This window comes from Epinephelus lanceolatus, chromosome 2 (genome assembly GCF_041903045.1).
Source record: "Epinephelus lanceolatus isolate andai-2023 chromosome 2, ASM4190304v1, whole genome shotgun sequence".
Lineage (NCBI taxonomy): Eukaryota > Metazoa > Chordata > Actinopteri > Perciformes > Serranidae > Epinephelus > Epinephelus lanceolatus.
This window is the reverse complement of record NC_135735.1, coordinates 8,816,377-9,076,166: the sequence shown is the minus strand read 5'-3', so window position 1 is coordinate 9,076,166 and position 259,790 is coordinate 8,816,377. Positions and strand designations below refer to the sequence as shown.

The 259,790-nt window shown below is 40.7% G+C and overlaps 6 protein-coding genes and 1 long non-coding RNA gene across 33 annotated transcripts; 4 read left to right on the top strand and 3 right to left on the bottom strand.

Annotated features, from left to right (window-relative positions):
• Nucleotides 1-10,238: 10,238 nt before the first annotated feature.
• Nucleotides 10,239-12,974, top strand: LOC117257945 (gonadotropin subunit beta-1). Its single transcript, XM_033628368.2, has 3 exons — nucleotides 10,239-10,387; nucleotides 11,218-11,400; nucleotides 12,696-12,974. The coding sequence occupies exons 2-3, from the start codon at nucleotides 11,242-11,244 to the stop codon at nucleotides 12,897-12,899; spliced, it is 363 nt and encodes a 120-aa protein (XP_033484259.1). The 5' UTR covers nucleotides 10,239-10,387; nucleotides 11,218-11,241; the 3' UTR covers nucleotides 12,900-12,974.
• A 25,431-nt stretch (nucleotides 12,975-38,405) lies between these two features.
• On the bottom strand, nucleotides 38,406-43,804 carry arl14ep (ADP-ribosylation factor-like 14 effector protein). The gene is made up of 5 exons (XM_033618922.2): nucleotides 43,603-43,804; nucleotides 41,390-41,585; nucleotides 41,172-41,297; nucleotides 40,233-40,273; nucleotides 38,406-38,937 (listed from the first exon to the last, which is right to left on the bottom strand). The coding sequence occupies exons 1-5, from the start codon at nucleotides 43,671-43,673 to the stop codon at nucleotides 38,709-38,711; spliced, it is 663 nt and encodes a 220-aa protein (XP_033474813.1). The 5' UTR covers nucleotides 43,674-43,804; the 3' UTR covers nucleotides 38,406-38,708.
• A 2,532-nt stretch (nucleotides 43,805-46,336) lies between these two features.
• Nucleotides 46,337-71,430, top strand: nr1h3 (nuclear receptor subfamily 1, group H, member 3). 2 transcript variants are annotated; one of them, XM_033624479.2, is made up of 11 exons: nucleotides 46,337-46,492; nucleotides 51,123-51,323; nucleotides 58,580-58,662; nucleotides 60,695-60,937; nucleotides 63,848-64,114; nucleotides 64,260-64,465; nucleotides 65,164-65,343; nucleotides 66,699-66,798; nucleotides 67,117-67,230; nucleotides 67,439-67,533; nucleotides 69,658-71,430. In XM_033624479.2, exons 3-11 carry the CDS (start codon nucleotides 58,620-58,622, stop codon nucleotides 69,802-69,804), a joined length of 1,395 nt encoding a protein of 464 aa, XP_033480370.1. In that variant the 5' UTR covers nucleotides 46,337-46,492; nucleotides 51,123-51,323; nucleotides 58,580-58,619; the 3' UTR covers nucleotides 69,805-71,430. The 2 variants fall into 2 exon arrangements, with proteins under 2 accessions (XP_033480370.1, XP_078029750.1); XM_078173624.1 differs by lacking the exon at nucleotides 51,123-51,323 and having other exon boundaries at nucleotides 46,355-46,492; nucleotides 69,658-70,880.
• A 9,682-nt stretch (nucleotides 71,431-81,112) lies between these two features.
• madd (MAP-kinase activating death domain) lies at nucleotides 81,113-162,360 on the top strand. Of its 25 annotated transcripts, none has more exons than XM_078173539.1 (37): nucleotides 81,113-81,575; nucleotides 91,300-91,517; nucleotides 93,138-93,779; nucleotides 97,083-97,386; nucleotides 98,542-98,673; nucleotides 99,824-99,937; nucleotides 100,580-100,660; nucleotides 103,915-103,971; nucleotides 106,047-106,219; nucleotides 107,198-107,433; nucleotides 107,527-107,683; nucleotides 107,801-107,904; nucleotides 107,984-108,189; nucleotides 110,201-110,337; nucleotides 110,694-110,833; nucleotides 112,785-112,883; nucleotides 117,913-117,972; nucleotides 128,607-128,715; nucleotides 128,821-129,007; nucleotides 129,608-129,758; nucleotides 130,094-130,297; nucleotides 131,613-131,663; nucleotides 134,504-134,607; nucleotides 135,297-135,380; nucleotides 136,762-136,920; nucleotides 137,874-137,994; nucleotides 138,942-139,004; nucleotides 142,578-142,698; nucleotides 142,814-142,919; nucleotides 143,006-143,116; nucleotides 143,199-143,306; nucleotides 143,400-143,564; nucleotides 143,658-143,730; nucleotides 145,497-145,603; nucleotides 149,787-149,856; nucleotides 153,909-153,955; nucleotides 157,676-162,360. In XM_078173539.1, exons 2-37 carry the CDS (start codon nucleotides 91,459-91,461, stop codon nucleotides 157,787-157,789), a joined length of 4,956 nt encoding a protein of 1,651 aa, XP_078029665.1. In that variant the 5' UTR covers nucleotides 81,113-81,575; nucleotides 91,300-91,458; the 3' UTR covers nucleotides 157,790-162,360. The 25 variants fall into 25 exon arrangements, with proteins under 25 accessions (XP_078029665.1, XP_033476695.1, XP_033476797.1 ...); XM_033620804.2 differs by having other exon boundaries at nucleotides 110,201-110,454; nucleotides 135,297-135,377; XM_033620796.2 differs by having other exon boundaries at nucleotides 81,114-81,575; nucleotides 110,201-110,454.
• Nucleotides 108,733-109,463, top strand: LOC144466511 (uncharacterized). The gene is made up of 2 exons (XR_013493109.1): nucleotides 108,733-108,815; nucleotides 108,873-109,463. It is a non-coding gene; the product is annotated as an uncharacterized LOC144466511 (long non-coding RNA).
• A 52-nt stretch (nucleotides 162,361-162,412) lies between the features above and the next one.
• Nucleotides 162,413-209,706, bottom strand: bbox1 (butyrobetaine (gamma), 2-oxoglutarate dioxygenase (gamma-butyrobetaine hydroxylase) 1). 2 transcript variants are annotated; one of them, XM_033630251.2, is made up of 9 exons: nucleotides 209,603-209,706; nucleotides 206,312-206,432; nucleotides 202,652-203,111; nucleotides 199,922-200,036; nucleotides 175,799-175,997; nucleotides 174,819-174,924; nucleotides 174,446-174,642; nucleotides 172,907-173,073; nucleotides 162,413-165,879 (listed from the first exon to the last, which is right to left on the bottom strand). In XM_033630251.2, exons 3-9 carry the CDS (start codon nucleotides 203,054-203,056, stop codon nucleotides 165,719-165,721), a joined length of 1,350 nt encoding a protein of 449 aa, XP_033486142.1. In that variant the 5' UTR covers nucleotides 203,057-203,111; nucleotides 206,312-206,432; nucleotides 209,603-209,706; the 3' UTR covers nucleotides 162,413-165,718. The 2 variants fall into 2 exon arrangements, with proteins under 2 accessions (XP_033486142.1, XP_033486151.1); XM_033630260.2 differs by having other exon boundaries at nucleotides 206,312-206,376; nucleotides 209,603-209,674.
• Nucleotides 209,707-212,569: 2,863 nt separating this feature from the next.
• fibinb (fin bud initiation factor b) lies at nucleotides 212,570-218,385 on the bottom strand. The gene has a single exon (XM_033629322.2). It carries the CDS (start codon nucleotides 217,900-217,902, stop codon nucleotides 217,279-217,281), a length of 624 nt encoding a protein of 207 aa, XP_033485213.1. The 5' UTR covers nucleotides 217,903-218,385; the 3' UTR covers nucleotides 212,570-217,278.
• Nucleotides 218,386-259,790: the final 41,405 nt, after the last annotated feature.

The window sequence follows — 259,790 nt, the reverse complement described above, 5'->3', positions numbered from 1 at the left end:
AAGAGGTGATAGCGAGAGGATAGAGGGTGCCTTATTACACACAAGTTTAGATGCACTTTGAAGTGAAGCCAGAGCTGCAACACAGCTACATCTGTTGACTAAACCCCTCCTGGATCTTATTAAAACACACACAGTGAGCAAATCCAGCATGCTAAATTCATTCAGCATTTGAATTTGAAAGACGTAGTCGAGTGACATGTCATAGTAATGCTCTCCCTGCAAGCCGGAACATGCATTTATTTCTAATTCACCCTTTCGTTCATCACTGCATTGACGATTTTAACCCAGCGTGATGGCAAACTCTGTGTGTATAAATTAATCATTGATATTGTAACAGCTAGTTTCCTTTGTCTGATTTTTTTTTTTTATAAGAACCTCATTTAAAACACGCTGATGAAGTCATTAAAGTTGGAGACCTCTGACCTTTTAACCTTGACAGTGAGATGGAAAGTCATGTTTTGCTTCTGTGGACAGCAGCAAAGTTTCATTTAGTCAGCGTCATTTGTCTGTTTGACAATGAATTGCACAATAGTGCATGACAATGTGGCAAAAATCAGTATCTTTGATTTGAACACAATTCATATATTGGAGTTACCTTTCTGACTGTCACCACTCCCTCCCTGTCTTTCATTTGGCACCACAGCTGCATGAAGGGGTGGAGCCGTCCTCCCTCTCTGTCCTCCACATTCTGTGTGTGGTCCACATCCTCCTCCTCTTCATCATCATCCACCTGAATATTACTATTCTGACCTGTTGGACGTGAGCTATCTGAGTTATGAAATGCTCCTGTGAGCCCTGTTCCTCTGTCTTGTTGTGGCTGTGTCCCGTCGCCACATTTTCTTCACTGATTCTTGGTCTAACGTCTCTGAAGGCTCTCATGGATGCGAAAAACACAGAAAATCAAACCAGTTCCGAAAATTTTAAATGCCAGATGGCAAAAGTGATTGACGCAACTATTTTTTCAGCTGCCTCACACCCGTGTGTAAACTTCTGCTTGATCATTCGTTTGACCCTGAAGCGTTATACACTCCAGCCCACTTGATGGCGATAATGCTCCTTTATGTGGGTGTGGCCAACCGGCAGGAAACCATTGCAATGTAATGGGACACAGAAAAGAAGCAGAAGAAGAAGGTTGGTGTTGTGTTTAAAGACATCGTACTGCGAAGGTTGTTTATAAGCGAGTAATCCATTGTGCAGTTATTTAAACTTATTACAAAAATTTTTCATCCGTTCTCCTCCAGGAGCGTACACAGCACTGTCAAGCTGGCACTTTCACTGAGCTAAAAGACTACAGTGACTATAACCTTGTCGTAAACAACCCCCTTTCCGTTTCCGTTGGCGGATTACTACCAACGGACAATGAGGCTTCCTATAGAAAATCAATGGGGTAGACAAAATGTCAAATAAATCATCACAGAAACCACAGTTTGCTATGATTTTTATGTCAGAACATCAACGAACACCACTGACCACTCGGTGAGTTTCATGGTTTTGAAAACGAACATTTAGGGTGGATTTAGGGACAGGCTCACACATGGCCATAGGCAGCAGTGTTAGGCCAGGCAGGGGAAAGTCAAATTCTCCGAAAATGAGCGATCGTCACTATTTTGGTCTTAGCCACTCTATTTCATCATAAACAACCCAGAAATGGGGCTCAAAGTGCAAAATACCAGACTTCCCCTTTAAGTGTCAGTCCACTTGGGAGCAGCCGCTGAGTCAAGTGCGACACCTAGTGGTAAAATTCAGTATATCAATCTGGTGTTCGACTTCATATTAAACCGGTTTAAACATTTTTACACCAGCCACACCCTAGCCTCAAATGATGTCACTTGAGTTGGCGTCAGTTTGGGCTGAAGACTACAAATTTGAAAATGAAAAAAATCTGGAAGTGTGGCACTAGAAAGAAGTCTTTCCAGACCTCTGTATCCCGCTTCTCATCTCTGCAGCTCGAGGCTTCATTAGCAGCTACACTTGAATCCAGCTGCATTGTGGGTAATGTAGACTCTTGCTTTTGTCAAGAAAGTAGACTACAGTAGAATAAAAAAGACAATATCTGTGGTTCTGCTGCATCGCTAATGATCCTTTTTGCTTTTTAAACTGTCCATCATGAGTCTGACACTGTTGCAGGAGTGCAAAGCTGAATCAGTGGAGCACTTTGAAGTTTCAGTCAGTGCTGCAGTGTTTTATACATCAAACAAAATATTTCATATGTGTAAAACAGAACCTCAGAGTAACTTATTCTGAGCATATTAATACCATTTTGTAACAAGATATCACAATATGATCAAATCACCTTGATGCACAAATTAAAGGTGATAAAATACAACGCTAAATGCATTACGTGAAAAGGATTTTACATCCTATCATCACACAAATATTACACTTGTTGCAGTCTAAATATTAAAATGTGTATGTTTTTAAAGCAGAAATAATTGTGGAGCACAGAGAACAACTCTTAGACTCTAATGTAGGAAGATGTAATAGTTACATGAATAAATAAAATGTTGGCTTTGCAGATTTTTTATATGCAAAAACTTTGCCAGGATTTTTTTTAGTGACTTGTCTATAATGTCTCATGTGGGTGGGGTTGTGTTGGAGCAATCAGTGTTTTTTTAAAATCCTGGCTGCAGTCCTGAACCACCCAGTTTAACAGACCACAGCTAGTATGTTCTGAATCATGTGGTCACAAGATATTTAACAAAGGATCACAGACATGCTAATAAAAGACATAAAGCAATGAATATGGAATGAGATTAGATATAAACAGGGAGAGCAGAGAACAGAGGACTGAAGGTGGAGAATCATCAGCAGTCGATACACATAAACACACCTACCACCTACATCCACACAGAAACATCCAGCAGCACAGTCACCAAACAAAAGTCTTGTCCTTGGCAGCGCTGTGGAGGCGTTTGTTTGGACCTGATGGAAGGAGGGTGAAAACGTGAGCGTGGGGTGATGCGGTGTGTTCAGGGCCTCGCTGGTGCTTTTTTTGCATGCGACACACAATGATTTCTTTTAAAGGAGTCTGTTCCTGCCAGCGACTACAGACTGGGTACAGTAGCAGATGGAGGAGGCGAGGCTCTGCAGAAAGGGGAGCAAGGTGTGACTGAGTGGGTTTGTGGATGTTGTCAGTCCTGTTATGGTTGTGTTTACGGTGTGTTGATAAAAAACTCTGTTCCAGAGCTCAAACCAATGAACCGTGACACAAATCTGTGATGTCAGCAAGATGTACGACTCAGAGCTGTTTTATGTGTGGCTTCATATAAGGCTTGTTTGAGCTGTTACACCCAAATGAGCTTTTTTTTTATAGTAGTGCTTAGAGTTATGAACCAGAAAATCATCCTGGGCACTGAAACCTTCACCTCGTCCATCACTTCAAAATTGACTCCCAGTAGACGTTAATGTGACAATACAGGGCAGGCCTTCTCCTCTTCAGCTGCGCAAAAGAGACATTAGATGCTCACTGGGACCTCTTTAGCAAGACCATAACTATAATATATATTGGAGGGGACACATCTGCCCCAATATTCAAAAATATCCCCCTTAATATATTATTTTAAAAATGCTATGCTACAACAGGCAACCACACAATTATAATCATAAATAAACTTAACAAAGTGCCATTATTATTACTGCTGATTCTAAAGGTGTGTTGACACAGACTCTGATGAGAATTTTGGTGTTGCATTACTCGTGCATTTACAGCTGCTGGAGTGTCTTTGTAACCGTCACATATTCGCCCACGACAGCTGTGCTAACGAACCAGGAGAAGCAGCTAAAGGCTGGCTTCGTTTGCAGTAAAGTACAACCAAGAGCTGAAATAAAGTGACGTAAACAAGGTAAATACTGAGGCTCCATGCTCTGAATCAGGGTGAACCAAGACGGTAACACTCTTATTTTACATGTTGTCATGGCAGCACAACACCACTTCACTCCATTCATCATTTTCAGCTGGATCGTGGGGGCAGCAGGACAAGCAAAGTATTCCAGATGTCCCTCTCCCCAGCAACACTTTCCAGCTCCTTCTGGGGGACCCCGACGTGTTCCCAGGCCAGATGAGATATGCAATCCCTCCAGCGTGTTCTGGGTCTGCCCCGGGGCCTCCTACCAGTGGGACGTGCCTGAAACACCTCAAACAGGAGGCGCCCAGGAGGATCCTGATCAGATGCCCGAACCACCTCAACTGACCCCTTTCCGATGCGAAGGAGCAGCGGCTCTACTCCGAGCTCCCCCCAGATGTCCAAGCTCCAGCCACCCCATGGACGAAACCCGTTTTGGCCGCTTGTATCTGTGACCACATTCTTTCTGTCATTACCCAGAGCTCATGACCATAGGTGAAGGATGGTACATAGATGGACCAGTAAATTGAAAGCTTTGCCTTCCAGCTCAGCTCCCTCTTCACCACAACAGTGATCCATCCCATGCTCCATTCTACCCTCACTCGTGAACAAGACCCTGGAATACTTGAACTCCCTCACTTGGGGCAGTAACTCACTCCCAAACTTTAGGGGGCAATCCACCATTTTCCGGCAGAGAACCAGGGCCTCAGATTTGGAGGTGCTGACTCTCACCCCCAAATTCCACCAGATGCGTGTTGGTTGCGTCTGCGCTCCGGAACAGCAGCGGAGCCGCTAGGATTCAATTCTAGTCAACGTGTGCTTCCATCGGCTGCAGCTGTGCTGCGTTCCGGCTCCGTCACAGCTGCAGCGCTCTGGAGCCCTCCGCAACGGATACGCAGGACTTCTATTTTTGCTGGACGCCGGAGCACAATGCAGCAATTCAGCACAGAGCAGATCGTGTGGGGCAGGAAGCAGAAACAAAATGAAATATCCGGTTAATTTTCAAAATAAAATACACATATTTCCCTGCACTACACTTTGAAAACGTCATAATGGGCGGAGGCAGGCCTGAAGTCAAAAGGTCAGAGGTTTAAAGACGTCATTTCACCCCGTTGACACCATGGACGAGGAGATGCTAATCATGGAGGTGCACCAAGATGTCTTCCTACTACTGCTCTGGTTTTGTGGTTCTGTTTATAGAAACTACATCTTGTTATATCACGGGATTATGTGTGAATTCACGAGATTTCGTTGGTCCTTGTTGACTCCCGCTGTCCGGTGGAGCTGCACCATTCCACACAGCAAACGCAGCCGATGGGGGTTGACGGACGGCGGAGCACGCAGCGAATAACCAGCACAGCCATTCCGCAACGGACACGCATCCAGTGGAATTCCAGCGTCATTCCGACCGTTTCATGCTCAGCTGCAAACCGCCACCACATCACTCCTTCTGTAGTTAACTTTCCACAATATTTGTCCTCCATATCTGATTCTCACCAAAGTCAGGGGAATCTGACGAGATCAACTAGATCTCAATGCTGAAAGTTTTTCATGACAGAGTGTCACACACATTTCTCGCTGAAACAGAAAAATTTCAACTGCTGCAAATACATACAAATAGCAAAAAGTTTACATCTTTGTGTAGCCTCATTTACGTTGCCTGCTGCAAATTGGCATCTGTTTGTGTCTGTTTGCATCTTTGCATTGACTCTCACCATGCAAAACACTTGCATTGCATTCAGTGTAAATACACCATAGCATTATAGTGCAGTCCTGCGGTTGGTTTGTCCAAGTGGTGTTGCCGTACCCTGTACCTAGAAGCTGTTACTTGACTACTGTGAGTAGGCAGAATCCATGTCAAACACTGTGCTGTCTCTCCGGAAAGCTTTATCAATCCCCAAGGGGAAACCCATTTGTCACCAGAAGCAACTCAACTGGTACAGTACACAACAAATACAAGTGCAAAATACAACAAATGAATAATATCATAAAAAGCCATTTGAGACATACTCAGCAGCTGAGATCACATCTGAAAGTGTTCATTAAAAAATCTGACAGCTGCTGGAACAAACGACCTTCTGAGTTGTTCAGAGGAACACTGAGGCATCCTGAGTCGCTCGCTGATTGAGCCTCTGAGTCACTTAAGAAACACTGTGTAGTGGATGGCCTTCATGATACACAACTGTTTTCAGTTTGGCCCTGTATTTGATTACTATCAGATTTATTAGTAAATGAAAAACTAGAATCTAATATGAGTGTTAGGTATGCTACATCACTGTCAGCTGTGAGAGTTTTTGTTAAGTGTTATAAAAAGTCAAATGTTATGCAAGGGGGGTAGGTTTCATCTCAACACTGCAGGTCACACTTATGAAATGGGGCTATTGGAGGTCCTCCACCAGAAAATTTTGACCATCAAACACTTTTTTATGCACCAACTTTCTTTTCTGCATCAATTTATGATCTAAATCAGGGGCGGATTATCAGACAATGGGCCCGTGGGCACAGATTTGTTGCTGTGTCTCGTGTGTGACAAAGATTGGATGATGAGAGACTCACTGTTGAGGTCGAGAAATATTCTGAGCTAAACGACCCACAATCCCGTCATTAATAAAGACAATGGCCAAAAAGATGTTGCCTGGTGAGTCATAGCTCTGGAGATCAGCTCTTCAGGTGAGAAATCAAGTTTAATTAAGGGCTGTCCACACATGATTTTAGGCTAATGCAGAGGTGGAGGACGCACAGATCTTTCAGTAAAAGAAGTAATAACTTTGTGTGGTCGTCTGTTAATGAGCTGCAGTGCGATGCATACGGTGTGTGCTAGGGCCGGCACTTGACATGTGTCACATGACACACCATGTTGCCGGTGTGTTTTAAGCTTTAGGCCGCTGTGGCTGTGCTCAGTTGGCCCTGTTCAGTAGTCCTTCCATAAAGTAAATGTCTTTATTTTTGTCAAAATAAAAGTCCCCCCTTTGAATTCGACAAGTATGATTTTATGAATGGTTATCTTCTCATAATATTATGATAAATTCTGGTACAAACGTTAGCATGTATAAGCATATAATCCATGCATTACGAACCACACTAGCAAACAGTGAACATTCTGAATATATTCTATACAGTAACGTTAAAGTCAGTGCATTATTTTGCATTGGAACTGTAACGATGGGGGTGTGGGACCCCAGACTCCCTGTCAGATTTGGTCCCCCCGTGATGACTCCATGGCTACAGCCTGGATCTTTAGTATTGTTTTCTTCAAACTTGCTGAATCACAAATGAGCTATTTTTAGGACCATAATACTGACATTAACTTAAAAGTCCTACCTGCCCTTTCCATATTCCAGGTTCACTGTAAGTAAGGTGTTTATGTAATTAGCATATCAATGGTTCCAGCTCCATACTTAATAAATCACTCTTCAGTGCAGATGCACTCATTTTAAAAGAAATTACCAGCTGCTATACAGACTAGTCAGAAAATGACTAATGATGTGTTCTACTTTGAATACAAGATTAATCAACTATGACTGGTGTTCATTAAAGGACAGAATGCAAGCAAACAATGATGTATTTCAGCTAAAGGAAGCAGTGCCTTAGAGGACGAGGGTGACACTCTCTAATAGTCCTTGCAGCCTTGTGAGGCAGGTATATGGCAGTTCGGCAGGATGCTGGAGTACCAGAGTCCCTGGTGGCTGCAAGGGCAGACGGAGCAGCAGTCGGATGAACCGTGGCTGCTGCCCAAGTACTTATATTCTACTGTCACTGCAGACCATCCAGCCTGTGGTGCAGTGCTAACTTTTTAGTGAATGCAGCAGACTATAGAATTTCTCCAAAACAGACAGCAGCAGGCTCGGAGGCTGATTCAGCTGTTTGAAACAAAAAAACAAAGTACATTTACTCCAGGGCTGCACTCAACGACAATGTTGAGGTACTTGTGCTTTACTGTAGAAGTTCCATTGTATGTTACTTTGTACTTACAGCATGTTACTCTGCAGATTCAGAGCTTACACTCTCAGAAATAAGGGTTCCATAAGGGTTCCTACTGTAGGGACGACCAAGAAGAATTTTCTTCTTGTGAACCCTTTTTTGAAGAAAGGGATCTTTGTAGTTGTGAACCATGAGTGTTGTGAGTTATGCTCGATTACATCAATAGCGACCCTTTAGAAACCTCATGAAGTCCAAGGCTGCTGGATGTGGTTCCCTTAAGGTGTGGACACACCAAACTGACATCAAAGAACTAGCGGCGACGGAAGCCAACTGTTGCGTTGTCTCCTTCGCCTCAAGTCGCCCTGTGTCAGTTGCATTTGAACACACTACACGGACTACATCCAACGGCTAAGTAGCATGTGCATTCTGCGCCTGCATGAGAGAGAGCAGAGTGAGAGAGTGGTACGTCCTGTCAGCCGAGGGGTTTCCTATCTGTGCAGCCGAGCACTGCAGCACCTCCACAGACTGTTACATCCAGACGGTCCCAGTGTTTCCTCCGCAGGCTCCACTTCACTCAGCTGCCCGACAAACCTGCTGCTTCTTCCCACTTTAACCTGAATAACAAACCAGGGCTCGGTGCTCCGGTTGGATCCAAACGGAGAGCCGGGGCTAGCTCAGGGACTAGCGGAGGTTAACTATGCTTCCCTCTGGTCATGCTGCGGCTAACGCTCCGCTAGCCGCTCCCAGCTAGCTCCAGTTTGTTATTCAGGTTAAAGTGGGAAGAAGCAGCGGATCTGTCGGGCAGCTGAGTGAAGTGGAGCCTGAGGAGGAAGCACCAGTTAACCCCGGTTTCACTACGGGCAGATTCACTCGCTACAGGGGCGAGGAAATAAAACCTGAACAGCCAATCAGAGTGATCTCTCTCACCGACAAGCTCCGCCGCTGATTCAACTTGCTCAATCGGCTGAAAAGCCGCCGACAGTGCAGGACACACCGCAAAAACTAAGCTGACAGGCGCTCACCGACGGCCCGACTTTGGTCAACAGCTGACCGTCGGCTTGGTGTGGGGCCTTTAGCCCCAAGCTAACCTTTCATGCATTAATTTTCTGTAACCGCTTATCCCGTTGGGGGTTGCGGGGACATTGGAGCCTATCCCAGCTGACATTGGGCGAGAGGCGGAATACACAGGTCACCAGACTAAAACAGCTGACACATAGAGACAGACAACCATTCACGCTCATATTCACACCTACGGGCAATTTAGAGTCACCAATTAACCTGCATGTCTTTGGACTGTGAGAGGAAGCTGGAGCACCTGGAGAAAACCCACGCTGACACAGGGAGAACATGCAGACTCTGCACAGAGGGCTTCAAGTGAAGCCTTTATGGAGGGTTCTACCAAGAACCCCAAAAGCTTTCTCCTACAGGGACAAACCGAAGAACCCTATGAGTTTACAAACAAATAATTTGATCAGCTTAAAAAAAGTTTATGGAGTAAACTAACCAACAGTTTGGAAAATTAGCTGCACCTTGACCAACATTAAAAAGCATCAGTGATACAAAGATCCAGTAATATACAGTTTATACTCTGAAAGGTGGAGTACTTTTTTGTAATTGATTTAAATACTCCTTCCACCACTGAATCCAAGTGAAAACTAAAATTGCACATCATTAATAACGACAATGTTTTGGGGAAACTTTGGAGTTGTAGATTTATGATTCATGCAGACAGATTATTCATACAGATCCAGAGTGCATATGAGGTTCCCTGCAGTTGTAGACGTTGATGTATCAGTTTTTGGATCATGCACAGTAAAATACTTAAAGCTACTGTGGGATACTTTTTTGACTTTTGCCGAATGATGGAATAAATAAAACAAAACACTGACAGTGTGTCTTGATGGGCCGAAAGCAACACAGACTTTACCAATATTCACTGGGATGGTGTCTTTCATAAAAAAAAAGAATGATTTGTGGCTTTACGTGGTTAAAAAATAAAATAATTTAATTCTTTTCACCCTCAAAACTAATTCAAATGTGTCGACCAACAGTCTCACACATCATGAACTGATAGAGTTAATATCATGGATGACTTGTAGGATAACTATGACTTCTTAAAAAGGAAAACTGAGTTACATATTGTGTGTGTGTGTGTGTGTGTGTGCGCTCATCTACTCTGCAGTTAATACCCTGGAAAAATGACAGACAAAGCAGAGAAGATGGAGCGTGACCAATGAATTACTGATGCTTGTGTCAGTGTTTTCCATCTCACTGTGGGGGCAGTTTTATTTTTATGTTTCTGCGGTCCATCTAATCCTTTCACTCGTGTAATCTAAACAAGATGTCTGGAGATACCGACCTGCTCCTCCTCATGTGTTGAAGGAAAGGCCTTGAGCTGCGGGCCTTCCCCCGAACTGTTGAGGGAGAGATTTGCTCGTAAGTCCAAACAGGTGGGGGAAACCTGCACCGAGCTGAAGGTTGAATAGATTAAAAGGATTTATGAGAAGCACTATTTAAGTAACGAAGAGGACGCCTGCAGGTTGACAGCTGCTACAGATGTTCACAGAGCAATAGAAGAAACAAGACGTGTAACTGAGGGTCCAAGCAACAACGGAGCTCTACAGGTACGTTTCCTGTTCAACATTCATGTAGTTCACATGCAAACTGATGATTCTGCTGTAAAGTTTAATAATATAATTAGACGTATGCAACTGATTTGAACTTTTATCAGGCTTAGTTTTTCTGTTAAAACAATTTTTTGAGCACCACAAACAAAATTACATTCACCTCAGTTGTATTGGGGTGGAAAACTCAGCGACGGATGTGCCTGAGTTTTGACAAATAAAAGCAAATTTATCTCAGTGGTTAGAGAGATGTCATCCAGGTGAATTAACCCTTTAAGTTCTGATAGAAGTTTTACAGGTGAATAAAAATCTGAAGAACAGAATTTCTGTTGATCGAGCCACTCTGCCAATGTATGTGTAGCACTGTCATATATACATATGTAAAATGACCCAAATATGTATGTACTGTTACCTTTAGATTTATACAACAAAAATGAAAGAAATACGCAAAACCAAATATATGTACATTATTTGCCCAGAAGTCCCAAACAAAAATTCAAACACACACTATTTGTTGATCATCTTATTTTTAATTTTTTGAAATAAAATATATTTAAAGGTACTGTATAATTTATTAGTGTAGATTTAAAAAGCCTAGCTGCTCTGCTCTGTTAGACATTACCTAGACAATATTTCATTCTCTCCATGTAACTGCAGAGGTGTTAGAAGTAGATGCAACTTTAAGGAGACACAAAACCTAAATATCTCCCGTAGGTCTTTAACCACCTTTCACCTACGAGCTCCTGAATGACTGAGTCACCATTATGCCTGTAAAAGTCACAAAGCTTTAATCCATATTAACTTATTGGCTCCTCTGACGTGGTTTAAAGTATCTGACGTGAGACCTGCGGACGATGCAGCTGGTTGTCATGGCAGCAGTGCTGGCACTGGTGGGGGCGGGGCCGGGCTGCCACTCCGACTGTCATCTGACCAGCATCAGCATCCCTGTGGAGAGCTGCGGCCACACCGAGTACATCTACACCACCATATGTGAAGGACAGTGTTACCACAAGGTGATGGGTGATTCTGAACACACAAACAGCACCTGTGCATTCTCTCTGCCTGTATGCTTGTTAAACTCACCTCCGTTACAGAGTATATACCTGTCACAATATGATTGCTGTTATAGTGTTTGGAAAGGTATTGATTACTCTCTATGTTGGGACTTTTTATAAAGTCAAAACAAGTAAAAACCTTTTCAAATCTGAAATGTGCACTAATGTAAAAAGGACCTGTTGCATGTTTCCTGTAAAGCTGCTTCTTGAAACAGCTTCCAGGTTTATGAACATTACTGACATGAACTATCCTGATTTATATATGGTCAAATATTTGTTCAAGCGCAGATTATAGCAGTTTACAGTCATGTCTTCTTTTAGAGATTTTATGATCACTTTGTCTCCATTTGAACCATGCATTGTCTCTTTGTTATCATGGATGATCATCTGTAAGCACTCAAACACACACACACTGTGTGTACTACCGTACCATACTACACAAACTACCATACGATATAGTATTCCAGAAAAAGATTTAGTATGTCCCAATACATAGTATGTCAAATGCAGTATGCCAGAAATACCAGGATGTTCTACTACATGAGGTCTGATTGAGTTTTTTTACGATACACATCGACTGAGCCACCAACAGATGACAGCTGATCGACAGCTGCCAGAAGTCACAATGATGGATAACGGCGCATTCAAGTAACTGATGACCAGTCGAATAGTAATAATTGGAATACTGATTGTTTAAGTGAACAAACTAATCATAAAGATTACCAACAACAACAGGACATAACTATAAAAATAACTGACTGAGAAATGCAGATGTAATTTCACTGTGGTAAATACAATCTGTTAGAATCTACAATCAGTTATAACTTTAAAGTTAAACTACATACATTGCAAACTAACAAAGAGCAAGTGACATTTGTTTTATCTCCAAGGTAACAGATATAAATGCAAGAGGGTCAAAGTTCATGCTGTGATGTTATGAGACAGTAGTGTGTCCTGATTGTGTGCATACTGCATGCAACAGTACATACTTTTTAAGGGCAGCTGCAGCACCTACTAGAAATAAAAAGTATCCGATTTGGAACACACCCACACACAATTTCACATTCAAAGGGCCATGTTGTCACTTAATCTTTGGTTTTATATTTTCTGTACTGTTATGTGTGCAGGCAGAAGTCAGCAGAACTTCAAATGCTCTGAAGTAAAGTTCCTTTTGTTCTGATTTGTCATGTTATCACGAGTCACCTACTCATTTGTTGAATCATTCACTGTCGTCTGTTGGTGTTGGTTGAAAGGATCCGGTCTACATTGGCCCTGATGACTGGGCTGAACAGAAAGTCTGCAACGGGGACTGGACCTATGAGGTGAAACACTTCCAAGGATGTCCAGTGGGCGTCACCTACCCTGTGGCCAGAAACTGCAAGTGCACGGCGTGTAACGCAGGAAACACGTACTGCGGGCGCTTTCCTGGAGACATATCCAGCTGTCTGTCCTTTTAAAGAAACCTGTCCGTCCTACATTGACTTATCTTTGTGTCACATGACTTGATATTAAAATAAACAGGTATCACTGAAGTTTTGCCTGTTTTTTCATTATATTTTAAATTTTTCCTTTGATATCTCAGCTGTCTTTAATCAAAATCATCAGTCACACATTTCAACCTGCTCTGTTCTGTCGTCGTTAACGCCTCCGACAATTTGTCAACACTGATGAAATGTCACAAGTCAGCGCAGGAGAAATTGTCTGTAGATGTAGCAGCCAGATAGCAGAGTGACTTTAAAGTCATAAAGGCCGATGGAGAGATTAAATGTCCCACCAACAGTTTCCCTCTTTGTCCCCAACAAAGTGACTGACCCCTAAAATTCAATAATCCTGCCATCCAAGTTTTCATGCTGAGAAGGGGAGGTCATCCTATAAGGAAAAGAGCAGGCCTCACCTCTTTCCTGACAGGTGGAAATGAAAATATAGAGGTTGCAGTATATCCGAAAGCTCCAGTAAAGCACCTGCTGATCAGTGGCTCTCTTCTGTAGGCAACACTAAATTTAGAAACAGCTCAGCAGGCAAAATCTTGCGTATTTGTTTCTGCACTTGAGCCATTATTGCAATGGGTCCTAATGTACGATGATGCTGCCACTTCTTATTTTCCTCTGCACTGTTGTTAAAGGAAGAGTGCAACATTTTGGGAATGTGCTTTTCACCTTATAGCCGAATGTTAGATGAGAGGAGCTGTTCCACTGTGTGTCCACTAAAGATAAACCTAGGAGAGCGTTAGCTTAGCTTAGCATAAAGGCTGGACAAAGGGAAATAGCTGCAGTTTAGCCATTTGGGTGGATGGATGGATGGATGGATGGTAGGTAGGTAGATAGGTAGATGGACAGATAGAAAGATAGGTAGGTAAGTCGATAGATAGATAGGCAAGTAGGTAGGTCGATAGAGAGGTCGATGGATGGATGGATGGATGATAGATAGATAGATAGATAGATGGACAGATAGATAGATAGATAGATAGATGGACAGATAGAAAGACAGGTAGGTAAGTAGGTCAATAGAGAGGTCGATAGGTAGGTAGGTGGATGGATGGATGGCTAGATAGGAAGGTAGGTAGGTTGGTCAGTAGATGGATAGAAGGTAGATAGGTAGATGGACAGATAGAAAGATAGGTAAGTCGATAGATAGGTAAATAGGTAGGTAGGTAGGTCGATAGAGAGGTGGATAGATAGATAGATAGGTAGGTAGATAGATAGATAGATAGATAGACAGATAGATAGATAGGTCAATCAATAGATAGGCAGATGGACAGATAGAAAGATAGGTGGGTAGGTAAGTAGGTTGATAGAGAGGTCGATAGGTAGGTAGGTAGGTAAGTCGATAGGTAGGCAGGTAGGCAGGTAGGTAAGTAGATAGGTAAGTCGACAGACAGACAACACACCACTAAAAACGTACAATTTATCAATATATATGATGCCTTCTGGAGCTCTTTTGTTTTCTCATACAGCCCAGAATAATTTAGAATTTTTCAAATACCTTCGACTTTGTGTCATTCAGATAATAATGTATGCTGATGTTGTTTCTCCTGCTATGCTATTCCCCACAGATATCTCATTGAGTAAATGTTCCTTTGGAAGCCTAATATTCAGTTCAGAGTATTGAAGCCCATATTTACTTGGCATTGTCGGGGATCTTTGATTTGCATTTAGCGCAGTCCAGATTATTACGGGATAGATTTGAATGTAGCAGATGTGTTAAATAAACATTCATTCTGTGAGCTCTGCTCCACCATGATATAACAAAAATAAGTTTAAAGATTAGTGTTTACACCATCCGGACCCTAAAAATAGTAACATCAGACCATTTTTGCCCCTTTCTAGGTGGCAGGAGTGAAAATGAGTCATCCTCAACTCATTTGTTGTGTTATGGTTTCAGAGTCATGAGGACAGATGGAGAACAATTAGACACAGGATAGAGGCTGTTCTCAACTATCATGTTTTTTCCCAAATTATGTTAAATATTCTTAAACAGTCTTATATCTTAAATGACTTTAAAAACACTGCATATAGCTGCTGGAAATTGGGAAAACTTTTCCACAGGTGAGCATGCCCCTGGACCTCCTTATGTTTGGGCAAAGAACCAAATGTTACCAATATCTGGCGCCACCCCTGATATTAAACAAGATGTCATGTGTTAATTCATGAGCTTTAGAGGTGGATAAGAGGTGGTGATAAGTGGATTTTTTATCACCTTTGGACAGAGGCAGGATAGCTGAACCCCTTTTGCTAGTCCTTATGCAAAGACAAGCTCTCAGAACAGTAGGTCCGCAGATAACCAAATTTCTTTTAAAGGTCCAGTGGCAGAAATGGAATATAATAAGTGTGTTTTCTTTAGTGCATAATCACCCAATAAGTAATCCTGTTTTCGTTACCTTAGAATGAGCCATTTGTATCTACTAAGGAAGAGGGTCCTCGTCTACCTAGATCGCCATGCTATACCGCCATGTTGCTACACAAGTTCAGAACAGACAAACCAAACACTGGCTCTAGATAGGGCTTTTCGTATTTTCGCATCCATCTCTGTAGTTAGCAGCCCCTCTGTGATGAGAGCATCGGAAAAACCCTGACTTTTTAATTTGAAACTGCTTTATTCAGTGTTTTTACCACTTTAAATCACCGTGCTTGTTTCTTTTTGAGAGGAAGAGTCGTCTGCAGATAATCGGGCTCCGTATTGTTGCTCATTAGCTTTTTTTAATCATACTGTATGATTGGTGCAGTGATACATGTTAATGTCTAAGTTGTCTTAATCAACAGGACCTTTTGGCTTGAAGAAGACTTTATATAAAGACTCAACAAGAATATAAAATATTCTTTCACTTGGAACAAAAGTCAAACAACAGCAGTGAAATCAGTGCACGCTTTTCTTCTGCAGAACTGCATGTTTTTATCTCAAACTGAGGACATCTGCCTTAAAATTCAGAAAACCAGAATCCTGAAAGGCCGAGCTGATGAACATCTTTACAGAGAAATGAGAGGAATATTATATCAGCTCTCTGTCTGGGCGTACACTGCAGCCTGTCACTGTTTCTATGATACAGCTTGGGAAAGGCTTGTTTCTAGCCAAAAGCAGGTGCAGCTCCTGAGTCTGCAGATTGTTAGCATCTTATTAATCCAGAGACATGGAAAAACCTGAGGCCCCTGCTAATGACAGAGCGCTCGCTCATTAACATGAGAAGCTGTTAATTACAGTGTTGTAACTTGGCAACGTACCAGCTTTGTTCTAACGTGATCTACTTTAGTATTGACAGCGTCTAATTCAGGCTAAGTGTATAATGTGCTGTCAGCATTAGTGTGATGAAGGAATTTCATTGATAAAATTATGATGTTATGATTTATTGTAGTATTTTGTGTCTGCTCTGAGAGCAGTGATGACCAGTGGTCTTAGTGGGGGAGCAGGACTATTTGTTTCTATGTAAAATCTTTTTTTCTTGCTTTCTTTAAAGTATGAAAGCCAGAGTCTGGACAATGAAATATTTATTTTTATTGCTTGTAAAATGAGATATAAAAGCTAAAATATGGTGAAAAAATGAGGAGAATAATGTCACCAAACAGACAAATATGGGCTTGTTGTGACAGTTTAGTAACTTTTAAGGACTGCAAAATTGTTGTACCGCCGTGTATATTTTCCTTATTTTTAAATTTTTTTTTGTTTTCGTGCCAGTGATAGCCGTGGCTTGAGGCGTAATGCTTTCAGGTTGTCTGTATATCCTGGGTTCCTGGTTTGAAGCCTGGGGTGAGTGAACCCTTCTGTGCGGAGTTTGCATGTTTTCCTCGTGTCAGTGTAGGTTTTCTCCCGGTAATCCAGCTTCCTCACACAGTCCAAAGACATGCAGGTTAATTGGTGACTCTAAATTGTCCGTAGGTGTGAATGTGAGTGTGACTGGTTGTTTGTCTCTATGTGTCAGCCCTGTGATAGTCTGGTGACCTGTCCAGGGTGTAGAGTTCTTCTCTCCGCTTCTTCTCTCCCCTGTGATCCATAGCAGGATAAGCAGTTACGTAAAATGAATGTATCTGAATCTGTCCACCCATCTGTCCCAGTCTTGTGGATGTGATATCTTGAGAATGCTTCTTGAAAATTTCTCAAAAAATTGGCACAAACGTCCACTTGGACTCAAAGATGAACCAATTTGATTGGTCAAAGGTCAAGGTCACTGTGACTTCTCTAAACTTGTTTTGGCCATAACTCAAGAATTCATGTGCCAGTTACAACAAAATTTCACACAAATGTCTAACAGGATATAATGATGATGTGATTTTATATCCACAAGATCAACTTCACTGTGGCATCATTTTGTTTTGCAGGAACACTTTTCTGGCCATTAACTAACGAACCAACTGTGTGGAATCACAGTATGTGCAGATGAACAGTGTTTGGCTTTGCCCCCGTACCACCAGCAGTCAGACCTCTGCCAACGGACTGTTGGGGATCTCCAGGAGAAGTCAAATACTGTTCTTACACAGCTGGTTACACCGCTTCCCTTCACTGGTTCCTGTACAGCAGGGTCGGTCTTTTTTTCACTTTTCTAATCATTAAACAGCAAAAGCAGCACGTGTATACATTCAGTAGGCTGTATCTTCAGTAGCTAGCTAGCTAACCCTACACTTTTCAGGGTTTGATTTTGGTTATGGAACAGGGAAGAAACGTATATCTTTTTCCAACCTCTCCAGGTAACGAGTATCATTAATACACGACGTGCCCCAGGCACAACATTTAGCTCCAAATCCACAACACCAGCCTGAAAATGAAGGAAATCTGAAACGACTGCATTAGAGTCAATGGAGCACAGCTGTGTTGTTGTCGGACCCTGGTCTGAGCGGCTCGATGCTACGTTATAATTGGTTAGTCTTTGTCTGGGGCAGGACTTAGCGAAGGATCAGTTAGAATTTCTCATAAACTGATACTCCAGAAATGTAATATTACACTTCCATAAAGTTGGAGGGCCCACAACAGGCAGATTAAACAAAGTCAACACAGTCAAAATCCAAGCTGCAGGGAGATATTCTGACTTTTAGTCCCAAATATGGGTCAGACTCCGAAAGCAGTAGATTCTACATTTCCAATAGTGCAACTCTATATTTTTTTTCCAAACTTTAGAGATCCAAAGAGGACATTCTCCAGTGTTTTCACAGGGTGAGTAGTACTCCTAATAACGAGTAAACTGTACTTAAAATGGGTCGAGGGACCCTTCATACTGTCTCAGAAAGAGGATGTAGATAACAACAGCTGTATCAGAAATCAGTGTTTAACATTTTTGCTGTGTAGTCAAATCTAGAGTGATTTTAAATGAAACTGTAAAACACTTGTATTTAAAAAGCATCAATATTTCAGCCAGCCAGTAGAGTAAGGGTCAAAGCCAAAGTGCCCTCCTAACAAGAGAGACAGTCAATGAAATGATTAATGATAGGACCTAGTGGAACACAATGATCAATGACAGAAGAAAGAGCTTGGAGATGATATAAGATGTGGGAAAATTACAAAGTATTTTTGTACTTGTATGACAGCAGCATACTGAAGCAGCATCAGGAAGAAAATATATGAGAGGGAGCTGAATTATTTCTCAGACAGACAAGTCTACAGATTATTGTTTGGGGGTAAAGGGGTTGAGTGTAGACGCCGGAGTGACCCTGCAGCCGAAGTTGTTCTAATCTGCGTCTTGTATCGGAGTACAAGCTGCCATGTAGAGATGGACTGTGGCCTGAGGATGCTGCTTTTCTGAGCCTGTACTGTATCACTACATCAACATTTATTCCAATACAAACACCCCGAGGTTCACGGCCAGCAGAGGAGAGCAGGGAAGATGACAGAGCTCAACGTCAACTTTTTGAGGCATTTGTCCTTCAGACAAGTAAATTTATCCCTCACTTGTTACAGGCACAGACAATGATGATGATTTAGCAGTGATGTTGTCAAGACCACCTAAACTGAGACAAGTCATGACCAGGACCAGAGTGTATCAAGGCCGAGACAAGACCAAGACTTTACTCCTGAAATTGATCTGAAACATCCACATCCTCATAAAAACACCCGCAGAAAACAAGTAAATATTCCTCATTATTCACCTCTTTTATTGCCATACTGCAGGGGTGTTCAAACTTTTCTGAATGGGGGCCAGATAATGTGAAAATACCTGGGGGCCAGCTTCTTTCTCACATCTTATGGGCTCTTTAAAAGAATAACATACAAATAAAACCAAGGCAATTATTTTGTCTTTCAATGCAGAAGTATTTTACTGTCCACCGCCCCTCGTTGTTGACTCTACACCTCTCTGCTGTGACCATGTCTGTAGGAATTGTTTGTTGCTACCCAGCCATCATTTGTATATGGGGCCTAAATGGGATTTGGCGTCTATGGGTTCGATATTGGCCCCAAGCCAATTGCCTGCATGGGTGGATTTACCCAGGTGGGCTCAAGAAGAGATGTCCATTTTGGTCACATACCAAAAAATGGTGGGGCGCACCTGAGTAAATCCAGCTGTGTGAGCAATTGACCTATGGCTAAGCCACGCCCCCCTCCACTCACTCAGACAAACTATCAACATTCAGTGACTGGTGCTATGGCAGGTGTCACAGTGCACGGCATTTCACAGGAGGCAATTGATGATTTTTGGGGACATAATGATCAGATGTCATTGAGAAGTAACCAAAAGGGCCTGAACTACGCATTGGAGGGATATATTCATCATTTTATTGTTGAGAAGGTCGATGAAAAACTTAAATTACAAGCCAAAATTTACAGGTCACAGTGTAAGCGTGATAATCCGGATCTCGTTGCCGTCGCCATCAAAGACAACAAGTTAGTTTAGTTAGTTAGTTTAGTTTGGTGCTACAGTATTTGCACTGAATCATTCAGTATAACGTTTGCCAACCTTTGTTATCTCTGCGATTACAAATAAGTTAATGAAGCTAAGCTCCAGAAGTTAACGTTAGCTTAACTAGAGCCCTTTGGACAACAGCTAACAATGATGTACGATCACCAAAGTACAAAACTAGAACAAAATAGGCTAATGAACTCCCAGCAAACAAGGTGACATGATGAACAACGCAGCTAGGAGCTAATGTTAGGCTAACTTTAGCTAATGTTAGCTAGAGATGTTAAAGATAACTTTATATTTCTTTCCATTAAAGTGACAATATGTTGCCTCAAACGCAATGTTGACTTACCTTAGAACAGATGTAGACATCATTGTTAATCTTATTCACGTTGAGTTGATGTTGTGGTCTAACGTTACCACACAACTTTATCCAAAGGAGACACTTTTCTCGGTTGAGATGTGGTTTAAAGTGTAAAAAATACACCTCGTCACCCAGCCTCTCAGGATACCTTGTGTCGGAGTTGCATGTACCCCATGCACACCGTTTGACCATTTTTAAACTTCAAATCTCTGAAAAAGCTCATAAAACCAAACAAAACTGACTTTCTGTAATGCATTTCAATGGACGTCCAGGCAGAGAATGTCCGAGTGTATGGGAATGGCTATACGCACTGTGATTGGCTCATCGCGTTTGAGGGCGGGACTTAGCCATAGGTCAGTTAACATGGGACCAATATGGAACCCGTGGACATTCCCAAATAGGGCACATATTTCAGCCCATTTACTACCCACATGGGCCCCACATACAAATGTTGGCTGGGTAGGTATCCATTCGTCTGCTTGTTTACTGTTTGTGTATGAAAACACATTAGTTCCTGTGTGTCTGTAAACAGCTGTCACTGTGAGGGGGAACAGAAAAAATGCAAAGTGAACTTCCTTGATTAACCAACATTGTGTGGTAGACCGCATGTTGTATAGACAGACCACAGGCTGTTTAAAACGAGCCCAGGAGCCTTGATTGGCCCCTTTGACTGTGATATGCCTGCCATACTGTATATATGTGTGTGTTTGTATAAGTGTATCATGAGAAATGTCTGGAAACATGGATCCAAAAAGTCTGGGACCTCAATCAGATGGAACAAATTACATAGTTATTAAGACCACAAAAATGTGTGTTTGCTAAACGATGGAGTCCGATGGCTTTATGAATACTATGAGGTTTATTATCCAGTGGGACTCTGCTAAACTTGTACTTTTACATTCCCTACATGCACATATCACATACATTCACTATATGTCCAAGTCTGTAAAACAAATGTTGCACCTATAGGTTATCTGTGTGATTATAATGTGATGTAGACAATAATTATTACTATTTTTCATTATTTTTATTTCATTTTTTATTTCAAAGTTATTATTTTTATTATTACTCTAAAGGAAAAAGGATATTTATACAAAATCATCAAATTTCCATGGGTAAACAAATACAAACTCTGAAAGGGGCTGTAATCAACCTAACTGTCTTTATTCAATGCCTCTTTTTTGCACAGTGATGTCCCAGCAGTTGTGGTGCTGATGGTCATAAAATAAAATTCAGAGTCCTCTTTGTCCAAGACTGAGACAAGGCCGAGTAAAAATAGTCACGAGACAAAGACTGAGCGAGTACTACAACACTAGTTTAAAGTAAGTGATGACAAACTGTTTCCTGACAGTGAGTGTCACCATTTCTGAGCAGACATTTTATGCAAAGCCTTCCAAAAAGTTGGCAATCCAAATAGAACAAGAGAAAGCATAAAAACATTTAACGAACGTGTCACATTAAGTGCCAGACAAACCTTCTGCACAGGGTGCTTAATGAAAAATATCTGAAAACTTTGATGAAGAATGAGTTTGTTTCAACGGGGGAAGCCAAAGAGAGGCAAAAACAAACATTCAAAGCATCTAAAAAAAACGTGAACGCAACTCTTACCTTAACTGCTTTTACTGTGTAGCAGTCAGGAATCTACTGTACTTACATGGGCTTTGTTACTCAAAGTAAAGTTTGAAGATGCAGAAATGCAATGCTTTGGAGTGATATTTTAATATTAAAAACTTACAAATTTTAATTTAAGTAGTTGCCAGTACTTGTTGCAGTATTTTGTGTTAGCTCTGTTTGTTTTCTGGAATATTGGTAATTTAATCCACCCATATTGTTGGGTTGTTAAGCAGGATTTATACTTCTGCATTGAATCGACGCCATACCCACGTCGTAGGCTCTGCATCGACGTAGATCCTACATCGTAGCCTGACGTGCACCTCCCCAGAAATGTAACTGCACATCCCGGTGACGCAGACCTCCTGTCTATTTTTGTAAGCTGAAACCATTTCCGTCAGTGGAAACAAAGCTTGTATTTACTTCAATTTCACAGATAAGAAACAATAAATTGTGAAGACAATAAAGCCTCCACAAAAATAGCATTTTAAGTCTTGTGTGTGATTTATCCTGGCTTCATATGAGCAGAGGAAATCTCTGCTAGTTGCTAGGCTAATTTATACAATGTAAAATGCCATAGGCTTGTGCTAATAATGTTAGCATGTTATATTTGTTTGGAAAACATGTTTAGTATGAGACAGTTGTTTTGTCAGTGAATCTTGTGAGTCGTAATGGAGCTGAATTTTGTACCGTTACCTTTGATGAAAGTTGCCGTTGACCCTGGCTTCATATGAGTTGAGGAAATGTTTGATAGCCGTTAAGCTAATTTATACAATGTAAAATACCATAGGCTCATGCTCTATTTGGGGGGGAAATGTGTCCAGCAATAGACAAGTACTTTCTGTGAATTCTGCGAGTTATAGTGAAGCTGATTTGTACTTGTGTTTGAAACTGATGCTATTAAGCCATGTTTAATGTGTGTTTAAGGTGTGTTTTGTATCAACTAACCTTGACAGCACACACACCGCCGACTAGTGGTTTGGAGGTGTAACTGCAGAGTGACACAGACACACCACTGCACAAGTATAAACGCTCATAACGGCGTAGGCCACATGCGAAGGCTACAGCATAGGCTCTGCAGAGTTGACACATAAGTATAAATCCCACTTTACAGTGACACTTATCGTGCCTGATCACACGCTTCCCGCTCAAAGCTCCCTCTTTGAAAAAAACAAAACAGTGGCAACTGTGTCTAGTTATAGTGATTCTAGTTATATTGGAGGGCAAATCACAGCCTTATCACCTTAACTTTAAAAGTTGTGCGTTATGTGCAAAGAATCACCACCCCTCAGCCTGAGGCCGGGATACGGAGGAATGTACTCTGTGGAGCAGAGTCATTGTGTCAGAGATGCTATAAGAGAACAAAGTACTTGATTTATAATCCAGGTACACTCCGATCCTGAAGGACTGAGGCCCTGACACTGTTGAGCTTCTTTTGTGGTGTCGGAAAGAGTAACCATTTGGGGAGCAGCCTAAAATCCAAGACTTGTTATTCTGTCCTAACTCAGAGTCACATGGCGATGGTCTGCTGATGTCTTTGTATGACAACCACAGACCAAAACCAACCACTGAAACTGACCTCATCGCTCTGACAAACCCTCCCCCGCAGAATAATATCTGTCACTGCCGCCGGTATTCTTGTCAAATGGAGAAATGTGTGAAGGCTGAGTTCACGTTCAAACCGTCCGGGGTTAGAGGACAGCGATCTGATGGAAGAACAAAGCAGGGGGAAAAATCCAACCCTCTAATGTGCAGTTCATTATTAATGCACTGGTATATTGTTGAACTGCATAGAATTAATATTTAACTCACTTCCAGTATTAAAACTCCTCTCTGGTCTTTGGCACAAGTGGCAGCACAACATCTATAACAGACAATGACCACTAAACCTGAATAAAACCACTGCATATCTCTGGATTTTTATATTTCTATCAGGTCCCTGTCCCTTAGTTGAGACTTACAGTCAGTCACAGCTTTGATTTGAACATTGAGGACAAACAACAGAGCCAGATGGCTGGTCTGGACATTCACAGGAGGTGGAGAAGGAAAGTCTGGAAAGAATTCAATAAGTCAGACCAGGAAAAAAAATAAAATAAAAAGCAAAGAAATAGTTCAGAAGTTTGGAGTCGCCTGCCACAAAAGCTCAATTGAGTACAGTCAGATGTCGGAGAGGACTACTCTTATTTTAGGGCTGTACTGAAAATCATTTTTTATATTTAAAGCTTCTGCTGAGGTTTTCAAATGAACCTTCGAATGACTGTCATCATAGTTTATGACATTATCACCCTAAAAAAAATATCCTTGAACAAAATTAATTTGAATAAAGTGATTCTCTGGATTAAAAGAGTTCATTTTTACTTTATTAAATCAACTTTCTTTCATGAATAAATGTAAATTATAGTGCTGCTAGACCACACTGTTATTACATGTGAGTGCCTCTCTTTAGAAAACAAGCGGGAGAGCAAACCGTCTTTGACCGCAGTAAAAGTTTTTGAAAGGCTATATGCCAACAAATATTGATGGACTGAAATGGAATATTTTGTCAGATAAAAACATGTTGTAAATTTCGGAAATTATCTTTCTTTTTTCAATAAATTTCGACGTTAGCGCTCTGGAGTTCGTGGAAATGTTTGGATCACACCAGTTGGAAACAATCCTACGCAGCCGCCACTGGAAACTATTTCTAATAACGTTAGTGTAGCCTTATTGTCATATACAACTACTGGATGTCAAAAAAAGGAACAAGATTAGCCTCTCTCCCTCGGCTACAGGTAGCTTCTATCAGGTTTCTATCCATTCGTAAAGAAATGCACTTCCTGGAGACATCATCCGGATACTGACGGATCTACGGATACCAGTCACATATGTAAGTGGAAATGAGATGTTATGAATGAAGCTTCAGACTATTTGGTACAGCCCTACTTATTTGTTTTTTAATGGCAATTAATTAATTTCTTTTAGGTCGTAGAAAGTTGTCCTTAAAAATAGATGATGTTTGGGGCGTCGGCGGCGTAGTAGATAGAGTAGGCGCCCCATATACAAGGCTGTTGCTACAGCGGCTTGGGTTTGACTCTAGGCTGTAGCCCTTTGCTGCACGTCACTCCCTCTCTCTCTCTCTCTCTCTCTCTCTCCCCCTTTCACGCTTGACTGTCCTATCAATTAAAGGCAAAAATGCCCCAAAAACTATCTAAATAGATGATATTTTGTATGAAGGATTTATTTTGTACATTGAGAATAAAACACTATACAGGGGTAAGCCAGGTCGGGAACCTGCAGCTCCACTCCAGTGGCCCCTCTCCAATGGCTTCCAGTGGCTTTGGCCAAAAATGAGGCTACATGCTGAATGAATCATGTTTATTTTTAATGTTCTTAATTTTAATTTTCATGTGTCATTGCAGTAGGCATAAAGTTATTTATACATTATCCAGTTGTAAATATGTGTAACCTTTAGGCCTACAATAAATTTAAAAAATATATTTAAAAACATTTCGTCAACTAAAATGTGAGTCATAGAGAGAGTCATTAACATAACTAATAGGTCTAAATGAGCGTTCATTAATGTTTTACTACTCGGTGGCTACTCTGCAGAATATCTGGAACTTTAACTTTGCAGAGTTGGCAGTGAAAGCAAATGAAGCTGTCCACACACTATTAAATTTTCTCCTCTCCACCAAGACTTTTACTTTTTTGGATGTGGAATCATAGCTAGGAAGACTTAGGACCAACCACCGCTCTTGTGGTTTGACAAAAATAGAGGGAAAAGGCGCCACGTTGTCGACATTTGAAGCAGATTTTAGTTGATGAAATATTTAAACTTTATTTTTTAAATGTGGTTCACTGGTGCATATTTTGTTTAGGTCTACAACAACGATAAATGAACATGTTGAAAAAATACATGTTATTAATTTCCACGCGTTTTTTATTTTTTTTATTTTTTGTCAAAGTCACAGGGAGCCGCTGGAGAGAGGCTAAAACTAAAGCTGCATATGGGTCCAAAGAAAAAGAGCTTCCCAAAATATTTAGAGCCCAGGCACGCCACTGTGGGTCAATAATGAGCGAGGGTCACTTACACTTCCCTGGACTGGAAAACAAACTCAAAATCCAAGTTCCAGCAGTATTCTCCTCTGTCATGCATCACTGTGGGACATCCACTGATTGGAAGTTTAAATTGTGTCATTTTTCTTCTTTTGGGGCCAAAAATGTTTCAAAAGTAACTAATACATTTAGTGTTTGAATTATAGTGTTTTTATCAAAGAAGTAGAGAAAATCATCAATATAACAGTTTATTCCAAACAAGCAGTGTGTGTGTGTGTATTACTCTGGTATCACCATCAGTAGTGACACGTGTTGCAGTGTCATATTTGGCCAACAGATGTCACTTTTGAACAGTGTTTTCAGCTGCGTTTTGTCCTCAAGGAAAATTCACTGAGCTGAGTGCTTTGGCTGCACAACACTGATTATTCAGTCAGGTGGAACTGGCGTAAAAGCAGACAGAATTACTGAAAACAGAGGGATAAAATTGCTCCGCATCACACTGAAGGAAGAGGATATGTGGTCGTCTGTATAAGAAAGCTGTTTCTGTCGAGTGTGTCTCTCCACCTCAGCTAGGTGATCTCTTCCACCAGCTGCAGGCGACTCAGTCTGCTCGCGGCCTTTGATCAGCTGCTCTGCTGAAGTCAGTTTTCTCTTTATGGAGGAGATCAGCTCACCGACCTTATCAGAGCTGTCCGCTGCAGCCTGCAGGCTGGCTACACCTCTGTTCATACAAAGGAAAGCAAAGGTTTATTTAAATACAGTCTGGGAGTTTTTCCTTATCCGCTGTGAGGGTCCAAAGGACAGAGAGATGTCGTATGCTGTAAAGCCCTGTGAGGCAAATTGTGATTTGTGATATTGGGCTTTATAAATAAAATTGATTGAAGTTCAGATTTTTTTTGACACAATGTGTTTCGTATTTATGTATTTCTAGCTTTGCATTGCAGTTCATCTACTGAGAACATATTTCTCTATATGTGGACCGTCGATACTCAGTTTCTGCACCCCTATGTTCATCTTTGGGAGTACCCCACCTATAAAGGGGTGTCTCCCGCCTTACCTCAAAACTTTTGCTGTTGTACTTCATGGGAGAGGTTAGCGACATTGGTCTCATAGTAATTTCTGTGTTTTAGCGCTGTTAAGCTCTTTATAGGTTCATTCTTAAACCTAACATGTTCCTGTGTCACCTAATTTGTGCAGGGGCTCAAGTTACATGGTCGTATTTGACGGAGGATTTTGTTTTTTCCTCTTGCTGTCAGGTATGTTTTCTGTGTAACTGAATGTAACATAGTGGTCTCAGTCTGGGCCTCTTCATATCAACACAACACAGACACAAACACTAGAGTCCACCGGTTACATGGACAAACAACCCACGTTCAGTAACTACAACTTTCCCATAATCTTTGAAATTCTAATAGATGAATGTGTTAGAAGGGGGAAGAGCCTGGCTGAGGAAATCCAGCGCTCGGGCAGTGGCTTACAGCGTCAGAAACCAATGAAAAAAGGCATCCTTTAACATCGGCATGATACATGGTTGCTTGCCATTATAGTTTAATGGTGCTCAGCAGCGTCAAGGACACACACATTGGGACAAGGATGAAAGTTAAGGCAGTAAAAGTCTGATAGTGGCGGTCGGGAGGTGTGGTAGATGGGTCCAACAAACACTGACTTTCACCCGAGAGAGTGGTGTTCGCATTCTGTTTGATTCTAAAGCCAAACCCTGTTAAATAAATAAGGATGGTTATATTATTAACTGTGGTGGTCAGTAGTAGACTTTTCTGTTTTTCTTTTGCTGTGTTTTTAGAATATTGAAGAACAGGTGGCTATCTTTGGAAATCAGAAAGCCTGACCAAACTCAGTCTGATCATTGGATTTTTTTTTTAAATTATTGTAGCACAACAAAAGTGTGACAGTCTCAGGAAGCGATATTGTTCCTTTCTGGCCAAAAACAGTCATTAGAAGAGCAGAAACCTTCACCAGAGCTGAATTCTTCCCCAGAGACATCATTTCCACCACTTACAGCTTTGGTGAAATTGAATTAATCGATCCCGAACCCTTGAGCTACAGCTGGAAATCGTTGTTAGTTTCACAGTTATGGCGAAGAAGAGATTATAATGGCAGAACTCCCAAATCTAAACGATATAAACCCTCTAATTAATTGTTGTTTGCCCGAGAGCTGACCAGTAATTTTCAAGGAAAACTGACGTTATGTTTAAGAGAAAAAGCAGGTTATTACCCAGAACACATTGTCTTCTTGCCCGAGGTTTGAATTAGTTTGTGGATTTCGGCCCATTGTTAAATAGACTGAAACAGAATAATAACTGGTTTTAGGCCAGAGGAAATAATTATTTGTATTACTGATTAATGTGTCGATTTATTTGTTCATTTGACCTTTTTTTCATTTTTAATCTAAATGTCTTTTGTTTTTTTCTAGCCTAAAGTGAAGTCTTCAGATTAAGAGACAGGATTGGACCAATGTCAAAAACCCAAGATATTAAATATGCACTGATATAAAACAGAGAAAAACAATTGGAAAGGTGAAATCAGTCAAAATTAAATTAGCTCTTGGTATGGCAGCACTGATCAGCTGGTCCACCTCCTTGGTCCACACTGATGTATCTCAGCTACTATTGTATTGACTGACAAGAAACTACTACATCCACACAACCTCAGGGTTAATGGTAATGACTTCACTGAACTTTTTATGTATATGTTTATGAAACAGTGCCGGACCTAGCATATTTGGGGCCATAGGCAAGCGTTCCCTTGTTCCCAGTGGTCACTCAAGGTATTGTCTCCTGCAGTCCATAAAGCATTTTCTCCATAAACCATCATTTATAAAAGAAACGTCTGTAAAACTGTTGACAGGTCACCTTGAACTGCAGACAAAGTCAATTATGACTCTGTCTATTATGAGTTTTTCATTCATGTTGGTAAAACGTTTCTCAAGTAGAGTAGAGTAAATCGATTTAAAAATCCTCAGTGTCATCCCAATATAAGTCTGTGAGCTGAGTGGGAACTCCAAGTCAACCAGAAAGCTAGAAACTTTTTTGCATGAATATCAATGGCCCAGTGAATATGCACAGTAGTGTTTCTTCCACTGGCTCTGCCCGCGAGTTCCCACTTGGCTTGTAGACTTTACATTGGGATGACATTGAGGATTTTTAAATCTTCTTTCTGTGCTCAGGGAAGGTTTTGCAAATATAAAACCTTCTTGAGTTAAAAAATTCTGTAATCGAAGTTATTGATGTAATCGAAAAGGTAATCAACACTATAATAGAAATTATGTCATTATGTAAAATCTAATCAACACCTATGTAATGGAAACTTTTAGGCCTCTGTGCCACCAAGCAGAGAGAGTGTGAAGTGATCTTTCATTTTATGTCTTGTCAGAATGTCACAAGCTGAAGTGCTTTATATGACTTTTACTCTTTGTCAGTGTGTAACAAGCTGTGAGTACTTTAACGTGATGTCCAAGGACAAGACTCCAAGGACATGGCCCAAACTGCTTTGTCACCCCTCTGACGACGCTAGTTAAAGATCCCTGACCTCAGCAGTTGTCAGTGAGTGTGAGTATCTGACATCTCCAGTGTTCAGGGCTCACTCTTTGCACTCAGTTCATTCGTGACTGTTTGTCTTGAGTCCATCTGCAGGTACTGAATTAAACTTACAGAGAGACAAGTTTCTGACTTGATGTGATTTGTCTAATAGAAACTGCCGCCACAATTCATAATAGCAAGAGTCATAATCGACCATGTGTGCAGTTCGAGGTTTCCTGTCAACAGTTTTACAGGTCTCTTTTACAATGGCGGCCGATGGGAAAAATGCTTTATTGGCCGCAGGGTATTTCGTAAATTGCCCCATCTACTGGTTGTCCTGTTATTATGGGCTTTGCATGGGATGATGGCTAAATTAACTGTCCCATTAAGATGGTCAAATGAAGACATTAAATATGAGCTATTGTTGCTAACCTCCACGTAAAGCTGGCTGAATGTTTGGCCCCGGTAAAACAGTGGTCAGCCCCCCCCCCCTTCAGTTTGATGAATTGGGCGGCGTGCTCCTTGCCCCCTAAAATAAAAAGTAAAGTCAGAGTAACATTAAGTTTTGCCTCACACCGACAAACAAAAGCAGCTTAAGTACTGTTAGCAAAATGACCAAGTTCTGGTGGGGTCATCCCTATGTTTCCCAGGTTCTATGTTTCCTGGGTTCTATGTTCCCCGCTTACGACCCAAAAAGGTTCTATGTTCCCCGCTCAACCAAAAAGGGTTCTATGTTTCCCGCTTGGTTGAGCGGGGAACATAGAACCCGGGAAACATAGAACCTTTTTTGTGCAAGCGGGGAACATAGAACCTTTTTTGCAGGGTTAAGTGGGGAACATAGAACCCAGGAAACATAGATACGCTCCCGTTCTGGTCAGCTGTGTAATCAGTCGCAACATTTATAACAGGTACTGTCTGAGCGGGGTTAACAGCCAGGTCTGAATTTATTCACCACGGTCCATTTATGTCCGTAATATGACATATAGTTAATGTATTAAATGATTTTAAGTTTGAAAGTGAAGGCTTTACAGTGAACGGTTGTAACTCTGGTTGATTGCGGTGGCTTCAAGTAGCGAACATTTGCAAGCTAGCTAGCTAGCAATGTCAGTTAGCATCACTAACTGTTATTTGAAAGAAAAAGGGTTAGGTTAGGTTTGAAGGCCTCTTGGATTTTATAACATTTGTTTAAGTGAGTTAAACCCCAGTACCTCTGCCGCCACTGCTGCCAGTGGTGTGTCAGACGCCATGATGAGGCACGCAATGGATCTTGGGATAGGCTGGGTCACCAAGGATTCATCCATTGCATCCTCCAAATTCTGGGAAAGAAGGCTGCGTTTCTCGACTGCATTGGAAGGAGCCTTTGAAATGTAGACTCACAAGTCAGTCTTTAGACGCTTTGCTTAACTAAAGACTGATGACTTTCTCCCTGATTTTGTGTTTAGATGGGCGGATACAATTTCAGAGTTTAAAAAAACTCCCTACGTTGCAGAACCAATAGTAAATCCACAGGGCGGTCCTTTGTTGGCTCGCTGAACTCTTGTGCTCGTAAACATAGGCCGACTAGAAACATGTGTAGCGGTACAAAATGGCTCAAGTCGCTGTAAGTCCTTCATTTCCACAATCTTGTGGACTGAGCACACGTTTGATAAAACGGAGTTAAATCTCTCGGCATCCATTTTCAAGCTCTCTGTGTGTTTGTGTCCTTGCAGACGAGAAAAGGGGGAGTGCACATTTCCGGGAGGGCGTGTCCTTTTCAAAAATGCAAGAGGCATTGCTTTGTTCCCGCCGTTTTCACCAGTGTGTTAAACACACTTTAGAAAAGAGTGTCCCCAGACAGAAGCCAGAGATCTCTGATTGTCTGGTGGCGAGACTATTTGAAATGTGACAGCCCTGGTCAAGCCGAAGTAATGCAGGCGGCCTCCAAATGCAGCCTTTGAAGGCTGCAGCCCCTGAATTGAGACACAGCTAATTGTTAGCATGTTAGCATGGTAAAGTTAGCATTTAGTTCAAAGCATAGCTATGTCTAAGTAAGTAGCCTTACAGGGGCACTACAGACGTTTATAAACTCTCAGTTTTAATGTTTGACAAATTGCTGAAATTATTAATTATTAATATTAGTTTTATTAATTATTAATCGACCAGTTTTGAATTTATTAAAACAAGCTGAAAACTCATCAGATTCATGGTAGAATATATACTTAACTAGACACAAATATGAGTGAAGGATGGCCCAGCTCCATTACTTCCATCTTCTCTGTCAGCATCCAGACAGACCTTTGACTCACTCACCCTCATGTTCATAGATTTTATTTCAGCCTCTAACTCACTCAGACTCCTCTGTCACATCTCCAGTTCTGTGTGAACACTGCAGGCTGCATATCTGCTGACAGATTTCAGTCCATTCGGGTCACTGGTGTCCCTTAATAGAGGCTTGTTTTTATCCAGCAGCTCCCCGGAGGTTCGTGCTCCCTCCGCACTAATGACTGCCGCAGCCAATATTTAGATAGACATTTTATCAAGTTTATAGACGAGTCTGTCACTCTGCTGGAGGGAGGCAATGGACGCGGTCATGTAGTGGATGGCTTTGTGTCAGGATATGATGAATTCTTCCTTGAGCTGAGTTTTATGAAAACAAGGACAAAATATTTTTAGAGGGTTACTGTACAGCACGGTCCAGAGCACACTGTTATCACTATTATCTTTTATTAACGGCTGTTAAAAGCACACAGGGCTCTGAATGGGCACATAAATATGTACTTTACTGCATTTGTTTGTTTTTGCCTTTTGCCCAGTGTTTTCTGGTTTGGAAGCTAGAATTTACAGTATTAATGTCTGAGGAGCAGTGTGTGGGATTTAGTGGCATCTAGTGGTGAGAATTGCAGATTGCAACCAGCTGAAACTTCTGCCATGTCCCAAGTGAACTCCAGGGGCCGTATTCACAAACATTCTTAGAGTACTCTCAGAGAGTTCCTAACTTAGCCAAAAAACTTTTAGTAAGGAGTCCTAGCTTAGAGTGATTAAGGAAAGTTCTTAGAGCAACTCTGAGCAAGGAAGGGACAGAAACTTTTATCTTACTGAGAGGATGTAGTTGACCCTGTTGCTCGGTGTGATGCTTTCTTTTAACAGGTGTGATTGGTTGTCACAGACACGCCCTTTTATAAGCCTGCAAGGAGTGGACACCAAGTGGAAATGAAATGAACTGCATCATAATATGAGACTAATAAAATGTTTTCACTGTTAGAGTGATCACTTTGCTGATGGGGGGTTGAGGCAGACTCAAGTTATCACTGCTGCACTGCTGCATTTTCCAGTTTTCCAAATATCTCTCGTACTCGTACTCGTCGTCCTCCGTTTATCCAGGTCCGGGTCGTGGGGGCAGCAGCCTCAGCAAAGAAGCCCAGACAGTCCTCTCCCCACCGTCAGCTCTTCCGCAGGAACCCCGAGGCATTCCCAGGCCAGCTGGGTGATGTAATCCCTCCAGCGTGTCCTGGGGCGGCCCCGAGGTCTCCTCCCGGTTGGACATGCCCGAAACACCTCCCAAGGGAGGCGTCCGGAAGGCATCCTTACTAGATGCCCGAACCACCTCAACTGGCTCCTCTTGATGTGGAGGAGCAGCGGCTCTACTCCGAGTCCCTCCCGGATGTCCAAGCTGAGCCCAGCCACCCTGCGGAGGAAACTCATTTCGGCCGCTCATGATCTCGTTCTTCGGTCACTACCCAGAGCTTGTGACCATAGGTGAGGGTTGGAACGTAGATCGACCGGTAAATCGAGAGCTTCGCTTTCTGGCTCAGCTCCCTCTTCACTACAACAGACCGGTTAAGCGCCTGCATCACTGCTGACGCCGCCCCAATCTGCCTGTCAGTCTCCCGCTCCATCCTACCTTCACTTGTGAACAAGATCCCGAGATACTTAAACTCCTCCACCTGAGGAAGGACCTCCCCCCGACCTGGAGTGGGCAGTCCACCCTTTTCCGGATATCCCTTTTCCAAATATCTCTGTTGTGATTATTTTATGTCTGGCGTTATAGTGTTATTGCGTTGGGTGGGAAATGCATGTGTGTCATCCAGTGTCTGGAGAATATTTCTCATTCGTCATTGTGTTTCTGCCATTTTCCTTTCTGATTAAGAAACTCTTAAAAGTCCTCTACAGTTTTTCACCTTGTGAGCTCCTTTAAGCGTAACTTTTCCTCTTAACACTAGGAAGTTTTATGAATATGGCCCCAGATGTTCTGGAGGTTTATACTGGAAATTATCAGGGGAGATCTTTTCCTCTCCAAAACAAACAGACCCACTAAATTAAACCAGTAGAAACACTGAATAAAGCAGTTTCATGTTGGCGCTGCTAACTAGAGTTGCCGACACAAAAATGCGAATGGCCCTGTCTACAGTCAGTGTTTGGTTTGCCTGTTCTGGGCAACTGTCGAGACATGGCGGTGCAACATGATGGACTCTGTAAACAAGGACCAGCTTCCTATGTAGATATAAACAACTTATCTTAAGGTGACAAAAACAGGACGATCAGTATTTTCAGGTGATTATACACTAAAGAAAAATACTTATTATATTCCATTTCTGCCAATATACCTCCCTAAATCCTACACCTGGACATTTAAGTCAGTAAGACTACTGGGGCACACAAGACTGAAATGTTTAAGAGCCAGAGCTGCGGCCCTCGACTGAAACTACCAGTAATTTATTCATTCCCATTGCAGCTGGGCTGCTTTGTGTTAGCAAATGAAATAATGTAGGCTATTAACAGGACTAAGAATTTACAGCCACGCTAGCAGCTCTCTAAGGCTGAATGTGATTAGTCAGGTATTTATGTTACTGATACATAGTGGACAAATTAGAAGTAGGACCTGAGGATGGGAATACAGAGAGTTATGGGATTGCCAGAGTTATTACAGTTCATCCTGAGGGGACGTGACTGTAAAGGTCAACCTTCAGGTGTCACCAGAGGAAAAGTCAGGGGATCACAACAGTCATTAGGATACATCTTCTGGGAACGTTGTATATCTGTACAAATGTGTGTAGCACTTTATGTTGTAGATGTTGAAACATTTCACTTGATAAATGAAAACTTGGAACTGCTGAGCGTGTTAGATGAAGAGTCAGGGGAATGCCAAAGCCATTAGGATTCACAACAGATAACTTTTCATGGCAATCCATCCATTTTACTACAAACAAAAATCTCACCCTCATGGTGGTACTTAAAGGGTAACTTTGGTATTTTTTCAAACTGGACTCTATTCTCTCATATTTTCGTGTGACTAATTGGAACAGTTTTTGAAATCAGTCCAGTTCTGAGCCACAGCACTGCAGCCTCACATGTAACCATGTTCGTACTGTCAATTTACATCCAATAAAAGTGTTTCTGCCACTGCCAGGCTCAGATTGTTATATTAAGTGTCTGACAACATTATGGAAGGCACCTCTTCAGACATACCTTTTTGTTTAAGAGTAAAATCCTTTTTGTTTCACCAGAAACAGACCCAAAATGGCCATTGGCAATTCCACCAGTCTCCATTTAAATGAACCAGACTTTTAGTGTGTATAGAGCCAGAATATTTTCACATCTAACTGGGTGAATTAAGTGTTTATTTCAACCAAACCAGAACTGGTGGTTACTTAAACAGTGAAAAGATTAACCAAGAAAACTTTTGTGAGTTTTATTTTGTTTCTGCTCTTAATTAAGTGTGCTATACAAGGATAAAATTATTATTTATTTTAATGGAGTCTGGCCGGATTGATCATTGCGATTTCAGGGTTATGTCTGGTTAAACAAAAAGGTTCTTGCTCAATGTCAATCTCTGTAGGGATCCTTACCATTAGTTGTCAGACACCTAAAATAATAATCTGAGCCTGTCAGTGGCAAAAACAAACACTTTTAGTGGACGTATGTTGAAGGTGCATAATTGCCCCAAATAGTTATATTGCAGGCTGTTTCACCACTGTCTTCTGCAGCGGTCTGTCTCAATACTGGACCTGTTTCAAAACTTGTTGTTCCCATTAGTCACTTAGACGGAAAAACATGAGAGAACAGAGTCCAGGTTAACAAATGCCAAACTTACCCTGTAAGGAAAAGTCACAGGATTACCAAACTCAGTTGGATTCATCCATTGGACACATTCCCATCCCTTGAACCATGTTGCTACTGTGGCTAAAAACATGAAATGGAGGATTCAGTTCCAAAACATCATGTTTATTGTGGGGAACCATCCATCCTATTCATTTGCTTATCTGAAGCCAGGTCACAGGAGCAACAGGCCAAGCAAAGCACCCCACATGCCCCTCTCCCCAGCAATGCTTTCCACCTCCTCCTGGGGCACCCCAAGGCGTTCCAAGGCCAGATGACATATGTAATCCCTACAGTGTGTTCTGGGCCTGCCCCATGGCCTCCTACCAGTGGGATGTGCTTGTAACACCTCAAACAGAAGGCACCTAGTGGAAATCCTGATCAGATGCCCGAACCACCTCAACTGACCCCTTTCGACACTAAGAAGCAGAGGCTCTACTCCGAGCTCCTTACCCTATCTCTAAGGCTGATCCCAGCCACCCTTCTGAAGAAACTAATTTCAGCCGCTTGTATCTGTGATCTCATTTTTTCGGTCACTACCCAGAGCTCATGACCATAGGTGAGGGTTGGGACGTAGATGGACCAGTAAATCGAAAGGTTCGCCTTCTGGCTCAGCTCCCTCTTCACCACGAGTCACAGCGCTCGCATCACTGCAGAAACCACACCAAACCGCCAATCCATCTCACGTTCCATTCTACCCTCACTCGTGAACAAAACCCTGAGATACTTGAACTCCCTTGCTTGAGGCAGTAACTCTCTCCCAACCCAGAGGGGGCAATCCACCAGCAGAGAACCATCGTCTCAGACTTGGAGGTGCTGACTCTCATCCCGACTGCCTCACACTTGGCTGCAAACCGCCCCAGTGCATGCTGAAGCTCATGGTGTGATGAAGCCAACAGAAACATCATCTGCAAAATGCAGAAAATGCCCCCTCCAAGAAACGCCACCTTAACATAGTGAAGGGGGTTTGCATGTCCCAGTGATCCTGGTAGCTGTGTTGTCCGGGGCTAATAGCCGCTGGTAGGGTCTCCCAAGGTAAAGTGGTTCCAGGGGAGGGGCCAACCGAAGAGTGGTCCAGACCTGGGGGGGGACTTTACATTGAGCGTCTGGTGGCGTGGCCTTGCACCATGGGGCCTGGTTGGGCTCAGCCTGAATGAATAACATGGAGCTGCCTCCCTGTGGGCCCACCACCTGCAGGGACAGGTGCACTGTGTGCCGGGCGACAGGCAGGGGCGGGCACCTGGGCGTGCTGACCCCTGGTGTCGCAGACTGGCTCTGGGGATGTGGTAACTTGTCACATGAAAATCCAGTGATATTTAAAACTCAAATGACTCACACAAAAGTGGGAAATGAATTCCTTCCTGAGCAAACTGTTCTGATGTTAACTCTTAACTTCAATATCTCAGTAACTAATGTGCTTAATATTCCTCCCAGCAGTCAGTATGAGAGAGTAGGCGTCTTGTAGAGGCTGATATCTGGTTTTGGAGTGTCTCCTGTACTTGGAGCTGATGCAATGAGAATTTTTCCTCTGAGAAAATATTTGAACTTGAACTTAAATTGGAGTTTGGAACAAAACCTCAGCCGCTTTGATGAACGACTTGTTTGCATCCACTGGCTCTCTGCTCCCATCGACTAGCTTTTATAAATATTAATAAGCTTCATTTATATGTAGCCCTTAAAATTGAGCTATAAAAAGCATTATGAAGAAGAAAAAAACAACAGCACACCCACAGTTACGAAAACAACATGATGTTATATTGAGATGACTGCACACATTTCTCCCCACAGACAATGAGGACTAACATTTAATTTACATGCCCTAAGAAAACTATCCACCACTATAATTCCTCACAGTTCAGATTTGGCAAGACGATACTGGACTATACATTCAGCACTTGCTGTAAACAGGCGGATATGGAGACAAAGCAACACCGAGCTGCATGACACTTGACCTAGAGCCGAGCTCAAGGACAGCAGGATGTGTATAAATGAGACATTACTGTCTGAGCAGATTCTGCAACTCTTTCTTTAGGCAGCGTGATGAACTGCTGTGTCATACTGCTTGCCGACTGCCTTTGGTCAGTGTGTCAGGGGATGTGAAAGGAGATAGGTCCTCTCATTCTGTGATGAACAGGCAAAAAATGACCTAATGGCAATAAAAATTAATTACATTTTTAAAGGATGACTCCACAGAGACATTTATTAACGTCTTAACTTGTTAAAAGGCCTCCGTATAACGTCACAGCCATGGTGCTTTTTATAATAAACATAATGGAATGAAGGGTATGCTGTCATATAGAAAGGATTACCGTCCTCTGCACCAGTGCCTGACTGAACATTGAACAGATATAGAGGGACTGAAGGTTTAAGTCTGGTAAATGTAGTCAACTGAAGTATTAAAATACCTAGTGTGTGCTACACTCACCAGCCATTTTATTAAGTGCATCTGTTCAACTGCCAGGTAATGCAAATAGCTAATCAGCCAATCACGTGGCAGCAACTCAATGCATTTAGGCATGTAGACATGGTCAAGACGACCTGCTGAAGCTCAAACTGAGCATCAGAATGAGGAAGAAAGGTGGTTTAAGTGACTTTGAATGTGTCATGGTTGTTGGTTGATAGTATTTCAGAAACTGAGGATCTACTGGGATTTTAACGCACAGCCATCTCTAGGGTTTACAGAGGATGGTCCCAAAAAGAGAAAATATCCAGTGAGCCAAAACGCCTTGTTGATGCCAGAGGTCAGAGGAGAATGGCCAGAATGGTTCAAGGTGATAGAAAGTCAAATAACCAGTGGTTACAACCAAGGTCTGCAGAAGACCATCTCTGAAGCAACAACACCTTGTCCAACCTTGAAGCAGATGGGCTACAGCAGCAGAAGACCACACCAGGTGCCACTCCTGTCAGCTAACAACAGGAAACTGAGGCTACAATGCGGAATGCGGAATTTCGTCTGAACAGCTGGACATGAAGACATCACGTTAAGTTCTCCCAACCTGTGCAGATGTTACAGTGCAGACACTGAATATTAGCAAAATGACTTTATTAACACAAAATGGCACATGAACATTTGACCGGAGAAGACACAAATTCATTTCTAAGAGCAACAAAATGCACATCAAACATTCAGCAGAATACTTACATAGTTCTGCATAGTTTCCTACCACAGGCAGTAACTTTGCAAAACCTGATAAATATCAGTTTAACAGTTTGGAAGATTCCTTTAAAAAAAGTATCAGAGTCTTGAACAGTACATCAGCCTGATCGCAGCTGTAATCAGGGAGAGAGCAAGTTCTGATTTCCAGAGGCTCCCCTGAAGAGTCGCTGCTAATTAAATGGCAAACTTGTTCCGGATGATCTCTCCGCCCTCCACCTCCACCTGCTCGTACAGCCACTTCCTGTCACAGCGGCACTCGACTCCACACTTGCGTGAGCCACAGTCGGGGCAGGGGTAGAAGCAGCCCATACAATCCACATCCAGACAGTCGCACATGTCTTTGCTGTTGGAGAGCAGTCGGCCTTTGTTGTCGTACACTCTGCTCTTGGCTGCGACGCTCTGTCTGTAGGCACCAGATAAAACACTGACGTTACTGATGGAGTCTGCTTGATGCATTTTTCCCCTCAGTGGTTTTATTTAATTACTGTTTCAGTTTTATTTATATCTGACGGCATAAAATGATCATAGTGGAATATAAATTTACATCTTGCATGATTCGAGGCAGTCGGCACCCACTAGGCTCTGACAATGACAATTAATATTATGAAACATTCAGTGAGGGGTGAAAACCTGGGGACACGTTTGTCTTTCATGTCATTATGAAACAAGAGTCAAATCTACATTCAGATTTGATTCATCTCATTATCCAGTCCCTCCAGGATTTCACGAGCTGCTTTTGGGATTGTTGCAGCCTGAAATACCTGATGTCACTGCGATGCATGTTGCAATGTTTATAGGCTTTTTTAAACGATATTTCGGGGACAAATATAAACTGCAAAAATAGTTGTGATGCTGTCTAAGATTCGGAGCATTTAGCCCCATTTCCACCGAGCAGGACAGTGGCAACAGCTGATCACCGTCAATTACACCAACACCAAAATGGCTCTCAACTGAAACAAGGTTTTTCTTAACCTGTAGTACAAACTGTGACAATATCAGTGTGTGTGTCATAATTTACAGGGTAGAAAGAGAGAATGGAGAAGTCAAGTGAGAAATGGTCACAAAAAAAAAAAAAAAGTTTGTAGCGGTCTCATTATTGGTTGGTCCCTGCTAGGCGTGTGCCAGTATAATACCAGTATAATTTTTAATATTGTGAGACTCATGATATTTTGACATGCTGACATATTGACGTCATACTGTTACCCATGGCAACAACAAGCATGGCTGAAAGCAAAATCATTACAGACTCTGCGGTGGTTCCAAAAAAGGAGCAGCTTCAGTAGTGTGGAATAAACTGTGGCGTCCTGAATGTTTTATGAACAGCCCCGGACTTCTCAGACTCTTTTAGTGACTTACCGCTCAGAGGGAACTCATTCAGGGGCTCCTCTGGCAGCAGCACAGCGTCTCTCCCTCTCCTCTCTCACCGGTGCACGCACGGGAGTCAGTGTCATCAAGTGATTTTGTCATAAACCTACGTGACGCTCGCGGCTTGACAATAAACTACATATATGTGAATGTGTGATAGTTGTGGTATCATAACAGCCTGTCACAGGTTACAACGTGATGATTAAAGGTATTCATTTTTTACTTAGACACTTTATGATGGTTTTTCTTTTACTTTGTCGCCTGTCTATGCTTCTATTATTGAACTGAGTGGAGCTAAAGTGAGAATGAATTAACACCCACACACTGTCTCACCTGTCAGACAGTTGTTTTGCTCCACGGCCTCCTCGTCCCCCCTGTGACAAAATAAACAAGAACATTTCAAGCTTATATAAATTATCCACACAATAGTTAATTAAAAGAAGAAAACAGACATCTGACAGCTGCTCTTCAGTCGGCACAGAGACAGCTTTGTTTCAAATGATCCAATTTACCCAGTGGATGCTGGTGAATGTTTTAATGTAGCTGACTCCAGTGACGCTTCTGATAATATTAATATCAATATCTTACTATTTGACTTTTAATATATTGGGGCTCCACTGGATGCAACTTTTAGAACCTTTAATAATCAAAGCAGTCGTAGTAGTAGTGTTTTTATTCAGTCTCTGCATCCTTACGTAAACTCCCATTATATCAATAATGATATTTTACGGATACATTTAACTGACATCAGTGTCTAACAAAACAATTTTGACTGTTTCTCAGTCAAAAGGAACAAAGTAAAGACTTTGAGTAACAGCTGCTGCTGAAATAGCAATAAATTCCTCTCCTACTCATCAGGGAGGGGCCTCTAACTACGGCGGCTGACATGAAACGTGGAAAAACATGGAAATGCAAATGGCTCTATCTAGAGCCAGCGTTTAGTGTGTCTGTCGTGAGCTTTTGTAGTGACATGGCGGTACAACATGTCCAACTCTGTAGATGAGGATGTGCTCCCTATGCAGATATACATGGCTCATTCTAAGGTAACGAAAACACAATTATAAAAATATTCAGGGGATTATACACAATATAAAACACACTCTTTATATTATATTCCATTTCTGCCAATATATCATCCTAAATCCTACACACTGGACCTTTAAGGTATCCTTTAAAAAAAGAATGTAAAGCAAAAGCAACTAGTATATTACTTTAAAGGGTAAGCGTGACATTATGTACCAACCATGCAGGCAACAGTCAAAGAAAACTCACCCTTATTCCTCCTCTTTTGTCTCTGCGTAGACTGGCCTCTCTCGCTCTGTCTCTGTCTGCTTGTATTCCCATTTGATTCACAACATTTGTCTCCTTTGGTACCACTCCTCTTTTACGAAGTTCAATCTGTGGAATATGGAACACAGAACAGATGACTTGTTTAGACTGACAACAAACCGTCAGAGAAGAACAGTCCATATAGTGTCATGACCCCACACCTTTGATGTATCTTGCCCCTGGGTGAATATAGTGGGCACCGCATCCTCCCTCAGAAACTGTTTGCCGTTGTAGTCCCTGAAGCAGTCGGTCCTGAAATGCTCCGAGCAGAGGCAGGTGTTGGCGGTTGGGATGAAGTTTTTCATCCCAAGACTGTGAACCCATTTGCTGGCAAGTTGAGGTTTGCTGAGTGGAAACCTGATACACAGAAGAGGGAGATGGTTTCTAATCAGGATGCAGTCAACCATCACAGCTGTTAAGATAATGACTGACAGCCTGATGGCAAAGTGTCAGTCAAAGGAGATGATAACAAGTATAGCTTAGACACTGTGTATGTTTTTGCAATAAGACACAGTCGTGGGGAAGGAACTCATGCTTTATCAGATATATAAAGCATATTTATTAGTCGTCTGAAAGGTCCAGTGTGTAGAATTTAGGGGGATATATTGGCAGAAACTGAATCTAATATAATAAGTTTGTTTTTATTAGTGTATAATCACTTGAAAAAAATTGTTTTGTTTTCATTACCTCTGAAAGAGCTGTTTACATCTACATAGGTAGCAGATCCTTGTGTACTGAGATCGCCACGTTGCATCACCATGTTTCTACAGTAGCTCAGACTGGACAAACTAAACACTGGCTCTAGATAGGGCCATTTGCATTTTTTCTGTCAGCTATCATAGTTTGCAGCCCCTCCATAACTAGAGCACCACAAACTCTGATTTATTTGTTATTTATTTTTACCTAAAACTGCTTTATTCAGTGTGTTTACCGGTTTAAATCACCAAGTCCGTTTGTTTTGGAGAGGAAGAGACCTCTGTGAACAATTCAGCTCCTGGTAAAAACCTTCTGAACGCCTGGATCTTAAGTTATCCGAGGAAAAAAGTGAGCACACATTAACAGGTGCTGGGCTAGCAGCCCAATAGCGTCTAAGAAACACTAACTTGTAACATAAAACAGCTTTACTCAGTGTTTCTACTTGTTTAAATCACAGGGTCCTTTTGTTTTGGAAAGGAAGAGACCTCTGTGGATAATTCAGTACTGGTAAAAACCTCCTGAACATCTGGATCGATTAAAGGCGAGCACACATTAAGTTGCAGACATGCCAAACAGCATCAGAGAAGTGCTGATTTGTTACATGAAACTGCTTTATTTAATGTTTTTAACAGTTTAAATCACCTTGTCCATTTGCTTTGGGGAGGAAGCGACCTCTGCAGAACATTCAACTCCTGGTAAAAACTTCCTGAACAACGGACACTGAAGGAAATCTAAGTGGGAGAAGTTTCAGCTGGTTGCAATCTGCGAACTTTATTGCTCGATGCCACTAAATTACCCTAAATCTTACACACTGCTCCTTTAACTACTGGCCAAGATGCTTTCCACATCTGTAAATCGCATAGTCTTTTTTGTGTTGGAAAGGTGCAGGTGGACACATGCAGTTGTCTGTAGCATGCGGTCACATTTTCTCAAGCATCGTAAGTTATCAGCAACATATGTGTTACTGAGTTTTTAGCTCTGTAACACCATGTTAATAACATAACGCTGACTTAGACATTTCATGTGTACCAGCAAAACTGATACAGTTCTACTGGCTGCCTGTGGAGATAGTTTAAGACAGTTATTCGTGATGAAATACAGCAGTGACAAGAGCTGCAACAGGCAACCTTTAGTGTGTGTATTGTGCTATTTTTACACCAACTTTGTATTTCCTTCAATAAATCTAACTTGCTCATTGATGATACACCGCTATGTATTTACGTAAAAAGGCAGATCTTTGTAGTTTATTGCAAATAGCTTAGTATGCTAGCTAGCTACAGTTTCAAGCTTGGGCATGGTTCAGTAAAAACACACTATTGTTATAGCAGTGTCTGTCAAAAGTAGTGTTCCTTGTTCTAGTCTATAACCAGAAATGATGCCACAGCATGTAGGGTGATGTGATGTATGTTAATGGATGAGAATATGAGGTTATTATAGCTAAGGACTAGCATTAACTTTCTGGTGCCGCATGTTATTAAATCGACACAAATTTTGTTTTAGCGTTACCATAAATCCCACAGTTGCCTAAAGGCAATATCGTTAATTAAAGTGATTTAAAAGCAAAGTTATTCATGTCTGTTTCGATGTTGTATCTTATCAAGCCAACGTTGGAGCTAACGGGGAAAAAAGAAGTGTTACTAGAAACTTCGGCGGCTCCGCTGAACCGGTGCAAACTTACCTGTAAAATCTGATTTCCGACCCTTTGACGAACTTATTGTTGCACCCTATTGCCGCGCAGATAACTGGCATGGTGTCGTTTTTGTAGAAACTGTGTGATAATACCGAAAATGTGCTGAAAAAGTGCAGAAAAAAGGGAATAACACTGCTAATCTGTGATTGTTTTCTTTCGGCTTATTCTTGTACTTCCTGTTTAACTTCCGGTTTTGCCTTGGGAGAGCCCGCCCTCTAGCGGCGGCTCAGGTCATCATTTGGAATGTACTGCAGATATAATCTGTTCCTCACACAAAAATAGGTGCATCTTTGATCAGTTGAAAGCCTTATAGGGATAAACCAGAACTATAAAACAATAAAAAATATTCTATAGATTCCACACTGATATACTGGTTTAAATTCAGTGTTGTGGATTTTATTTGCTATGGAGTAGTTTTGGGGCTGTCTTGGCAGTACCCTCACAACCTCTGAACCCTGCTCTTCCCACCACTGTTTCTTATCCTCTGAACATCATGACTCAACTCACCTTTATTTATATAGCACCTCTCATCCAAACATTCAGCCCAACGTGCTTCACATGGCAAAATTAGAATGACACAGACACAAAACAATAAAACATTAAAAAAGTAAACCAACCAAAACAGAACAAACTAACCAAAAGATGGTTAAAACGCCATAGAATAAAAAGAGCGTAAATAAATGAATAAATAAAATAGAATAAAGATGAACAGGAGAGATGAAAGAAAGTAAAAACCAATGGTTAAAAATTAAAAATCAAGACTGTAATGTTACTTCACATTAAAAAGCTAGGTCTTTAATTTACGTTTTAAAAATACCAAGCGAGCTCGACATTCTAATATCCAGAGGTAATGAATTCCACAGTTTAGGGGTGTAAAAACAGAAAGCGTTCTCGCCTTTTATGGGACACATGAGGAACATTTAAAGGTAAAGCAGTGGAGGACCTCAGTTATCTGGCTGGAACATAAATGATAGAAAATCTCTGATGTATGGAGGGGCGGGGTCATTTAAAGATTTATAAAAAAGTAAAGAATTTTAAAATCAGTTCTAAAAGATCCAGATAGCCAGTGTAGTGACTTCAGCAGCGGGGTAATGTGATCCATTTCCCTTATTTTAGTCAACACTCTAGCTGCAGCATTCTGGACTGGCCGTAGTTTTCTTATTGATTTTTTGGGTAGTCCGGTGAAAGGGAATTGCAGTAATCTAAATGGCTGGTAATAAAAGCATGTGTGAGTGTTTCAGCATCTTTCTGGGTAAAAAAGGTCTGACCTTAGCAATGTTCCAAAGATGATAAAAGGAAGTTTTGATGACCCTGTAAGGCCACCAAACACCAAGTGCAGTTTTTCGCTTGCCGCTTGTGGTCCAATCAGAAGAATCTCCGTTTTTTCCTTCATTCAGCTTTAAAAAGTTTTTACCCCTCCATACATTAATGTTAGTGAGAAAGACAGTGAGACCATCCAGTGTATCAGGGGCATTTGGTGTGACAGAGATGTATAATTGTGTGTCATCAGCATAAGAGTTGTAATTAATGTGGTGATGGCTAATAATGTTTCCAAGTGGAAGAATATATAGTGAAAACAAAAAAAGTGGTCCAAGAATGCTTCCTCGAGGAATACCACATATAATGCTATGAGTCTCTGAGACTCTGAGCACCCAGGCTGACAAAAAACTGTCTCAGGCTTGCCTTGTACCAGCCCCTAGTTAGGCTGACATAGCCTAACTAGGGGCTGGCTCAGGCTTGCCTTGTACCAGCCCCTAGTTAGGCTGACACAGGCCTAGTCTGCCAAGGGACCTTCTATATTACACTGAGCACCTTCTCTCCTTCTCTCTCCTTAGTTTCTAAAAAGTTGGTTCTTCTTCACTTGCTAATATTCATGTCCTATTACTGCATGTCACTAACTCGGCTTCTTCTCCGGAGCCTTTTTGCTCCACTGTCTTGCAGGTTAACTCATATCGCAGCTGCGCATGGATGGTGTGTCGTGGTTGTGCTGCTGCCGTGGTCCTGCCAGATGCCTCCTAGTGCTGCTGTTATCATTAGTCATATTTCTACTGTTATTATAGACATTATATGATTATTATTGTCACATACATATATTATCATATATTAATATATACTTACAATATATTGTACCACAATTACCGTAATTATTATTATATTATTACTTAAATTAATGTTATTGTAGCTATTGTCATTTCTGTCTGCCCTGCATCTCTGTCTGTCTCTGTCTCTCTTTATGTATCATTTTGTCATACGGATTGCTGAAAATTTATTATGTTGATCTGTTCTGCACGACATCTATTGCACGTCTGTCGCCTAGAGGAGGGATCCCTCCTCAGCTGCTCTTCCTGAGGTTTCTACCATTTTTTCCCCCTGTTCAAGGTTTTTTTGGGGGGGAGTTTTTCCCAGTCCGCTTTAAGGGTCCAAGCTCTCTGAGGCAAATTGTGATTTGTGATATTGGGCTTTATAAATAAAATTGAATTGAAAATTGAATTGAATTTTTACAGTGGATGATTGTTCCACGGCTAACAAACTGCTGTTTAAAAATGGTCATGTAGGTCAAGTAGCACTGAATTGTCTGGAATTACTCACATTAAAATACAAGTACACCTGAGTGTCTTGAATACATACATTCATTCATCTGCCTGTCAGACTAAACACTGGGCTGTAAAGTCCATATGCCCCTCTGAGCCTGATGAAATCTGTTTCCTGCTGCGCCAGCCTCGCGCTACCCGGGGCCGCTGAATCACATGATATAACTACGCTGGCTAGCGAGCTAACATGCTAGCTCCGGTTGTCAAAGCCGCTGTCAGCTGCAGCCACAAACGGACGGAGTAGCATACGCCAACCGACAAGTGATCGCAAACTCGTCAAGTTCCTGGCAAGTCAACCAATTTCTCCTTTTGTCGTGTCTGTGGTAGCCGCGGTGCTAAGTTAGCTAAGCTAAGTTAGCTAAGTTAAACTTGTCAAAAGGGAGTTGCTCTCGAGTGCGAGAGTGGGTGTTAGGCTAACGTATAAGATAATGGCCTTGTTTGGATTGACTATGAAGCTAATCTCACCTAAACATCCGGTCGTACATTGTTTTATCGGCGATGTTTGAAAGCTAGCGAGTCAACCGTTGTTACATTTAAATAATGTTACCGTTAGCTAATATTTACACGCTAAACTTGTAGCTAGCTGCGTTTGTTTGTCTTCTGTTAACTGACATGAAGACTGGTTGACTAACTAACTTGGCTAGCTAATGTTAGTAGCAAGTCTGAGGTCAGACTACAAGTGAATACCAGCAGTGTCAACACGAAACTTGTTAAATGGGTTTGAAGTTGCGACATGCTCTTTCAAGTTGTTTATATACCATGATTGCGACATTAACGGTCACTAACTAACATTAGCTAACTAACTACCGAAGCTAATAGCAAATTAAGCTAATTCAGCTTGACTAAGGCTGCCAGGCTGTGCCAGTTTGATCTGGCATCGTTTTCTTTGCCAGATGTACCTGGTTGCGTCGTGCCTGTGCCTCAATAGGGTTTTAAGTGAAAGCCTCAGGTATCGCTGGTTCCACTTTCACAGATGGTTTTACTTATTGTCTCACAAGTCCTCTGTGTGTGCGTGTACACACTTGATATCCGCTGCACCTGTTGACAGTTCTGTATGACTTACATCTTTATCATTTTATAAGGTTTGGTGACCTCCCATAATTCCCAGCACAGTCCCACCCAGTTTTACCCTGAACAGAGGTCTCTATAGTCAGAAGAAGTGAAAACATCTGGGTGGGTCTGAATGTACTTCTTCTTCCAATGTTGTGCTTGTGGGAACTTGATTGATTTTGGAGCTGGTGACTCTTGAAAGCACTGACTCTTTGCTTTCACACCAAGTTGTTGCTGAGTAAGGTTGTCCAGTTTTGCTTCACCGGAGAGGTTTACATCCGTCGGTACCCTGAGACTTCAAGAAAGGGACATTTCCCACTCAACCTTGCTGACTGTTTGTACACAGATGTTTGGTTTCGTGACTGGCAGACATTTCTGAGTACAACTTTCTCACAACCCACCAACGTTGTCGCTGACGATGACAAGAACTGGGATGTTGCTGCATTTATTTATTTTTTTAGGCTTTGTGATTGTTCTCAGCACAGTGTTGCTAATAGGACTGTAGCGATTCATCGTGTAGTCTATGTCAGACAGTTGTGGAAAATGGTTAATATGATATCCAACACCTGTGTTAACATATTGAAATTGCTTATTTTCTCTAACCAGGGGTCCAAAACCCAAAAGTCCTCACTTAACAATCATAGCAGACTGAGAACATCAGCAGATATGCTCATTTGAGGATCTGGAACCAGTATTTTTTAGCATTTGTGCTTTAAAAAGGATTAAATGAGTAATTAATTATTTAAATTCTTGTAGATTAATTTGCTGTTGTTTGAACGATGGATGAATCGAGTAGCTGTTTCAGCACCAGTTGCTAAATAATCTCAAATTAGTTCACATATATTATATTCACACTAGAGCTGGGTGATATGGTCAAAAATCAAAGTATGACAGTATTTTTGGCCAAACACTTTTATCAATATTGTTGGATATTGCAAGGATATTGATGGACCATTGGTGTTTTCACAAAATACTTACACAATGAAATTTCAGCATGGGTAAACGCATATAATAGAACAGCCAGAACAGTCTGTTAAGTTAAGAAAAGTACATAGTTTTACTGTAATGCAGCCTTTAAAAAAAAACAGAAATAGACAACACTAAAGATGTTATGATATCCAAAATCTTAAGGCCCAAATACCAAGCTGACATCAAAGAATTAGTGGTGACGAAAGCTGACTGTTGCCACAAAGTTGTCCTCCAACACACTGCAAATACTATGGCAAGTGGCTATCTTGCAGGTATGTTCTGCGCCTGCGTGAGAGGAAATATATCTCCATTCTAGCCAGCAGCGGTAGTTTGTATTCGTCATTGAAAAAGTAAAACTAGAAGACCGACAGGATGGACTAAGTTGCTAGTTAGCCAGTTAGCTCATTAACAGCACATCCCTGTGTTGAAAGTAGCGATGCACCGAATATTCGGTAACCAAATATATTCGGCTGAATATTACAAAAAAACACACATTCGGTATTCGGTGGAATAAGTGAAAAGCAAGGCAGAATAATAGCGGCGTGTTTTGAAAATGCAATCAAACAGCGTGCGGTGACGGACGGATTAAAATGTCGGCAGTGTGGCGATATTTTAGTCCGTCAACGCACTCGCATTTGCGACTAAAAATAGTTTTGTGCGGGCAAAATAAATCATTTAGCACGCTGTGTGAGTACAGATTTCAACCAGCAGCAGAAACGAAACGGCGAGTCCCGCCAGTTGTGGGTTGAACGGGGGTCACAGACACGGGCAGGAATACATATTCCTGTCAAATACGGCGGCGCATTATAACGGTTTACCGGCGACGGAGAAGTCCGGCTCCAGGTGAATAACTTGTTGTCATGACTGCCCAAAAGTACCTGAACAGCTGAGCCGTGGCAGCACACAGTATGTGGCGTGTCAGAGGAGAAACGAGCCGTTCACTTGCACTTTAGGGACTGTTCTTTACTTATGAAGGGACTTGTCAGGGGAAGAGGGTGGCTGGTTGAGTCTTATTTTATTATTTTATTTTGATCCCCCCTATGTTAATCACTTATTGATGCTTTTTTTGAAGTATGAATAAGTCAATAAGTAATTTATTCCATTGAAATATCATTGATGTATTATAGAAAAGTGATTTATCTTTTTATAAATGACAAAAGGCACATCTGCCTCATTTTTGCTGTGGTATCGTGATACTACTCAGAACCGTGATACTTTAACTGGTATCATACCGTGGGTCCCAATTTTGGTACCGTGACAATACTAATCTGGAGGGGGTTCATCTGCAAAAACTAATGAAAAACTAAAAAACGGTATTCGGTACTCGGTATTCGGCCAAGCATTTAATATTATTAGGCTTCGGCCACAAATTTTCATTTTGGTGCATCCCTAGTTGAAAGAACAGATATTTACTGTTTATGAGTGAATAACACAAAGAAATATGAGCAGTTTTTCTGATAAAAAGCTCAATGGCTAACAAAAATAATGTTGCCACTGTAAAAAAAGAAAAAAAATCAATCTCACTCCTTCATGACTTGAGTCATTTGTTAGCTTTCCTCACCTCCATTTCTGTTTTTGTGCACTGAGCTGAACTGCTAATCTCATGGATGGGCTCTGCAAGCTCCATCTTCGATTCAACTTGTCAGCCAAAAAACAGCCGACAAGGGCCGACTAGTGCCAACTTGCAGGGCAGGCTGCAAAAACTAGGGTGACAGTCGTCCACTGATGGACTGACATTGACCATCAGCCGATCGTTGGCTTGGTGTGTCTGGCCCTAAGATAATATCTGGTCTTGTATCTCACTATAGCAGTATGATTGCCTAACTCTAATATACGCTGATTTTGGGTGTTAGCAAGTTTGTCTCAGCATTACAAAACTAGTTGAATTATAGCCCAGTGTATCGTGGGTCAAATTGAGATCTGACTAGTTGACATGTAAGAGAAGAATTGCCCCTGTCTTTTAATTTAGATGCTAATGTGTACTATTGACTTGTGAGTTATAATCAACTATAGTAGGTTGTTATGACCAAACTAGATCCATTACATGTGTTGTGGCTTTATTGTCACACACTCTGCAAGTAGATTATATACTGAGCAGAGCATTTCAGCGGTGACTGCTGGGATAATAACATGAGGTTAAAATAGTGTGGTAGAGAAAAAGTGTTAAATATAAAAAAAGCATTTGGTGTTATTCAGTGCTTTATTGATTTTGCTGGCACGTTGATTTCTTTTCCAGTAGTCTACGAAAACATGCTCATGGACAAAGGTGACTGGCTGATGATAAGATGCAGGGGACATTGGACTTGTGCAGAGAGATCAGCGCGGGGATGACATGAGGTTACAGGCACAGTCAAAATGCTTTACAACCAGAGAATGTGAATTCACCCAATAAAACCTGATCCCTTTGATTACGAGACCAGTTGTCTCTTAGACTTATGATCCACCATGGTGACACAACATATTGATTTTTGGTTTCTCAGTATGTGAATATGAGACCTGTTCTTAAAGTTATTCATGATGCATCCAAGCTAGATGTACAGTTGAATTGCTTTTGCCAAATTTTATGTTGTTGTTCGCTGTGTGACATTTTTGTGGGGAAGGCTTTAAGTGGTAACTGCCATTACAGAGCGGGATCTGAGGCAGTGAACCACAGTACTCTTTATATTTAGATTAAAAACTGGAGAAAAGTCAGGGTCATCCTTAGGTGTCTGTGTGTTACGAGGTTGTTTGAGGAAAACGGGCTGCTTATACTAAAAGAGGAAAAAGACTGGCGCACCACAGCCCTGTGGGGATTTTAAAGCAATGCAAATGACCAATAGTAACCTCTTGTGTTCCCTCTTTCACCCTCCCTCCCTCTCTCTCTCTGTTTTCCCCTCTGTCTCCCATTGGGCATTGTAGAAAGGGACTCTCCTTCTTTCCTACTCACTGTCTTCAAGATACCGCATCATTAAACTTCTGCCCAATAAGTCACTGGGGTTTTGGCATCCTCAAGGCTCATCAGCCAAGCCAGTCCTCCATCAGCGCAGGGATATCGACAAGACTGTGGTTGTGGACTCACATGGGCAGGATGCATAGACGATAAAGATATCAACTTCAGAGGTAAGGTCAAGTCCAACGCTGTGCCTGTCACAGAGTCACTGTTGCAAAATAATTTGAGCTAAATGAGGCTTTGTCTCAAAATGTCCTCCTCTTTGTAATTTCGGCATTAACTGACGTTACCAGGAGCAAATTGCTTTGTACTAGTCATGTTGTTTTTAGTGGAAAAATTAAGGATATCATTGAGAAATCCCAGTGGAATTTCATTCTTTATATGCAGCAAATTGGAGCCAGTGCTGCTAAATGCTGACATGGATATTTTAAAGGCAAACATAGTATTACTCATAGTCATATTGTGTTAGTTAGCCAACATTAAGAGTAATGTGCAGATTGCAGTTACGTCAGCGGGCAAGTAGGGTCATAAAAATTGACACTTGGAGTAATAGCATATAGTTTGCAGGCAGGAGTGTTGCGATGCACTGGTATAGACATTAACCATGGTATTTAAAAATGAAAAATTGATATGTTAATACACATATGATGACATCGTGTTAATAATCCAGCACCTTTTTTTTTGTTTGTTTGTTGTTGTTTTTTTTTTTAAGATTTTTTGGGGGGCTTTTTAGTCTTTTTTTTAATGTATAGGACAGACAAGCGTGAAGGGGAGAGAGAGAGACAGGGCGTGACATGCAGCAAAGGGCCACAGGCCGGAGTCGAACCCGGGCCGCTGCGGCAACAGCCTTGTACATGGGGCGCCTGCTCTACCACTAAGCCACCAGTGCCCCATAATCTAGCACCTTTTAAATAATTTCCATTCTCACTTTCTCTCTCTCCACCATCGCCATCGAGTTGCCTTTTTACTATCCATTAAGTTTACTGCTCCTCTTGTACGATTTTGTACAGTTACAGACTCTCATCATCTCTCTCTACACTTGTTTTTTGAGTGTAATGTGCCAAAAAAAGACACAAAATGTACAGTGTACAAAATTTAAAAAAAATCTGATTGATGGCATTATCGTTATTTGTTTTTGTTTGTTTTGCTTTCCAAATTTCCTATAGATATCATGATAATATCGTTTTCGCAAACTCCTTTAGCCACAATAATCGTGTTGTGAAAATCGGATATAGTGGCCGCCCTGGTTGCGAGTGGTGAAATGAAATATTACCTGTTGCAACTTTCACATAACCAAAAGAAGAACAACTTTAGCTTTACGGAAATGTTCATTTATTTAAAACCAGCTTACTTCAGAGTACTTTAATTAAGATAGATGCGGTGTGCATTTATGCGTGAGGAACATTAGCGTAGCTTCACTGATTCTATTTCAAAAGCTAAAAGTTTGGGTCTGTGTCCTCTGTCAAGTTTATAACTGCCCGTGTTGTCAAAAAAACAATTTAACAATACAGATCAATATTGAATATTATCAGTGGTTCATTTTCTGCAGTACGTGTGCACATTCTCGCTCTCTCTTATTGGTTATGTTCACTACAGTCATTCTGCAGCTCTTCTCTTCAAACCACGTTATAGCCCTGTTATATTTATCTTTTAATGAAAATTTTAACTTGTGCTAGGATTGCTAATGAATCAGATTTTCGCAGTACAATAACCGTCTCAGAAAATACTGGGTTTCATGGTATCACAGTATGACAGAATTTATATTATTATCAGTCAGAATGACCTTTAAAGGAATGAAAATGAAAGGGTTATTTTTGGTTGAACAAATATAAAAAGTCTCCCCTTAATAAATAAATAAAATAAAGGGGAGATTCTCCATCCAGTTGCATTTTTTCCCCCAATATGGTAGATAATTAAATGCACATCATATGATAACTGTCAACTTTTACATCACAGTATTCCTTGAAACTGATGTATCGCTGCAGTCCCAACTTGCACAGCCTCAATGTCACTTTTCCCCGTGGTGTCGAAAAGCGCATTGAATATTGATCATTTTCAAGGTATTGTGTCCAAGTTAGAAATTCCAGTATCGTGACAACAGTCATAACCACAGTTTAAAGTTTTGCTGTTTAAACGTCTCACGATATTTGTTGCAGTGACATTATTGAACGCATGGAAATGTTTACAGTCATTGTCAGTCATACATATATGTATATTAAAAAAAAACCAAGGCATCTTTCTGTGTGACACCTTTTATCTTCTGCTGCAACAATAACCCCTTTACTGGTTTACTATGGTATTTAGAAGCTTATCAGTGAGGCTTTGAAAGGTACCGCTGTCACAGCTTTTCAGTGTGTTCAGTTTTTACCATGGGTTTTCCCTTTTTACATTCGGGTGAACATAACTTGACTAGAGTTACACAATGAGAAATTCATTCTTAATCACAGTTCTTCTTTCATCTTCCTGATTTAGTGCTGAACTCCTTTTTGATTCTTGTTGTGACTGTCATGTTTTATCTCACTGATTACTTTTTGTTCTAATACCATTAATATATTGCAGTAAGTTTTAAAAATCAGTACCAGACTGGCACAAGTTTTATATTTTCAAAGTTGATAGAGCGGTTGACATATTTAAGTTGACCATAATTGTAATAATAATAGTTATGCTGGGTAACTATATCCCATATTTTATTGACATCAGAAACGGTTGCATAATACAGAGTTTGTTTTTGGTTCCCTCTGACTCTGTGCGTCATCACAACACACATGCACGGGTCCCATAGAATGAATGGGACGTCTAGCATGCAGCTCAGTAGGTGATATTAACAGTGACAGAATAACATTACTTTTTTAAGATTGTGCATTTGTAATGCATTTAAATCAAATCCGGCATCCCTGAACCTATTTACAGTCTGTCAGCTGTCAGATTACAACCGTTTTTGTCAGTAGATGCACAAAACAAGGTTTGTCTGGAAACAGCTCATCATTCTTGACAATGTTTTTGACAGTTTGGAAAGTTTTGGAGAAGGATTACCTTCTGTTTGTCTGTTCATATATCAAGTAATGTTTTCAAATCTTAGGAACATTAGCTGATAGTTTGTAAGCATACAGTACAAAAGGCATTGGTTGCAGGGGGCAGCAGAACCTTTGTGACACAGTTTAAACATGATTTGAACACTGTAAGCTTTACATAGGAAATAACAGTTGGTGCAGTGCTTGTGCATGTTGTTATATAGTGAAAGCTTGCATTGCTGGTGGCCTTGTCCCAATACCACAATGCTCTGAGTCACCACTGTTGCTATGTTTATAGGCAAACAGTGCTTCTAACATATTTAGTGTTCACTTAGCAGTAGAGGAAATAAAGAAAAATTATAGCTGCTGCGCAGCGATGGGTCGGGTCCGGGCATTTTTACGCAATTCTGAGCAACAAGCAGAAGAATTGGAAGACATTTAGAAATTTAGCAACAGAATCTGCCTTTTACATCAGCTGAGGCTTGAACTCACAACCTCTGAGACTAAGAATCAGTTTCTATCTCACTGAGCTAATTAGTCAGTGACAATTCATGTGTAGCTTCACAAATTGACTAAGCCAGACATACAGGTTTAGCAGCCGTCCATGCATGGAAAAGCAGATTTTAAACCACTGTAAAAAAATTCAGTTATCGAAACAAAAATCTGAAAATACACATATTGCATCTAGACAGCATGGAGATGTTGGTAATTTTAACAATGATTGATTAGCTTCATAAGTGAAAAACTGATGTTTAACTAGTTGAGCTACATGCAAAGTGAAGAAGTATTGACACTGGATCTTTGTGCAAAGTTTGGTTTATTTTCAAGCATGAGAAGGCAGATTTTCTAGCAGAAAAAAAGACTTGAAGATGTTGCACAGTGATCAGTCAATTTTAAGCAATAAGCTGGAGCACAAGAAGATGATTACATTACAATGTGGATTCTGCACCAGTTGAGGCTCGAATCCGCAACCTCTGGAACCTAAGATGGTCATCTACTGCTCTGAGCTAATTGGCAAGTAGCAACTTAACAGTGGCTTCACAAATTGACTAAGCCATTCACTGATTTGTAGTAAAGCAGCCATCCGTGCATGGAAAGGCATATTTGAAACCACTGTAAAAAAATCAGTTATTAAGACAAAAATCTGAAAATACACATATTGCATCTAGACAGCATGGAGATGTTGGTAATTTGTTTGTAACAATGATTGATTTGCTCCATAAGTGAAAAACTGATGTTTAAAAATGCCATTTTTACATTGACTCCAATTGTTCACATTAGAGCAAAATTCAAAATGCTGTCAAAAATTCAGTTTTTGAGATAAAATTCTGAAATTTGCCAGACATCATCTACCATGACTCTAGAATTTTGTCAATTTTTTTCACGAACATTGAAGATTTATTTAGCAAGAATTTGCATGTATATTTTTACAGTACTGTTTACAGTCAAACATTTTGATGCACTGTAGGCTCAATTTTTGATAAAACAAAAATCTGAGAAACGTAGTTTTTGTAGGACAGTCTGAAGATGCTCTGTAGCAAGTTTGGTGTCAATTGAGCAAAAATTGTGGGAAGAGGTAGGTTTAATAAGTTTTACAGTTTTTGAAAAAAAAAACAGAGTGAACTTCATAATTTTTAATAGGTTTAAATGTACAAAAGTTTCTTCAGTATTGGGGCTACAGTTTGAAGAAAGTTGTGAAGTTGTAGCACGTATGGTTGATTTGTTATGAATTTCCAAAGTTTTGAACTGTAGTCCCTTGCTATAGCGCCACCATCAGGATTATTGGCTTGAGTTTACAGCTGAGGATATCTGGCATGAGACTGGACCTTTGTGCAAAGTTTGGTGAGTTTTCACCCATGGGAAGTATGATTTCCTCGGAAGAAGACGAAGAAGAATACCTAGGATTACAATAGTGTCCTGGCAGCTGCCTGGACCCTAAAAAAAGTCAAACTAAAATGATCAGAGTATGAAAACCAAAATAAAGAATCTGCTTATATTAATTAGGGTTTGGCAATATAATGTTTTATATCATGAGAAAACTCTATGCTGTTTATACTGATGTGTAGTATGTGGTTGTATTAGACGTTTGTGGCTTCTCTCTCTCTCTCTCTCTCTATATATATATATATATATATATATATATATATATATATATATATATATATATATATATATACATATATACATATATATGCCCAGCAAGCATACTTCGGGCACACACGGAAATTGACATTTAAAAACTCTGACATAAGCGATATCACTTCTGACCAGAGTGTTTAAACAGCTGGACTGTCCAAGAACATGTGGAAAAAATGCCACAATTATGCCAGCGTAAAGCTTAATGTTTGTCTTCCATCTTGGATAATCTAACAAAAGTAATACATGCTGTGCACATAATCTTATATGGTATAATCCTAAATCCCACACATTTAGAAGATCTCAAAGTAGGGGTGTGCCACATCATCTCGTTCACGATAATGCCAGTATATTTTATAATATGATATGAAAAATTCATGTCGTGATACTCGCAATATTTTGATGTGTTGACTTATTGACGTCGTACTGTTACCCACGGCAACCATAACCATGGCTGAAAGCGAAATTATTACCGACTCTGCAGTGGTTCCAAAAAGAGGAGCGGCTTCAGTAGTGTGGAATAAACTGTGGCGTCCTGAATGTTTTATGAACAGCCCTGGACTTCTCAGACTCTTTTAGTGACTTACTGCTCAGAGGGAACTCATTCAGCGGCTCCTCTGGCAGCAGCACAGCATCTCTCCCTCTCCTCTCTCGCCGTTCGCACACAGGAGTCGGTGTTGTTTGTCATAAATCTTTGGTAATGTAAACCTACATGACGCTCGCAGCTCGACAAAATACTACATATATGTGAATGTGTGATAGTTCTGGTGTCTGTCAGCCTGTCACAGGTTACATTACATGATTAGAGAAGAAATGGCAGAGCATAAAAGTCCAGGTGGAAAAAAAACAACTCAGTCATTTAGTTTTACTAAAAGAAGGAAATCACCTGTTGATTTGTATATATAGATCCCAGGGGACATTTTTGTATTTGGGAGCTGTTTAAATGTGCAATTTGCAATTTAAATTTTATTTTGTTGAACTATTAATATTGTATACAGAATCTGTATCTCCCTCTGAGTTACTGTTGTTCACAAACTCAGTTTTTACTGAATATTTGAAGACAAACTGCAAATTATATCACTTATTTTTTTGCGGTTCTATTTTCTTTAATTATTGAATATATATTTTTTCTAGTTTGTCATATCGTCAAGAATTTCGCTATCGCAAAAATACTCTGAAATATCGTGATATTATTTTAGGGCCATATCGCCCACCCCTGTCTCAAAGCTGATAGAAAGATATGCATTAGGGGCAGCTATAGACATTAGGTTAAGACCACACCCTGTTGCCAGGGTTGCCTTTAGACTGTTTCATTGCTATTCTGTTACCAGGGCAACAGTTTTATGTTGTCAAGTTTGTAACAGTCTAATATAATATTTCTGCATCAGTGTGATAAAGTGCCTCTGTGTTTTACAGTAACAGACATTCTCATCTTGTTATTTTATCTACCCTGTTTATATCAACCAGGATAGATTGAATAAACACCCTGAATTTTAACATAATACAGTTCAACAGCAGCATCAACTGCAGCCTCTGAAATGACCGTGAAGTTGAATCAGCTCCGCTCTAAGACAGTTTCCACAAAAAAAAAAAAACAAAAAACAAAAAACTGAACATTTTAACCTTCATGACGGGAGGATTTATTGCAGGACTGTTGTGTTAAACTGTATTAGTTTTAGTTAGATGGACCCAAGAAGCTGGCAGCTGATATAATAGAGTCATTAATTTGTCATGACTTTGGTGTTTAATTACAGTGCTGCATTAAATTATACATAATAATCAACTTAGATGCCCTTTTTTTGAGTTTTTTTTAAATGTGTCAAAACAAATTGCGGAAAGCCTGTATTTTTAAAGTGAGGTTTCCTCCTCACAGGCTGGTTAAAAATAGATAAAATCATGCATGTGTGTCTGCTGAATCAGCTTCCTTAAATGCGCCCGTATGTGGCGCATGACAAACTTTCATTTCTGCTTTTACAGCCAGTTGGCTTTCCTGTATACACATTTTTATAGACAGGATCTTGGTTGATTCTAAGACTCGTCGTATTTTAGACCTTTCTAAGAACGGCGTTACGCTGTGTTGGATCATAATGATTTCCTTGCTATTGATGCAATTCGACCACATCCCTGTTTTGAATGTGCACACACCCTACATACGTAGAGTGTCAGCAGAATTCCTTCCCTTTTTATCTCACTCTATCACACTGCTTCCATCTAAATATTTTTTTGTGGTTATACTTGTAAAATTGCCATTATAACGGATTGTTTTCTTTATTGCACAGGTACACGTTGATTTCGTAATGACAAGCTGCTGTGCAGAAGATGTCCACGCTGTCTGTGACTGATATCCCAGATGTTGGTCATGGTAAGAGGAACCGCTTCTTCTATATTAGTCCTCTGTGTGATCAAACTGGACAGGGTTCACTTCTCTCAGCAAAGCTTGTTTTACAATACCACAAACTTTGTATAATTCTGTTGTGTGCTCTAGAAGTGGCCGTCCAGCCTGGTATTTATATTCTATCATCTATTATGTTGCCCAACTCAAAAGAACATCTTGATTTGAAATAGAATGAAGTTCATGTGTGGGAGTGTGATGAATCCTTTTTCTGAAATGCATCCACGGCACGACTGCTTTGATTTTTTACAGCCTAAGAAAAGAGCAGTTTGAGCATTCAGTGTTGTAAGTAGAGCCGGGCAGTATATCAATATTATATCTGCATCATGATTTGAGTCTAGATATCATCCTACAAAGTTCCCTCTGTCGTGGAAAACCTGGAAAAGTCATGGAATTAGTAAAATCCTCGAAAGTTTTGGACAAGTCATAGAATTTTGTTGTGTGTAATGAAGTTAATTGTCACAGTAATCTTCTGTTGATAACTTTTGATGAGTGTAACATAGTAGCGCCTTTATTTTCTGGAGCTGTTGACATAACGTAGCTTGAATATAGGTAGATGTGACGTTCTGTTTACCATCATGTAGCTTGTATTTCTTCTTTTTCTCCCGCAGTCTGTCGCTCTCTCCTTGAGCCAGCCAGCTGGAATCATGTTTGAATAGAGTTTGAAAGGACAGTGCACTGACTGTGCTTGTAGGTTAGTAGGAAGTATTGGAAGTGAATATGAACATAGCCAGCTATTAGAGGTTGGAAAAGGTTGCTGTTCAATATTCAAAAAATAATTAAACATAATAAACATTGAGATTAAAGTATACTATACACATCTGTTTGGGTTATTGACCGAATCACTGTGATGTCGCACAACACAAGCAGTCACTTCTGGGTAAACGATTGATTTGATTTCTGTTGTCATTTTCAGCTGTAACTAACATTTAAAGTTGTGTAGTCAAACACTGTGATTCGACCTATCTGATGTTTTTAATAAACCGAATCTGCAGGCACAAGAGTTAAACAATGTACTGCTGTGGACAGGGCTGCCGCAGAATGTATTTTACCCACCTCAAAAAAAAATCATTATCAGCGTAAGTGTATGATATATTGAGATATTTTCACCATCTTTCCTTACACACTAACCAGTTGACGCCACGGTCGACCAGCAACTCAGTGTTCTGCTAAGTAAGATACAGAACACTTTATTCCCTTTGATTTTTTTGTGAATTGTTTTTATTAGGTTTTGCAGCTTTTACAGAACATAATAGATCACAGTTGTCATATAATGATACAGACATGCAAGCACAAAACTAGAAAGGTGTATGCACAGACTCGAAGCTAAGCAGAAATAATTATAACGGTTTCTGTTCCTCGTCACAAAAGTCCCTCTAAAGGCAAGATAAAGCAGTGAAATGTTATAAATATAGTGTACATTTAAATTATTTATTCATGTTTTAATTTTTTGGTGGGCCTTCTTTTTAGGTGGCTAAAAACAAATCATTCGAGACAGTGTTTGCTAGGCGCTGTTTGATTTTATGTTCATGACACAAGGATTTTCTACTCCGAAGTTATTGTAATTTATTGTTGTGTATGTTCATGGGGATTTTATTATTTTGGGTCCTTGAAAAGTCATGGAAAAGCTTGAAATTTTGTAAATTAAAACGTGTCGGAGCCCTGGTCTTAAATTTTGGATTTCGTATTAACATGAGCATTGTCTTTTTCTGGTTTTAAAGGCTCCATTACAGTAAAGTGACGCAATTTTCTGACCTTAACAGACTGTTCTAGCTGTTCTGTTCTTTGCCTTTACTCACTTAGTCCTTATATCCACATTACTAATGATTATTTATGAAAAATCTCATTGTGTGAATAATTTTTGAAAGCACCAATAGCCAACCCTGCAATATCACCCAACATTTATTTTTGGACACCTGTCACAATTGAGGTAAAGACAAGCTGATAAAGCCTTGAACAGTGATATAATGTGGTTTGAATGTGTTTGTGTCTCCTCTGTCAGATGAGAGTAAGGTGTTTGACGGGGCCTCTGAGCTGCAGCTGGACTGCATGGTTGAGGAGAGCAGTGGAAGCACCACAATGAAGCACGATGGCCTGCTGTCGCTGGCTGACCTCTCCCAGCCAGATGACTTCCCCGTCCCCCCCCATAATGGCCCTTCACTAACTGACATGAGCAGCCCTCTGCCGGTAGAGCCGAGCGACATTAAGTTGGATCCATCTGCAGGTGACACATCTGCCAGCATAGGTGAGAGAAAAGTTCTCATACAACTGACATTAAATTTGAATCCTTGTGGTATTGAAGGCGTTAAATTTTTAAGAAGAAAAATTGAGGTAAATAAAGCAGGCAGTGACTTAATAGTGCACATCCCCTTTAGAGAGAGTGTCTAGTTGCGTATCTGGAAAATGGTGTGCAGTTCCTGTAAGTAGTCATTTAGGGAAAACCTGAAAATCAGTGGTGCATCACCATTCTGAAAATGAAGATGTGAGAGCAGGCATGGCTAAATTTGAGTCCCATTTTTACATAATTTCTGTCAGGATGCGGTGAAATGGGGAGCTTAACATTTTATGGTAGTATATTCTACCATGGAATATGGTACATAGAGGCGGCTGTGGCTCAGAGGTAGAGCAGGTCATCCACTAATCGCTCCCCGAGTCCACATGTCGAAGCATCCTTGGGCAAGAGACTGAACCCCAAATTGCTCCATCAGTGTGTGAGAGCGTGTGAATGGTTACTGAGCAGCAGGTGGCACCTTGTGTGGTAGCCTCGGCCACCGGTTTTGTGAATGAGTGTGTGTGAGTAGGTGAATGTGACTCTTTGAGTGATCAGAAGACAAAAAAGGCGCTATACAAGTACAGTCCATTTACCATTTACCATTCTCTAGAATCTAAAAAAGTAGGGTGTGTTTCTTCAAGTGTGTCTGTGTGCTTACCTGACTGGTGTGATGGCTTCCACAGACGAGACTAACCAGTATTTTGGTGTTGTCCATTTGTCCACCTCATTTCTTGTGAATGTGATATCTCAGGAACACGCGGAAAGGGAATCCCTTTGAATTTGCTACAACGAATGAATGAATGAATTAATCCTTTATTTACATTTTCCAGTGACATCACACTGACACAAAACAAAATAAATAACAAATATAAAGTTAACAAGTCAACACAAAACACTGGCATAACAAAATAAAGAACTAATAAAATTGGAAAATATATAAATTAAACAGTCAAGTGTTCAGAATAAAGAGTGTGGCAGGACAGACGGGAGAGAGAACAAGAGCGAGAGAAAAACACGCCGTCCACAAAACTACAAACGTGATGCAAACGTCCAGTTGGACTCAAGTGGGAATTGATTAGATGTGGGTTATCAAAGCTCACTGTAACCTCACAAAACAAGTGTATCTTCAGAACTCAAGAATTCATACACTAATTAGACAAAATTCTGCACATGAAGTGATGACATTTTATATCCAGCAGCTCAAAGGTCAACATCACTGTGACATGATAATGTAACTCAGGAACAGAAGGAGATATTGAATTGGTGACTCTAATCTTGTGCTGATTGTTCAGATCGTCTGTGCTGTCGGGGGGGAGATGTGTGTGAAGTATCCACGTTTAGAATTGATCTTCCTCGCAGCAACATCCATATTTAGAGCAAAGTTTACTGTCATGGCTACAACTTTGTGGTCTCCTCTGTTCTGTCTACCACAAGCTCACTGGTTCTGCTAATATTAAGCTTCAGGTGATTGTCGTGTCACCATGTGACGACGCTCTCTATCAGCTCTCTGTGCTCCTTGGTAAAAATAGTCTCTGAGTGAAGACAGCATGGAAGTTATTCACTGGAATCACACATTTTAACATAGCAGTAACTTCTGTTTCGCATTTGAAAAAAAAACCTGCCTAATCCTTTTTTATTAAGTTATTTCAAAATCTTCACACACATTATGAGTCTGGATGTCAATTGCAGCTTTGTCTGGTTGGTGGAGGCATGTAACTGGAAGTCAGTGATTTTAGTCATGAAAGTCATGTATATCAATACGGGGGTGAGCAAAGGGGGTTTTTTTAGAAACTGAAGTGCAGTCGTGCTTTACTAACAGCACAGTCAGTGATAGCCTGTACAGTTGAATTAACTTGAATAAATTTTCAACACAGTGAATGTATTGGGTTGAATTGGATCAGATGCACAAGACTATTTGATAAGCAGGTAACTCAGTGTTTTAATCATCTTCCAAACTTTGTCTTAGTTGCTAAAAGTTTAAAGAAATTAGAATTTAAGCCATAATTCTCCTTTTTTCCTTTAGAAATTTAGTATTTTTTTGTTAAACCAAGAACTGAACAACTAGGCATATGAAAGAGGTCAACGACATAACTATACTCAATATAATAACTAAACAAGGTGTTAACTAGGGCCCGACAGATATGGATTTTTTGGGGCCAATGCCGATTCCGATATTATGGAATAAAAGAATCCAATAACCGATATATCGGCAGATTAAATTTTTACGTTTTTCAATTTAAAAACCCCCGAAATACCTGCTTTTGATGGCTTAAATATAGTTCAAACACCCATTACAAAGATATAAATTGAAGGAAGAACATTTTACTATTTTCAAATAATTGTATTATTCAGACATTGTGTGGAAGAAGCAGCATTATGAACAATTTGAACACAAAATAAATCAAAAATATGATGTGCAAAAAGGCAGTAAACCTCTGGGAAATAAAATAATTATGCAAAGTCTATATGAATTAAGACATTCACATGTATGTTCACAGTACCAGAGTTCTTCTTATTGCCAATTTAACAGAAGTAGGTTGTAGTGCAAAAAGTAACACAAGGACATAATTTCTAAGTAAAACACCATATATATGATGAAAATATAAGTGTTAACATCGGCGTCGGCAATCGGCCAATAAAATAAAATGCACTAGCAGATATGTGTCCATTGAAGATGGACTGTATTCGGATAAAGAAGAACCTTATTTTAAGTCGTATTTTGATGTTGTGATATCAGTATTGATCAAAATAATTGTGATAATCATAATCATAATTGTGTGAGCTACTCAGTAAACAAGTTGCTACTTAGAGAATTTCCGTGCCTATAATTCTTGAAAGTGCTTAACATGGCTAATCACCTCTTTTTTCTATGTGTGTGTGTAGATGGCCAGCCAGTGAAGAGAAAGAAGGGGCCCGCGCCAAAGATGCTTGGCAATGAGGTGTGCAGCGTATGTGGTGACAAGGCCTCTGGTTTCCATTACAACGTGTTGAGCTGTGAGGGCTGCAAGGGCTTCTTTCGGCGCAGCGTCATTAAAAGTGCCCAGTACAACTGCAAAAACAACGGCCGCTGTGAAATGGACATGTACATGCGGCGCAAGTGCCAGCAGTGCCGCCTGCGCAAGTGTCGGGAGGCGGGCATGCTGGAGCAGTGTGAGTGTCTGAATGCCAGATGAATCAGATAGAGAAAATTTAGATTCTGCTTTAATTTTGGAACGTGGGTTTGCAGCCAGAGTGAAAATCATAAGAATAAAGTGGAACATCCTGTTAACTCGAGTGTATCCTCTCTGACCTGTAGGTGTGCTCTCTGAGGAGCAAATCAGACTGAAGAAGATGAAGAAGCAGCAGGAGGAGGAAACAGCCCGCACGTCCACAGTGGTCACCCCCACCCCTCCGCAGGAAACAGCCGCGCTCGATCCACAGCAGCAGGAGATGATTGAGAAGCTGGTGGCCATGCAGAAGCAATGCAACAAAAGGTCTTTCCTTGACCGACCGAAAGTGACAGTAAGTGGACGTCTCAGAGGATCAATTTTGACCAGTTAATTGTCTTTCATGCTATACTAACCATATAGAAGGCGGTGATTTTATTACACCCACTTAATGCTAAATTCAGCAGGCCCACTTCAGAATCAAAATGAGCTTTGTTGGCCAGGTATGTGTGCACATACAAGGAATTCTCTGACTCTTGTTGCTTTTAATGTAAAAACTAAAATAGGCATAAACAGGAGCAGCAGAGCTGGACAAATAAAACATAAACAAACTAGACACATGGCCAGAGAAATTAAACATAGATACTTTCATGCTGTTGTGGGGGTTGCGGTAGTAACGATTAACTTGAGACAGTAAAATTAGCTTCACTTGGAGAATAAGTAACAAGAGCTGCATTTAGGGTAGGTGTTCAGTGTGGGAGGCCAGTATTCTGCCAGGACATGGCAGCTCGAGGATTAAAATATAGCTGCTATAGAAACAAAAAGCTGTTATTGTGTGACTGCTGGTGTGTGTAGGTAGACTGAGAGTCACGGACATCTGGAGTCAATGTCTGTTAAAAGCATACTTGATGTGAGCATCTCTGCTGTCCAGGTTTAACCTCTAATACTCTGTGTCGGCTGCTTTGTGAGCATTACAGGGGAATGATAACTCCATGCTTACCAATTCATACATTTGGGTGTGTATGTTAATGTTTTTGTTTGTGCATCCAACAGCCGTGGCCACAGAGTCAGGACCTGCAGAACCGAGAAGTGCGTCAGCAGCGGTTCGCCCACTTCACTGAGCTAGCAATCATGTCAGTCCAGGAGATTGTGGATTTTGCTAAGCAGCTTCCTGGTTTCCTGGAGCTCACGAGGGAAGACCAGATCGCTCTACTGAAGACATCAACCATTGAGGTTTGTCATTATTTGTCATGAGAGATTTTTCTTGCAGGTGCAGCTTAAGGCAAGGTAAAGGTAATTTATATCTCAAAGTGTCATGCAACAGAAGGTGCACAGCCTGCAAAGGCTTTCAAGACACGACAGACATAACAAAAATGAGCAGCATCACAATGAGAGTGAAAGAACAAATGTAATACACCTGCATGCATTTCAAACAAAATTAAAGAGTGTCAAAGCAGATTTGAACACAGGCCTGCTCCTTTGACATTAAAGCTATGAAACATGAGACACAGTCTGTAGCACATCAAACATAAAGTGCCCTCCTACGCTGTTAGTAGGCGTGTAACACAAACTGAGTGAGGTGAAACACTTTGTAAACAGGTACTGAAGTCTACATTCATCAGACATAGAAAACAAATCAGGTATTCTGCAGACATTTGAGGAAAAGCCTGTTTCTAAGACTGTGATATGATGGACAGTAGAACAAAAAGTGAACACAGGTGACACAATCTGTTGTCCCTTGAATTTGAATTAAGATAGACCTCTGTTACTTTTGAAATGTTTGTTTTGCTCTGAATGCAAGCATTTTAAAATGAACATTGTAACTGTGTACTTGGGATGTGCCATATCGTCTTGTTCACGATGATACCGGTAGAATTTTTAATATCATATATATACTATATACTCACAGTATTATTTTTTCCTTGATGACATTGTTGTCATACAAAAAACTTATAGATCTCATAGATTCTTTGGGACATTTTTTGTATTTGGGAGCTGTTTGAATGTGTTATTTGTGGTAGATTGTATTTAGTTGAACTATTATATTGTAACAGAATCTGAATCTCACTCTGAGTTACTGTTGTTGTTCACAAACTAAAGAAATGAGAGATCATTTATGTTTAGTTTTTACTGAATATTTGAAGACACTGTAAAACTGTATCACTCATTTTTTGCAATTCTGTGTTCTTAAATTAATAATACAATATTTACATTTGTTTACTAATTTGCGATATTGTCAATATTGATTGATATTATTTTAGGGCCATATCGCCCACCCCTACTGTATACATCACTGAATTAAAATCAACACTTTCTTTGATATGATACGGGTAAACTAAATGCAAGGAACAGCTGACTCATTTCAAAATGTTGTTGTAAGGTCTTAAATGGTATATTTTTGTCATAGAATACAGAAAATATGTTACTAGCACTGATAGACCTTCTAGTCCTCAGCAATGCTGTTTTAAAGACTTGGTTGCTTCCTATACAATTCTGACTACTTCTTTGAATATCTCTGCAGATCAGTTTGTCTTGGTTTGGCTTTATTTTAATATTCCTCTCACAAAGATGTGTTTTGTCTTTCTCAGATTATGCTGCTTGAGACATCACGGCGGTACAACCCTGCTATCGACAGCATTACATTTCTTAAGGATTTCAGCTACAATAAGGAAGATTTTGCCAAAGCAGGTGCACTTGCTCATTTCTACCTATCAGATGTTTATGTAATATATGAATATCACATAAAATGATTACCTGTATTCCTGTTGAGTTTTTTTTTTTACTTTATACAAATTGTCTATGCTTCAACTATTGCAACAAGTAGACAGTAACCATCAGATATTAAATACAGCATATGATACTCGTAAATATGGGGTATAGTTTTGGCGATAGGGTATGTTTAATATGTTAAGTTATGTAAAAAACTTAACATGCTGCTCTTGCTTCACATTTCCTTCCTTTTGAGTGACTTTGTTTCCTTGTTTCTCTCAACTCTCACCTCCCCAGGGCTTCAGTTTGAGTTCATTAACCCCATCTTTGAGTTTTCTAAAGGAATGAACGACCTGCACCTGGATGAGGCAGAATATGCGCTGCTTATTGCCATCAACATCTTTTCTGCAGGTCAGAATGTATAAACACCACAACCTACGGTGAATCCTCAAAGTCAGAATGTATTTAGAGCTAATGTTACTCCTGTTAGTCCTTTAATAAACAAATGGGCTGGTTGCAGTTTCATTTTCCAATCATGAATCATATTTTACCGCATAGTGATAATCTGTAATGAAAGACATTAACAGGTGTCTGTTTTGTGTGGTAACCTCTGTTTCAGATCGCCCGAATGTGCAGGATCACGATCTGGTGGAGAGGCTGCAGCAGCCCTATGTGGACGCACTGCGCTCTTACATCATGATAAAGAGACCAAATGTAAGTGCTGGTGGTTTACATAACCTCTCCTCTTGTGACCGACGGTATGTCAGCATAACCTGGCTGGCGTCATCACAACAAGCACACTGGGTCAGGGCTGAGGTTACTTTTTTTGTTCAGACTGGAGGGGGGGTTAAAGAGCAGTTGTTTGCAGGATGAGAAAGGCCATTAGGAGAAACTGTTTTTACTGTAATACAGCTACTGAATGTGAGAATGTGAGTGACCTAAATCCTTTGTCACTGTTTGACATCAACTGAAAATAGAGCTACAGTTCGACATTATAAGTCAGTGATGCAGAGACATTGCAAAAGTCACTGTAGGGCACAAAGTCTCCTCTACTCTCCTTGCTGTAAGCTGAGAGTAGACACAAATTTCAACTTGGACTCAAGAATGAATTGACTAGAATTTGGTGGGCAAAGGTCAGGGTCACTGTGACCTCCTCTGTCTCATTCCTGTGAACGTGATATCTCAAGAACACCTCCAGGGATTATTTTCAAATTTGACACAAATGTTCACTCAGACTCAGTGATGAACTGATTAGGGTTTGGTGGTCAAAGGTCACTGTAACCTTGCGTCCATTTCATTCTCATGAACGAAATATCTCAAGAAGGCCTTGAGGATGTTTCCCCAAATTTGGCACAAATATCCACTAGGACTCAAGAATGAACTGAGAAGTTGGTGGTCAAAGGTCAAGGTCAGTATGACCTCCTTTGTCTCATTCTTGTGAACGTAATATCTGAAGAACACCTTGAGGGATTTTTTTTTTTTTTTTCAAATTTGGCACAAACATCCACTTGGGCTCAATGATGAACTGAATATTTTTTGGTGGTCAAACGTCAAGGTAATTGTGACCTTTCATCCATCTCATTCTCATCATTATTATTTCCCAAGAAGGTCTTGAGAGAGTTTCCTCAAATTTAGCACAAACGTCCACTTCGAAACAAGAATGAGTGGGTAGGATTTTAAAGGTTAAACGCTGAGGTTACTGTGACCTTCCGTCCGTCTCATTCTCATCATTGAGATTTTTAAAGAAGGCCTTGAGAGAGTTTCCTCAGATTTGGCACAAACGTCCACTTGGAATCAAAGATGAACTGATTAGATTTTGAAGGTCAAACGTTGAGGTCACTGTGACCTCATCTGTCTCTTTCTTGTGAAAACAATATCTCAAGAACACCTTAAGGGAATTTCTTCAAATCTGGCACAAACAGCCACTTGGGCTCAACAATGTATTGAATATATTTTGGTGGTCAGTTGTCAAGGTTATTGTGACCTTGCGTCCCTCACAAATCATTTCTGGCCATAACTGAAGAATTTGTACGCAAATTATGACAAAATTTCATGCAAATATCTAACAGGATAAAATGAGGAAGTGATGACATTTTATATCCAAAAAGTCAAAAGGTCAACGTCACTGTGACGTCATAATGTTCTGCAAAAACACTTTTCTATCCATTACTCAACGTCGTAACTCGGGAACAGAAGGGGAGATATTTGGTCAGATACTGAATTGGCTGATTGTATAGGTCTTCTGTGCTGCCAGGTTAAAGGCTCATTTATAGTTCCTTTACAAACGAAAATAGACGCGTCTGTTTCAAACGTTGTAAACACCACTGCCCTCATACTGCCATGTGTCCTTTATGTTGGCATAGATACAGCCAACAGATGGCACTAGCGGGCGGAGTCAAACATTTCACACAACAACAAACAAGGCAACAGTGGAGGGGGTCGTAATACTGTATCTTTAAATGGAGGCATCATTGTAGATGGCAGTGGTCTGTGCAGCCATATAACAATACATCCTGACACATGGACGGAGAATTTTTTTCACTACATTACCACTTTGTTCCGTTCCACCATTATTTAAATTTCTTTGTCATCTCCTGTGTCATATTTCGCTTGAATTATGCTACACTACCTTCGCGATCTCTGGTAGTACTTCTCCCTTTTGTCCATATCTGCTAGCTTTCAGGAAATGTGTACAAATATGGACAAAGTGAACGCAGAGTGCGAACAGGAGGCTCCATCTGTCTTCGTCTCCATATCTGACGTCGAGCATAAACGAGCCCTAAGATGTGTGTGAAGGCTGTAATTCTAGTTTAATTTTTGTTTTAATGGTTTCCTCAGGATCATTTGATGTTTCCCCGTATGCTGATGAAGTTGGTGAGCCTCCGCACACTAAGCAGCGTCCACTCGGAGCAGGTTTTCGCCCTTCGCCTCCAGGACAAGAAGCTGCCCCCGCTGCTCTCTGAAATTTGGGACGTGAACGAGTGACTGCAGACCCCGATGTCACACTCTTTTTGAAGCTTGAGACAGACATGGCATCCAGCAGGAACACTGACTCATTTCTGGCCATCTGGTCAGGGATTAGTGAGATTTTCGTCTCGTGTAGGAGGAGAGCATCGTCGCCCTTTGCTCTCAGACAGACTGCTAAACGGTTCTGCGTTCGAACGGAGAAACATGAACACCTAGTTGTCTTTGAGCCTTTTGTTGTTCTTAATTTTGTGTAGATGCTGACATGGTTGTGGCGATATTAAAAAACCAGCATCAGGCTCTGTAGCCAGTTTTCTTTGATTTAATATTTGTTGAAAGTTATGTCAATTTCTAGTGCAGTTCTATAGTCATCCTCTAACAATTATAATCTGAGCAGGTCTTAGCTGTGGCTGCCTCAAACGTCAGGATTACAGCTGCACATTCAGTTGAAATAGTGATTATTTTCGCAGTTGTGCAATAGGTGGAAACGGATACAGAGTTAAGCATGAGCAGATGCATATCTGCTGTTCACTTTATTGATGTTAGGGTTAAATGGTAGGCCATCTGGTTGGTATTGTGCGTTGTGATATGGCAACAAATACTTGGTGTTCCTTTTGGAGAAAATGCAGAAATCAAAAGGTCGGTGTAGTCGCTCAGGTAAAGTAATGTGAAGTAGACCTCTAGAAACTGGAGGCTTCTTTAATTTCCATTAGATTAGTTTTCTTCCAAGTGCATAAGGGACCCTTTTGGTCATTTCTAGATGCCCATTAACTTTCATGTAAAATTTTATATTTATTTTCACAAGACAAATGTATAGCGTGCACACATGAAAAGTATCCACAAGATTGTACAATCACATACTAACGCACATGAAAGTAGAACTGCAGACTGCCCTCGTTAACAGGAAATGGTGATGTGACTAAATCTTTTTTTTTTTTTTTTTTTTTTTTTTTTTTTTTTACACAGAGCACTGGTACCTTGAGATAGGTGGTACTAATGTCCACAAATTCCATGTAAAGATTAAATGTTGGTTAAAAAAGGAAGTCAAGCAACCATCTGTGTGACCCTCCTTCCAAATAAATGAAAATCCATCCTGACAGAGTCGTATTCATAAATCGTAAAATGGAAAAAAAAAAATTGCCTCTATTAACACCTTATTCATCGTTACGTGTATGTGACATGTACTTCTATTCATTTCATTACAAAGCGGTTCAGTTGTTTTCATATTCTGATTTGTTGTTTCATCACTAGCATTTAAAAGTGTGACAAATGTATAAGCAACATATAGTTTGAACAGGATATAGAGAATTTGACAGCCTTTTATTTTTGATATCGTGTGAATGACACTGAGGAAAAAATGTACAGCTGAATTTCAGATTGATCTTAACCACAGTCTGAGTATCATTCCTGTACGGGTACTCGACACCAACAGCTTTAACTGGTCAGATTTTGTAAAGAGTAGTAAGAGAAGAAAACCAAAACCTCTATTAACAGGAATCAGAGAACAACAGATAATGAGTAGAGACATTAAAGTTATAAAACCCTTTATAATGACAGAGATTCAGATGTTGATACTCATGCTGTGTTTTCTCCTGTGCAGTGTAAACTTGAAATATGTAACAGATGATAAAGAAATGTCAACGCAGATTTATAATTGTGTAGTTTATTTTCTCTTCATGTGTCGAGGGCTGAAAACTGTTTGACATAATGCCACTGCAGCCAGTGTTTGGAGTGACAGTAGCCTCCTCAGCTGTCTGTGTATCCATGTTCAGGTACCACCACTAGCTCTCATACCTTTAGATGTCCAAAGCAGATTTCTCTGTCCAAACAGTTTCAACCAGGCATTATAATGTTTTGTAATGCTTGTTTTTTTTTCAATTTCTTTTGGCTTCTAATTAATGAAAACTGCATTCAACTGCTGAGCTGTTGTAGCTGTTATGGAACATTGATTGTAATACGCAGTAACAGGCACAAGTAACGTCCTCAGTTATAGTAACAGGCAGGCTTAGTGCTAATTTTGATTTCAGGGTTAGACTTGGTTTGTTTTATTCTCTCTTTACTTCATTCACAAACATGTCTGTAATGCATTATGTTCTGTTGAAATTAGAAACCTGTCGTGGATCTCCCAGATGCTCACCAGACATTTTTGCTTGCGCGTCTTTCACACCCAGTCTTAAAGGTCCAGTGTGTAGGATTTAGTGGCATCTAGCGTTGAGCTTGCAGAACTCAAACTGCTCCGGTGTCTAACATGAAACTATGAATTCTGCTATCTTGAGCTACTGTTTGGTTTGTCTGTTCTGGGCTACTGTAGAACAACATGGCAGACTCCGTGCGAGAGAGGACCTACTCTGTATGTAGATATAGGGCCCGTACACATGCCACGTCTTAAACTGCCTGGAAAACGGGCTGTTTTTGTGCCAGCTTTTAGGAGTGCGGCAGGTTTGATCTGAGGTTGTAACAAGCACCGTATTGAAACCTATTTACCTGAAATCCTGAGTGCAGAGCTGATCTTCCAGGCGCTGTTAATAAGTGTGTGGACCTATCGTCTGTGGGACAGATGTAAAATTGTGGCAGCCCTGCACCAAAATGATCAACTTTTCCATATTTATCACAGACTGACATTTACAGGAGAAGGGAAAGATATTTGTTGGCTGTGAGTGGTTGTTCCAGAAGTTGAACAGTGTTGCTCTGTGTTTGAGCACGCCTGCCATGCGTCTACGATGAAAACAGTCAATTCAAGGGCCAGAAAAAATGGCATATGTACGTCCCCATAACCGGTTCGTTTTTTAAGTAACGAAAACACAACCATTATTAATTTCAGGTAATTTTACACTAATCAAACATAGTTATGAATATCACATTTATTTCAGCCAATATTCATTTATCCATAACCGCTTATCCTGTTAGGGGTTGTGGGACGGCTGGAGCCTATCCCAGCTGACACTGGGCAAGAGGCGGGGTATACCCTGGACAGGTCACCAGACTATCACAGGGCTGACACATAGAGACAGACAACCATTCACACTCACATTCACATTCACAACACCAATTTAGAGTCACCAATTAACCTGTATGTCTTTGGACTGTGGGAGGAAGCTGGAGTACAGGAACCCTCTTGCTGCCTATTTCAGCCAATAGATGCCTCTAAATCCTTCAAACTGGACCTTTAACACGTCAAAGGTATACTACAGTACTTGCTAATGCATCTTTACTAATGATAAAAGTATAAATTGCTGAGTTCAGTTCATGTTTGATCTATACAGTTGATTTTTTGTTTTGTTTTTTGGAGCCATAAATGACAGTTCACTGCATCTCTGGCCTCGCTGGGCGAACACTGTTCGACTGTGGTAGACAATGATCAAAACACACTGAGCTCCACCTGTTGGTTGCATGACTGAACACAAACAAGTGGATGTTTTCCCTCCACATTCTTTATCAACAGCTGTCTGTTCTTGCGCCTGCAGAATCATCACAGCAACAACAGTAAATAGTCTTTTCCTTCCTCGCCCGCGACAGTTGCTCTGAAAGAAGCCCCACAGTTCAGTAATTAATTTTCTGTTCCTGGAAGCGAGTGACAACATGAAGAGTTTCATTCCTGTTCTTAACTACATTATGTTGCATTGCTAATTTGAAAAGTTGCCTGAATTAAATGTCAAGCTTGATATCAGTAAAGTTAATTAACGCTCTAACATAAGGAAGAGTTTCCTGAGGCGCACGTTTCCATTCAGCAGCAACACACAAAGACAGAATTCAAAATGGTGTCCTGGCATTTTCTGACCACGTATTGTATCAAGCCTTTTGCCTTCCCTCTCGAAATTTGATTTACTTTGTATTGATGCTCTAAAATGTTTTTCTTAATGATTTTCTTACTTCCTTCTAACCCTTTGGAAATGTGTTTAATGGTTTTCTTTTTGACAGGTGGATCAATATTAAAAGAAGCAGATTAATGTGAGAGAGTGCAGCATTTCCAAACCAGTAATTTGTTTCTTTTGAGCCCCTTTGTATTGAAATGTGAGGTTTGCTTTTGGTTTTTGGTTTGCTGCTTGCAGGGTATCTGGAGCCAAACATTAACCATTATGTTTGAAAGTAGCCTCTGTAATATCGGGGTTAATTTACACCATGGCCTGATCGAATTCAAGCTCCGCTGACAGACGAGATTTAATGAAATTATTTTGTCATGGTGTGCTGAACAAATGGGCAAAAACCATCAGATGTTGGCACTTAAAGAGGCAGTTCACCTCAAAATGCACATATTTTCCCTCTTAGCTATATGGCTATTTATCACTCTAGATTGTTTTGGCATGAGTTGCAGTGTTGGAGATATCGGCCGTAGAGATGTCTGCCTTCTCTCCAGTGTAATGAAACTAGGTGGCACGTGGCTTGTCGTGCTTAAAGGGACAAGAAAAATACATTTGAGAAACAGCGTTGAAAGCGTGCATGTACTTAATGGCATCCTTCTTGGCTGAGCTGTGACGTTAGCTAGCAGTAGATGCACGCTTCCTTCTGTCTAGTATAGCTCAGTAGAAAGAAAATAGTTCCTGCATGGAACTGCTCACAACAAAGTCTGTTGATTATCTTGAGTAACCGGGTCATGATTTCTGGAAAGAGGCATTGCTGTCGAGTTTTTCAAATGTATTTTGTGGCACTTTGAGCACCACAAGCTGAGTGCCATCTAGTTCCATTATATTGGAGAGAAGGCAGACATCTCTACGGCTGATATCTCCGACACGCAGCAACTCACACCAAAACAATCTAGACTGATAAATAGCGCTACATGTAAGAGGAAAAATACATGTTTTTGATTTTGGGGTGGACTGCCCCTTTAAATCTTTGTTTCTTAGTGTACATGTTATGTTAATGTCGTAGGTATCGAGGTTAATTGTACTGTATATACTGTAATTGTCATCTGATCTCACTTAATTCCTGTTTTCAAAGGGTGACACTGTAAACATTGTGGATGTATAGAAATGCAAACCTATTTTAATACTTGTAACTCCTGAAGAACTTCTGTTTTGTATGTACAGTATAAATTAAAGCTATGCTGTAGTGCTGAGACGTTTGGAGTCACGGTCACTGGTTTGATGCTCAGGTTTTAGATGTGTTGTTGCTCAGGGGCTAAAATCAAACTTTATTTTTATGGCACTTTTCATACAAACAAAATGTTTGAAAGATGGGAACAGAAACTGAGGAAACGCTTTAAGTGGGGAAAGACCAGAGGCAGGATAAAAACTCAAAATAGAAAACCATTTTATATCAGTAAATTAATAAACTAAAATAAATATGTAAGAAACAAAATAGAAGAATGTGCCAGCTATAATAATAAAAATAAAAAAAGACAGACATGGACCAAGTTTATGAAATGATGCCTCACTGTGAACTTTGGTTCAGTCAAGACCTCTGTGTAGTGATGCTCAACTTGTGGCTTGTCTGCCAAATCTGACCTGCAACAGGGTGCAGGGTGGCTCGTCGACCATTTTCTAATTCTCAGTTAAATTAAAATGATTCACAGAGATTTTGTTTTGTACCTTGATTGTAAATAAGGAGCCAAAGTGTGTTAAACCCCCCAAAAATAGAGCTTGTTTATTTGAAAAAGCCCCCCTGTGTAGACCTGACCTGTTTGTGGCTGCTGCAACTGGATTTGCCTCTTTTCTCTATTTTATCTGATCATTATTGCTTTTTTAGAAAAAGAGAGACGTCTGGTTGCTCTGTATGTACGAACATAGATCAATATCTTGAGTCGGGTACTTGTGGAGAACGTGGAACAACAGGATCGACAATCTAGGCACTCTGAAAAAATAGAAAAACGAGGAAGGAAATATTAAAAAGCCTTTACTGTAGTAGCTAAATCATTAAAAGAGCCAACATGTTTCGACCACTGCAGGTTTTCGTAAGGGCTTTAGCTCTTTTAATGATTTAGGCTCTTTAATATTTCCTTCCTTGTTTTCTATATTTTTACAGAGTGCTTGAATCGCCTCGCTGTTGTTATTGTTGTTATTGTTTATTAACCGGCCCCCAGCCTCCTGTCGTTTTGCAAAAGTGGCCCCAAGGCTAAACTACTTGAGTATCCCTGCCTTAGTGATTGTCTACATATAGCTACTCAGATTTATCTGGTCTTTAAATAGGACCACATCCGGTCTTGGTTCATTTGCAGGAGAGTGAAACATTTCTATCAGTGACTCATATCAGTGACGCATGAACAAAGAGCTGAATACCTTCAGAAAGAGGGCTTGATGTCAGATCTGTGATGTGCACCGATCAGCCAAAACATTCAAACCACTGACAGGTGAAGTGAATAACTTTGATTATTTTGTTCCAATGCATTGTTCTGCTGGGAAACCTTTGGTTCTGGCATTCATGTGGATACCACCTGACATGTTCCACCCACTGAAACACCGTCGCAGACCAAGTACCTCCCCTCATGGCAACAGTACTCCCCAATGGCAGTGGCCCCCCAGCAGAAAAAAGCAGCATGCCACACTACAAAAACTGTTTAGAAATGGCCTGTGGAGCGTGATGAAAAGCTCAAGGTGTCGACCTGGCTTTCGAAATTTTCACAAGGATTCTTGTGACGTGCCGGTACCCTAGATGTACCCCTAATCCAAGGTGGGGCCTCCTTGGATCGGACGTGGCTCTGACCTGTCGAGGCATGGACACAGGATCTCTGGGAGTGTCCTGCGGTGCGTTGGTGGCAGATCCATTTAGTGCAGTGGGTTGTGAGGTGGGTTAATGGCACGTGCCACAGATGCTCATTCAGATTGGGATCTGGGGAATTTGGATGCCAGGTTGACACTTGGAGGTCTTTGTCACATTCCTTGAGCCATTCCTGAGCCATGTTTGCAGTGGCATGGTGCATTATCCTGCTGGGGGGCCACTGCCATTGGGGAGTACTGTTGCCATGAGGGGGGGTACTTGGTCTGCAACGGTGTTTGAGTGGGTGGAACATGTCAGGTGGTATCCACATGAATGCCAGAACCAAGGCTTTCCCAGCAGATAATGCATTGGAACAAAATAATCAAAGCTACTGACTTCACCTGTCAGTGGTTTGAATGTTTTGGCTGATCAGTGTAAGCTGCTTATTAAGGCTGTCAAATCTGTCAATATTGCTCAAGTGGTTTTTATACTCCATGTAACATGCATGCGATTTTAATCGCCAATGAGTTTGAGTTGTCTCTTGAAGATATCTGCAGAGTCCACAGAGGATTTCCAAAATAGCACTTGGTTCTCATTGGATTCAGTGAGTGCTGGGGGAGGGCATCAAATTTAAATGATATGCTAAAACATAGAGTTATGTGATAGGAATAGATAATATAACAAAAGAACAAGCCCTGGGCATAACTGAATGAAGTGGCTGTATGGGGCGTCTCACAGGGCCCCTGTTTTATAAGAGCTATGCTGATGATACACCGTTGAGCAATAAACTCCCTCACTGCCTGCTTGTCTGCAATAAATGTATGGATGAATAATAACTTTCTCAAACTAAATGAGGTTAAGACAGAAGTAATAAGTTGGTCCCAAATACAAAAGAAAGAAGAAATGAATAAGTTGTTAGATTGGCAATATGTCTTGTTTCTTAAGACTTCAATCATCCAATCCACCAAACAAGAGTCAACAGCCAAAAAAGCTGTTTGGCATTGGCAGAGAAGATTTGGCAAATTTTTTATGGCCACAATCCACATACTCAGCTCTGCTGCTGGGGATTGAACCGCTGATCTTTCGACTGGTGGACGACCCGCTCTACCTCTGAGCCGCAGCCACAAATGTGGCACCAATTAAAAGGGAAATAAACAGGCTTTCCAACCGTATAAGATTTATTGCCAAGAAGCATTGTTACAACAATGAAATAATCTACCAAACACAAATGTCCTTACTTTTTGTGCTTAGTTCTAATTAAATGCTTGATACACTATGAAGATGAAGATATACTTTATTAATTCCAGAGGGGAAATTCAATGTCTTTTACACTCTGTTGTCATACACACACAGGCCAGAAATACACACACATGCACAAATAGGACCTATACATGCATTAACTGGAGAGATGTCAGAGTGAGTGGGCTGCCCATGGACAGGCGTCCCGATCAGTTGGGGTCTCAGTGCCCCTTGGCAGGGCCCAAGAGGTCGAACTGGCACCTCTCTAGCTACCAACCCACATTCCATACTTGGCCCGTATGGGCACTTGAACCGGCAACCCTCCACTTCCTAAGTCAAATCCCTATAGGCAAAGGAACTGTCGCCCCCATGAACCCTCTTGTGAGTCTGAAGTTTATAATAGATTAAAAAATAGTAACATATATAGTATGAGCAGTATGAAAAGGTCTCCAGTCTTAAAACTAATACTAATAGCATTTTTATACAGAAGAATAAATTTTAAAAAACAACATCCACATGAGCTTTTAGAAAACTGCAAAATAAAAGTATTGCTTTTCCAGCAAAAAATAAATAAATAAATACATTTTTGTTGGGTCCAAAATGAATGTCCATGAATGTCAGTTCAACTTGTGCTGGTGAGCACAAGCTAACACAGCGGAAGCGGCTAACATCTGACACTGAACCACTAAATGCTCCCAACAAACTCTCACTGTATTCTGAGCATACCATAATGTTAGATTATTTTTAGTGATTCTTTAAACAACACTGCACAAAATAACCTCAATCTATAGCTAATGTATAGCTACATGTTGTAGAATTGATTCATTACTCTACCACAAACGTTTCAGCACTTGACATAATGGAGTCAGTCTTTGCCACTCAATCATGAAATATCCAGGTTGTGCAAGGAACTGGCAACCATTTGTGTTTTGAGAACTGGATACAGCATTGGAGGTGGGGCCCTGTTCATTCCTATTAAGTTGCTCAGTTGGGTATGAAACCAAAAAGCTCAGTGTCCACAGTATGAAATTACCTGGATCTCTTGCACTGTGGGGCCCATAGAGCAAGTGCAATAGAGACTTACGGTTACTAAAAACTGCCAAGTGCAGCTGAGTGGCTGACTTCTGGTTTAGTGGCTCCTCCAGACTTTTGAAATGTTATTGGACCATCCATCCATCCATTTTCATCCACTTACCCAGGACTGGGTCGTGGGGGCAGCAGGCCAAGCAAAGCACCCCAGACGTCCCTCTCCCCAGCAACACTTTCCAGCTCCTCCTGGGGGACCCCAAGGTGCTCCCAGGCCAGATGAGATATGTAATCCCTCCAGCGTGTTCTGGGTCTGCCCCTGGACCTCCTACTAGTGGGACGTGCCCAGAACACCTCTAACAGGAGGCGCCCAGGGGGATCCTGATCAGATGCCCGAACCACCTCAACTGGCCCCTTTTGAGGCGAAGGAGCAGCGGCTCTACTCCGAGCTCCCTCCGGATGTCTGAGCTCCTTAATCTATCTCTAAGGTTGAGCCCAAGTATGGGAACATGTTATTGGACCAAATAGATTAAATCCCGACAGTAAAATGAGTAATTTTGTGGTGGTTGTGATGCTCAAAATGATGATTTACAGATGTCTCTTTCCCAATATTCGGTAAAAGTTTTTTTATTATTATTTTAAAATGTAATCTTAAGATTATTTATTTAACCAGAAAAAAACCTCTTGAGAGTAAAAATCTCTTTTTCAAGAGTGTCCTGGCCAAGACAGGCAGCAACTTGGAACAAAAATACAGAATAAAAAACAGCTCTAAAACAAGCAATGAAACAGAATATAAAATTACTACAAAAAAAAAGCCAAAATGTATGTTAATTAGGGATGTCCCAATCTGATTTTTTTGCATCCGATCCCATACCGAGTCCTTTATTTTGAAACCGAGTCCGATACTGAGTCCAATCCGATACTTTGCAAAGCATTAAGAAAGAAAAAATAAAGAATGCATCCAAGTTGTCCCGTAAGATTTGTGTTTTTTATTAAAATAGTATCCAAAAAGCTTATCGGTGATTCAGCGGCACAAAATGTAAACAAAGTTAATATCTTCTTCTTGTCTTCAATAAACAAAATAGGCCTATATCTTTTTTAGCAGTTTGACACATGAAACAAATATTTTTCTTGTACTCAGTCAAACCCCACAAAGAAACCATAAAACCCATAAAACAGGTCCCTCAACACCAAAATTTAATTTTTACCTAGTTTCTGTAGAAAAGAATTATACTCAGTTTTCAAAAATACAAATACAACAGTAATCAGTTTCAAGAAAGTCTGTATTTTTTCCACCAAAGAAAAGAAATGTTCTGCTCCGTTCAGTCAGTTCAATCCAGTTCAAACAAAAAAACTCCACTCCGGGATTTCCAAATAACACACAGTTCACAGTTCACAGTTCACAGTTCAATTCCATTCAATCCACACAGTTTGCTAAACAAAAGAAAACTCCACCCCAGGTTTTCCCGCAACCAAGGAGGTAAAGAAAATCCACTGTTGGCTCTGACTCAGTTCAGTTTCAAAACAATAAATCAACGTTCCAAATAAGGAATAATGAAATGGAAAGTAACCTCCGGCTTTTGCCATCTCACGGGACCGTGTGTGAATGCCGTAATGCTCCAGCGTTGTTTCAGGCGTGGAGGCTCCGTAGGATCCCGTGATATCCATGGCGGAATCTCTGAGTTGAGGCTGGTGGCCAGATGGAAGATATTCCACGGGGAAGTGCACCTATTTCGCGGACTTTGAGCGGTGTAAAATGCCGTGGTAGGCCGAATACGCAGAGGACTTCTGGCTCATTTCTCACTCGCCGGCGACTCTCGCCATACTGCCAGGAGCGGCATAATGTAGGGGCTGGTCTACCTGGGCTCAGCTGATCGAGCCATCCCACTGGCCGATAGCACCGGTGGGTGTGTCTGGAGGTGAGCAAGCCATCAGCTGACTGTCTTATAAAAAAAATATATCTAGAAAATATACAGGATCGCCACACTTTATACATTGGAAAGCAGAGGCAACAGTGAACAACATAGATGAAAAACCTGGCCATTGTTGTTGTTTTGATTCCTCCGATCTTTTATTACCGATTCTGATTTTGTAAAAATAACGTGATCGGCGCCGATACCTTATGTTAATATATATTAGAAATGAACCATAAAGCCCAATGCTGCTCCTGGGGGCTTGGCTTCCAGCAACAGTGGTATGGTGACTTTAATGCAACGGAAGAGGGAAAGGGGGAGTGCAATATTTAATGTTATCAATAGCACCTTTAATAATAATAATAATAATAATTATAATAATAATAATAAAATATTTAATAAAAAATTTAATTGCCACTGTAGTTAATGGATGCACAGTTTGGGGGTGGTGGGGTGGCCCATCAGATCACACTCAGGGCCCCAGAAAGTCTTTGCTCGGCCCTGTCAGGCGTTAAAACACTGTAAAATACTGCAGACTGTCCACACAGATTATTGAGTGAACTACAGTTACCACAGACACACTAACGTTTCGGTCCCTGTGGAGAGCATTAAGCGGTTTTCGCCAGGCTTGTTTGTCGCTTCCGTTAGGTCTCAGTATGCGGAACTCCCTGCAGACTGATGATGATGAAGAGGATGTTGTGAAGGCAGGTTGTAACTGACTGAGCCACCCGTTCATCGAGCCGAGAGGCGGACACACACTTCGCATCATTTATTTACGCTGCGAACCAGTCACACGGAGTAGCTGCCGCCCATTTCAGCCGCTGTTTCCAGTCCTGTACCGTGAACCCAAGAAAAGAGGGCTGAATCGGGACAAACCGCGCTGCCTCTCCCCCTCTGTGACCGCGGAGGGCACCCACCACCCAGGCCGTCATCAGCAGCTGGTTTCGCAGCGAGCGTTAGCCGCTAACCGGCTAATGCCACCAGGTAAGGATGCTCTTACCCCACGTCTTTCCCCTTTAAACCCACCAACCTCACTTGTCTCTGTGTTATCTGAACTGTTTTCTGATGTCGCCACCGTTGTTTCACGTTTAAACGTTGTTTAAATCAAGAGATAAATCGGTGAAGCTACTGTTAGCGGCTAACGTCAGGTAGCTAGCCTGCTAGCTAATCCATCCATGACGTAGAAAAGCATAAAGCTAGCAGAGTTGAGGTGAGAGGATGCATCTTTAGGGGTGAACATATAGGACGAGCTGCGGCCTGACAGCTGTCACACATACACAAACAGGACAAGCTACACGGACAGCTCTCCTGGAGCTACCAGGAGGCGTTGGCATCGCCTTGTCACGTTTTTTTTACAGTGGATATAATCCTTCTCTGGTCGTGTGTCGTTACTCTAATCTCCACAGTTAGCTTGTTAGGTCAGGAAGGTAGTAAAATACATCTGATATCTAACGTCAGCACCAACTGACACCCCCTGTAATAAAGGTGTGTTATGTAAAGCCATCACGCTCACAGCATCGTTTTGCTATTGCATTAATGAGAACAAGTCTAATAATGATTGTACAGCACCTTTCATACAAGAAGTGCTTTACAATAAGGAAATTACATGCACCGACTGAGTCCTTTGCATGAAAACAGATATAAAATGAGCATAAAAACAGGGACAGCATGCAATAATTAATGTAGAATAAGACAAACCTCACCTGATAATGTTAATAATGAAATAAGGAATGCATAATATAAGATGGAAAATAAAATCCACATAATAATGATAAAATTGGATGCATAGATGCAACAAATCAAGTAAAATAAATAACAGTAACAAAAAAATAATAATTATTATTACAATAAAAGAAATGCAGCTTCCAACACAAACACCACTGATGACATAAGGCGGTTGATTTTATTGTAAATTGATTTAAGTATCATGACATTGGCGTACAGAGATAGTTATCAATATCAGCGAGGCAAACAAATAGCACGGAGTGGATAAACTGACTGAGTCCTCCATATTAAAACAGATATAAAATAACATAAGAACAGGGATTGAATGCAGTAATTAATGTAAAATAACGTAAACCCCACCTGATAATAACAATAAAAAATAAAATAGAATTCATGGAATGCATTGTATAAGATGGGGGGGAAAAAATCACCATAATAATAATAAAGATAAAATAAAAATAGAATGCATAGATGCATAAAATCAAGTGAAATGAATACTAATTATGATAATTAAAGAAGTGCATCTTGCAACACAAACACTGACTGACGAGATAAGGCGGTTGATTTTATTTTAAACTGATTTAATGACCATGACATTGGAGTACAGAGATAGTTATCAATATCAGCGAGGCAATTAAATGGCACAGAGCGGGGGCGTCAGTGGCTTAGTGGTTAAAGCAGGCGCCACATGTACAAGGCTGTTGCCCCCTCTCTCTCTTCCTCTTTCACACTTACCTGTCCTGTCCAATAAAGGCAAAAATGCCCCAAAAAATATCTTAAGAAAAAAAAAAAAATAGCACAGAGCGAATAAACAGGGCGTCTACCATTCAGCTTTACAACAGTAAGGCCTTAAAAGTCATTAAACAGTCTTAAATTTGACTTTGTGAGGTCTGAACTGCTACAATCATTTAATTTATTTTCATGGAAACGAGTGAAGCCTTTCTGTGTAAAGCTCCACATTTCTAATGTTACAGGTCTTTAAAGAGAACCCTGTAAAACTGTCATTTTACGTCATACATTTACCTGTTGGCAAAATGTAGATTGACTTCACTCACTCTAATAACCATATTCCTACATAACACTTACCTCAACATACTACTTACCTGCTTAAATAATTAACACATGATTTGTCCAAAACTCTGTCCTAAATTTGGTGAAAAGGTGTCTTGAACAGATCTTAAGAAAACATTAAATTGAACTGTCTGATAACTAATATTCTAGCACAAAATATTTTAATATATTGTATATATTTTGATTTATATATATAGTACAATGTTTTTCCTCTATTTTTTTTAATCACACCACAAAACTATGAGAAAAGTCAGTTCTGATACATGACATATGATGTATTTGTTATTTAAGACTATTAAATTATTATCAGCGTCATTGATCCTGGAGTAAAATTTTACTGGATGTCAATATCTGTAGAGACAGCCCAATAAATCAATGACAACACATCATTTGCAGCACACTGGAGTCTCCTCGCTGAGGGGCAGGATCTCCTGTGTGTCTTTCAAAATACAGATGGAGTTGTGGGATATTTTAAAACAGAGGTGTCAGTGTATTTATTCTGAAATACAAACAAGGTATGCGTGTCATCCTAGTTATGTAATGCACATTGAGTGAGCTCCCTTCCTGTTAGCTGAGAAAACGTATAAGCTTGCCACGCTCGAGCTTCGTGTGACAGCTCACATGATGACACATGACCCAACTACCACTGTGACAACACATGAAGTGAACCTATAGGATTGATTTTGTGGTTTTTGGTGCCGAAAATGGGGTTCACAATTTTTAAAAAATCAGGGTACTTTGTCAGTGTGAGCCTGGAGATGCTCAGGCTCATTTTGTGCTTAACAGCTTTATTGACGCAGTACCAAAAAGTTCTCGTAGCTGTTCAGCCGTGAAACAGTGTACAGTTTTTTCAGTAAGAAAAGATGTAATCTAGAGGTGAGAAAGTGATGATCAATACTTTTTTAATCCACACCTCATCCCTCTGAAGGAAAACTAATTCAACAGAGCCTTCTCCATCATCACCACCACTTACTGCTGTTCACTGTGACTGGCAAGAAATGCTGTCCATGTTGGAGGCCTGTGAATCATATCCATCTCCTCCAGTCTCTGTGCTTACATAAGCAGCAAGTGCCGCCCTGCAGACCACTCTGACCAGATTCATCTGTTGTGTTAACCTGCATCATCATCTCACCTTTGAAGATTACACCGTGTTGTGGTGATTCTTTTATCTCTCTTTTTTTTATTTACTGAGAGATAAAAACAAGGTTCACTACCAAGCTTGTTCATTAAACACAATCAGCAAAGTGGTGTAGTCCTTCCAACCCTCATCTAAAAATAATGCTGTGGTCCTGTATCTTTGTGCTGGATGAGTCTGCGTCCTGCTCTGCTTCCAGCTCTGCTGCTTCATAAAATAGCCATTTTGGCTTTGCACCAGGAAGCATTCATGTTGCCAGACCTGCATGTCGATTCATTGTCCTGATGGTTTTGCAAGATAAAGAGGGTTAGATCTGTATTCTGCATCAGCCTAGCCCTCACTGTTAGAATATATTATGTGGTTACAATCAATTCCTCTCTGTATTTAGCCGTTGGTGTGAGAAAGGTTCGAGCCGTTATCGTGCCGTCTTTGTAGAAACAGCTAGAAAAGCACGAAGAACTAGTTAAAAAGATGCAGTGTTTCAAGACAAGGTTCAGCACCAGTCTCTCAGAGCAGAGCAGATACACTTGCTCATGTAAAGTGACACTTTACTTTGGTCTTTGTGTTTACTGACATGCAGACGTAAGTAGCAGCGTGTCAGGCTCGCAGTGTATTTGAATAATTTCCCCAAATGTGATGAGTGCTGACATAAAGCTGACTCAACAAGGCATGTTTCAACCCATAATGCAGTGCTGTCTGAACTGAGCCTTGTTATGGCGCTGCACACATCATATTCTGCTGCACTGGAGAGTGTTAGTCAGCTTACTCATTCCCTGTGTTAACCCTGTCAAGTACGGACCAGCCTATTTTCCTCCCAAACATGATAATATATTCTGTAACTGAAGAGGCTAAATGTGTTTTAACACTAATGTGTCAGTGACATTAACATAAGGATTCTCTATTTTGGATCTATTTGATAATTAAGTCAAAGTTTGACCATTTGATGGTGTCACGCTCCGTTAAGATGAGTCCAGTTTTGTATTATGCCCCTCTGTGAATGGCTCCTCTACTTACAAGTGGGACTATTAGAGATAATTAGACCCATAATGCATCTGAAGCACTCTGTGATAAAGTCACCCTCGATGTCTGCTGGACGCAGCTGTGGCTGTGCCGTGGCTGCTGGGGTTAATGACAGCCTCTGTCAGGATGTGGGACTGTGGAGTCGCACTTATGACTTAACATGCAGTCCATTTGTCTGCCCTGTTTTCTCTGTGTGCCTGCTCTGTTTGGCTCTCATCTCTAAAGTGTGGAGTTTACTTGTGAAACGTCAATATTTACTAACAATTATGGTGAAACGACACATTGATCTGGATCGATGTGTCGATTCAGTGATCAACAATCCAGTATCATCGATGCAAAGTGAAAAACATCAGTACATATTGTCATCTTTGAGATACACGTTCATTTTGAAATTCCGAAAGACGATAGATAGACTCATATCTTGATAACGACACAATATCTTTATATTGCTCAGCCCTAGTCCAGTTGCATTTTTTAATACACGGTATTATAACCGTTAGTTGTCACATCATGGTATACCTTGAAACCGGTATACCACTGCAACGCTAATAGTGAAAGATAAGCCCCTTTTACACTGTCAGATTTTCGGCCGTTTTCCCGGCAAGCTGCGAGCGTTTAGACACAGAGCTGGATTGACGAGTTGATCTGAGGTGCCCAATTTTCCGCCTTGTAGGGTAGACATATTGGTGGAACCCTTTTAGTTTAAAAAGACAGAGGTGGCCTTCCACAACGGGAGGAGCTGTAGATGACTTGTGGGAGGACCTGTTGATGACGCTGCACGTGTGACCCACTGGTGGTGGATAAACAGGACACAGCTGATAGCAGGAATTAGCGAACAGCTAGTGGTAAGAGGGAAACACAAACCTGACACACACTGTAAAGATGAGCAACTGAGGTGACAAAGAATTACATGCCCTCCTTGCCCTCGCAAACGAAGAGGCCATTAACCGTCAGATGACGGGGACGGTGAAGGATGGGCCAACTTATGAGAGAGTCGGCGAAGGACTGACCAGCCGTGGCTTCCCTCCCACGTCACTGTTTACGTCACATGCTGAGCTACACGTTTTGTTACTTGCTCACGCCCCCCATTGCCCCGAAAAAAGGCGCATTCTGTATAAACAAAAGTAGGTAGGCAGCATTTTGCTGCACTCCCTGATTTTGTTTTTTATACTGCCAATGCTGAAAGAAGACTGATTGGGCTTTCCTGCAAATTTGCACAATTCCTATTTAAAAAGGGCTAGAGATGAAACTTAAGAGGTTGCATCAGAGGTTTCCAAGGTTTTCATGTTCGTATATCCAAACCACTTTTGCAACAATATAGAAAATGCCATCTCTTTTTAGATGCAGATACAGTTTTAAACATATATTCAACCATGTGGTTCTTAATGTTTTTCTGTTTTAAGGGGCAACTGATCTCTCATTATTTGAAGTTTACAGCTGAAGCTATTGACAGAAACTTTGGCAAGTCCATAACAAATGAAAGTTAGCAATAAAACATAAAATCTTGAGGCTTCTTTAACATACACTGTCTCTGAAATGTATCCATCAGACATTGACAGTGGTGTGGAAATGTGAGGCTGCTGCTCAACAATGACGCAACCATGTCTGACAGATTCAGCATACAGCTCCTATAACAAGCACTGAAACAGGAAACTGTGTTGTGTGCACAAGGTCGTGAAATCCAGTGTACTTGTATGTCAAGATAATTCTGAATCTTTAAATTTTTATTTTTATGGCCTTTTTTTATTGAAATCAACATACATATACGCAGGTAGAATTAAGTTTAAAGCCACTGCAGACTTATGATCATATAAAATATGGACAATCAGTATTATTTTTATCTTTTACTGGTTGTTTGCATGTGATGGGAACACTCCTTTTAAACCTGGCACGTTGTCTACTTGAAAACACGGTGGAGTCTTTTCCCCCCTAGGTTACTCTTTCAGTAGGAATGCACAAATGGCACAGTATGAACCACTGGCTAAATTATACATCCATTAGCTTATCAGTGCAGGACTAACAGCCTTTACAAGACAGTGAAATACTGCTCTGTGCATGGTGCTCTGTTTGTGTTTCAGGGTGGAGTTTCTGAACGTAGCGTTTGTTGGTGTTAGAATAAATGCTGTTTGCAGTGATATGACGCTCAGTAGAATTACTGTGAATCCTGTCACTGTAGGTTTTCCTTTTCATCAGACATGTATTTCAGTTTCTAATTTAGGCTCGTCCTGTCACATGTGTTTTAACACCTTGGGATTTCTTTTTCTGTATGTATAATGTATGAAGTAAAATAATCTAACGTGTGTGTGTTTGTTTCACAGCAGTGTAAAGCAACAGGAGTAAGGTTTTGGTGCTCGTCTGCTCCGAATGAAAGAGCAAGGACTTCTTTGTAGAGCCGCCATTTTGTAAAAACGTTTAACAATCATGCTGGGAGAAATCTGTTGTAGGAGAGACTGAGATATCAAGTTCTCCTCTGACTGTAGTCCTAATAAGCCAGATTTCACTGCAGACACAATATGTTCTTTGTGATGAAAATGCCCATTGTTATGCTCTTTGCCTGCTGTTTACATGGCTGTGCAGCAGATGTGAAACACAGAACAGGCGTAGATGTAAATGAAGCAGGATGAGTTTGATCCTGGCTTCCTGTGTGGGGGAGTGGCAGGTTCCTTATGCATATCAGTATTATATCACATTATAGCAGCAAATAGTGTGATGTGACATATATGTGGGAATGTGAAAATAAATGTTTCTGCAAGTAGGTTTAGGCAAATGTGTTAAAGAAGCTGTACACAGCATTCAGAGCATTAATATACCAGCAATGTATGTAAAGATAAAGTGGGGTAATGGTGTCCTGAGCAGAGAATGAAGGCACGCTCCCACTGTGTATGCTATAATCCGAGCTTCTCTGGCTTTTGCTTTGGTAGCCGGACAGGCCGTTCATGCATGTTTGTTCCCTTTATGTGTATCCCTCATATGGCAGTTACTGCTAACGGCGTGATAACGGCGTCCCGACTCACCGTGGCGGAACGGCATCCCTACCGTCTCCTCGTTTGTTTGTTTTTTATATGGAGTGGCTTATGCATCCTCATCACATGTGCGGTACACTCAGAGCGCTGCTCCTTTGACATGATTAAACACCAGTGTTGTTGGCGTAGCTTTGTTTGACTTGGAGCACGGACAACTTGCTCGCAATGTCCTGTCACCAAAGCAGCGGATATATTATTTTTTATGTTGTCAGGGAATAGCCGTACAGCTGTGCTTCATGTTTCCACGTAGGATATTATTTTCCATCCTGCTGTGAAGATTACAGTTTCTTGTGGCGTCCTGACTGTGAGAAGATGCTAGACTAGAGCTGGAAGTGGCTCCGTGGTGGCCGGCCATCTGTAGAGGTGCTGGTTAAGTTTGCTGCAGTTACCTGTCAGTCAGTCACAGAGCCGTGAAGGGTGCTTATTCCACCAAGCCCCCTAAACTGCTTACTATTACCAGCGAGCCTCTACGGAAAAGTCTTTATCCTCCGACAAAAACAAGCAGCTGAAATAATTGTCATGAGAAATTGACACTATAACACTTTAATAGGAATGTTCTGTGCATTTCTGAGTCCACTGTTTGGATGGATGCTTTTAATACCTTTCTATGATGTGGGGTAAAATGTAGACAACATCGTAGTACACTGGAGATGCTGATATAAGCTTGTCATGTCTGACATCTTTTGCGCTCCACCAACTTTGTCTTATTGTCAGCCTTGCACCCTGTCTGGTAGAGATGATCATTCTAAGTGCGTCAACATGACATGATTGCTTATGTCTTTGTTTTCTTGCAAACTAAAATGTAGATGTGACATTGTCAGTGACATTTCCAGCAGGCGTACAATGCTGTTTCATAGCAAGAAAACACTTTACAATATCAACTCAATCTCTGCCGTGTTTAATGGCTTTTTATCCCAGATTCAGATTTTTCACAGTTGATGATCCGTCAAACCAAAAGATAATGAGCTTCAGTTTAGTCTCTTCACTGGCAGTAGCCTCAGTCAACCAGAATGCAATGCAATTATGTTTTTCATCTTTGCTGATGCATCGTTGGCAGTTGGTGAAACAAAGCCACTTCCTTGACCGGTTATTGGTCATATGTTTGAACAACCAGAGACAGCACAACACAACGTTGTTCTCTGTCAGCTCTCATGTTTTCTCAATTGAAAAATCTCTAAAATCTGAAAGAGCTTAGTAGATTTCATGCCTCTCTAAACTTGCCTGTATGAATCACCTACTGTTATGTGGGGTTGAAAGACTTGTGTAATGATGTTAATACTAGGGCTGCTCCCTGAAAGTTGAAGATTTCATTTATCACTTAGGGACCTCGACTAATGTTGTTACAAAGTTGTATAATTGCCAAGTGTTGGTTCATGTTGTCACGGCAGCATTTTCAAGTGGACCAGATCAAATGCCTTGTATGAGAAAGCTGCTCTTGTTTGGTCAGAATTTCCATGTGGGTAAAATCCAGGAAGTGAACAAAACGTAGAAGAAGAAGAAGAGTACACTTGCAAGATAAATGTGACACTTTCTAATGTCACAATGGAGGGACAACTACGCAGGTTGATTTTAGCGCTGCTCATCATGGACTATATTGCTGTCATTGTTCATTTTAGTCAAACCATACAGTTTGAAAACGAGGCGCGGCTCCAACTAGAAAACAATGTTTTGATGCATTGGATGTGCTGAATGTGCATATTAAGGCAGTACAGGAGGAGGTGCACATTAATAATCCTCCAGGACTGTAACATGCTGATGTTTAACCCAAACAATGTGTCATGTGACTGCAGTTGGTTCAGATCCACGTCGGAACACGTTCTCACCACAAACCAACAACCGTGGACCAACAGACTGAGACCACCTCTTCAAGAAGGTCTCGGTCTGGTTGTTTTGGTGTGCATCTGACTGCAATTGCAGTGTTCACATCTGCCCAAACGAACCACACTTAGGGGGCAAACAAACTTGAGTTCGATTGAACCGAACCAAACAGGGCAGGTGTGAAAGCACCCTGAGATTCCTTTAAGTCAAGCCGAGCTACAGAGTAAGCACTCTTTGCTTTCATGCTTCTCTTCGGTATGGACAGCTGCAACCCCACACCCAGGGTGAGACTGAGTGAGATGGAGGCAGCTGCTCAGAGGAGGAGAGGCTTTGCCTGGTCAGGCTCTGAGATAACGCTGTCGTCTGCCTTCTGGCATTTGTTTTATATCTACAGTAGTGTTGGCAAAAAATGCTGCACATATCTGATCTGTCATTAGTGTAGTTAGCCTCCATTAGTTCTGAGGACTTGTGAACGTCACTGTCACCCTGATTATTTTGCCGAACCTTATCTAAACTCTCAAACTCTAGGCTATATGGGGGAAAAAAAGGACGAATAGTTGGATATGCATATTAATTCTGAGTTGGGTACAGCCCTAGTTAGCACTTACAAACAGAGATAAGACAGGTACAGGGAAATTGGAGGCTGCTTCATACGTAGAATGGTATTGCATACAAGTTATTTCTAGTTCTTGACATTTAAAAAAAGTCAGAGTATAAATCATGCTGCCATGTTTAGCCCACATTTGCAACTCTGAAAGATCATGAGGTTTGTTGTATGCAGTGGTAATGGACCAGATGTCTTCAATATTCATCCACATTGTTTCTCTCTGGTTTACACCCCAGTGTTTATTTAATTGTGGTCATAGAAACACCTAAAACAGAATTTATTTTCCCCTGTCTTTTTCTTGTGTTACAGGTTTGACTCCATCGTTTTCTGACCCGTCACAATGATAAACGAGGAGCTGTGTTTCAACTTTACACCTGAACTTTCCCAGATGTGATGGAAAGGCAGCACTGACTCAAGAGGGAACATAAATCCTGGATGCCGTGACACACAGGACGTGGTCAATCCAAGATGGAGAAAAAGAAAATGTGCCCTCGCCTTCTCGACTACTTGGTGGTGGTCGGAGCAAGGTAAGAACCTAACCTGACCTAAGAAGTAGTCTTGGTTTTGAGTAATATCTGAGCTGAGTAACGTAGCTATGGTGTTATTGCTTCTGAGCTCATGATGGCCCTGTCAGACCACCTATTGTACGATTTCAAAAATTGCACAGTTTCCTTCATTTCAGTGACACCTTGTGCTGCTGCTATAGGTGATGTTGCTGGAGAGGTTCAGCAGAAATCTGCAGGGTAGTCTTTGCAAATCAGGTCACAGTCCTACTTTACCTACAGCACAAAGCAGCGTCCTCACAAAATGACTGTAGGCGTGAGCACACAAAGCACAACCGATAGCTTGAGCCTTTGCATTGTGCTAATTAGCTGTTCACCTCACAAGTATTGATACAAAGGAGAAGTCAATTTTCCATGATTAATTTCCTTGAGTTGTTCAGATCCAGGCTCAAAGTATGTGTAAACCACTTGATGTCTTGGCATATGATAAGCAGACAAACTGGACTTCTGGTGGTTAAATCATCTTCCTCTTTTACTCTACAGACACTCATTAACACCTCGCCCTGAATGCCTCTTGCATTGTTGTGTAGCACTGTTGTTGTTGGTCTACATGCACGCTAATGCTGTGAGTGGAACATTTTAGAAAACCTCGTTCTATACATTCATTAGTTTCACTTTATTAACACTTCCAGGTCATTGCTTTGGAGTTGATGCCGCAGTTATTCCCATATGATGCAGCATGCATAATGAAGGATAGTAGCACATTGTGTCAGCACAGAGGCTGCAGGGGAAAAGGATGATTCACATGAGCACAGTGAAATCAGAGAACTGTCCAGTCGGCCACTGTTATTAAGAGTCACTCACTGAATATCTCTACTATCACTACTGGATTATGTTGGGATGTAAAGGTTCTGAGTAGCAGCAAACCACTTTTTGCTATGCAGAGATATAGTGGAGTAGTAGCATCCTGAGCAGAGAATGACTCCCTCTGTGTGTTCTGTAATCCGAGCTGCTCTGTGGTTTGTTGTGGTACCTGGTCTGGCTGCATGTGCATGTTAGTTCCTTTGACTGTATTCCACCTGCTAGCTCATTGCCGCCACTCTGCACTGCGCTCATACGGCAGTTAAGCTGATAAAGCTGTCCAGACCACGATGTCATTGTGGAAGCATTACACCCACCCTTTGATTCCCTCGCAGGTTAACATTGTTAGCGTTGTTGGAGGTGCTCATGCTGTTAGCACCATTAGCTGCTAGCCACTGGTTCAGCCACCTCCATGATGAGAACCCTGTGCAGACAATCTGAATCAGGCTCTGAATCATAGATCTGCTCTGACAGTCATATACAGCAGCTTTAAGTGTAACGCCTAAAGGAAATTCCACAGTTGTCGTAGGATGGGAGTTTTTTTGTTTACTTCCCTGACCAGATTTTTCAAACCAGTTCTTGGATTTTAAAAGCTAACTAGTCACTAATTGCCTCTGTAACCACTAGATGACATCAGGGCTTTGTTAGCCATTGTGTTGTGTTATGTAGTGATCAAATGCCTCACTTATAAAATGCTTCCCTCATCACCTAAACACACAGTTGGTAACTTGGCACTACAACAGCTTTAAAAACAACCCACATGTTTGTCCATCTCCCCTACAGGCAACCAAGTAGTGACAGTGTGGCCCAGACACCTCAGCTCCTCCGCCGCTACCCGCTGGAGGACCACCACGACTTCCCGCTCCCACCAGACGTTGTGTTCTTCTGCCAACCTGAAGGCTGCCTAAGCATACGTCAGCGTCGGGTTAGCCTTCGTGACGACTCCTCATTTGTTTTCACACTGACAGACAAGGACTCAGGAATCACCCGCTACGGAATCTGCGTCAACTTCTACCGCTCTTTTCAACGAGGGCATCACCGAAGTCGTGGGGACAAGAGCGGCCACACAGAGACAGCAACACAGGCGGCGGAGACCGCTAGTGATGGGTCTGACGGTGGTGGCGGAGGTCCTGCCTCCACGTTAGCTCCACCTAACAATGCTGAATCAGCACCGCCACCCGCCTCCGGAGAAGAGAGCGGACAACCAGGGGCCGAGCTAAATGCCAGCAAGTCCCCACAGCACAGACGGAGCGCTGCTAAGGTTGCAGCCAGGAATCGCAACAGCACGCTGACCTCGCTGTGCATACTCAGCCACTACCCCTTCTTCTCCACCTTTAGGGAATGTTTATATATTCTCAAGAGGCTGGTGGACTGCTGCAGTCAGAGGCTAACTCAGCGAGCTGGGCTCCCTCGCGCAACCCAGAGGTGAGGCTTAAGATTGCATCATCAGCTGTATGTGTAGCTCGTCTTTGTTGCTGACTTACGATGGTGGTGCTCACTAAAACATCCATGTACTATTTTAGATGCCCCGGCTCATGGCTATTTTAGTTTAAAGGTTCAAAGTTCTTTGGTCCAAAACAAACTTTGTACACTAAAAATACCACAATCTGGTTGATTGCTATGAAAATTCTGAACACATTCATGCTTGCCAAATAATCACGCTAATTGCTTTTGACACTCCATGACCTTTTTTGTTGTGCCACCCTTCAGCCAAATGTCCACTATGATCACAACTTCACATAGTTGGGCAGTTTGCCATGAGTACGTTCATATTACCAAGGGCATAAAACCTTTGAGTGTAATGAAACCATGTCATTTATTTCACACCATCAGTATTTAGTCCAGGACCTAGTCAGTACGATGTATATGTTTTGCGGATTATTACTAAGTTTATGGGCTCTAGGAGGCTGTGGTCAGTAAGTCTTGTTCAGAGTCATAAATCTATACATGAACACCTATAAATTATTTAAAAAGAATGCAACATACTGCCCATTAACACAAGAAAATTAGGTGGATACAGCTCATTCTTCATCATCTGTCAGCTGTTACATAACATCGTTGCATTCGTACTGACCTGACATTGCATGCAAACATCAAGCTCATTTTTTCGCTTCAGTTTAAAATTTTCAAGGCTTGAAAAGTTTACAAACAAATACGACAGATTTGTTGCTTTTACAGTGCTCCCGCTGATGTTTTCTGCAGTGCCCACTGCTTTCTTTCTCCCCCATCTGCTTCTCTCATCGTCCACCTGTTATGTGTATGTTTGTGTTGCAGTATTAATACAAGAGCTTTTGTCTGCGGCTCCATGCAGTTTTGCAGGCCATCTGCAGCTTGTGTCATGTTTTCACAGTGCGCTTGATGCTATCACACTCCACCTCGATGATAAATAATGGCAACCAAAATATTCACAGTGCATTTAAAAAGGTTTTCTATTACAGCAAATATTATTTGATCCTGTGCAGAAGGTTCAGCTGAGGTGCGTGGAGAGTTTTTAAGGATAATAGATGCAAAGTAGTTTCTTTTAGTTTTGTTCAGTTAGGTATCTTTTATTTTTTTTGATACTTGAGCTGCTTTTTGTCATGGACCCACTCTGTAAAAAAGATGAAGGTAAAACCCTTAACCAGAAAATAAAAACAAAAAGTGTGTAGGAAGCTGTAAGCTGCTTGGTATACCCACTGTATACATTAACGTCATGAAGAAATGGCATTAAGCACAGTATTTTAAATATAAGACTTGAAGCAAAGTGTTGATCATGTTATATGTTGTTATTTTCCGAATCAACCACCAGGTTTGATTGATTCATATTTTATTTAAAGCCAACACAGCTGCATTTGTTGTTGTTCTGTTGCCATGGGTGACACGATATATTGCAATTTTGGAGTGGCAAAGTGTTAATTAGGCTGTCACTTCACGCTGGCTGAGGCCCAGCAGGACTGTTGGTCACCCAAGGTGCATATGTTTTCCCCACAGTTATTTATTTATAGCTGTAGAATCAGTGCAGCTTTCACCCTCATCATTACAGGATGGTGTTAGAACGTCTAATACACAGTTAAATGCGTAACTTCAGGTTTTTTGGTCTCGTAAAATGCTACAGCAGATCCACAAATCATCAATATAGACCTGTGGTCCCTCTGACAGCCACGAAAAGGCCATTCAAGCCAAAGGCTGAACAGACCTGAGAATCTATTTTTCCCCGACATGGTTGGTTGAAAAGTGGCGTGGCAGTGACAGAGAAGGAGGAGAGACATTGCATAATGGCTGCGAGCGCTTTGTGCCATGGCGGCTCTGACAGATTGAGGTCTCTGGCTGCCTTTGGGTAGCAGCTGCAGTTGGTGGGAGGGCTCCAAAGGACTAATGATTTATCTCCCTCCTTGCCACACACACTGAGTATACACTCTTGAGAGGGTTTATTGACACCGTGTGTGTAGAGTGGAGGGTTTTCACATCAAAACTTCGATAATTGCTTAAGAGCCTCTCCTGTGTTTTCGATCTGTAATTTCATTGGGTGTTTACTGAGACCTTGTGGTTGCTGTTTGCCGCAATAATAAGTATAAAATTAAGTAAGCATAATAAAGCCAAATGATGTTATTCATCTTGTGTTATATGTTTAAAGCCACTTCAGCTGCTGCCAAAATGATTAGTCTTTAAAGCCTTGTTTCCACCAAGCAGTCTGGTTCAGTTCATTCAGTTAGTCACACATTATAACAGTTGTTTTTGTGTGTCTTGTGTTTTGAATGGTATCAATAGCACCGCTCGATTCTGTTCTGTTTTTCGTCACCCCTCAGTTGAGGTACCAAGCACACTGATACGATGCCTAAAAGTGGAGCTAGAAACACTGCAATCCAGTGATAGGTTGAGAGAATTGGCACTCCTGCTCGACAAGGACCCGCCTTTTTCAAGTATTTCGTTGAATATCGCAGAGACGTTGTTTTGTTCTAGAAATGTTGTTCCTCTGCGTCGTCGGAGAGGAGAAAATGCAGCAACAGCTGAAGGGAGCAGAGGCGTGGCTATTACCATCTGGTAACAACCCTGCCCACATTTAAGAGTTCTGTCCGTAGTGGAAACGCTAAACAGATCTAGGGTTTAGGTACATGTCCGTACAGCATATGTATGGGTTCTAAGGATACTATACCAAAAGTGTTTGTCGGAAAAGCACTCAAGTTTATTAAACAAAAATGCCAGATACTCCCCGATTCCAGCTTCTTATATTTGATGATCTGTTGCTTCTCTCTGTTTTATATATCTTTAATTTTGGAGCTGTGGTTGGACAGATAATACATTTGTATAGGGTGGGCAATATTGAGAAAATCAAATGTCATGATATTTTGACTCAATACCTCGATATTGATATTGCAACAATATTATAAGGCTGAATTTCACAAAATATTTACACAATGAGACTTTTGTAATGTGGATATACTGACTAAGGCCTCAATCACACAAAGCGTTTTGCAGGTTACAAAACACGAGATGTGCCGCACTGCCTTTTTTTTTTTTTTTTTTTAGAAAAATTGAATGCCACTACAAAAAAACCCCACTTGCTGCGCCTTTTTACTGTTGCCAGGCAACCACATACTCACCTCCTTATTTTAACTGTCCCGTGTAATCAATCTATCGCTTATTTATTTGCATTTTATAGATCAAGAGTTGAAAAATAATCTACAATGACACAATAGAATAATTTAAAAGAATCACTCTGAATGTACACTCTATTGTTGTCCTTCCCAGGGACACCATGTGGCGGGTGTTTACTGGGGCGCTGTCGGTAGAAGAGAAAGGCAGCCAGCTGCTGGCTGATCTGCGTGAGATTGAATCCTGGGTGTACCGGTTGCTTCGTTCACCGGTACCAGTGGCAGGTCAGAGGCGTGTGGATGTGGAAGTCCTGCCCCATGAACTCAAGCGGTCACTCACCTTTGCCCTGCCTGACAACTCCCGCTTCACCATGGTCGACTTCCCCCTGCACCTGCCCTTGGAGCTGCTGGGCGTGGACGCCTGTCTTCAGGTCCTCAGCTGTGTCCTGCTAGAGCACAAGGTAAGGACAGACGCAGCAGTGAGTTCAGGATGCAAACTGTTTGTTGTCAATCATCGCTTGGGCCTGTCTCCTTTGTATGAACTGTATGTATATATGGTATATATATATGAGACCAGGAGGAGATGTGTGTGGTCGTCTTCATCTGCAACCAAATCACCAGTGGGATTTTATTACAGAGTGGGAGAGAGGACAAGCCGAGCTATATTTAGTATGTTGTGATTGGTCAGTGGTTTCCTCTGGAGTGCAGTTGTGTGTCCTTGCCTTGATAAAAAACTTTTTTAAAGACCTCCCGAGAAATACCCCGAGTGACCTTCATCAGACATTTTCTGTTAGATGTAGGCTCACTGAAGCCATTTCACTGCAGAGTGGGCAAAGCATGATGGGTAAAAAGAATGACTGTAATAAAGGTCTCTTCATTTCTGTCTTCAGAAGCATTAGTAGGGATGTAATAGAAACCTTGTTTGGCTGGTGCTGGTGTTATGTTGCTTTCGGTTTACTGTGACACTGATACATGGGTTCATTTGTAACGATCTTCACGGCTTCAGTCCCTGCTGTGACCATGATGCTGGACAGTTCCTCTGCTTTTCAGTGTTTCTCAAATATACAGTTCATCAGGGCCACCGAGAGATGTTTCCCCACCCAAGCTCAAAACACAGATTGATCGTAAAGTCTCCCTGAATGGGGTCAACCACTGAAAATAAATCCTCTACCTGTCGGAAATACTGCTATCCTTTATATATCCATTTTGGGTTATTTGAAGATGAATTCAATACATCATTAAATTCAGTCAGGCTGAACGAAGTGCTGCCTGAAAGCTTTCTGAGTGACTTCCTCTCAAGCACTTTGTGCTGCCAAATGAATTTTTCATAAAAGCTCAGTTTTTTAATATTGCTGTTACGAATCCAAGGCAAAATTGGGGTGTTCAAAGCTTTGCATTACAGACAAATAGAGGAAATATGGATCGATGAGACAAATAAGTGCATGGCAGAGCACCAGAGGAAACCCTAAACTAGGTGACTGTGTGTCTGTCTCTTTAGATATGACAATATGAGCATAACAGGGCAATAAACACCCATCACAAGTTTGTATTGAAATCTATGGAGAAAACAAAGTTTGTAATGTTTGCACCTTTTCATGTGTCTTTTTTTCCTTTAGGTTATTCTTCAATCTAGAGATTACAATGCTTTGTCTATGAGCGTCATGGCCTTCGTGGCTATGATCTACCCTCTGGAGTACATGTTCCCTGTCATCCCCTTACTGCCAACGTGCATGGCCTCTGCTGAACAGGTAAAAACCAATCATGTGTTCAAGACATACATTCACCGGCCACTTTATTAGGTACACCTTGCTCGTACTGGGTTGGACCCCTTTTGCCTTCAGAACTGCTTAATTCTTGGTGTCATAGATCCAACAAGGTGCTGGAAACATTCCTCAGAGATTTAGGTCCATATTGACATGATGACATCACACAGTTGCTGCAGATTTGTCACCTGCACATCCATGATGAGAGTCTTCCGTTCCACCACATCCCAAATGTGCTCTATTGGATTGAGATCTGGTGACTGTGGAGGCCATTGGAGTACAGTGAACTCATTGTCATGTTCAAGAAACCAGTTTGAGATGATTTGAGCTTTGTGACATGATGCGTTATCCTGCTGGAAGTAGCCATCAGAAGATGGGTACACTGTGGTCATAAAGGGATGGACACGGTCAGCAACAATACTCAGGTAGGCTGTGGTGTTTAAACCATGCTCAGTTGGTACTAAGAAAATCTCCCCCACACCATTACACCACCACCACCAGCCTGAACCGTTGATACAAGGCAGGATGGATCCATGTTGTCATGTTGTTTACACCAAATTCTGACCCTACCATCTGAATGTGGCAGCAGAAATACAGACTCATCAGACCAGGCAACGTTTTTCCAATCTTCTATTGTCCAGTTTTGGTGAGCCTGTGTGAACTGTAGCCTCAGTTTCCTGTTGTTAGCTGACAGGAGTGGCACCTGGTGTGGTCTTCTGCTGCTGTAGCCCATCTGCTTCAAGGTTGGATGTGTTGTTGCTTCAGAGATGGTCTTCTGCAGACCTTGGTTGTAACCAGTGGTTATTTGAGTTACTGTTGCTCTGACCTCTGGCATCAACAAGGCATTTTGGCTCACTGGATATTTTCTCTTTTTGGGACCATCCTCTGTAAACCCTAGAGATGGTTGTTTGAACTTCAGCAGGTCGTCTTCACCATGCCTAAATGCACTGAATTGCTACCATGTGATTGGCTGATTAGCTACTTGCGTTAATGAGCAGTTAAACAGGTGTACCTAATAAAGTGACCAGTGACTGTAGTTCAAGTAAGTCGATGATTCCATGCCATTTTTAATTGCACATTGCTGTTGTGGTGACATTTAATCATGATTAACTGGTATGTTTTCTCCTCCCTGCAGCTCCTTCTTGCCCCCACTCCCTACATTATAGGTGTACCAGCCAGCTTCTTCCTCTACAAAGCTGATTTCAAAATGCCAGATGATGTGTGGCTTGTGGATCTTGACAGCAGCAAGGTCAGTACATCAGTGTGGTGTTCTGCTCCTCCTTCTAATTTTGTTTTTATGTCTCCACACTGGCGGCAGCTGTGGCCGGAGGCATTATATTTTGTGGTTGTCTGTCTGTCTGTCTGTCTGTTCTCGTAAACACAATATCTAAACTTTGCTTGAGGGATTTTTTTATTTTATTTTCTGCACAAATGTTCATTTGGACGGATGAAATGATCAAAGGTCAGAGATCAAGGTCGATGTGATCTCACGTCTGTCCCAAAATATTTTCTGGCCATTAATCAACACTTTAATTCTGAAATTCGGAAAAGAAGGGACGACATTTCATTAGATACTGAATTGGTGACATTAATCTTGGGTACCCACGTTGTTGATTGTATGGTATATCTTCTGTGCTGGAAAATGTGTGTGAAGCATCTGTGATATAGAATTTGTAGCTTCTTCGCTGCACCATTGATAAATTGATAAATTGATTGATAAATTAGAGCCAGGACAAACATGATGTGAACTGCTACTTGACCAGTTGGCAGGGGAATACAACTGCAAGGTGGTAATTCTAGTTTGATGATGTTTGGATGAAGCTGACAGAGATCTACTAGTTCAAACCTTTATTCTTTATCTTAATATAGATTTTGTTTTTTTTGTCTACAGGTTATAGCACCCACCCATGCAGAGATTCTACCACCTCTTCCAGAGCCTGAAGCAGGCGAGCTTAAGAAACATCTTAAACAGGTACTGCCTGTGATTTGATCGATTCGTCTTTAATTTTATCAGTGTGATGTTTTCTAGTTCTGCTGCTCTGTGGCAGCCAGAGCTCAGCCCAAAACCAGTGCGTCTACCTTTCACATACGGAGCCACGTGAATCCAGGTGCTGCTCTGGAGCTGACCTGTGATGTTGCTCCCAGGACTGTGCTCTTATTTCCATGTAAAACTTCTCTTTCAGCAGTGAGAAGAGTAGGGGCTTCCTTCTTCAACACAGTTGTATGTATTGTCGATGAGTGTGAGAGCATTTGAAATGGGTTTTGTAGTGCACTAACACAAAAAATGTTCTTTTTTTCCTGTTTTCTTTGCATGCTCTAGCTCTTGGAGGTAAAATCTGATCCTAGGACCCTGCTACCTAAGCAAAACCTTTAGTAATGCTGGTAGTAACTAACTTGCCCCTGTAACCTGATAATCTAACCTAACATCAGAACCTGGTTCTGATTCATGGGAACAGCTCACATTTTCATACCTCCACGCGTTTAGCAACACCAGTCACACAAAGGCCCTTCTTACGGATATGATCACGATGTTCGATTATTAGCAAATAAATGTTGGCCATGGCTACACTTTTATTCGTCATTGGCTGTATAATCAGGGAGATGGTAGACAGCAAACAGGATATAATTTAAGTGGATGAGAGCAGGACGGTAACATTGGGTGAAGCCAGCAGAGTTGAAATATTTTAATTTTTTGCCGTACGACAGAATTGACAACCAGATGTTAAATAGCTGCTTCACAAAAGAGGAAAACGGAGGCAATCTGTACGTTACTAGAAACATTACATTAAATAATAAACACAATCGTTTTTTATGTTTTATTTCATTCTTTATTAACAATACAACATCACCATTCCACACACAACATATCGTCATGCGTGTTTTGTTTTACCGTCCTGCCATCCTGTTAGACTGTTTGTTTTTTCCATGCCGATCAGAAACAAATGTTTCTTCTCCACAGTAAGGCTCACAAATGGCAACAATGAATGTAATGGTTTTCCAAGCTTTTCTATGAACGACCCACACATACTAAACTTGCCTAACCTTCACCTTTTAATCATAAATGAATATGACACAGGGGTATCACTAGTCCATCACTTTCAATAATAATAATATAGTTTAATACGAAGGATTTTTTCAGGACGCCAAGCTCAAAGCTTCAAAGTCAATCTATCAGGGTTCCTGCAGATCCTTAATAAGTCTTGGCATTGACTTAATTCATCTAAAAGTAAGTCAGCAGTTGGATTTAAAATGTCTTAAATACATTTTTCAAAAGTCCTAAAAATGCTAAGATATGGGAAGTAGGATTTTAGAAATCGTTTCCCTAACGTTGCAGTCTAGAGTCTCAAAATATTTCGAACTAATATTGTTTTTTTAGATAATTTGCCAAATGCCTCTTGCAGAGGGAGATCAGGATAGTGGAACCAACAACTCTATGTTTTTTGTTTCTGGCCAGGATGCTCAGAGCAGAGGATTCACGATCTGCTAGCTAGCTGTTACTGTTCCCTCGATGACATTGGGAATTGCAAATTCAGTGAAAGTTGACTATACTAGCCCCGCAGCTAGCCTCACTTCCTTAGCCGCATTTGTTGGTTTGACGCCTTCAGCTGTTTCCTCGTTTTTTTCACAAGCACTGTTGGTTTTGGATTTGGACACAGTTTTGCAGTATTGTGACAAAAGTTGTGAATGATAAAGATGAAACTTGAAGGGGAGAATCTTAAAGTTGCGAGAGGCCAAAGTGGAATCTGGTGAAAACACGGCTACTCCAAAGCTCGCTAGCCATGCCCCCCTCTGAAAGTTGCCTGTTAATCAGGATTTCGCAGCATGGCTGAAACCAGTAGAAGGCAATGCATACAAAGCTCTGTTTATTTTATGCAAAAAGTTTTTCAAAGTAAGCACGATGGGAATCAAGGCAGTGAAATCCCACGGCACTACGAGAAACACAAAATCGTTAAGAAAACTCACCAACAAACGGTATTTCCAAGTTCTATTCTACTCTCATGTCGCCACGAAATCAAGTCTTACTTGCCTTAAGCTGTAGGAACCCTGATAAAATACTCTGAAGCTGTATTAAATATAGCTTTTTATTTATAGTATCAGTGAATACACCCACCAAAGAACTTTCCAAATATATTCTGTTCCCTTGCGTACATGTATTTTTTTCTTTTTTAATATGCCTTGAATCAGAGCCGGTTCATAAGCAGTGTGTGTGATTAGCAGCTCTCTCCCGTGTGTGCGGATGTGTGACTGAGAGACTGGTGTGTAGGAGTGTGCAAAGCCTCAGTTTAGCAGTTGTATATTTGGAAACAAGCGCACAATATTGATATCTGTGAATGGAGGAAATGCCACTGAAGATGGTTTGAACTGATTACTCTGAAAACTGTGATGCCAAAGCAGAATGCTGCTGATGTGAGAGTCACTGAAAATACTTGCACTGGATAAATAAATCGGTCCAAATGAGCGACTGATTTATTTACTGTTACAAAAATGGTGGTATTTCAGCTCACCTGACTTTTTTTTTTTTATCTGAGCAGTTACACGTTACAGTTAAAACTTTATTTCGCCACAGATGCTTTATTGTGCAAGTATTTTATCTGTGTTTCTGAAAAGATCTGCTGTTTTGTATCTGTCATCACCACTCCATTGTAACCGCTGGTTTGTCCCGGTTGGTCACCATGGATGGTCTTCATGTGTCGTATAGTAGCTGGATTCTGTAGGTGAAGTCTGGTCACATTTTTGCTTGTCTGTGTTTCTCACTGTCTTTCATGGTAAGCATTACAAACCATCTCTTCTTTCCATATATTATTTTCTCTCACTGTCTTACTTTCACAATATTTCACTCTCTTTACTCTCTTACTCTCCTGGCTGTCCATGACTTTCTCCATACAAACACAAATTTATCTTTTCTTATCTCCTTTCTTCAGTAAATTGCAAATGGAAATGATGAAACAGCAAGACGTCTCTTTCACTGCACAAACAAATCAAAATAACACCAGCATTTTTTTTTTAAATCTATTTGACTTATATTTGGGTGGCACCAAAATATACTTATTCTCTGTCAGCGAAAGCAGACAAATGGGGAAGTGCTGTTGAAAGGAGACAAAGAAAAGAAAGTGAAAGGGCCATGGTTGTGACCCTTCCGTCATGTGCTGTTCCAGTGTCAGTCACGAAGTTGTCATCCCAGGCCTTCATGTGATTCTCCTCGCATCTCTCTTATCCCCTTCCTAGTGTCTGGTTAGGTTGACCGTGATCACCCAAAAGCAGATCTTCTCCTCTGAAAATAAGGTTACTCATTTCTCCTCCTGTGGAATGTGTAATGCCCCTGCACGGAAATCTTCTCTCTCACATTATTTTGCTTGTCACTACTACTTGTCTCCTACTCTTCCAAGACTTGACTAAAAATGCATAACAGTGTCACAGAATGTCGCGGACCAGTTTTTTGATACACTGCTTAGCTCTGGCTTGAGCATGACTGAATGTGCGTGCATCTATCTTGGCATCAGTGAGTGTTCTCGTAACCAAAACAAGATATGATGAAGCTAATCACTTTGACAAAGTTAACATTCATCCAGACCCGGCAACTAAATGTTCCATTATGCTAAGCTAAACATTGACTCTTGAGTCTGCAGCAGTTCCCTCAAAGCAAACCATGCATAGTGACTTACTTCCCTTGTGCCCCTCCTCTCCAAAGTGACACACCCACCACAGGCATCAACATTCACAAAACTGATCTTTTAGCTGCTATTTAAGTGTGAAAGTGGGGGAAACCTGGTGTAGGACCCTGTAGTTTATCATCCCTTACCTCACTTTAGCACACTGCTGGGTAGCAGAGATGCTTGGTAGCATAAACCAGATTTCCCATGTCTAAAGGGGACCTAATGTGCTTTTTTATAGGTTCATACTTGCAGTTTGGCTTCCCACTAGAACGTTTTGTCATGTTTTAATGTTCAAAAAACATGTTATTTTCCTTCCGTTATTTTACCATATGGGCTGGAACACCTGTATCTACCCTTTGTCTGAGACACTTTGTTTTAGTGGCTGTCTCTTTAAGCCCCCTCCTGAAAAAGCCCATTCTGCTCTGATTGGTCAGTGTTTCTGGGTCTTCCACATCTCTTTATTTCTGCACTGTTACTGCAGCTGAGGAATAACTGTAACATAGAATAGCCGCACTTTCTACCTTGAAAAAAATCACCAATAAAATCTCCAAAATACGACGAAACCTGACCCAGCTGAATTATTATCCTGTATCTGGGAGAAATCAGCAGCACATGCAGCCATGATTATAGGTTTCCCTTCGGTTAGCATGTAGCTATGTGTAGTAATGTACTTGCAACCAGGTGATGACTGTGGGTAGCAGCAATTTCTCCAATTAAAATTCAACAATAAAAGTTTGTAAAGACAACCAGACATGTTCCAGCAGGAAAACGATGCGATATCATGGAGAAATTAACATCATCGACAACCAAGATAACATGTTTCTCTGCCATTAGCATGTAGCTACATGTAGCAATGTACTTTCAGCCAAGTAATGACTGTGTAGCAGCATTTTCTCCATTTCAAAATTAACAACAAAAGCTTCTAAAGACAACCAGACATGTTCTATTCAGAATATAGAAATCAGGGGCAAATTAATATTGGTAACCAAGAGTACATGTTTCCCTAATGTTAGCATGTAGCTTCATGTAGCAGTGCACTTGCAGCCTGATAATAACTGTATATAATGGCATTTTCTACTCGTAAAAATAACCATTAAAAGTTTCTACGCCCGGCGCAACCAAATGTGTTCCAGCAGGAATATGAACAGAAATCAGTGGCAAATTAACAGCGGCACCAAAGATTACATGTTTCTCTAATGTTAGCATGTAGCTTAATGTAGCAGTGCACTTTCAGCCAGGTAATAACTGTGTATAATGGCACTTTCTGCTCGTAAAAATAACCATTAAAAGTTTGTAAACGCAACCAAACGTGTTCCAGCAGCAATGTGAACAGAAATCAGGGACATATTAACATCTGCATCTGCTTACAGTTATTACTTTCACATACGTTTACCTCATTATTTGAAAGTTGGACCACATTCAGTGTGAGCATCCATCATTATATAATTATGTTTATATAACAGAAAATAAGGAAAAGCACAATAGGTCCCCTTTCAGTCCCCATTCTAGCAGTCACTCACTTTTGTCCTAATTGTTTACCCTCAATAGAACAGGCAAATATTTCAAGATGTCCCAATAATTATAACAATTGACACATTAACTAAATGTTGATGCCAATCGTGGGAGTGGTCCATCACAGCGCTGTGTTTTTGTCTTCAGATCCACTGTTATGTTTATAATTTGTGTCACTATCATCTGTTCTAGGCCTTGGCCAGTATGAGTTTGAACACCCAGCCCATCCTGAACCTGGAGAAGTTCCAGGAAGGTCAGGAGATGCCCCTGCTGCCACCTGGACGAGATAAAGCTTCACCGTCCTCCACAGAGTTCAACCCTCTGATTTATGGCAATGATGTTGACTCTGTGGATGTAGCCACCAGGCAAGCCATGAATATCTCTCTCCTTTATCTATTTGTTGTGTTTCTGTCTGTCAGTTTAAGGGGCTAGGAAAAAGGGGAGAAACAGAGGCTGGTTGTTCTCTTCCTTAATATTTAAACTCATTTCAACATACATAGAATATTAGGCTCAACTATTACATACAATAAATGTTCCATAGATGGGCAAAAATCACAATTAAGACCAGGTTTTAAGTGGCGTTCCTTGTCTGCAGCTCTCCTCCTCACTAGTGGACAGATTATCGGCTGAAATTCTGTAAACGACAATTTAATTTTTAAACTCTTTGTTCTAGTAGTAGATGGCCATGGATGTATCGTGCAGTCATAATAATATTGTACATATTTCATTTTTAGATCAAAAGGAATATTAAAGGGTGGGTCAATCTGCGTTCTTTTCAATGTTTTTCAAATGAAATGCCCACCCTAAGGTTAAGGAATTGTTGCCATCCCCGCCCTCAACCCCCACACTTGTAGTTTGCTAACAGTGTACACATGGAGAGTGAGAAAATTGTTAGCTTGGAAGATTTGAGTTTGGAGGTGAAAGATGTTGGTATTTTGTTATAATTAAACCTTTATTTAAACCGATGAAGACACATTGAGCTTCCATATAATAAAACATTTCATTTGTACTGTATAAATACATTTATAGCTCCATAGTCAGTATGTTAACTACAATTAATTGTGGTCAGCACGCTCCCAGTTTGGAGAAGCAGACAGGAGCACTGGGGCACATAAGCTAAGCAAGCCACATCAGTTCAGTTCCGAAACTCCCACAATAACACAAACAAACTAACTGATCAGATGCAGCATTAGACAAACAACTCCTGTGTTCTGCGAAGTAAAACTACTGTTTCTGTGAAAGGAGTCTGGTGGCTGTGGAGAGGGGGCAGCAGCAAAATGAATTTTAGCCTCCTATAGAAAGGTCCACCTAAAAAATAACTAACCTTCTTCACCTTTTCACAGGGTCGCCATGGTACGGTTCTTCAACTCCCCAAATGTTCTCCAGGGGTTCCAGATGCACACTCGCACCTTGCGCCTCTTCCCTCGGCCTGTTGTGGCTTTTCAGTCGTCTTCTTTTCTTGCATCTCGGCCACGACGCTCTTGCTTTGCAGATAAACTTTCTCATACCCAGGCTGTGGAGTTCTATGGAGAATGGGCTCTGAATCCCACCAACCTTGCCTTCCAGAGGATACATAACAGTAAGGCTCTTTTATGATGATACTCTTGTTCAATATGCATTACAGAGAACTCATTAAAGCAAGCGTTTTGAACATTATACACTTCTGTTTTAGATGTGTTTGACCCCTCCTTAATTGGAGACAAGCCCAAGTGGTACGCTCACCAGCTGCAGCCGGTGAACTACCGAGTGTACGATGGAAGCTCTCAGCTGGTTGAAGCTATGGCTGGTCCTTTGGAGGATGAAGGCAACGAGTCTGACCCGACAGACAGGTAAGAAAGAGCAAGATCCTTTTCAGCATAACAGTTCAATCTGTTTAGTCAAGTTTATTTTATTATTTGCTGGATGTACTGTCAATTAGGCAACTTCATTCATTTTATATGTTGCAGCGGTAGTGACAGTGAGGCATACGATGACTCCAGCTCATCCTATTCGTCACTGGGAGACCTTGTGAGTGAGATGATCCAAGGTGACATCCAGGGAGACACTTCAAGTAAGTTGTTGTTTCATTACAGGATTGACCATATGCGTGATATCCACCTTCCTTTTAATATTTGACCTCAATGTTTTAGGCATGGACCCGCTTACCCATGCTGCTCTGGGAGACGCTAGTGAGGTTGAGTTTCAGGACTTCCATGACTTCAGGGAAGGTCAGGGCTCGGAGGGTCCATCAAGTGGGGACGGACCTGCTGAACCCTCTGACGGACAACCTCTTCGCTCAAGCTCCAGCACAACTGCAAGCTCAAGTCCCAGCACAATCATCCAGGGAGTCAACCAAGTGTGTGATTTGCCCATTTAGTGTTACCCTTAAATTCACTTTGGAGGCTGTATTTTTCTGATGTATACTGTTGTTTGGGTCGGGCTGGTTTGAAAATGTTCAAATAGTTTGATTTTAAGCCAAACACTGGACCGGACCAGTATACTAGGTGTTGCACTTGACTCAGCAGGCGCTCCCAAGTCAAACATAATGACACCATGTCCCAGTAGCAAATGAGTGCCCGATTGTTGCGTTGCGTCGCGTAACAGTAGAGCTCTCTGTCTACTAGGGCTGCCCCCTAATGGTTGACCAAATGTTAGTCAACCAGAAAGGTCATTACTCTTCAAGATTTCATTGGTCACTTAGTTGCAGAAAAAACAAACAAATGTGAAACTCTATTAGGAGCTGAGCCTTGTCAAAATAAATCAAAACCTATATGACTGGACCATGTGGGACTTTAATTTGACAAGACACAGGAAGTGTCCACGCTCAGCAGTCAGACAGGAGTCAGGTTAATTTCCAGGGCTGGTACCTGTGGTTATTCCACAGGCTAGTTAATATCATGTCGGGCAGGAAATCCAAAGTGTGGGATCATTTTGAGAAGGTGAAGGACGAACCCAAGGTGATATGTAAACTCATCTTCATTGGTCGACTACAAACATGACGTATCATCTGAAACATGGAAGTAGCTACATGCCCATTAGCCCACAGCGTCATTAACAGGCGGCTCGCTCAGTGTGTGACGTGCACTTGTAGATAAAATATAGGCCTATATTAATGAAGGTTCATTAGTACGGTTTTGTATTTCTCTGTAATGTAGCACAGTGTTAACAATGTTACTGATACTATTCTTTCTCACACCTTCAACTCAAACCATTGTGTTGCCCCGCCCACAATATACAGTTTAATAATTACATAAACATCGTAAACATGCGGGCAGCTAGTCGACTAATGGCCCTAAATGACAACTATTGGTTGATTAAGAAATTTCTTAGTCGAGGGCAGCCCTACAGGACACACTGAATATGTTAAATGTGCACCTCTGTTATGTCATGTAAACACACCGTAAATATCAGCTATATGCTTGAGATCATAGGGGAGACTTCACCCTCTAAAAGATGGGTTAGTAGCCTTCTTGCTATTGTCCTATGTTTGTACTTTTTAAACAGAAAACACACATTTTACATTATATTTATGTTCACTGGAAATTACAATATATCATTTGTCATTTCAACTTCAATAATCATTTATTCTTTGTCCATTGCATAGCATTCAAGGTGATCAACAGAAATAAATTGAAACAGGAAAAAAACAAAAGCTCAGCCTGAAACACCACACCACGTCTCACACGTCAAGTTAGGAAACCTCTTTGTTGGCTTCAAATCCAAAATGTTGCCATGTTAGCATTGTGATAGTTTTCTTGAGAGACTAACTCTGCCGTGTCTCATCTCATCACTCCAAAAAACACATGAACTTTCAATTGAACAAACACAACGTGCACCACTCTTTCCCCTCCCACCTCTGCTGTAGTTTGATCTTCACCATGCTGCCGTGCTTAACTTGGCAGTAAATTGTGCATGGTCTGTTAGACACTAGTGCCTCCATTAGTCCGTTTACAAACCAGCATCAAAATATGTTAACCACATTGTCATATTGCTTTTTACAAATGCTTTACAGTGCATTGGCTTTAGTGCTGTGACACCGTTAGCACAGGTTGCTGCTGTTGGCTTTTTTTACTTTGCCAGAATGTATTATAGTGCTAGAGCCGGTTCAGCCGGTTTGCATAAAACCAAACCAGTTTAAGCTCATACACCTGACCAGACTGGAAAAACCAGAGATCTATCCACCTCTAACTTTTTTCTGGAAATTAAATGTCTCATACTGTGATGACTAACTTGGATATGGACATGAGCTGCAGATTTTTCAGGAGGAAATAGAGTTATGCAGAATTGATCTAATCTGTATTGAAATGAGGGAAAGGAGGACAATATTTAATCATCTATAACTCTCATGAATCTGCTCATTTTTCCAGGAGCCGGGGGAAGTACCTGAAATTGAAGCGTCAGCAGGTGCAGCTTTACAGAACCCCGTCTCTGGACTGGGCAGTCAGCCATTTCTCAGACCTCCAGCTGATGCTGGCCTGGCGGACCCAGCCAACAAAAAGCAAGAGTATGACAACCCGTACTTTGAGCCTCAGTATGGCTTCCCCTCAGAGGATGACCCTGATGCAGAGGAGCAAGTGGAGTCATACACCCCTCGATTCAACCAGAACCTCAATGGCAACAAGTGTGTTAAACTTGTTCATCACTTGAATGAGTGCATTACCATCATTCAAATGGGCTCTCTGACCAACCATGCAATGTTCTCTGTCAAAACCCAGCATGTCAGATTACTCTCTCCATTCATGGTGGTCTTGAATCTGTGGTGGTGTGTTGTATGGTGTGAATGCTTCAGAGTTTCCCATGTAGTGTGCATATGTCTCTGTGTCTGTGGCGCACAGTAACTTCTTGTGCTCTTTTATTTAGGGTGCAGCGTCCTTTACGTCCCTCTAGCCTGAGGCTTCCGGGAGAGTCTGACGGGGAGGGAGACTCCCGCAACAGCTCGCCAAACTCCACCATTTCCAACAGCAGCAATGATGGATTTGGAGGACTCATGTCTTTTGCCAGTAAGCATATTCAAATGTCTTTTTCATGCTTGTAAAACATGGGAAGTGGGTTGATTTAAGTGGATGATGATGAATTGGAGCACCAAAAAAAAAAGCTTTTTTAAACCCAGTTTTTCGCACCCATTTGGAAGGACTTAAAGCTTGATCACGCCTCCTCACAAATTAAAAAATGCATCCAAATCTAGAGCATACAGTGGGTTTAGTTGCCTTCATGAGAGTGAACACAGTGTTGCCTTGTCATAGAATTTCCTCTGTGCTTCTGACAACAGTATCACTGCTCTTACAGTGTCGCATATGGCTGCAACAGGCACCTTTTTTTTACCAAGAAGCTCAAAAACACAACCAGTGTACACTTCCTGCCCAGCTCTAAATGGGAGCATTTAGGAGCTAAAGAGGCAGATGTTCGAGTGAGTAGAAATCGAAGCAGCTCAAAGGAGAATGAATGTTGCACTTAAAGGGATACTTTGCTGATTTTTAGCCAGCTTTGTACCAAAACAATGTGGGTAGTATGTGTAATAAATTATGCCTTGCTTCCAGCGCCTAGATCTCCTTGTGTATCCCCCAGGATTTTCAGTGGTTCTCGTGCTGTTGCTCGTACTGGAACTTGTAGTTATGCACCATGGACACAATATAATATACAATATAAAAGCGGATCGCAAAAGCACAACAAACTCACAACAAACTGTAAAACTAGGCAGTGTTAATTGAATATAAACCATAATTCCGTTACTGCATTGCCTATTTCTCACCTAGAATATTTTCTGAAACATGTTTTAGTCTAGCTAGTTTTTGGTTTTCTACTTCTTGAGCAAAAGCAGCCCTTACTCAGTTTTCTCAGTTCATATAGTACCAATTTCGAAGGTATTTTTGTCTCTCTACAGCACAGACATGTTTTATGAAAGGATCTTATTCCAGCAGTGAAATACTTATTTTAGTTCACCCAGGTAACCAGGACCACAACTCCAAATTAATGCTTATGTTGTTCTATATGTGTAAAAAGACAACTGTATGCTGACAAGTTCAAATCAGTTTAAAGGTGGTATGTTAGTGTTCAAAGTTTGAACACTGCTCCTTTTGGACATTTTAATCGCATCACCACATGTGACGTTTAGGGCACCGGCCCTTCAAACATGAAAAAGATAAGGAGACACACCTCTGTATGTACAAGCAATAATGATCACCCAGCAGATCACATGATAACACATGTAGCTATACAGAAACACGCTGCAAAACCAGAACAAAATTACACCACAGGAATACATTTACAAATAAATACATTTACAAAAAATATACATTTATAAAAGGCCAGCAGTGCCAAGAGATCACATTCAATATCACATGACTGAAACATCAGGTTAAAAGAACGTCATAATGACACACAAATTCAAGATGAAATAGTGAAAGAAGATGTTTTGTAATTCATATATTGTTTGAAAAATAGAGGTGCGCCTAATGCTATAGAAAATAGTGATACTCGATGAGAAATACCACAGTGATGTAAAAAAAACAGTGGTATATCTATCTGCGGACCTGCTTTTGTATTTTAGTATTTATCTCTCTGTCCAGCACCCATTATTTATCATCAATGGATGTGCATGCCTAAAAAATATCTTTAAAAAAAAAAAAAAAAATCATTTACATCAGGTTTAAGAGGTGGGTTACACAGTAGGTTTTGTTTTACATGATGTCTTCTGTTAGGACGACTTATTTTGAGTCCGTTTTTATTGTAGATATCAACATTTACATATTTACAAGTGGTTAATTTAACAGTTTATTTTGCCTACAGCTGGGTCAGTCACCTCTTGTTAACAAATGCTGTTTACTCACTGTTGTGATGAGAGTAAATATCTGCGCTTCTCCAAAATTGTTAAGGGTGAATCATGTTAATTATCATACCTTTTGGTTTTGAATGATTATTTAAATATTATTCCTGTTTTCACCCCCACTACAGGCAATCTCTACAAGAACCACGGCACCAGTTTCAGCCTGTCTAACCTTGCCCTTCCCAACAAGGCAGCGAGGGAGAAAACGCCTTTCCCCAGTCTAAAAGGTAGGACAACATGGCTGACGTGACCAGTTACATGTGTTCAAGTGTTTCTGTCTTCTTATTGTCTGACCCAGTTGTTCAGAAGATTTCAGGGGTAATAAGAAACTTGATTATAAAATGTTTTGTTTAGGAGTCACCACTACAATAAGGAGAGTAGACAAAGATAAAGAATAATAGATAGAAAAGATTTAGTGCCATTATCCTTTTTTTGTTTTTCTGATCCACTCATTTATTTATCTTTTCATCACTGACTTCATATTTGCAGTCATTTACTCTACATATTTATTAAGAGATTTTCTTTCATGCTTTTTTATCATGTTTATTTAGATTACACTCAAATACTATGATTTGAATCCTCCCATTTTATATACTATAAAATTGTAAGAATTAAAAAGTCCTAACTAGTTGGAGATTTAAAAAAAAAAACAACAACACATACACACTTGTCTAAACAGAAAGTATTTTTATTCAGTATTTTTTTTACCTTTTGTATTATTTAATTCATTTACTGTTTGTTCTTCTACCTTTGTTGTTTTTTGTTTTCTAAATTATTTTTTGGGGGTAAAAGAATATTTCAATTTTGATATTGAGGAGGAAATGGAGCAAGCAGGTTTGTAAATCTGTTTTTATAGCCTGACGTATTCCCGCTGGATTGCAAAATGGGTATGGCACTATTTTATAGGAGAATATTGAGGATGTGTCAGACAAAGTTTTTTTCTCTCTTGACAGGAAAATCCACTCAAAAACAGACTCGTTGTCGCCATGTTTGTAGAGATGAACAACTCTTTCTCATGTGCAGTTTGTCCCATGAATCTTTTCTTTAACCCCTTCTAATACCACTACTACCACCATTAGGTAGTGGTGTAGAAAGCATGTTAAGCATGTTTGGAGTAGTTATTACAGATTTTGGTACTAATATGCGCTCAAATAGTGTTTGCTAGTAGATAAATCTGACAAGGCAGGTCTCCCTCTGTAAGCAAGTGGAGAAAGAGCAAGCGATCAAACCAACTGCAGGATATTTGGTTTTAAGAAGGACTCATGTTGATATCAGTTAAACTGCAGTTACACAAGCATGGAAACCTAAACAGAACAAAAGAATTAGGGCTGGGTGCTGAACTGGTGCTAGTACCACCGAGTACCAATTCACGTTAAATCCATCTGTGCCAAATTTGGGTGCCTGAGAGTGCGTTTGGGTGAGTATGCCCAGTTTAGACAAGAGACAGAAATGACATACAAAACCTGGTAGTCAGCCATGAAGCTCCGTGACCAGCAAAGGATCTCCACAAAGCCACTCAGACTACGCAGTAGTCGAGCTAAGCTCATAGCTCAGCTAATCAATCAAGTCGTAATTCTCGTCATCGAATTTCTGACCAAGTATGTCTGACTCCACCTTGATAGCCGGCACTGTGTCCTTTTTAATACAGTGCGTATTGAACTGGTTCTGGTTCTTGTTCAGAAACTTTTTTAAATAAATCCGCATTTCGTGTTTTCCTACCATCCATAAACTTCAAAATGTTTAGCTCCTTTAGCTGTTGGGGCATGAATGTAGTTTCCTCGTCCGTCCAGAAGTGCGTCTTCTGCTTCTCGGTCAACATGATGTTTGTTTGTTTGTTTTTCCGGGAGTTACTGCACTGCTGCTGCCACGTCATCTCCTTCTTCTCGGTGAAAGCCTGCGAAAGAAAAAGTGGTTCATGTGCAGAACGCTGAGTCCGACTCCAGTCGGATTAAGCGGATACATGCAGCAATAGTTGGATTTTCAGTCAGATCATCTAGATGTGTTAGCCGAGCTACAGATAGTCCAATTTCAGTCGGATTAAACTGTTTACATGCATTTAAAAGTCTGGTCTCAGTCGGACTAAGCCAATAATTCGATTTTCTCAAGCTGCATGTAAATGTACAGATTGGGTTCAACTTCAGACAAGAGACACACACACCTCCAAGGCTGGGAAATCAGTCGCTCCACTGGCTACTCCGTCGGCCACTCTGTTAGCTTCCCAGCATCCAAAACTATCGCTTCAGTGCAGATCTGCCGCAATAGTTTCGACGTCTGGTCCATTTTCTTTTCCATATGATTTTAAAAATAACCTAGTAGTACTGCTAGACAGGCAGACACACACGCACATGCACACACACACACACACACACACATAAGCAGACAAACAGACGGAGACAGAAGATTACCTCTATGTGTGATATAAAAAAGAGGAGAGCAGCAGAATTGCTTTTTAGCCTGTTACGTCATCCCTGCAGCTGGTTCAGAAATTATGTTTTTGTTATAACAGTGAGAGTCCCAATAAAAGGTACTGTTGGATACTGATGCCGAACTCCAGGTCCTGGTGCTGGAGTCAGCTCACATATGAACAGTACCCAACCCTAAAATGAATCCTACTGCAGTCTCAGCTGATGTTTAAATTCTGCTATTTATTAAAATCTTAACCGCTGCAGGGACTAAAACTGCACTTGGGAACAGAGTTATTAAACCAGCTAATTTATGATATTTTTGAAGTTTTAAGAGGCGAATATGAACTCTGCTCAGGCTGGATTTTCACTGAGAGAAAAAACGGATGAAGCATGGTAATCTAACTCAATAGCTCCACTCCATGTGGAATAGCTGCCATAGAAAATGTTCTGTTCCTTTGATTATGATGTGTTTTGTCTTTGTCGTTCAGATGACCCCGACAGCCCGGGTATGTTATGTCTGGTGTGATAGCTTGCTTTAGCACCCTGGCTAGGCATTTCTTTATCCTTGAAGTGACCTATACCTATCTTACACCCTGTTTTTCAGCATAGGACTAAGATAGAAGAGACACCTTTAATGTCCTTCGTGTATCTCCATGCCTTCCCCTTCGTTCCTTTGCCATTCTGCTCTGTGTGACTGGTGGGAGTCTTTTTGATGCGCTATGACGCACATATTGAAAGAATTCTTCTGCGACTGTTACTGACGTGGCATCTGCACATCCTTACCACAAGAAGGATGCTCAGTCCTTTTAAACTTGATTTACCTAATTAATGTTTCAGTGTAGTTCCATTTATGTCCTTGAATGATGTTCACAGAGAGACTGGTCGTCAGTGAATGGAATTTTTTTCCCACCTGCCTCCCGACTCATACGAGTTTTGTCCTTGCTTGCTTGTGTGGTGGCTCCTATTGTTGAGTGTTTCCTTCCCTTTTTTAAAGGTCACTCACTGGTTTAACAAAAACAGTGACGAAACTATGACGATCTCAGGTTTTCTAATGTAGTGTTTTACTGTACGTCATGATTATTTTTGGTGTTTTTTTTTTTTGTTTTGTTTTTTTGCTCAAAGTAAGATTCCTGCCTTAAAGGAATAGTTTGGATGTTTTGAAGTGGGGCTGTATGAGGTACTTAACCATCGCCAGTGTATTACCTGAAGTGAATGGCAGTCGACATGCTCCCAGTTTGGAGAAGCAGACGTGAGTATGCTATGACAAGCTAAACAACATAGTGCTGTCGACAGAGGTTGGCAACAAAATGTATTCTAGCCAATTTAAAAAAGGCCCACCTAAAAAAAAACAATATCAGCCTAAGTGGATGCTATTTTCAGAATGTCCTACCTTCAGACAGCTCTTTTCCTTTGGCACTACAGTTTCTCAACCGTAGAACGTCTGTATTCTGACGCACAAATGCAACTGTGCCTTGCACTGTATTATGCCGAAGGTCAGTTTTTTCTAGTCAGAAATTGCTGTTGCGCGATCCAACTGAAATGAAACTTCACCTTTCTAAAGATTTCTAAAATGCTGCGTGCTTGTGCTTTTCCATGCTGTTTTAACAAATAATTTAAAGCAGCTGTGGCTAGTTGAAGTGAGTGTTAGGGGTGAGCAATATTTCTGACAAAATCACTTGGCCACACTGACTTACGTGTGCAGGCGGCGAGAGAGGAGAGGGAGAGACACTGTGCTGCTGCCAGAGGAGCCGCTGAATGAGTTCCCTCTGAGCGGTAAGTCACTAAAAGAGTCTGAGAAGTCCGGGGCTGTTCATAAAACATTCAGGACGCCACAGTTTATTCCACACTACTGAAGCTGCTCCTCTTTTTGGAACCACCGTGGAGTCTGTAATAATATCTCTTGCTTGTTGTTGCCGTGGGTAACAGTATAATGTCAATATGTCAACGAGTCAAAATATCGCAAATATAACGATATTAATTTTTCATATGAATTATACAGGTTATCGTGAACGAAATTATATGGCACACCCCTACTGTATACAGACGTCAACACCCCACCTGCAAGACTAAGACTAAGCACTAAGCTTGTGCTCTTGGCATTTCGTTGTCATAATCACTTTTTGTAATTTTAGTTTCGTTGTCTCCTTCATAAATCTGCGAAAGTCTGACTTTCTGACACAGGCAGCTAACCTGCATGGCACAGTTGTGCTTATGTGTGGGAATATGGAATTTCTAAGGTTGAGAAATGTTCACATAGACTAATAGTATATTTTTAGATAGGCCTTTTATTAAGTGACTAATTTTTGCTGAGCATTGCTAAGTTTCCGTGGTGGTACTTCTGTCTGCTTCTCCAAACTGAGTACATGCTGATTGCCATCTACTGCAGTTGACTATGGATAAGTGCCTCATTCAACCCCAGTTCAACAATCTGAACTATCCCTTTAAATCATACACAAATTCAGAAGAAACAACTCCATCCCTTGCTTTAGATTTACATTGTCATTGTTTTACTGGACTGTTCATTATTCACATGGTTCAGGCCACTGATGTGTACACAACAAAGTATGAGCTACACACAGCTCCTACTTGGTACTGTAAATGTTGAATGTGTTGCCAGACACATGGCATTAGTCATCTTATCAAACACTTTCAGGGTTGATACCATCATCAGTACATATTGTCTTTTTCTCTTTTTGTCTGCCTTTTTCTCTTTTATTTTCTTTGTTTTGGCGCCATGTTGAGTGTGCATGTCTGTTGTGTTATGGGTTGATGTTCAGACTGGTTGTGTCTGGGCCGGTGTCCCTCTCTCTGTCCACCTTTTCGCGGCACTAATTCTGGGTTTTGTGTGCAGTATTTGGGCTAAATTCTCTAATGGAGATAATTACAGAGGCCGGCCCGGGGAGCGGAGAAGGTGGGTTCTGCCCTTTTTATCGAGTGAGCTGCATGCTTCTCCAAGCCAGTCAACTACATCTCCCAGCATCCCCCACTGTCTATCCTCATTTCAGTCACCGTATGTGTCATCAAAGATCCAGTGGAGCATTGAGTGTGTTGTCTTACCACACTGCCATTCATAGTGACTGTTCCCCTTCCTCAGACTAACTGTTATTTCACTCCACAGTATGTTTCACTTTATTTATTGAACTGGCCTTATCACAAGCAAGTTTCAAAGGACTTATGGAGAAAAAAAACATACCATAATCTAACATCAGTAATCACAGGAAAAAGTGATACAATACATTATGCAATATATAACCACAGGGAAGCACACAGAGCAAAAGACACAAAACAGGATGTTGGAAATACAGAGCAGAACAGACTAAGCTTATCTACCAGCATCCATTGTTTCTAATTGTTTTCTTGTCCCTTATGTTTCCAGAGAGTACAAATGGGGTTGGGCCCAATCATTCAGTAATTGTGCTGTACACAATGAGCAGTGACTAGAGTAAAATTGTGCAAATTTTAAACCCAGCTGGTGAAAATTTCTTTTTATCATCTGTGGACTAAATATAGCCTTGTACCCAGCAAGATACCGGTTGTCTAGATGTTTGTCTTGCACCATGAAAACTACATCCTGGCAGATAAGTGAAGATTCTGCAGTGTGCCAACATTACAGTTTTTTATTGAGGCATCATAGATAAGGCACCATGTTGCAGAGCATTTTGTGTGTTTCCTAGTTGTTGTCAGGTTGGGGTTTCTGAGGCTATCACTGTTTGTCTTAACAATCGTAAGTGGTTTTGGGTAGTTGTTGGTATAACTACAACAGCACTGAAACAGAATTTGTTAATCAGAAGCAAGTATGATAAAAGATAAATATAGATTGAGCAGTGTTCTTCAAGTAAATTATGCATTTTCAGTTTTCAGTATTATTTCTCTTTTGTAAAACATTAAAAAGAAATATCCCCTCATTTAAAAAGTGGCAACCCAAGTTGGCATTGTACGTTTCTGCAAACCTTGGATACTTAACATTTATTTTGTGTAGCAGATGTGTTAAAACTTAACATTTAACGTGGTTAGTTTTAGGCACAAAAACAACTTGATTGTGGTAAGGAAAAGGTTACGTTTTGTCCGGTCTGGGGGGCACAGCCCCGGCAATAATAGCAGTGATGTCTCGGTAAAAAACGCTGACTTTCGTTTGCCACTATCCTAGCAGGAAAAGCAGCAATAGTTCAGAAATAAACAACCGGTTTTCGTGCCTAAGAAGTTGCTGGAAACAAAGCAAGAGGTTGCTACAAAACATTTAGGTTTGGAGCCTAAAAAGCTGAAGGAAACAAAGTGACAGGTGCTACAAAACTTTCAGGTTTGGAGCCTAAAAAGCTGCTGGAACCAAAGTGACAGGTTGCTACAAAACATTTAGGTTTGGAGCCTAAAAAGCTGCTGGAAACAAAGCGACAGGTTGCTACAAAACATTTAGGTTTGGAGCCTAAAAAGCTGCTGGAAACAAAGCGAGAGGTTGCTACAAAACATTTAGGTTTGGAGCCTAAAAAGCTGCTGGAAACAAAGCGATAGGTTGCTACAAAACATTTAGGTTTGGAGCCTAAAAAGCTGCTGGAAACAAAGCGAGAGGTTGCTACAAAACATTTAGGTTTGGAGCCTAAAAAGCTGCTGGAAACAAAGCGATAGGTTGCTACAAAACATTTAGGTTTGGAGCCTAAAAAGCTGCTGGAAACAAAGTGACAGGTTGCTACAAAACATTCAGGTTTGGAGCCTAAAAAGCTGCTGAAAATAAAGCGATAGGTTGCTACAAAACATTTAGGTTTGGAGCCTAAAAAGCTGCTGGAAACAAAGCGAGAGGTTGCTACAAAACATTTAGGTTTGGAGCCTAAAAAGCTGCTGGAAACAAAGCGATAGGTTGCTACAAAACATTTAGGTTTGGAGCCTAAAAAGCTGCTGGAAACAAAGTGACAGGTTGCTACAAAACATTCAGGTTTGGAGCCTAAAAAGCTGCTGAAAATAAAGCGATAGGTTGCTACAAAACATTCAGGTTTGGAGCCTAAAAAGCTGCTGGAAACAAAGCGAGAGGTTGCTACAAAACATTTAGGTTTGGAGCCTAAAAAGCTACTGAAATCAAAGTGACAGGTAGCTACAAAAAACTTTAGGTTTGGAGCCTAAAAAGCTGCTGAAACGCAGCACAACAAAAACCAACCGATTCTGTTGAGTGTTGGTCTCGAACAGTGGTCTGCAGCTTGGCAGCCATCTTGTGTAGATGTTATGCCATCCACTGTCCAAAATCAGGTTATGTATTAGGTCACTTTAAAAAAGTTGGTATGATACGTATGAAAGGTGCAAATGCAGCATATATGCGGTTTGTAGAAATGCATAATGCCAAAATTTTCCGCTGGTGACTGGTCTGAAAGTGTAGTCGTATTCAGGTAGTTTTTTTTTACTTCCTATTGTTAGATAGATAGATAACTTTATTAATCCATAGAGGGGGAACTCGTCAGAAGGCTCACAGCAGACAGCAATGACAGACAAAATGCAACAATAACAGCAATGGTAACACCAACACACGGACACATATGCCAAGAGGACATAAGTGGAGCTCAGGAGCCTGTTTGGTTACTCAACTTAAAACCAGGCTATTAATGCAGTCAATCAATAAATAAAAAGCAGACTATTAGTGATGCTCTGAAACACAGGACCATTAACACAGGCACTAAATATGAAATATCTCTTTTCAAAAGTTTTACAACCGTGAGCTGAATCGTCCGATGTAGCATCTCGGCATCCTAAACTAGTCACTGTGTAACTATGCATATCAGAAACCCATCTGACCAAACAAACACGCACACATCACCAGAAGTAGTCATTCAGTCCTCGTCTGTGATGGCAGCACACCAGTTTTTCTTCTACATCGGGCCATCTGCAGCCCTGCCTGTGTCTTATAATGATTTATGACAATCCCATCATAAAATCTGAAATCAATTCATAAAGTAGGTCAGTCTAGAAAGAAAGAAAAAAGTACCTGTAACAAGGTTTGTCTCCCTAAAGGCTTTTCGGGTTATTCTTTGTTAGTTTGTGCAGGTTTCCAATTAGGTTTGTGTTTCAGTGTAAATGTTGTCCTATCCATCAAGATGACCAAACAGTTTTCACTTGTGTCTGCTCCACAGAATAAGGGCAGGGGTGATGATACTCATTTACAGAAATGTGTAGGTGTTGGTTCAGAAGAGACCTTTAGAATGGATGGACCATCCAAATGGATATTTGGTGATGCAGGCAAGGGAAATGTCATACATGTGCTTGGAATGGGGTCAAAAATCCTGAATGGCACATATGTTGCAATGTTCAAATCCCCCCAGATAATTAATGGCAAGTGATAGTTCTTCCATATGTTATCATCAGTCACCTTTATGACAATGACTGTGAATGATGGTCGGATGGATTTATTTATAATTTTCAACCTGGCCAGATCAAATCAGGCCTAAAATCAGCTAACACTGATAAGAGAGTGATACTTTGTATGCTGGTGATCTAAAGGCCTTTGCATTAGAGTTGTCAGTGGGTCGAAAAAATACAGCTTGAACCTAACTGACCTGTGTGAGTTGAAGCCTGAACCCAACCCAACGGTCTAACTTGTTGGGCTTTCCGGGACCCGTCAGGCTTGGGTTAAGATTGAGAACCCTAATTTACATTAGGGTACATCTAACATTTACATTCAAACTATTGACATCGGCAGCGATGCGAACTTGCGACATTTGCAACACTTGTTCAATAAAAGGTTTGAATAGATTCTCTCTGAGTGAATTTGAGTTTCCTTTTGGGATGGGAATTATTCCAATTTGATAGATACCAATGCCATTACTGTTTATGTGTATCGCTCTAATGTCTTTGTCGATTCTCTTATTAGTTCCTGATTAATTTCCTGTGGGTAAGAGCAGTAGGCCTAGAACCTTTCTTCGCTCATTTTCTAAGTCAAAGAAAAAAAATGAGCTAACTCTGTCTGCGTGGTGCTAATGTTAATACAGAGGATCTTTACCCTCGGTAATGTACGTGCTGCTCGGTTTGAAAGCAGTCGCACTCTTGTATAGAGTGTGACATAAATGGCTTTCCTTGATTTTAAGCCCATGATGTTTTAGTGTATTGCTGGTGTTTCCGCCTTTACTAGAAATGATCATTTTACAGACATTACAAACGGCACTGTTGTCATCTTTCTTTATGAAATGAAGCCACACTTTGGCTCATTTCTTCCTCTCCGCCATGACTCCTTCTTGTTGCAAGTTTCCAGCAACGTAGATCAAGTTTGACTTTATTGTTTGGCAATGGACAACTGTCAGAGAGATATGTCAGCATCAATAAAAGGAATTGATAAGCTTGGCAGTATATGATTTTGATGCAATTTGTTACGGCCTCACAACTGGAACCAGTTCTTGGTCCCAGTCCCTAGTTCCCTCTGGTTATGCAGTGTATATGTCCAGGGCTTTTATTATGAAAGTTATGAATTGACGGAGTGGATTAGGTATGCACTACCTTTGTCAAGACTGAAAGGAATAATAAAGATTGCGGTCTTTGTTGGAACTACAGAGCTTTTGTGTTGTTTGTTGATGCTACTCCACATATTGTCCTTGAGTTCATGGTCTTTATAATTTTTGTGTCCCCTGTCGTATTATACAGGGCGCCAAGAAACACAAACAACCAACAGGTCTGCCATTATTGTGACAGTGCAGCGTGGTGTTTGTTCTGCACGGCTTGATTGGTTGATGCATTTTGTGTGGTGCAAAAGCTCAGAAAAATTAACGTTGTTGAAAAATAACAATAAATGATAAAAAATAAATGATGTTGCTTTCTCGCTGCGTAATATTCGCATTTTGTGTGTGAAAGTACTTATGACAAAAACAACAGTTTAAAAAACATTGACTTGCAAATTATTTGCACAGAAAAAACACCCCTAGTGTGTAAAGGCTTTTACTTTGTTTGCAAGCTGACCTGTTTGTCCGTTTGCATGTGAGTGGCCTAGACCTGGGATTCAGATTGGCTTCACTACGATCTCTCCCTTGTTACTCTGTTGGACAAATCATTTGACCCCTAAGGTCAAGGATCATTTAAAAGAGCTGCAGCCTCAAAGTATCCTCCATTAATAAACCTCTGGGCTCTTCCATCCTCCGTAAAGAGCCACGGTTAAAAGCTGCAGGCTGCTCCCGTAAATATTGATGAAAGGCTTCAGCCAGAGACTCCAGTGCTGCAACTGTTTATTCCCAACAAACTTTTTCATTTGTCCTGAGATATATCAGGTCAGATTCATGGTGGACAAAATCCATAACCTTCTTCCTGCAGTAATGTTTATCATTCTCATAAAGAGCCTTCAGGTTTCAAGTGCTGCTTCTGTTGCAATACCTTTATGATTTACTCTCAAACTGTTTTGCTTTATTGGTTTTCAGACAAAGACATTCTGCAAAAATTCTGCTTGTGCAATCAGAGTATTTGGTATTGGGAGTAAAATCTCATTTCTTGTCTCCATGACACTGCAGCAACAATAATACACAATAGATCCCTGCTGTCACATAAAACTGACAGTGCACCAGGCTGTAATGACAGATGTCAGATCAGAAAAGCTTTATGTCCTCTGCTTGTAGGAGGGTGCTCCTCCCTCATCCTTTCATGCCTCAGAAACAAAGTCTACAAGTCACAAAATGGAGAAATTGTGAGTTCATCTTACAGTCAGATGTGTCTTTGTATTTGTGGTGTGAAGGTCAGGACGTACTCCCTACACGCACCTATCACAGTGTAGGGTAGGAGAGCTGCAGATTTCTGTGCTCAGACAACCTGTAATTTTCAGCCACCTGACAAAGTTTGGTAGGATTTAAACAGCTCTTAAACATGCTGCATTTGTGTATGATCTTTGGTTGCAGAAAGAATATTGTGGTGATAGAACGCATCTTTTGTGTATTGTTTTACATGTTTCTTTCAACTTTGACTGAACCTAAACCCCATTAGGCCTGACCATATGAGTTTCAGGCTTGTGAGACTCTTAACAGGTATCTGAATATGTATATAGAATCTACAGGCAACTGGACGCAACAAGATTTTGCCGTTGAAATAGTTCTGCTTTCCACTTTGGGGCCATACACATGCTGAGCCTGGAAACTAAGGCCTGGAAAATGCGAGGTCAGGTGCTGGGTGCTACTTTTGTGCCTTTTTTGAGCCAGCTTTTAAGAGCGTGGCGGCAGGTTGCGTCTGAAGTTGCTAAGCAACCTTAACAAGCACTTACCTGAAATCCTGAGTGCAGAGCTGATCTTCTACCAGGAGCTATCATCCGTGGGACAGATGTAAAGCTCTGGCAGCTCTGCACCAAAATGATCAACTTTCCCGTATTTATCACAGACTGATATCGACAGAATCAGGGAAAGATATCTGTTGGCTGTGACTGGTTGTTTCTCATCATATGACATGCGCTACACACTGCTGCGTTCCAAACGTTGAATTCTGTCTCTCTCAGGGCGCAGCCGTCGCTCTGGTGCTTGAGTGCACCTGCCGCACATCTACATTGAAATCGATGAATTTGAGGGCGCAGAAAACGTGGCATGTGTTCAGCCCCTTTGTCGTTCAGGCAGTATTGATCAATCACATCAGAGTGGCTGGAAGGCAGTCTATATGAAGAGGCGGAAAGCAGGGGCCCAAGTGCAGTGTCGGAACCCATCAGCCGCCATCTGATGACATTTTAGCTTCATATAATCTTTTTTTTTTTTTAATTAATCTGCATTCATATACAGATATCTACTCAAAGAGATTAGCCAAAATGACAGGCACACAAAAGAGGAAGTCTTGGGCCCCATATTGGCTGGCTACACCAGAACTCCAAATATTGGCCGTTGCCCCCAAAGGCTTATTGTTGTCAGAACGACAGCCCATGGATCCTGAGATTGAGTTTGATCAGGTTAGGATTTATTTTATCATTGAACCAATAAGCTGTATCAACAGGTGCAAAGGGTCTTGGGCAGTCACTATACCGATGTTTGACATGCAGGGGAGCTCACAATGTTTAATTAATTACTTTAATGATCGAGGACTACAATGGGAATAATGAAAATAAGCCCGAAGACTTTTCTGTTTATTTTAATCCTCGATAATTTGAAAGATCTTATATGGAGCCTGTCATCGTAATCAACCTGTTTTAGATCTTGTCAGATAAATCTGTCTATGTAATGAGCTGTCGGATGAGTGGTTGGATTCCCGGCATGTCTAAGATTTAGGTTGGCTGTCTTGCAGTTTGAGCAGTTACATGGTCTGATTTACCGCATGGCTGCTGAGCCTTTACTAACTGTAGTGAGCTTGTTTTGATATCACTGATGCAGTGTTTTATGTAGTGTGTGATATATATCTGTGATCTGAAACTGAACTTCACTGCACAACAGTCACCATATTGTCTCAGGGTTCCCACACATCCTTGAAAACCTGGAAAACAGTTAAACAATTCTCCAGTCATGAGTCAAAAGTCATGAAAAATTAAAGTAAAATGTCCTGAAAAATGATTACAACATTCTCTATTTTCCTTTAGCTAAGAGTGAACGTGACAAAGACACACACACTATTTTGTCACGTCCCCTTTCATAACTCAGAAAACAGTTGTAGTGAGGCATTATTATATTAGTGACAAGTGTTTCTGTGTGTGTGTGTGTGTGTGTGTGTGTGCATGAATGGATGCATGCACATATTAAATTGCGGCTAATGCGAATTTTACCTTATTTTCTGGTCATAGTGGACTTGCACAAAGTAGCTGTTCTTCTGTCTTTTTGTCAACATTTATTGGAGTTGTCAATGTGCCACACTGACCCGAGGGGCTTCGCTTTTTACGCTGGGGTCAGTCAGTTGATCCGTATAATGGAGGAGGAGTTACCACAGGTCTGGAAAGTACTTGGAAGTGCTTTGATTTAGCCGACTGGAATCTCTGAGTATGAAACTTTGTTGGCTGTTTAACTCTCAACGTTTTGCAGTGTATTTAGATGTTAATGTCATGTTAAAAAACAAACAATTTTTAAGAAATTGTGACATTATGTTTTTGTATACGGTGGAAACTGCTTATAGTAATCACTTCTGTTCTGGTCAAACTGATCAAGAAAAGTGGATGATTATTATAACCATTTGTTTTCTTTATTTGCAGAGTACCCTCTTTCTTTTCATAAATATAAAGTAATGAATTGGACAGCTTTGCTATTTACTGAATTTTATTGACTATTTTAAAATACACCACAGCTGATTTAAATGCTTTTCAGATTACTGTAGAAAATAAGTTAGACTACTGTACTGTGTATAATCAAAATACACAATAATACAGTACTGTATAAAATATAGCTTACTATAGTAGTAACTTGCCAAGGGCCTGCTCAGCAAGGTATTCTTGGCAGATTGTCATAAGCTTTAAACAGACTGCACTTTTTAGATGTTTTTAGACTGGTGTGTATATATATGTATATATATATATATATATATATATATATATATATATATATATATATGAGCGTTTATGTGACTTATTAATCCTTAAAGGGTAACTTCGGTAGTTTTCAACCTGGACCATATTTTCTCATATTTTTGTGCCCAAGTGACTAATTGCAACAACAGTCTTTTACATTGGTCCAGTATAGACCTTTTAAGGCAGATGTCACAATGACCTCGTTTTATTAGCTTGAGGCAGAACAGGCTATCATCAAAAATGCTCACATGTGCAACGCACACTTCATATCAGGTTAGGGGAAAAGTATTTCCTGTTGTAGGGATGAATAACGTTATGTGTATTAAGGGTTATGTCCACCTCATCAGAAACTGGGGAGGTATTAGGAGGAATATTGGATTTCTCTGTAATGCTAACTTTTAAGCGCAACGTTAGCTTTGATTGCAAAACAGACTGGAGGAAACCGTTCAAGTGCCGTCCTCATTTGTAAGATTGGCATAATTGTCAACCACAAAGCTTCCTGTGACATCATCCATCCACTGAGTGAGAGCATACGGGTCGGCCAGTCTGTTCCCGTTGGTCTGTGTGTACTTGCTGTTCCGTCTTCAAAGACAGAGTGACTAGAGTGCGCTCTGACATTCTGAGAATGCAGAGCTCTGGATAACCGAACGGTACATTCAGACAGCGCTGTAAATTTACAAATGGTCTAGTTTGTGCCAGATTGCACTCCAACATTCTGAATGAGTATTTCTGAATGCACCACTCGCATCATCTTCCTCCATTGTCTAAAACAAGCCAACAGAACTCGCTAGCTAGCGCTAGGTATGTCTCTGTTAGGATCTTTTCCTTAATGTTGTTAGACACTTAAGAATAATCTGAGTCTGTCCGTGACAAAAACAAGCTCTTTTAGTGGACATACATTTAGGGTGCGCAATTGCCCCAACTGATTACATTGCAGCCTGTTGCCACAACAAAATTGTTGTTCCAATTTGTCACTCAGACACAAACATGTGGGAAAACAGAGTCCAGGTTGAAAAAATACCAAAGTTACCCTTTAATGTTGAAGTAATTTGTCACTGAAAGAGCTTAAAAGTCTTTGAAATCTATCAACTAAAGAGTTGCGACCCTGGTCAAAGAAGTTGCAGGTTCTAGCCCCGCAGAAACGCTGATTAAAACATGCAGCGTGAGAAAACACAAGTACACAGTCGACAAAAACACACATTGTCTGCCCAGCTTTAAATATGAGGGAAAAAATTCACATCAGGGGAGTTTAACTTATCCTGGAACATCTTTGAGATTATTAATAGCAGTGTGAGAAATCCACAGCGTCTCTAAGGCATAAAAAACACACACTTCTGCACCAACATATGACACTCATTAACGAGCAGCTTCATTAAATGTTGCAGTGGTTCAGACTCAAGTCTCATATGTATTCGTTTGAGTCAATTGAGTGAGAAAATAAATGGACTTGCCTAAATGTTTTGAGCCTCTGTAATGATTTTATTGTAATATAAAGCTAAAATGATTGACCCAACCCCGATAAGTGGTTCACTCGCAGGTGCTGGGCATCCCAGAGCACCGCAGCAGCCTTAGTTAAATAACTCACCTAGTGACGATGTAGTGTAGCTCATTTTCCTCTCCATCCACTCACCTCTTTATTTTCTTTCATGCATGATATCACTGATGTAGTTGCTGTACTCACTATCCTCTGTCTGACCTCACATCAATATGCTGCTAATGTGTGATGCCACCACCAAGAGCACCATTTGGACTCCTGTGTGTGTGGTGTGTGTGTGTGTGCGTGTGTGTGTCATGTCCCTTGTTTGATTTGCCCTTCACCTCCCTTGTTGTAATAATAGACTCTAGCAGCCCCAGTAATGTGTCTGTTCAGCAGTAGATAACCTTCAGTAGATTCCAGGTGTCACAGAGTGATGCAAACGGCTCTTTTCCATTTGATGTAGTAGCTTTAAAATAAAAGAGACTAGTTCTAAAGATGTTTCCTGACCTGGTTTACAGTTCCTGGTGCGTTTGTGTGTGTCCAGTCCACTTCTACTGAGTGCTCTTCTGTGTAGTGACCCAGTAGTTTGCAGTGTTTGTTTTGTTATTTTGGTGATGTTGCTCTGTGGCGTTCAGACACCTCACTGTTTTGGTTCTTGTTCCAGGTGCACGTGCACCTCGAGCACTTGTGGACCAGAAGTCTTCCGTAATCAAGCACAGTCCAACAGTGAAGAGAGAGTCACCCTCTCCTCAGGGTCGAGTCAACAACACCAGGTAACGAATCCTTACAAAGACCAGAGTGCATTGTCAGAACATGTATTTATTGTTTTAATGCTGTATCTGTTTAACGTGACTGACACTGTGTTCGTTCTGATTCAGTGAGAACCAGCAGTTCTTGAAGGAGGTGGTGCAGAGTGTTCTGGATGGTCAGGGAGTTGGCTGGCTCAACATGAAGAAAGTGCGCCGCCTTTTGGAGAACGAGCAGCTTCGTGTATTCGTGTTGAGTAAGCTGAACAGAGCTGTCCAGTCGGAGGAAGATGCCAGACAGGAGATCATACGTGATGTGGTGAGATGCTTTTCTTTTCCCTCCACGCTGTGAACTGATGTTCTAGGAAATACACATCATTAACAACAAGCCCAGGAATAAAAGACATGAATAAAACATTTGGACGACTGCTGTAATTACTTTTTTATTTATTTTTAGTCTTTATTGGCAGTGGCTCATTTGAAAATGATTTTTTAGTGTTTTTTATAAGGCAAATTTGATTTAATTTAATCAAGGTTTCAATCGACAGAATTGTTAAAATGTCATATTTTGCGTAATATTTAGTGGAATGAGAAAAAATCTCAGGAGTCCGGCTGTAGTCTTGCAAATCGTGACCCTGCGAGATCCCCAGTTTTTGTAAAGTCTTATTGTGTGTGACTAAAAACTCACATTGTCTTTTGACGTAAGAGGGTCTCCGAATCTTTTCAAAGTCTTCTACTGTATAGTAGGCATTACTTGATACCCTAAACATTAACAACACTAAGTTGGTCACAGTTAAGTGACCAACTTAGTGTTGGGGGACTTCGACTTAAAACTAAATTCAAGAAAATGTCAAGTCAGCTTTCTTCATATGGCCCTACTTAACAAATTGTTCCTGTTGTCCTGTTTCTGTGTTTCCAGGAGGTGAGCAGAAAGGTGTACAAAGGCATGCTGGACATTTTGAAGTGCACCGTCTCCAGTCTGGAGCACTCGTACACTAACGCAGGCCTCGGGGGAATGGCCAGCGTCTTCAGCTTATTGGAAATAGCGCGCACACATTATCAAACCAAAGGTATGTCCAGTACACAGGTCAGCACAGGAATGCACACATATCATGCTGGATTGTGTGATTAATACAGAGTACATCATTAAAAGTGTGTCAGACGTTTTGTGCTTAACAGCAGCAGCAGGCCTGTGCTACTAACACCTGTCCATGTCTCTGCACTGTGTTGATCTTAAGCTTTAGGCTGCATGCTAAACATTAACTGTAACTGTAAAGTCTGATCTAATGTTTTCCTTCTTTGTCTAATACTGTTAATCCTCTCCCAGCTTAAACCTCGGCATATTTTCTTTTTCTGTCATGTTGATGCACTCTGTCTTTGCCCCTTCATTTTGGTAACTTGGTAGACCCAGAAAAACGCAAGCGAAGCCCCACAGACAGTGCCGGCAGCCCGGGGAGTAAAGAGAGTCCTTCTGGTCGTATGGAGACGACCAGGCCTCAGGGCCTTCTGAACGTTCCCCACCTGCAGCTGCCGCACCACCCAACGGGCAAAGGAGCCCGCCATTTTGACACCCGGAGTCTGAACGAGGAGAACTTTATTGCCTCGATTGGTGTGTACACCACTCCGGCCCCGGTTGCATGTGCACTGTGAGATCTCCTCCCCCTCCCCCCGTCCCCTACAAGCTCATCAACCTTAATAACAGTCCCCCTCCCCCTCCTCCTCCAACCGTTTCAAAGAGAGACTCCTTCACTTGTCCCTGACAGAATCTTGCAGGTGATATTCCACACACTTTGACCTGAAAAGTGACTCTTGTAATCTTATAACCTTAGGTCTGGTTTTGATTTTTAAAATGAGAAAATATTTAAATCTAAATTCAGAATTTGGCCCTGGTTAAAATACTTTTACAAAGTGTCTGGAATATTTCCCTGTGTGCCAGCCTGGACTGCGTGTGTTTGTCTCCCCTCCCTTGAACATTTGTGCCCCTGTTTGCCTCCCCTCTGGACTTCTGTTTGTCAGCCTCTTAGCACCTTGAATGCATGTCTTTCTTTTGGTCTTCCGAAACCTAAATCTGCAGTAGCGGACAAGGGAAACCAGAGGTATGCGCATCGATAGTCAAAATCGGTGCTCGTCTGTGCCTTTACTGCAGGTTTTTCTGCGAGGCGTGCTGTAGAAAATGGCAGTTCCCTTTGCTCTCAGCATGGAGGGTGGAAGCAACACTCCCCAGTAAACAGTCCCAGTACAGAGACAAATTTTCTATTGGTCGCACAAAGAAGCAACTAACTTAGAAATCCTTAATAATCTCTTTAATTTTCTGAGAATGATTCTGGGTCTGTATACGGGGGACGCCTTCAGTCGACCACCCTGACACCTATCCTGCCCGCACCCCTTCTCTTCCTGTTAGAAGTTGCACCTTCAATTCTACAGTATGCTGTGAGACTTGCATCCCGGCTTCTGCAACTGCTCCATTTCACCTGCTGGCTAGTCGGCCTCTCAACCCCATCCCACGCTCTTCTCCGAATCACACATCTCTCTCTGTCTCTCACCTTTGCTCTGGAGAGCCAGACAAATGCAGTCGATGAAACGTGCGGCCTGTGGTCAGAGCCCAAGTTCATTCTGACGTCACTGTGTGGCTCTCCAGGACTTTGGGCTGGGAGCTCCGGGTGTGTTGTAATGTTACCTTAGTAGCTGTTTCACACTGTGGCTCCAACTTGACAACAAAATACTTCTTTTTTTTGCATTTGTCCCGACTGAAGCGCAGCTACATGCAAACATTACAAAACACCCCCATTGAACAATGACAGATTCTCAATGCTTATTTTGTTTTTGTTTTGATTTTAATGCTCATCCACCATACATGCCTTTTCAACCAGCTCTCTGACTCTCTCTCTGTCTTTCTCTCCTTGCTTGCAATGCATCTTGGGTAGAATTGTGGAGCAAGCACCAGGATAAGCAAAAAGCTATGGAAAAACCACAGAGTAAGAGACTTTTCACACACCAAAAAAAAAGAAAAAAGATTGGGGTGCTCAGCTGTTGACCTTTTTCCACCCCCTTCTCTCCACCTTCTCTAACTCACCAGTGTCTCTGCACATGAATATATAAAAAGGAAGTGCTCCTAATGAGGATGTCAGAATGGATAACGAAAAATAATATTTAGGCACAGGAGTCTCGACGTGAGATTATAAGATCATGATTGGATTGATGTCCCGCATATGAGATGTCGGTCAGGGTAACTTCAGCTGAGAATTAAACTTTCTAAGATACTCTGATATAGGGCTGCTTAATTATGGCATTTATTAAACTTTAAAAAAACTAGTGTAGGATGTAGGTGGATTCTTAACTATGTTTTAAAAAAAAGTGCTTTTGTTATTTTATGTTGTTTTGCACCAAACACGCAGCAATTTTTTGCCTTGAGTGTTTTTTGGAGTATTTTGCAAGTGCAGATTTTTTTCCCCTTTCTGACAAGGGATGGCATCGAATGGCTGAACTGGTTCGTAGTAAAGTACAACTAAGTCAGAGCTACTTAAAGGCTCAAGTGAACCAATATGTTTTAGTTTTCTTTTAAAAGTATTAAGTGAGCTAGCTTCCCTGATATCTGTAGGTAGTGTGTTCCATAGCTTTGGAGCATAATTGACAAAGGCTGCATCCCCGATCTTCTGGCTGTTGCTGGGAACCTCCAATAAACCAGCAGCAGATGATTGCAGTGTTCTTGGAGGCAAACAGTTAACAAGGGAGTTAGCAATGTAGCTCGGTCCCGAGCGAGTAGGAGGAGCTTAAAATCAATTCTAAATGTAACAGGAAGTCAGTGCAGTATTTTCGTGGTGCCGGAGCAGTGCATTCCTGCTTCACTTCTTTCACTCTTTACTTTCCGCAATCAAAGACCAACTTAAATTACTTAGCATTTTGCTGAGAAGCAACTCAACATATGCAAGTCACAAAAACATATTTTCAGGACTTTGTAGTCTTATAGATTCGCCCACTAATCTCCGACCCCTCTTTTGATTGTGTCTGCACAGTACTAACACTGAGTCATAGAGCTCTGGGTGCCCACAGATGGTGACAATAATTTGTCCTCCATTTATGATTCTTGGTAACATTAAGACAATCTCAACCAGATCTCACTGCTGATAGGCTTTCGCGACACAGTTGAAAGTTGATTTTTCTTTTTTCCCTGATGGTCTGAATAAGTTGCTAAATTTGTTGCTAGTTGCTCACTTAGAAATTAAGTGAAGAGGGTCTGAAAGCTCAAGTTGGCAACACTGAGCACAGCGCTGTAAAAGTACGTGGTGCACTGGACTTACAACACAAGACAAATGGCCAAATGGAGTGAGGTGCAGTCCTAACTATAATCGATTAATCGCCCAGCCCTACTCTGATGTTCTAGCTTTGTGCCTCCTGCACATCGGATCTTTTATGTGATGTAGAGTCGGTATCCTCCAGAGGAAAATACACTGTATTTGCTATATGACAACAAGGGTCACAGAATGTCTCACAGATAGGTGCTGTGAGAAATTACAGCCTTGTTGTAGTTCCAAAAAATATTTCATGTTGTGTTTAATCATGGCTTCAGATGGCAGCGAATCTAAGTATGTTTTATCCCTTGCACCTGACAGTTTGTCCAGCAGGTATTTCTACAATATGTGCTAGACTACGATAATTCAGTATGTGTAACGACCTGGAACCGAATAGACGTAGCTCCAGAGGTGGTATATAGACTACTGAACTGTAGAAGCCAGAACTTATGGGAATGTAGTACTGAATTTTTTATTACACTTTTTTTTTTGTCTGACTGCCTACTGTTTGGGCAGATACATTATTCAATTGTATACAACATTTAAAGTATAATTATTAATGTTTACTGATGTGAATATATTTCTTAGGGTCTTTGGCATACAAAAAATATGGGATTTTATGTTACAGTCGCTGGTTATTTCGTTTTCCAGTGTTTTTTTTCCTTCATGCTTCAAGATGAGCAGAACTGAATACCTGCTGCCGTGTCCTGCACTTATAACTGTATTTTTTTCCAGTTTCAAGTGACTAAATTGTGTGTTTGCAGCCAATATTCTTCCACAGTCGTTGGCACATTTTAACTTTATTTAATAGTTTGCAAAAGTTAAGTGTCACACACACAAAAAAAAAAAAAACAATTGAAAAATAAACAAGTGTCAGGATCTTTTTGTCACCATGTCTGCGTCTACTGAGGTTATGAAGAACAAGAATCACACTTGAAACAGAAAATGTCTCCTTAACCGTCCATCAGTTTGTCTGCATGCCTAACTGCCTGTGTCTGTTCGATGTTTTCTGTTGTAACTTGGGCCACATTTGCAGCATTGACTGAGAAGTAATGTCACGCTCTTGCAGTTTTGTTTTCATTTGTAACTTTTCCCCCCATTTTTTATGGCACTCTCTGCTTGCCCCTTTGTAACTTCTCTGTGTTGTCTTCAAAACCTTCATCTGTTACTACTCAGCTAAGCACCAGTGTGGTATATAGGAATTTAAGAAACATTTTAATGAATTTAAAGTTTTATTACCTCAGATTAGATGTGTTATAGTCACCTTGTTCTGTTAGCTAGAGGCAGCCGAAGGCTCTGAATCTCCAAATCATTTCACAAACATGAGTAAGGTAGTGTTATCCTGTTTGCTTTGCTGTGTCACAAGTGAAATGCAGTGTTTACACAGAGGCTTTGGCTCTTAAGATGGATGTAGCGTCAGTGTTGCTGTGCTGTGGTGGCTTTGAGTGAGGCGACTCTCGGTAAGGCAAGAAGATAGTGAGGTCCTGTTCATGAAAACGTGCTCATAGTCACGGTCTGTCCTGCAGGGTCTGACGGAGTGAAGCAGCAGCGCCCCCAAGTGACGGATGCAGAGGAGAAGAAATCACAGATGAGTGCTGACAGTGGCCTCAGCGTCACATCTGGATCGCAGGTTTGTTGTCGTGTAGTCAAGCAGAGCATTAGATAAATTTCAAAACTTTGGATGTGATTTACCAGTTGTTTGTCTTTGTGATCATGCGGAACAAACAAACATGTTACTGTCAAACACCCTGAAGGCTGAAGGCTGCACACAACAGACAGGCCTGAGAGTGATCTTCAGTGTCAGTGTTTGGTTTATATGGCTACACTTTTAAAAAGACAGTTCATCCTAAAATCAAATATGCATGTTTATCCTCTTACCTGTCCTATTTATCAGTCTAAATTGTTTAGGTCTAAGTTGCAGAGTGTTGGAGATAACGGCCGCAGAGATGTCTGCCTTCTCTCCAATATAATAGCTAGATGTCTCAACAGTGTCTCCTTCCAGAAATCATGACCTGGTTAATTAATCCACACAAGCCTCTTGTCCATGAGTAGATCCACGCTTCCTTCTGCGTAGTGCTTCAACACCACTAGCTGATTACCATCTAGTTGAATTATATTCGACAGAAGGAATACCTCTCAACATAATATGAAAAGAGATGAAATATGTACCTTTGATTCTGAGGTGAACTGTCCCTTTAACATGCCTCTCGGCCTTTACCATGAGTTCTTGTGCAGTCTTTGAACTGCTAATGTGTGCAGCTCTCTGTCCACCACTGAAGTGTACCAATGAATTCTCTATTTTTCCCTGTGGGTTTTCAGAAGAGCGACACAGAGTCAGTAACGAGCTCGGAGCCACCGATCCTGACAAGAAGCACCAGCCAGGACTCAGAGGCCAGCACAGTGGTAGGGCACGGCCAACTCAGATAATATGCTCTTTGTTCCTACCTGTTCAGCTACACAGTACCTCACAGTGTGAACTGTAGATTCTAGGATGACAGTTTTGGTCCCAAGTTTTTTTTTTCCACTCCCTTTTGAAAACTGTAAATCAGCTTTAACCCCTTGAACTTCACCGCCCAACCAGTGCTAGTCGCTACAGATTCATGGTGTGCAGCCAAACATTGTTCAGAGCTGTAGAACACCAAATTTGTCAGGCTGAGTTTTGAGGAATTGTTAAGCTGGGCATACATTGTTCGATTTCAAGAATTCACTCATTCGGGGGGGCTGGAGCCTATCCCAGCTGACACTGGGTGAGAGGCAGGGTTCACCCTGGACAGGTCACCAGACTATCACAGGGCTGACACATAGAGACAGACAACCATTCACACTCACATTCACACCTACGGACATCGCCGTGCGCCCCGATTTAAAAAATGTTGTTGTCAATCCAAGTTTTGATTCCCCCTCTGCCACACTCTCTCACTTCTTCTTTCTCACACACACACACACACACACACACACTCACACAGAAGTCAGCAAGTTAGCAGCACCAACAGTTGCGTATACACTGTATGCGTGAGAAAAAAGGCACTGACGTTGGGTAATATACTCATGACGCTGCTTCAACTGTGAGAGCCTGATGATGGCTGATCAAAGTTTCTGATGTCAGAAATTCTTTTTTTAAATTTTTTTTAGATTATTTTATTGGGCTTTTTTTGCATTTAATGACACAATAGTTTGAATTGTTAAAGGAGGGGAGAGAGAGGGGGGACGACATGCAGCAAAGGAGCAGCAAGGACACTGCCTTTGTTCATGCGTCGCCTGCCCTACCTACTGAGCTACTGGGCACCCCACTGATGTCAGAAGTTCATCTGAAAGTTCTGTTGCCGGTTGGGAGCGGTTGATTGGACCATGATCAGTCCTCAGTCCCCACTGTACACTGTACAGTAAAGGATACCCAATAAAGCTGATATTTGGTCCGACTCTAAAGTCTTGCGGCTCAAAAATCGGGTCAAAAACGGGCTTGAATCATTCAGTGTATGTCCAGCTTGAGAAAACAAAGAATCTTACACAATCACATATTGATGATGTTTTGCTTCTCACTCTCTCATCTGGTAAAGTTCATACAGACAAAATGTGTAAAAATAGATGCACAAGACATGAGGTATCAGTGCATTCAATCATGCAGCCTTGTGTCAGAATATGTCACATAGTGTAAAACTTATATAACCTCAGCACTGGATCAAGCTGATAGAAAGAAAGTGCATTGTATATTTTTTTACTTAGATTGATTCCAAATCATCTGTGCATTATGAATTGTTCTTACACTTGGCGTTTTATTCCTTAGATAAGCAACAGCTCTGGAGAAACTCTGGGAGCTGACAGCGACCTGAGCAGCACAGCAGGCGACGGCCTTGGAGGAAGAACTGCTGCTCATTTAGCTCAGTCCAGAGGGACTCTTTCTGACAGCGAGATTGAAACCAATCCAGCCACCAGCACAGTGTTTGTAAGTGTAACACTCGCTATAAGTAGATTATACCGTTCTTACTTTAGATAATAGACAATTTAATCACCAGCACACTCTGTTTGAATTTTAAGAAGCTGCACAGAAGGAGCCATGAGTTGATGGGATTTTTAAGGTTCCCATGAACATTAGAAAAACTGGAAGATCACAGACTGGTTTTAACAACTTAAAAACACCTGAAAATGAGAGGAAAAAGTTTAATGTCCTGGAAAATTGTTTCTGTATTTTTTCTTTTGCCAAGAATGAAGCAATCATGTAACCGCCAGCAATTGGAAGTTTGTGGTGTGTTAAAACTTAAATTGTGGTTAATTGGTCAACACACTTTGAAACATTTGTTTGCATTTCAAAACACACACACAAAAGTCTTTCTATGTAGACAACTGTGTGGCACTGCTCCCCAGACACCGTAGGATAACAGTATGTGACCTGGATAATCTGCACTGGATTTCAGGATTTTCCTAAACTGAGGGACTGAGGGTACTGCACAGAATCCCTTAGAAGGTTTTCTTAGTCATGTGAGAATGTTAAGGCATTTACTGCATTGAAAGGTTTTACAGTGGTAAAATACTAAAGTTACAAGTAACCATTTGTGTGCTTGCGCTCAAGCTTGTGATACCTTAAGACTTTTGTGCAATCATTGAACTAGCTTTAAGGGATTCCTTAAGTATAAGACCAAGATAAGAAGAAAACCTTAAATGCTTAAGTGGACATTTAAAGGGAACTTGAGGGGAAAGATGTGTTTTGTGCAACTAATTTTGTTTTAAGAAAGCATTAACATGGGCTTTAAGGAAAATCTTAAGGTGTTTTGTGCAGCTAGCTACTGTAGTCAGCATGTCTACAGTACACATGATGCTTGATTAAAACATATGAGACTGTATTTGTGGTTATTGTACTCACTGTTGGTTCTCAAATTCAACCTTGTCCTGTCTCCACAGGGAAAGACTCACACTCTGAAACCAACTGCAAAAGATCATGCACATGCTACAGCAAAGAGCCAGCCTGCTCAGCCCATGGAGGACATCAGTATGAGGATTTACCTCTGTGAAGGCCTGCTGGGTATGTTCTGCTCTCCAGTTTGGATACTTCCTCTCACAGGTCAAACACAAGTCAAACAGCTGACATTTATTCTGATGTTGTAAGACAGCACTTCCTCCTAATGTTCTTCAAAACACACTGCTAATTATTCCCTTAAGTTTCTGTCACTGTTATTTGTTGTGCATGTCTTCACTAACGTTATTTGTGTTGTCCGTCAAAGATCCTCTGAAACAAACAACCTTTAATTCTGAAATGTATTTCCTGTTATGTAAAGAAAGTGTTGCTAGTCGAGGTTTTGTTTCCATCACCTTTCACTTACTTGTGCAAGCTCTTGCATCGGTTTCTATATTAATGTAACCACAGTGAACTTTCACAAACTGATGTACGAGTTATTTTTGAGAGAAAAAAGCAGAAGTCACCATGTGATTATGTAGAAGTAGTGTGATATTAAATGTCTTTTATGGAACAGTTCACTCGTCTGTTAAAGGGTGAGAGGTTATAGCCTGATGTTTGTGACTTTATGCTACATAATGTCCAATTTTACATATTTGCTGCCATCTGAGAAAGACAGAGGTTTAGATTATTATAGATATGTAATTAACACGTATAACTAACATCTACTGTATGTAATACACTGACTATGGATAAGTACCTCATACAGCCCCACTTCAGAAGATCCAAACACATTTGACTCAGGTTAATGTGCAGTCTTTAAATATTGACATTTAGTGATGACTAAGCAAATCATAAACAGCCTCATCACCACTAATCACAGTAACAAGTTTACTTTACTCTTCTACTTAAGTGAGTAACTGGTTGTGGTATGTCTTCTTGTGTTCCTTGGATGTGGTTCTCCGCTCGCTCTGCTGGTGTTTTTGTCATTAAACCTGCTCACCTCTTCACCTAACCCCCTCCTGCTCTCGCTGCTTCTCTTCCCTCCTGCTGCTCCTCCTGGGAAATTCTTCCAGGGCGCGATAAGAGCTCCGTTTGGGATCAACTAGAGGATGCTGCCATGGAAACCTTTTCTCTAAGTAGGGCTAATCTCTTGCCTGTGCCCTTTTTCCTGTGTGGGTGTGTGTTTGTGTGTCTGTGTTTGGGGGTTATCCGTTGTTCTGTGTTTAATCTCTGGTGTGATGTGATGGGAGTTTTTCCCTGTCTGTTGGTGAGCTGCACATCTGTGTTTTTATTAGCCTGAGATAGAAGTGGAAAATATTAGCAGTCCTACACGTTTCTTTTCCTCACAGAGATCAAAGATGCTTTTGCTCTAACTTTTAACATTTATTTCTGCTCACCTACGTCTTCACTCGGTTTTCTGACTAACTTTCATGTTGACTTAAGAGCTTAACATTTCAAGGGTTTGCATATTGGATGAGTGCATGTCGCCTTCAAGTGCTGTCAGACATGTAATTATGAATTGAGCGCACTCAAACGAGCCACCAGCTGCTAAATAAGATTGGGAAATGTCAAGATTTCCAGTGAGTTACTGAGATGTGATCAGGGTGGGAAAAATGAAACCGGCTCAGCTACTGATACTATAAGTAGATTTTTTTTCTCCTCTACTGCAGCGTCTGGAAATATTAATGTTATCTCTTTTAACCTTAATGTTGTCAGACATTTTTATTTCATGTTTTCAATAATAATGTGGTTATTTGCAACTTTTTTCTCAATTAAAACGGAATACACAAAAAATAAAGAATAGAAAAATTTAATTTTCATTGTTAACATTACAGGAAGGCATCACACACTTCTGTGCAGTGCTGCAGCATTGGATTGTAGTGAAATTTTGAGCCAATACTGGTGTTTAAAATAACAATTTGACCAAGTTGTTTTTGTTGTTATTTATTCCCCCTTTTGTGCCAGGGAAACAAAGAAAGCTACACGATAAAAAACAATTGAACTATTAAGTTATTAAGCACTTTATTTCACTACATTTGAATTAGCACAAATTCTTTCATACAAATATATAAAACAACTGTTAAAATAATCTTGTGTCACATGAAAAACATGCTGTGAAAACATCAACAAATTTCTCCTTTAAACAGCTGCATTTATTCAAGTTATTTGCCAAAAAACTACGTTTTACAAGACTACACTGAACACACTGTGATAGCGTTATACCAAATAGAGGTCGAACGCATCATATTGCAAGTCAATGCAACCTCCATTAGCTGTTAGTCCTGGCTGCTAACAGCTAATGTTAACTAGCTCTCATCCTGTCAATGAGGAATCATTGTTGACAGTGTAGCATTGTCAGGGAAGAAATGGGGTGTGTCTCCTGACACATCGATAATAAGCATCCTTATATCCAGAACGCATCCTGGAGAAGGTCTCTGTCCATCACAAACTTGTTTTCGTTTGTCCCTGGGATGATGGGACTGCGTTAGTCTCGAGCCCTGCTTTTTAGCCTTCATAAAATTGATGTGACCCATCGGTGAAAGTCATCTTATTTGCAGATAGGCCGATGGCAGTCAACAAGATGAATATCGTCTGATACTGATGTTCAGCTGATAATTCAGTGCATCCCTAGATTCAAAAGTAAAGGTTTTATTCGACCTGATAGTTGTGAGCCTTGTCACAAACCTCTCTGCCGTACATTAAGTGTTATTATGTGTAACTGTAATTGGTCTAAGTGACTCTCACTGTTGTTTTAATGCATGACTAAGGACTGTGTGCCGCTGAAATAAAGAGCTTAGGGAAAATGTTACACTACCATTACTTCATGACCTAATGCAACCATGTAGGGACTTTCAAACAAGCTTTAGAAAACATGAAAAAACACAAACACATAATAGTTGTATATCTAAGATGTATTGCTGATTCTTACCATAACATTTTATCTCATTAGAATAATTTACACAAGTAATTTTGATCATAATGTGTGCACGTGTGTGTGTGTGTGTGTGTGTGTCAGAGTGTCAGAGAGACTGAGGCCTTCAGCTTTTATTGATGTTATAGAAATATATTTAAAGGGGAGCTACGCCCATTTTCAGATTTCATGCATGTTATTCCTACGGTCTAAGACAGTTAAATAATATTAGTAAACATGAACAACTCTCTAGAGTGCTAAAACTCAACTCTGTGATGTCATGGGGTATTAAGTCTGTTTTAAGACGACTGTTAGGGACCAAGCAGTGAGGCAACAAGGACGCAGAGTTGTTGACAAAACTATGGGTGTTTATTTTGAGTTTATTTTACACGAGGGAGCATATACAGTGGCTTGGTCACACTTAATAATACACAAGGGGTAACCAAAATGGACAGCAGCTAAAACTGAATACAAAGCAAAACTAACTAAACCTAATTCCCCCTTCGGACATGGCAGCACATGGTTTGAGCCAATGAGTTGGCTCCAGGATTTAAGGCTGAATCCAAATCTCCAGACTTCACCGCACTTGAAGGCGCGTTCCCAGGAAGTTAGGGAGTCCTTAGGGCTCCAAAGCTTCAGTTCCTTCCTCAGACTTCCAGAGAGTTTGCTTGGGGGACAGACTTCAGCGGACCTCACTGATTTAATAACTCACAGTTCATTGCAAACCTTATGAATGTGTAAAATAGGTATTGATAGTGAGGTCTATTAAAATGCTACTTGAATTGTGTCGGCCAGAAATAATATTCTCCCACATCATGATACAGGGATATGTGTAAGTCTAAGCTGTAGAGGGACTGAAAATGCATTTTATTATTGCGGCCTATCAGGCTGTGCAGTATAATAGGCTGAAGGATTGTCAGATAAACAACAAAAAAAGGTTTCTAATGTCAGTAATGTCCAATTTATTGAGTTATAGTCCTTATTTACAAACATGTCTGTTTTTGAATGCGTGTAGACTTTATATAGAGATGTCAAAAAAAGGCTATACATGGGATTTATATCTTGTTATCTGCAGGAACAGATGAGTAGGCACTGTTAATCAACTTAAATGACATTGATATGACAGCAGCAATAGCTGAACGTTTCTCGAGGGCTGTCTATCAGCTGCTTGCACTCTCTGCCCTCGCAGACTTTGCGTGATGATAATAAGTCTGCGAGGGCTCTGTGGACATTTGGATTCAGCCTTAGAGTCCTCAGCCCTCAGCCACACATTTTGCTCCACCAGGAAGGGACCTCCCTAAACAACCATGGTAACTCAAAGACAAAGAAACAGATATCAAACAATTGGCCTGTGTCACCCTATAATGCTATAATGTGTACACTTAAACAATGTACGGTTAAAAACAAATAACAAACAAATGAGTTTATATGATACATATTTCAGAACTGAGAAAGCTACAAGAGAATGAAGCTCATTTGAGTTTGAAGATAAAACATACTGTGGGTCCATAAACTCAGTCTCCCATTCATTGTCTGTGGACCAGCTCCAGACTTTATACCCTATGACATCACAAGTTTGACACTCACTTCTCTGGTTTCTGGCTTTGAGAGAGAGCAGCTCATGTTCACAGATACTGATTAAACGTTCCTTGGCCGTGGATATAACGTGTTGTTGTTCTCTTTTAAAGCTGCTGGTATGAGAAACTGTGTAGCTGCATGTGGTGTGTCTTGTGTTTGAATGCATCAGTAGCAATGACACACTTTCGGAGCTACATGCGTTCAGTCTTCATGTGTCCAGGTAAGGAGCGCTCCACTTTGTGGGACCAGCTGCAGTTCTGGGAGGACGCCTACTTGGATGCTGTGATGCTGGAGCGTGAAGGCATGGGCATGGATCAGGGACCTCAGGAGATGATCGAAAGGTTCAACATGGCTGACGTTTCTCATACTGTCTCCATACTTTTTTACTTTGTAGCTCTAATGTATGAAACCTGGACTATTAATACTTTGTTGTCTGTCTTTTATTCATCAACACAGATACTTGTCTCTGGGAGAGCACGACCGCAAGCGCCTAGAGGACGATGAAGACAGACTTCTGGCCACCCTGCTGCACAATATGATTGCATACATGCTCATGTTGAAGGTTCGGAGGCCTGTTTGTTGATCTGTGCCATGTTTGGCTTTTTGTCTGCCTCCAGATGTTTCAACTTTTTAATACTTTTGTTTTAGTTGAACAAAAATGACATCAAGAAGAAAGTGAGGCGTTTGATGGGGAAGTCCCACATCGGCCTCACGTACAGCCAAGAGATCAATGAGATACTGGACAAACTGGCCAACATGGTGAGGAGCTGTCCTTTTTTAATTCAGCTAATTCGACTGCTATTTGTTCTTTATAATTATTTGTACTGAACACTATTTTTAGAATGGCCGTGAGCTGCCCATTAGGCCCAGTGGAAGCCGTCACATCAAGAAGCAAACGTTTGTTGTACATGCTGGCACTGATACCACAGGAGACATCTTTTTCATGGAGGTACGCAAAGTCTGTAATATGAAATATCAAGGTATCTCAAATGATGCTGCTTTTAGAGAGCATGCTTTACTGATATTATAAACACTGTTTCAGGTCTGTGATGACTGTATAGTCCTGCGCAGCAACATCGGCACAGTGTACGAGCGCTGGTGGTACGAGAAGCTCATCAATATGACTTACTGCCCCAAGACCAAGGTGCTGTGTCTGTGGAGACGCAACGGCCAGGAGACGCAGCTCAACAAGTTCTATACCAAAAAGGTCAGACACTGCGTCTCCCTCTGCGTCCTGCTATTTTACATTCACCGCTGGAAAACATCAGAAATTCACATAACTTTCCTCTATGCGTTCCAGTGTCGTGAACTCTACTACTGTGTTAAAGACAGTATGGAACGAGCTGCAGCGAGACAGCAAAGCATCAAACCAGGTACGGAGTCAGATAGTCTCTCCTTCTGTTCTTCTTTCTTTTGCTCTCAGTTCAATTCTATTCAATTCAACCAGCTTTATTTGCATGACATTTCACTTGTGTTGACAAAGAACAATTACAATTTAAGACGCTGGATTCAGAATCAATAATACAAAAATCACAGACATAAAACAAGGAAAAATTAATTAAGTGAAGGAGTAAATAAAAGGCAGAGTGTGATCTGTGAGGAGATGAACTGTATGCTGTGTTGGTCGTCTCTCAGGCTGTGACATGCACTGACATGTCGTGCAGCATCTGTGGCGCTGACGCTGTTTTCTCCAAGTAGATTTGCAAGTTGCATTTTAGTCTGGTCAGAGAGTGAATCCAAATCTTGGCGTTTTTACTCTAATTTTTGTGAAGAACTTTGGTCTGATGTCTTCATACGTGCGACATTGTATCAGGAGATGTTGCTCTGTCTCCACCTGTGTCTGAGGTCTGCCTGTGTCTCCAGGCTGGGATCACTGAGTCTGTACATAGTCAGTGTCGTTCGCAGTTTCTGATTGACACAGCAGTCAGATAGTTTGCCATTGTGTCCTGTCTGTTTAGGGCCAAATAGCATTAATATTTGTTTTGGGTTTTTGTGGAAGATGTCCAATAGTTGATGCAGTTTTCTTCTGCTTTAGCTATAAATTGGTTGGGCTGGATTATGTGAGGGCTGTCCTGATGTGCTGTTAGAGGAGGTGAGCCTCGGGACTCAGGACCGGCTGGCTGAGAGGACTCCTCTCTTTCTTTCTCTGTTTTTCTTCCACTTTTAAATTTTAGATTTAATGATGAAACAAGTCACCTTTTCTGTAAACAAGTTTACAGTTGGCAAACAATGGAGGAGAAACTGGTGGTAGCAGTTGCTGGATACCCAGAGCTATAGGGCCCAACGACAGACAGCAGGTTGTCAAACTGCCCCTGAGTCACCCTAAAATATGCCTACAAACAGCTATCATGGAGGAGAAGCTCCTGGACCAGCTGTTTTTTAGGACCCTCTTTTTTAGGGTCTCATGTACCCACACAGATCTCCGTTTCCCTGTGCACAGAGCTATAGACAGTACCCTCTGCTTCAACATTTTAGGAACTAGATACTAATCACTGTGAAATAAATAAACAATTAAAAAAAGGTAGACTGATCACATGGGAAGGGTAGATTAAAGAGATGATGGGTAGGTTGACTGGCAACAATAAAAAGATGCAGTAAGTGTTTTTTCATTAGAAAAACAAGGCAGTATGGTGCGCCTTGTGTTTTGCAACCTGCAAAACACTGTGTGATCACGGCCTAATGAAAGAATAAATATGAATACTATATTTATTTCTGTCCATAGATCCCCCAACTCCTACACACAGCACCTATAAATGGTCAATATTTCAGTGATGTAACATTTTTACACTTTTATTTTTTGATGTACTGCCAATTTTAAAAAAGCAGTTTGAGTGATTTCTTTACAGGATGTAACGCATACCAACTAAAACAAAGTAGTTTGGGAAGAATACAGGCACCATCACCCCCCCTGGTGTTGCAGTGGCTGCAGTGTTGTGATTTCCTTTTAAAAAATTCTGTTAAAGTTATGTTTTATTTTTTTTATTATTTTTAAGACATGAAAATAAAAATCTACATTCCTCCCCTACACCCCTGCAGTATGTTATGTTTTGTTTTAATTATTTTCCAGCTGTTGAGATTTGAGGGTTTGGGGGAATTCATTTTCTGCACTCGCTCTAAACTCAGGCGTTGTTCCCCTCAGGTCCCGAGCTGGGCGGAGAGTTTCCTGTCCAGGACATGAAAACTGGTGAAGGTGGACTGCTGCAGGTCACACTGGAAGGAATCAACCTCAAATTCATGCACAGCCAGGTAAGAGGCCCGTACCACAGCGGAGAAACTGCTTCTCATCTCACACGAGGGCATGAAAACAAAAAACTCACTCATGATGGTTCAGAGTTCATCCCGTCCTTCTGTCCACCTCTCTGCTCATCACTCCTGTTTGCCTCATTTCCTTTCATCTCGTGACGTCTTCCTCTATTGTCATTACAAAAATAAATCCTCCTCAAAATGACTAACATGTTGAATTGGCCCTGACCTGATGTTTCCTTTAGAGGAAGAATTCTTGTTTGTGCTTTTGCTTTTTTGGATTTGCTTTTTTCAGTTTGTGTTTGTTTGTGCGTGTGTGTTCGTGTGCATGCGTTTCCCAAGAACAATATTAACACATCCTTCCACACAAGTTTTCTTTTCGACATCCGTGGTGCTCAAACCTCATTGTTCATTTACTGTGTGGGAGGAGACGAAGTGTTAATGTGTGTGTGTTGTGCATCAGTGGTAACTTCAGACGGATGACCTTGAGCAAAGACTTTTCATTAATAATTGGCTATTTAATAGCAACTTCCACATTTAAGTTTGGACCCTCGAACATCGTCATGTGTTGTCTTCACACCTGCACAGGCAGTCGTAGTCGGGGTTCGCATGTTTCCTCAGGTTCTGTGATTGAACAGTGTGCTGTAGTTGAATAGTCTGAGACGTGACCATGCTGACAGATCAGGGAGCCGCTGCAGATTAAAGACACTTCACACACGTTGAGCTTCTGCGTTAGCAAGAAGTGAAAGAAAATCTTACATCTTTGAACTGAAGTGTCAACAACAGAAGTCATTTTAACGGTCAGTTCACCCAAATTACAAGACAAACAAAAGACGTTTTCTGCTTCACTTGTTGTGGTATCTATCCATGCCGACAGTTTTGGTTGAACTTGTACAGGTTCTGTTATTTGTCTCAAAGTTTTTCACCTCCAACCCAGTACTGTGGAGGTGAATGGTTGCTCATTTGTGGCGCTCACAAAATCTAATTTCAAGTATTCAGCAGCAACAATGTCCTGATTACTATTGATAATCCACAGACCTCACTGCAGAGAGTTTTATAGGAGCTACTACGGCTGGGCTAGGGTAAAACTGTTTGGTATTAAGCCAAACACCAGACCAGACTGGTGTCTGGTGTCATCAGAGCTCTCTGTCAACATTGAATCCTGTAATATTCACTTCTGTTACATCATGTAAGCAAACACGTTCAATCTGGAGACGTAGCTACCTAAAAGATGGGTGGGTAGCTTACTTGCTATTTGCCTATGTTTGTATCGTTACTTGTAATAGAAAACACACATTTCATATTGAGACATTTACAGGAAATTAGATAGAATGAAGCCAACTGCAAGTAGTTTAGGTTTTTTTAGCAATGGTCATTTATCAGAAACTTTCAGCTGGCTGGTGATCTCCCTCCAGCCAGCTGCCACCTTATTAAGGTTTTTGGATAAGCTAAGGACTCATATGGTTAGGTTCTTGTTTCAACTTAAGGAATCAGGTGTTCCTCATCAAGTGCAGCTCTTTCAAAGCCAGCAACAGATTTGAATAGAAACAGGGCTCCTGAAAAAATTCAGCACAAAACGGTGCACCACATTGCTCACAACCAATTATGACGCCTCTTTCCTAGGGTTCAGATTAGGGATGTTCCTGTCGACTAATTTCCTTGTCGACTAAACGAAACTTTTAATTAAGACTAGTCGACTAAAAACACTCAGAAAACAATCAAACTTTGGCACAATTTATTAAGTATTTGAAACCTTGTCCTAAAAAATATTGTGTGCATTAACAGCCCTGTGAAGCCTTTAATCACAATCTTTAACAGCAATGCCGTGCGGTATGGACGTGAACATGACGGCAACTCAGTCAAAAATTAACCACTAGAAAAACAGTTCAATGGTGTTCATTATGTCTTTAGTTTATGATAATGACTTTAGTGTTCTTTTCTCTCAGATATGTTAGGATATTACATACCTTGACATGTTTCTTCCTCAGAGGAAGGCGGAAGTTTCCGCCGAAACATGTCAAGGTATGTAATATCCTAACATATCTGAGAGAAAAGAACACTAAAGTCATTATCACTAAAAGAACATCTCAGATAAATAAATTGCCTCTGTAATGTGGGGCACATTGAACCTTGCAGGTTATCTGACAGATATGATAGCAATTCACTTTAAAGTTAATAAAATAACATCTAAATTATAATCAAATTTCAGCTGAAATGAGAGGCATGTAGCTCCGTGCAGTGTGAATGTAAACCTGCACATTATCTGACAACACCTCACTTAAAGTTAACAAATAATAAAACATCTCAAAAAGATTAAGAGCTGCTGAATTAATTTTCTAGATCAAAGTGCTGCCAAACTGCGCTGGTTTTGTCAGACGACATCTCTCTTATTTCCCACCATGCTGTTTTAAAACTCCAGGCCAGGGACTGCTGTCTGGCGGCTCTGTAGCACCCACTAGTGGCAGGCAGCTGCATGACCGTTAAGAAGCCTTGTACATGAATAAAACACTAATAGGTTTAACCGACTAATATTTCTGGTGCCGACTAGTGGGGTGGCGGACATTTAATCGTTTAGACGCACACATCCCAACTCTTAAGCTTGTGTTAACCACAGACTAAAACCCATTGACTTTCAGATGAGGGAATCGGGAGTCCAAACATGCCAACTCATTTCCATTCCTGCAGCAGTGGATTATGAACCAAAACTTTCTGCTTGGCCAGATAAAATGCAGTTCTATTATTTGGGTGAACTGACCATTTAACTTGGACGTAGCTACACTGAGTCACTGTTATGGTCGCTGCCTGCTTTCCCTCGCTGCTTCTACCTCAGGCTCTTTTGGCTCAAGTTGAATTTTTTCGCTTCATATTGCAGGGGGTTAGAGTGCCGCACTCGGAGAAGACTTTTCATTATCATACAAGCTCAGTACAATTAACCTCAGACATCGGTTTCTCAAAGACGCTCCACATTTCTAGAATAAACGATTTTCATTAGAGACTTTTCTGCAGTTAGACTGTGAGTCCTCGTGGATAGTTTCATGGTTTCTGAGTGAAATACTTTTACTGAACCATCAGCAGGAGCTTTATTCAGCTCTAAATTGATAGCGGTTGAGCTCTGGGTGGTGTCCCAGGCAGCTCTGCAGTGAGATGGTGTCGGAGGTGACATCCTACATGGTAGCAGGATTTACTGTCCATCAGTGGCTGCCCTCATTTATCTGTGCTGCTGTGTGAGCAAGTGGTGTTGGTGCCAGCCCTTGTTGCTGGAGGAGGAGGCATGGAGGGCTCTGGGGGACTGAGATGTTTAAAGAAAGTCCAGGAAAACAAAGGTGAATCCAGCTCTCAATACCCTAGTCAAACCTCTAGTCCTCTTTATTTTTCTTCTTCCATTTCCTAGTTTTTGGGGGGGTTGATTCCTCTTGTGATGTTTTTTTTTATTTATTTTTTTTATCATATTGGCTTTTGGTAACTTCTTAGCTAGATTCTTGATTTGAATCCGCACGAGGCTCCTGTGGATAGCGCCCTCTCGGAGTGTCGTCGAGTGTTTGTGCTCTTCTGTCCGATAATAATCCAAACCATTTCTCTCCCATGCTCTCTCCCCCTGCAAGGAGCGGAAGGTACACAACCTCTGCTGTGTTTGCTTATTAGCAGTTACATCTTATTGGGTTCCTTCTTTTCTTTTCCTCTATCTTTTTCTTTTTACTGTCGTAGCTGTATGGCAAATCTAATTTTGTGTCCTTGTCCACATTTTTATATGGAACTTCCATGTATGCATCATATGGGCCATATTGCATCTCTGAGCATTAAACAGAAATGTGTTTCTTTCTTTAACTACCTCTGCTGTTCACATCCAAATACAAGTTTAAATTCTCCAGTTCTGATCCACTTCATTGATGAAACAAGTCTTGTTGAATAAGTTTTGAGCTTTGAGCAGACTAAATGCATTTCTCCTCATTTAACCGTCGCCCATGTATGCGTTTGATCATGGAAACTTCTCATAGTGTGCTTTTCTTTTCTTTCATTAGCTGTTAAAAGCTTGCACTCCATGTGTAGTTGTTTTATTTTGACCTTTCATACTGAATAAAACAAGTTTAACATGGTTAATTTTTTAAATATGAAGTGTTTACTTTTCATCCAGTGTTGTTGAGTTAATAATGTTGTCTTGTTTTGTTTGTTTTTTGTTTGTTTTTAGGTTTTCATAGAGCTGAGTCACATTAAAAAGTGCAATACAGTGAAGGGAGTCTTTGTCCTGGAGGAATTTGGTAATTACACCATCTATTGATTCTAGGCCTGTACTCGGCACGGCAGTAACTCAGCTTCATGGCAAATGCATTGACGAGAGCTAATAAGGGTCTCACTAAATTGGATACTCGCTCACCTCGGGGAGCACCGAGACTTTGATGTCTGCAGGTGATTAAGTGAGCGATGAATTCTGGAGAGGATGTGGGTTTCTAGCGGTCACATGGCAGCGATGAAAGTTTAGAGCAGAGCCACATTTTACTGAGCTGATGGAGAGGGACGGAGAGAAATAATAAGTGTGTGCAGTGTGAAACAGAAGTGTGAGGACAGAAAGTCTCGCTGCCTTTTTTTCCATATTTTACAACGAACAGGAACAAGTAGAAATTAAAACTAAAATGTTTCATCACAGAGACGTAGAGGCAAAACTTAATGCATAATGAGTAAAAGTAATTTACAGCCACTTGTTTCATTGTGTAGTTAAAATTACAAACCAAGATTCGATCCGTTTAACAAAGTTTCTTTTACCATAACACAAGCAAATATAAGGTTTAATATATAAACATCAAGGACCCTATTTAAACAATCCATAGGGCCTGGTCTAAAGTGGATGCCACAAGTGCATTTTGGACGTGTCAAACTCCACTTATACAAGTTAAATGGTGCATAATCTGGGTGCAAAGTGGTCGGATTTAGTCCCTTAATTAATCATAGATGTGTTTTGGGCGTGACGAGTTCAGCAAAGTGGAGAAGCGAACACTTTTGAGAGTGATGTAGTAAGAGCTTAAATGTCACTTAAAGTTGGGAGGGAAATAAATACAGCATAGTATTGCAATACTTTTGTGTGGCAATATCGTATCGTCACAGTGCCAAATATCATTGTTTTTTTTTTATTATATAAATTATTATCATGACAAATACAAATTAAACTTTAGGCAGCCTACTAGAATAATATCATAAATTGCTTTTCAGTCCACTACATACATTTTGCTACAAAAAGAAAATGGCTGAAGTTTTATCTAATAAGATGAAGTTTTCAAAGTTTTCCTCAGGGAACGTCATTTACAGTTGAAAAAAGTTAACATATCGCAATATATTTTATCGTGATAATATTGTATCGTGGATCCTCTTGTGATTCCCACCCCTAATCTCTGCAGCAAATATCGTGGGACATTTAAGCAAGAGCTAAACTTTTAGCTTCAGGTATATCAATGTGAGTAAATGCGCACAGCGTTTCTCTTAAGGCTCCTTTATACTTCCTTACTGTACATAAATAGATGCGCCTGTTTCAAACATTGTAAACGTAGCAGCCCTCGTACTTCCGTGTGTCCTTTATGTAGGCATCGATACAGCCAACAGATGGCACTAGAGGGCGGAGTCAAAAGTTTCACAACAACAAATGTGCCATGAAATATATTGCAACACGACAGACAGAGAATTCTTTCCACTATGTTAGAGATTCATTCCATTCCATTTTTTAAATGTCTTCGTCCTCTCTTATGGTCTTATCTCACTTCAACTATGCTACACTGCCCCCTGTGGTCTATGATGGTACTGCTATGTTTTATCTGTGCACTAATACGGATGAACTGAACACACAGTACAGACAGAGGGATCCGTCCATGTCCGTATACATATGTAATGTTGAGCATAAATGAGCCTTTAATGGGGAGTCAGAAAGCAGCTGCGTCTCTGCTCTGCTCTCTGCTACATTCACATTATATAGATTGTAGTGAATATTTTCCTTATTAATCCTGTGGTATTTTACTGACCAGCAACTCATCCCCGCGTCTCATCCATTCTGCGCTGTTGACTTCTGCTGCCTCAAAATACCAGTCCGCCAACAGTGCACCTGACCACACCTCAGTTTAAGATCTACACACCCATGGGTGCACAGATGGATGCAAGTACATTTGCTGCTTACACAGTGTGAGTGCTGGACGTGAATATGACAACTGCATTGATCTAATGCTAGCAATGACAGTTGCGCTGTGCGCTCTTTAAGCTAGGTGTAAGATCGAGCCCTAACGGTTAAGTTTGCTGATATTCTATAATTTTTTTCATATTGTTGACAAATCCAATGAAAAAAAGTAAAAATAAATCAGTGCCATAGAGCTTTTAGAAACGCATCAATGAACATAGAAACTGTAGTTTATTTTGACTCAGTCCCACAGTCACTGTCCTGCAAGCACTAAATGTGTATTAATCCACCACTGAAAATAGTCCCTGATAAACACATTATTTATTTCTGTTTGAGTATTTGATTAACCTTTTGGAACCTGAGCAAATTGGCTCGGTTTCCTTCAAAAACATGGGAAAACGGCAATGAACAACAGATGGATAAATGACCTAAAAAATCTGCAAGAATTTAGTAAAAAGTTAAAATTAATTAACAACAAAAAAATAAGGAAAAAAAGAACGAAAGTTAAAACCAACAAACAACAAGGAGATGACCTGGAGAAAGAGTTTAAAAAAACATAATAATTCCGTAACATTATTTTAGAAATATAATAATGATAATTATAAACATAGGTTTTTCCCTTAAGATAATTTTCAAAATCTACTAATTTTTTCCAATTTGTGGAACATTTCTCATCAAGTTACTTTTTGCTTTTTTCTCCATGTTTTTGAAAGGATTGCGGCAATTTGCTCAACGTTTAAAGGTATGAAAACTTGCGAAGGGCATCTGAAAAGTGACGTCGCTTCAGGTTTCAAAGGTTTAAAACCACAATGCCCAACAAGTACCAGACGCAACAACAACACTCGCACAATTTTAAATATTTCACCAAGTTGTACAATGATTTTAAGTTAGCTGGAAAATAAAGACCAGTTATTGAACTTAAGAGAAGAATAAGAAGTAGTTTTAGCTCTTAAAATCCTCCTTAAACACCAGATTTATCTACACGTTGACAGAAAAAAAAACCCTTGATCTGTAAGTTATACGTTTCATAGGTGCAGAGAAGAGAGCACTAAAGATTTGTTGTCGAGGCTGCCTCTGCTGAGCAGGAGTTAAAGGGTCAGTGCACTGTTTACATGTCTACGACGGTCAGAGGCTGAGGTTGAGTGCCAGGCTGGGTTACTGTCGTGTCTCTGTGCTGCTTTTGTAATGTTGCCCTCATCTTTGCCACTATGAAAACCTTCATTCTCCAGCAGGTAAAGTGTTGTCACCTTTCTCCTTTCTTATTCAAACTAAACTCAGAGTATTTCCTCACTCGATCCTTTTCACTGGTTATTTTCTTTTTTCTGTACCATGAGTTTTCCTCTGCTTCCGTCATCACTTGCTTTTCATTTCGGAGATCACCCCAGACTCCATCTCTCATTCTCTGGTAGTCTGCCTCTGAATCTCAGCAAGTCGGGGGTCTGTAGAGGGATTTAACATTTCCCAGCCCCCCCCCCCCGCCCCCCCCCCTTCATCTGTCCAAATCTCTGCCTCCTCATCTCTTGTATGGGTTCACAGTTACTAATGAAAAGTCAATCTGTCCTGCGGGCAGTGACATGGTCCCGGGTCAAAGGATTTTGGCCTCTCGTAGCTGCTTCTCTGTGATGTCTTTTAACTCTCGGTTCACTGGGGTGGAAAGAGTTGGGGAGGGAAGGTTGTCCTTCTTTTTCCTGCTTTGTTTTATTTCACATTTGAAACTTTACAACCTTTGCAGTCTCTTGTTATAAAAGACATTTGTGTTTTTTTTGTCCATTTTGTGGGCCATGAACGTCCCACCAACAGTCACATTTATCACTTTACAGTCCCATATAAACAGTTTATTACACCAGACTCGGTCCTTTGATAGACTGAAAATCAGTTGAAAAAATAAAGTCTGATCATTTAATTAATCCGAGTTTTTAAACATTTCAACATAAACAGGATTTAACAGCAGCAGACTCCTGCCCTTGTCACCCTCTCTGTCTGAAGTTGAGTGTACTCCTGACTGTTGTGGCAGACTCTTCTTGGCCCACATCCCATTTTACACCTTGTTAAAAGTCCACCCCTGTTGCCTCCCCCTCCCCAAAAGCTCTCAAGCATGAACTCATTAATGTTCCTGCTGCCTTTGAATTCTTTGTTTTGTCTCTTGCATCGGCATAGTTCCTGAAACTAAAGAAGTGGTGATCCACAAGTACAAGACCCCCATGGTGAGTGCTCACGTCTTCTTTTGTCTTCTACCAGTGCATGTCGAGCGCCAGTCACAAGGTGTCCCTCTGATTCAGTCCCCCTGAGACATCTAACATGAGTACAAGTCTGAAAACTGAAGCTCTAACCTCAGTGGAAGCACTTTAACACGTCCTTTATAATGTGTGAACTTAATCACTGAGAGTGAAGCAGTTTAATTCCCTCTGGTCATTAAAGGATTACAGCACCTCCTGAGAGTTTGGCCCTGTAGTCAGCAGTCACCTTACTCATATAACGAGCTGATGGCACCAAAGTTATGTCTCCACTTCATCTTACAGTGAAGCTCCTTTCCTACTCACTCCCGCTGACATCAGGATTTTGTATTTAATGGAGAGGTTACGATCGGTGTTCGCTCCCGGGTCAAACGACTCTGCAGTTGTCATGGGTATTCATCAACTCCAGCTCTGATAGGCAGGGATGGAACATGACACCCAGGTGGATGCGCTAATTTTTTGCCAATCTCTGGCACGATGTAACGACGTGCTGCCATAAAATCTGTCTGTTTCTGTCCAAGCAGCTCAAACATGGATCCAAACTGGCACTGAGTTTAAAAGAGAAATGAATCAGTAACAGATATAAAAAAAGGAGGAACCACTTTCACTCCATGCTGCTTTCTACTGTTTACTAAAACAGTTTTCTGACACATTTATTGCCAATAGCCCGCATGTTTTCCCGTGTTTAAAAAAACCCTGCATAATAATTATGTTGGGGCATGTTCAGACTGAAAGTAGCACTGATTTACAAACACAAAATGCAAGGGTCTGCACTGGTGTGGATGTGTTAATTAGAAGATGATAAATAGTTATGAAAAAAAAACAACTAAAGTAATATATTCATGAGTTTGAAGGCTCATCATTTGCCAAACAACTGCACAGTGGTTTATGATTCTCTATACAGGATTTTACAATTCTGGAAAGTAATGAAAAGTTTACAAAGTGCACGTTTTAACCAAAGTTTCAGAAAATTATCAATCCACTACTGAATATTAGGAGTTTGGTAATAGTAAGAAACAGTAGGTGGCTCGAAATCATCTGATTAAAAGAGCGACAGTCAGACTTCAAAACATGTAACAGAAACATGTAGGGGTGTCACGATTCTCCAAATTCACAAGCTATTTTGACTTTTGATTTAAAGGTCATGATTCACTAATGTTAGACTATCAAGTCCTGATTCGTTAAAGATCAAGAGATCATTGGTTTTATGCCGTGACAGCTGTCATTTACATTTTCAAATTCTTCTTTAAAAAATAGAAAAGTGTGATACCACATTAAAGGGAAATTTCGGTTTATTTCAACCTGTCTCCTATCGTCCTGAATTTGTTTCAAGTGACTAGTGACATAAAAATAATAGTTAGCATGTTAGCCGTTAGCCTAGATACAGCCGGGGCGCATAGTAGCGTCAGACCTGTTAAAACATAAGTGAACAGGCAACCTTCAAGTGCAAAGTTAGTCCACTAAACAAGCTTTTTTTCCACAAAGACCGCCTCATATCGTTAGGATAAATGTCAGAGAACATATAGAAAACAACATGTAAACGTGTTGTCTTACTTTACCGGTGTGCTGCCATGTTTGTTTACCATCTAGCTCTGCTTTCCAAAGCGCGGCCAAAATATATCTCGCCGGCTCTAGATAAAGCCCAGCTGGATACTACTCCAGGTGGAGGTGTCTCGTCCTCGGTCACATCCAGACCTTGAAAATAAGGCTGCAACCGGTCCCATTCCTTGCAACAGAGGCATTCCTCTTCTGTGGGCACTGGGGCACAGCATTCACAGGTACACCACCAATCTCCAGAGCTACGCAGCCTTGCAGCAGCCATTCCTCCTCTCTCGTCCTCTACCTGTTGCGCCTCTCTCTCTCTCCTCCTCTGTTCTTCAATTTCACGAAGCTCTTCGTCAGTGTATTCTGGCTCAAATAAATAAGGGCGGCCATCAAACTCTGCAAAATCAAATTCCTCCTCCACAAAGTCGAAGTCTGGCAAAAAGTCAGCCATTATTCTATAAATCTTTCATAAAATAAATGAATGAACTTTTCAGGCTACTGTCCGGTTCTGCCTTCCAGCTGTTGCTGCTTGTTCTCGCGAGATTTCAGGCACGGTATGAGATCGCTGCTTGTTTTCACGATATTTCGGCCGCGCTTTGGAAAGCAGAGCTAAATGGTAAACAAACAGGGCACCACACCGGTAAGGTAAGACAACACATTTACATGTCGTTTTCTATATGTTCTCTGACATTTATCCTAACGATATGAGGCGGTCTTTGTGGGAAAAAAGCTTGTTTAGTGGACTAACTTTGCACTTGAAGGTTGCCCGTTCACTTACGTTTTAACAGGTCTGACGCTATGCGCCCCAGCTGTATCTAGGCTAACGGCTAACATGCTAACTATTATTTTTATGTCACTAGTCACTTGAAACAAATTTAGGACGCTAGGAAACAGGTTGAAATAAACTGAAATTTCCCTTTAAGGCCATATGGTCAAATTTAAATAATTAATTTAAAATGTAATAACAAGAATTAATTGTCAATTGGAAACAGAAGCAAAGAGCCACTAGTTGACTGAAGATTTTTGCCATGTGTTAAGGTTTTTTATTTATTTTTTGTCTCCACTTAAGCCACCTTTAAGCCAAGTTGGAAATATGCATAAAAACAGGGGGTGGAAATGCACCTACAGTGATTTAAGGTCCCAGTGGTCTTGTGATCAACTGCAGCACTACACCATGTATTTGATTTTTCGACGTTGTGTGACGTCATCCATCAAAGCAGTGCGATGGAAAATCAAAAAGTGGAGCCAGGTTTGAATTTTCCCTGGGCGACCCTGCAGATTCTTGTTAGTCTTGGTGCCAGACCCCAGTACTCTAGTTCCCCACTGTGCTGAGCAGCGCAGTCTGAACGCGTTCTCCACTTTAACTTAGAGCTCCCAGTTCTAAATAAGAATATTTAGCATCTGTCAGAATCCGTTATGTTATAATTTGGTGTTGTTGTTGAGTAAGGTGACGACTGAGAATCGTTAGCACTAAGTGGGGTTAATAGATTACATTTCAATAAATTAAAATGCACTGGTCAGTCAGCGTTTCATCTTTAGGGTTCAGGTCATTTAGGTCAGGGTTTTGCTCTCTGAGAACACTGCATGGAGAGCACACACGTTTAACAAGCCCTGTGGAGTTGTCTAGTAAACAATGTGTTTACAGTACATGTGTTACATGTGTTTACATATCAGCAGAAGAATTAGCTAACATTCTTTTTCTTACTTTGTACAATGACTGAATATTACATACATTAAAAAGTATTGTATTTCATGTCTCAGTCTGCTGGTGGGCCGTCATGATAAGAGTATGCATGTATAATATGACGTTAATTCCACTGCAGAAGAGACTTGATCACTAAAATTAGGTGGATATGACTCGTTATATATCAGCATATCGGATATCTGCAAAAATTGCAATGTGGTGCATCCCTACTGTGTGTCTTTGAGGTAGCCCTTTACTGACGCCAGCTATCCACCAGATGAACATCTTGATGCTAGTGCGCAAGATACACACAGGGATACACTCCTAAAAACATCACTCCATAGTATTATATAACTCGTGTGTGACAGTAAATATTTCTCTGGAGTTGTTTTTATCTGTACACAGCTGTGACCTCACACCTGGACCATCATCTTCCTCATGGTTGTTCTTTCCTCCCACAGGCACATCAGATCTGTTACTCGGTCCTCTGCCTTTTCTCCTACGTGGCGGCAGTGAAGGGGAAGGAGGCGGAAGGAAAACCCAAGATTCTGTCACCGCGACCCCTTCCTAGCTAGTCTACGCCCTGCGCCCTCTCCCCCTCTCTGCGCCCCCCTCCCCCACATCCTCGGTGTGCCTCTCTACTTGAAACGGCATCTCAGCTCTAAAACCACAGACTTCTGACAATCCCTAACTTTACTCTAAGCACACACTTCCCGCTCCCTCCTCTTGTATATACAAGCCTCAACCCTTTTTAGACCCTGTTGTGTAGACGTGTTTAGTCTGTGATGTCGTGTAAATACTTGCAACCCCTCATCGCTGTCGTCCTGATGATTCCAACTAGCTAAATGTTTGCCTGCTCCTTAAGTCGGGAGACTCTCCTCAAGCTCCTCTCCTCAGTGTGAAAGTCTTCTCTTGTTCCTGCTGCCAACCACCCAACTGTTTTTACCGATAGGAGATGTGAGGGATCACCCCGAGGCACAGAGTGCATGCAGGTCCCGTGCACAGCCTTGACATTCACTACAGCCCCCCCCCCCCCCCCCCGCCGCTCCCTGCCCGTCTCCATTCGACTGTGAGTTATTCTGTGATCTGTGGTTACTGTAAAGTTCCAGTCTGTCCAAGTTTAAACTGGTGAAATATCCAGAGACCCTCTTGTAGTGCAGGACGTCCCATACTGAAAACGCTACTGTATACTGCACCAGAGCACTGCATGTGAACGCTTCTTACAAGTGTTTGAACCCTAAAATAATGTGAGTGTTCTCAGATGTGTTCTCTTGCCCTAGATCGGCCCGCCGGGCTGAATTACTGTTCTAGTTCTACTGTAAAATCTCTCGTCTGTGGTCTGCTGTTATCAATTGCATGTTACTATGAGGATGACAAATAAATATTATATATATTTCTATATATAGTATTTATTTAATATATACATATATTGACTGTACATTTCTCTGGAAAAAAAAAAAGTTACAAATTGTTGATTTGCTAGATGTGCAATACTTAATGAGTAGTTAGCCATTGCCAGAGCCATGTTTCCTTGAGTTAACTGGCTTCACAGGGTGAAGAATGTAAGAACGTGTTTTTGTTTTTCTATAGTTCATATTGATCGAGGTGAATATGATGACGTCAGTCTGACTGTTTAAAGTTTGTCTTTTTAAGGTAAATCAACTCCAAATCACTTATGGAAAAGAAAACAGCTGCTGTGTTGCTCTCCATGGGTGAAGTGTTTGGAGTGTTTTGCACACAGGCCACGCCCCCAGTCTGTGATGTCACAACAGGTGTCTTTAAACAACAGGTGGTGGAGATGCTGCGCCTAACGTCAGAGATGCTGCAGTATCTTCTCCATTTAAATTCAGCCTCTAAAAGTCGTGTGAAATGGCGTCGTTTGTGTGATGAAGTGGAAACTAAACCGACCTGGCTCAGCTGGTGTTACACCATATTGTGTGTGACTGCAGGGGGCGCTGTTGCACGGACGTTGTCGTATTTCTTTCGTTAAAACAGGTCAGTATTTTTATTTCCATATTAGACCACCTGATAAAAGAACTGCAGCGGTGTCGTGTCATGTCCAATCAGATGAATTGAAACCCAGGCCTTCTGTGGCGGCGATGACAAGAAATGATAGCGTATAGTATGAAGCTAACGTTCACGCATCTAAACAGATTTTAGCCTCAGCTATTTCCTGAAGTTTTACCAACCATAATGAGGCCCAGTGATTGACCGCAAATTGTCAAACTGTCCCCGACTCATCCTAAAGTGAGGCTTGATCCTCCAGGCGAACTCCCGGACAAACTGGTGGTGACGTTTCTCCCTGTGATTCTCCTCTTTCTGTGCCCACACTTGGGTCTCCATTTCCCTGTGTCCAGGCCCCAGGTGCCCTCTAGGTTCAAATCTGCACGTTTACTTCACATCAAACCATACAAAGAAAAAAACGCAGCAATGTTAAAACCACGTTCGGTCTAATCGAGGCATTCGACTCTTAATGACATCACTACAAGGCCACCAGCGGATGTAACATCGGGATTGACGAGGTTTCCTCCTCATTGTGCCGACACTACTTGAACGCAGCGTGAGCGATATGTTCAGTCTGTCCTTCAGTCTTTACAACAGGTCAGCAGTTTCTTCAGTTTCCGGGTGCAGGGTCACATTTTCTGATGGCCTTTGTTAGAAATAGTGACCTATTGTGTGCCGTGCCTCTGTTGACCTGCACCTGGAAATTTAGAAATACTCACATCTCATTGGCCTTTACCCCTCGCCGGTTATAAAGACTGAAGGATACCAGAGGAAAACTCTCGAAGGTTAAGTCACAAATTTGAACATGTGACCCTGCTGTGTCTGAAGTTTAAAAAATATTTTAACATTACCAGAGCTGCATCTAACAGTCTTTCTTTATTATCTAGGAATCTGCTGATTATTTCCGCGATTAATTAAATAATATTTTGTCTATTAAATGTCAAGAAAAAGTGAAAAATTCTTTCATAATTACCAAGAACCCAGAGACATTTTCAGGTTTACTTGCAGCACCCAGATCAGTAGTCACAGGTATTTATCAGCTCCAGCTCTGATCGGCTACGAACAGCACTGATGGAAATACAACACCCAGGTGGACACACCAATTTAAGCCCCTTGTGAGATGCAATGATGGGCCTCATACAAATACCGTCCATCTCCGCCCACCAGTGCTCGAATATCAATCCAGATTACGTCAGCACGGAGTTTGAAGGAGAGACTGATTTAGTAAGAGAGATACAAAACTACTGACCTGTTTTATGGCCCGTCTGTGACATCACAGGTGACACACCACTAAACAGATGTCTACTCACCTACTGCAAGAACTCTGTACACAGCTCTTGTTTACTGGCAGTAGAAAACTTCACACTCTATCACAGTGGTTCCCAACTGGTTCAGATGTCTCCTTAGTCATTAGTTCAAGGTCTACACAGTTTAATATACTCAGCGTCACACTTGTGTTTGGCCACGTCGTCGAGGTTGTTTGCTGTCTGTTAGTCACTCACTCTACAGCAGGAAACTGCACTTCAAAATAATGTGTGTTTTACAAAGTTGACACACTTGCGAGTCACTCGTGGTCCACTCATAACGCGTCCACAACCCACTTTTGGACTGCGACTCACCAGTTGGGAACCAGTTTTATCATTAATGACAAAGTCTCACAATTTAGAAACTCAAAGCAACAAATGTGACATTTCTGCTTGAGGAATGACTACATCATTTATTTAAATATCACAATAGTTTGCAATTAAATTTCTTTCAGTCAGTTTACCAACTAATTGTGTGGCTCTAATTAATAATTAATTAATTGGTGTGACAATATCCAGGCAACATTTCCTCCTGCTGTCACCCTAAAAGTAGAAAAATGCAAAAACAATGCAGTTAACTTTAATAGAAAACAAAGAGAACCAGTGCATTCTGGGTAAATAAAAGGGACTTAAACTGTCACGTCTTGGTCACAGAATCTGGTGTAACAGCAGAACTGAAGGAAACAGCACTTCAAAATAAAAGCTCTGTGCCAGAAATTAACTACCTGAAAATTAAGTGTGTTTTTTACAAACTTGACACGTTTGCGAGTCACTTGTGGTCAATTCAGAGTGGATCTGCGACCCTTTTTTGGACCACGACCCACCAGTTTGGAACCACTGCTGATCATACGTGACAAAAAAAGCAACAGTCTCACATTGAAAAAAAATTGAACCAGCAAATGTGACCATTTTTGCTTGAGAAATGACTCATAATAATTTGCGATTAATTTTATTTCGATCGACTAATCGTGCAGCTCTAATACCAAACACCACTTGTAGAAAGTGTGACGACATCCATGCACCAGTGCCTCCTGCTGTCACCTAAACGTAGAGGAATCCAAAAATTATGCCGTTAACTAGAGAACAAAGAGAACCAGTGCATTTTGGGTATATAAAGGGGACTTGGTCACAGACTCTGGTGTGACAGCAGGTCATGTTTTGGAGCAGCCAAGGATTTAAACACCTGTTTTCTCATCACAGACTGGGCTGTGACAAACGTACAAAACCCTCCGAACGCAGCAGCAGCAGCAGCAGCAGCAGTTTTCCGCCCTGTGATTGGTCGTTGAGCTGTGTTGAAGCCTAACAGCTGTGGTCACCTGCTCCCAGAGGAGATCCAGTCTTACATTGTGTCTGTTCTGTGATCGTAAAGAACAGTTGGTCCGGTCGCCGGCCCCGTAAATTTCACAGTGAGCGTGCGTGTGTGTGGGTTTGTGTGTGCTTGTGCGTCCGTGTGGTGAACAGTTTCTCCAGATGAGCAATATATCGGTACAGCTATATCACTGGAAGATGTTTCTTTTTGATTCTGACATGCTTGTAATTTTTTAGTGATTTAACTGTGTGGAGGGAAACAATGAGCAGGATGTTCAGACGGTGCACAACTCCATCTGAAGCATCTCTGAATGGGTCTGGGGACGGGACACAGCTCTTTATGCTTGAGTTAAAAAGGACATTTTTTTAAACTGGAGTATTGCAACTCATCTCTGTCATTGTGCGAGCCGGCTGCTGTAACCAGAGGGAATAAATGAAATGAGATGCCAGGTGTAAGTATTCCAGTATTTGAAAAAGTATTTATAGAATATGTACAGCTTTGGCAATATAATAAAGTTATCGCAAATAAAGCTCAGCGAAGTTCATCGTCCTTTTATGGAGAAAAAAAACACCTAACAACCATTCAAAGATTTAAGACTGGAGGAACTTTATTATTAAATATGCAAAATGCAAAACCGATCAGAGCTAAGTTTAATCAGGCTCATCACCGTGAGCACCTCTGAGCCTGATTGTTTCTGCATCAGGAAGTACATTCATAATGTCTGTTTTTAGGTTACATACCAATTAAATAAGGTGGGAGAGAAGAAGAAAATGCAAATTGTTTTTCAGTAACAGCAGATTGGAGCAAATCAATCACAAACTGGCCGTGTGGAAAAATGAGCACATTGTGCTGCTTGATGACATCATAGAAACAGTTCATGGGGATTTAAAGGATCAGTTTACTGCAATTACAAAGACTTACTCATCACTTAACCCTGTATCCATGGAGATAGTTTGGGATTTTGGAAGCTTTTTTTTTTGATTTAATGTGTGCTGCTTGACAACTTCCTGTTACTCTGGATAATCCATAGAACCCGCCAATAGTTTTACCAGGAACTTTTTTTGTTTGGTAAAAAGTAGTGAGATCTGTGGATCATCCAGATAATCTGAGCGTCATTTCTGAAAAGACGAGTCGCTGTTTAGTTTTTGGAGTGTGATTTTTCAATTCTTTGTGCACCATCGATAATATTCAGGTGTATGCAGGAGTTCCAAAAATGTTTTGTCACTGTCCGCTGAAAATGACGTTAGGATACTTTTTTTAAATGACTGCATTTCAGACAGAACTGCCAACTTGTTACACTCCGTTTCCATCTTCAGTCTCACATTACGTCCACTTAAACGTCCACTTTCAGGCCTTTTATACCAATGTATCCGCCTGAATCTTACATCATTTTAACCCTTTGAAACCTGGAGGGACATCAACTTTTTTTTTTTTTTTTTTTTTTTTTTTCTTGTGCTGCTTTCAGACAGCTTTTGTGAATATTTAAACCTTAAAAGGCTGAGCTAATTTGTGCAATTCCTTTTAAAAAATATGGGAAAAATGCAACAAACAACTTGATAAGAGATATTCCATAAATTGCAAAAAAAAAAATAGTAGATTTAGAAGATTATTTTAAAAAGCTAGGGGAAAACTATATTTATTTTTTTCAAATTTTCTTGGTTTTAATTTTCTCTTTTTACTAATTTCTTGCCATTTTGGGGGGGTCATTCCCACTTTTGTAGCTCATTGCCTTCATGCCTCTCATGTCCCTCAAATTGCAGAAAAGGAAAAAAAAAAGATTTAAAAAAATAATTAAAAAAAATAGGGGGGAAAAAAGAAAAAAAAGCTAGAGAAAAACTAATAAATAATTATTATTATTATTATTATTATAATTACACTTTAAAATTATAGGACATGATTATTTTAATTAACTTTCCACGTCATTTCCTTGTTTTCTTGTTTGTTGTGAACTTTTTTCTTTTTTTTTTTTTTTTAAACAAATGTTTTTAATTTTCTCTTTTTCCTACTTTCTTGCTATTTTATTGGGTCATTTCTTCTTTGGTTGCTTGTTGCCTTCTTACAATGTTTTTGAATGAAATCAAGCCAGTGTGCTCAGGTTTCAAAGAGTTAAGTCCAAACTGATGCGTCTCGTCTCACTGCTTGATGGCATTAGTCCCCTGCGCAGTCCATTGGATCGTCATGGTACCAAACTAATGACTCAGGTCAGTGTAGCAGGCGGGTGCAAACATTTGGACCCAGGCAGCATGACTCAGCACTGAGACGCACCAGCTGTGGGTAAGTTTAAATGAAGCCTAGTTTGAGGGGTCATTTCTGACATTAATCGTCTGTAGGTAATTCGCCTACCTTTGTGTTTTAGACAGATATTTTCAGAAATCGACCACAGGAAGTGAAAATGTCTTTTTCTGCCACAGTGAGTGTGTTTACATGCACATTAATTTTCCACTATAAGTCCGAATATGATAATATTCCAAAATTGATACAGGTCATGTAAACAGCATTATAAATTCAGATATTCCAAATTCAGACATGGGATATGCCAGTTTTAGGTGCCTTCTTTGGGCATGTTCACGGCACACTTGGGGATTTACAGCAGTTTACGGCCTCTTGCCTGTTTACAGTAGGCTCTGTGTGTTGTCATGGATACATTATACACTAAATAACCAACGGTTTGCAAGTGTGTCTGTGTTCTACTTTTTAATATTTTGACGCAACAAATGTCATGATAGGGCTCGTTAATCAGTGTGTGCACGGCTAACAAGAACGTTAGTGGAATATTCATTGTTATTCCCCATGTTAACAGCATAGATGAATACTTTCACTTTGAGAATCAGGGCAAAAAACTGAATATTTAGTGCATGGAAACATCCTCAGTGTGTGTAGACCTAATACCAAGAGTAGCTCCGATAAACCTTAGGTCGCTGTGGTGCACCCAAACATCAACACAACTTAGTCTTTTCCCTCAGTGTGGACTGTAGCTGGTTCAATGGGCTCCTTTAGTTGATCTGGTTTTCAGTGGGCAGCGACTGAATCCCAAACTTTGTGTTAAGCAGAGAAGCAGACGTGTCTTTGTAATTCAGTTCAACTGACCCTTTAAATTAACAGATACTTCGAACAACATACATACTGCGAACAGAATTCTACAGAATGAAGGAAGAGTCAAGGACACCACACTGTGTGTAGGCAGGAGGCACAGGGTTGAACAGCAGAGGTAGCACAGTACTGTAGTAGGAGATAAGAAGAAGAAACTTTGACGTGAGGGCTCTGTGTGAAATCACTCCCATGTTCACTGCTCTCTATATACACACACTCAGCACTTTACTATACACTGCAGTGAGCTCTAATGCCATCAGATATCATCATCAAACCAAATGTCAGACGTGATTATAGCTGTTAGACAGTCAACAGGGAGTCATCTCAAGCAGCCAGATCGAGAACTGAGAATAATGAACCAGCTTTAAAAACTCATACATTACATAATATAAACACAATGTGGCATTTTCAGAAAATGTATAAAACCCATTTCATTAAATTTAAGCTTATAAAATTTGTCACTATGACTGAATACAAACCACCTTTTTAATTTAAAAGCAAGGTGTCGTAAATAATAATAATCATTGCATTGAAGTGTTGCTTTAAGTTACATGTTTGAGAAGTTTCTGTCATCATTTAAAGTTTGCAGATATTGGAAAGTAAATTATTGTTGCTTAATTCATGATTTCATGCCTGACTCCTTCAGAGCCAGAGACTGAGCTCTCGACCTGTTGTCAGACACGTCAGTATCTTTGCACTCCGCCCTCAGCGCTTTAAGAGCAACATCTAGCTGAGCTCACAGTCTCAAGCCACCCAGCACTGTTTTCATTCCAGCTTTTTAAATTTGGCTGTGGAGCTTAAATGTTCCCGTGGACCGAGCTACGCAGTATCCGGAGGCGAGACATGACTTCATCCCAGTCCAGGTAGGCTCCCTCAAGGTGTCGCAACCTGTCAGGGCTGCTGATGTACGGCCTCCGTCCGTGCAGCAGGCGCCAGTTATCAAAGGTCACGATGTCGCCTGAAACAAGACAACACCCATAGATCAGGTACAAAGTTATGATGCTCGATTATGACATTTTTTCACAACATAATATACTATGACGTTTTTCATGATTTTTTCACGACATACTATACTATGAAGTTTTTCAGGATTTTTTCACGACATACTATACTATGACGTTTTTCATGATTTTTTCACCTCATGCTATACTATGACGTTTTTCATGATTTTTTCATGTCATACTATACTATGACGTTTTTCATGATTTTTTCACCTCATACTATACTGATGTTTTTCATGATTTTTTCATGTCATACTATACTATGACGTTTTTCGTGATTTTTTTTACGACATACTATGACATTTTTCATGATTTTTTCACCTCATACTATACTGACGTTTTTCATGATTTTTTCATGTCATACTATACTATGACGTTTTTCGTGATTTTTTTTACGACATACTATGACGTTTTTCATGATTTTTTCACGACATACTATACTATGACGTTTTTCATGATTTTTTCACGTCATACTATACTATGACGTTTTTCGTGTTTTTTTTTTTTACGACATACTATGACGTTTTTCATGATTTTTTTACGACATACTATACTATGACGTTTTTCATGATTTTTTCACCTCATACTATACTATGACGTTTTTCATGATTTTTTCACAACATACTATACTATGAAGTTTTTCATGATTTTTTCACCTCATGCTATACTATGACGTTTTTCATGATTTTTTCATGTCATACTATACTATGACGTTTTTCATGATTTTTTCACCTCATGCTATACTATGACGTTTTTCGTGATTTTTTCATGTCATACTATACTATGACGTTTTTCATGATTTTTTCATGTCATACTATACTATGACGTTTTTCGTGATTTTTTTTACGACATACTATGATGTTTTTCATGATTTTTTCACCTCATACTATACTGACGTTTTTCATGATTTTTTCATGTCATACTATACTATGACGTTTTTCGTGATTTTTTTTACGACATACTATGACGTTTTTCATGATTTTTTCACGACATACTATACTATGACGTTTTTCATGATTTTTTCACGTCATACTATACTATGACGTTTTTCGTGATTTTTTTTTTACGACATACTATGACGTTTTTCATGATTTTTTTACGACATACTATACTATGACGTTTTTCATTTTTTCACAACATACTATACTATGACGTTTTTCATGATTTTTTCACAACATACTATACTATGAAGTTTTTCATGATTTTTTCACCTCATGCTATACTATGACGTTTTTCATGATTTTTTCACCTCATGCTATACTATGACGTTTTTCGTGATTTTTTCATGTCATACTATACTATGACGTTTTTCATGATTTTTTCATGTCATACTATACTATGACGTTTTTCGTGATTTTTTTTACGACATACTATGATGTTTTTCATGATTTTTTCACCTCATACTATACTGACGTTTTTCATGATTTTTTCATGTCATACTATACTATGACGTTTTTCGTGATTTTTTTTACGACATACTATGACGTTTTTCATGATTTTTTCACGACATACTATACTATGACGTTTTTCATGATTTTTTCACGTCATACTATACTATGACGTTTTTCGTGATTTTTTTTTTACGACATACTATGACGTTTTTCATGATTTTTTTACGACATACTATACTATGACGTTTTTCATTTTTTCACAACATACTATACTATGAAGTTTTTCATGATTTTTTCACGACATACTATACTATGACGTTTTTCATGATTTTTTCACATCACTATACTATGACGTTTTTCGTGATTTTTTTTACGACATACTATGACGTTTTTCATGATTATTTTACGACATACTATACTATGACGTTTTTCATGATTTTTTTACGACATACTATACTATGACGTTTTTCATGATTTTCTCACATCATACTATACTATGACGTTTTTCGTGATTTTTTTTACAACATACTATACTATGACGTTTTTCGTGATTTTTTTTACAACATACTATGACGTTTTTCATGATTTTTTCACGACATACTATACTATGACGTTTTTCATGATTTTTTTACGTCATACTATGAAGTTTTTCAGGATTTTTTCACGACATACTATACTGACGTTTTTCATGATTTTTTCATGTCATACTATACTATGACGTTTTTCAGGATTTTTTCACGACATACTATACTGACGTTTTTCATGATTTTTTCACGACATACTATACTATGACGTTTTTCATGATTTTTTCACGACATACTATACTATGACGTTTTTCATGATTTTTTCACCTCATACTATACTGACGTTTTTCATGATTTTTTCACGACATACTATACTGTAACGTTTTTCATGATTTTTTCACGACATACTATACTGACGTTTTTCATGATTTTTTCACGACATACTATACTATGACGTTTTTCATGATTTTTTCACGACATACTATACTATGACGTTTTTCATGATTTTTTCACCTCATACTATACTGACGTTTTTCATGATTTTTTCACAACATACTATACTGTAACGTTTTTCATGATTTTTTCACGACATACTATACTGTAACGTTTTTCATGATTTTTTCACCTCATACTATACCATGACGTTTTTCGTGATTTTTTTTACAACATACTATACTATGACGTTTTTCATGATTTTTTCACGACATACTATACTATGACGTTTTTCTTTTTTACGTTTTTTTATGATACTTTCATGACAAACTATTCTGTGACTTTTTTTTATTATATTTTTGTGACAAACTATACCATTATGTGTTTTATGATATTGTTGTGACATACTACACAATGAAGTTATTCATGATATTTTTAGGTCCTTTTATCCTCCTTTGATGTTAAGGACCTTGTCCTTGTATACACAGTCCCACATGGGCTGGGACAGAGCTACATTGCTAACTTCTTTGTTAACGGTTTGCCTCCAAGAACACTGTGATCATGTGCTGCTGGTTTATTGGAGGTTCCCAGCGACAGCCAGAAGAATATCATGGATGCAGCCTTTATCAATTACACCCCATCCTATGGAACGCACCATCTTTAAATATCAGTGAAGCAAGCTCACTACATATTTTTAAAAGAAAGCTAAAAATGTATGTGTTCACTTTAGCCTTTAACTAGCTCTGACTTTCCTGATACAGGTCCGAAACTCTTTTGATGCTTTTACTTTCTATTTATGCTTCATGCTGCTGCAACTCTTTAAAAATCTTACTTGATTTTATGATTAGATAGTTTTGGAACTCTGTGGTTTTATCAATTAGTTTATCCATGTTTTAGATGTTTTAAAATGTCCCTTTATACTGAATTGCCTTGTCTGTTTGGGAACTGCTCATTGGTTCGACAGCCCATTGGTCTGACATCCCATTGTTCCAACCATATTAAACTCATTGTTCCGAAGTCCGTTCCGAAATCATCATGATGCCCTGTGGTTAAGGTCTGGTTAGGTTTAGGCACAAAAACCTCTTGGTTAGGGTCAGGAAAAGATCATGGTGTGGGTTAAAATGAAAAAGAAAGTGACAAACACATAAGCCGTGAGCCTGCTCCACCTCAAGCCAGTCGCGGCGCACCATACGCCTGCCACGAGCCGTTCAGCATCGCGGACAGTCGGACTAATGGGATGTCGAACCAATGACATGGACCCGACTGTTTTATGTCCATAATGTCTATTGTCATGTGAAATGTAAAACACTTTGTGCTGCATTTCTTGTATGTAAGATGCGATATTAATAAAATTTCTCAATATTATGTTTTCTTTATTTTTTGTCATACTATACCATAACGTTTTTTTTTTGATACTTTAATGTCATACTATACTATGATATTTTTCATGATTTTTTCACGACATACTATACTATGAAGTTTTTCATGATTTTTTCACGACATACTATACTATGAAGTTTTTCAAGACATACTATACTATGAAGTTTTTCATGATTTTTTCACGACATACTACACTATGAAGTTTTTCACGACATACTATACTATGACGTTTTTCATGATTTTTTCACGTCATACTATACTATGACGTTTTTCATGATTTTTTCACGTCATACTCTACTATGACGTTTTTTGTGATTTTTTTTACGACACACTATATACTATGACGTTTGTCATGATTTTTTAACGTCATACTATACTATGACTTTTTTCATGATTTTTTTACAACATACTATACTATGAAGTTTTTCACGATTTTTTCACGACATACTATACTATGACGTTTTTTGTGATTTTTTTTACCACACTATATACTATGATGTTTGTCATGATTTTTTAACTTCATACTATACTATGACGTTTTTCATGATTTTTTCATGTCATACTATACTATGACTTTTTTCATGATTTTTTTACAACATACTATACTATGAAGTTTTTCACGACATACTATACTGACATTTTTCATGATTTTTTTATGACATACTATACTATGAAGTTTTTCACGACATACTATACTATGACGTTTTTCATGATTTTTTAACGTCATACTATACTATGACGTTTTTCATGATTTTTTCACGTCATACTATACTATGAGTTTTTTCGTGATTTTTTTACGTCATACTATACTATGATGTTTTGCAGGATTTTTTCACGACATACTATACTATGACGTTTTTCGTGATTTTTTCATGTCATACTATACTATGACTTTTTTCATGATTTTTTTACAACATACTATACTATGAAGTTTTTCACGACATACTATACTATGACGTTTTTCATGATTTTTTAACGTCATACTATACTATGACGTTTTTCATGATTTTTTCACGTCATACTATACTATGAGTTTTTCATGATTTTTTCACGTCATACTATACTATGATGTTTTGCAGGATTTTTTCACGACATACTATACTATGACGTTTTTCGTGATTTTTTTTTACGACATACTATACTATGACGTTTTTCATGATTTTTTTCACATCATAGTATACTATGATGTTTTTCATGATTTTTTTTTACAACATACTATACTTTAACGTTTTTTGTGATTTTTTAACGACATGCTATACTATGACGTTTTTCCTGATTTTTTCATGTCATACTATACTATGACGTTTTTCTTGATTTTTTCACGACATACTATACTATGAAGTTTTTCATGATTTTTTCACCTCATACTATACTATGACGTTTTTCATGATTTTTTCACCTCATACTATACCATGACGTTTTTCATGATTTTTTCACCTCATACTATACTGACGTTTTTCATGATTTTTTCACGACATACTATACTATGACGTTTTTCAGGATTTTTTCACGACATACTATACTATGACATTTTTCGTGATTTTTTCACATCATACTATACTATGATGTTTTTCATGATTTTTTTTTACAACATACTATACTATGACGTTTTTCATGATTTTTTCCTGTCATACTATACTATGACTTTTTTCGTGATTTTTTTACGACATACTATACTAAGAAGTTTTTCTGGATTTTTTCACGACATACTATACTATGATGTTTTTCGTGATTTTTTTTATGACATACTATACTATGACGTTTTTTGTGATTTTTTAACGACATACTATACTATGACGTTTTTCCTGATTTTTTCATGTCATACTATACTATGACGTTTTTCATGATTTTTTTACGACATACTATACTATGACGTTTTTCATGATTTTTTCATGTCATACTATACTATGACGTTTTTTGTGATTTTTTCACAACAAACTATACTATGACGTTTTTCATGATTTCTTCACGACATACTATACTGTGACGTTTTTCATGATTTTTTTTTACGACATACTATACTATGACGTTTTTCATGATTTCTTCACAACAAATTATACTATGACGTTTTTCATGATTTTTTCACGACATACTATAGTATGACGTTTTTCATGATTTTTTCATGACATAGTATATTACAGTGTTTTTCTTGATTTTTTTCTACATCATACTATACTATGATGTGCTGCATGTCTTTTATGTGCTATGTGTAAGTGCTATATAAATAAAGTTTATTATTATCATTAATATTATATTTCTGTCAACACACTATAATATGACTTTTTTTAATAATATTTTCATGTCACAGTATTCTATGACATTTGTTATGGTATTTTTACATCATACCATGCTTTGACATTTTAGATTTTTTGAAGCATATTATACCACGACATTCTTATTTTTATGAAATACTATACAATGACTTTTCTTAATTACATTTTGAGGGTATACTATCCTGTGACATCTTTCATGAATTTTTTATGACATACTATGTAATGATGTTTTTCCCAAAACAATGTAACACTACTCTGTGTGATAAATAGTTTTTTTCTTTTAAAAATGTCATAGTACAGCATGCCATTTGAATATCCTAAAATATTTATTGGTACAGCATGCAATGCAAATTTCATAAAAAATGTCACAGTATAGCACGTATAAAAAATTTTGTTAAAAACATGGACAGTACAGCTGAGATGGCCCCTGAAGTGCTGAATTAGTTGTGGTTTACCAGTGACAGTCACAGTGTCCAACAGTGAAATTTTTTGAAAAGTTCTTTGGTGTAAGGCTGGCACTAGTTAGGGAACAACGACAAACTTGTTTGAAGTATCTCAAGGACGCATCATCAGGATGGATGCTTTTCAACATGGAGGCTCGAGCCCTGAATGCTGCTGTCGATACGCCGTCTCCCTACTAATGGCACCATCCTGCTACACTTTGTTGTCCTTAATGTCTTGTACAATATTGTCACATCAAGTCTGTCGCTTGATGCTGCAGACTGTGTGCTGAGCAGTGATTATTTAGAGTGGGTCACACCACACTTTGAGGTAATTTGATTCGGGTCACAGTGACATAGACGACTCAGATGTCACTGTGACCTTGATAATGACAAAGATGTTGCTGTTCATCACTGTTATCAGTTCATGTTCTGTCTACTACAGAGTTTTGGTATTCTTAACTGTGATTTGAGGGCTTTACAGATATGTTTTTGTCATATTTGTTATGCCCTATTGGGGAAGTTTTGAGAGGCGCACACTGACCTGGGTTCATGATGTAAGTGACCACGTTCTCTGGTCGGTTCATGATGTCCACATAGGCCCTCAGTGCTCTGTAGAAGGGCTGCACCTGATGCAGGGGGACGTCCAGCACCGAATCTCTGGTGGCGTTGTTGTAGTTTATCCTCAGAACTCGACCCTCGGGATTAACGCTGCTCAGAGAGGAGGAAGGACAAAGACTAAATAACATGACTCATCAGTTTTGAGCTGAAAAAAGTTGTTGATTTATGAGATGCTTAACAAAAAATGAAATGGCAACAACTGTGATAACTGATAAATCACTGAAGGCAAATATCAAGCAAACATGTGAAACTCACTTGTAAGGCTGCAACTAAGGATTACTTTTATAAAATATTTATTATCATTGTTATTATTATTATTATTATTATTATTATTATCATCATTATCAGTAGTAGTAGAAGTACTGTGGTATAATCTTCATTTGGTACATTAAGTGTCAGAAAATATTGAGAAAGAAACTGAGGTAATTTGTTTAATGTCCAAAATAAAAGATACACAGTTTAATATCACAGAGGTGTACTTAAATATTCACTTTCGAGTAGCGATGTGCACGACTAACTGTTTGAACATTGCTACCCTCATTTGTTGGTACCAGAAATACTAGTGGGTTAAACTTATTATTAAAATTATTATTATTTTAAGTGATTGCGTTCACTCAATGAAAATGTCGTTATTTCCTAAAGATTTATTTTCCTAAAAAATTTTGTATTCAATAAATCTTTTTTGGTAACTTTTGTTTGGTGAGTCGTCATGTTTTGTTAGATAACATGCAATGTTATGATGATGTGCTGCACATTTCCATGGCATTTAAAAGATGATTTGGTTAATGAGAAATGTGATTAACAACATCAGATTACTCTTATAATAAACAAAATCTTTTCTAGACAATTTTTAACCTCATAAATCATTAATTTTAAGTGTTTTTTTAATTTTAGACAAGACGATGAAGTTTAACATCCCTACATTTAAGAAGCTCAAACAATAGTTTTATGCATTTCTTTTTAAAATATCTACTCATACTATGAATTAACAAAACTGTTGCAGATCATTTTTCTGTTGCCTGATTAAACTACTGAAAATATTAATTTGATTCCTGCCTTTTGCCCATAAAATATTTGAAAGGCATAATTTATTACAAGGGCATGATTAGTTGAAAAGATTATATTTGATCACATCAATGCTCAAGGCAAACTAGGTGGCCAAAAGTATATGGACATGAACATTACACCCAAATGTGGATGCTGAACATCTAATTCCAACATAGTGATTATGATTCTGCAGATATAACACTCTTCATGGTTTGGACATAATACTTCTGAACAGCAGATGGCAGTGTCCCATTTCAAATCACAAACACAAACTCCACTGCATATTTCTCTTAAAATGCAAGTCAATACAATTTTAGCGAGGTCTGATCTTTGCTTCACTCAGAGATGGTACGTGTGTGTATGTGTGTGAGAATTAAAACAACAACAGGTTATCTGACAGCTCATCTCCACTTACTCGATGATGCACTTCTTGGACTGCAGCATGAAGTCACAGTAGTCCGTCCCCGTGTCGGTGAAGTCCACATGGAGCGAGGTGAGCACCCTGAAGGCCTCTGGGTCTTCTCTCTGCAGCAGCTCGGCCATGTGGAAGCCGTCCACCACCTCGCTCTCCCCTCCCTCCTCGGCCTGGTTGATGCAGTGCAGAAACTGCACCTACAGCACACACATGCCGCACAAATGCCCGTTTTACAACTCTTGCAGCACGAAAGCCAAATGCCAGCAGTTGAAACAAACTTATAAAAGCAGCACATAAATGCATAAGTGATACCATATCTGTTGAGTGCAGCTTGATCCTCATAAATAGACTGTATAAGTCAGATTTTACTCACTCCAGGTGCAAAGTGCAATGCAGGGTAGTCTGTATGGAGACTGAGCCTTCCTGAAGTGTAGGCCACATTGTTTGCCATGTATTTATCCTGGACCTGCCATGTGTGCCTGGAGACGGAGATAACATTCATTAATAAACTCCATGTTAATTATTTAACTATGGATTTGGAAGATAAGCAGCGACAATTAGGCTGTGTGGAGAAAAAGATGAGATGACATGAACTTTGCAGGGATCCCTGAGGGGGGAACTGGGCAGCAGCGCAGGAATGCTTAGTCTGTAGTCTCTGAAGTAGATACTTCATTTAGATGCAGAAGGAGTCGAGCACTAATGAGGTAAAGTTATCTTCCATGTTCTGTTTGCATGCCTCGTTTGGATGCCCGACTCGTAAAACGGTCTAGTTTCTCTGATGGCAGGACTTCAGCTTTAGTCTGCAGTGTCTTTACTTCCAGCAGTATGAGCTCATCCGCTGGCAGTGGAAAAGCTTTACGCTCCAAACCTCTGTTCTGACTGAGTGCACCAGGTAATTCCTCTGGCTTAAAAAAGCTGGAATGCTCTTAGGTTGTTTTCTCCGTCTCTGTCCTCAAGTAATCAGCAGTGCAGTAAGTCAAAATGATGAACTCTGGTGTGATGAAAGGGCCAACACACTCTCTGTAAGCTTCTCCATGGAAACAAAATGAACCAAAGCTACAGATAATTGACTAGTGGACACATTTTCCTAAACATTAATGTTGTAAAGTGAGAATCTGAGAACTTCTTTCATCAGAATATCTAGCTGATTTTTTCCCCGATTCCCTGGAAAAAGGATGTAAATAAAAGCTCTTTTGTACTTAATTTTTACTAATAACACTCTCTGGGCTCTGCTCCAGCTAAAACATGATCAGTGGAAAATTCAGCAGTTCAAGATTTAGTGGGGAGTCAGATTATTAAACAGTGGCTTGGCTGAGGACAAGAGAAAAACGGATGAACGTCAGAGAGTCTTACCCATAGAATGTCAGCCTGAGATAGCCAATCCTCTCAGCAAGTCTCGCCACTTGGCCTTGCTCTGCCGGAGCCCCCTTCAGGTATACGATGCCAACCCGACGCAGGGCCAAGAGCCAGGCCAGCGCCGCCTTATCGTCATGGAGGACTTCCTGGTAGTCAGCCGTGGGAATGTGCAGTTTGGAGTCCCAGTAATAACGCTCTGAAACGAAAAAAGAGGACACGGAAGGAATGTCATCTAAGCGGAGATTTACATGCATACAGTGGTTTCTGTTCGGGTTTTGTTTGTCTGACAAGAAATAAGCCGTGTGTCTGCAATGCATCAACATGAAGCTTTTCCACCCAACAGTCTGTCTTTGTCCTGTCCTGTCGCTGCTCTGTTTAACAAACAAACGCTGCACAACCAGAACAGAGCTGCTCAGTATCATAGCAACTTTATCAGATGTTACATTCCTTTTTTTCTTCTCCACATTGTCTGTTATAAAACTTGTGTTAACCTCTTGCTGAATGAGTGCATGTCCTTTTTTTATTAATGCACATTCACTCCACCACATAAATAAATCTTTACAACTGTTTCATCTAACAGAGGATATTGGCAGGTATTTGCACAGGCATGAATGATACCCACTAGCAAAATTCACACAAGTCTGAATTCAAAGATAAGTCCCTCTTCAGACTGATGTTTTGAAGTTATACAAATACCAATATTCAGTTTTCCACACAATAAGAGAGAGAAAACTCTGTAAAGGGGCTGGAGGCAGATCTACTCTTTCTACTCCATTGAGAAATTTGCAGTAAATTGTGCTTTGCGCTTTCTCCAGCGCTGCTCACATTAGGTTGTCTGGTGAAAAAGCAGTGCGTGTCAAGATGGCTAGCTTTGGTGTGAAAAGAAACATAGTGCCCAAAGAATGAGTCCTAAAACCCATTTATGAGTTAGACTTCCCTCGTCTCAAAGTCAATGGGTTTTTGGTTAGATGCCCACAATAAGGTCTGTGGTTGACAAAACATCAGTAAATACCCCACTCATGAATTCTGAAGCTGTTGTTAAATGAGACAACAGAACGTCAGTAAGCCGAACATGGCTTTACAGCCTCGATGTGGTGGCCATGTTAAGTCATGCAACTGTTTGTTTACAGCCTAATGTTAGCTTTTTACCTCTGGTGACTGCATTTAGGCTTCAAAATCATAAAAGTGGTGTTAACTTGTGAGGATTATCTTGCTGAACAAAACGTGTGAGACATTAAAGAAGAGAATTTACAATCTGACCACCTTGTAAACATCTCACACGTTTTTTTTGTTCTTGGTTTTTTTTTTTGTGTGTTGGTTGTTTTGTTCTGTATATTGGTATGTACGATCAATTTACTAGTCTTTGCTAGACTGTGGAAACAGAAGACTTAAACTTTGCTATTTTAATGTACATGTATATATTTCGACCTTGGAAGGGAGGGAAGGGAGGGTTCAGGGTGGGACACGTCAACTGTTACTCTGCACCTTTTCCTTTGAATGGAATAATTAAAATAAAGTCTAAAAAAAACCCATGGAAGTATCAAAGAGGTTTATTTGCCACAGAACTTTCTGGAATAACCCGAGCTGCAATATAAAATAACAAAACAAAACCTTTTGGCGAGGGAGCCAGGGCAGCGCTAACTTCTGCATTATTCATTCATTCATTTTTTCCGTAACCATTTATCCTCCTGAGGGTTGTGTGGGGGCTGGAGCCTATCCCAGCTGACACCACCATCACCAATTAACCTGCATGTCTTTGGACTGTGGGAGGAAGCTGGAGTACCTGGAGGAAACCCACACTGACACGGGGAGAACATGCAAACTCCGCACAGAAGGGCTCCTCCACCCTGGGTTCAAACCAGGAACCCTCTTGCTGCTAGGCGACAGTGCTAACCACTACATCACCATGCCGCAAACTTCTTCTGCATCAGCCTACAAGAAAACTTTATCCCGCAATTCTCTGTTGAAGAGATTCAGCCGTACATGTTTAAGCCTCAGTTAGACCCAAACTCAGTTGAGGAATCTGTCGTGCACCAACATCGGGGACTAGCAGATGTACCAAAACGAGAAGTATAGTTAGCATCTTTTGTTTCAAAATGTTGTTTGTTAGCTTGTTAGCTTCTAGGCTATGGGGCAGTGGCTGAGATAGCATTAGTGCTTAGGAAATGCTGTCATAACTTTCACTATGCTAATTCAAACTCTGCCCTCTGTACTGAGGAGTCTGCTTCGCGCTGACGGTTTCATGTTTCTTTGTCGGTGTTGAGTCTGTTCCACCGTCGATATGTGTTTCCGGTATTAGACAGAGAAGGATTTCATGCATCGCCCCCTTCAGTACAGGAATATGGAAACACTGATGCAAGTCAGTGTAGTCAAGGTCAGACAACCTTTTCCTTAAGGGATGTCTTTGCTATCATTTAGCAGGCTAACAATCCTTAACTATGTGACATATTTTGTGGATGATTCATATTATATTCAATGCATATTAATAACAGTACAGAATGCACTGTACAATTAACAACTTGTGTAATATGAGCGTGAGCAGAGATGACTTTTCATGATTCTCTTAACTTTTTTTTATCATCATACATACATATTAGGCTTCTTCTTTAAGTGTTTTCTTCTCCCTGATGCTATGCCAGCCAACTGATGTTTTAGAGAACATAAAGATAATAAAAAGACACATTTTTGAGTAAAGTGGGGAACCATTATGTTTTCACTTAAGACACCTGCATCGACATCATCCCACTGTTCGATTCAACTGGAAAAAACTGGACCAGAACCATCCAGGTGTGCAGCAGGGATGAGCTCTAGAGCATTACTTTATACTTTCCATTGACACACATCTCTACTTTTAGGACACATTTTTTTCCGAGATGGCGGAGAGGAAGTTGAATAATGTCCGGTAAGTGCTCTGTGGTGTGCTACGGGCAAAGAGGCTCAAGTCAAATAGTATGAGCACATATTTTCTATTTCAATGAGTAGCTGCAATTTTTCAGGCTTAAAATGACACTGAATTTTGAAGATGCTAGCAGCAGTATGCCAGATTTTATTTTGCTTTGTGACAAAAAGGAACAACTTTGTGACAAAAAAACAATTAATTCCCAACTTCATCTTTGGTCTCCCGTGTCTTTCATTTGAAAATGTTGCAGCTTGCCACTGTATGCGATAGTGTACGCACCTTAAGATGAATAGCTCTCTGAGAGAAATCAGCCCGTCTCTGTTAGACAGACAGAAGTGGAAAAAATCCTCCCACTGCTCTCCACCCAGCTGGCTCAACTCCTTTTTCCATGCAGCCTCTCTCCAGTGACTTCCACAGAAACAGCTGCTAAGTACATTTGCGGGAGGAGGAGGAGAGTTTAGCTGAGGAGATTGTGTACCTGTCTGATGTTTGTGTCTCTTTTCGGTGCCCACCAAACTTCAAAATAACTTTCCAAATGGCTGAATCACAAATACGTTACAAGGCTAACGCCAGCAGGGGACGGACACCCAGCAAGGCGAGCATGCTGAACTTCATGCATAATTTATCATCCTCAAGTGTCTGAAACGTTAAAAGACAATGTGACTGTTCGCTCTGAAGGACGTAAAGATTTACAGTTGCAACAGACCGTTGAGGAATTTCACTGCCTTGTTTTTTTTAAGAGAGGGAGGCACAAAGCACACTCAAATGCATCATCAGTCAGCAACACAGTGACCATCATGACTCGCAGACCTCCCTCCAGGCTGTTGTCACAAATGATCAGCCTCCAGCTGCATAGCTCAAAAGGGTCAGGAACCCCCTGCTTGTTAAAACTTGTTAAGAGGGCAAAGGGGAAGACAGGCAGAGAGTCAGAAACTGGGGCAAAGGTCAAGCCTGAATGTTACAATTGCTCCTGTGAAACTGGACCTGGATGTCTCGTATAGGCACAGCGGTGTTTCAGCTCCACGGTTTAGGGTGTCGCCCGTGACAGAGAGGCTACAGCGCTGGTCGCAGAGCGCATATACATCAGCTGTGCAGTGCTGGCTGCAGTTCAGCTCAAATCTCATTGTGAACACGCTCACTGCTGTCGAGTGAGCTCACACTGAGCCGGTCGGGTCGACCAAAAGAATTTGCATGAGTATCTGCCTTCTAATCATGTAATCAGCTCCTCATATGTGCTTGTTTTTTTAACCGGGGGACTAATTACAAACCTTAGATGTGATGGATCACATCTAGTCTCTTGTCAGCTCACACTGGCAGCAAATTAATGAACAAATAAGAGCCTCATCACCCGACCTGCTGTACATACAAATCAGGTCAGATTTAGAGCCAATAAAACAAAATTCATTTATTTAAGAAATTCACCAATTTCAAATACTTTAGAGATCCCCTGTGCTTCTACTCCACTATGTCTCTGAAGAATACTCTTCTCCTCTGCGAGCACGCAACAGCTACATATAATCTAGAGCTGCCCCTCAACAGTCAATCAAACATTAGTCGACCAGAGAGGTCATTACTCGGCAAGATTTTATTGGTCACTTAGTCGCAGAAAAAACAAAACAAAACGTGAAACTCTATTAGGAGCTGCGCCTTGTCAAATTAAATCAAAACCTTTATGGCTGGACCATGTGGGAATTTAATGTGAAAGGACAGACACAGGAAGTGTCCACGCTCAGCAGTCAGACAGGAGTCAGGTTAATTTCCAGGGCTGGTACCTGCGGTTATTCCACAGGCTAGTTAATAACATGCCGGGCAGGAAATCCAAAGTGTGGGATCATTTTGAGAAGGTGAAGGACGAACCCAAGGTGATATGTAAACTCATCTTCATTGGTCGACTACAAACATGACGTATCATGTGAAACATGGAAGTAGCTACATGCCCATTAGCCCACAGCGTCATTAACAGGCGGCTCGCTCAGTGTGTGACGTGCACTTGGAGATAAAATATAGGCCTATATTAATGAAGGTTCATTAGTACGGTTTGTATTTCTCTGTAATGTAGCACAGTGTTAACAATGTTACTGATACTACTCTTTCTCACACCTTCAACTCAAACCACTGCGTTGCCCTGCCAAAAATATATCATTTAATAATTAAATTAATATCGTAAACATGCGGGTGACTAGTCGACTTATGGCCCTATTGGTCGGTAGGGAAATTCTTCGTCAGTAGCAGCCCTAATATCATCCATTTACTAAATACAATGTATTGTATCTTTGGTATTTGGCTTGTAAGACTTTGGTCTTGCTGGTTGTTAAGAGGATCTGATTGTGCCTGTATTTGTCTGTTGTGTTCTGCTTTGTGCTATGTTTCCTTTATTCATGCTGTATCATCTTACATGCGATTTTATGTTGTTTAGTCTGCATTTTGCACGTCTTAGAATGTAGCATATATGTTAGTGAGCACTCCTTGCTTTCTAGCTGCTGTCCAGTACAGGCAGCTGCAGACTCAGAGCCAAGGTGAGTCTGAGTGAGACAGAGGGAGCTCCCCGGAGAAAGAGAGGCTTTGTCGGATCAGGCTCAGAGACAAGGTTATCATCTACCTTCTGCTTTGAAGTGCTCAATTTACAGCTAACAGCAACTTAACTAGTCTCTGGATTTTGGTTGATATTTACGGTCAGTTGCTGTTGCTGCAGCAATGTTGTTGCACATTTCCTATGTTTCCGACATTTTTTTGATTATGTGATATCTGAAAGTCTCTCAAAACTCTCAAACTCTCCAAAAAAGGAACGAGTAATTGAATCGGGTACAGCCCTATTACATGTTAATGCATTTGTAGTAGTGATGCAGTAATGTATTTGAATAAACACTCTAAAAGGGGCTACTCTGATAGGAATTTTTCCTTTTGACATTTTACTGATAATATTTCCGTATACTTCTGTACTCTCACATTGTTTTCAGCCACAGTAGGCAGCTGTTTTTTTTTTACTGAACAAGCTCTAAAAGAAAACACTGTAGAATATCTGCTCAGCACGAAACAGCACACAGGCAAAGTTAGTGACTAGCTGGTGAACATAGTGGAGCATTCAGCAGCTCTAGCATCACATATTTCCCACGGGAAATAAAACAAAAACATATTTAAAGACAGCGATTATTACTGGATGATTATTATTATTATTAAATTATGAGACATTAATATTCAACAATTGGCCAGACACAAGACTCTTAATGAGTGATAATGTTGCTCCTTAACTGCTGGATGTGTAAATTAGCTGCTGTTTGTGAAGTTCACAAACAGTGTGTCAGTGTTGTGTTTACAGCTTGTTTCCACTGCTTGTTATTGCAGGTTTAAGTTAATTTGCTCATTTGTGTAAACCCACTGCGGTTTCCAGAGGACAGACTATGCCGGTTGTGTGCTTGAAGGGAAGACTCTGACAGTCTGACAAGATAGTATATGTGCATAATCCCCTCTCCTGTTTCCCCCTCGGTCGTGGTCTGCTACAGTGGCTTTTCCAGATGAGGAAACCTGAAGCCGCGGCTCCTGTGGCTGTCAGGCAGCTCATGGCAGTTTGGCTCTCCCCTCACTGTGCTCTGTTTAAGCTCGGAGGGCTGCGTCGCTCTCCTCTGCAGCTGGGAGCGCCTTCAAAGCTCTGTTTGAATCACTGCAGTTATCCAGAGAGCTTTTGTTTTGACTTGGTTAAGTTTTATCACAGAGCTCAGATCAGCTCACTTCAATGGGCCGTCTGTGGAATGCACAGCGGAGGGCTCAGAGCCAGATGGCCAGAACAACACTTGCTTTTTTTATTTTTTTTATAAAGTATCGGCTTTATAAATTAGATTCAAGCTGTTGTTAATACTAAAAGCATATTTTAGAGATTGTACTGAAATAAAAAATAGCTCTGATTTGAGCCCCAAATATCCTGTTCTTGATACCTGATTTTTGAGATGTTTCAGTGTAAAAAAAAAAAGAGAAACCAACTATATGTACTCAAGTACTGTACTTGTGTAGAGATTTAAGGTATGTTTTCCTCACCTGAGTGTGTCTATAAGATATCATTTTATACTTCCTCTAAACTTGAGTTAGAAATACACTCTTAAATTCACTTCATTTATTCGACAGCTGCAGTTACTATTTACTTTACAAATTAAGATTTTACATACAAAAAAGGGCTGGGCCGTATGACAACTTTATATGATATGTCAATATATTTTCAAGCAAGATATACATTTAGACAACACTGTTTATATCGATATAGGGTCAAGTTGTGTTACGTAACACATAGCAGTGTTCTCCATCAACACTCAGAGACCCAGAGCTGCTCCTCTGTTTAATCTGTCTGTTAATTAGTCTACAGTGTGACATTGGTCTATGTGTTGCACGAGCTTTTATTGTGAAAGGTAAGAACTGAAGACGTGAAGTTCATGCACTGCTGCTGACACCGTGGGAGCCAGTAAAGAGTTTGCTGTCTTAGTTAAAACTTCTTTGCCTCTGTCATAAGTATGGGTGCAACGCTAGCTAGCAGCAGACCTGTGACGATGATAGCATAGCGGACCTGCTGATGTCCCGTCTGGTGAACAGTGCTGCAAAACTAGAAGGGCTCGAGATAGTGAGTTCCGCTGTATTGATTAGGTGTTTGTGTGTGACACAGACAGCACATGAGCAGTCTAGGAGCAGCAAAGCAGTTTGCCTCTAAATGACACTAGAGCGCATTAGAGATTCTCAGCATGGTTTTCTTACTACATGGCTGTTTTGGTACAAACATTTACCCACCTGTGTGGCGCATAGCCTTCTGAGATTTACTCACCAAACTGGGGCTGCAGCCGTACATGTTTTAAGGTGTACTGTGATATAAAATTTGACAGTTATCATATCGTGTACATTTGCTTGTTTATGATATTGGGAAAAAGGCAACTGGACAGAGGAGCTCACCTTTATTTTACAGATTTTTAAAGGGGAAAATATACACATACTTGCATAAAGAAAATGCTAATAATGATAGTGTAATACCGTGAAACCATGACATTATCTGAGACAGCTATCGTACCTTGAAGATGTCATACCGTTGCAACCCTACTCCAAACAGAAAATCTACCTGCATTTTGCGCTTGGTGGGTGTTAATTTTAGCCCCTGTGTGTAGCAGTGTATTTTTCTGCAGAGACTCTGCCTGTAATTTTTTATTTTTCCAATTATTTTGCTGTGTTAGGGACGTTTCTTGGCATTTCTGCACGGTGAAATGGTTGGCAGGTGTAGTTAGGCACAAAAAAAATTGTTCCTTCTTGAAACTGCTCCCAACAAGGTCTGTGGATTATCTTGAGTAATCAGTTCATGATTTCTGAAAAGAGAAAATGCTGTTGAGTTTGAGGAATTTTTGGTGCTTTGAGCACCACAACCTGAGTGCCATCTCTTTCCATTATATTGGAAAGAAGGCTGATGTCTCTACAGCTGATATCTCCAATGCTCAACAATTCAAACAATCTAGACTGATAAGCAGCACTACAATAAGAGGAAAAATATCTTCTTCTTTCGGCTGTTCGTCTTAGGGGTCGCCACAGCGAATCATCTGCCTCCATCTAACCCTATCCTCTGGATCCTCTTCTCTCACTAGGGCTGTGACAATAACCGCATCACCGCAATACCGCGGTCACATGATACCTACCGCGGTGAAGAGGTCATCACCGCACAAAAATAAATAAATAAATAAATAAATAAAAAATAAAAAGCTGATTAATCATGGCGGCAGATCTGGTTCCCAACCCAAATGTTAAAAGAATACTCCGACGATTTGGGAGTTATGCCCTTTCGCTATCATTTTCATATTGAGACAACATGATGGCTATCGTTTTTGTGTCTGTACTTCCAGTGGCTGTGTCTCAGCAGTTAGCATTGGGGTCAGTACATCCGGCGCTGTGATCCGCGGAGGGATACACCGGTGAGCAGGCACAGACGTAGCCTGTAAACAAAACTCAGCTGTTTATTTAGCCTAGCGATATCTCTGGACTATAGTAGCTGCAATGGACGACTTTGAACGCGATTTTGAGGAGTTCCTTGTAGCGGACACAGATCCAGAGCCATACCTGTTTGAGCTGGAGCATACAGATGAGGAACTCCCAGGTGTTGGATGCTGAGCGGGCGAGAAGAGAGGCTGAATCCTCCGGAGCGGCGGAGCAGCAACGGGCCGAGGGGAGACGGGAGGTCAGGGGAGGACTGGTGGTGTAGCTGCAGGGCTAGCTAACATATTCCTACAGAGGTGGAATCATTTTGCTGCACAGAATGGGATTCGGTGCTACCATCGTTGGGGAGATATATCATCAGGAGGAAAACCACCGCAGAGAGTGCATCACAAGGAGTACGACATCTATTGCACGTCTGTCCGTCCTGGAAGAGGGATCCCTCCTCAGTTGCTCTTCCTGAGGTTTCTACCGTTTTTGGGTTTTTTTTGGGGAGTTTTTCCTTATCTGCTGCGAGGGTCATAAGGACAGAGGGATGTCGTATGCTATAAAGCCCTGTGAGGCAAATTGTGATTTGTGATATTGGGCTTTATAAATAAAATTGAATTGAAATTGAAAACTTTGCAGCAATCGCAAAGTTAAACTGGAAAAAAACGCCCAGGCCTGCAGGAGCTGATGGACAGCCTTCAGTCGAGTGAGTAATATCGTCCGTGTCGTGTCTTTGTTCGCTTTTACCGAGTGACCTAGTGTACCTGTCCCAGAGCCAGCTGCAGCTGTTGCTCACCGTTGTATCCCTCCGCGCTGGACGTAAACACACTATAGTTCATGTATCAAACCTCTTCTAAAACGACTAAAACAGACTCTCGTTTTTTGAATTACTGTTTAAACATGTTTATTTTAAATGCACGTGCTGAAATGCCAGCTTCAGGGTTTCTGATGTATCACTGTCACACCGCGGTGATACGTCTGTACCTCTGTCACCGCTGTGAGAAAAAATACATACCGTCACAGCCCTATCTCTCACACCAACTGACTTCATGTCCTCTTCCACTACATAAATCTCCTCTTTTGTCTTCCTCTAGGCCTCTTGCCTGGCAGTTCCAACCTCAGCATCCTTCAGGGTGAACAGTCCCTTTAACAGCCAAAACCTGCACTGGCCACAGATATTTATTTCTAGACGTTCAGTTTCTTCTGGAAGGCTAGACAATATATTTAAGTGACTAAAGAAGGTGAACGTGCTTTAAATATAAAGAAGGAAATGTTGGTGTAGTAATAACAGGCCTTCATAAAATGTTTTAACTGTGAAGTTACAAAATAATCCTATTCTTACCACACCTATGAGTCCAGACGTTTGAAAAATAATCAACAGAGCTGCAAGAACCTCACTCCACCCTCCACTAATTCGACAAACACACCTTTATCTATGAAACATACCTGGATGACAGAGCAGCCAGCCTCTGCGCTCCCAGTTTGGAGGAGACAGAGTGAGCAGTGTTTCCTCACTGGAGAGCTGCAGGCCCTCCACACACACTAATCCAAACACAACTCTTTCTCCATCAGCAAGATTAGCTTGCCCAAAAATCTACTGAGCCTTGCAGTAGTTTGTCAAATAATGTCCCTTTTGCCAACTTGTGCTCAATGCTCTCAGTATTATTCAAAGCACCAAGCAGGAGGTCTGGCTTGCCAGGGAAATGAAAAATCCAATCATTATAATCACCGAGCTTTCCATGCAGTCTGATGTAAAAGGTGTTGAAATTTCAAGAGATGACAAAGAGAAAGGGTTTAACCCAAATATAGTTGATCCGTGAAGGAATTACAGGAATACACTGTGAAAAATAAACTGTGTATGGGTGAAGAATGGTGAAATTCGTTGATAGGAGGCCTAATTTCCCCTGAAAGTGACATCTGATATGTGGGAGCTTTGGCTGACCATTATTTTTGACAAATCTGAGCTGTTAAATTCATCAACGGTTCATTAAAGCACACAACACAATGATAAAAGCCACTTTCGACAAATTAAAACACTCAAATGGTTTAGATGCCTCAAATTCCTCGCAAGCTGATAACACACCAAATGCTCACGTGTATGTAAGCATGTGTTCACAGAGACGGTTCGGCTGAAGCTGTAAATGGCGTGTGAAGTTACTGTCAGGTTCAGAAAAAAAAGTTTTTCCATGGATGGACCTCCGCTGCTATGTTTCCAGGAGCCTTTTCTGTCAACTGACGAGTGATGACATAGAAGGCTAAATTCAGACCAGATGGCAAAGGGGGAACACCAGCCAGACAAGGAATTGACAAATCAGCTGCTACTTGGCTGAGTTATAGAATCGGTCAGCAGACTTAATACAGAAAAGTCCAAAGTCAGCTGAGACTGTTTAGGAGAGCCAATCAGTCAGGAGGTTTACTATAACTGTCCAATGGAATACTTACTGATGTATTACTGTAGGTACTCAAAACAAGCACACAGCAAATTACAAAGAGAACTGGGCACCTGTATCTGTGCAGGTATGTGCAGATCAACTAAACCAATGTTATATTATGTTGAGTTGTGTACTAACATTATCCCAACCTTTTCAAAAATGTTCAAACCCAAAGAAATCTGTCATTTGGTTACCGTTGCCGGTCAGTGGCACCAGTGGCCCTTTGCGTTGTCTGTCAGATAGATTGACTTTTTAGATCTTGGTTGTTTTTAACTGAAGTGATGAAGGGTTTAAGTCATCAGACGTCTGGATCTTCAGATTAACGAGAAACAAGCTGAGCAACAGTTAGCGGCATCTCCACACCAGCCCCTGCTGTGCCAAACAGCATAGAACAAACACTGATTTTTAATCTGAAACTGCTTTATTCAATATTTTTACCAGTTTAAATTACTGGATCCGTTTGTTTTTGGACAAAAGGTGACCTCTGCAGACATTTCGGCTCTCAGTAAGACCTTCTAAACATCTGGATCAGAGTAAAGGTAAGCACATATTAGCAGGAGCTGGGCTAGCAGAACCTTTGCATCAAGCCAAACAGCGTTAGAGAAACACAGATTTTTAACGTGAAACTGCTTTATTCTGTACTTTTATTGGTTTTAATCACCAGGTCCGTTTGTCTTGAAGTGGAGGACACCTCTGTGGATAATTCGGCTCCCGGTAAAAACCTCCTGAATGTCTGAGTGTTAAGTTATCAGGGACAAAACGTGAACAAACATTAGCAAGAGCTGGGCTAGCACCCTCTGCAACAAGCTGAACAGTGTCAGAGCAACACTGATTTTAAATGTGAAACTGCTTTATTCAATGTTTAAACAATTTTAATCTATTTGTTGTGGAGAGGAAGAGACCTCTGCAGGTAAAATACTCCTGATCAATGAATGCTGAGGGAATCTTACGAAGACAAACTGACTGCAATGACGGCATTGCTCCGTCTTTTGTTGTTGTTTTGATTGAGAGTCCTGACGGCAGAAAATTACATATTGTACTTTAAATATAGCCTGGAAATCCAGACCCAAATCTAGAAAGATTTAGGGTCTGGCCATGAGTAATGAAAATGGCCCAACTCGAGGGGCGGCACCAAGCATGCATTTGAAAATATCACCGCACGCAACTGGATAACACTACGACCAATCAGAACAATATATGGGGTGACGTATACGCTTAGCTACCAGCGGAGCTAACTAGTAGATTAGACTCTTGCCGTATCTGGTTGGCAAAACAGCAAAAACGTCCTTCTTGCGAAGGAAAGATTGAGCGCCGTCTTCTGTTCCTCTTTTAGAGAAAAAGCCAAGTCTAACTCGTTCATTGTAGCAGCCAAAGCCGTTTCAAACAACTGGTGTTCATCCGTAGCCATCTTGCAATGTTTACTGACTGATTCCGGACTTTGTCGTCACAGCGCTGTCGTCATCTGTTTAGCTCGCCTCTGGCCCGCCTATATCGGATACACCGATGTGATTGGTGCAGCTCGGCTACAAGGGCATGGGTAATGAGCATCATTACTGATTGCCAGAGTGACTCGCTGAGCAAATTCAAATTGTGCTCTCTCGAGAACTCTGGATTTCCAGGGTACGTTTAATGTGTAAAAAGTTAAAAATAAGGATGTAAATTAAAAGTGGATAAGAATAATGGATTAAAAATATTTAAAAACATTGTTAAACCAAGTAAAATACAGGCTAAAAAAGTTCAAAGTGTTGTGTTTACATTTAAAGACACCACTATTTCCATCCTCCCTTACAGTAGGTCCTTGGGCAGGTTGTCCTACATAGCTGGATATTCTCCAAAACATATGTGGCCTCCAAAAGAGGATGTGCAAGCTGTTCTGTTTTCACAACATTCGGTGTCTGCATATGCGGATGTGTCTACAGGTGCAAACTGTGGTTTCTCATCTGCACATGGACATACCACAAAGAATAAAGCAAAGATCCTCATGAACATGGGCAGATTATATTTATTTTAGTCAATGTACACATGACAGACTGTGATAACAAATGTGGATGTGGAAATTATAATTTTAGCTTTATGTTTTGGGGTATAAAACAAAACATTCTCATCTTGCACTTTAAACCAATTAAAAGGCTTGTTTAAAAGTGATGTTCTCTAAAGATATGTTAGGAAATCTTTACAAAAACAAGCAACAAGAGTGAGGCCTTTAAAACAGGTGCAATGTTTGCTCTTCTTCTGGTCCGAGTCAGCACCCAAGCAGTTCTGGATCAACTTTAACTGATTTATTAAATTTTTGCTAGACAAGATAGAAGCATTACAAGTCTGTAACAGACCATCTGTCTGTGCTGGAATCAATTGTATTGCCTACTAATATAAATAGTGCCAGTAAACTAAAACATACACACTATTTTCCACCTTGAATTGAGGGCATGTACGGCCTTTGTCAGACAGCTTCACAGATATTTTAACAGAGATTGATTAAGACCAGATAGCTGACGTAAAGCCAGGGATTTCTCCACAATCTGCAGCTTAAGGTTAGAAATTTTTCACTTTGTTTTGGCTGTGACTTGTAACTTGGGACGTATTTTGGCAGGTCAGAGGAAGATATAACACAGACAGCTGTTAGAGTGAGAGAAATCTCATCGCACCTTTACTGTCATTGTTTTCACTCATGAGCAATTTTCCTGTAATAAATTTCACAAAATGGACAGCACACTCTCCTCAGAGATCCCTGGCCTTGTACATACTTATTATAAAATGCATCTGTTTGTGTGTATTCGTTTATTGTGAGCTTTTATTTAGACGCATCTGTATATGAGGGACAATAAAAGTGGCCATTTATAGCTGTTCTTTATGACTGAGGGAACTGATTGACAATTGGCGCAGTACACTAAGGCCACACAGAAAGCACTTTGCTGGTTGATGGTGAGAGGCTGTCAGAAAATAGTTTGTTGGGCACAGATAAACAGAGATCTGTGTGGGTACATGAGACCCTAAAAAAGAGGGTGGATCACAGGGAGTACCACCAGTTGGTCCAGGAGCTTCTCCTCCATGATGGCTGTTTCCAGGTATATTTTAGGATGATTTAGGGGCAGTTTGACAACCTGCTGTCTATCGTCAGGCCGTATAGCTCTGGGTATCCAGCAACTGCTACCACCAGTTTCTCCTCCATTGTTTACCAACTGTAAACTTGCTGTTGTGATCACCACAGAAGGGCCGCTTCTCAAATCAAAAAAGATGACGAAAAAGAGATGACGTGGGGAACTTTTCCGCTTGGTTTTTCAACTCAAGGAGTTCAGAGAGCTCCGGCAAAAACACCAGGTGCCTAGAGCGCAGAACGTGAAATGTGTCGCAACACAAAAAAGCTTCATTCTCATTAAAACCATTACAAAAAGGGTTAGAAAACACTTTCTGTGTGATCAGGACCTTAGTCAAACTTTTCATCTCTTTTACTCCTTTTCTACCAAATTATCTCTGGCTCTGTTTAGGATTTTTGAGACCTTGGTGCTATCTAGCGAACCAGCCTTTCCTCACTTGGAGAAAAAGGTGGAAGAGTGTAATTCCGGTGCACTCCAGCTGCACACCTACGCCACTGACTAAACTGCACTGTAAGGTGCCACAGACTGTCAGACTCCTGTGTCCAAGATCTGTTTGTCCAACTACAGGCTGTACTTAGACATTTTCATATTGCCTGCCACCCTTGCTGCCACTGCGGACACAAAGAGTGTAGAAGCCAATCAAGAGAAAGATCCACCTCTCTCTCTTGGGCGCTCAAACTCGAACCAAAATCCAATCAAATGGTAAAACTACACAGTGCTGATCAAACATAAATCGTATATAGTATGTTACTGCACTGCCTATTTCATGCATAAAATGCCTTCACAAACATAATTTAGTGCCTTGTTCAGCTGTTATAACGAGTTTGTTAACTTGAGGTGGGTACCAAGTTGTTTCCTGCACAAAACAGAGGCTGAAAAAACTGGGATCAAACTGTTAAACTAAGCAGTACTGATCAAATATAAACCAAGATTCTGTTACTGTCTTGCCTATTTCTCACCTAAAATATTTTTAGAAACATGTTTTAACTTACCATTAACTGTAATATAAGATCGTTTGACACAATGACAGCTCCCATTGTGTCACCGACCAGTGGGAGCGTTAATTGGTCTGGTGCAGTGCATTCGGGTAGCTGTAGGTTTTCTACCTCCTGAGCAAAACCAAAAGCCACAGTCCTTTTTTCTCTGTCTTCTCTGGTCATGTAGCAACAACTTCAAAAGTATTTCTGTCTTTCTACTGCATAGACAGCCAAGTTTTATGAAAAGACCATCTTTCCAGCAGTGAAATACTACTTTAAGAAAATAAATCCCAATTTTAAGTAGTTAAAACAGGATAAAAAGGATACAATTACCTTTAAGATCAAAACATCAGTCTAATCAAAGACGTTTAGCTCAAATTGAGCTTTTGTTTTGCTACTAAAATATAAAATTAGTAATCTAATGGAGAAACGAAAAGAACAAAAACAGTCTGCAAATGATTATATTAAACAGGCAAAAACCACTAAGTACTTTTGTTTCTCAACACCACATGGCAAACTACCACTCAACCATAGTTTCTTGATGTGTAAAACTTGATTTGTAAACATCAAACTTAGACCTGCAGAGCAGATAGAAATGTTAAAGGGGGCCTGGCCAAAGAATGCCAGGCCATGGTAGTTACTTCTTACAACTTGATGCGGATACCCTGAGTGATGACAGCAAATGACTTAACTTGTCAGAAATGACGTGCCATTCTGCCTTGTTGAGAGCGAGCAATTCAAACAGTTAACTGAATGAGAGAAAGGTTGTAAAGGCAATAAAACAGACGCCTTTTTTCACAAACTACCAGTGTGAGCTGGTGGATAAGTGTGTGAGAAAAGGCTGTGAGCAATGTGTTTGGGCTTATTTTTACTTTTCTAAACATCCATTTAACCTGTTTCACATCCATCTTTTAAATACCAGTGACATGAAATTAGCCATGATTCCCATCCTGACTAAATAAACATGACAAGCGCAAAATGGGAGGCCTGAGAGGATGACATGGTTCAAATATTAAAAGCATCTGGCAGGCATTTGAGTAAATCACTGACAGATTTATCGTTGAAAGGAAGCGTCACTGCAGATAAGGTTGTGATTGACACAAGCTTTTTGGTGCTCCAGAGAGCAATTCAACATCATCACCACTCTCTTCCATGTGATATGAAAGGTTCAAAGTGCACATGCCAGCAAGAAAATGGCAGGTATAAATCCAATGGCCCTGAACCCATCTCTGAATGAGATATACAGTAATGCTTGTGTTGACGATTACAGAGAGGAAGGTGACTGATAAAAACAAATAAATCAAACAGCATGCTTGTCACATAGTAGCTGACTAATGAAATACTTGACAAAGGATGCCAATTACTGTGTGGCTCATACAGAGGGTTGTCCCAGGACATAAAATGATGACAGATGAACCAAAATTATTGAACAAATTTCAATTCTGACCTGATGATGGCACAGATGAAAATTTAGGGGATCACCATTTCTCACAGAGAGTTGTCGTGACATTTCACTCATTGAAATACAAATGCCAGCGTGCTGGTGGCGGTGGAAAAGTCATGAGATCATCAAAGTCATTAGGGAAACTCATTCCGTCTGTACTGTCGGTACAAACGTTTGCCAATCTGTGTTGCAGATGTTGAGGCATTTCAAAACATGATTTCTTGAGAAAAAGGTTTTCATGTACAAGGAATTTGCTCTGGTGTGTTGATGCATAACATAAACATAGTAAAAGAAATGAAAAAGCTGAAGAAGCAAATTGTCCAAGGAATGAGCACAGGTTCACAGTATGAATTATAAAAGGAACACACAGTGAGATGAAGTCCTACAGATCTGTGTTAATGTAATGCTAGTCTAGAGTAGTCAGACCTATCACCACAGCACTGTGTCAGCGCTGGAGAAAGGTCTGAAGGCTCACATTGTCATTCTACTATCGGGGGAAGAAAGCTCTGGCTTGTTTGTATTTCTTCTAAGTTCTTCTACAGTTATCTTGGGTTGTGCTAATCACAGGTTGTAGTAACAGTGCTCTTGCAAAATAATATCATGGAGGATATTGTTTTGGTGGAACATTTGCACGTGGGGAGGCGAGCACTCATATCAAAACAGCCGAATCTCAGAGAAAGAGGTAACACTTTACTTGAAAGTATCTACATAAGAGTGACATGACACGGCCATGAACCGGTCATGAACATTATTTACATGTCATAAACGTTTATGACTGCTGTCATTAAGTGTCATTTGGTTTTTGTAATGACAAGTTGACATTGTTTGAGTTGTCTTTATTATGACAAGTTGACATTAATCAAAGTGATATTACCAGAAGTTGTCTTTGTCATGACAAGTTGACATTAAATTTGTTTGGGATGTCCTCATAATGACAACTTGACATTAACATAAAGACATCTTCTGGTAATGTCATCCTGGTTAATGTCAAGTTGTCATTATTAGGAAATCCCAAACAAATTTAATGTCAACTTGTCATGACAAAGACAACTTTTGGTAATATCGCTTTAATTAATGTCAAGTTGTCATAATCAAGACAACCCAAACAATGTCAAACTTGTCATTACAAAAAACGAATGACACTTAATGACAGCAGTCGTAAACGTTTATGACATGTACATTATGTTTATGACCAGTTCATGACAGTGTCATGTCACCGTTATGTAGATACCTTCAAGTAAAGCGCTGCCGCAAAAGATATTGCCACAAAAACCAGTAACAGACATATGCTGACTGCGGGATTCAACTTTTACTGATAAAATAGACAAAAATAACTTGATAAAGGTGTCCTAGAGGTGAAGCCTGACTAGTATACTTTACAAGAGTCCATGTCAGTGGGGGTCCACGGCCTTGTCCATGAGGTCAGCTGCAGTTTAGAACAGTGGTTCCCAACTGGTCCAGCCATGGGGTCCAGATTTGTCCTATGTCATTAGTTCAAGGTCCACACAGTTAAATATATTCAGTGTCATACTTGCATTTGGCCATGTTGTTGAGCTAGTTAGCTGTCTCTGTCAGGTAGCTGTCCGTTCTTTTTCTCATTCTACAGCAGGATACTACACATCAAAATAAAGCTCTCTGCCAGAAATTCACCGTACTGCAACATAAAGTGAGTTTTTTACAAATTTGACACGTTCGCGAGTCACTTGTGGTCCCTTCACAATGCACTCCGTGACCCACCAGTTGGGAACCACTGGTTTAGAAGAGCTGTTCTTGTTGCATGTGGAGGTTTTGGTCCTGTTGGGCCACAGCGTCCTACCAGACGGAAATATTTTAAAGAATTTATATCCGGTGTGGCAGGAGTTGACTACCACAATCACAATCACTGTGTATATGACAAGTGAAGGGATCACTTAAGTTATTACAATTCATCCTGAGGGGAATGTAAATGTTTGAATCAAATTTCATGGCAATCCATCCAGTAGTATCCAGCAGTCGTTGGATATATCCATATGACAGAACATGCCAGGCCTGGAGCCACGTCATTACCTTGGCTAAAAATCAACAAAAACAGTCCACAGGACTGGGTTGCCTCTCGTGGGATATGTCTTTTAAAAAGACAAGATTCCTGAATGATGGCAGCCCTCCCCCAAAAAACAACTTTTATCTTTTGCAAATATATATGTAAAAAGGCACCAAAGCTATCAGCCAACAACATAGATGATTTAAAAAAAGCTGACCATAAAAGACAGTCAAAAACTAAAAATTACTGTCATAACAATTGCGACTGTATATTGGGATATTAGAGACTTAGTAAGAAAATGTCTCCTCAGCGTTGAACACCGGGCACTTTGAGGTTAAATTCCTGGTTACACATACCTACAGGCTCAGGGATTTGTTCGTTCCCAAGGAAGGAAATACTGACAACAGTGAGCTTGTGTTTGGTAAGAACATGCAGATCTGCTCTTGACCCTCACTCTAAATCAGTTTTCCATATGGCAGAGGCAGAGGGGGGTCTGAATGAGACTCGCATTTATACAGACGTCAGCTTTTCAGAACATCCGCTGCTTTACACTGCAGACATACTGTGCCTCCGCGCAGTTTTATCAGGAGTAGATGTGCACGGACAATAAACTAGAGATGCTGACAAATCACATGTGCATCCAATATGCTACACTGAAAATAAAAGCCTAACTGAAGAAATAACTGCACAATTATGGTGCATGGGAATCAACTGGATCCTACAGCTGACCTGAATTTGCCTGTTCCACCAAAAACTATTCTATAATTTGAGAAGCACAACTTCAACGTGCCTTGGTTGATTAATGTATTTGAGGCTGACAAACAGATTAAAAAATTGCCTTTATAATGTAATAAGTGCCCCTGAATAGTACTAGTTCCATGTCTGACTCCAATAATAGCTGCTGTTGAACTACATCCTGCGGTTTGAGTTGCACAACTCCATAGAAACGGTAAAAGCAGAAGACAAAAACATTACTTCAGACATAAAAGCGGGAGGTATAGTACAGGCTGAATAATATTCCCAGAGCTCCAATTTTCATATTGACCTCACAGTGTCCCATGTGTGCTTAACTTCCACTGTTGAGAACACTTTAACAGGCATACTTAGGCCTGTAAAATCTAGGTGCACTGCATGAAAAAGGAAACAGTAACTCAAACTGTGGACAACGCTTCAGTGAAATAACGTCACAGAGAAGTACAGAGTGAGAATATGAGCAAAAATCCTCGGAGGTCAACGTTTTTCATCATACATCTTTTGAGAATGTAGACCTTTTCCGGTATTTTTTAGTGCAAGGAATTTCAGGCTGGCGCTCAGAAGGAAATAATTAAACCCAGAGAGTGAGTGTGTGTGTGTGTGTGTGTGTGTGTGTGTGTGTGTGTGTGTGTGCACGTCATCTTGTATTGTATTTTGGTGTATGAGATTAGCAGCGTCTTCCAGGCGCGCTCCTGGCTCTGAGTGGAGAAAAAAAAACTACTCTACATAATGACTATCTGTCTGTAAATTGTTACGAGGGGGATCTGTTTACACTTCAGCATGGATGGAGGAGTTCTGCAACGCACACACACACACGCATAACCTTAATCAGTCTGGAACAGAGCAGGAGCCACTCAGCCCTGTGGGTCCTTCAGGACCACGTGTGTGTACACAAACCGGCTACAGTCCATCCCCCGCTCCACTGAAATGCTGCTACCTTGTTTCACAGCTGAACTTTCTCCTCTACTGTCTGGCAGACTGTAAAACGTACTGGGCCATTGTAAATGTACTATAAAATGACTTCTCTTTCCAGTCCTTAGAAAAACCTCCTTCCTTAACAACCCTGTTATGTTACGGAGAAAAAAAAAAAAAACATGTGGAAAGAAGAGTTTAAATCAGAGGCATCTATTTCTCCCTAGGAAAGGTTAGTTGGGAAAGTACACTCCTTTTTAATTATAACAGCTACGCACACATCTGAGAGCTGCTGCTTAATTACATAATGCATGTTAACAAGCGTTTTATTCACAACCACTCAAGTCCTGCTGTTGCCTCGTGCCAGGTTTCTGCCTACTGCAATTCAATTCAAAATATATTTCTCTTTTAAGTTGCCCCTTTTGACAATTAAGCTTTAAACACACCTAATTCACACAATCTTGATGTTGTTAAGTACGAGCAAGGCTCCCTGTTATCAGCAAAATCCATGTGACTACGGCAGTATTTGTAAAACGAATAAATATTAGAAAAGGAGAAGTGATGTTGGAAACAATGCCAAAATAACTCCTAAGTGCATGAATAAAAAAACCAAACACATTTTACACTAATGTCAGGGTGAAAGTCTTTGACATATTTATAATCCAACACTAGAGATAAAATAAGTATTTCACTGCTGCAGAGATGGTCTTTTCATTAAACTGAGCTGCAGTGGAAAGATGCAAATACTTTTGAAATTGGTGCTACATGACCAGAGATAACAGAGAAAAAGGGCTGTGACATTTGCTTTTGCTAAAGAGGCAGAACATCTACAACTACCAGAATACAGTGCACTGCATCGAACCAATAAATGCTCCCAGTGGTGGGTGACGTAGTGCGAGCTTCTCTGTTGTGACACAGGAAACAAATATGGCAGACGGCTGTTAATCTTGAATTATAGTTTAACAGTAAGCTAAATTACGTTTCTGAAAATATTTTAGGAACACAGTAACAGAACCCATCCATCCATTTTCCTGCGCTTATCCAGGGCTGGGTCACGGGGGCAGCAGACCGAGCAAAGCATCCCAGACGTCCCTCTCCCTAGCAACGCTTTCCAGCTCCTCCTGGGGGACCCCGATGTGTTCCCTGGCCAGACGGGATACATAATCCCTCCAGCGTGTCCTGGGTCTGCCCCGGGGCCTCCCACCAGAGGGATGTGCCCAGAACACCTCGAACTGGAGGCACTCAGGAGGATCCTGATCAGATGCCCGAACCACCTCAACTGACCCCTTTCGACGCGAAGGAGCAGCGGCTCTACTCACTCACAAGTTCCTCACCCTATCTCTAAGGCTGGGCCCAGCCACCAAACGGAGGAAACTCATTTCGGCCACTTGTATCCGTGATCTCATTCTTTCAGTAATTACCCAGAGCTCATGACCATAGATTAGGGGTTGGGACGTAGATGGACCAGTAAATTGAAAGCTTCGCCTTATGGCTCAGCTCCCTCTTCACCACGATGGTCCGGTGCAGCACCCGCATCACTACAGAATCCGCACCAAACCACCGATCCATCTCATGCTCCATTCTACCCTCACTCGTGAACAAGACCAAGAGATACTTGCCTGAGGCAGTAACCCTTTCCAAACCCGAAAGGGGGCAATCCACCAGTTTCCAGCAGAGGACAATGGCCTCAGACTTGGAGGTACTGACTCTCATTACAGAACTCTCAGTAACAACTTGATTTGTATTCTATCAACACTGCTTACTTTTACAGTTTACATCTCAGGTTTTTCAGCCTCCACTTTTACAATCCATGAAACAGTGTGGCACCCACTTCCTGTCCATTAAACCTCATATTACAGCCAAACAGTGCCCTAAAATATGTTTCTTGAAGACATTTTAGGTAAGAAAAAGGCAATGCAGTGGCAGAATCCTGGTTTATATTCATATCAGCACTGCCTGGTTATACAGATGTATCTGAGTTTGAGAGTGATAAAAAGAGAGACACGGCTGTCTCTCGAGCTGCTGCTATACTCTGTGTCTGTGGTGGCGGGCAGACAAAAATGTGGTAGTTGAAGCAACAGCCCAAGAGCCAGCAAAACTTGTCATCCAGAGGATTTGAGCTGGGAGATCTGGGCGTTGATTAGATGGAGGGAAGTTTACCACAGTTGATTTACACATACTACAACTAATTATAATAAGGGTTTATATGTGAGAATATATAGAAATAGGACATTGAGTCGGTAGTGGACCATATAAGATGTCATTTTGGAAGGACTTCACCTACAGTTTAGTTTTTCTTTACCTTTGGTATGTTGAAACGGCCACTACACAAGTGATTTTGGGGGACTGAGAGCTGAGATATGAAGATACACTTCAGGATTTTGATGTGATGTGACAAAGGTGTGTATCCAGTTGAAACGTGATGTTCATAATTCTGCATTTGGTCACAGTATGGACAGCGTCATCCGCGACAAGCTTCATCAGGCCTGCTTGTCTGCTATTCATGTACAAGCATGTATCACTCGCTGCTTTGCCGAGTAGACAAATTACTGTTCTCAGATACCGCTTTGAAAACGCAGTTACTCATGACAGTGTTTGTTCAACCTGTTAGTTCTTTGACAGCTACGTTGTGATTTATGGCCTCCTATAAACATCATCTCTTTGATCAATTAGAAAGCAATCATTAGTTTCAGACCGGTGCAGTCCGATCAGTAAAGGCTTTTTTTTGTCAGCTGTTTAAAGCATTACCTGTAATTGTTTTTTGATCTTATCAATACAACACTACTGACATCATGTGTGCATACACTTGGTACACATTCTAGTTTTCAAGTACATCACTGAACTGAAGGTTCTACGTAAAAGCCCCTGATACACTTTAACAAACACTCAGCAGCCACTTTAATAGGTACACCTAGCTAAACTGAACTGTGCTGTGTTATATGGAGGGGTGTTTATTATTTCGGCTCCCTTCATTGATATAAATTAGGTAGACAAAATACTGGAAACACCTGTCATTATGACACAATATAATGTGCAGGGTTCCCACATTTTAATGGATAAAATTTCAAAACTTTTCCATGACTTTTCAAGGATACATAGTATTTTTTCTTGCTCTATTTGCCCAACATTTTTCACATATATCAGATTCAAACTTTATTCAAACATAATTTCAGCTGGAGAGACACAACGCTTCGAGAACATGAAGAAAAGCATGTGATAGTAAGCAAAACATCACACATCAACGTATATTGGAGCTACGTCATCAGCTACAGAAAATAAATTTGCTTTTATGTTACAGGAAGGTGGAAGGTAAGATTTTAATTATGCACAACAAAATTCTCAGACTTTTCCAAAAAAGTCATAGATAGTTATAGGGAACCCTGAATATCACAGCACCACTAACTACATCCTTCATAATGACCATAAACATGAATCAAAATCTATTTAATAAAGATTCATTCAAAACTAAACATATTCTTCATGAAGGATAAACTGCAGAAGTCTTTTGCTAGACTGCATCAGTTTTACTGTTGCTTGTGCACCTAATAAACTGGAAAATAAGTGCATTTCTTTAGGACAAATCTCTGTAGAGCACTTTATCTGTTACATGAAATAAAAACAAATCTGGATGGATGGTATCAAGGTTAGACTCACCGTTGAGGAAAAGCTCTTCTTGAATGGCTTGTCTGGCAGCAGGAGAGAAGCAGCGTTTCTTGAGCCAATCTGCGTCAAACACACTGGTGTGCTGGTCGGGCCAAACAACGGACACCTGTGGAGAGACAAAAAGCTCATTGATCCCAATTGACCAAAATATTTCAGCTCTTTTTTGTCTCCTTCTTTCTTTCAATTAGACACCCTTCTTTACTGACTGGTAATGATGTGTTCAAAGTATTTACTGGGGATTCTGTTTGTCTGCCCCTTAAAAGGTGCTCTTGGTTTGTAAAACTGAGAAAGAAACATTGCTTATTCATTTTAAGGGAGATTCTCTACGTTCACCATCTGGTTCTCCAATACTTGTGGTGTCTTTTGGCCAATGCCATCATCTAATGTTTTATACAGCCAGAGGCAAGCATGAAACTAAAATTGTTCTGGTACTTAAATACATGTTTACTATAATAAATTATCCAGTAAATCTTGGTACAAGAAACAGGAGATAGAAGAAAAAAACGTAATGCATTCAATTTTTATCAACAGAAGCAAATGTTTAGATGCACTGTCCCAGCAGTTTGTTTATAGCTGTGTCCCACTTCAGGTGCCAAACAATCTGAAGGACACAGTTCAGAAAAGGTGGTTCATCTGGAAGACTAAAAGGTCAGACTGATTTCGGGCTTCTGCTAAAGTTAGATGGCCTGATCGTTCATCACCAGGCAGTTGTTCTCTTACAGTAAAAGCTGTAAATGCTGCTCCTTCACTAGAAGAAGTCCAATGATACCTAGGTACAGTACGAGTTATGTTGTTCAACTTTAACACACAGTAATAAACAAAAACTACCCACTAACATAAAAAGTTGTTGAGGAAACATGGCATCAGTAATAAGGATAGTACCATGAAAGTATCACATATTCCAATTCTCCCATATGAGAGGCTGGGACACTCAAAGGTTTGGTGTTTCTGCTTGAAAAATGACTTCAACAACTTCTCAATGATCAAAATAGCAGCAAGTTAATTTGTTTATGTAGTTTGGATAATTGGTTATGACAATATTCTATACACCAGTTTCATATAACGTATCCACTGACTGAGTTAATGCAACCAACATGTCCATTACTACCTTCCAGTGGAACTGTAAAACTATGTGGAGGCAAAAATACTTAAAGTAAGCAAGTGTTAAACCAGGACGTAGGCCATGTAAAATTTATTGGACATTTATACGGCCAGTCTGGGTAATTTAAACATTTATATTTTTCTCTTAAAGGTGCAGTTTGTAGGTTTTAGGGGATACATTAGCAGAAAGGAAATATAATATTCATGTCTATGTTTTCACTCACCTGAAACTAAGAAACATGTTTTCGTTAACTTAAAACCACTGACAGGTGAGGGGAACAGCATTGATCATCTCGTTACAGTGCAATGTTCTGCTGGGAAACCTTACTGGCATTCATATGGGTGCCACCTGACACACCTCACTATTACACCACTGCAGACCAAGTTAGGGGTGGGAATCTCTAGGCACCTCATGATTCGATTCAATTCCGATTCTGAGGGCAACGATTTCGATTCTAAAATGAGCCAATAAGAAAATTTACACTAGATATTGAAAAACATTTTTGTAATGAAGCTGGGAATACATATCCAGTGCATACAAACTGTAGGCATATTACTTACTGTAGTTGAGATGACTACACTCTACCAGTCTCCTCTGGTCCATCCTCCTCATCCACAAACCTCAATGGGACTCTCCTGTCCCTCGTTAACCTCCTCGACATTTCTCCTCCAGTATTTACAAAACTATAACTGACTATAACTATCTATGAACCATAAAAACACGAACTACTGCAAAAAAAGATGAACGATGGCAAAACTACAAACAATGGTGAAAACACGACGAAAACACGGCATAAAAAAACTCAAAAGCTCTCAAAAAAACACAAATACTATTATTTACAACACTAAATATTATTTACAAAGAAAACGCCACCCAAACTCCACTAAAACTCACCAAAACTCTGTTAAAACACCACTAAATCACTCCCAACTTGCACTCGTCAGCTGTCACGCTCCTCCTGCTGTGCCCACTTCCCTCCACGCCTTCACAGGTAATGTCGTCACTACTGTAAGCTCCGCTTCTCAGCTTTCAGAATCCGTTGGAATTACGTCGACAGCGTGAATGGTCAAGGAGTTACAGTAATTTGATTATAAATGTAAAAATAACATTAAAATCGACTGGTATGGTGTGGTACATTGTCATGCTGAGGGACCACTGCCATTGGGCGGTGCCGTTGCCATGAGGGGGCGCACCTGGTCTGCACTGGTGTTTGGGTGGGTGGTGAGTGTCAAGAGGCATCCACATAAATGTCAGGTCCCAAGGTTCCCAGCAGAACAATGCATTGTAACAAGATGATCAGTGTTACTCACTTCACCAGCCAGTAGTTTTATTGCTTTGGCTGATTGGCGTATATCTACATACAGTGTGGATCCTCCTCCACAGAGTCCGCCATGTTGTTTCTACAGTGCCCCAGAAGAAACACTGTCTCAAGGTAGGGCCATTCGTGTTTTTGCATTTTCACATTTGTGATGCACGTTTGGCACACGGGAGAAGTTTAAGTTGGTTGCAACTTCACTGCTAGATGTCTCTTAATCCCACACACTAGACCTTTAACATAGAATCGTAAACTGAGTGTGTGGATCCTGAAAAACACAAGTCAGATAATGGCAGCAACCTACCTTGTTATCATTGGTGACCTCCACAACATCAACCCCTGTGTAGATATCAAGATTGGACATCAACAGTTTCCGGGCCTGAGCCGATTCCAAAGTACACAGTGGACACTGGCAGTTATCTCTCAGCCAAGTGAATGGGTACAGGCTGTGGCCTCCATCCTCCCACTCCACCTCCATCATCCTCTCTTCATCCAGAGCCCGGACGTGCCTCACTGAGTGCCTGGCCAAAGGGACGGAGGCAGACCCCAGTGTGTGCTGCCCACGAAGCTGCACTGAAGTCAGACAAGAGGGTAGTGGACCTGCAGCCCGCCCTGGTCCACGACAGGCCCTCAGAGCCTGGCAGGCCATGGCAGACGTGCTCCTCTGAAGAGCAGGCAGGGCCAGACGTGCAAATTTACTCATCCACATTTCTGAATGGTTCCCTTCAAGCACGATGTCTCCAAATATAAAAGGGCCACCAACTCTGTAGTTAAAGAGAAAGGGTAATAAAGTAATAAAATGATACAATGATTTACTAATATAAAATGATATACTACTGAAGTATGCCATAAAATCAAACTTTATTACATCTTAAGCCAATGCTAGGAAGGTAAAATAATGCACTAAAATAGTTGAAAAAAAAAAACTTAAATTTTAAGTAATATCTATGAAACACACCATTTAAGAAGAACAATCATGGTCCTAGAGTTGTTTTTGAACAATGCCAGATGATCAGGTCAAAATGTGAACTTTTTCAAGGAGCTCTGGGAGTTGTGACTGGTCACTGTGCCAACCAGTATTTTCTAAGCCCGGTCTGCTGACTTTGTGTTGGTGCGATCTGGGCAAAGCTGCGGTGCAAAACAGCAGCATTATTTTCAAAAGACGCTGTCGCCCATAATCCTGCACCTGTGCACGGTTCTGTTGAGCCGTGCCAAACACATTAGTCGCCTCAAAATGATGTAAACTAAAACTAGGGCTGCAACTGACAATTATTTTCATAACTGTAATTATCTTGTTTAACTGAATGATTGTTTGGTCTTAAAAGAAATCATGATGTTATTGTTTTTTGTCTGTCCAACAGTCCAAAACCCAGATATTCAATTTACTACTACGTTAAATGTCCAGTGTAGGGTTTAGAGTGATATATTAGCAGAAATGACATACAGTGTAATAAAATCCTTAGTCTTTTACAACCCAAACACTGGCTTCAGAGAGGGCCATTTGTGTTTTTGCATCGGCCATTGTAGTAAGCAGCTCCTCTGTGATAAGCCAAATAGAGTCCAAATTACCGGGTCTGTTTCTTTTTGAGACGAGGAGATCTCTGTGTATAATACAGCTCCCAGTAAAAACCTCCAAAATATTAGCATCTTAAGTTATCAGGGGGGGAAAGGGGAGCACACATTAGCAGGTGCTGGGCTAGCCGTGTCAGAAAAACATTGATTTGTAGCATGAAACTGCTTTAATCAAGTGTTTTTACCGGTTTTCATGACCTGTTCTTTTAGTTTTGGGAGGTAAGAGACCTTTGCTAAATCACGCTCCTTTAACACAAACTGGACAGTCACAGCATAGGATCTGCCAGCTCCAACAAGGCACATACAGCCAGCAGCAGCAGCAGCTACCCACCGTCCGCCACCAGCACAACGTGAGGACGCAAACAGAAGGCTCAGCAGGGATGGGGCACTTGCTGCAGCAAGCAAACACGCCACGTACTGTCATTTTGACAGTAAAGGCCACTAAAGGGCGACTGTCCGCTGTGCTTCACATTCTAAAACCAACTGCCAGCGATTTGACCAGCTGAGTTGCAGGTGACACCATCGGCCGGCTCAGACCAGCCAGTTCACACCACTGCAACCTTTCTCTGAAATGTTCTAAGAAGGTTTCGTCTCGCCGCGAATCTTAGGTCTGAACTGGGCTTTACAGTGTGGGCTCCATGCTAGATCTGACAGCTTGACGGACTATCACATAGGGACAAGGCTTAGCAAAGGGTCAATTTGGCTCCCTGTAAAAACCACCTGAACAATGAACGCCTAACGCCTAGTTCACATTACATGATTTTCACTGCAATTTTGACGTCGCAGAGGATCTTGAGAGCCACCTTGGGTCGGAGGTGAGTCAGCTGATAGTCTGCCACAACGAGTCCTCATGTGTGAACAAGCCTACGAGCAAGTCGCCCCCTCGTCTGTGACTGGGACTGGATATCTGGCATGCTAGAAAACTGGAGAAGGCTGACACGACTGACAAAGAGCATCAGCCAATGAGAGGCGGGATATGTCCCACGTCAGCACGCAGAAGGACGGAAGAAATGTGAGGAGGACAAGCCGCAGGGTTGCCAGGTCTGCTTACTAGCCGCGACTTTGGGCTTGTTTCTAAAGTGGAGTTGCTTATTTGGGCTTGCTCTCTAAACGTCACCTTCCTCTATATATATCCGTCTAAGAAGTTATTTAAACGCATGATAGTCGCTTCTTTTGGGCTTGTTTCCATAGCACTGGTTGCTTGTTTCTCTCCCAAGATCTGGCAACACTGACAAGCCGGCTGGCAAGCAAGAACAACAATGGTGGCGTCCACAGGATCACCGGGAGCGCGTTGTGTTGGACCCAGGATAATAAAGAATATCCATGCCTTTACGATGTGTCGTCTCCAAGTTTAGTGACGTCATTGCATTATCTGGGGCTATGACGGCGAGGGCTCGGTGGAGAAATCTTGTGGTGTGCACACACATGTCGTAACACAGTTGGCGAGACTCCCGCTGACAGAAACACGTTGCCAGGTATGAACACTCAAAAGATTATGATAGTCTCTGCGACGCAAAATCAGGGTGAAAATCGTGTAATGTGAACTAGGCGTAAGGAACACTAATCAGGAGAAATTTCAGCTGGTTGCAATCTGCAATCCTCACCACTAGATGCCACTAAATCCCCCTTAATCTTACACACTGGTCCTTTAATCAATCACCAAGACAGCTGACAGTTAATCAAGTAGCCAATTAACAAGAAATAATCATTATATATCTCTCTAATTCCACAAATAGCTGATTTATGTTGTTAATTTGATTCAGTCAGTGTGACCTTCTGTTTGCACTGCTCCAAGGACAAAGCTTTTGCGTAGCTTTCAATATTCAATGCATGCTCTTCCTCATTATGTAAGTGTGGGTGTGTGTTGGCATTTGTCTCATGGTAAACAAGGCAGCTCTCAACAAACGTCTCACTTAAGAAACTGCTTTATTTCGGTTTCCTTTGACTTTAACTATGAACTCGGGTATTGCAGCTGTGACATCACTTCCAGCGGTTGGGTTTGAGTTAGCACAAAATGTACATTCATTCAAACAAGCTGGAGGAGTGTGAAGCAAAACTACCACTCGTGTAGTTCACTATCACTGAGACTGACAACACGTTTAAGTGGTAGTCTTTCATTTTAACATGTCACAAGGTGTCTGGTCTGCCTGGGAACCGAAATAAGTCTTTTGCTTTGAAGCAGCTGTAACGTTACTGGTTGTTAGCTAACTGTTAGCTAGTTAACGTAAACACAAACACCCGGCTCTTGCTATTTACATCCTGCTCTCTGCTCCAAAGCTAACAGAGAAGCTAACCTTTCACAGCTGGGCTCTTTAACGCTTTGCTTTAAAGTTTATGTATTAAAGTGCCGTCAAAAGAAGAGTGAAAAGTGTTTGCCAGTAACAGATGTTACCTCTGATATCGTGACAACGGGTTCCTCTTCCCCACGAGCGTCGCCTCCGTCAACACAAACGCCAGCTGTCAGTGTGTGTGAGAGGGAAAGTAGGTGAAAGGTTGACCGGGACACCGGGAGGCTGGGCGGGATGACATAATCACAGAGAGGGCATGACGCTGCTCTACTTTCAGTCCCATCTGATAATCAGAGTCCTGAAACAGCTCTTTGTGTTTTAAGAAACAAGTCTGACTTTACAAACTTACGATCAGGAAGAGCAGGTTCTTCTTTGTTAACTGACACATCTGGGGGGCTGCTGGGGGGATGGGCTTAGGTTTAATGGGATCTGTAAGGCCTCTAACAGAATATTGGTAATTTATGGTTGCACCAACAAGGATTAATTGAATCAAACATAAGCTCTAATCAGAGTTAAGTTAAACTAGTTGCACCATTAAATATTAATCTCAGTTTATGAGGGAAAAATAGGAAGTACTATGGACTTTTACACTGAGTGAGCCAGCCAGTGGTTGTTTTTTAACTTTATGTGACTGTTTGCCCTATCCATGATGGGCATCTGATTTGCCTTAAAGGGATAGTGCACCCAAAAATGAAAATTCAGCCATTATCTACTCACCCATATGCTGAGGGAGGCTCAGGTGAAGTTTGAGAGTCCTCACATCCCTTGTGGAGATCCAAGGGGAGAGGAGGTAGCAGCACAACTCCACCTAATGGAGGCTGACAGCGCCCCAGATTAAAATGTCCAAAAACACATAATTGAAACCACAAAATATCTCCATACTGCTCATCCGTAGTGATCCAAGTGTCCTGAAGCTCTGACATAAAAAGTTGTTTGGAAAAACATCATTTAAACTCTGTTTTTAGCCTCATTGTAGCCTGTAGCTCTAACTGCCTCTCTGTACACTGAGCTCACGTGTGCGCGCTTGCGTGAGACCGTGAGACATGGGCACCGCCTTCATGTGTGTTCATGTGCTTTCGCTGGTCTCGCGGGGAAGCGCGCACACGTGAGCTCGGGGCACAGAGAGGCAGTTAGAGCTACAGTCTACAATGAGGACACTTGGATCACTACGGACGAGCAGTATGGAGATATTTTGTGGTTTCAATTATGTGTTTTTTGGACATTTTAATCTGGGGCGCCGCCAGCCTCCATCAGGTGGAGTTGTGTTGCTACCTCCTCTCCCCTGGGATCTCCGCAAGGGATGTGAGGTGGATTTTTGGGTGCACTATCCCTTTAAGGCATGTGGTAGTTAATTGTAAAAATAAATCAGGTGCCCATCATGGATAGGGCAAACAGTCACATAAAGTTAAAAAACAACCACTGGCTGGCTCGCTCAGTGTAAAAGTCCATGGTACTGTTCAGGCAGGCAGTCCATAAGTGCATCCAAGGCACTCTGACTGTAGTTAAAAATACTTTATTGATTCACGCACAAACTAACACATCTCGACAAGAGTCTTCATCAGGGTATAATTTTTACTAGAACTGATGAAACTGATGCAGAGTGCAAACACCGTCAATGCCCTAGCTATCTCCAGCATGTTTTCAACTGTTATTTTTAAAGCAGAAGTTCAACATTTTGGGACGTCAGTGTAATTTTGATTTTATTCCCTGATGAGGACTCTTTAGTCAAAACATGTTGTGCAAAAACGTAATCCTATGTTACGTCTTAGCATATATATATCGGTGAAGATTCTCGGTCATCCAGGTTGTGGTAATCGTAAGTGCTATAGAACTATTAACCGTACCGCTTCTGTCGCATCTTATATTCAGTTTATCTCAGACTGGAAAAATGTCAATAACTTTCTCTTCCCATTGGTATGGGTAAGGTATCAAATATTTTCAAACCAAAAGACTCCAGTCCAAGTGAGGTCACGTGTCATTGGTGTTGAAGTCCAAGTCAAATTGCAAGTCATTTTCAATTTTGTCAAGTTGAATCTAAAGTCATCAAATTTTTGTCTTGAGTTGAGTCCAAGTCTTGTGACATGAGTCCGCACTTCTGCCCTTTTGCATGCTAAAATTTGCTTATTAGCACTGAGCACAAGGAACAACTGATTTAACAATAAAACCCAGAATAAGCAAAGTTAAAACCTTGACCTGAGAAGTCCTCACCAAAGTCATTAGAATTTATCCTCTAGGCCTTAAATTGTCTTAAAGGGGAGACCGGGGCAATTGGAACAATTTTCTGTTTTAATGTAATTTCTCAAAAATCTGTATAGCTATTTGGATAGAATTTTTTTTATGTAGATAAATTATATTTGTGTTAACAGTCATTAATTGTTTTTCCAAGCAATGTCAGTGTCATAATATTAATAGAAACAACAGAAGACAGATGTTACATCTGCCCCCTCGCTCAGGGTGATTGTGACAAATAATACCTTCATATTAATACCAATAAAAAACAATAACTCCAAATGATGTCATGTCATGTGTGTCAAGAAGGATGCCTTGTCTTTTACGGCAAACCAAATCTACCTACGGGTAAGGTAACGATACCTTACTAAAGAGAACCTGTAGAGTTTCATAGTTACGGTATGCCTCTTTTATGATTGGTGCAAGTTGAGACGTTAAAAATGCCCCATGAATAAACTATGTAAAAATAAAACCCAAACCAGGTTCTGAGTTTCAATACTAGGCTACTACAAATCCAAAAATAACATATGAAAAAATATGTTGATTTTCAGCCAATGTGGCAACATTTAATCAGTGTGTTCAGACAACTTATGATTCATAGACACTAAAGATTTTGCAAGAATGAGAAATTGCCTCTTAGTGGGAACTGAACCAGGATCACCTGACTGAGAGGCAAAAGATTTTTTTCGTAATGCATAATAAGTTTCACGGTTGTGTCACATTTCTGATTGGTGCAATTTGAGATGTCACAGTTGCCCCCAGTCTCCCCTACTAAATTTAGTATTCACCATATGGATGGTTGTGGTGGGACAGAGTCCTATACATAGCACTACAGCACTGTGCGCATACAGATGCACATAAATGCAAAGATCTTCAGCTGCAGCTGAAACAAACAGTCAATTAAAAACAGCATAAAGATCTTATAACATTCTGATGATCAATCAATTGTTTCTTAGCTGCTTTTATCTGTTGTATCTGACAGTAAATGCAGTATCTTTAGGTTTTGGACTGATAATTAGAGAAAACAGAATTTAAGGACATCACCTCTGACTCAGCATATTTCTTTTACTATTTTCTGATATTGCTTTATTAATTAAAAAACATCATCGACACATTAATCAATAATGTGAGTAATGTAAGTAAGTTTTTTCTGTTCTCAGTCATACCTGTTTCAGTTTAACACTTTCTGCGTCCCTTGCAGGTTCAAGGAAGATGATCAGTAGATGTGCAGGACAGTCTTCAGTCGGAGCTACACATGCTAACATCACACATCGTCACCTGATTTATAGCATGGCAGGCTCAAGTTCAAAGGGTAAGTGATCATTACAGCTCAGCCACCTTTGTGACTGACATCAGTGCACACGTGTTCATTAACAACAACAACAACACTAACAGTGACAGTTGTAACATGTAATGGACTTTGGGATACTGGGTCACATTGACAACTGCATATTTTTTATTTAAAAGATAACTGATGAATGAAGTCAAACCTTGTACTAATAAAAAATATGAAATGTTCTGCAGGAATGTTGTATTTCACATTATTTTTGTGGCACACCAAAACGTATTAGGCGGTGAAATGACATAGATGTGATGCTAAACATTTGTGGCAATACACTGACTTTTTTTTATATAAAATTTTCAAAAAAGGCAGAATTTTGTAAGACATTTACTCTTACACTCAGATCTATCCAGGAAACTGACTGCACCTGGGAGGAAGGTACACAATGTTCTGTTCAGTGTCCGCTTGTAAATCATACTTGCATGATAGATTTATGGAGATTATTTATAAAAATAAACCAAAGGTCAGCCTGTGTGACGAAGAAGTGAAGAGAATTGTTACCACAAAGTAAAATATAACATAAAATATAATGTAGAATGATGTATTTGATAGTTCAGGATGATAGTTTAAGCAGAAGTCTCATCATAACTACTGTTCATGATGTATGTTACACAAATGGGTTTTCCTCTACATGATGCCAATAATCCGTTTATCTAAATGAGAAAACCAGGGGCTTTTCCCTCTCATGGAAACATACAATGTATGCTAAAGGTTTTCTGTATTTTATGTGTCCCTTCTGTTGCGTCATCATGTGTGTAATCAGCGGGCTCAAAGTATCAATTGACTGTGTGTAACCACAAGTGAAACTGCCACATTGTACTCTGTAATGTTACATAATTTACACCGGCTGGCACTTGGTTGTGGATACTCGTGACATTTTTACTCCCTTGACTCAAAGCCACAGACTCTTTACCCAACCTTATTCACGACCTTTAAAAAAATGCTCAAGTATCACATAAAAAAAGTTGTTTTCAGCAGACTGGTGATGAAAACCGGAAAAAAACAAGTTGTTTGTAGGGACACTTAAAATACCATCAACACAACTTCCTTGCATCTCTGTCCCTCATAAATACCAACAACCATCTTCTGCCTTCAAAGCACCCACAGGAGGGCTGTGTATAATTCAAAGCAGACCTCAAAGCCTTGTAAAGCAAACATGGAGGGGAACTTTGTAATTATGAAGCACGTGGCAATACAGTATGCAGTCCCAGTGGTTATAGTGCTACTGCCACATTGTAGGGTACGCTATGTATACAAAAAATAAAGGAAACCTCTGTAGGGATCTCCAGCAACATAAAGAATGGTTTACTCTCACTTTTATATTAACTGGAAGAGACCAATATTAGTGTAAAGGATTAATGTTTTAACTCAAGTCCAAGTCATAACATATTTACAAAGGAATATCTCGTAAAAATGATCATTTCTGCCATAAACTAAAACGAACTCTTCACAGCCTCTGTGCACCAGTCAAGTTGCACTTACAGTTTACATCCATGTCTGTGAAAACATGTATGCTTCACACACATCTTCACCCATCAGTAGAGTTTCAAAGTGGGAGCCCAAGTTTAGCGTCACCTGTTCAGTATCTGACCAATGTCTCCCCGTCTCTTTCTGAGCTATGATGTTCAGTAATTGCCAGGAAGATTTTTTTTGCAGAACATTATGATGTCACAGTGGAGTTGACCTTTGACCTTTTGGATATAAAATATAAAATGTCATCACTTCATTATTGTTTCCTAACAGACATTTGTGTGAAATGTTTTCATAATTAATCTATGAATTCCAAGCATGTGGCCAAAACATGTTTTGTGAGGTCACACTGACCTTGACTTTTGACCACCAAAATCTGGTCAGTTCATCCTTGAGTCCGTTTGTGCCACATTTGAAGAAGTTCCCTCAAGGCCTTTTTGAGAAGTCATATTCATGATAATGAGACTGACGCAAGGTCACAGTAACTTTGGGGTTTGACCACCAAAATACATTCAGTTGATTGTGGATGCTTGCATCAAATTTGAAGAAATTCCCTCAAGGTGTCCTTGACATATTGTATTCACGAGAATGAGATGGATGCAAGGTCACATTGACCTTGACCTTTAAAACCCAACTAAGTTTATCCTTGATTCCAAGTGGCCATTTGTGGCAAATTTGAAAAAATTCCCTCGAGGTGTTCTTGAGACATCGCCTTCACAAGAAAGTGACAGAGAAGGTCCCAGTGACCTTGATGTTTGACCTTTAAATCTAATCAGTTCATCCTTAATTCCAAGTGGACATTTGTGCCAAATTAGAGAAAACTCTCTCAAGGCCTTGAGAAATCACAATGATGAGAATGAGACGGGTGCAAGGTCACAGTAATCTTGATATTTGACTGCCAAAATATCTTCAGTTCATCGTTGAGCCAAAGTGGATGTTTGTGCTGAATTTGAAGAAATTCCCTTACGGTGTTCTTGAGATATTGTATTCACAAGAAAGAGACAGACGGGGTTACAGTGACCTTGACCTTTGACTGCCAAAATGTAATCAGTTCATCCTTGAGTCAAAGTGGACGTTTGTGCTAAATTTGAAGAAATTCCCTCAAGGTGTTCTTGAGATATCATATTCACAAGAAAGAGACAGACAAGGTCACAGTGACTTCGACGTTAGACCTTTGAAATCAATCAGTTCATCCTTGATTCCAAGTGACCAACAAAATCAAAATCAGTACAGGTAGACATTTGAGCCAAATTTGAAGGAATTCCCTCAAAGCATTTTTGAGATATCGCATTCAGGAGAATGAGACGGACTACAACAGCACTTTACTTCAAACACAAACTTTTTATTTACGAAGACACAACACAATCCGTTAAGAATATCGTCACACAGATTAGTGTTTGACACTGAAGTCCACAAGTGCTGCCTGCAGTCTTTTCCGTCAATGTATTACATCTCACCACATATCTTAATAAAAAGGTAAACAAGAATAGATATATGCAGCTCTATTTCCAAAACTTTATATAAACAATGAATACATATTAGGGTGTTTTGTAATAAAGATATTGGCACTCACAGTATTTACTTACTTCTAATAATAATACACTGTACATTTTCCATGATTATACTGCCTGTGCACAACAGCACAGTCAAGGCCTTGCATTTTAAACTGTGTCACAACCTTTAGCACCAGGAAAGTAAAGAATTGTGCAAAGTCTGCTAGCCTGTAAAGCAAAAAATACAACATACGTGTCCATATGTAAACATTCTTTGATATTCTTAGAAACATTCATCAGGAGTGTCAGAGGAGAGCAACAATAATGGCTGCTCGTTTGGAGCTTTCAACCAGGCTACAACATGAGGTCCACCCCTGCTTTACTGCCGTATGAAGAGTTATCCAAAAATCACTTATCCAGCTTTTGGGTCAAAATAAAAGACATGATGGACACATAGGCTGTCCAACGTGTCCAAACGTTTCCTTAATCCTCACGAGTCACTCCAAAGCTCACTTCTTACTGTTTTTTCTGGCCACAGAGGACTGAATGAGTTTTTGGAAAACCCTTCATCTGACTACAGTACTAGAGTTTTGAAAACTGATAGTTCCTGTTCTCTTTTTTTGATTGGCTGACTCATGTTTGAAGCCGTTGTTTAACACACGCGTACACTTACACACACTTATACACACACTCGCACAAAGGTAAATTCGATGCACTTATCACAAATGACCTTACACCTAGAAAAGAGGCATATTGACTGACGGACAGATAACGTTCAACTAACACTAGGGCCATATTTTAGACTTTTTATTGGACAATATGTAATTTGTATTCAGCCAGTTTTGAATAAAGTGACTCACCTACTATTGTGTGTTTTTATGGCGTGTAATGACCATTATAATGGCCTCTAGGAGTGGGCAATATGACAATTTACAGTCAGATGATATATATTTGTCTCAAGGTTTTGCCATGCTGTTTAAACCTCTACAGCTCTTTAATATCCCTGTGTGCATTGCAAATCACCGAGCGGGACCACTTTATGGCAATATTGGATTTTTATATGATCTTTTGCATCAATATGATGAAGCACTTAGACTTCTTAGGTATTTAGTTTGCTGGGTCAGCCAGACACACACATTCCTCTCTGGTTATTTTATCCGTTAACGATTTCTCAATTGGCTTTTTTACAGAAAATGTATCACAATAATGTCATATTAAATTGCGTATACTGTTAAAGAGGATTTTATACATATTGCCCACTCCTTATTTGCCCAAAACACATTGTCTTACTTAACACTAGCAGTTCCAAGCAACTGAGATAGGTTTGGTTTTTCATCCCCAACTGAGATTTATGCCATGAATGTAATGGATGTTAATGGAACACTGTTTGTTTCTCTCATAAGTTGTGAAAACTGGAAACAGAATTTGCAAATAGCCAAATTACTGTACCAAAACACAGCTGACACACAGGGCTTTTGGGGCCCCTGGGGGTCTGGGACACTTGGGGTAGTTCCCTCTTTTTGCCAGCTTGGGAGACAGATGTCACGAAACATAATTCAACCAAACTATCTGTGTGGCTACAAACCTCGGAAAAGGTGGTTCCCAAACTTTTATGTTTCCGACCCTTTCTCATTACAGGTCGCACATGCCAGTTGTTCCCAAGCTTTTCTTAAGATGCACCCTTGCAAGTCAAGTACCCCATCATCAGCATCAACCATCGGATTCCACGTGTTAGTTTGAATTTATCACTAACTGGGTATTATTTAACACTTGTGACAATATTTTTTCCTACATTTTTTTCATATATTATTACACTACTGTCATACAATTAAGCTGTCAATGTTTAGTTTGGTTTGGTCAAGTTTGCATTTGTTCTACCAGTGGCAGAAGCTGAACTAAAGCTTTTTCAACCATTAAGCTGTTACTTTTAGCTCATATTTCAGCAGCATATTCATTATTTTTACCTAACTCGTTCAGTCATTTAGCTAACTGTTTGAACTGCATGTACATTAGGCTACTTTTAGCTAATTTTTGAATATTTATCCCCTACTTTTAGGTAACATTTCAGATTTCTCTGCTCCCTTGCGAACTACTTTTTGCGAACTCATTTGCTACACAGTGTTCAAGGAACTACTAACTCGACACATCAGTTATTTTCTAATCAAACTGTTATTTAAACATTGTCAATATTTCCACGTACCCCCTGGTAACTACATAAGTACCTCCTAAGATACAAGTACCCCTGGTTGGGAATCACTGGCTTGTGCTATCCTTACTAACCACTAAGATAGTTTAATCTGAATAATTATCAGCAACAAAAATGGTCTGTGGAGTATTTTACAAGAAGAAAAGCAAAGCAAAATTCCTATCCCATTATCCATCTGGTGACCTCAGAAATATTTTGACCTGTTGGAGTGATCTGCATGGCTACATACCTCTCGAGCAGCAGTCCCCAAACATTTTTTGTGTCTGACCCTTTACTGCAGCAGTGCGTACTGCTCGTCATAGGTCACTTGTGACTATGAGTTGTGGCCAGTGAACGACTATGAAAGATTTTCCTGACTATTTGCTCTGATTGTTGGTGAAGATTCTCAGTAATCCAGGTCTTCAGAACTGAAGAAGAGCTTGGATGAGAGGTAAAACGTCTTCAAGAATCTCAAGCAAGTCCAGTTGCCTACGATATAGCACTTAAGATTTGTTCAGATGGTTTAATGTTAATAATTATCAGCAACAAAGAAGAATCCGTTGAGTATTTGCCAAGAGAAAAGGAGAGATGGTAGAAAAGTCACAAAAATTTAGTTTTTCATCTTTCCTGTCCCATTAACCTCCAGTGCTGGGGGTAACTAGTTGCATGTAACAGAGTTACGTTATTAAATTACAATATGAATTTACTGAGTTACATATACTGAGAAAAATTGAATTAAATTACAGTAACTTATTAAAAAAGTTGATTACAGAGGAATTATATCCGAATATATTCTTCTTGGTTCTGGACATTTCTCAGCTTTCTTGCCCAGTTAAAAACGTTTGTTAGAAAGGTTATCGAATCAAAGGTAATAAATTATATAACTTTGAAGAAGTAAGTAAAATAGGTCCATTACATACTACATTTTCAACAGGGTAACTAGTAATCTGTAACTCCTTACATTTAAGAAGTAACCTCCCCAACACAGTTAACCTTGTGTATTTTGACCCATTGGAGTGAACTCACCACTGCTCTCTAATTTAATGAGAAAATGTGTTTGTTCTTTTCTGTCCCATTAACTTCCAGTAACTAGTGACATATAACGGAGTTACCCAATTGTGTTAAAACATAAAATGAAATTGTAATAAGTTACAGATACTGAGAAAATGGGATGAAAATACAATTGCTTTGCATCGTTTTGCTGCGTAGTAATGTCTTCTGGACATTTTTCAGCTTTATTGCCCAGTTTAAAACACTTGTGAAGTAATCTAAAAAAAAAAGTAATGACTTAATTATTACATTTTTAACAGGGTTACTCTGTAACTCATTACATTTCAAAGGTAACCTTCCCAACACAATTAACCTCCTGTTTTTTGACCCATTGGAGTGAACTCAGGTTGGGAAAGCTCTAGAGTTAAGCGAGAAAATGTGTTTTGTTCTTTCCTGTCCCATTGACCTCCAGTGTTGGGGAGTAACTAGTTACATATAACGGAATTATGTAATTCAATTTAAATATAAATGTAATTGTGATAAGTTACAGATACTGAGAAAAAAATAATTAAATTAGACTCACTGATCAAAATGTTGGTGATAACAAAGGCGTTCCATCTAAAAGCGTGCATGTTATGACATTTATTCTGTTGCTTTGCATCATTTCACTGCACAGAAATATCATCTGAACATTTGTCAGCTTTACTGCCCAGTTTAAAACACTTGGTAGAAAACTAATCAAAACTAATCCAAGATAATAAATTATAATACTTTAAAGAAGTGATTAAAATAGGTACATTACATACCACATTTTAAAGGGTAACTAGTAATCTGTAACTCATTACATTTCAAAAGTAACCTCCTTTATTTTGACCCACTGGAGTGAACTCAGGTTGGGAACCACTGCTCAAGAGTTAAACCAGAAATGAGCCTGTTTCTGGACATTTTTCAGATTTATTGCCCGGGGATGATTTGTTAGAAAAGTATTCTAAAACTAATCAAAGGTAATATGTTATATTACTTTGATGAAATAAATTACATACTGCATTTTTAACAGGGTAACTAGTAATCTGTAACTCATTACATTTCAAAAGTCCCAACACAGTTGACCTCCTGTATTTGGATCCATTAAAGTGAACTCAGGTTGGGAATCACTGCTCTAGAGTTAAAGGAGAGAATGTGTGTGTGTGTGTGTGTGTGTGTGTGTGTGTGTGTGTGTGTTTTATGTGAACTGACCCTTTAAAGTTAAGTTTTTATCCCTGATATGTTTGCTCATTGTCTCACCCCAGCCTTGTGGCCACACACTCCACCATAGAAAAATAAAAATAGTACTGTAATGAGACGCGCAGGGACTACTTTCTCTCAGAACTTCATGTATTCGTTCTTCAGCCTGCTCAGTCTCGTGCCGTGGCTGCGGATGATCAGAGACAGGAGCTCGTGCTTGTCCTTCAGTCCCAGAGAAATGTCCAGCGTGTCCTTCAGGACGTCCCGTGTGTGCACGACCATGTTGAGAAAGTCGTCGCTGAGCCGGTGCTCCTCTTTCAGCTCGCTCTCCTGGCTCTGCTTGAATTTCACCTCCAGCTCCAGCAGAGACTTCTCCGAGTTTGTAAACGCCTCGCTGATCTGCCCCGTCTCCCTCCGCAAGTACTTCCCGTAGCTGTCCTCTCCGTCCAGGTCGTACGAGATGCTTTTCCCGATCCCCTCCAGCACCCTGGCCGAGTCCTCGATCTGCCTCTTGATGATGGTGAAATCATCCCGTATGACGGCGTCCTGGTCCTCGTCGAGACCGCACTTTCGGTCGTCGGTCATTTTGAAAAGCATCTGGCACTTCTCCGGGTCGTCGTTGTCCTCGTAGTCTCCGTCCGGCACGAAGTAGTGATGAAAGGTGCCGTTAGACATCTCCGGTTGCAACGGTCCGCGGAAGAAGGCTCCGCACATCGGCAGTGATAACATCCCGGCACACAGGAGCAAGTGAAGGAAAGCCATGGTGTCCACTTGCCCCAGCACACAAATATATGTATATAAAATAATAAAAATAAACTTTTAACGTGATTTCAGCGACAGAGTCACCTTGGTGGACTATTTAACTCCAACCCGGCGTAGAAACACAAACATTTCAATCAGGTTTAAACGTCCAAACTGCGCAGTTAAGATGAGGCTCCGATGCTTTCACGTCCTCCTCAGTCTCCTCTTTGTCCAAACAGATAAAAAGTGGCGTGAAAATGTTCAAACAAGCCTCGATTTGCTTCCTCTAATCGAGCCTGTCAACATCCATCATTAAAAGCAATGTATGAAAGTTTGTTTCAGCGTGGAAACAGTTGTAGTCCTGACTTCGCTCGGTGCCTCAAACGCAACATCTGGATGTCTCAAGTGCCGCGCTCCGGCTTTTTGGCTAATAATACCTCAGCGCTACTCTCAAATTACAGCCGCTCCGTCACTTTAAAAGGCTGCATTCAGCCTGCAGCAGCACCACCAGGCTGTTAAAGCCTCACTGAAACCAGTGTTAGGGTAACTCACACAACCGTGACGAGCTGGCGTTGATGGCTTGAGAAAAGTTATTGAGAAATACACAAGTGACCACATGTATAAAACTTGAAACGCACTCCAACACAGCAGTCCTGTAATTACAGTCCACTGCTTTTATAAAACGTATAATTTTTGAATACCTGACGACATGTGGCAGAAATTTGGATTTAACTGTATGTTGTAATTTCTGAGACTTATGTTGCTTTGTTGCATTTGATCGGATTGCTGTTTTTATTGTGAGTGTGTATGCATGATTTTGCCCCCCAAAAATAGCTTGGGCAAAACATTAGAGACAGCTTTTAATGTCCTGCCTTTTTCATTATTCTGTTGTACACAAAAACACAGAAAAAGACAAATTATTAGAAACAATCCTTGATATAATGCAACATACTCAAAAAGACTGATGCCTCTGTGATGCGTTGGATTATTTTTTTATCTTTTAAATGCAATGTGTACATATACTGCTTCTAATATGTTAGGCACATGTAGTCTGCATTGCACCTTGAATTTTATTTCTATTTATCGCATCTACTTGTTATGTATAGGACTACAGATTGAATATAGTGCTAAATCTGATGCAACCATGTTTTCATTTCTTGTAAATGATTGTCATTGCACACTGCCCTCCTATACATCAAATAAACTAAATGACAAGTAACAACAAAGAAAGAGTATTTATTACAGGACTAATCCTGTATTGGATTACATTACAATGTGCAGGGTTTTTCTTTCCCTGTCCCTAATAGTGCTTTAGTATTTTTTTTTACATCCTTATACGACATTTTTGAGGTAGTTGTTGTACTTTTCACTCAGATATAGGCAGAATTTGAATTACCGTAAAAATTATCTATTATTTACTTAAATCACTGAAATCAACAGGCCTATATATTTAGGATTGGCCTCTAATTCCTAAATTAAAACTGTTGCTCAGCAAAGATCGGAAATACAATCAACTTGTTTATTTAAACCAATATGAATATTAGTTGTATATCAATAATGAATCATTTATTTAACTCCAACAGACAGCGTCAGAGAGTTATTGAGGATTTAGGCACCCGGCATACCGACACAACACCACTTTATCCCGTTAAAACAATCCTCACAACTTGGATTAATTTCTATGAAAAAGTCTTTTGATTCTTTTTTATCTGAGGACCCCTACAGAGTAAAGGAATATGAATGACATACAGGGTTATCGAGGAACAGACAAATAATTTGAGGTTGCCAACAACCTGCTTTCATAAAAAGATAAACTGTCTGGCAACCAGACCAAGCGTCTGATTGAGACAGGTGCTTATTTATCAAAATGTGTACTCACACCTGGCGAGTAAAAGGGACCATGGTTCAATTGGGATTTATATTTAGCAGGACAGACAAAAAATGAGATGTGATGTGTAACAACAAGAGCTTGTATTCGTGTATTTGAAATACAAATCATACATTATGTAATATGGCATTTTATTCTCAAGTAAGACACATATTTATTCCCAGTTTTAAACTATAGAAAAAACAACAATTAGTCCCCAAAAGCCAACAACACTATGCTGAACGTCTTGCCGTACAACTGAAGAAGTGTAGACATCGTTACTAATGAAAGGATCCAGCGAGTGTCACATGGACGATGAGGTCATGGCCCTTTCACGTCGCATTTCCATGGCGATCAACTGAGAATCCTCCCTAGAAATACCAAAAGTGAGTCAAGCTGAACCACACAATGGAAATGAGGCATTTGACTGACAGAAACCACCCAGCATGCACCCCTGAATTCACAGCCACCCACCTCCAAGATATCCTGATTGATGTAGGAAATTAGCAGAGCTCATTTTTTTCATTGTAGGGAAGTTAAAGTCAGACTCATACTGGGGCTACTAAATGCCTAAAATGAGACTGTTACACTTTACTTTAAGTACATTTTGTTCATAACAGTCTTGTTTCTGAGTGTTGTCATAATATGTTATTGTACTTTATATTCACATATTTCTGAAAACCTTTAAACTGTTATTAACTTTGTGGATAAGCTGCTCAAAAGAAGCTGTCTCACCAGCTCCTCACTCCATTCTTTAAAGCTGATCCTCTCTTTTGTCTTCCAGTGTCTCAGTCCCGTCCTGTTCCCTGTGATAAGAGCATACTTTCGAGGACAGGTTAGTCTGCGTTGGTAAAATGCCCGGTACACATAATGCTGGACCTTCAATGAGGTCTGTTTCCAGTATATTCTTAATATATTTGACAATAGCTGACCAGAAGTCAGGCACCATTTTACATTCATAAAGCATGTGGACCAATGTGCCCGTGTCTTTGTTGCCTCTCCAACAGCTCTCATCCTCCCTAAGCCCATGTTATTGTGATTTTTATCCAAGCAAAGAATCTGAATACATCTTCCTCCACTGCCTATAATACAGCCAAGAACAAAAGGAGGCTACATCAGTTATTTACTGTTAGAAATATCTACTATTTGGGGCAACAGGTAGAGTGTGCGCCCCATATAGGCTGAGTCCTTTTCAGCATCCTGGGTTTGATGGGTTTGTGTCATTACCATTTTCTCTCCCCCTTTCCTGTACTCTCCAGCTTCACCTTATACCAACTCTTCCTAAGTACAGTGGTTAGCATTGTCGCCTTACCCGCAAGAGGGTTCCTGGTTCGAACCCAGGGTAGAAGATTTGAACCTTGTGCAGAGTTTGCATGTTCACCCTGTGTCAGCGTGGGTTTTCTTTGGTTACTCCGGCTTCCTCTCACAGTCCAAAGACATGCAGGTTAATTGGTGACTCTAAATTGTCCGTAGGTGTGAATGTGAGCGTGAATGGTTGTCTGTCACTATGTGTCAGCCCTGTCATAGTCTGGCGTCCTGTTCAGGGTGTACCGTGCTTCTTGCCCAGTGTCAGCTCGGTTCCAGCCCCACTGCGACCCCTAACAGGATAAGTGGTTAACAAAAATGAATGAATGAATTTATTCCTACCAACAGATGAAACTTAAACAAGAATACAGTTTTGGTCACAGACTATATTAATTAACATTATTGAGGGAAAACTCTGAATGAAACAATGAATGAATGTTCATCAAAAAGCTTTAAAATGGATTGTGGGGTCCCCCAAGGTTCAATTTTAGGCCCGACACTTTTCAATCTTTACATGCTGCCACTTGAAAACGTCATCAGGAGGCACAGCACCAGTTTCTATAGTTATGCTGATGATACTCTGCTGTACATCACTGTGTCTCCTGATGACTCAGGGCCAGTTGGTGCCCTTTTAAATTGTATTTTGGACATCAAGTCCTGGATTGCAGAAAACTTTCTTCAACTCAACCAGGACAAAACCGAGGTCTTATTGGTCCTGAAGGTCAGAGAGAGAAACTCAATGCAAAACTAGAAGAGCTGGCACTAAAACCCTGTCAACAAGTGAAAAACGTTGTTGTTATCTTTGATTTGAATCTTAGTTTTGAACCACATATTAGAAGTATAACCAAAACTGGATTTTATCATCTTAAGAACGTTGCCAGAGTGTGATTGTTTCTCTCTTAAGCTAACAGATACACTGATGCATGCTTTTATTACCAACAGAGCTGATTACAGTAATGCTCTACTTTCTGGTCTTCCTCAGAAAAAACATTGCTCAGTTACAGTTATTACAAAACTCAGCTTCACATGTGCTGATGAAGACCAGAAAGAGAGCACACATTACATCAGTTTTAAAATCTCTGCAGTGGCTTTCTTTGTGCTCCAGAATTGATTTTAAGATCCTTTTATTGGTTTATAAAGTTCTTAATGGCCTTAGTCCTACCTATTTATCAGATTTACTTTTGGTTTGTATGAAAAGTGCTATATAAATAAAGTTTGATATTGATTTGATTGATTGATAATGGACCAGTAGTTGTAGCATATGTTCATATACATAATACAGCGTTAATATTTCTGTCATAATGACTAATAAAGAGTCAGTATGCTACTAACATGCATGCTAATAAGCAACTACTAAATGGTGAATATGTGAACCTCAACACAAGTTGTTAGCAAAATGTTAAGGTGGCCTTATTCATTTTATTTAACAATATAACAAAGTGTAAAAGTTGTTATCTTACAGCAGAAATAATGTAACAAAGCATGTGTCTGGCTTGTGTTGTTGGCAGCTCACAGACTACAAGCTGAGTCAGGAAGCATGTTCACTGAGCTTCCTTTAACATAGTGGTGACCACCTGTTCTGAAGTCGCCTCCTGGCGTCAAATTACAGTTTAGTTGAAAGAAAATAGAAATACATGTGATGGTCACCTGTTGTGTAATGACAGTCAAAGAGCTTTGTTACAGCCTGGACCTGTAATTTGTCTCGACTACGCTGTTTTTAACTGCACTTACTCTGGAATCAAAAAGTTGTGAAATGTTTCGTCGTCCTGAAACAGCGTGCCAGTAGTGCAGAAGACACATTAAAAATGCTGATCCAAGAAATGCCATTCATATGACATGATAGTGCTTTTTCCAGTACTCCTAAGCTGCTATATTCATAAAAGCAATGCCCCAAGGGAGGAATAAATATGATCTTATATCACAAGAACCAACATGTTAAGAGCGATCTAATTTGCTAAACCCACAATTCCACTCAATGTGAGCATAATCTTTCCAGTGGAAACAGCAGACGTTACACCATCACCTACCTCTGAGAAGTCCCGCTCATATTTTTCCACTGCATGAGTGATCACTCAGGGTTGTGACCTGCATAAATTAAAGCTTCAGCAGAGCAGAACGAGTTTTAAGTGGTAAATTTATTTTTAAATATAGGTTTATATCTCCAGTTTATTTATAAATTATCCTATTATATTCAGGGGCATAATTTATAGGCGAGACACAGGGGACATGTTCCTTGCACTTTTGCAGAGGGCAGCATTCGACTAGCGTTATATTAAAAAGAAAAAACTGGTGAAACTGTGTGCACTTGGGTGTGTAATTCTGAAGGTATGGAGGTTGGAATAGTGTTTGTATCATATACCCTTTTCCCACCAAAACTGTGTATGTGCAAAAAACCCGCTAAAAATAGACGACAGACTCTTCTCACATTGCCAGAAGACGAGCCATGCACACAGCTCTGCAGCAGTGGGTACGCCTTATGGTGTGTTTTTTTTTCCTTTCTGGTATATTACATTCCACATCATAGACAGGCTGGAGAACAGGTTAGTAAACCATAGAAATCAGCATGGTGGCCAGTGAAAGGATTATGGTGGTTGCTTCTTTTTTATATCTTTTATGCAGGATTTATATTTCTGTGTCGAATCAACGCCATACCCTACACCATTGCCTGATGTGCACCTCCTCTGAAATGTAACTACACGTCACTGTGACGCAGACTTCCTGTCTATTTTTGTAAGCTGAAACCATTTTCCTCAGTGGAGCCGAAGCTTTTATTTACTCTAATTTCACAGATACGATTTGAAGAAAAGAAGAAATTGTGCAGACAATAAGGCCTCAACAAAATAGCATTTTAAGTCTTGTGTGTGATTCATCCTGGCTTCGTATGAGTAGAGGAAATCTCCACTCGTCGCAAGGCTAATTTATACAATGTAAAATGCCATAGGCTTGTGCCAATAATGTTAGTATATTTGTTTGGAAAACATGTTTAGTATATGTTGGTGAACCTTCTGAGTTGTAATGGAGCCGAATTTTGTAACGTTATCTTTGTTAAATGTTGCTGTTGTCCCTGGTTTCATATGAGCAGAGGAAAAGTCCGCTAGCCACTAGGCTAATTTATACAATGTAAAATGCCATAGGCTTGTGCTAAAAACATTAGCATGTTGTAATTGTGGGGAAAATGTTTAATGTGTGTTTTGAATCAACTACACTTTACAGCACTTCATAGAAACCCCACCGCTGACTAGTGTTTTGGAGGTCTAACAGTCTCTCTTTCAAACTTGGTGCTGACCAAATTTGGGACAGTGTTTGAGCTCTGCTTGGGTGGAGACAGACGGTATCCTGTGGCATCTCATAATTGTCTTGCACCGTCAAAGGGGCTAAAATTAGTGCGTTCACCCATGTGTTGTATTTTCATAACTGCCAATCAGAGCTGGAGTTGATAAATACCTGTGACTACTGCAGAGTCATTTGACCCTGAAGTGACTATTGATTGTAACCTTTCCCATTAACTAAAAAAGCCAGATGTTAGTGGGTGTTAGTGTTTTTTTGTGCAGCTGGAAAGGGGTTACACAAGTTGTAGCAGTTATCCTATCCTAGCTGACATGGGACGAGAGGCACGGTACACCCTGGACAGGTTGCCAGACAAACAATCATTCACACTCACATTCACACCTATGGACAATTTAGAGTCACCTAACCAGAGCGACCCACGCTGACACGGGGAGAACATGTAAACTCTGCATGGCTCCCCCAGCCTGGCAGCACAGTGGTACAGTGGTTAGCATCGTCGCCTCACAGCAAGAGGGCTCCTGTTTTGAACCCTGGATTGGGGTTGGTGTGGGGGTGGCTTTGTTGCACCACCTTTATTGTTTGTTTGCAAAGTTTCCTAATGTTATGGGCTGAAGTGTGCCAGCATACCATGATGTATTACCTTAAGTTAAAGTAACTTACTTTAAAAAGGCATCAATGTGAAATCTCTGCCTGTATGACAGTTTTGTATTTAAAAGCCTCAAGGCTCTCGTTTTATAATAAATCCATCTGATTTTTATATTGCTTTGGTGCAGGGCAGGTAGAGGGCTTAGAGCCAAAGGGGCGTAAGCGCTATGTGAGGCGAATATAAGTATTATATATCACATTAAAAATCTCTGACATCTTTTCAGTGCCAAAAGGACACAACTGAAATGATGAACCATAGGTTGTTATTAAAAGAAAACTAAAAGGCGTAACAGTAGAAGTGCGGTTTTGGGATTTAGGTGAGCTCACGCCCTTTTTGCACTTAACAAAGTATTGTGGGTAGAACATGCCACGATGCTTTGTTCAGTGCCAAAAGGGCGTATGCTCTACACAGCAGAGGTGGTTTTAATGACGTTGGTGGAAGATTACCTATATAAAATAGATTATCTGGATCTTGACTTAGAGCCAGAAGGTAAATTAGAAAGGAAAGAGAGATACTAAGAACTGGGAAAAAAGAAGTTGGACTTAAGTTATGTCCATACATTTGATGTCAGTGTGCCTGTAAAAAAGTCTAAAGGAGAAGAACTGTCCCACTTGTCAGCAAAAATGCAATCACATCTTCCCCAGGTCAGACAGTTTGAAAATATTTGACCATTTTGATCAGTCGGAGATTCTCTGAGGCAAAAAGACTTCATCATTTACCTTGCATTTTTTGTGACTTGAAGTTTATTGAATTTCCCAACAACACCAAACCACCTCAAAAGGAAAACAAACAAAACAGGGGAGCAGAGGAAGACTTGCGAAGGGCACCAAATGTGCTCGGGCCAATACTGCATTTCTGAGATCCATTCTTGAAATGATGGACCGTCTACAGCGTTCCACTTTTTCATTATCATCTGTTTACCAATTGAAAACAGAAAAGACGAGGCAGAGAACTGATGAATGTGGTTTACTGACGTACACACATTTTTTCACAAGTCTGTTGGGAAGTCTATCTCACTCTTTTGACATTCTTTAAATATCCAATAAATATTTTTCAACTAAAGCTGTAGCAATATTGTTTTAACAGTGATGCTCAATCTAATAACACAGAAAGATCAAACACAGTAATCAGTACATGGCAACAGCAGCAGCTGATTGAAATTTGTTTTGGCTCTCTTGCAAAATCTGATCTGAAAATCTGAATGCATTCACGGCCCTTTGGCTCCAAGCCCTCGAATCAGGGCACTATTTTCACTTCATTTTTTGCTCTCGTTTGCAGTACAAAATATTTTGTTAACGACTACTCAATTCATAAATCAAAATTATGGAAGTCATAGTTGTGTTTTGTTCTACCTCAGGTCGGGGTATCTGACAAACTAAAGCCCCTTTGAGGATTTGTGCCTGCACTAACTATGTCTCCACCACCACCTTTAAAACCAAACGACGCCCCTGTTTATAACACAAAAACAGAAAGCGAGTGACTATGTTACATAAGTCTTACATAAACCAGGGTCTGTGATGTGCATCAGTCTGATTTATGATGGGGGAGAGAGGCCTCATCACTCATCGCCTCTGCATCGAACCTCGATAATAACAATAATTGAAAGAAAATAATTGGACGTTGTCTGTCGCTGAGTCCTCGTCTCAGTGTCACTGTTGCTCCAAAGTTTCTGAACATTTTACAATTACAGATTTTATCCTCCGCCCGACAGTAATAAGATGTATGAGCATGTGTGCAACTCCACTTTTATTAGGAACCCGCAGCGCCAACTCCACTAAACAAAGGGAGCATACTGTCAGAGAGCAGAGTGGCAGCCTGGAGAAGCATAACAATGTGTGCCCTGTGACATTATTCTGCAGAAGGAATTTTAATGCAGCGTCAAGACAATTAAAAAAAAGGAAAATGAAGTCATGCTATGGGTTCAGGGTGTGTCTCTTGGTTTTGATTTGAAGTCTTTTGTGGCATGTTTACATTGACATTAAATCATTTTGAAGAGGAGAACTCCACCTACTCATGCAGGACAGTGTCGTAAATAAAAAGCCAAGTGTGGAGCTGCTGGTGACCTCCCTCTTTTTGCATTCAAGCCAAACGGCAAAGCACAGTCCAGATATTTTATTTCTCTCACCAGTTCTCTGCTGCTGAGGTGATTTCGATCCTCTCAGTGTGAATGTTGCATGAAATTTGAATTTAACAATACATACCAACATTTAACAACCTAGTTTGTGATAAAGTGCCTCCAACTTTGAGCTAAATTGACCAGGCTGGGGTTAAGTCCCAGTTTGGCAAACCTCTGCCTCCCAAACTGAGCTTGACTCAAAGTGATTCAACAACCTGGCTCTATTGGCTCAACCTGGCTCAGTGATTGCAGAAAGGGGTTTATTTTACATTTTGGGGACCAACTGAGACTGACTTGTGCACCGAACTGTGTAATGTTATTGGAAACCTTGTTAATGTATTTAAGAGAGCTTGATCATTAAAAGCATCCACTCATTGCCACAGCTCTGGTAAGGTGTTGTGTGTCAGAAAGCAGAGCATGAAGGCAGAGGAGGTGAAATGAAAGTGGGATTTGCTCTGTCTGTGTTCAGAACAGAAGTCAGCTGTCAGCAAAGGCAAACAAGTCCAAATTGGAGCAGACAGGCAGACAAAACAGGCAGAGATCAAAACATCCAAACAAGCAGAACAGGAGCAGATGGCTGAAACACAATAACATGAAGCTTCTGAGAAGAATCTGGCAAAGGGCTAGTGTTTGTGGGCAGGTATATATACACTAAGTACTTGATTACAGGGGTAGAGGAACAGGTGTGCTGGCAGGTGATGATCAGGTGACTGGGGAATGGTGGAAACAGACTGAGGACTACTGCTGGTCAGGCAGGGAATGACACGGTCTGAAATGAGAGGACTGGTTCGAGCTGACTGGCGTGAATAATGGCAGGAAAGCAACAGAAATGATATGATGGACATTGGCTCAGTGTGATGCAATCTGATACAATCGTCTGACAATAAATGCGTCTTTCTGCTGACACTCAAACTCAGCTGTTAGGGAAATTTTTGAGACTTTAGTTTGTGATAAAATTCACAGCAGCACCACAAACAGCCAGTTCTCATTCCCAGAGCATCAAATACAGATGCTTTGTCACATCCCTCTGCATGTCATATAAACACCTTCTGCATCTGAAAGAGATGCTTTCAGCTAACCCAATATAAACCTATCCATGGAAATGCTTGACGCTGAGAGCAACTGATGTAGTATAGAAAGTGAGACAGTCAGAGTAGGTTTCAAAATCAGACTTTCATCCCAATTGTCAAATACAGCCACTTTGTTAGTGGTCCTAAACTGCAAAATATGACACACTAGGTACCCTCTTGCATCTGTTTGTCATGTTCTGGGACAGCGTGTTAATGTATGTTTGCATGCGTTGTGTCTTTTTAAGATACATTTTCATTTTCACAGGAAATGAACAGTTTCTAGTTGTTGCATGCATACAGTCTTTTCAAAATAAACCTACAACATACCTACACCTCGTTTTAAAGTTTATTTCTTTAGGTTAAAGCTGCCCTGTGGAGTTTTTACATATAAACCAATGTCCGTTACATTACAGCCACTACCAAACGAGTTATTAGGATGATCATTGAACGCATCTCCACCACTCCAACAGTGTCTGGTTTGCTTAGAAGCGCTATTGCCTCTCAGGAGCGACATTCCCGTGCTGTCGTACAGGAAATGACGCATTTGACGTAGAGTTCAAAGAGCGCATGCACAGTTGGAAATGTTGGAGACGACGAGGCTAGCAGAGGAGCTACTGAAAGATGTCTGAAAACCCAAAGAAACAGCCCAGGAAAGCTTCCGAAGCCTCTGGAGCTGGTCCCGCTGGTCCTCCCCAACCTCCGTGATGTTCAGAAGAAGGAAAAAAGGCAAAACGAGTGAGTGACAAACGCAGAAATCAAACCAGAGTAAAGCCCGTTTCACACAGAACGCACAAAGCGCAGACCTCTTCCGACGAACCAATTAAGCAGTAGTGCCCGTAGCTGTATGTGCTACCGCAGCGCAAGAGCGCACCACTCTGCCGCCGAGCTGTCTGCATATTTGTTCATAGCAAATAAAACAACGAAAATTATTGGGTGGTAAATAGGTGTGTCATTTAGCTTTAGCTCTGACCTCTGGATAAATAAAGCAAAAAGCTAACATTAGCATTTTGAAGAGTGATGGAGGAGACTGAGGCTGGGGTTATACGTCTGTGGACATCCACTAAACTAACAGTTTAGTGCAACCAACATGATTTGCTTTGACCTTGAAAAACATAATTAAGTTGAACCAACTTAATATTTATCCAAAAGTTGATGTTTAGTGGTCAGTCTGTTTTTTTAAGGTATTTTAACTCATTTATTTGAATTCTAGCCTACTCAAAAATGTCAAAAAATGGAATAAAAAATTTAATATTGAAAAACATCTTTATTTTAAGCATTATCCACTAACCCCATGAATAAGTGTAGGGTTTAGAAAAGAACGCCATGGCTTGGCTCAAAATAAGTAGGGTTGTTACTAACGTCATGTGACATGCGTCACTAGTGTAACATGCTACACATTAGCACCCTAGGTTGGTATTAAATAACGCCACTGCCTTTTGGTTTCACACAGGAAACAAACACTTGGCTCCTGGGTGAAAGTTTTGTGTTTGTTGGACCTGTCCACTTCCCTTTGCACCCACCCTATAGGGACTTTCTCGCTTTTTATACTACCGAATTTGTAGTGTTACAAGCTGCTGCAGGCTGGTATGTTTCATAACTCCATGAAAGGTGCCTTTGTGCGTGGGTATCTTACGCTGACGTCCACAGTGCTAAAATCAACCTGCGTAGTTTTCCCTCCATTGTGACATTAGAAAGTGTCACATTTATTTTGCAAGTGTACTCTTCTTCAAAGTTTGAAGAAATTCTGACCAATCAAGAGCAGCTTTCTCACACAAGGCATTTGATCTGGTCTGCTTGTAAATGCTGCCGTGAGAACACGAACCAACTCTAGGCAATTATGCAACTTTGTGAAAAAATTATAGTCTCTGATTTGGATCAAAAGCACACACAAGGGTCTGTCTCCAAGCTGCTGCCTGCGCTCCTCCCAGGGAAGTCATCCACAGTGGTGGGGGGCATGGTGTCAGGACCGTGGATGTTTGGTGTGAGAGAGAGTGCAACAAGGAGAGGCTGAGTGAATGAGACTCTCTGCAACTCTATGATGAAATAAGATAAATAAATCAATGTATGGAAAACGATGGGTTACTGATTGAAGCATGTGCATATGTCTGTGTTTGTCAGGTGGGAGGGGCTTAGGACAGAAGGGGAAGACCTGCAGAAGGAGGATGTATTTTCAAATTCTATTGTTTTTCCCCCCCCCCGACTCTTTCCAGATTTGTGCCCACTCCTGCTTTAAATGGAGTCCAGATCTGGAGTAGTTTGTATCTTGTGAAATGTCTGTTAAAAATTCTGCCACATTCTCTTATTTTCACCCAATTAAACATAATTAAAAATCTCCCATGAAAATGTTTTTGGCTGCACTTCTTACAACTCTGCTCTCTTTGAGCCCTTATGTCACAGTTGGCTTCAAATTACATCCAGATACCATGACACTCTCCCAAAACCCTCTGGCATTCAGCTGCAAGCCGAAGACACTATGACGCAGCATACCCAGTGACTACAGGCTGGTGGCAGTGACATCATTCATCATGTGGACTTTTAAGAGTGTGTTTGTGCAGCGACTCAGACTGTAAAATGTAACACAAAGAGAAATTCCAATATTCATTCTTATCCTTTTTCATTATCAGTTGTTTCTCCTAGTCAGCGAATCTGTTGTATTCCCGGACAGATTGTGGGCCAGGGAGGATTTAGATAGTACAGCGGGGAGACAGCCAGTGCTGAAGATGCATTGCCTTGTCTGCGGAGCCTCAAACTTTGTATCTGTAAAGCCAAATGTCCTTTGTATCTGTAAAGTCGACTCTCCTATCATTTTTTGCGTATGAAAGTGTCTCTCTGCTCTGGCGAGGTGGAGCTAATGCAGAAGTGTGAAGTTCTTTTTTCTCACAGCTGTAATAAATGTTGCCCATGCTGTTTGTTTTGTGTTAGTCTTTTATGTGAGCGTAACCATCAGAATTTCTGGATCCGTCCCAGCCTTAACACCACGCTTATACAACTGTAGTATGCAGAACAAATCATATACATGAAAAGATGTGTTGGATCATTGTTTTTCCCAAGGTTGATCACTTCCTACTCCACTATCTGCAGTTGTAAGGTTCAGTAGGAGCCTGCGACACATACTGGAAGGTTCAGAAGGTCGTCATCAGCCCATTCAATGGCTGTTTTTTGTTGGTTTCACTTTTACTTTCCTTAGGTTTAGGAGCCAAAACAATGTGGTTAGATTAATAAAAACAATCATGGTTGGATGTAATTATTGGTTTCAGACATGACTCAAATCCTGGTGGTGACAGTCCTCCCTCCCTTTCTGGCAGAAAGTTTAATTTTATGGCCTGATGATGGCTTTCTCAACCTCATAGGTTTGGCAGAGCCCTATTATCCCACATCTATGACACTTATCACCACTGATAATGGCCATTTGATATTCTGATAACAGCTGAAAAGGCAGCAGTTTTATCAGTGTTGACAAACATTATCGGCTGCTGAGCATTTTTAGCCATCTTCCTTCTCAGTGTAGTAGAAATACACTTTGATGAGGTCCGTGCACTGCAACAAAAGTGGTGCTTTACTGTGCTAGCTCTGTGGCTTGTGAGATGACATGTCTAGCAGTCAGTCTACCACTTCCAATTTCCACTTCCAGACTGAAATATCTCAGCTACTGAATGGATTGCATCTTCATTTATTTCCAGCCCAGTTGCCAGGAGAAAATGTTGACATTGCACATTGCTGCAAACAGCAGATACGTTGCATTTGTATGTCTCATATGCATCATATCAATGTTTCTGCAGTGATGTAGTATATGAGCTGATTTCGTCACTGAGGAGGGGATGGTTGATCATGACACCCAGGCCCTGCCAAACTACAGACCACCGAGAGCAAAACTGTTTTTTAGCTTTGTTTCTAGCAGCTTTTTAGCCAACAAACGTGGGTGTTTTATAGCCTCCCATACCTGGGTTTCTACTGGGAACAGTGCCACAGTGAGTGATTGCTTTTACCAAGACTTCACTCCGTTTTGTGCCAGGAAGGTGCCACGAAAAGCAGAAATTTTAAGCCAAAACATGATCTTCTTTTAAAAATGACAAAGCATTTTTTGTGCCTAAAGGCCCCAGACACACCAAACTAACTTAAGAGAACCCATGAACACACCGCAAAGACTACAGCCAATGGCCAACTAGCCCATACATTCTGCGCCTGCTTGAGACGGCATAACTCTTCACCACCAGTAGACTGCAGTAGTCTGTAATCACAACCTGGTCTCACTCCAAAGTCATCGAAATCCGGTGCTTGGGCAGTGACTTCCTGCATCAGACACTGGATGTGGCATCGGGGGGAAACATAGCATGAGAAGACGAAAGTTAAGGTGGCGAGAGTCTGAGGAGGGTGGGTAGGAGGGGTGTAGAATAGATCCAACAAGAGCTGACTTTAACCTGGGAGAGCTGTGTTCGCGTCCTGTAAGATTGTAAAGCCAAATCCTGTTCTTTTTTTCCTAAACCCAACCACATGCATTAGAAAAAAAAAAAAAGTTAATTCATGGTGTCATACCGACATCGTGCGTTTATTTTGAAAGAGACTGTATGTAAACGGTACATTTCCTGCACCGACTCGGCAACAGACACTAACCAAAGGCACATCATTGTCCGACAACCGACCGTCGGCTTGATGCGTCAGGGCCTTGAATATAACCACACAGTAATCACAGTGTAATCGAAATGTAAATTTTCAATGTAGCTGCTACATAACAATGTACAAACAGAACGTATGTGTGTTTTTAGGACCCTACGATACCAACATTTGTGCTGGTGATTGTGTTGGTATTTCAGATTTCTCTTTGTTTTTATTGTCATATTTGTATACTGAAAATTTTTTGTATGTTGTTTGAATTTTGGGAATAAGAAGAAAGACAGTGTCTCCATAGCATGGGTTTGCACATGCAACATACTTTTGTCATGCATTTCCAGTTTTTAGTTATTTCAGTCCTAACATCGTTTAAATGGTAAGTGCTGTTTGGGTTAGGTTTACTTCCACCAAATTTATTCCGTCCACATTTCTTCCTTTCCTTTCCATGTGTCTATCTTTGCCCATGCTCCAGCAACCCAGGCTCACAGTCCCCGCCCCCCCCCCCCCACCTCGCTAATGAAGTTATTTCCTTTCAGCCTGAGATAATAGCCCATGAACAAATTCAGTGTCCGTGTCATTACAAAAGACATTTCGGAGTAGCTGGTAATTCAGATTTACTCAAGAAAATTGTGTAATAAATGTAATGTGTTCTTTTTTTTTTTTTTTTTGCTGTTGTTCGACCACGTATGAGCCTCATGTGAACATCTGTCCTGATGTGCTAATGTGGATCGAATTTAGATCACCTTCACGGTGAAGCCGTTCCCATACTGGGGATGTTTGTGCAAGATTAACTTTGACTGTAGGATTCTTTCAGCAAGGCTGTTTTTCAAAACATTAATTACTGTCCGTGAGAGATGAGCAGGATTAAAAAAGATGTTTATTGGTTTGTCGTTGTGTTTTGGCGTTCATTAATTTGAACACAGCGTCATTAGCTCACATTAGTGACTGGTAATTGGATAATTGTGAGGAAAGTTCTCCTTGCTTGATATGATGTTCAATTTAATTATATTTTTCTTCTTGCATGTTTCTTATAGGTTTTCTTATCGAATCAGTCAGAGGAGCCTCTGCATCTGTTTTTTTTCTCACTGTACCCTCTTTGCTTGGGTTGTGTGGCTCTCTTTAAAATTTCGTAGACTTTTTCACCGGCATTCTCTCACTTACAGAGCTATTCTCCTGATTCCAGCATATTTATGTGTGTACATTAAGCAAAAAAATGAAAATGGCTCTGCTTTCCATTCACAGAACATATTTATATTGTCTGTACCGAGGGTTCGTACAGAGTTTGGCAAGCAAGCATTTATTGAAGCAGCTCCTTATATGTGGAATCTTCTGCAGGAGGATTTAAAGTTTCACTCATTGTCCTCCCGGTCATTTCAAAGCAGGATTTTTGTACGCAGTCATCTGTGTGTCAGTGTCAGGATATTTTCTGCTGGTTTTTGTAATCGTGTAGTTGCCCCTTTTTTTAGTAGTTACTAGTTAATAACATGTCGGGCAGGAAATCCAAAGTGTGGGATCATTTTGAGAAGGTGAAGGACGAACCCAAGGTGATATGTAAACTCATCTTCATTGGTCGACTACAAACATGACGTATCATCTGAAACATGGAAGTAGCTACATGCCCATTAGCCCACAGCGTCATTAACAGGCGGCTCGCTCAGTGTGTGACGTGCACTTGTAGATAAAATATAGGCCTATATTAATGAAGGTTCATTAGTACGGTTTTGTATTTCTCTGTAATGTAGCACAGTGTTAACAATGTTACTGATACTATTCTTTCTCACACCTTCAACTCAAACCACCAAAATATATCATTTAATAATTAAATTAATATCGGAAACATGCGGGCGACTGGTCAACTAATGGCCCTAAATGACAACCATGGGTCGAGTAGGAAAACTGGGGGCAGCCCTAATATTACATACTTTTTGGCTAGTAATCATATTTTGTGTTTTATATTGCTTGTTTTAGAGCTGTATATATTTATTCTGTATTTTTGTTCTTTGTTGTTTGTCTGTAACTTCTGTTGCTGCCTGTCTCGGCCAGGACACTCTTGAAAAAAAAAAGGTTTTTAATCTCAAGAATGTTTTTCTGGTTAAACAAAATAAAAAAACATTTTTGACAACTTACTTTAGACATCTACCACCAACTATCCAGTTTAAAGATTAAGGAGAAAAACACTGGAGAAAAATAGTAATGCTCAAAATACCGAGACATAAATTTATTTGGACATTTTATTTCAATCTGTCTCAGACTCCCCTGATTTTTTCACGTCCTGAAGTCTGGATCTGGACTGAAATGTTTAACCATTTGTCCAAAACTTTCCTCAAGGTGTATCCTCTGAGGCGTTTTATGAATCATGAGATGAAAAGAGTGTTTTCACAGTCAGTTTTCCTGATGTCAGATATATGGATTTTTATTTGAAATCTTAAGTCTGAGTGCCTGGAAGTTTCCAAGTTCTGTTTTGAATCATTGTCTTCTTCCCTACGGCCACTGGCAGGCTCCAGCTGTTGCTTTTCAGGCGAGCGCATATCCTTTGACTCACTGTGTAAAATAAAGACAGTTCTGACTAATAGACACCAAAGCACGGACTTGCGCTGGCACTGTGTCCGCGCACATGTGTGGTTGATTGATCTTTGAGAAACAGGGAAGATTTCCCCACGGTGAACCACATGTGAACTTGTCTTCACGCCAGCAGAGAGCTGGATTCAAGACAGTGGGTGTTGAGTCCTTATTTTTGTGGAGAGCAATAATAAATTAAACGCATTAAAATTTCAACATTTTCAGGAAAAAAAAGGTTTCTGTTTGTGGCACTTTCTTTCCAAGTGCCATGTAACATTCATTGGCAAATCCTCAGAAGCCAAATATGATTCACTCCACATAAAACTGCAGTGACACACACAGTTGCTGGACTTCATAATACGCTCTTCACAGGCAATGACTTCAGTCACACAGCTGCACATTTTGTTCTTTATTAGATCCATCTAAACAGACAAATACAGCCTAACTAGTTTAACTTTAAAGCAAGAGATTGACATTAAAACCTTTGCTTGTTCACTTTCTGGATTGAAGATTCAATTTTCAATTTAATTCAATTTTATTTATAAAGCCCAGCATCTCAAATCACAATTTGCCTCAGATGGCTTTACAGCATACAACAGCAATCTGTCCTTGGACCCTCACAGCGGAGAAGGAGAACTCCCCGAAAACCCTTTCACAGGGGGCAAAAAGTGGAGGAAACCTAAGTGAGAACAACTGATCCCTCTTCCCGGACGGACAGACGTGCAATTGATGCCGTGTGTACAGAACAGATCAACATAAGACAATGCAAAAAGCATGTTTTGGTATAGATTAACAACAAGATATAAAGTGTTAGTTAGTGAGAGGAGGTACTCGTAGGTGGATTTTATTCCCGTTGACTCAGTCAGGCAGTCAGTCAGTTTTCAGTCTTTGTGCGAAGCTAAGTTAACTGGCAGCTAGCTGTAGCCTTAATTTTAATGGGCAGGTAGGACTGAGGTATCAATCTTCTCATCAAACTCCTCCAGAAAGCAAATAAACATATTTCCAAAAACAAGGAATTATTTATCTAACGGCCTCCACAGGCAAATTAGGTATTACTGAATGTAAAAATTACAGCGTTGAAATCCAGCGCTTGGGCAGTGATTTGCGGCGTCAGACACTGACGAAAAAAGTGGTCGGCATGGTAAGAGGCAGGTTGCAGTTATAGTTTAACGGCACTCGATGGCATCAGGAGGAAATGCAGGACAAGAATGAAAGTTAAGGCGGCTAAAGTCCAAGTAGAGAGGGCAGGAGGGGTGGTGGATGGGTTAAGAAAACACAGACTTCCACCTGGGAGAGTGGTGTTTGTGTCCCGTAAGATTCTGAAGTAAAACCTGTTCTTTTTCCCAAATCTAACCATGTGCGTTTGTTGTTGTAGGTAAAAACACATCAATTTGCATTGATGCACTGATGTCGTGTGTTTATTTTGAAAGAGACTGTATGTAAACGTTAAATTTCCTGTGAAAACGTAAAGTGTATTTTGAAAGAAGACAATGCATGTAACAGGAAGAACTTGACACAACATCCCAGAACATCAACAACAAACACATCCAGGGTACCCTGCACGTCATATGTGGACATTAAAGGCCCATGACCAAACGTCAATTCACTAACAAAGACCACACCAATAAGGTAAAGATTTTGAATGATTTATTGCGTATGATGGATTATGGGTTTGGAGGAAAAGATGGATGAAAGGTTAGGGATGACGGGGTAAAGATCAAGGGATATAGAGTGAGGGCTGAAGGGTTGAGGGACGGGGAACTGCCCATTGGTTCGACAGCCCATTGGTTCGACATCCCATTGTTCTGACCATATTAAAGTCATTGTTCCGAAGTCCGTTCCGAAATCATCATGATGCCCTGTGGTTAAGGTCTGGTTAGGTTTAGGCACAAAAACCACTTGGTTAGGGTCAGGAAAAGATCATAGCGTGGGTTAAAATGAAAAAGAAAGTGACAAACACATAAGCCGTGAGCCTGCTCCGCCTCAAGCCGGTCGCGGCGCACCATACTCCCGCCGCGAGCCGTTCAGCACCGCAGACAGTCGGACTAATGGGATGTCGAACCAATGGGCTGTCGAACCAATGACATGGACCCGAGGGACGAAGGGATGGAAGACTAAGGATTGATGGATGAAGGCTGGGTAGCAGGCAAGCACGATGGTCGATGTGTTGGATCGAAGGCAGGAACGCAGGAGTGAGGCTGGATGGGGGAGTTGCCTCTTCATGAGCTCGGCTTCAGATAGAGCCCCCACTGGTTCCTGCATGCAGAAATGAGCAGAGAAAAAGATATAAGAGTCAAAAAGGGATCGGGCAAGTGGGATGTGAGAAATGTGTTGAAGAGAAAGAGAAGGCATCAGGTGTGCTTAAATACTATTGGGCGGAAATGGGATTTGTTCACGGCGTGGTCTTTGTTCCCAAACCTAGTTATAAAACTACATTATGTGACAAGGTCGGAGTGAGAATGTGTTGGCCTTAGAAACAGAATTTCTTTCTAAATGTTGAGACAGGAGCTGCTTTAAAATGACATGCTTACGATAAATTACGCTGCTAACCATGAAATCTTAATCTCAGTTATCAACCCTTTTTAGGATATAATTTTTTTTAACTTTTTATGTTGTGTGACTCATATCCCAAGTCCAGAAACAAAACCAATTTAAAGCCAATTACCAGGCGTAACACATAATTCAAACCTTATCTCCAGTTACATTACTTATAATTATTACAAAAATAATTAATTTCATTTGCATTTTCATTACATCCCCGTCCACACTTCAGCAGAGCTGCAGTTTTATCTGCGGGTGACACTGCCTTGTTTCTCTTGTGATGTATGTAACAAAGAAAATACCTCACACCAAAATTAGCCAGGGAGCAAACTGAGAGGAAGCCGGATGCTTGTTGATAGCTGCGGTAGTGCTCAGCACACTGCTCTATAAATTCAACACGACAACTGCGTTTTACGAAGATAAATCTACTCAATTATTAGAGCTATGGAAGAAATAGGCACCACTTAGGAACAAAAACCCCACAAACCTGTTCATTAAGAGATCTGGAAGCTTGGCTGCAGTGGGAGTACGGTCCTGCGTCACTCGTCTTCCTCTGAGTGATCGGAGACATATGGTTCTCCGTCCAGCAGTGATTTCAACAGTTTAACTACACAATTACTGCTATAAAAGACACAACAATGACTGTAGGGAGCTTTATTGAGACTTTTTATAAAGGAACTTTTGAAGTTAAATTGGTAGCAGCTTCGAGATAAATCCCCAGTAGCTATGGATGTTTTAATTTAAAAAGACTTCATTTGCAGCACATTATCCTTTGTTTATCGAATAATTCTTGTTATTGTAAAGGGAAACCACTGAAGAATATGTGCAGTGGAAGTCTTATTGGAAATATAACTCAGATATAGGAACACAAATAGTCAAAATTTGTTTCCAAGAATTAACAAAAGGGTGTGTGCAGAATATTAACTCCAAAGGGAATAACTATATTAACAATTAATGACAGAAAACAACCTTTCCTCAAAGCATAAAGAAGACCTGAGATGTGACCTCGTTCCATCTCAGACCCCCCGGCCTTTAACGTCAGGAGAACAATCATTAAATGATAATGCTTTTCGTATGCAGTCAGGGGTGGCGTCATTCGGTACATGTCTCATTCAGCAGATAATGACTTCAGGGACTCTGCGGTATTTGAACTCGGGAAGCATAAATAATGCACTACTTCATTCATAGCACAGGAAATTTGGAAAAATAAACATACAGAGCAGCCAGTTAATTCTGCTCAACGCAATTTTATGATGCAGTTCTGATGAAAACCGTTAACCAGTGAGTCTCAGGAGCCAAATTTGCTGATTGCGGTTTTATGCACACCAGCAGGGGCTGGCAAGGAGTCGAACTTTGCAAAAGTCACCAAGGGCAGTTGGATTGAAGTCAGTGTAGAAGTGTGCATGTCTGAATTGACACATGTTATAAGCTTTTGCAGCCACCTGGAGGCGCCGTGTGATTAGATTGCCTTTTTGTTAATAACTAACCGTGTTAGTCTCCTGCAGATATGGACGTGTTCACCATGTCTACCAAAAGCCTTTTGAGGTTCAGGATATTTAGAGCCTTAACATAGACCTGATAGTTCATGTCACTAAATTGAGTTGTAGACAGATAAAGACGATAATTGAGAGCTTTCACCTGGCTTCAGTGGCGTAATGTAGTTGTAATGTAGAGGGCCCTGCACTGCCTATATTTACGCCCCTGCCTGGCTTCTTCTGTCTGGTTCCCTTCAAAGTGAAAGAGGTTGCACACTAAAGCCCCTCAGAAGAGATGATTTTGCTCAAATTATTTGTGTAAAATAGAAGGAAAGACATATTTGCCGTATTAAATACACTTGTATCATCTATGCATTCATTCCACAGACAAATCAAACTTTGACTTTAAAGGTCCAGTGTGTAGTATTTAGTGGGATATATTGGCAGAAATGAAATATAATACAATAAGTTTATTTTCTTTAGTGTATTATCAACTGAAAAAAACAATTGTCATGTTTTTCATTACTTTAGAATATGCTGTTTATATCTATATGGGTAGCGGGGCCATGTTATACCTCCATGTTTCTACAGTAGCCCAGAACAGACAAACCACACACTGGCTCTAAATATTGCATCAGCCAACCCCTCTGAAACTAGCAGTGTTGGAAAAATACCTAGTTGTAATGTGACACTGCTTTATTCTTTGTTTTTACCAGTTTTAATCACCTGGTCCATTTGTTCTGGAGAGGAGGAGACTTCTGCCAATAATTCAGCACCAGTTAAAAACCTTGTGAACAATGAACGCTGACTGAATTTCAGCTGGTTGCAATCCGCGATCCTCACCACTAGATGCCACTAAATCCCCCTGAATCTCACACACTGAACCATTAATATAGTAGATTGACAAAGTTGAAACTCTTTCGCATTGTAGGGACCTGACACGCCAAGCCGACAGTCAGCAGTCAGTAAGAGTTGGGCTGTCAGTGAGCATGTGATGTGTCCAGCACCGTTGGCCCCTGTCAGCCCCCATCGGCTTTTTTTCAGCTGAGTAGGCATGTTGAATAGGGGTTGGCAACAGTGGAGCTCGTCGGTGAATGATATCACTCTGATTGGCAGTTCAACTCAGTGCACGAGAAGTGAGGAAAGTAAACAAACGGCTTAAGTCAAGAGGGAGTGAGACCAGACAAGCTTGTTACATAAAATAGGATTATTTTTTTTAGCCACTGAGAAAGGTTTCATGATGGTTTATGTTATTGCTCGCTGGCGCACGGTAAATATGCTCTGTTCTTCTAACACTGGATTATGTTTTTAAAGTTCTAACTGGCCAGCTAACGTAAAGACGGTTTTCCAGTTTCCCTTTATGAGTGACAATTACAGACTACCTACATCTGCTGGTGTGGGGAGTTATATCCACTCCTGCAGGTGCAGAACGTTCATGCTGATTGGCCGTTGGCTGTAGTCTTTGCAGTGTGTTCATGTGCAACTTTTTGGCCGGGACATAGTCGACTTTCGTTGCCACCAGTTCTCTGAAGTTTTTTTGGTGTGTCTGGGCCCTTTAAGATTCTAAACAAGACAGCTAAAAGATGTTTTATAAATGTTTTAAATTCCTGATCTGATAGTACACAATACAGTACTGTGTATACTCTCCCAGTTCTTTCATTGCTGATGTGCAAGACAATTATGAAGTACAGCAGCCTGTCCAAGGGCATATCCTCAAACAGCCCCACTGTGTTTCAAATATCAGCCAGTTAATGATCTGAGAAGACAAATCACGTAGGACTGCATCTTCATGAAGGATTGGAGGTGTGTTCAGGGTAATAATTTCACTCTGCACTAGCTGCTGTAGTAGGTTACAGTGCAGTTTATGATCATGGTTTTGCCAAAGAAACTTTCTGTGTTTGACCTGGTCAGTCTTGTTAATCTTTGCAGTGATTCCTCCCTGTCACAGTGTGATGCCCTCTGCCCTGAGAGGTCAGGAAGTTAATGGAAAATCGAATCTTTGAACCAACTCAATTCTTTCAGGTGCTGCAAAGGCTGCATTACCAACCACAGAGAGTGGGCAACAGCCTCAGGGATCCAGACCCTGTGTCAATTGGTTTGCAGTAATATCATGAATTACAAATGTGTTTGGGAATATACACCATCAAGCTACAATATCCTCCTGAAGGGCCTTAAGGTGGTTCCTGCATTATCACCCAATGCTTTGTCAAAGGCACACTTTTAATTCTCCTTTGATTTGCACTTTAAGGAGCTGTGTATGTGAGTTAGTGGCATCTAGCACTGAGGATTGCAGATGGCAACCAGCTGAAACTTCTCCAAGTTAGGATTCCTTCAGTGCTCATTGTTCATGAAGTTTTTTAACAGGAGCGGATTTACCTGCAGAGGTCCCTTTCTCTCCAAAACAAACGGACCAGGTGATTAAAACCAGTAAAAACACTAAACAGACGTCCATCTCCCCAGCAACGCTTCCCAGCTCCTCCTGGGAGACCCCAAAGTGTTCCCAGGCCAGACGAGATACATAATCCTGGGTCTGGGTCTGCTCTGGGGCCTCCTACCTGTGGGACGTGCTTGGACCACCTCCAGCTGGAGGCGCCCAGGAGAATCCTGATCAGATGCCCAAACCACCTCAACTGACCCCTTTCAACGCGAACTCCAAGCTCCCTCTAGATGGTTGTGCTCCTCACCCTATCTCTAAGGCTGAGCCCAGCCACCCCACGAAGGAAACTAATTTCGGGCCCCTTGTATCCCTGATCTCATTCTTTTGGTCATTACCCAGAGCTCATGACCATAGGTGAGGGTTGGGACGTAGATGGACCAGTAAATCAAAAGCTTCGCCTTCTGGCTCAGCTTCCACACAGAAAGAAACTTAATTATTATAATATATTCTATTTCTGCCAATATATACCCCTAAATCATTGGTTCCCAACTTGTTCAGCCACAGGTTACAAATTTCTCCGTAATCGTTAGTTCAAGGTCCAAAGAGTTTAATACATTTGACGTCATACTTGTGTTTGGCCATGTTGTTGAGCTAGTTTGCTGTTTCTGTCAAGAAGCTGTCTATTAGTCGCTCACTGTACACCAGGAAACAGCACTTCAAAATAAGAGCTCTGTGCCAAAAATTCACTTTACTTAATGGTAGGATCCGGAGGATTTTCAAACAAAACAAAATATAGACATATACAAATGAAATCCTGCTTAATCATCACCTATGGGCTTCTACTCATGTGTGGTGGTGACTGTTTACAGAACTCCTGCCCTTTAACTGTATTTTGATGTTTTTGTGAGCTCGGACTGCTTCTGGGTGGAGATTTCCCCAGCCAATGAGAGAGCGCAGGTGCCATGCCCGAGCATGTCCGAGCGTGCACCAGCGCGAGCCTTGTCTGAACCTCTTCTGTGAAGCCTTCTTCCGTACCTCCGGGCTCCGTACACCCGGGAGAGTTGAGTCTGATAGGAGGGGCCGAATTTGAATGTGTGTTTACGAACAGCAACTGGAAAATCCTCCAGACCCTACCTTTAAAAACAAAATGTAAAATAAAATGTGTCTCAATCAGAAGTCGTCAAAATCTGGCGCTTGGGCAGTGAGTTGTGGCATCTTGCTGGCATGATACACAGCCGGTTGCCGTTGTAGTTTAATTGTGCCCGGTGGCGTCAGGGGGAAATGGACGAAAGGACGAAAGTTAAGGTGGTCAAAGTCTGAGTGGGGTGGGCGGCGGGGGGAAGGGGTGGTAGATTGGTCCAACACTGACTTTCACCTGAGAGAGTGGAGTTTGTGATTAGATTCTAAAGCCAAACCCTGTTCTTTTTTCCTAAAAATCCTACACATTGCCCTTTGCATTGAACCACTTTACAACAATTTACAAAACACAGCACATCATTTGGAGAGAGATATCTAGGCCAAAATATGACTAAGCGGCTGTGTGTGTTCTGCTGTGTGAGCTGCACGTGGCCATTTGAAGGCTATTCACTGTAAAAACCCCAGGGGATTCCCCGTCGACATCGCTCTCCAAGTGCGCAATGACCTGAGAAAAAGAAACAGAATAAGAGAAGCAAAAACTATGAGAAATACCCAGCTTAATAGATGAAGATACCAAGTTATCCACCATGCCCTGCGCTGCGCTGACTGGGACTTAGCAGTAGCAAAGACCACAGTGTTTGTTCCAAATTGGCAGGAAACTGGGTAACAAGGACACAAGTATTGTGTCATCTGTTAAACAATGGCCAATCTTGGACAATTGTTTCAAGAAGTTTGGCATACACGCAGCACAGATGACACACAAATTCATTGAAAGAAGCTCCATGTGCTTACAGTATGACAAATATGAGACAGCAGTGATTCAGAGTAAATTCCACCACATTGTCGGACAGAACTGGATCCACACACTCATTAGGATAAAACATAGGCTGAATAAGTGTTTGTGGACAACACTCAACTATCTTTGCAAACAGTTAGATCAAAGCGGTGGGCAGATGGTGATTTTCGCCACACATCAGGTGAAAATGAAGAGATGAGTCAGAATCTACAACACACACACACACACACACACACACACACACACACAGTGCCACAGAGGAGAATGGTGTAAGAATTGGTTTAACTGAGAGATATGATTCATTTCACCACAGTGAATCAGTCTGGCACTGTGTTGGAGAGTTGATACGAACCATAGAATCACTTGGACACAAACAGAAATGACTCACACACCACACTGCATGGAGGGCAGTGTGTAAATCACAGTCTGCGATAAGGACAGGCGTGAAAATCCCCAAAACTACAGTATGTCCACATCAGCAGACTGAATCTAAACCAGACTGCTTTTATGGAGGCTTGGCAAATCAGGTTCATAGATGATTGAAAACTAATTCACATCAAAGCAGAGGTGTGTCTCAGTTTGGCCTCAGAATTCAAAATGTGTGACCGCTGTAGCTGCAGCATGAGACATGGCGTGTATCGACGTCCTCCGTCGTCGCTGATTCTGCCTGATGTGACAGAGGGGTTCAGCAATGCGACTCGATGCTGTGGCCTCCGGTGCAGAAGGATACATCTGCATTCTTCATCTAGCCTGCAGCTCTGTGTTTTTGTTTTATTTATTAGCATACTGTGAACACTCATGCTGTCACCACAGCAACCACAGCAGATAGGTTAATGATGCCTGAATCCAGAAAATGGGGAAAATCATTTACAAACACCAGCAAGCTCGAAAGATTAGATCTGATCTTTGTAAAATCAGATTTGCCTGCCGTGTGAACATGTAGTGTTTCATCCACAGAGGTGCTGAGAGAGAGAGTGTGGGCACGCTACATGGGGAGAAATCTTTGGAAAAATCTGCTTTAAAAAACAGTGGCCTCATTCACAAAATAATTCTTCTTATTATTTCTTTAGAACAGGTTTGTTCAAACAACACAACTCTCATGTCTGTGTGTAAACTATGGAGCTGAATCCAGGACATTTGTATGTTTCATATGATGTGAATATGTTAAAACTTATGCTTCAATTCTCATTCGCCTTTGTTGCTACAAACAACTGAACATGACCTGAACTCTGGTTTAAAAATACCCTCTTTTGCCACTAACACAGCTGGGTATGTCCTGCGTTAAAAACACCTGCTGTCAACAAATCCACTTTTATGTCTGCCTGGACATGTCCCTGACTTTTAAACAATATGAGGTCGTGGTTCAGTCGCTTTTAATGCTGGTGAGGAAAGCCATCATGGTGAAATGGGTCAGGGACAACCCTCCCTCTGTTTCTAAATCTTTGGTGTCTGAGTTTCTGTCTCATCTTTTTCTGCAGGAGTGTAAGGAACCGTTGGAATCACTTGGGCTTGAATATGATGTGGACTTACAAGGATAAAAATTGGATAAATGTCTGAATTGGGGACAGTGGATATGAATTAGATTGATGTACAGTATACAGCACTTACTTAACCTCACCTTTTTGTGCCTGTTATTATGTACATGCAATGCAAATGCAATGTTATGTAAAGCCCTGTTTCCGCCAAACACTTGCGGTATGGAACCTTTGGAACCAAAGTAACCCTTCAGACATGGTACCTAGACCCTAGCGTAGTACTCTTAAATATGGGCCATAAAAGTTGCCGGCAGTAGGCCCAGTGAATTCTTTTTCTCAGACTCCAGCTGCTGTGAGAGGCAGCAAAACATCCTTTATTTTATAGTTGCAGTTTATGAATAAAACTCTCCACAGTATGAACAGTGGTTACATGAGCCTCAAAACCAGCCACAACTCAGCCCTGAGCAGAGTGACCATCCTCTATTGACCAATCAGACTGCAGTGTTCACAGCTCCACCTTTTAGTACTAGATCTGTGTGCTAGGTACCCCAACAGAGGGGGGACCAAACATGGGGACGGTACAGAACGATTAAATTGGTACCATCCACAAATTTTCACAGTGGAAATGGGAAAAAAAACGTACTGAACTGATCTGGTCCGTACTGCTCGGTGGAAATAACGCTTAACATCACAGTTTGTAAGATTGATTCTTAGGAAAATTTGAATTAAAAGAGTTAAAATAACACCTGCTTTTATTGCTGCAAACACAGCTGACATGTCCCAGACTGTTGTAAAAACAACACACTCATCTCACCTAGCTGTCACCTTCTCCACCATGCCTTCATTCTCTTGGTGAGAAACCTGTAACCTATTCATGGTTTGCATAACTATAAAATGCCAACATTTCATTCTTGTGACTGGGCTAACCAAGTGACACTTCTGAGGAAGGCGGAAGTTTCTGCCGAAACATGTCAAGGTATGTAACATCCTGACATGTCTGAGATAAAAGAACAACTAAAGTCATTATCAGAAACTAAAGACACCATTGAACTACTGTTTACAGCAGCTCAGTGATGAAGGCTGAACCTCGTATAGCCAGGAAACAGTCCGGGATCAGCATGTATATGTCTTACATGCTCTAAAAGTCACTGATTAACTTGTGCTCATTTTAAATTTACACACAAAAGGAAGTGTTCACAAGAAATACAGCAGGTGCAGCCTCTCCTATTCCTACATTTAATTTAATTTTCAATATTGTACCACCAACAATATTGTTTTGCCAGTAGAATTGGGTGCAAGGTGCATAGGCCCTTGAGCAATAATTAATTCACATTTGAACATTTGTCACCTTTCTCCAAAACAATTAATTTTAACAGACTGTATTAAAATGAAAAAGAAATCATGAACTATTTCTGCACACAGACGAGATGTTCTGAAGCCAAACAGTTGCACCATTTAATTTGCTACAGCTATTTGGTTTTACCATTTCTCTTCCAGCAGTGAAGCTTCTGTTCCACCTCTCTGCAAAACTCTGAACACGGACCTTTGTTATACAGACAATTCATTTCCAGCACAAAAGTCCAATAACAATGCTCCAAATCAATAAGACTCTTCCCCAGAGCACACTCCTCCAAATTCCCCATCATTACCGAAGGCTCCATCAGGGAGAGCCGTTCACCTGGCGAGTGTACACAGTGTGAGTGGAATAAAATTCAGCTTCTCAGTGCTCAGTGCTTCTCCACCTCCTGGACCATGCATGTTTCCTTTACCTCAGAGAGGTTATTTTTCATGTTCAGCTGATGCTTGAATCTGCTCTGCTCTGACAGGCATTGTACCCGACTGTGTCTTTCTCACTTCAGGTGGTGATCTCACGAAGCAGTGGTACCATTTGGTTTTTATGGAGTGTGTATGGCCATGCTGTGGGGTCAGGAGGCCAATGGGCTGTGAGCCTGGCCTCTGGGGCTGGCCATTGTTGTCATCCCCTACACAGTTTTTGCATTTAATTTACTGTAAAGACGTAGTTGTGTTAGTCTTGACCTTGTTAACAGTAGTTCTAAAAACAGTGTCACCAAAAGGTCCATTTATTAGATGTTCTGGAGCTTTCAAACACAAAGAACAGCTACATGCAGTGAGATAGTTTTGTCAAATACACTCAGGTCATAACCTTTCAATTTCAACTTTGACGCTAAATGAAGAAAAGAAAGAAAAGGAAAGGTATAACTTTGACGAAGTGGCGAGGAGTGAGTGGAAACGGGCAGATTAAATATCTGCAGGGCTGATGAGGACAGTAGGAGCAGGTGTGTAGATGGGTGTGGCAGTCAGGCGATGGCACATATCTGAGGGCATCTGGAGGATGGACTGATAATGACAATAGAGGTGATAGGAGGGAAGGGATAGTTGAACATCTCTACCTTCCATGACCACTGGGCATAAAGGTTACGTGATATGACTGAATGCTCCAGATCAGTTTTAAAATGGACCTGGTGTTGAGGTTTTTTAGACGGTGTTGTCATAAATAATACAGCTTGCCTGAGACCCTGCTTTGTGTTTCAGCTCAGGGACTCTGAGCAACATTAACACCCTCACCATGATGAGAATATAGTTGTGACTATCACTTTCATCTTGTAGTTTGTCAGTGTTAGCAGCGTTAAGTGGCTCTGGCCTTGTCTTCAACAAAGCTTGGTAATGCTTCCTGCATTTAATGTCCGCGCACAGCTGTGAACTTGTCACGTTCCATTCCTGCTACAATCCACAACAAAAGAATTTTGAAAATTCAGGCATTTTAAAAAATTATCCATTTTAATGACCTAAAACTCCATTTGTGTGCAGACGAGAGGCCAAAACAAAGAGGAAAATATATGTTCTCAAAAATATGTATATACGTGTAGACAGGCCTTCAATCTTTATTTCTTTACTTCCTTTAATAACCTTTAATAATAAGGCATGCAGTCTATTGAACTAAATTGACCTATGGTTAAGTCCCGCCCTCAAACGCGATGAGCCAATCACAGTGCGTATAGCCATTCCCATACACTCGGACATTCTCTGCCTGGACGTCCATTGAAATGCATTACAGAAAGTCAGTTTCGTTCGGTTTTATGAGATTTTTTGGAGATTTGAAGTTTAAAAATGGTCAAACGGTGTGCATGGGGTACATGCAACTCCGACACAAGGTATCCTGAGAGGCTGGGCGACGAGGTGTATTTTTTACACTTTAAACCACATCTCAACAGAGAAAAGTGTCTCCTTTGGATAAAGTTGTGTGGTAACATTAGACCACAACATCAACTCAACGTGAATAAGATTAACAATGATGTCTACATCTGTTCTAAGGTAAGTCAACATCGTGTTTGAGGCAACATATTGTCACTTTGCTGGAAAGAAATATAAAGTTATCTTTAACATCTCTAGCTAACATTAGCTAAAGTTAGCCTAACGTTAGCTCCTAGCTGCGTTGTTCATCATGTCACCTTGTTTGCTGGGAGTTCATTAGCCTATTTTGTTCTAGTTTTGTACTTTGGTGATCGTACATCATTGTTAGCTGTTGTCCAAAGGGCTCTAGTTAAGCTAACGTTAACTTCTGGAGCTTAGCTTCATTAACTTATCTGTAATGACAGAGATAACAAAGGTTGGCAAACGTTATGCTGAATGATTCAGTGTAAATACTGTAGCACCAAACTAACGGAGAGACACTCTTGGCAAAGATGGTAAAAAGGCCGTTATCCTTTTCTCATATTCTGAGCCAAAAACCTTAACTTAATGTCCGCGCACAGCTGTGAACTTGTCACGTTCCATTCCTGCTACGATCCACATCGGTCTGGTATTCCACGCATGTGCATTTCCTGATCCACACTCCATTGCAGTTGGTGGTGGTAACGCACATGGATGTACAAAGTGGATACAGCGGTGAAGGCAGGAGCTTGTTCATTCCCATGAAAAGCTGGATTGGCAGCTGGAGTATGAAATTACACAGATCTTTTGCAGGATTTGGCCCATAGAGCAAGCTCCTTTGCCAGCAGAGTGGCTAACCTCCACTTTAGCTCCCCGCTAACTTGAATGGAGATTAAATGTAATCATTTGGCTCTTCTAGACTTTTGAAATGTTACCGGGGTGAGTAGATCAAATCCTGATGGAGAAACGAATCATTTTGCAGGGGTTGTGATGCTCAAAAAATATATCCACCGATTTACAGATGTCTTTTTTCCAAGCTAAGTCTATGGGGAAAGTCTTTTTGGGCTCAATGGCATCATGTGATGGACCTGGACACTGTAATTCCACATTTAGACACTATGTCAAACTGGCTTCAAAGTCTGATGTATTTCCTGAGGGGGAATTTGCAAATCCTAGGATAGTGAGATCCCTATGATTGACTAGCACTCGTTGCCTTTGTTAGTTGGTTTGGTTAGTTAAGGCAAGAGGAGTGGTATTGGTTAGGGTTAAGGTAAGAATGTCAGGGTAAGCCAATCAGAGGCGGATTCGATTCTGGGGGCTTGGTAATGCATCGCAACATTGTCTGCCAACCACCATAAAAATCAAGATGAAGCATGCACATTGGGAATGAAAATGGCGACCCAAAGACAGAGAGAAAAGCTCCTGTGTTTATTGTTTCAACACCATTAGGTTGTCTTTATATTCCTTTAAAGATGAATATTACAAATGTAGGTAATGGTGGATCTCCTAGCACAACCTTTATTCAAAACAAGTGTCCATTTAGATGACTGTGTCAGTAGCTGGAGTGTGAAACAAGGGATCATAAGTATGGAGCAGGGTTAGAACTAAGTGCCCTCTTCAGAGTGGCTCAGTTCTAGGTAAAGGTAAATGTGGTTAATGTCAGAAAATAAACATTTTAGGGTTGGGGAGTTCTTGAATAATTGTTCCAAAACAATTTTAGGCCCTGTCTACACATATACAGATATTTTTAAGGACAGATATTTCATCCAAAACCATAATTTCTAGCAGACCAACTAACACTGGGCAGAACAGACATCTCTGTTTGTCCTGGAAGTGGTGCAGCAAACCTGGTCTCACTCCAACGTCGTCGAAATCCAGTGCTTGGTCAGTGACTTTCGGCATCAGCCACAGACAAAAAAACCCATCCTTTTGGCATGATATGCTGGGTTCTACAACCACCAGCTTTCACCTGAGAGACAGGTGTTCTCTTCTCGTAAAACTGAACAGTCAAACCCTGTTTTTTCTTAAACCCAACCACATGCTTTTGCTGGCTCAATGTAACCATGTGCCTTTGTTGTTGAAGGAGAGAAAAACACACCAATTCGCTGTGGTCTACCAAAGTAGTGTACTACTAGTGTGCTAAGAGACTGTATGCAAACTGTACATTTCCTGTGAAAACAGCAGTGTCCCAGAACGTCCCCCAACGCACCCAGGGTACCTTGCATGTTGTATCTCGTAGAAAATCCATGACCAAACGCTCATATGTGACAAGGTCGGAGTGAGAATGTGTTGGTGCAGCAGGATCACATTTAAGTGTAAAGTCATTGGGCCAAGCAGTGTTGACATACACATAAACAAACCGGTCTAAACCATGTCTAAATTAGGGAGAAGATGATGTTTGCCAAATGCTCAGTTTTACATGAATTTTGAAAATTCAGGCATTTTAAAAAATTATCCATTTTAATGACCTAAAACTCCATTTGTGTGCAGACGAGAGGCCAAAGAGGAAAATACATGTTCTCAAAAATATGTATATACGTGTAGACAGGCCTTCAATCTTTATTTCTTTACTTCCTTTAATAACCTTTAATAATAAGGCATGCAGTCTATTGAACTAAATTGACCTATGGTTAAGTCCCGCCCTCAAACGCGATGAGCCAATCAAAGTGCGTATAGCCATTCCCATATACAGTTTAAAAATGGTCAAACGGTGTGCATGGGGTACAACTCCAACACAAGGTATCCTGAGAGGCTGGGTGACAAGGTGTATTTTTTACACTTTAAACCACATCTCAACCGAGAAAAGTGTCTCCTTTGGATAAAGTTGTGTGGTAACATTAGACCACAACATCAACTCAACGTGAATAAGATTAACAATGATGTCTACATCTGTTCTAAGGTAAGTCAACATTGTGTTTGAGGCAACATATTGTCACTTTGCTGGAAAGAAATATAAAATTATCTTTAACATCTCTAGCTAACATTAGCTAAAGTTAGCCTAACGTTAGCTCCTAGCTGCGTTGTTCATCATGTCACCTTGTTTGCTGGGAGTTCATTAGCCTATTTTGTTCTAGTTTTGTACTTTGGTGATCGTACATCATTGTTAGCTGTTGTCCAAAGGGCTCTAGTTAAGCTAACGTTAACTTCTGGAGCTTAGCTTCATTAACTTATCTGTAATCGCAGAGATAACAAAGGTTGGCAAACGTTATGCTGAATGATTCAGTGTAAATACTGTAGCACCAAACTAACGGAGAGACACTCTTGGCAAAGATGGTAAAAAGGCCGTTATCCTTTTCTCATATTCTGAGCCAAAAACCTTAACTTCAGTGGCACTTTAACTTTTTGTCTTTGATGGTGACGGCAACGAGATGCGGTTTATCACGCTTACACTGGGACCTGTAAATTTTGGCTAGTAATTTAAGCTTTTCATCGACCTTCTCAACAATAAAATGATGAATATATCCCTCCAATGCGTAGTTTAGGCCCTTTTGGTTACTTCTCAATGACATCTGATCGTTATGTCCCCAGAAAACATCAATTGCCTCCTGTGAAGTGCCATGTACTGTGACACCTGCCATAGTGCCAGTCACTGAATGTTGATAGCTTGTCCGAGTGAGTGGAGGGGGGCGTGGCTTAGCCATAGGTCAATTAGATCATTAAGACAATAATAACTGTTGATCCTCCACTTTATATTGGGCATTCACATATTTAGCTGAAATAGAGTATTAAATATTGGCAAAGAAAACATGACCCTGAGTACTGTCAAAGGAATCATTGTGCAGCCAGTAATAGTGGAAGGAGGGCAGGAGTCAGGTTAGTGCTGAAAGTACTGGGGGAAGCCAGGGCTGCCCTTTAATGAAGCTTATACTTTTATTGCGGCGGCGCAGGGGTCCACAGCATGCAATTACACAAGAGGACACATTAGCCTCGGGAAAAGGTCACAGATGGTTTGTGTGAAGAGCTTAAACCTAACTGTAAAGCTTCTCACTGGTTCACTTCTACCTGAGAGAGCTTGTGTTGCTAATTGAGATGACTCCCTGAATTGCCACCAAAAAGTCATTTAAGATGTGATTAGGAGGAAGAAAAGAAAAGATTTATGGACTTCACACTTTTCCCCATTGATTAATTGTTGCACTCTTTAGAGCTTAAGGAGATGATGAAGAAATTGCTCTGACCTCAGATCAAAATCTTTAAGCGAAATACTTATACACCAGGTGTGAGTGGAATAATTGAAGAGCCACTAATAAAACACAGCAGCTACTCAAACCCTTTGATCAGAGCTGTTTACGCTGCGTGTGTACACACTTTATATGCTGCCATTCAAACACAGCACAATGGAGTTGTTGAGTGCCTCTTGAAACTCTGCCACATGGTCACTTATTTTAGCTCAGTGTGCGCGCATGCTTTCCACATGCTGTAAGCAATTTGTGTGGTAGTTGGCAGGACAGCCGAACCAGTGCGGTAATCTTTGGATCGTGCTGCTACATGAATGGTGGCTGAGGCTCTGTGAGTATCCTGACTGACTGCCCAGGGGCCAGGCCGCAGGAATGAGCCCATCCCCACCACTGTCTGCCTGTGAACGACACCGTTAATGCCCACATTGTACTTGACGCAGACAGAAATTTCTGCTGAAAGAATCCTCTTTCTTATTATTCTGGTTTCATTTTTTTTTTACACAATTTTTTCAGCAACCAATTTGCAGCTCAGGGAGAATGTGCACATGGCCCTGAAGGGTCTCTAGGTGGCATTATTTCTGATGTGCCGTCACCATTTTAGATTCCCATGGGCTTTACTGTGCAATATTTTTGAGCCAGTTGCCCATCCACTAAGCACAGACCCCCTTATTTACAGTTCCCACCACTGTCAAGCTTTCTCTTCTCACTCATCATGCAACTGTCAATTTTTTTTTTTTTTATCATTATATGATTCTGCAAACCAGAGGTACGTTACATTTGTACATTATTTTTCAGCGGACTTTTTTCAACAGCATGAAGGTATCATACAGTTGAATATGGAAAGGAAAGATCATGTTTTGGCTTTAAAACCCCACGTTTGGTGGGACAAAAACTGGTCGGGGAAACCACCCAGGTTTTGGTGGCTCAAGTGCTGGTGGAAATGCTGCGAAGGGTTGCCAAAACGGTTTGCAGCATGGTTGATCTCAAGCAGTGGTCTGCAGCTTGGCAGCCGTCTCTTTCAAAGAAGGGTTTTAAATATGCACTCGATGACTACATGGATCATGCTTAAGGGCCGTCCACATCAAGAATGGTATCAAGTGGATGGCCACACTACAGCTATAGGAATAATGGATCTATTTCAGAGCGATTTATTAAACATTTAGAAACATTGACAGCCAACCAAAATTCATCAGAATTTACTGGGTGTCAAACCTGGAGTGCACCGTGTGTTCTTGGTGTAAATGTTGAAGCCATGCATAAGTACAGCCTGAAGCATCCATCAGTGTGGATGCTTCAGGCTGTACTTATGCACTGTTCATATGTACACCTACAAAAAGTAATGCATCCCAATTTGTCTATCACCCTCGAATCATCACCCAGTAATTTATATATAACCTACTTAATTGAGAAGGTGTGGCCAATCGCCAATCACAGAAGGAAGTAGCATAAAGACTGAAAATCCACATACAGATAAGTTGGGGTGGAGGATGGGTCAAACAACACAGGACTTTACCCCAGGAGACTAGTGTTTGGGCCCGTGTGAAACCAAGTGAACTTTGAGTTATTTTAAGGCCCTGACACACCAAGCCGACGGTTGGCCGTCGGTCAAAGTCAGGCCATCGGTGAGCGTCTGTCACCCTAGTTTTTGCGGTGTGTCCCGCACCGTCGGCACTTCGGCGTCCGTGGCTTTTCGGCGAATTGAGCAAGTTGAATCGGCAGCGGAGCTTGTCAGTGAGAGAGATCACTCTGATTGGCTGTTCAGGTTTTATTTCCTCGCCCCTGTAGCGAGTGAATCTGCCTGTAGTGAAACCAGGGCTAACCGGTGCTTCCTCCTCAGGCTCCACTTCACTCAGCTGCCCGACAAACCCGCTGGTTCTTCACACTTTAACCTGAACAGCCTGACCGCTATGCTGACAGCATGACCGGAGGGAAGCACAGCCAGTTAGCCTCCGCTAGCTTCCCAGCTAGCCCCGGCTCTCCGTTAGGATCCAACCGGGGCACCAAGCCCTGGTTTGTTATTCAGGTTAAAGTGGGAAGAAGCAGCGGGTTTGTCAGGCAGCTGAGTGAAGTGGAGCCTGCGGAGGAAACACCAGGACCGTCTGGATGTAATAGTCCATGGAGGTGCTGCGGTGCTCGGCTGCACAGATAGGAAACCCCTCGGCTGACAGGATGTACCACTCTCTCACTCCGCTCCTTTGTTTATCTCATGCATTCCTCGGACTTACGGTTTCCCTTTTTGCGTTTTTTCCTCTCACACAGGCGTAGAATGTACGTGCTACTTGGCCGTCGGATGTAGTCTTTGTAGTGTGCTCAAATGCAACTGACACAGGGCAACGACGTGAGGCGACGTAGACGACGCAACAGTTGGCCCTTGTTGACGCTAGTTCTTTGATGTCGGTTTGGTGTGTCAGCACCTTAAAAGGTACATCGTCACCATGTTTCTTTTCTTTAACCAAACCTAGTTGAATGTACTCCAATGGCCTCCACAGTCACCACATCTCAGTCCAATAGAGCACCTTTGGGATGTGGTGGAACAAATTCTCATCATGGATGTGCAGCCGACAAATGTGCAGCAGCTGTGTGATGCCATCATGTCAATATGGGCCAAAATCTCTGAGGAATGGCAAAAGGGGTCCAACCTGGTACTAGCAAGGTGTACCTAATAAAGAGGCCGGTGAGTGTAGTTTCAGTTCTTGGTGTGGATGGCCCTTTACACACTGAGGCTAAAGCAGGTTCCAGGCAGAAATTCAGCATCCTTACCTTTTAATGATACCATAGTATAAAGATAAAGAGTTATTCTTGCATTGTAGTGAAAGGCTACTTACTTCTATAAGTATAACAAGGACAAATGTAAAATCATTTTGTTCGTACATAAACGTGTTTGGCTGCTTATCTTACATCCTTGGACAAATAGATACTGTAAACAGAGGTTAGATTTTTGTTTTTGTTTTTCTTAAAAGTATGTGTTACTTTAAATGCTAAAGGAGAAAGAGCTTTTAGTTTGAGGACTAACTGCTGTATTTGGCTAACGTAATGCTTTTTCTGTTAACGTTGGCTGAAGTTGATGGGTGTTAACTAAACTAAAATACTGGCAGGGAAATACTACACAGTGTCACCTTACCAACTAATCTAGATAGTTAATGATGTGTTCATTGGCCTTGGAAGTGATGATTGGTTACAGACTAGTTAGCTAGACATGCTAACAATGGCAGCTCATGTGTGAGCAGATAAACACTTTTCAATCCCTTACACTCTTTCTCTTTATTGTTTTTGGTTTCAGACAAGCTTAAAAACACACACACCACCATCACCATCCAAACTCCTTAAATGTCAAGTATTTACTACCGCTCCATGTGCACCACTTCAACACGTGGAGAAATCCAAGCTTCACAGCTGTGGCTAGTCATGGTTGCTAAGCTGTGATTGGACTGTTCAGGGTAAGAGTTTAGTTAATGGTCAAAGAACCACTGACTGCTTTTCCATCCTATAGTTACATAAGATCTGTGTGTAAAAGCTGAACTTGATTTCACTCCATCTGGACATTTTCCCATTAAATGTTAAACACGGACTTTCACATCTGTGTTTTAGCTCTGGAGGTTTCTCAGAGGACACTTCAAAACGTGCCCACACCTTAATAAACTCGTTTTTATTGAACAGTCAGTCAGTAATTTTATTTTAAGCCTCGTACTTCATTCATCATGTTTTATGTACTTCACATGTTAAAGTTTTTTATGTCATGGTTTGCTTTATGGATATTGTGGTTCTCTGGTTTTGGTGCTGTAATTTGTTTTTGTTATTTTTTATTTCTGTTTTATTCAGCGAGGTAATATCCCCAGTAAAAAAGTACCTTTTCAACCTTGGCTGTAAACACTCCCTTTACTCATTTTAGTGACACACTGCACAGCTAAATGATATGAGCTATTATTTCCAAGGTAATCATAAAACGGAGCATATGAGGTACATATTATGGTTTTGGTGTAATGAAACAAAGCTTTTCCAATTCTGTTCTCCCGCAATGAAGAGGTGCTGAATACGCAACTCTTTCCATTTGTCACTAAAACACTGAATGACTCCAGATTCTCAAAGGAAATTGAGCCTTTGAGACATTTCCTGGACATATTAGGTTGTAGCCGGGCATCTCAAACGGACATTTATGGACATGATGATCTAATCAGTGGGCAAATGTTCTTGAAGTGAACACTGAGGTATTGTGTAGGAAGATCAAGGACTGTGTCGAGGTTAGCCGGTGGCCTTTTTGTTCCACATTGCTGTAAATCTCGAAAAATTGGCAATAAGTTTAAACCTGTCGGATTTCTAATTCCTATTAAAAGCTAATGTGGGCTCAAACTTCATAAACATCTCTAACAGGGGAAATGTTGCTGGAGGCAATTGACAGATTTTCCCAGATACCCGAAGCGGTGAGTTTCACAGGGAACACACAGAACCACAGAGTGCCTTTACAGTGTTATCATAGTGTTATTGGGTTATTTAAATAAACATATTAAAGTACCAACTGTATTTAAACACCAGCTAAAGTAGCCTGAGAGTGTTTTTTGTACAAAGATTCTTACTTTATCCAATTTTCTTTGAGGTCTGTGAATTATGGGTATTCTTTGGATGAAGTTGTGCAGTATATTAATTGAAACATTTTCAATTTATACTGTATATGTTGGCTTTACATGTATATTTGGCCTCTACCTGCGATCACTAGATATTACTTCCTGCATTATGTGTGGGATTTTATTTCACAACACAATGATGTATTCGTAGATCATTTGTGATCACATGATTTAATTTCACACCTGTGATCTGCTCTCTTAGCTGACAAGCAAACCTGATGAGGCATATGTGAAAAGCCACTTGTAGAAAATGCTGAAACAAATATAATTACCTGCTGCGACAGCTGGGATGGTTTTGTTTTCACCTTGTGCGTCTGTGTGTGAGTCATAATGACAATGACAATGAAAATATGGGCGGGATAACATCACAATTATGCATTCAGTCATGCAGTCGTGAAACTTTACGGGAGATGTAGTTAAGATTGAAGATGGGTGTAACACACACACACACACACACACACACACACACACACCAACACATTTCACCCCTTGTTCACATTTGTTTTGAAGGAACAGTGTAAGATTTAATGGGGTCAGACAGAGGATCAAAGTCTGATAATTATGAGATATGGATAAATATTTGTGGGCCTATGATATGAAACACAATGAACACAATGGAGTTCGACATCACTACGATGAGCTCAAATTAAAACACTGGAGCTGGAGGACCCACCTGCCGGTTCCTGGTGTACAGCACTGGAGAGAGAGTTATGTATAAGAAGGACTGTGTGCCAGCGTTGCTCTGCAGTTGTAGAGGATGTGAATGCAACACATCCAACATACTCTAACTTCACCCAGATCATCAGGACGAGGAAAAAACAAACTAGAGTCCAGCTCCTTATCCCTGCTGCTTTCAGGCAGCCTTAGGACGCAAAAGCATAATCATATAAGTTGTAGGTATATGAATGGAAACACACTGGACATGATAACATACACCCTCACCGACAAGCTTCTATAAGGTAGCGCATGATGTCATGACAACACACAACAACCTTCAGGAGACATTTTTTCTGTTTTACTGCCTATAAGTAATACTGTAACATGCTATCCCCATCACAGAGTCGAGTTGTCCACAGAGATCTCTTCCTCTCCATATAAATGGACTCGGGAATTTCAACTTGTAAAATCACTGAATAAAGCAATTTTATGCTGCTTTTCAATGCTTGTAACAAACGGGCTGTGAACTAACGCTGCCAGTGTGACAACCCTGAAAATGCGAATGACCCTATTAAGGGGGTGATCACACAGAAATGAGACGTTAGAGACGCGGACGCTTCAAAGACGCTTGAAATGCTGGAAGCGCTTATTCAATGCGCCCTAGCTACTGGCATCTGATGCTCAAAAAAGTTGGAAATATTTTAACTTTTCAGCGTCTATGCGCGTCTAAAAAGACACTGGAAAAACGGCTGTCTAAAAAGACACTTGAATGCCGGTCAGACGCGCCGTATCATAGGAAAACAATGGTTTTACTGGTGTCGCGTTTCTAGCGTTTCATTTCGGTGTGATCGCTCCCTTATACGTGTTTGGTTTGTCTGCTCCAGGCTACTGTAGAAACATGGTGGTGCAACATATTGATCTCTGTGGAAAAGGACGTGCTCCATATGTGGATATAAACAGCTCATTCTAAGGTAGCAAAAACAACAATTCTTATTTTCAGGTGATTAAACACTGAATCAGAATCAGAAATATTTTATTGATCCCCGAGGGGAAATTTGCGTTTACAGGTGCTCCTTGTGGAAAGAAAGATAAGTGAAAATATAAGAAATTTAACAAGCGTGTTTACAAATATATAGTCAAAATAAACAGGATTATTAACAAAAAAAAAGAAGTTTTGTTTGAAGAAGACATGATAATTTTATTATATTCCATTTCTGCCAATATATCCTCCTAAATCCAACACACTGGACCTTTAATTAAGTTGTGGATGGCTGTATAGTGGTGGGTGTGATCCAGTTGCAGACAGACTCCAATTCACTTTTACGTTTGTCCAGAGCTGAGTTTTTTGGTGTGTGGTAAGCCCCTTAGTCATTTCAGTCTGAAACTTGCTTTGGATCACTGAGAGTCGCCCTGACAGTGATTGCATTTGGCACAGAGCCTCCTGTCCATATTTGCATGTGCACCAATCCCAGCAATTCTGAATGTGCTGTAATAGAAAATTGCATCAACTTTTTCCTTATTGCAAACCAAACAAATGTGACAGGGTTTGTGTTCTTGCATCCAGACTTCTCAAGAAGTGGTGTCAGGTACGTGTAGCCAAGATAATCAGTCCCATCTCATGAGGAAAAAATGTCTGCACGCTGACAAAAATGTAGAAGAGGGTCTTCAGATGCGTAAAGAATCGATAAATTACATGTGTATGAGGTGACAAAAGTAAAAAAGGTGACAAAGAAATTCTATGTTTCAGTCATGGGACTGTCTTCAGCACCATTTACAGACCATATATAATTGTTGGTGGCTGTTTTCTGCAGACCAAATGGCAGTGCAGTCAGGAAATGAAATCTGATTTTCTTATTTACCAGAGTATTCGCAGGAAAGAGAAACTGGTTATTCTGCTTGACTTGAAGGTTTTCTTGCAGAGAGAAATCCAGACAGTGACATCGGCCAAGACTGTGAAAAATCTCACGGATTACATCAAGGACCTCATTCAAGTGAAGCATTTCCAGCACAGATTGGACACACCGAGC

What these genes read in the sequence shown, in the direction of transcription:
- LOC117257945 (XM_033628368.2), top strand. Translation starts at nt 11,242, where the DNA reads ATGCAGCTGGTTGTCATGGCAGCAGTGCTGGCACTGGTGGGGGCGGGG. An exon ending in AAGGACAGTGTTACCACAAG is followed by an intron (nt 11,401 to 12,695) that starts GTGATGGGTGAT and finishes GTTGGTTGAAAG; the next exon opens with GATCCGGTCTACATTGGCCC.
- arl14ep (XM_033618922.2), bottom strand. Translation starts at nt 43,673, where the DNA reads ATGCCAGTTATCTGCGCGGCAATAGGGTGCAACAATAAGTTCGTCAAA. An exon ending in AGGGGCAAGATACATCAAAG is followed by an intron (nt 41,298 to 41,389) that starts GTGTGGGGTCAT and finishes CATATTCCACAG; the next exon opens with ATTGAACTTCGTAAAAGAGG. An exon ending in GCAAAACAACTGTCTGACAG is followed by an intron (nt 38,938 to 40,232) that starts GTGAGACAGTGT and finishes TGGTGCCTACAG; the next exon opens with ACAGAGCGTCGCAGCCAAGA.
- nr1h3 (XM_033624479.2), top strand. Translation starts at nt 58,620, where the DNA reads ATGTCCACGCTGTCTGTGACTGATATCCCAGATGTTGGTCATG. An exon ending in TATCCCAGATGTTGGTCATG is followed by an intron (nt 58,663 to 60,694) that starts GTAAGAGGAACC and finishes CTCCTCTGTCAG; the next exon opens with ATGAGAGTAAGGTGTTTGAC. An exon ending in TGAAGACATCAACCATTGAG is followed by an intron (nt 65,344 to 66,698) that starts GTTTGTCATTAT and finishes TGTCTTTCTCAG; the next exon opens with ATTATGCTGCTTGAGACATC.
- madd (XM_033620796.2), top strand. Translation starts at nt 91,459, where the DNA reads ATGGAGAAAAAGAAAATGTGCCCTCGCCTTCTCGACTACTTGGTGGTG. An exon ending in ACTCAGAGGCCAGCACAGTG is followed by an intron (nt 135,381 to 136,761) that starts GTAGGGCACGGC and finishes TTTATTCCTTAG; the next exon opens with ATAAGCAACAGCTCTGGAGA. An exon ending in CATGGAAACCTTTTCTCTAA is followed by an intron (nt 139,005 to 142,577) that starts GTAGGGCTAATC and finishes TCATGTGTCCAG; the next exon opens with GTAAGGAGCGCTCCACTTTG.
- bbox1 (XM_033630251.2), bottom strand. Translation starts at nt 203,056, where the DNA reads ATGTGGATGAGTAAATTTGCACGTCTGGCCCTGCCTGCTCTTCAGAGG. An exon ending in TCCAAGAAGTGCATCATCGA is followed by an intron (nt 173,074 to 174,445) that starts GTAAGTGGAGAT and finishes CTCTCTGAGCAG; the next exon opens with CGTTAATCCCGAGGGTCGAG. An exon ending in CACTTACATCATGAACCCAG is followed by an intron (nt 165,880 to 172,906) that starts GTCAGTGTGCGC and finishes GTCTTGTTTCAG; the next exon opens with GCGACATCGTGACCTTTGAT.
- fibinb (XM_033629322.2), bottom strand. Translation starts at nt 217,902, where the DNA reads ATGGCTTTCCTTCACTTGCTCCTGTGTGCCGGGATGTTATCACTGCCG.